The sequence below is a fragment of the Aethalodelphis obliquidens genome, unplaced genomic scaffold (assembly GCF_003676395.1).
Source record: "Aethalodelphis obliquidens isolate GAN/ISIS:26980383/991018 unplaced genomic scaffold, ASM367639v1 scaffold5, whole genome shotgun sequence".
Classification (NCBI taxonomy): Eukaryota; Metazoa; Chordata; class Mammalia; order Artiodactyla; family Delphinidae; genus Aethalodelphis; species Aethalodelphis obliquidens.
Genome location: NW_020837949.1, coordinates 26,295,419 through 26,533,784, shown reverse-complemented (window position 1 = coordinate 26,533,784; position 238,366 = coordinate 26,295,419). Strand labels below are relative to the sequence as shown.

The 238,366-nt window shown below is 37.5% G+C and overlaps 1 long non-coding RNA gene, 1 other non-coding gene and 1 pseudogene across 3 annotated transcripts; 1 reads left to right on the top strand and 2 right to left on the bottom strand.

Annotated features, from left to right (window-relative positions):
- Window positions 1–31,460: 31,460 nt before the first annotated feature.
- Window positions 31,461–119,846, bottom strand: LOC113618152 (uncharacterized). The gene is made up of 3 exons (XR_003431896.1): window positions 119,743–119,846; window positions 51,187–51,292; window positions 31,461–32,867 (listed from the first exon to the last, which is right to left on the bottom strand). It is a non-coding gene; the product is annotated as an uncharacterized LOC113618152 (long non-coding RNA).
- A 19,746-nt stretch (window positions 119,847–139,592) lies between these two features.
- Window positions 139,593–140,099, bottom strand: LOC113617818 (peptidyl-prolyl cis-trans isomerase A pseudogene; annotated as a pseudogene). Its single transcript, XR_003431779.1, has one exon. The product of XR_003431779.1 is annotated as a peptidyl-prolyl cis-trans isomerase A pseudogene (transcript).
- A 36,727-nt stretch (window positions 140,100–176,826) lies between these two features.
- LOC113618635 (U6 spliceosomal RNA) lies at window positions 176,827–176,936 on the top strand. The gene has a single exon (XR_003432069.1). It is a non-coding gene; the product is annotated as a U6 spliceosomal RNA (small nuclear RNA).
- Window positions 176,937–238,366: the final 61,430 nt, after the last annotated feature.

Genomic DNA, 238,366 nt, shown 5'->3' with positions numbered 1-238,366 from the left:
TTTGGTACGTGGGCCTCTCACTGTTGTGGCCTCTCCCGTTGCGGAGCGCAGGCTCCGGACGCGCAGGCTCAGCGGCCATGGCTCACGGGCCCAGCCGCTCCGCGGCATGTGGGATCCTCCCAGACCGGGGCACGAACCCGTGTCCCCTGCAATGGCAAGCGGACTCTCAACTACTGCGCCACCAGGGAAAGCCCCACTTATTTTTTAAAATGTGGGTTTCCTCCCACTTCCTTTTCCCAGAGTCAGACAGTTTGGCCTAATTTACACGTCTTTTGCAATTAAAAAGTGTTTGATATGTATTTGATAAACTAGTCAAATGCCAAATGGTTTTGACGTGATTCTCATCTCATTCTAGAATCTTTATGGTTTTAAATGTACACTGATAAATAGATTGACAAATAGAAGAAAAACACTGGAAGAATCACAAGTTAATTCTCAGCTTGTAATAATGTAAGCAAAGATGAAAGAAAGAAAAATGGTCATCCTATAGTTCAAAGAAGCAGAGAGAGAATGGGAGAAAGAGAGAGGAGGAAAGTCTGCTGTGTCTCAGTATGTCACTGTTTCTTAAACAAAGAACAATGGAACACTGACCACAAATAGCTTAATTAATCTCCAGTCACAGCCTCTACTATTGCCCTGGGTTCAAGCTGACATTTGATGACAGTGTTAAGACATTTGTCTCCTGGGAATATATTGTTTGGATTGGACTTAAATTTATTGTTATAGTTACAAACCACAAGGAATGCAGGATTTCAGAGAATCACAAATTGGAGCAAAAGTGGAACTATATGTTCTAGAACACAGACCATTTCTACATATATGTATTCCTAATATAATGCTAATAATCCTCATATAATTTCTTTATATGTAGGAAAGACACGTCTAATTTCAGATTGAGATGATCATACCAATCAATAGTAAGTATCAAGAGAAAAACACCAATAGGTCTTTTAAAAATAAATTTATTTTATTTTTTTATTTATTTTTGGCTGTGTTGGGTCTTTTGTTGCTGTGCATGGGCTTTCTCTAGTTGTGGCGAACAGGGGCTACTCTTCGTTGCAGTGTACAGGCTTCTCATTGCGGTAGCTTCTCTTGCTGCAGAGCACGGGCTCTAGGCGCGCAGGCTTCAGTAGTTGTGGCACGTGGGCTCAGTAGTTGTGGCTCGCGGGCTCTAGAGTGCAGGCTCAGTAGTTGTGGAACACAGGCTTAGTGGCTCCGCGGCATGTAGGATCTTCCCGGACCAGGGTTCGAACCCGTGTCCCCTACATTGGCAGGGAGATTCTTAACCACTGAGCCACCAGGGAAGTCCCAACAATTTTCCTTTTTAACTATAAATCATGTCATCGAATACAAGGTATGCCAGCTACATTGTGGACAAAGGATATTAAAAGATATTTCTATTCATATAGTCAGCACCTGTTGGTACCTAGAAAATGACAGACATATGGTAAATACTCAAAATTGTTTGCTGATGGAGGGATATGAATTTATAAGGAAACTGCATAATAAATGATCTGATATTTCGAAAAGTATCTTTTCACTAGAGATATTCTTATAAATATACAATTTTAGGAGACAATTGTATAATGTAGAATGTTAAGAGGTAATAATAAAATTGTAAGTGCAGATGTGTAAGGGGATCAGAATAAACATTTGCCTTTTCCTTAACCATTCTTTTTTAATGTACATACAGAGAGAGTAATTCATAGAGAATGAGCGGGTAGGAATTGTGAGGTTAGGTTAGGAGGGTCTCATGGTGCCCATGTCACCCTAGGAGGTGTAGTTCTAACAAAAAATGCTTAAGACAAAAGAATGATGCATTTCCAGGTGAAGGATGGAGAGCTGAACTGGGAACTGTGCACATCAATTCCCGAGAAGAGAATGTGATCAAGACGTAATGAAAAGAGATGCAGAGTACAGGCAAGCCCACAGTTTTGTTTATTGAAAAATATTCCTCTGTCAACATGAGGTGTAAGGAAAAGCATACTGTTGAACAAGGAAAAGAAAATGACCTCTCAAAGAATCAGTGGTTTCACACTGGAACCTGCAACAATGATAAGAGAGGATGAGTGTCAGACACCGGGGTGGGGGGCTTCCCTGGCAGTCCGGTGAAAGTATCTAGACAACCATAACTTCTTGGGTTATAGCAGCTTCTCTGACAAGAGGGTGGTTGTCTCAAGAGAAGGACACACCACGCCAGTGGTGGCCAGACTTTCATCTGTAATCTTGAGTTGTTGGTCTTTCTGAGGAAATAAGAGTAGCACAAATCTGAACTGTTTCTGAAAGAGGCAATTTAAGGATTTTCTTATCAGCAGCAAATGGAAAAAAAAGAAATGAAACAGCTCATTCTATGGTTTCATTAGTATTATGGACTGGACTGTGTACTCTCAAAATTCACATGTTGAAACTCTAACCTCCAGTACCTCAGAATGTGACTGTTTGGGAGTCACCTTTCAGGGGTGATTAAGTTAAAATGAGGCCCTAAGTGTGGGCACTAATTCAATCTGACTGGAGTCCTTTATAAGAAAAGGAAATGTGGACTCAGAGAGACCCCAGGGGTGCTTATGCACAAAGAAAGACCATGTGAGGACACAGAACGTACCATCTGCAAACCAAGGAGAGAGATCTCAGAAGAAAACAAACCTGCTAACAGCTTGATCTTGGATTTCCAGCCTCCAGAGCTGTGAGAAAATAAATTGTTGTTTAAGCCCACCAGTATGTGGTATTTTGTTATGGCAGTCTGAGCAAACTAATATAGTTAGTAAGAAAATGCATAAAAAAGTCTGTAAATGTAAAAGGTTGCTTTAAAAAAAACCTCTTTATTTTGAACCACTAGTCTGTTCATGTCTACAACAGTAGTATTTCAAGAATGTCATATAAATAGAATCAAATATTGCGTAAACTTTTCAGATTGGCTCTTTTCACTCAGGATAATTCTCTTGAACTCCATCCAAGTGCTTACGTTCAACAATAGCCCATTCTTTTTTTTATTGTTGAGTGATATGCCACACTATGGATGCATCACACGGTGTTTAACCATTCACTGCTGAAGGACACTTGAGCTGCTGCCAGTTTGGGACTATTATGAATAAAGCTGCTACTAACGTTCATGTACAGGTTTCCATGCAGATATGTAAGTTTTCATTTCTCTGGGAAAAATGCCCAAGGGTGTGATTGCTGAATCATATGGTAAGTATTTTTACTTTCATAAGTGCTATACTGTTTTCCAGAGTGGCTGTACCACTTTACTTTCTCACCAGCAATCTGTGAGAAGTCCAGTTTATCTACATTAGGAAACAGATAATACATGTGCCATATAAAAGTTTCCAGAACACCAAAATATGCTAATTTCCTTTTATGTTATGAGGTTAGCATACCTTGTACACACAAACCCAGTAGAGTTCTGGTAAGCTAGCTCTCTGCCAATTAAGAGAAAAAAGGGTGCAACTTATAGCAATTTCCTCTCTGCAAGGTGGTAGCTATTCCTGCCATGGTTGCTTTCAAACTACCACATGACTTCACTGAGCGCAAAGTTGGGAAAACATACATATAGGTGGTCCTCACAAGCTGGCGCAAGCCATTTCTAGCACACTGCTGCACACATACGCACACACACACCAGATTTATCTTCTTCATGAATATTGATAATTAACCAAAATGGTGACATGAATTTAATAACATGATGACATAATCAAATGCAGACAGATATAAAATGAAAAGTACGTTATAGTACAATTTTTGACAAAATGTATATTAATCTATAAATATATTTATAGAATAAAAAGAATTGAAAACTCCAAAATGCTAATAGTTTATTTCTAGGTAGTTGGATAATGTACGATTTTTGTTTTCATGATTGTGTCTTTCTCTGTATTTCAAATTCTTTTCAATGAACATGTTTTCTTTTAATCAGAAATAAACAATATATTTTATTATATTTTGAGAGCTAAAATCTGAGGGCTCAAAATTATCAACAAACATAGAACAAAGCAAAACATTGGTAAGTGACAAGTTTATGTAATAGAGTACAAGTTCAGCTCAGAATGATTTTAAACAGAAACTAAACCGGATCATGTGGAGTCAATCAGAGATGTTTCCAGGAGAAAATAAACTTGAGCATGACTTTCCCCGCCTCCCTATCTGAGGAAAATTCTCGAAGAGACACCACATGAACCTATATTTGTATCTATGTCGGAGAAGGGAAGAGATACAAGTTCTGGGAGGTAGTTTGTTGTGAAAGGAAAATGAAGTAAGTCAGATGATCCTGAGTTTGAAGACTCTTGTTTACTATCCATGATATTTGGGGCAAGTCACCTCTTGACGCCTCAGTTTCTTCCTCTAGCATGGGCTTAATATTCCTGCTTCATTAAAAGGTTGAATGAAGAAGTAATTATTTTACAAAGAAGATTTTCCTTCTGTCTCATTTTATTGGAAATTATAAGCCATCAAAATCCCAGTGGAAGTTTTTATAATGATGACATTAAAAATTACTGGGATAGGAAATGCTTCACTTTATGAGATAGATGGGATTTTAATTTTATGGTTTACAGTGTGGAAAGAGAAATTATATAATGTTTAAAAGATTGTATTATGTTTTAAAAATCAGTTAAAGAAAGTAAATTTTTCCTTTCTATGTAATCTGTTCATTTGTTCATTCATTCATCAGATATTTATAAAGTACAAACTCAGTGGAAATCAGCCATTAGTTGAGGAGAAAGTTACCAGAAAATACAAGATCAATGACACCTGGGGACAAGAAGTTTTCAATAACTTCAATAGATGGTATCATGCACATTTCAGAGCAGTGCAACTGCAAGGCCAGTACTGTTGTCTCTGTGTCTATTCTTTCTGTAGTAATATTATACCTATAGGCCCATGCCACCTAGTGCCTGAGGTTAAGACAAACACTTATTCAGCCTCATAATAAAACAGAATGTGTAAAGTGTACAATGAACAAGCATATTTATACTCATCTGTTCCAGAACTACTCAGTCTTTGAGTTAATAGGATATAAGGGCAATGCTCAAATCATGTCTTCCTGCCTGACGTTCTTTCCTCTAAAAGAGACAAGTTGTACTATGGTTTGACAGCAGCACTTTCCCCACTAGTTATTCATAACCACTGTGTTAGTCAACTGAGGCTGCTATAACAAAATACCAGAGACCAGGTGCCTTAAACCAGACACTTACTCTGCATTGTTCTGGAACCGTAGCAGTCCAAGAGCTGAAATCTCCAAGGAATGAAGGCGAATTGTCCCCTGGCATCTGAACAGCTGCAGTGAGGAGGGTAAGGATAATAGAGTAGGAAGCATGAACTTCAAATATGCTGGGATTTCCAGAAGATGGAGTAACTGTCTAGAGGTGGAAATGAAAAGCAAGAAAGCCCTGCAGAATGTGTGAGAGAGACAGCCACCATTTGAAAAGGCTCCAGAGGAATGCGTATCGTTAGGGGAGGGCCAGATTTCAATTCAGGAAAAAAGATGAAAGGGACCTTGCAAAGAATTGTTAGAAGTTATAAAGAAATTTGCTGATGACTGACTGAGTTCCAGAGGTTCGCCGCCAGAATGGATTTCAAGGGTTGGGGCGGGGTGAACGACAGGTCCAGAATAAGGGCTATACTGAGCTGTATGGGCATGGATTTCTGGGTGTTAAGAGACAAGTCACGGACTCTCAGCCTTCTCTCTTAGGCTTGTCAAGGTAACAAAAGTAAACAAGAATAAATGGCATGATGAGTTGTTCTTTATGGTCAGGGAGACAGACAGGGATATAGAGGCTGCTAATGTTGGGGAAGGATGAGGATCTTGCCATGAGTGTGTAGAGCCATCAAAGATGATGAGTAGATCAGAAGTGGAACAAAGTTACCAGGAACATGTAGAATTTAGAGGAAATGTATTTCAGCTGGAAATTATTTGTATTGGCTTAAAAACGTGATCTGTAAAAGGACAGTTCTGTAACCTTTTAAAAATGGTTATATGATACCAACACTAATACTGTTAAAAATAAATGTAATTATAAATGTAAGTGTAATATAACGACTCCTAAGTTAATGTTTCATAGAAAATACGTAACTATAATTTCCTAATTGGAAAGTATATAGAGAAATACGATGAACTTTACATATACTACCACTGAAATTAATAAATGGTAACAATTTACAGCACTTGCTTCAGATCATTTTTAAGAAAGAAAACTCAACAATAATACGTCCCTGTACATTTTGCCAGATCCATTCCTCTTCCTTCTTGTCTAAGGCAAACACCATCGTGAAGTTTATTTATTCTTTATACTTATGCTCTGTATACATTTTAACATAGATATATACAGCCATGAAAGCATGTAATATTTTGTGAGTTTTAAAAGTTTACATAAATTTTATCGTATAATTACCAAATCGTATTATCTTTACCTGCCAGTATGGAACTAGCTTCCTTTCATTTAGTATTATGCTTCATTTAGTATTATACTGTTCATTTAGTATTATAACAGAAATCTATTCCATCACATAAATATACCATGATTTACTTATCTGTTGATAACATTTTGGTTGCTTTAGTTTTTAAAATTTTAGCAATGTTACAATGAATATTTGTGACTACGTCTCCTTGAACACATGTGCAAAAATTTCTCAAGGGTATATACCTAGATTGTTACAGTATTGCTTCTGTTTTATGTTTTTTGGTTTTTTGACCCAAGGCATGTGGGATCTTAGCTCCCCGACCAGGGATTGAACCCACACCCCGTGCATTAGAAGCAAAGTCTTAACCACTGGACCACCAAGGAAGTCTTGAGTTATGGGTATTTTCAACCTTACTAGCTATTGCAAAATTACTCTTCAGAAAGGTTATATTTTGAATTTCCACTCCAGCCAGGAAAACTGGAGGATGCCCATTTACCTATACATTTGCCTACATTTGGAGTTATCAGACTAACACATCTGCCAATTTGATAGGTGAGATATTATATGTCACTCTTTTAATTTGCATTTCCCTGATTATCCATGAAGTTGAACATCCTATCATTCTTTTTTTGACCATTCTTGTGTCATCCTATGTGAATTTCTAGTTCACATCCTTTTTCCCAATATAAACAATATAAATAAATAAATATATATATTTGCCTGCTTTACATGTTTCAAGTTTTTTAGTGCCTAGTTTTATCTTTTATGGTATCATTTGGAAGATTTTCAATGTGACATAATTGAATTGATGAAAGTTTTCTGCTTAAAATCTTTGCTTTCGTGTCTGATTTGCTTAAGGTCATTAGTAAAATATTTTAGTCTTTAATATCATCCATGGAAATAGCTCACACTATTATTTCATGAATAGAGCTAGCTCAGCAATGAATACAGAGTGATCAAAGTTGTATGACCAGACTTAGTATGACCATTTTCCAGATAGAGTACTATCAATCATATGAGAAATATGTTACTGATTACAAAATACTGCTAAGTAGGCAGGACTATAAATGCTGAAAAAAATAATATTTTCTATTTGCTTTCCCTTGTACATGTTTTATGTATAGGATAAATTTGATTGATGAACTTTAAAGTTATTACAGGAAATGTTTGGAGCAGATACAGACAACAAAATCAATAGTGTCTAAATAGACGGGGTTCATATGAGCGGATTTATTTTCTTGACCTTTCACTTCAAATGCCCTGTTTTATTTTGTCATAATAAAAATTAAACATATATAAAGCACCAGAGAACAGGTAACTCTGATGTGGCAACGTCATTAAAATCTCAGGGCTTGTATATAATTTGTGATCCCAGTACTATTTTTGGCTTCTTTAAAAACGTTTCTGTTCCCAAATTAAGGTCATTTCATTATTTCTTCTGCCCCATTGCCTTGAGGCCTCAGTACAAATTCTTCTCTATTTTTACAGTATCAACGGAATTATTTTTAGTTCTAAAAAAATTCAGGAGCAGGTTAAGTTAAATTTGGGTTTCTTAGAGTTAGTTGAGCTTGTCTGAGGTCTATGTATGGAGGGATTTGTTAAAAGGCAGAGCAATATTATACAGTTCTCCAACGCATATGATTTGTTTTTGGTGAACACAGGTAACTCTGTTTATGTATGTACTTACACACATTCTGTTTCTTTTCTATTTGTCTTTACTCTTTTGGTGATTTCATCAGCTTCATGACTTAAAAGTATCTATTTGGGGGCTTCCCTGGTGGCGCAGTGGTTGAGAGTCCGCCTGCCGATGCAGGGGACACGGGTTCGTGACCCGGTCCAGGAGGATCCCGCATGCCGCGGAGTGGCTGGGCCCGTGAGCCATGGCCGCTGAGCCTGCACGTCCGGAGCCTGTGCTCCGCAACGGGAGAGGCCACAACAGTGAGAGGCCCGCGTACCGCAAAAAAAAAAAAAAAAGTATCTATTTGGTGTGACTGACTCAAAATTATTCCTCTAGAATTAATGTCTCTACTAAACACCAACTATGTTCAGTGGCCTACCAACCTCTCCAATTGGGTGTTGAATAGGCTTCTCACAGTGAATATTTCTAAAACTGAGTCCTGACTCCTCCTACCACCACCCTCACACCTGCAGCTCCCAGAATCTTTCCTGCTGCAGGAGTAGTAACTTCATTCTCTTAGTTGTCCAGGCCAAATGTGCATCATTCTCTACCTCGCTCTTTCTTATGCCACTCTATAAGAAAAATTGTCGGGTCTGCGATTCAATGTTTAGAACCAACAGTTTTCACCACCTTTGCTGGTACCGTCTCAGCCCAAGCAATCACCAGATAAACAATATATGACTTATTGCCGTCATTTCTTAACTATACTTGGAGTTTAGCAAGATATTTGGAGGTGAGGACTTAGACTAATGCTGAAGAGGGTTGCTAAAGTATTTGGATGTCATGTCTTTCACGTTAAGAGGAGTACATTGCTCAAGGAAGCAACATAAATGTGATGGTTAATTTTGTGTGAACTTGATGGAGGTTTTTGGTTAAAACTATTCTGGATGTGTTTATGAGAGTTTTTCAATGAGATTAACATTTGAATTGGTAGGCTGAGTAAAGCAGATTACCCTCTCTAATGTGGGTGGCCCTCATCCCATCAGTTGAAGACCTGACTAGAACAAAAGGCTGAATGAGGGAGAATTTGCTTTCTCTGCCTGACTGGAACATTGGTTTTCTCCTGCCTTTGGACTTGGATTCAAAGTAGAACTTATACCACTGACTCTCCTGGTTCCCAGGCCTTTAGACTTGGACTGGACACCGCTGGCTCTCCTACATCTCCAGCTTGCTGACTGTAGCTCTTGGGATTTCTCAGCCTCCATAACTAAGTGATCCAATTCTTTATAATAAATCTCTCTCTCTCTGTCTCTCTCCATCTGTACATATATATATGTATATGTATATATATGACATATTTCCATTCAATGATTCAAAGAAGAAAAAGATTCCTTAGAATTAGAATATTTCCAAAGAGTGGGGCTATTTAATGAGGTCGTGAGCAACTTGTAACTAAAAGTTTTCAAGTTAAAGCAGGCTTCCCCTCTGCTTTAGAGGGATATGGTAAATGGGAGCATATATATGTCGAATGGGTAGATGAAGAAATGGAAATATTAAATTATATCCTTCCTCTCTTCAGAAAGTGTACTGAAAATAAAACTCCCAAATGGGCAAACAAAAAGAGACGGCATAGTGTTATGCATATAGCAGATGGCCAATAAATCTATGTAGAATTAATAAATTAACAATCGTAATATGTTGTAATGTGCAAAGGATCATGGAGACATCATTTTCTCCATCATCTATAAAGAATTTAGTTGTTAGGCTTATGTGATTATTTGGAGGTTATAAATTCTTCCCATATGTTTTGGGAGCTAAATTATTTTAACTTTTGCTACATACTTCATGCAAATAATAACCTGATAAGTCCCCAAACTCTAGCACTGTATTCACCATGCAGCTGTGTGTTCTATAAAATAGACATTAGTATACTTACACAAAATACACTAGAATACTGATGGCTTTACACTCAAGAAAATACCCTGTGGAATTCACTACTTGGTTTTTTACATTTTGTAGGGAAAGGAATTTCACATAATAGCTGGTGAAATCCAATAAGCTACATTAGGGATTTTCCATAGTTCCTTGAAAATAGGTGTAGTGTAAATAACCATTTTGTTTTTTTATACTTCTGTCTACATAGTGTTTTAAAGTCTTAAAATAATGAAAATTGAATCTTATTTTCTAACACTTTTTACTAAAATGGCTAAAAAAAAATCCCTTGAGACTAGATACTACCTAGTATTAAGCTTGTTTCAGTATAATTTGCTCTTGAAAATTATTTATTAAATAATCAAACTTGGTTTCTTTTTTTGTATTGGTATTTATAAGTAGGTTTAATGACTGGGATACAAAGATTGGTTCAAACTATTTGCTACAAACTACATCTGTGGTTTCACAACCAAATGTTTGATCCTTTCCAAGCCCTGCTTAACTTAATGCCATACTGTACAACATTCACTTTACAAGAAGTACTGCTGATGCCTTTCTATGACTGTTCTCTTGTAATGAACAAGTGATATGCATCTCTTTTGAATTGCAGCTACTTATCTTTATTTGATTTGATCTTTTTCTTCATCTATCTTCTAGCTTTACCTCTTTTCACATCTTTAGTTTCCATAAACGTCAGAATACCATATAGCCTTTCAGTTAAAACAAATTAAAATCACCTTACTGGAAAAATGTTACAGTTGTTGAAAGAATTGAAGGATTATGGGCTATTGTAAAATGGGGTTAATAATTAGCAGTGATTCCTATCAGCTGGCAATTTTGTGTAATGGTTAGATAGCACTCTCACAGCCATCCATCCTTTACAGGTTTATCCAGTTCAACTCAACAAGCCCCTTGAAGGACTTTGTTACTGAGTTTCTCCCAAGAGAATATACATGACTGAGAGTATTAGAAACTTCACTGGACATTAGAAGATTGTAAAGGACCATCTTCCCTTCTAGACTTTGACAATCTTAGTAAACTCTAAAGAAACACATTGAAGACACACACTGTTTTAGGGCTAGCTCATCTCACCTGGAATTTTATTGATAAAGAAATTAAGGACAGTCTTAAGTCATTCCAGATATCATTAATCTTTTTCAAAGAAGCATCCCAGTCAGTAACTGAGCTCTCAAGAATTAAAAAAAAAAATCTTCCGGCTACCTTTTCCTTTGCAATCCTGTACTGTTTTTCTAGGGAAATAAGAAAAAAGTTCAAAAATTAGTGAAGTGGAACAGACACAGTAATGTCATGTCAACATTTATTTATGGCCTGCCAATTTAGATGGACAAAATAAAAAGTCTAGAGGATTTTAAAAGCAGTACTTGCAAAGAATTCCATGGCGGGATGGTACATCTCACTTGTCACACTGGAAATGGAGACAGTACAATCTATATCTGTAATTATTTGCATGGGTTCACCGTCCATTTTCCCAGATCCTACATTAATCATTTTATTTCTACTCGCCTGACATGACATTCCAACTTCAGTATAGAAAACACTCTATTTTTATTAATCTTTTGTATTTCATGATTTCCACAGACTTTATAAGTTTTAATAGATGCTATGTATTTTAAATATAACAAGCTCTACCTTATGACTGGCATGTGCTGTAAAGGCCTGTTGTATTATTCAGCTATTTGGAATTTGGAATGAATCTACCCACAGGGCAGTGCTATGAATGCACATTAAATTTTTATGGCTAACGCTGAAATTGCATCTACTTCATTATGCACCAAAACCGTAGTTCTAGAGTTAACATTTCTTTGTGCTAATCATCATTTATAATTTTGCTCCCATAGATAGAGGACTTTCCCAGGCATCTATCCAACCATCTATTCATTGATTCATTTAAAGAATATTGTACAGTGTATGATAAGTGCCAGGTGTTGGGGATTTAATAGTGCTGGAAACACTATTTCTGTTCCTCAAAAGCACAGGTGACACAGAGTACTAGGCAAAACATTACAGTGTTATAACACCCCCCTCCTCACTGCAGCTTGATGCCATGGGTCAAGGACAAGGCAGGAGGCAGAAAGATCAGTGCAGGGGGATGTTCCAATAATTCAGGAGAAATATGGTGTTGACAGAGGAGATGAAAACCAATGAAAATGGTTTCAACAGATATTAAGGATAGGAAGGAGTCCAAGATGAAACCCAAGATGTTGCAACTGTTGGACAGTGAATTAGAGAGAGTGTATAGTCCAGTTACATTTTCACAAGAGAAATTATCCTTTTAAAAGAGTAAGTAACTGAGCCCAAGACAAGCAATTCTCTGGTCAGGGTGACCAATTAAAGTGAACTTTTCCTCAATGCTACCAAGTTTTTACTAAAGATTTACTAATCCTTTAATTACTAGTTCTGTTAATTCATGTAGCCAAATAATAAAATGGTGATGAGATTTATCCCTGCTGGAACTCAGAGTTATTATCAGGTTGAGATCACTGCATTAGTTATAATGTATTATCTTTTCTCTAACGTAAGGCAAGCTATACTCTTCATCTGCCCAAGATGTTTAAAGTTGTCCATAGTTATTAACTGCTCAAGCAATGGGGTAGCTTAGCTCAGCCAATGAAGCTATAAGCAGCTTTCCCCGCACCCCCAGAATACCAAATATATCAGTATTTTGTGCAATGAAATAGCTTGATACTTAGAAAAATCTCACTGTCATGTGTTTTTATGCATTGTTTCCTCCTAATAATTTATTGCAAGATGCTAAACTGAACATGTGATATTTCATACTAAATTATAATAGCCTGTTTACTTAATAAGTTTTCAAATAAATGGTTCACGACTGTCTTTGGGTACAAACTTCCATTTATCTTTTCAGAACTTTTGGCAGACTAGGGTATCTTGGGAAATAAATATCTATCCATTTTATTATATTCATATTTACATAGTTTCAATAGCAAACTTTCATATAAGATTGGGCTTTACTTTTTAAACCATTGCTTTACTTTCATGTAAGATTGAGCACGTGCTAAATGTTGGACATTATCCAACATCCTTTCCAGTAAAGCTGACTTTCAACGCATATTCCATAGCTTTATGGAATGGAATGGAATTTTTATTTAATATTCCAAATACCTCAGTCAGTTTCACTTTGAGCATTATCCTTTTGGCAATACGTTTCTACCTTTATCTTTCAGAGTCTGAATGACTTTCAGTCCCCTGCATATTTGACACATGACTTGATCAAACACAATTCCTTTACATCCTAGTACACTTTGTCTCTCCAGCTGTCACTCCAATCTTAGTAGCTCTTTGGAATATTTTTTTGTTGTTAATTTTCACACTTTTCCTTTGGTTAAGTGCTTTGTCAGTCAGAAAATGATTCACTGAATTTGTTTATCCAATGCGGTGTAATTTGACACAGTATTGTATGTTTCTAACACTTATCCTTTTATTAATATTGTTTCCTGTTACTTTATCATTCACATTTCCTTGACAGTTCTCTAAAATAAAACCACTTTTCCTGCATTAGTGTTATTTTCCAACCATTGTCAATTTTAATTAGTGCACAAGGGAGAAACTTATCTTTTGTTAATAATAATTAAAACCTAATGAACTGATTTTCTTGAATTCTAAGAACAAAACAATAGCAGTTTAGAAAAAATAACTATTCATCCTCTCTTTTAAAGAAAAGATTTAATTTGAATAATGAAACTTTTTATGTAGGGAGTCCATTAAAAGCACTTACTGTTTTTCAACAGCAAAACAATAACAACAACAAACATGTTTTTAATTGTCTGAGATTGCTGAGTTTAGAAGGAAGGATGATTTAAATCTGGTTAGGAACTTATATGACAGTTGGGAAATGAGCCATCAATGTTAACAGAAGTTTTGCCCTGATCCCCAGTGCTGGTTACTGCCCAGGTTTAAATAAGCATGCCTGTCTATTTCCATCTCATAATAGAGAAAAAAACACCAAGTCTACTTAAGGATTTTATCTATGTATGGTTACGTTTGTCAGTCCATGTTTACCATATCTCAGATCAAAGATATTATCTTGCTATTACTAAAAGTAACTTGATCAGGGAGTCCAACATGGTCATTAGGTCAGGGAGCACAATTCTTTATGAACTATATACCTTACATGACTAGTCCCACTACCTAAAACGAGTAAGAAGCCCATTTTATACTAAAGGTTGCTTTCCTCTTTATAAAGGAAAGCAAGTAACAATATAATTACAGAGATCAATCAATAATATCTCTTTCTGCATCTAGGATGTTATGAAACTATAACGATGACATGAAGATAGCACTAAAACTAGAATAAGAGGTTTTGAATTTTAATCTCTGGTTCACCATGTACTAACTGTACAACTTGAGACAATGTAACTAACTTTTGGGACTCGTTTTTCATCAGTCAAGAAGAATTAATAGTCCTTTCTACTACAAAGAATTTTTTAAAATATTATATAAGATAACGTACATGAAAAGCCTATAAACTTCTACAATAGTATTAAATTTATTCTAACAACCTCTTGCAAGATAATCTCCCATGCAAGTTTTTCCTAGTATGTTTACTTAATCCAATTCAAGCGCTAGTCTTAATTTCTCTGGTCTCTTTGAAACTGGAGAATCATTATTCACCCATATTAATAAAGTAAAACAATCAGAGAATTACCTTGATATCACCTATGTACTTACAAACTGTATGTATTTACTCAGTATTCATAAGCAATTGCTATTCCAACCACCCCATTCCCACCTTGTCCCCATGTAGACCAAATACTTCAGACTGACAATGTACTGGAATTCTAGAACTGAGTTTAGAGATGGATATTCCTTTTCAGTGACATAAACATTATGTCCACAATATATTTTTTAAAGAGCAGCTATCTCTGAAGTGCTCAATCCTTGTGATGAATCAGTCTCTACTAGTTGGGGAAAATGGTCTGTTACAGGAATAGAGAACTTGACTTTGACCAGATAAGATTTCCCTCAAGGAACTGATGCGAGCTCTAATCTGTGGTCGAGTTTTTAACTTTTCTCTCTACTTCGTATTCTTCCTACTTTTTCTTATAGCCCATTTCATCAGCATATCTACAAGTAGGGAAAAATTTATGAAATTTAGTTATCATATGATCCATAGCAGCAGTGATTATATTAATTTATTTACAATTGCTTTAGCATGAGCACCACCCAATCAAATAGGACACTGACAACAAGTTCATGTACATGGAAGTATTACAGTTGAATGTCAGCAATGATTACCGGTAACTTTAATAAAAGTTTGTGAGTGGAAGAAGTTATAAGAAATACATGCAGGGCTTCCCTGGTGGTGCAGTGGTTAGGAATCCGCCTGCCAATGCAGGGGACACAGGTTTGAGCCCTGGTCCGGGAAGATCCCACATGCCTCGGAGCAACTAAGTCCGTGTGCCACAACTACTGAGCCTGCACTCTAAAGCCCATGAGCCACAACTGCTGAAGCCCGCGAGCCACAACTACTGAAGCCCACGCGCCTAGACCCTGTGCTCCACAACAAGAGAAGCCACCACAATGAGAAGCCCGGGCACCATAACAAAGAGCAGCCCCTGCTCACCACAACTAGGGAAAGCCCACGTGGAGCAACGAAGACCCAACGCAGCCAAAAATAAATAAAATAAATAAATTTTTTTAAAAAAGAAAAAGAAATACATACAATTTGAAAAACAGTTATAGCATTTACTTATTCATTATAGGCATAAGCCACTTAAAAACTGTTACTGGCCTTACCTGAAATTATGTGAAAAGGAATTCTCAGAGATGTATGTTTTAAACTAGGTTTTCATATATTTTTCAAAGAAGATTGTAAATTATGTAAAACAGATAAAAGCACAGCTGCTCTGGTTAAAGCAGAAGTAGGAACCTCTGGTACTTTCTCTATCAGGCCCTGAGATTCCTCCAGCACCTGACAAGACCGTATAACAGTTTGAAAGTCCCAAAAAACAGGGGACACTTCCAACTCCTAAAATCCCAAATCTATATCAATTTCTTTCAGTAGGAAAAATAACAACATTTGTGAAATATGTTTTTTGATACTTAAAGCAGAAATTTTAACATATAAGTATGTTGACTGAAGGTGTTGACTTTCTGGTAAAATTCTTTAAATTCCAAGAATCATGAAATTTTAATATACCACAATGTGCTAAATATATATTGGACACAATTAAGTAAAGCATACTATTTGGGTCTCCGGAAGACCCAAAGTTAAAGAAATATAAGGAACTTAATTATTCTAGTAGGTTAAAGGAAATCAGTAATAGTAATCAAAGCCATGTTATCTTTCTTGATTTCCTTATTAGAATCTCCCTATTGTTGCACTCTGCCAATATTAATATGCATTTTGTTTTTCCTTGAGTTTTTATGCCAAGGAAAATGCTACAAAAGCCTCTATAACTTTAGGGGAAAAAAAGGTCTTTCTGAAGGTGCCCATCTGTGCTTGAGCCTACCTTATGGCTGGTACCACCTGAGCTGTCCGACCTGTGCTTTTATCACGTATTCCATACAAAGAGGAAGCCCACTCATCAGCACGGCAGAGAGAATAAGAGATCCTAGTATACCATCCACAGATGTTAGCTCTTAAGAACCTTCCTGAAACTTTTATGCTTTACATTAAATTTATACTTGTACTAAAACCCAAAGTTTCTGTCAGTTTTTGTTGGCAAGATAGAATAGTTCTTAAAAAGCTATTTTATGACATTTTTGTTGTTAAATTCCAGCTTACAGACGCTTGTCTTTAGAGAGACTGTAGCAGTGTCAGTGTATGAAATCCTTTTTTTTTTCTTTCTCTTTGCCTCAGTCTATATTGATCTAGTCATGGCACACAGGCATTCGACAGGTCACATTTTCCATACGATTTAACCATAGGCTTTTATTATTTATTTTCTCAGCATATTAATATGGGTTTGCTGTCAGATCATTTAATAAATAGATTTTTTGCATCTATCCATAGGTAATGGAGTGAGGTGGGCCTACACTTGGCAAAGACTGAAACAGGACAGAATGATAAATCTCTCTGCAGCTGGCCCATCTTTTATAGCAAGGTGTTACAGTTCAGTCTACCCTCTAATTCCCCTGTGCTATGGGCAATTTGCATGTATTAAATGGTCCTGATCATTTCCTGTAATTAAGGTGTTGCCATACAATTGAGGAGACATTTTTTGAGGTAACATATGGCTAATTAATGTCTTATTGGTAAGTTCCACTCAGATAATAAAGAACTGAAAGATTTGAATTGTGTGCCTTTGGCTGAGTTTACCCCATGGAAAATAACTGATAACATGTCAATATAAATGCTGGAGAAAATAAATCATACCTTAATGTGATAAATGTGCACAAGATTCCATTTTTTTTCAAACAGATACCATGAGTTTTCCTAAAAGTCTTCCTGAGTGTTAATGAAGTAGACTGTGGACATGGGCTATAGACATTGCCCAGTGAGTGGAATATGGTCTCTAGGTCACCACTGATGATAACACACAGCAGAACTCCAACCCATGGTACCATCATGGAAAGAGGAAGACAAATAATTTCTGAGTGTGCTTTGCAGAAGACTCTTGGGAATGCTTTTGTGTGACCCTCACTACACGCAGATACAGCAATGTTCATCAAGGCCAAATATTTTATAATGTCAGCAGGCCACACTAGAGTCAATTCCTATGTATGTAGGTATAAATAAATAAATATTCAAGTAGTATATCTCTATGTATATACACATATCTAATATGCTTATGATTATTCAAATAGATGCCTGTATCTATAAAATACAATAAAGATGACAGACGCAAGAACTGTTCCGTCCCTCACTAAAAGCCAATTCAACAAAGTCAAACCTCTTTAAAAGAATAATTTATCTTATCACAGTATACAAAATTCATCTTAAAGACTTACATTTTTTCTAAAAGTTGTTTTTGAATAGTATAACTTCTATCTCCATAGAAAGTACAGTTTATTCATTCAATGACATTACTTACTGTGCAGAGAGCATTTTCACATGCAATACGGGATCATAGTAGCCTTTATAAAGAACACAGAGAAGCAAGGCTTTAAAAATAATGCCCCTTACATGTGTGTACTGGGTTGTAATGTAAATTGCAGGTCACAATTAAAAAAAAAAGTTTGGAAGCCAAAAAAATAAATAAATAAAATAAAAATAAAAATAATGCCCCTATAGCTTTGATAAATTGCTTTTCACAACAAACAACCTTGCTGTAATATAAAAGACAAAAATGTTAAAGGTAATATATATTTTTTAATAGCAAGACTTGGCTTAAAGTCTTGCTTGCTTTCATTTTTACATAAAAAGTCTCTAAAAGGGAGTAAAGCATAGGGCTCTGGGACCATGCAGGCTTTCCCGTGAAAGGCCTAGTGCAGCAGGCTTGACCTCAGCCCTGCAAGGGACTTCCTCCTTTCCTCCCTTCCTGCCTCCTAGGTTCAGTGATCTCACCAGCTGTCTTAGGCTCTTTCTGAAACCAGCCGTCTGTCCTCTGTCACTCTCCAGCAGCTGACATGCTACACATATCCAGCAGATATGCTACACAAAGGAAATCAAGGTCATCAGGAACAAGGGTTCCAAAATTAACAAAATCCAACCCCCTGGGGTGAACAACCCTTAGACATTACCTGAATTGTTTCCTTTATTGAACTTCTCCATCCTTGACCTTCAATCCTATGTTTACACGCAGGCAATTTTAATATAACTTTTTCAGGTCAACTTAGAATTCTACACGAGTCTTCCAATGTGAGATTTCAAATATATGTATACACAATTCAAATACGCAATTCAGTTTAATCACTTTTTTTCTCTCTTTCATCCTAAGACTATGGCTAAGAATTCATCAAACACATACCCTTGGGACGTTGCTGATGCTGATTCATGATCCTTTGTGTTCATCCTATACTGTTTTTCAGCGGTCTTAGCAACCAAAATTTTTTAGAAACTGTAAAGGCAGAATTCTAATCCTTTTATTCTAGGCCCTTAGACAACGTATACGCTACTCTATCACACAAAAAAGCACTTCTTGTCTGTATTTTCTTTTTCTGGATTCACTCCTTTTTCTTTTCAGCATTCTCAGGATTCCTAGGTCTGAGGAAGCTGTAACTCAGCGCTTGTTCCTCTCACTATTTGGATCATCTTTATTTTTATTTTTAAATTTTTATTGGATCCTCTTAAGTATGAACTTCCATCTGCTTTTCAGTTAACCCACAGCCCTCATGACCCCCCAGCAGCTTCTCCTGCCTTATATACTCTAGGCTGTTGGGCATTACTCCCCTAAATTATTGTCTATTCTCACTTGTTTTCATTTGATTAATCCCTTTTTATTAGGCCACTTTTCAGAACTGGGAAGGACTCAGGACTAAAGTAGCTGCCAGAGTTGGGTATAGGGCTGGGGAGTGACTAGGGGCATGGGTAACTCCCGTCTGCATACTCCAGGTGTTGAATTAGAGAGACTAAAGTAGCTACTGATTAAAATTAGGCTCACCTCCACATCTGGGAACGGGTCTCATCTGCCCATAGATTTCAAATGGCCCTACCTGGGGACAAAAAAAAGGGAAAGGGACAGGAAATGGAGGAGAGCTTGACCTATGTAATACTAAGTATGTCAAGGGTTATTATATTATCGAGTGTGAATATGCAAACAAAATCTTGATTGCAGGGCTTCCCTGGTGGCGCAGTGGTTGAGAGTCCGCCTGCCGATGCAGGGGACACGGGTTCGTGCCACGGTCTGGGAAGATCCCACATGCCGCGGAGCGGCTGGGCCCGTAAGCCATGACCGCTGAGCCTGCGCGTCCCGAGCCTGTGCTCCGCAACGGGGGAGGCCACAGCAGTGAGAGGCCCGCGTACCGCAAAAAAAAAAAAAAAATCTTGATTGCATTGAATCAAACAAATATTCTTAAACAAAAACTATCTTAAAACTGTTTCAAAATAAACTGTGTCATTCTCCCTCTGCTTCCAAAAGGGAGAGGAGAAAACAGTAGCGGCCTCATCCAGAAGAATGAATCTTATCTTCCATAATGATGGAGGACACAGGGAGGACAATTTGCTTTGAAATCACTGTTTTAGAGTGTGGATTTTTTTTTTTGTTTTTTTTGTTGTTGGGGGTACGGGGGCCTCTCACTTTTGTGGCCTCTCCCGTTGCGGAGCACAGGCTCTGGACACGCAGGCTCAGCAGCCATGGCTCACGGGCCCAGCCGCTCCGCGGCATGTGGGATCTTCCCAGACCAGGGCACGAACGCGTGTCCCCTGCATCGGCAGGCGGACTCTCAACCACTGCACCACCAGGGAAGCCCTAGAGTGTGGATTTTTATGATTATTTATGTTTGGTGATGCAAACAGATCAGGATACAATTGCCATTGAAAAGATAGTTTGTTATATTCACAGATCCCAAGAGATGGGGGTGTTGACCTGAAGCAAATAGACTGCCAGGTATTTCTCCAGAAAAAAATGGGTTTATTTGGGATCAGCAGAGAATTGCAATTCAGGGTCTGCAACTATGGCAAGTCATGTGCAAGTCCCCGCACAGCAAAGAAGGAATTCTTTACAGGGAGGAAAAGGAAGTTGGGAGGACTCTAGTAAACAAAGATGGCTTTTCAATGGCTGAGTCCTTGCCAGGAGAGAAGAGGAGTCTTTGTTCTTGTTGGGCTCTGTTATCTCTGCTCGGCATGAGAGCTCCGTCTTCTGGTCTCCCAACTCTACTTAATTGAGTTTTCTGTCTGTTAAGTTTTCACAGGGGCATGGCACACCATGGAGGTCGGGGTGCCGGGCACTTGAGGAAACACCAGGCTTACTCAGGAGGCAGAAGAAGTGAGCGGAAAATGTGGGCAAGAGCCTTTATTGTGGTTTCTGTGGGAAGGAATGGGCAAGACAGGGTAATCAAGTTTAGGATTGGCTAATTTGAATAATTTCATTGGGTTTGGGAGCATAGAGCTGTCCCTAGTTGTCTGGTACCTGGCCCCAGAGTCAATAGGGAAAGGGGATAGTGGTCTGAAGTATAAGAGGTAGACAGGCACTGGACTGGTTGGTTTGCATCTGGAAGGCACACTTGCAGGCAAGTCCTTTATTATCTCTAGGAATAGCTAATCCTGGGAGGAGTAGCCTCTCCAGAGTCAGCAAGGCCCCAAGATGGCAAAGCATCAAAAATACAGAATAAGGGCTTCCCTGGTGGTGCAGTGGTTGGGAGTCCGCCTGCCGATGCAGGGAACACGGGTTCGTACCCCAGTCTGGGAAGATCCCACATGCCGTGGAGCGGCTGGGCCTGTGAGCCATGGCCGCTGAGCCTGCGCGTCCGGAGCCTGTGCTCCGCGACGGGAGAGGCCACAACAGTGAGAGGCCTGCGTACCGCAAAAAAAAAAAAAATACAGAATAAAAAGACATGATGAATACAATCACCCACGGGTCCCACTGGTCTTTATTTTCCCGAAATCACTTCTGAGCCAAGAGCTTGCTCTGTCTACACCATCCTGGGTAGAGCTTAGGATCTGCTCCTGTTGCTTCTTGTTTTGATGAAAGTTTCTTCAAACTGGACCTCTGTCCTGTGACATTGAGGAGTGGGACCCAGTTTACCATTTCTTGCATCCCACTCCTTCCTCTAAGTGAGTAAACAGATTTTCTAAAACATGTTCTTTCTTTCTGATTAGTGGGAACAGAAGGAAACAAAAAAATAAATAAGGGCAAATAACAAGTTCACCAGAAACCTTAAAAACACTTTTCTAATCACTATTGCTGGACTCTATTGGGTTAAGACTAGAAATAGACTTGACCTTTCTCAGCACCTTTTCCTGAGAAACATTTCTTAGTGTTTCTTCTATGTATCAGCCCTGTTTAATTCCTCTGACTCCCATTTTATCCCAGGGTGACTACTCCAGATTTTCTCCTCCACATTCGCTGAGTTGAGTCTATTGAAGCCTCTTTAGGAAGTGAGATAAAGGGAAGCTGTCACTATTGGGGGATACAGTGACCTTCCTAAACAACTCAAAGATATGTATTTGTAGTCCAGAATTATCAGTAAATTCATCTTCCACCTCAATATCTTACATGCTATAGGAAAATTCTTAGAACTCAGGAACCCATGCCTTGTCTTTGGACATCGATGAATCTGACTTATTTCCAAATCAGGGAACTCTCTATGAACCATTTCTGGCAAGAGCTGTGGATCCACTGAAAGCTTCAAAAGGACCAACAGAGCTCCTGGAATGATTCCATGAGCTGTAGGTAGGGGTTGGAGATGCTCCCGAGGGCAGTGCAAGACCATGTCCCCCCTGGTGGAGAGCAGAAAAGCATTCTCGGGGCTGTGAACACACGTATTAGAGTTTGGGGGTGTTTCTGGTATGTAATGGAAGTTAACCAGCTGTTTGATAGGTTGGGAGCTCTAAGCCTTGAGGAATGGTCAAAAGGACATTGTCTGAAAGCCTAAGTTCAAGAAGCCATTAATTAAGCAGACCTTAATTAAATATCCCCTATTCATCTTTATATCCCCAGTATTCAGAGGATGGCTGATGCATCCTGACGTGGTTGCATTAAAATGCATAGGAATCCCAGAGGAGAGGGGCTGAGCAAGCTGAGGTATTTCAGAAACGTTCCATCTGACTCCCAGCCGGGTTCCTGGGTATCTATCTTGCTTGTGATTTTTCTGGCTGTACCTATGTGATGCTCCCAAATCTTAGTGACATGACAAAAACAGAAGGGTCATGATTAGGGCTCTGTGACTGAAGTTACGTATTGAATGACCTGAAAAAATGATTTGACAGAATATTTCTCCTGAAGAGGGCTAGGGACAGGACTGCAGTCACCACAGAATACCTTTTTCTGAAGTTTTCTTGATTGGACATTTCAAAATATACCACTTGCATAATTAACAGATGCCCAAGAATCAATACGGGAGTCATCAGGTTGTTGACTATTTCAGGCAAACCATCATTCTCCTATGTTAGAAAGGCATGCATACTTTTCCATTCCACTGTGTCATTTGCTATGTAGATGTTTGCAAAGGGAGGAGTGAGAGTGCTGTGAAAGTGCTGGGATGGAGTTTAGAAACAACTAATATAGAACAATAATAACCCTTCAAGCCTCAGCTCAAACCCTATAGTTTCTAGGAAACCTTTTATTTCTTTAATTCTTAGAACACTCTCTATGCTCTAAAGTACAAGATAATATGTTCTACTTGTAAAACATTGTTCATCTCTTAATTATTTATTTGGGTCCATGACAGAGTTCTGTTCTGTTTGGCACAAGGCTCTCTCCCCCTCTGACCACAAACACATAAATGATCCCGCCACCACAAAACATACAGGTGCGTTGCTATCATCTGCATTCCTTCCCCGCGCTCCACACACACACCTCACATTCCTTACACAGCTCTCTGAACTGTAGGCAATCACCTAGTGGAGAAGCCAATGCTGATTGATTGCTAGGGTTGCCTAGAGTTTCTGTGAAATATGCAATTGTACTGCCACATTTTGTGTCAAAACTAATCACCAGCTAACTTGAATGTTTTTTTTTTTATAAACAACATTGAGTAGTCATATCCTACATGGTCCTGCTGCAATCAACTCTATCTCATTCTTATTCTGTATTCTCTTGGAGAAAAAGAAAAGAAAAAAAATTGTGCTGTCTTTACGTAGAAATAGCTTCTTTTAAGATTATATCATCAAGTATGCCTTGGTTTTTATTTTTAAGGTTAGAACTCAAATTGCTAACACTAATTGGGGCAAGATAGAAATAATCCCCTCACTTTTACTGAAGAATGAAAAACCTTAAAACACAGCAATCTATTCAAGTCTACAAGACTGTAAGTTTCAGAGGCAGCAAGGTAACTCCATGTACAAAGCAAAAATCAAGGTGGGATTCCACAGTAAGGTGACCTGAGGCAGTCAGGGGCCAATATGTGTGAGCATGTATGTAGGAGAGCGAGAGGGGAGCCAGGGTGTGTGTGTGTGTGTGTGTGTGTGTGTGTGTGTGTGTGTGTGTGTGTTGGGGGAAAGTGGAGGCTAAGTAAGAGAATGACCTACTGGTTAGGCGTATGGACTCTGGAGCCAACCTGACAGGGTTTAAATAGCAGTTTGGTCATTTACTATGTGACTTTGGGCTAAACAAAGACAAAATGGTAACTGCCTCCTAAGGCAGGTTTAGGATTGAATGAGTTAGTGTCTGGAAAGCACTTAGAACAGTGCCTGGCAAATGGCAAGCACTCAATAAATGTTAGTCACCGTCACAAGTACACACATCAGAGGAATACTGTGCATCGAACTCAAACTTCATCTTTTTCAAAGGTAAAAGCTGATATTCACCTGCAGTTTGGAGCGTGTCTGATAAAGAATGAAGAAACATATTAAAACTAAGCGTTACGAAAATGAGAGTTTCTCTAAACTATTGGAAAGGGCTGGCAGTGGACGGTCAGGTTTTTCAGATGGGCTCGGCAAATTGCTCAGTTTCACCAAAACCTCCACCTATTTGAGTTTGCACATCACTAGATGGCAGTGTAAAATGCCCAATAATCTCTAAATAAATTAATTCCATCAGGCATCCAAATACTTCAAAGAGAAAAAATATCCAAAGAATCACATGAAAAATGCTTAAAACCTTTTTATCATTAACGTCTCTGATTAATGATAAATTCATTTAGAGAGGAAGAAGTATTGACTATTTAAAGACAAAGTATATTTACAAATTTTAAATATATATCTACATATCTATGCACATTAGAAATTGTAAGTGTGTTTACAAAATGATTTTCATTTAGTTTTTAAATTCAGTCTACGGTTTACTATATTTAGACAATAAAATTCTATCAGCGTTATACATGACTTATGAATTCAAAAATAACTTTTTAGTAACAGCCCTTGAAATGTGTGAGTGGGGCAATGCTGATGAATGGACCCTCTGAGAATAATAACGACAAGCCTCACACTCTTTTCATAAGGAATATCGCCAATGAATCATATAAAGTAGGCCCGCAAACATGACAGCAATCCAGAAGGAGGAGCAATAAAGGCTTACTCCCAACAATGTACAGTATTAAAATAGAAACAGAAACCATTCAGACTTGGGAGAGCATATACTTTGTAATCAAATTCATATTGATCAAATATTGAGGAAAAATGACTTCTGAGGTTTTACTAAGATATTTCCACCCTCAAATATAGCCCTATCACTAGGGTAATTTTGCATCACACGCTCAGCTGGAGGGTTCCAGACTTAGATGGAAATGATCGTTTCTATAATGATAAACTTCCTGGGAGTGTGGATCTAATTTGCTTGCTGATGGTCAGCTCTCCTGTCACTTTACCCTAAACTGGACAATATGGTTAGAGCAGGAGCTGTAAACTATTATTGCTTGTCTCCACCACCACCAGATAACCTTTATATCAGGAGAACCCAACATCATGTCAGATAACATGGCATGCATTCTTCAGCCTTTATTTACCAAAGTGAAACAAGAGTAGAGAAAAGGATTGCCTCCTTGGGTTTTAGAATTACTTTCTTCTCTGAGTTTCTAGGTGCCGATGGGAAAAAATAGCGCTGTGAAATTATAACCGATCATTACAACTAGTCTTTTATCTGATGGATATCCCAACACTGTTTTTCTCCTTTTGTTCTCATGGTAACTGGTAAAGGGTCTATAGTAGAATGTCCTTCTTTTGGGATTTGTCAGATGTTTTCTCTCTTTTTTTTTTTTTTTTTTTTTGTGGTACGCGGGCCTCTCACTGCTGTGGCCTCTCCCGTTGCGGAGCACAGGCTCCGGACGCGCAGGCTCAGCGGCCATGGCTCACGGGCCCAGCCGCTCCGCGGCATGTGGGATCTTCCTGGACCGGGGCACGAACCTGTGTCCCCTGCATCGGCAGGCGGACTCTCAACCGCTGTGCCACCAGGGAAGCCCTGATGTTTTCTCTTAATTAGACTGGGCCATTGGTTTGAGGAGGAAGACCACAAAAATAAACTGTCTTAACCATTATATCATATCAGATGCACAAACTACCAACATAACTTATCATTGTTGATGTTAACCTCGATTACCTGGCTGAGACTATGTTTGTCAGATTTCTCCGCTATAAAGTTACTCTTTTCCCCCTATTTTCTGTATGGTAAGTTTTGGAAGGAAGTCACCATGTGTAACCTGTACTTAAAATGTGGGGAGTTGAGACTTCCCAGGTGGTCCAGCGGTTAAGAATCTGCCTTCCAATGTAGAGGACGCGGGTTCAATCCCTGGTCAGGGAAGTAAGATCCCACATGCTGTGGGGCAACTAAGCCTGCGTGCTGTAACTACTGAGTCCATGCACTCTAGAGCCCGCATGCCACAGCTAGAGAGAAGCCCGCGTGCCACAACGAAAGATCCTGCATGCTGCAGCAAAGATCCCAACTGACACAGCCAAATAAATCAATCAATCTATTTTTAGAAAGGTGGGGAGTTATGCTCCACCTCCTTGAGGGTAGACTTAGCTATATAAATTAGCTGGGACTCTTCTGCCTCATTTATTATTAATTAATTAACTTATTCATTCATTCAACCAATCAATCATTCATGTACATCACTATGGATACTTATTTTATACTTTGGGTTATAATCCAGTATTCATTTATTTTGTAGCCCAAATTGTTCCAGCTTTGGTCATTTGGGGGTTCTTTCAGTTGGCTGTCCATGACCCCTCAAAAAGTCATCAAAAACCAGGGGAGTCTGAGAAACTATCACCCCCAAGAGAAACCTAAGGAGACATGACTAAATATAATGTGATATCCTGGATGGAATCTTGGACCAGAAAAAGAGACATTCAGGTACCCTAACTAAGGGAAAAAAACCTAAAGAAATCTGAATAAAGTGTAGACTTTAGTTAATAATAATGAATCAGTAATGTTTCATGAATTGTGATAAATGTACCATACTAATGTAAGATATTAATAATAGGAGAATAGATGGTGCTGGGAAAACTGGGTAGCCACATGCAAAAGAATGAAAGTATACCCCATCTTACGGCATACACAAAAACCAACTCAAAATGGATTAAAGATTTGAACGTAAGATGTGAAGCCATAAAACTCCTAGAAGAAAATATAGGGGGTAAGCTCCTTGACACTGGTCTTGGCAATGATTTTTTGGATACGACCCCAAAAAACAAAGGCAACAAAAGAAACAATAAGCAAGTGGGGCTAAATCAAACAAGAAACAAAAGAGAAACAATCAATTAAAATGGCAACCCATGAAATGGGAGAAAATATTTGCAAACCACATATTTGATAAGGCATTAATGTCAAAAATATACAAGGAACTCATACAACTCAATTGCAAAAAACCCCAAATAACCCACTCAAAAAATGGGCAAAGGACTTGAGTAGACATTTTTTCCAAAGAAGACCTACTAATGGCCAACACATATAGGAAAAGGTGCTCAACATCACTAATCATCAAGGAAATGCTAATCAAAACCACAAGGAGATATCACCTCATACCTCTTAGAAGTCTGTTATCAAAACTATGAGAGATAGCAAATACAGGCAAGGATGTAGAGAAAAGGGAACCCTTGTACCCTGTTCGTAGGAATGTAAACTGGTACAGCTACTATGGAGGTTCCTCAAGAACTAAAAATAGAGCTACCATATGATCCAGCAATCCCAGTTCTGGGTATATATCCAAAAGAAACAAAAATCACTATCTTGAAGAGATATCTGTACTCCCACATTCACTGCATTATTCACAATAGCCAAAGTAGGGAAACAACCTAATTGTTCATCACTGGATGGATGGATAAAGAAAACGTATTAAATACATTCAATGAAATATTATTCAGCCTTTAAAAAGAAGGAAATCCTGTCATTTGTGACAAGAATGAAACTGGAGGGCAATATGCTAGACAGAGAAATAAGCCAGACAGAGAAAAACAAATACTACATGGTATCACTTATATGGACTCTAAAACAAACAAACAAAAAACCCCATCGGACTCAGAAACAGAGAGTAGAATGATGGTTGCCAGGTACTGCAGGGTGGGGAAAATAGGGAAATGTTAGTATAAGGGTACAAACTTTACTTATAAGATGAATGAGGTCTGAAGATCTAACATGGTGACTACAGTTAATAATACTGTATTGTATCATTAAAATTTGCTAAAATTATTGTCACAAAAAATAATAATAAATATCTGAGATGATGGGTGTGTTAATTAACTTCATTTGGGAATTCTTTTACAATTTATATAAAATTATGACATTATACACTGTAAATATATTACAATTTTATTTGTCAATTATACCACATTACAGCAAGGAAGGAAGGAAGGAAGGAAGGAAGGAAGGAAGGAAGGAAGGAAGGAAGGAAGGAAGGAAGGAAGGAAAGGAAAAATAACTTATCCCAAAAGGGCCTGACCTAATCAGGTGAGCCTTTAAAAGGAACTGAGCTGTTCATGAAGAAAGATTCAAAGCATGAGAGAAATTCTGCTCCTTTGAAGTAAATTGCTATGATGTGAGAGGGCCAGTGAAGGGTGTCAGGCAGCAAGAACCAGAGAGCAGTGTTCAGGAACTGAAATGATTAGGGCTATGATTTGCCATGCCTCCTGTATCTTATATCTAGGTTCCATTTATGCTTGAGTCTGTCTCTGGGCTCTTAATTTTGTTCAATTGCTCTATTTCCTTCTCCTTGCACAAATACCACACTTTCTAAATTGTTATAGATTTAAAGCAAGTCTCTGTATCTGTTAGGACAAGTCTATTATTCTTGAATTTTTGCTCTGTTACATGAATTTTAGAATTTGTGTAAACAAATTCACTTTCCACAGTAACTGAGTTTTAGGGAAATTATGTTGGCTATACTGCTGCAAATTTTCACCATAGCCATTCTTTTCCATACTTGTAATAAGTGCTTTGTTCCCTACATATGTATCAAATGCAAAAGCAGCTCATTGATTTTTCTACGGATTGCAGATCAGGGTGGCAGAAGCACCAAAAACAGACAAAACCCTTTTTTTCAAGGGTGAGAAAAAATGTAAAATTTTATTTCAAGCGCACCTCCAAAAGGTATGCTTTAGAAACTGTCAGAGATGAAATGAAATGATTTTGCTGATTTTATCCTTTACCTATGAAAAGTTTTTCCAGTTTTGTAATCTTTGGCCCCTGATACTCATTACTCTTCCAAATTTTATGGAAATCATTCATATAAAGGAGATATCAGACCTGACTCCACACCATTTATTCTTGTCTCACAAGATAACTGCCAAGGGGTTCAGGAGAGTGAGAAAAGATGATAATCTGTGTCCAGAAAAGCACTCCACCTGCTGGTCCAGGGCCCAGGGAAGCAGCTCTGAAAACCCATGACCTTGTTTCTTCATCAACTGTTCACTCCCAAAGGGATTTAAATATTTCTGGCTCTGAAAATACCACAATACAAATGTGTACTCTCTTCCCCTCACGAGGAAATGCTGAGAGACATAATTAGAGTCCTTACAACTAATTTAAAAATTGCCATATCTAAGTAAGTTTTTCAACAAACGTGCAGCTTTTTTTTTTTTTCTGCAGTACGCGGGCTTCTCACTGTTGTGGTCTCTCCCGTTGTGGAGCACAGGCTCCGGACGCGCAGGCTCAGCGGCCGTGGCTCACGGGCCCAGCCGCTCTGCGGCATATGGGGTCTTCTCGGATCGGGGCACAAACCCGTGTCCCCTGCATCAGCAGGCGGACTCTCAACCACTGCGCCACCAGGGAAGCCCAAACATGCATAGTAACTTGACAGTCATTCTTCCCCCGTTTTTCTTCCTTACACCTTGAAGCAAGCATCAACCCTCCCATAACTTGAGAGGGTTAGAATAGTATTTGTTTTGAAGTGACACTGAACATAAGCCGCTAAGCTTCCTAAAATTTAAATGTGGTCCAGGCCACTGGTGGCAGTTTTCCATATACAGAGAACACTTAGTACTATAACTTTAAACAAAAACTTTAAAATTTTTTCAGCAGATTGTGTTTCAAATTAATTAAACCTTTATCAGCATATGGAAGTTACAAGTTACAGATTCCTTTTCCTTCCGATTCCTTTTCTTATTCATTCTGTTCACACATATTCTTGATGTGAGAGGTGTTAATTTACAATGGTTCTTCATAAATTATCTTTTAGTTATCATTATTTTGAGCCTTGATTACAGCATTTAAATGTTTATTTGATTTTAACAATGTAATACAAAATAGTTCTTTCAAACAGGTTAAAGGGAGTTGCTAGAAATGAGAACTGGTATCTCCTCTAGGTCAAATGAATTCCCTTGCTGCTGGTACATGTTTAAAACAATAAATCAGTATGCATCAGAGATACAGATTATTCATCCTGTGGTTCTTCTTATTCTGTTTTCATCTTTCATCTAAACCAGCACATTTATGAGATTCTTCTTCACTGGAAACCTCGACATTAGTCAAAATGTTTCAAATAATTTTTTTAATTAATTTATTTATTTATGGCTGCATTGTGTCTTCGTTGCTGCACACGGACTTTCTCTAGTTGCGGCGAGCAGGGGCTACTCTTCGTTGCAGTGCGTGGGCTACTCTTTTTGCGGTGTGAGGGTTTCTCATTGCGGTGGCTTCTCTTGTTGCAGAGCATGGGCTCTAGGCGCATGGGCTTCAGTAGTTGTGGCACGCGGGCTTCAGTAGTTGTGGCTCACGGGCTTAGTTGCTCCACAGCATGTGGGATCTTCCAGGACCAGGGCTCGAACCCATGTCCCCTGCATTGGCAGGCGGATTCTTAACCATTGTGCCACAAGGGAAGTCCCTCAAATCATTTTTTTTTAAAGAAGATAAAATGCTTCTGACTTGTGACAAAGCAATTTTTTTTTTTTTTTAATTGGAAGCTAACTTGCAGTACATTTTAATGCTACCCCTCTCCCCTCAACTTATCTTGGGCATTATTTTTGTATCTCTTCAAAATAAGAACTGATTATAGACTTAAGAAAGAATGATTTTGTTATTTACAATAGCCCAGAGATGGAAACAACCTAAGTGTCCATCATCGGATGAATGGATAAAGAAGATGTGGCACATATATACAATGGAATATTACTCAGCCATAAAAAGAAACGAAATTGAGCTATTTGTAATGAGGTGGATGGACCTAGAGTCTGTCATACAGAGTGAAGTAAGTCAGAAAGAGAAAGACAAATACCATATACTAACACATATATATGGAATTTAAGGGGAAAAAAATGTCATGAAGAACCTAGGGGTAAGACAGGAGTAAAGACAAAGACCTACTAGAGAATGGACTTGAGGATATGGGGAAGGGAATGGTAAGCTGTGACAAAGCGAGAGAGAGGCATGGATATATATACACTACCAAATATAAGGTAGATAGCTAGTGGGAAGCAGCCGCATAGCACAGGGAGATCAGCTCGGTGCTTTGTGGCCGCCTGGAGGGGTGGGATAGGAAGGGTGGGAGGGAGGGAGACGCAGGAGGGAAGAGATATGGGAACACATGTATATGTATAACTGATTCACTTTGTTATAAAGCAGAAACTAACACACCATTGTAAACCAATTATACTCCAATAAAGATAAAAAAAAAAAAGAAAATGATTTTGCTTTGCTGTGATCTGGTTAAGCGAGTAAGTTTGGTGTAACCTAGTATAGTATTACCTGAAAATACAACTAGGAAGAATAGTTGTTGTTCTTAATTTCAGGAGAAAGACCCTTAGAGACATTCCTCTAATAGAGGCATTGCTTATAATTTGGAATAGGTTGTTAGTTTTTAGAGCAATGGTGCTAAATACAGCCAAATAGTATACCTAGATATTTATTCACTTATTTATTTCATAAGCATTTGTTGACTATCTACAATATTCCAAGCACTTCCTCCTGAAGTTACAAGTTTGAGTATTATAGAGTCTCTGCCCTAAATTTATGAAACAGTACAGGATACTGTGTCCTGGTGAGAGCTCACCAAACTGATATGGAGGAAAGTGTTCTTTTGTAAAATTACCTGTATATAATCATTTTTGTTACTTTGTTTTTATGCATACAAAAATGCTTGAAAACAGTGCAAGTTCCATATATCATTGTGTTTTACATATATAGGGAAATGTTACCAGGTTGTTTTGAATATGATGAAGATATTGCCTTTTTTTTTTTTTTAACCACCAAAAGTCTAAGCTTTTTGCATGGTTCTGGATGATAAAGTCTTCATATAATCCCTTTCTGGAATTTCATCAATGTCAACAACATTGTTCTAATACAAGACAAGTTTGGGGTTTTTCTGTACAGCACATCAGTGGGTATAGGATAAAAAATAGAATATTACTTTCTAAAGTTGTCTGGGAATATGTTTTAAAGCAATGATTCAGAAGAAACTTTAAAGCAGCTAATGTAGACACACTTCATGGGAATAACAAAGACTCTTAACACTGATGTAGTTGTTTTACGGAGAAAGTTATGCTTGTTATCATAGAGAAGAAATGAAGGTCTGGAGGGGATTGGGGCAGAGTCAATAAACATTTACTGATAATACAGTTTTTACTTGATTCTATGTAGCTTAGGGAAGCTCATCTTCCAAAGCAGAAGCCAAATCAGGATGTTACTCACTTGAAAGAGTTAAATCATTTGGTGTCTGTGTCTGCTCCCCTGCAGGAACAATGAGACCTGTCATCTTCCTATGATCGAAGGAGCCCGTGCAGGCTTTAGTGACACCTTGTACATCATAAAATGTTGGCCCACTATGTCCAGATGCAAAATCAACAAGGGGTCTTCAGATGAGCCAAGACCGCGTACACGCCATTGGTCGCCAAAGAATGCATGTGTCAAGGTGTCAAACTTTTCTGGGTTAGAATCTGGTAGGGCATCATTCTGTGCATGATTTGAAGATGCAAGACGACCATAAGCAGCTTTGAACTTCTGATCCGCTCCTAACAATTTAGCGAGGTGATGGACTAGGGGAACAAAAACAGCCATAACTAACACAATGAAAACATATGCCAGGCACTGCTCTAAGAGCTTTCTATATCTTAACTGATTTAATCTTTTTTTTTTTTTTTTTGCGGTACGCGGGCCTCTCACTGTTGTGGCCTCTCCCGTTGCGGAGCACAGGCTCTGGACGTGCAGGCTCAGCGGCCATGGCTCACGGGCCCAGTTGCTCCACAGCATGTGGGATCTTCCTGGACTGGGGCAGGAACCCGTGTTCCCTGCATCGGCAGGCAGACTCTCAACAACTGCGCCACCAGGGAAGCCCATTAACTGATTTAATCTTTAACACAATCCTGTGAGGTTGGTACTATAATTATATCCATTTTATAGATGAGGACACTGAGGCAAAGAAAGGCCTAACTTATGCAAGTCTTGCCTGTGTTACCCAGCTAATAAGTGGGGAAACAGGGAAGCAAACTTAGACAGCCTGCCTCCAGAGTGTGTGTGGTTAACCGCTATACAATGCTGCCTGTTGCACAAAATACCACTAACATCAATCTGCTTCAAATCTAAAAGTAAACTGTTTACAATTATGGTTTCAGGGAGTAAGGAACAAAAATAGCGGTTGAACAAAAGTATTAGGAAGAGGTAAGGAAGAGAGAGAAGAAGACAGAGAATGAATGAACAAATATATTCTAAAGCCCAGGGCGGGGAGGATACTTTAAACTGTAGAATAATTGTGTTTAACCCTAGAATCCTAGCAAAAAGATGACACATAATGTTTTAAAAAAGGTCATTGAGGCAGGACTTTGAGAAGATAGAGTGTCACAAAAATCAGTGATATGGCATTATAGCTCCAAAAGTTCAGGAATTCTTTATGTTTGGGAACTATATATTTATCTTCTCAATATTTCTTTAAAAGTTAGTACATCTTAAAGTGGATGAGGAAACAAGTTTGCGGCAGAGCGCTTGACTCTAGTGGAGCTGCACTCAGGATTTGTCTTCCCAGTATGCTTGTGAAATTTCCTGCTCTCTTTACTACTGTGTGAACTTTATAATCCAGAGGAAGAAATCAGACCCTCAAATTGTCTTTCTTCATCTGGTGACCTTTTGCTGTGGCCAAATAAAAGCATTTGACTTCTTTGTGATTCCGATTCTCCCTATGTTAAAATGAGGTCAAAGGGTCATTCTGTACTTTCTTACCAAAACAACAACAAAAACCACCTGATGCCTTGAAACATGTATTTTGAGACTTTTAAAAGAAAGAGGATAAGAAACCCATGAAAATAACATGATTACTTAGAGATCTTAGAATGACTTAGAGTTGGGAAGTTATTTAAATAATTTTAAGCTTTGAGTTTTATTTCATTAGGCTATATTTTGACACTATTCAACATATGACGTAATAGAAACTGACATTACAAAATATGATGTTTTCCAACCCTTCTGCATGAATTAACTTTTGGGGACTATTTTCACTCTTGGTGACCTGTCTGGGATCTTCCTCTGCCTCTTCAGGGCATTTATACCCTATTCATGCAGTCGAGCCTTTCAAGAGAAACACAAGTCATTTCCTTCAAAGTGGACATATTTCTAATCCCTTGCTTATTCCAGATGTGCTACTGAGGACTTTTCAGAAAGCCATAATGTAGCTTCTCATCCATCCTCCTATTCTCAAGAGTAAAGCTCCTGACAAAACCCCTGCTATATATTGTACGTCAGGCTTGAGTGAAAGAAAAAGACCTACACACAACTCTCACACTTTCAGGTGATAAATGGAGGTGAAATGCATTGCTAGTGAGGAAGACCACCTTTCTCCCTAGATCGGGACCACAGTCCTGCAAGTCCTGTCAGTGAAATCAGGAGTCGTCTCCTTGAGTAAAGGGACAGGGAACTGAGATCAGATTATTCTAGTATGGAAACTATTGACTTAGGGGATGTTGAGAGGTATGGGGAGAATGGATTTATTCAGAACATTCAGACTTTATCAAAGTCAGCAAGCAAAAGGCGAGTCTTCTAGGTAATTCCCTGGTGGTCCAGTGGTTACTACTCTGCACTTCCACCGCAGGGGGCACGTGTTCGATATCTGGTCGGGGAACTAAGATCCCGCATGCTGCGGGTCGCAGCCAAAAAAAAAGCAAAGCAAAAAAAAAACAAAACACGGGGAGTCTTCTAGTGATTTTATTTATTCTGTACTCTTCTTCCTAAATCTTTCTGTTTAACCCCCTGCCCTGCCCACTATATTTTCACTGAACCCACCCACCCCCAAATGCATCAGATACTACAAAGTCCCATGCAGGTTTATTTGTTTTTTAATCTGCTATGATTCTGAGTTTAGTTGTTTTTCCTGAAGCTTTCTGTTAACATTTATCTTCATCCTATACTATTTTGCTATTTATATGCAGTCATTTAACCAACTCATGAAGTTTATTCTTTTTCAGTAGATCTCTCCCTCTCCTTCCTTCTCTTCTGCCTTTCCCCCTTTCTCCTTCCTTTCTTTTCTTCCTTCCTTCCTCCTTTCCTTTCTTCCTCCCTTCCTCCTTCCTTTTCTGTACCAAATGCCCTTTTGAACAAGTGAATTAAACTAAATATCCTTATCTGTCTGAATGCTTTTTCTGAAGCTTTTGTATCATATACATCACACAAGTTATAGCTTTTTTTGGAATGTAAAAAACAGAGTGTTTCTAAGAGGTTAAGACTCAATACTTTTTTGTGGAATAAATAAACCGTGGAAATCACTATATTTCATAGCCGTATCTAAATAACATTCTTTTTAAAATATATTTTTAATTTTTATCTCGTAAGCTTTCATTTGCATTTTTAAAATTAAATTTAATTAATTAATTTTTATGGCTGCATCAGGTCTTAGTTGCAGCACACAGGATCGTCGTTGCGGCACATGGGATCTTTCATTGCGGCGTGCAGGCTTCTTTCTAGTTGTGGTGTGCAGGCTCCAGAGCATGTGGGCTCTGTAGTTTGTGGCATGCTGGCTCTCTAGTTGAGGCGCACGAGCTCAGTAGTTGTGGTGAGTGGGCTTAGTTGCCCTGCAGCATGTGGGATCTTAGTTCCCTGATCAGGGATCAAACCCGCATCCCCTGCATTGGAAGGTGGATTCTTTACCACTGGACCACCAGAGAAATCCCCTAAATACCATTCTTGAAAAGGACATCTTTAATTATTTTTAACTTTGTGTATTCGTTAAAAACACTACCTGATTGGAGTTTGAACAGACATGATCAGGGCTGAGATAGTGTAGTCTAGGGATTGAAAGCAGGGGTTTTCAAGTCAGAAAGCCCGAAGTGTGGATCCCTGCCTCTTCATGGATGGCTTGTGTGATCTTTGGTGGATTATTTAATTTATCTAATCCCCTGCTTCCTCATCTGTAAATTGAGGATAATAATTCCTGCTTGATAAATTATGCTGGTTAAATAATGCTGGTTAAATAATGTGGGTAAATTTTTTTGCAGAGTGTCCAGCATGTTACTGTTTATTGTTACACTGTCTTTTTTTTTTTAGTTACCAACAACAACAAAAAATTACGATAGTTCTTGTGTTCCCATATACTGGAATGGAGATGGTAGGAATAAATAAACTACAGAACCTATTGAAAGATTTAAAACTTGATGGTTTTCATGATGGTATTTAAACACTACAGGTGAAGATAGAAGAGAGATGTTAAAGACACAAACCTTACAGGAGTTCAGAAATCATTAAATACTGTAAGATTAGGTGCATAAAGAAAAAGACCTGGGAGTAAAATCCACAATGGTTTTATAAGAAATATTATAAGGAAGGCAAATTAAAAACATAAAAGATTGAAAAAATATGACCTTGTAAGAGTGTGTACGCATGCATAAATGTAGGGAACAGAGGAAATGATATAAGTAGAGAGGGAGGCTATTAAGGAAATGAAGCAATGACTATTTAACAATGCTGTAGGAACTATTTGTTTTTCATTTATATGTACAGCCCAGATAACCTTATACACTGAAAAAAAAGTGAAATTTTTTTCATGTGATTTCCCTTTTTAAAAGTTTATCCCACCTTCATATCATCTGTTAGTTTATTTCTAAATGGTCCTGGTCTTGCAGGCTTCTCCCCGATATTCTCATCACTACAACTGACTAACTAGCCCCGCCACATGCCCTCACTTTCGCTCTTCTGGCATCCTAGCCGTTCTGTGAATCTATCATACTTGACAGAACACGTATTCCTTTGCTAAAGGTACTTTCACATAGAATTCCTTCCTTCCACCTAATATTCATATCTAAGTCAACTATGTCTTCTCTGGGATATCCTCTTTAAAAAACGTGTAATTGTACATTTCACTTGTTAGAATCTGTTGTGTATTTATGATTTCTAGTTTTATGCTTATCAAATTCCTTTAATTGAATTTTAGGCTTTTTAAGGTAAAGAATCTTACTTGCTGTTTCATTTGTATCTTCTACAGTAAACAGAAGAGAAGTGGCTCAATAAATTGTTGATTGACCAGCATTTCCCAGTTGCTAACGTCTCCTATTTACCACTAGTTTTTTAATGATTTACACATAATTATTTGTATTCATACAGCAATTTACCAACACAAAAATATAACCAATACTACTCATATGTACCATATTTTTATTTGCATTAAAAAATCTTTCTTCTAGAGAGCTTTTTCTTTTTTTCTCCAATTTTGGCATTCTTACTCATAGGTCTTCCATTAATGCAAAAGATAATATTTCCTTTTCAACCATGAACACATCCTTTTGCTCATCTAATTAGGTCCTCTTGATTATCCTTTGAGACATATCATCCATGTCAGGAGTTAAAGAATATTTTGTTCTCATTTATTCTACCAGGATCTCCTTCATTAGTTTAATTTTGGATGTATTCTTGCAGTGAAGCTCTTTGATCTTTGGTCATGACTCATTAAATAGCTCTTCTGAAATGCATCCCTCTTCATCTTATGACAGCCATTCCAAATCTTACTTATTTTGCAAGATACATTTCAAATGCTCCTTACTTCATGATACAATTCACAATTCGTTTCTCTCTCTCTTGAATTCTTCGTCACTCTGATTTCACCTGTACCATTGGACACCACATTTTGCTTTTTATTCATTCAAATCCATTGAGAACCTTTCATTTCTTGGGCACTATATTCTGTCACAAAGACACAAAAATGAATAAGATAGGGTTTCTGGCTTCCAGGATGTTGCAAACAAGTGGGGGGAGATAAAAAATTTTGTGGACAGTTTGGTAATGGTACTACACACAAAATAGTAAAGGAAGCCAGCAGAGGGAAACTTTTTCAGTACTTGGGCCCCAGAAAAGTCTATCCAAGAAGCTGATGTCTAAGCCAAGTCTTTAAAAATGATTGTGGAGTTGGAGAAGGTGAGTAGAAGTATTTTGGATAGTGGATGCTGAGTTGTAACTGGTTGGAGCATAGAGTCAAGAGAATTACATACACTTCGAAGGGTTATTTTTTGTTTTAGTTTTTGTTATTTTGGGTTTTTTTTCCCCCCCGATTATAGAGTGTGTGTTGAGAGTGGAAAGAAAAAGACTGAAATATACAGGACCTATTTTTTAGAGGGTTTTGTGGGCCAGCAAAGGGGTTGGGTACTACCTGTGGGTAGTGAGGGTTATTGAGTTGTTTTTTTCAGCAGAGAAACGATACGGTCAGAATTGAATTATGAATCAATTATTATTGAAAATTTGCAAAGAGCAGTATGAGGACACAGTACTGTAGACAGAAGGACTGATTAGGAGGCAGTTGCAGGAGCCCTGTGATGGAGGAGTATTGCCCAGATTATGGTACTGGTAGCTGTAAGGGAGGGAATGAGTTGAGACATGGAGGATTTAGAATCTGAAGGACTTGTTGATTTATTGTACTGGAGGGTGAAAGTTAGGAGGAAATCAAGGATGACTCCCAGGTTTTGAGATTTATAGTCGGTCTTCAATTTGCTAGACCAACATAGAGGATGGTGGAGGGGGGGCAAATGGAGGGAAAGAGAGAGAGATAAAGGATGAAATAGAGACTGTTAACCACAGAATGCTCAGGAGAGTGGATGACAGAAATGCAAAAGAAATAATGAAGAGGCCAGTTCACCAATGAGAGACTTTCTGTTCCCAGGCCCTGGAGAAGGGCCCTTTTGATGTGATACGGTCATATGTTCAGTATAATTTGCAAAGGTGAGATATTCTAACTGTAATGGATTTAAATTGTTGCTACTTTCAACTCTCACTTCCCTTTCATCGTATGTCTCCTTTTGTTGAGTGGTGTTGGAGTAGTAGGCACAGAAATGTGAAATTCATTTAGGAAAACATTTAATGTGAGTTTACTGGGATATATTTATATAGCTTACAGTTATTTCCATGTATAACTGAGTTATAGGTTTCCTGGTGCAGGAACGGGTTCCAGGAACACTCCCATCACACACAGTGGACCCATGCATCTTCCTGGCATGGTGACATTGACAGCAAATTACCTTGCTAAGTGTCTTCAGTTCAAAATATATTTCAGATGAGTCATTGTGCAAGAAGACTAACAGCCCATGCACAAAAGAAAATTGATAAAAGTTTTCCCAAAATGGAAAACAATCCTGCATTATGCATATGATATTAACAAAATGAATTATGAAGCTGAAAGGAACTTTCCTATGTTTTCAGTATTAAAAAAAAATACAAACTTCCACCAAATTTGTCCGAGGAAAAACTAAATTATTCTATTTATAGAAAATGTTACAAAGTCACTGAGTTAGGAACAGGTAATCAGAATATGCAACTGTAAAAGTAGAAAAACTAATTATAAAAAGTTTATTAAGCATTTAGTTAATAAAAAATATAAAGTTTCTTTATTTTATGATAGAGTTTTACATAGCTTTTTAAAATCGGTAATTTGTTGTGATTTCTCATCTAAAGAATACTAAATCCGGATCTGCTTTTAAGGTTATTGAAACCTATCAAGGGACTCTGAAGTGAAAGTGAGAGACTAGTCTCAACAGGAAAGTTGAAGAAACCCAAAGGTTTGGTTAGACTTACGGTGAAGAGGTAGTCTGAGATCCAGACTCCCAAATCTTAAATGGACAATGGCCATGAACAAGAGGTACTTTATAGAGATTATGAAGGGACAGACTGGAGTTGCTGAAGGCCTGGGCCACAAAGAATTACACATCCTGTTTGCTTGTGTACGTTCTCATTGCTGGTCTGTGTATTTCCTAGCAAAGGGTAGTACTCTTTTTTGTCTATTCACTGTACCCAACACAGTGCATTACACATAGTAATACATGTTTTTGACTTGACTTCAAAGACATTTTATTTTGTAGTTAGAACTTCATTGCCTCTAAGTAAACATTTCATTATGCCATTTTTTTAATATATCATTTTACAACTGAAGCATTTTCCTTTTGAGCACAGAATTCATTTTTGATCTTTCTTTTCTCCTTTTTTTACAGCTTTTAATTGCTATTTTACTATTTTATTTTTCATATTTGAATAGTTACTTTGTTTTCTAGAATTTTACCTCATACATATAACATGGCCTCACTATACACATGGAGTTTCTTATTTTAATTTTAATATTTTTGAGCCACAACTGAGAACTTGGCACAGAATAAAGTAGAGAGAAAGGTCTAGTTCCTGCCCTTGGGGCTTTGAACTTCATTACACTGTGTTCACTGCACTGAAGTGGAGTCTGGGCCTCACCTCTGCTGCTTAATACCAGGCCAAGTACGGCTTCTTTCTTCCCCAAGAACGGATGGAGCTCTGTCTATCTTGCAACATCACTGCTAATAACACTGGCCTCTTTCTTTGTTTTTTTTCCCTCACTAACCCTTCTTTTTTTGGGGGTACATCTAGTTAAATAGGTAAAGGTCTGAAAAAAATCATACTAAAGGAGATTAGAGAGAAACAGTTCTGAGTGATAACAGGTCTGAGATATTGTCTGGAGTAAGTAGCTAATGTACAGAAAAGGTGCATTTGTATTTTGGTCTAAGAATGGTGAAGTCTGCTTACTCAGAATGATAGCAAGGCTTAAGGTAGAAAAGGAGCCCACTATGGTATACAATTAGCTTGAAATTTAATTTTTTTTAAATAAAGAGCCCCTAAAATTGGGGGTAGGACTTGCATTCATTTTATAGTATAACATAATATGCTTAGAATCACTGTATGGAATGAAGCTTAGGGAGCTTTTAGTAATAATTTAGTAATAAATAGATTTCTGTTATTATGCTGTGTTTGCACATATTGTTTAATCGAATTGACTAATCAATATATTGGGGTGGAGCCAATAAAAGGTTATATTGCCCATTTCCCTCATTTTTTTAAACTCTTGGTAAGTATTTAATTACATTAGATGCTTTGAAATAGTAAAATTATGAGAAACACTCTCAGATACCCGGCTGCTTTGTCTTATTGGTAGCTGTGTGCTGTCACAAATTGAGAGGAATAATTTCTTCCTCTTATTGCACTTGTCCTACTGTGAGGAACATACATCATCAAGTTTCTAATGAAAATAATTTATCTAAGGAAGCATAAGTACTAAATTCTAAAAAGTAAAAAGCACCAAACTTTATTTGAAAGCCCAAGTTCACTGCAAATAGCCATTGCTGGTTGTTTAATAAACTCTGCATTGTCTTCTTTGTATAGAAAATTCTGCCTCAAAAAACAAAAATTTTATAGTGACAAAAACTGTGTGGAATTCATATGATGTCAATTAAGTTCACGGGCTGAAATTTTCGTAGGATTATAAGATTTTATAAACTGCAATAAGTAAAACCTTAAAATAAAAAGTCATTATTATCTGACTTATGTACCCAAATTTTGTAAATGACACTATTGCCTAATTAAATCTCTGAGTCTAACCCATGGATCCATTCACCTATTTTAATTTGAACCATCAATGAACACGTATACATTTTAAAATTCATTATTCTATGTGTCCTACTGAATCTTTTATAATCAAGTAAACTATGTATAAGAAAATTAACAAATATACCTCAATATAGGAGTATTTTATGTTCTATCTCTCTTCAGATTTCTACCTAGAGAAGTATCAAAAAACTCTTTAAATTCAAACCCGTTATATAGCTCAGTGCTTATCAGATCAACTTCCCTATTTTGTTTAATATATTGTGAATTGTTTGATAATATAACGAGTATCACACCTATGTCTGAATAAGTTTAAAAGGAATAAATATATTAGATGAAAACAAGTCAAGGAGATGACATGTACAATAAGCATGGAGGCCTGCAGTCAGGGTTAAAAACATCACACTCAGATATTGCACTTAGGGAAGATCTACTCTGATAGAAGTTATTGTAAAGAAGACTTTAGTTGTCTATAAGCTCAGTGTGAACAAAAAATTGTGACTGGATGCTAAAACAAGGTAGTAAACATCAATTTGCTTTCAAGTCACAGTGGTAGGAGGGAAGTATTTGGATCAAAGAAGACAATAGCCCCGTTTTCCTGTCATTCACTGTCGCTGTGAACTTATGGACTATTATGTTCAGATGGAGAAGTCTCATCTTGTATTTAAAAGATGGTAAAAAACCTAGAAATTATGAAACATGAGAAATGTTTGAGGGAATTTGGGATGTTCAACCTGGAAAAAATGATAAAAATTTTTAAAGAGGAATTATTTGTATCACTTGTTATTTAGAGGCAAATAGAATCAAAGGACTGATGTCACAAAGACACACATTTCAGCTTCATGCGTAGGTTTACCCAAAGTTAGGGTAAGGAACGGATCTTATAAAGAGGTCGGTTCTCAATCACTAAAAAGCTTTTAAGAATCTAGATGAAGTTCTAGTAAGGATTTCCTTGTGATGAGACTGGACCAGATGACCAGTAACATTGCCATCACTGTTTAGGTTTGGGGACAGTGACTTCCGTAAGCAAATAAGCTGTATTCCTGATCTTCTAATGCAGATTTTCTGAGGTTGTACCCTTGGATTTGTCCTCACCTCAAGGCAGTAAAATGTGACAGACTTTGTTATAAGAACATTAATTCCATTGAAGTCATTATATTTTAACTTTCTTACCACTTAATTGCCTTAAAGAAGTTTAGGTAACTTGCCTTAAATCACATAGCTAGTAAGTAGCACAGAAATGGGTTTCCATGCAAATCAGTAGAAGAATAAGCTTGTAAGTGATGTAGCGTTACAACTGAAGGTTAGCATGGCTGGGGTTCATCGTTGTTTGAAGACGCCAAAGACTTCCTCTTTCAGTACTCAGAGGTAGCCAGACAGATTTACATTTCACTGAGGCCAACTCCAGAAAGCCAAATTATCAATAAACAATCAGGTGTATGACTGTATATACTTTCTGAAAACATTCACATTAATACTCCCTACTCTTAAGCACTTTGGAAAAAGTTCATTGGTAGCCGTTTTATTTATTTACCAAGAAAAGTCACGGTCATGAGATATGGAAATACAGGAGAATCAATACATTGTCTCTTGCTACACTGTTAGTTCTATATGGTGAATGAGTAAATAAAGAACTGAAGATAGACCAACAAGGAAATCATGGAAGTCCTTGGAGATCATGGAATCTGAAGGAGAGTTAGATAAGTCACACTTTTAATGGTATTACTCTAAGATAGCTGTGCTTTCATTCTGATTGACAAACTGTCTTATATGTATTATCACACTGAAGTTACTTACCAGAAACTCTTGTGGCCAAGTTTCCAATCTTTTCCTTTTAAGTCGTTGACAACCTATGTTCTAACCCATAGTGTTGATAAATTTTAAAGCTCAGAGGACAAATGTATAACCTTAATTTTCTAGTTAGTGAATCTTCCAAGTACTTACCAGAGAATCAAAGTTTGTCTGGCTCCAAAGCCCAATGAAAGTCATGTAAGTCAGGAATAATGTCATTATAAACTATTTGTGATGATTTAAAGACTATTTGCTTTGGGTACAACTATCAATTCTCAAACTAACAATTTCAAGGGGAAAATAGAAACCTCTAAATTGCTAATGTGGCAGTAAGAATAAACTTGGATGATCAGTCCAGGGAATTAAAAAAAAAAAAAAAAAAAAGCAGGTCTTTGGGAAGCACCATGAATTATGCTGTTAAATTGTGGCTGGATTCTAATGCAAATCCAGGTTACCCAGGCATAAAAGGCAGTGGCAGTTGGCAAACACTGTGTTATTTATTTTCTAGATAAGCCATCTAACAAACTCTTCTCTCCTCACTGAAATGCACTCACACACCATGGAGAAAAAGAAGTTGGTAGGGATGGAGTGTAACCGTGGGAACTTCTTCTTTGAACTTTAGTAGAATCAAGCAAAAATCAAAGTCCTGTGTAAATTAACAGTTTGCTTGTTTGTCTAAACCAAACAAGAGAGAGATATTCATCTGGTTACTACGCAGAGAAAGTGGTTACTGAAATGTTTCATGCCCTGCTTGACGAGCCTGTCAGGTGCCTTCTCTGAATCCACTGCCATGAAACACACCAATTTAAACCTCAAAGTTACAGAAATGGAAACATCCTGAAAGTTGTCAGTTATTCCAAATCTCAAAAAGAAAATAAATGGATGGAGAAACCATATTTTACAGGTACATGAGCCAATTAATCAATAGTAGGAATTTTTCCAAAGGCTGGAGGAGAGGGATTTAGAAATATTATCATTTCAAGTCAAAGAACTTCTGCTTTGTATGCTATTCCAAAAAAGAAGAGGGTATTTCTTTTTGCGGTACGCGGGCCTCTCACTGTTGTGGCCTTCCTCGTTGCGGAGCACAGGCTCGGGACGCGCAGGCTCAGCGGCCATGGCTCACGGGCCCAGCCACTCCGCGGCATGTGGGATCTTCCCGGACCGGGACACGAACCCGTGTTCCCTGCATCGGCAGGCGGACTCTCAACCACTGCGCCACCAGGGAAGCCCAAGAGGGTATTTCTTCATCATGGTTTTATTTGTTTAGTAATTAACAGAAGACTTAGGAGGAGTAGTGAGTATAAATCGTAATCCACACTCTTGAAGATGCAAGAAATACCCTATTATTTTCTGTAAATCAAATTAAATCAGATACAAACCTCTATCCAGCCATTTGATGGGAATTTAAGTGAATTGGGGGTTATTCCCCTCTCCTTTCCCCGCTCATAACATAGGGATCCAGAATTATCTGGTACCAGGAGAATAGGCAAATGTTCTTCACATGAGTCTATGACCCAAGTCCACAAGGTCACCAGGAGGTTATAACTGTTCAAGGTCTTTATCACACGGCTAAGCCTGGTATCCAGAATCTTGGTTGGAGCTAAGAATTCCAGTGTCCAGCATTCACCCTTGAGGAAAGGGTGCATAGTCACTCCTTATAAAGGTTACAGATACTGAAGAAAAACACTACCTGATATATCAAAAAACCAGCAAAAACCAAACACAAATAAATGTATCAGAGCATTATTCTTACAACAGAAGTCTTGCCTAAAATGTCTGCTTGAGGCCGGAATTTTTTAAACTGTTTTTTAACTTTCATTTTGAAATAATTTTAGGTATCAGAGAAGTTGCTACTATATATAAAATAGAAAACTAATAACGTACAGTATAGCACAGGGAACTCTATTCAATACTCTGTAATGGCCTATATGGGAAAAGAATCTAAAAAAGAGTGGATATATGTATAGCTAATTCACATTGCTATACACCTGAAACTAACACAACATTGTAAATCAACTATCTTCCAATAAAATTTTTTTTTAAGTTGTAAAATAGTAATTTTCATATATCCTTCACCCAGCGCCCCCTAATGTTAACATCTTACATATGCACAGTAAAAAGATCAAAACCAGGAAATTAACATTGGTATACTACTATTAACTACAATACAGACCTTATTCAAATACCACTAGGTTTCCACTAATGACCTTTCCCCACCCAGATTCCACATTGCATTTAGTTGTCTTCCTCTCGCCTTAGTCTCTTCCAATCTATGACCATTCTTCAGTCTTTCTTTGTCTTTCAAGACCTTGCAATTTGGAAGAGTATCAGTCAGTTAATTTCTAGAATATCTCTCATCTGTTTTTTTCTGATGTAATTTCATGGGGTTATACATGTTCAGAAAGATCACAGAAGTGATTTTGTGCCCTTCAGAGGGTAATAATGTCAATGTCTTACTACTAGTGACAGGACTAGTGATTTCTTGGCTAAGGTCCTATATGTGCGTCTTGAATTTCTTCCCTGTAAGTTACTGTTTCTTGGGGAGAATATTTGAGGCTACTCAAATATTCAGTTCCCCCTCAAAATTTTATGTACTAATTTAGCATCCATTGGTGGATCATGCCTGCAACAATTATTATTATTTTGCTGTTTGCCTAATGGTAATTTTGTTTTCCTCTTATTCTTTCAACATTTATTAATTGGAATTCTTCAATAGGGAAAAAGATGTCCCTTCTCATTGATTTATTTATTCAATTTATATCAGTATGGACTCGTAGATATTTACATTATTCTATGGGTTATAATCCAATAACATCAGAGGTTCAGAATTTTAAACTGTAATAATACCCTATTTCTTTTTTCTTTGTTTGTTTCACAGATTCTCTTTCCTACCATGACTATAGTAGTGTATAGTTCATTGTAACATGTCTGTTTATTCCATTCTTCTTTTATTGTTTCTGTTGATTTTTCTTCTCAGTCTTAACCATGACTTCTCCTTTTAAAAATTCTGTCTCTAATATTGTGTCATCCTTTATTAAAAACTTGTTATCTTTTCTCTCCTCCCCTCCCCCAGTGTTGTCATTTCCCCCCATCGCCTTCCCTTATTTCTCTTTACTTTTTGTATAGGGGCTGATGGGCAGAGATATTTTGTCCAGTGTGAACAAAGATAAATTGCCTCTTCCCATCTTTTGAAAATAGTCCATTTGGTCTTTTGACTTTCAAGATGAATGTGAGCAAATTAGAGGAGTCATTCTCTATTTTGCCATCAATTTTCAGCAGGCACTGAGTAAGGTGTCTGTTAATGACACAGTAATGGGTTCTACTTCTTTTTGTTGTGTTATTGTGATTGACTTCAGAGAATGAGTGACAATATTTTTTGAACAATTACTGATTCCATCAGTCTTTGAACTAAAAATAATTTAGAACAACACATATCTTACTGCAAGAAAATTAAAGTAAAATTTTTTCTTTTGTATCTCTGTATGACAGTTGCTTAAATCGCCCTTATACTCTTATAGTTAGATCTACATCAAATATATATATATTCCCTATTCTAACCAGAGGTTATAAATCTGACTTTCTTTTTCGGGTACATCAAAATATATGTCCATGACACATATTTTATTGTGGTTGTAGAAGAGAACTCTTTTTAGGAAAAGAACAGAACCATAAACTCTTTCTGTGTTCCTTGGAAATTTCTAACAAAAGCTTATTCAGAACATTTTTTGTTACTTTGAATTGCTAAAAATATCTTTACAAGGATAGACAATGGGAATTATACTTCAGTGAGACAGCAAGCAGTGAAACATACCTAATTGTACCTATATACTTTAGAGAATGGGCTTAGATCTTTGAAATTCTGAATGGTTCATTATAACCAACAATAACAAGTAGAAAGCAGAGACCTTTCAAACTAAAGATTTTGCAAATTCAGCAGTGGAAAACTTTAAAACTTTGTGTGTCATTTAAAAGTACCTAGATTATTAAATAAAGATAAAACATATACATGCATCTCAAAAGTATAAATTAATATTTATGTTATTAAACATTAATTAAAATTCCCTATATGTAAAAATCCCGAGGCCATCCATTTAAATACTAACAACCCAGAAAATAAGTGTTCTGAGATTCTTTCCTATTCAAAGAATCATTAATTAAAATTAAAAACAATTTTCATTCCCAAGAGCAGAAATAGGAATATCAAATAATAACCTAAGAAAGAAATGGGAAGGAGGCAAGTTTTAGCTTACGAATATTAATGAAACTCTTTACTAAATAAACATGTGGATGTCATAATCCTGTATAGGAAGACAATATGGCAAAGTTGTGATAGCTACCTCAAGGTAATCTATGCATTTAAACCCATTCCAAGCCAAATCTTAAAAGATATTGCTTGAACTTGACAGCTTTCAAATAGCCTACGTAGTATAGATGAGTGATGTTCATTCTTTTAAGTGTAGCTGGAATGCTTTTTTACGTCACCCAAGTTTTTCAATGTATCTTGGTTAAAACTCAGCGGTAAAATTTCAACATAATTTATTTCAAATTTGGTACACCTTAGTAAGATATTTAGAATCATTTTGTAAAGTAGAAGGAGATATTTATATCAATAATGATGATCCTAATTTTATTTTATGTTATAAAATGTTTAATGTTTTCTATCTCCTACTAACAAAAAATAAAACTACATGGCAGTTTCCAGACCGATTACATTTTAGCAGTATAGGATTTTCTCTTTCTCCTTTTTTCAGCATACAGGAAATGTTAGATCACGGTAGCTAATGAACTCAATTGAATTATGTCTGATATTTATATTTGATTCACTTTTAATTATTTCCAAGAGCTGAAGCCCAAAGTTCATTACCCAGGCAGTGGTAGACTGAATTAGTCTGAATGGCATCCATTCTCCATTCCTTCCTGTATCCGTGTCCTTAACCACGCAACTATACCATGTGCTCTCCCTGTGACCCAGCACGATTTCCCACTCCTAGGTTTGGCCCTGCGACCTACTTTGGCCAATAAAATAAGAAAATAGTATGCCAACTTCTAGCCTAAGCCACAAGAGGCTTACGTGTTTGGAAACACTTGCTCTTTTTTGATTCTGCCATCGCCTTGTGAAGGACATGCCCAGGTTAGCCTGCTCATCTTAGAAAAACAAGAGACATGTGCAGAAAAGCTAAGCCACCAACCCTCTGAGCCCAGCCTAGATCAGCTGACTACCAGGAAAATGAAGGAACCTAGTTAAGAAGAGAAGACGAACCCAGTCCAGGCTAGCCTAGATCAGCTGATACTAGAAACAAATGCAAGAAATAAATGTTTATTGTCCTAGGACACTGATGTTGCATGCCTGGTTGCTTTGCAACGGTACTGTACCCTTAGGTAACTGATAAACCGACACAGGTACTGAAGGATTGCCAAGATTTATATTATCCCTTCTGCTTTATAAAGAACTTATAGTTTATAACTAAATATTTCACTAAACTATGACAAATTAAGTAATAAGAAACAGCTTACTGATTTATTATTTTCATAACACATTAATTATTCGTGATTGACATCATTTTAATCCTAATGACTGCCTTTGGCAATCTCCTTATATATAATTTATTTCCTCAAGCCTTTTTATAATAACACTTGAGAAGTGTATTAATACGTTTGTTTGAATCGAAACACGAAGGCAGAATTTTTCTGACAGAATGTAAGTCTGATTAGCTTGGGGATGCCTGGCTGATTAGGCTGTGGGGCAGACATTCTCCATAAATTTAATAGGTTAATTCTGCAATACCAAAATATTGATAAAAATATATTTAAAGCATATAATAAGATAAAAAAGAATTTAATACAAAAATATTGTATTAAAAAGAGTGTAATGAAATAGCATTTGGATTTGTTCTAACCCTTTTGGGTATATTGGGTTAAATAATTCACCACTAAATAAAAGAATAATAGGTATAATTTATAGTCATTTGGTATGTGTTTGTAAAGTTTTTGTTTGTTTGTTTTTTGGTTTACATCCCAGATATTGAGAAAGCATGGACAATGATGACTGGGCAATAAATCATTTTTCAAATCATGTACTTTCTAGTTCTTTGCTATTGCCAATTCAAAATGGGACTTAATTAAAAATTGCTAAAAATAATTTTTGGTGATATATCACTGGGATTTTGGACTTCAAATATGTGTCAACCAGACTATAATTAAAAATAATTTTTGATGATAGATCACTGTGATTTCTGATATTTAAGGAATTGAGTGACGCATCTATGAAAAAGAAATAAAACTTCCTCCCATTCCCCTCTGCTGATTTTTTTGAAAATAATTTCTCTGTGTTCACATCTATAAAATCAAAACAAATCAAAATACAATTCGCGCAGGACTCTGTCCCACTCTGCAATTTCTTACACATTCACAGAGATAAGAACTAATTGAAAAAAATACCACTAATCTCAATAAGAAATGTATTTCTAATAAAATTCTACTTCTGACAGTCAGAAATTATATAGCGATATCAATACTATATTTATAATGCACAGTAATAATTGTAATGACTCAAGCCAGAAAAAAATTTAATATTTATAACCCTTTAAAGAATTTTCCACTTTTCATATGTATCTTTTCTTTGCAAAGAATAAAGGAAAGATTATCAATAAAAGTCTTTCAAAAACGAAAAATAAATTATATTAAGATAAAATTTTATTGTTAAACAATGGAATGGAAATATGAGTTCAAGGGGAAATAAAAACCAAAGATGTGAAATTCCTAAATGTCAAAGAACAAATTGTTGATGTATTGTTTTGAATTGTGATATTTGAATTTCACTAGATATTTAGAAGAGTATTATAACCCTATTTTAAAATCAAATGCCATAAATTATATCTATTTAAACTCATTAAGGAAAATCTTAGATGTCAAGTAAAAAATGTTCAAGAGGATACAAAAGTTATTTTAGGCTCTGGGAAGCTCTGCCACTCTGTAAACAAGCATGAGTATGGATAACGCATATGAGATGAATAGGCCAATAATTACAGATAAAACCCTGACACATTATATTTATGGATCGTGGCTAATTTTTTCTGGGCATTTATCATGTTGCAAGTGCTATTCTATCTACATTCAACAACTCATTTAATCTTCACATTACATCATGAGGTAGACACAACTGTTAGCCAATTTTACAGATTAAAACTGGGACTCAGAAGGGCTAATTAATGCACCCATGGTTATATAGTGAGTGAGATTGGCATAAAAACACAGACGGTCTGATTTAATATCCCACTAAGTTTGGAAGCTGCCCCAGCCTTTCCCCTTTTCGCTTTCCTGGTAACCCTTCCTCTTTTCCCGCAAAACTTTCATTAATGCCTCTACCACTCACTCCACTCTGTACACATAAATAAAAAATAGGAAAGATATATGCTAAAGATTAACACTGATGAGGGGTTATCCAGTGATTTTTATTTTTTTCTTTCTTAATTACTGACATTTTCTAAATTATGAGAAAAAAAATTGTCAGGTTAGCTCATCATTCAGGTTCAGCAAATAGTCATTTTATTTCCCCCAACTCCATGGAGAAGCAAGCATCCCTATCCCATCAGAGCTGGGCTTGGCCAGGGACCTTGCTTAGGCCAGAGGAATGTGGGAAGAACTGACTGAGTGCCAGTCCTAACCCAAGGCTTCAAGAGGCATCTCTCATGTGTACCCACTCACCTAGGCGCTTCTGACCTCTGCCAGGAGAAGATGTCTCAGGTAACTGTACCCTCCAGCTTGGGTCCACCCACAGAGCGTAGCCAGAAGAAGAGATACCCTGGTCTACCTGTAGAAATGTGAGAAAGAAAGACATGCCAGCTGTATTTTGGGGTCGGATTTTGCACCACAAAACTGGCAGAGTATATGCCTACTGCATTTTAAACTCTCTACTTTATCATGCATCATACACAGTTTCTTTCCTCCCAAAATAACAAACTTATGAACTGCCCCTTTCAGTACTTCGGAGTTTTCAATCATTGACATTACTCATGAATCCCCACTGTTTTTGTTCTGTGAACATCGAATTCATTCATAGGTGTTTATTTATCCACGTAAATTAGATGTTGATACAACAAAGAAGAACTAGAGCTAGAAGTCATTTCCTAAAGCACTTACATTCTGCACTCTTCCTCTGCACAGCCTTGCTGTACCCCATATGGAGAAAGCTGGCTGTGCAACTCCATTCTGTCTGCACTTAAAACAGCCATGGGTTGCGAGGAGAGATCCTGCTGGCAGCAAACAGTGAGGTGCGATTTCAACTTTCTGGCAGTTACATGCACTTGGTTAAGACCTGGCACACTGTGGTCCTGTTTTTCAGTGTGCCTCTAGTAGGAGGGAAATCCAGGCTTTTTTTTTTTTTAATTTTGATTTGTGATTATAAAACTTTGGAGATTTATCACTTCTCCAACTAGTGTCAGGTGGTCATTTTCCTAAGTGAGACGCAGTCCAGATCAGCCTGTCTTTTGTAAGAGTGAGGCATGGCTGTGTGTTTGGGAATGAGAATCAAACTGTAACTGAAGGTTTTTTGTTGTTTGTTTACTCATTATCCTGGCCTGTTTAGACAGGGAGTTTCAAAAAAAAAAAAAAAAAAGAACCGAGACACAATGCATCTGAGTTAACCAAAGAAGCCACCCGCAATTCAGACACCAGCAGTCAATTGACTGAGATAGAGGGTGGGGATGACGCAAGGTTGCTAACAGATGGCTTCCTAACAGAGGACTGGCAGGCTGGGCTATGTTCAAGCTTAAGCTCTTATTCTGTTACTCTCATGACGTCCCAGTTTGCTTGACGAAACACCATTGGAGATCATCAATCACTGAGAGAGTCCAGGATAAAGCTTCTAGGAAGTTGCCTCCTGCTCTTCAAAGAGAAGACATTTACCAGGGATTGTTGATTAGAAGGCATTTCAATGGAAAATATTCCTTCTGCAAAGGGAGGCTGTGCCTTTAATTATCTCACTTGGTAGGCAGTCTCTACAGTTAAAAGGTGTATATATATATATATATATATATATACATACACACATGATATATCTATATCATTAGTGGGGCAAAATTCTAAAGTCAGATTTAAAATAATGATTACAGATTAAAGGAGTAGTTAATGATCATTTACAAGTTCTATAATTTATTATTTTTGACAGAAACAACTTCTTTGAAAGGAAATAACATTAATAAAGCCTTTCAGATTTGACCTTTTAATGGAAGTAAAATTGAGTTATATAAATTCTATTAATGGTAATGGATGATTTCCAGCTAAATCGCTCTCTGACATTATGGAAAACTGCTCATTTCCAGAATCACTTTCTGTAAAGGAATTGTTGAAAATGGTTTAGTTCAGTGAAGTCAGTTAACTGAGATTATCTGGTTTTAAGCTACAACAAAAATAAGTAGAAAAATTGTGATACCGGTCCTGTATTTTGTGATGTAAAAGAACTTCTGAGCAAGGTAATTAACTTCCAAAGGCAAAGGTGTTTTTTTGCAATTCATGTACAGCACAGTGCCTGACAAAAACATCTTCAACAATGTCTTCTTAAACTAAATCTACTAGACCTCTTTAATTTTTCTGTTTATTAGAGAAGTTATTAATTTGATATCTGATCTCATCCTGTTCTTTATAATTTTTTCTTGAATTTCTAATTTAGAAAGGAAAGAGCATCCATTTTAAAAAAGGAAGGAATTTCTAATATTTAGTGAGGAGTAATCAGATATAAACATCAAGCACAATTCAACTGAGTTCAGAGGCTACCATGATCTCACATTCCCTGTATTCCGAAAAGAGGAGAAAAGAGAAAATCATATACTGCTAAAATTTAATCAATCTGGCAACTGGCATGTAGTTTTATTTTTGGTTGGCAGAAGATAGAAAACTTTAAACATTTTATAACATGAAATAACATTAGGATCACCATTAATTGGTATAAATATCTCCTTTTACTTTTCAAAATGGTTCTGAATATCTTGTAGAATAAGGTGTACCAAATTTGAAATAAATTATGTTGAATTTTACCTCTGAGTTTTAACCAAGACACATTGAAAAAGTTGGTGACATGAAAAAAAAGGAAGGAATTTCTAATACTTAGTAGGGGGAGTTACTGTTGGATTAAGTAGACATTTGCCTTGGAGGTGAGAAGTTTGCATGAAAGGGGCTGAAACAGAATCACAGCCAAAGCTGTTTGCCCAGATATGAACTCTTGCGGCTATGAAGAGGGCATAGAGGTCAAAGGCTCAGTCTCCAGACCTGCTCTGTTTTTATTAGATCTATGATGCTGGGCTTATTATTTAAACTTTTAGTTTCAGTTTCTCTGAGCTACCTAAGTCACAGAGTTTTTGTGGAAATGAATTAAGTAATGTTTGTGAAGTGCTTAATGCCATGCTTCAAATAGAGTAATGTTACCCTCTACTGTTTCTAGGGAGGATTCAGAAGTCAACTTTAGATACCAATCTACTGGATATTCCACCTGCAGAATTTAACCTAAGGCCACGAGGTTTGCTACTACTGTTCATCAGCTCATTGCAACAGATGTGTCACTGGTCAGACCCAGTAGGAGATTCTTGACTTGAAAGGGACATGAGGTATTGGGCTAAGGTGGGCATTTCCAGGTCTGAGACTTACTCAAAGGTGCTACGAGCTATAAAAATGGCATAGATGATAAATGGGCAACATATTTTGTCTAACTTTGGTTTTATCCTTGTACCTAACATGATGCATATATATATTCTTCTTAGGTGAGAATCTTACAATTACCTGTGCAAACACCTACCAGTCTGATGTCAAGGTTTTCTGGGGTTTTTTTTACATCTTTATTGGAGTATAATTGCTTTACAATGGTGTGTTAGTAGCTTCCCTCTACTCGAACCAGATTAGCTTAATCATTTGAAAAGCTTTGCCCTCTAGGGCAGGGAATTGGGATACAGACAGGTGTTATAGAACTGCTGTAGGGCTTTTTCAGATCCTGGGACCAAGGTTTCATATTGTGCATGTATTAGGTTCCTCAATACACAGGGGGTTGAAATAGTTAAAAACTAATTGTATAGAAGCAAAAGTAGAGGTTAGAGATTTTAATCGCCTGTCTTTGGTCACTCCCTAAGTGTCTGTCAGTCAGTCAACATTTACTGAGGACTTTCACATATGAGACTTTTCCTGTGGTAGAAAGATAGTATAGATCAAGGCATCTAGAACTCAGAATCTGTTTCTGGCAGATATCAGAGGTAAATATGATAATTACAGGAAGAAAACTTCCTGGATGTTAGGCTCTCCTGAAACGGAGCAGGACACTGTGGTACTTGCCCTCCCCCACCCCATGTCCTCAGCCTGCCTTTTGTCTGTGGAAAAACTTTAGCGGAAGAATAAGTTTAATCAGAGAAGTGAGAAAATGCAGAAACAAAGGAAAACAGTCAAAGGAGACCAAATAATAATCATCATTAAGCACAGTCAAGGACCTTTAGTTCCTCCTTAAGGATTATAGATAATATTCTGAGCCATCTCCTGTGAGCTGTTCTGCAGATACTGAAGCCCCACCAGGTGAGGATGACTACATGAGGACCAAACTGAAGCCATGACATGAGCTACTCCACTTCACACAATTCCGAGAACTGGCCTCAAAGAAATGGGAACAAACCCTGGAACTAAAGATTGACTGTACTTAAAATAACCAAGGTGACACTGATCAGACCACCACGTGACTGGTTTCAAGATGACTGTCTGGCTGTGCTGTTTTGCTCTCTCCCTCCGCCTACAACCCCGAAACTCTCCTTTAAAAGCCCCTGTCCCCTGAGTAGCCATCGGGAGTTGGTTCTCAGACGGGAGCCCACCCTCTCCCCCAGTTGCCAGCCTCCGACATAAAGTAAGCTTTCCATTCCTACCAACACTTGTCTCTTGAATTGGCTCTCAAGAGGCGAGCAGCTGGACCTGGGTTCGGTAACACTCCCAGTTCTATCCTTCAATCCTGATCACCTTCATTGTTCCGTTAATTATTCTTCATCTATATTGCTGTAGTGCTGTAGGATAACGACATTATCAGTCATTTATTTCTCTTCCTGTGAGCAATTTTTTTTTTTTTTTTTTTTTGCGGTACGCGGGCCTCTCACTGTTGTGGCCTCTCCCGTTGCGGAGCACAGGCTCCGGACGTGCGCGCTCAGTGGCCATGGCTCACAGGCCCAGCCGCTCCGCGGCATGTGGGATCTTCCCGGACAGGGGCACGAACCCGTGTCCCCTGTATCGGCAGGCGGACTCTCAACCACTGAGCCACCAGGGAAGCCCCCCCTGTGAGCAATTTTTGATAGTAAAGACAATGGGAAGAGTCAGGAAAGCTATGAGGTACCTCGGAGAGAGGAAAGAGGCTATCACCAAGAGAGGAGAAACAGGCAGTAACACAAGCCAGGGCAGTAGTGTGGCTTATGGAGTGAGGTCCAGCGGGTTCTAGTTAATTCCAACTCTGATATGGGGCAAGGTGTTTTCTTTACAACTCCCACTGCTTGTGGGATGGCGTAATGGTACAACCTTTGAAAAATATTTTGGCAGTTTTGCACAAAGTCAAATATACACTTTCCACATGGCCCAGGCCATTCCACTCCTAGGTATTTACATAAGGGAAACGAAAGCATTTGTCTACACAAAGACTTATACATGAATGTTCATAGCAGCTTTTTTTGTAGTAACTAAAAACTGAAATGTCCATTTACAGTGAATGGATAAACAAGCTGTGGTACATCCATACCTTGGAATACCACTCAACAATCAAAAGGAATAAAACATTGATAACGAACATCATGAATGAACTACAAAATAATTACGCTGTGTGAAAGAATTCAGACAAACAAAATATTCTATGTGATTTCATTTGTAGAATATTCTACAAACTGCAAACTACCTGTAGTGGCAAAAATATATCAGTGTTTACCTTAAGACGGGAGGACTGGAGAAAGGGTTTACAAAGGGGCGTGAGGAAATGTTTGGATATGATGGATGTGTTCAGTGTCTTGACTGTGACAATGATGATGATGATGATGTGTATGCGTATTAAAATTTATCAGATTTTGTACATTAAATATATGTCATTTATTATATCTATTCTACCTCAATGGGGCTGTTAAAATATGCTTAAAAAATCTTCAGTGGAACACTTTAATATGGCTGTCATGCCTGCCACCCCACATTTTGCCCTCTAAATTCCAGCTACACTGAACTCTTTCAGTGACTCATACTGAGGCTCTCAAAACCCAGTGTTTTCTTTCTCTACGTGGAGTGTACCTGCTGCCCACAGCCTAGGTCATCCTACTTACCTTTTACTTCTCAGCAAGAGATCATTGCCTTCAGATACTCTTCCCTAGCTCCACAATAATGGATTTGGCCCTCCCTTCTTGGATTTCTCCTTTTATAGCATGTTATTACAATTCATTTAAAATACTGTTTCTTTTCTTTTACACGCCACCAGAATGTCATCTCCGGAGCCAGGTATCACATCTGTTTGATTTACCGCCGTATCCCCCAGCAATTAATCCTATGCCTGACACAGTAGAAACTTGAAAAATATTTGGTGAATGAAGGGACTTATGTATGAAGGGAACGATGTTTTTATAATGAGGACAAGTGTTCTAGGGCACTGGCGGTGGTGCAGGTGGGGACCCAAGACCCTGAGTCCCTGAGGTCTGCACACAGGAGCTTCACTGGGGAGTGTTCTTGGGAACAACACTTGTGAGGAAACAGGGAAACGGGACTGGGCAGAGGGAGAAGTTTAATGGGGACACATTTGTAGCAGTAACCTCCCTGGTCCCATCGGGCACTTCAGTTGGGGGATGGATCTTCCAGTTGCCCAAACAGAGGCAAGGGGGCTGGGCCTCTGTATCTCCCATGTCAGTACTCCATGGATTAAGTGAAACCTTCATGAGGCAACTTACTTCTGTCAGGGAAATTTCCAGAAAAGGCTCAGCTGTGAGCCCTCCGCCTCCAACACACACATGCTCTGGGGGATGAGAGTCTTGAATCTGGAAGGGGAACTGGGCCACAGAGGGATGCACCACAGAGGTGACGGGGCAACACATTTCAACAGGAGACAAAGGCTTAGACTTGGCTTATGAGGGCAAACCTTGTGATGGCTTTGGAATCCAAGCGAGTAAAATGTCATGTTCTGAACACTTTTCCTTTTATGAAGCTGCTGCTCTCAGAACTGTTTCTAAAATGCAGCGTAGAAAGCATTAAATTAACCTTTTCAGCTAAAGAAGATAAACTAGAAGTGTCAAATGACTTGTGATTTAGAGTCTTCTGACAGAAATAAGCATTGGCTTCATAGAGAAGAAAATTCAAGAGATAGCTTTGAGCTAAGAGGAATGGCATTCAACTGCTACAGAATTTTGTAACTACACAAATAAATTTTAGGAGGTAAAATCTCTGCAGTGGTGAGTTAAATGTGAGTATATTTTCCCCCTCGCCTGCAATGCATTTGGATCCTCTGCTTTCTTCTGTGACATCAAGATCACTTCCTAGGAAAAACGTGACTACTTCTACCAGTTTCCACATCCTTCTGTTAAAAACAAAACTTTTTCACAGTTCAGAGCAAAATTTGCTCCATAAATTATTTTCAATTTTTTTTTTTTGTAATTGAAACTGAATTTTTCACAGATGGCAATAAAAATAACCCATTTAAAAAATCTCTTCTTCTAAAAGGGAATACTGGGACACTGTTACCAGTGAAATGGTTTCTGTTTATTTTATTCTGGTTTCATCTCCTTCTGCTATTCAACTCTCAATCTGGCCTTTGCATGGAGAACAGAGGATGCAAAATATGACAGAAGGACAAAGAGTGATCAAACTGTCATTATGATTAAGACAGAAAATTGTAAATCAAACACTTAAGTTTTTTAAAATGAAAGACAATTTTCAATAAGACTTGAATAATAGATTTGTTTGTTCAAAGGTTTTATACTGATTTAAAAACTAGCAGTACACCACAGAGGTTGAGGATAAGTATCTGACAAACCTTATTTACATCCTAGCTCTGCCACTTAGTAATTTTGTGACTTTGGGCAAATACTTAAATTATCTGTCTCAAATTCCTCATCTATAAAAGAGAAAGTAACAGTATTTTTATCGGGTCCTTGCAGGAATAAATTTGGTACTATATATGGAAATAAATTGTAAACTACCGAGAACTATTCATATATAAGGGACCTAGAGACCTAGAAAGGAATCCTGTTCTCTAGATCAGTTACAACCATTCATATCATTTTTAAAAAAACATGTTAAATTATATTTTGTGTACTTAACATTATAAATATAATTAAAGTATTACATATCAATAACATATGAAAATAATGTTTTTCCAAATATTGGTAGGGACATACCCATTAAAAAAGATTTTCTTAGGCAATGAGATTACCATCAGACCTAGCAATAAAGTGCTAACGTGGGCTGTGATATGCATAGACCCTCATTTTATTAAACCAGATATATATTTGTTAGGGGTACACTCTAATTACTATTCAGGGGTTCTTAACCAGGAGAAGATATTAGAATCACCTCTTGGGCCAATGTAAACATACACAGATCTGGGTCTCCACACCAAGATGCTGTTCAGTGGTTCTTCTGGGTCTTATAAATTGGTCTCCTTAAAAGTCTTCCACCAACTATTCAGATGAGAAATCTTATGTAGGAATGATCACAAGGGAATCATACCTCCTTTTTGCCTTTTACTTCACTCCTGAACTGGAGTTGAGATATTTATCAAACCCAGAATGCCGTGCAGCCATGAGATTCAGGAGAAGTTGGCCACTCCCGTGTCTGTGTGATGGGTTCTCTTTGAACGTCACTTGGGACTCCCTCTTTTAAGGACCGCTACTACTCTCTCTTTCTCCCCCATTTGGTTAATATAGTCTGAAGCATTTTCCTCACTTGACCTTAAAACTTGATGCTCAAAGTGACGGTCATTAGCATCATCTGGGTGCTTGCTGGAGATGCAGAATTTCAGCCCTACTAGAGAGTGAAGCCAATTTGGAATCTGAAATTTAACAAGATCCTCGGTTGGTTTGTGTGCACTTTAAAGTTTGAGAGGCACTGTGATACAAAGCCAAGTAGAACCCAGAGGAAAGATCATAGAGTGCATGTTATTTAGCGAGAAACTGTGTTACTTTGACTCTTTTCATGGAGTGTTTTTTCCCCCCAAGGTTTGTTTGTTTAATTGGTTGGTTGATTGATTTGGCATCAGAACTAAAAATAGAAGAAAGGGGTTGAAGTTAGGTGAGGCCTTAGGCCAGAGGAGGTAAAGAAGCTCTTGAAACCTGTCATTCGTCCCTGGTCTCGAAGGATAGGAGTTTGGAACAGGGCACTTAGTAATGCAGAGTGGGCCGCTGGCTTTGTCCTCTATGCAAGCATCTCCGGGAGCCCTGGTGGGGAGGCGTCAGCTGGCGGACGATTTAGTGATTCACAGTTTCAGCCGTCAGAGGCAGAACCAACGGTAAAAATGGGACTCTGCCTGCATTTGCATTCTTTTTTTATCATTGAGAATATATTAAACAATAAATCATTTTGCTGTTTTTAATGACAAAACATTATCACTCTTATCATTAATAAAATGTGCTCTGACATCAGTGATATAGGGGTGTTTCACGGCTCTCCCTTTAACATCAGTGGGTGGGAAGAGAAGAGAGTGTGTCACAGAATCATGTTTAACTGTTTCTAAACTCTTTTTATTTCATTATTTTTAATTCTCAGTTCCTACGCTGTTTAAGGAAATGAAGCAATCCAATATGGTCCTTCTATAGCACCGTTATATGAGTGGATATGTGTACATTTTACCACGTGTAAGTTCCAAGCTAGCTTCAATAAAACCGAATTCTGAAGAGAGAATGAGATTAATCCATCTTGGGTCAGATCTCTAGTTCTGATCTAATCAGCTATGAGCTGAAGATAGGGGATATATAGTATAAATAAAGATGAGGAAGTCTCACTTCTGTGGGCAGGGTGGCAGTTCCAAAGAAGAGGGGCTGGGAAGATAATCAGTGGGTACCATACACCATCCATCTATCACTATAGATCATCCTAACTAGATCTGGCATCAACAACCATACCAAACAAATGAAGGCTAAATATAAGTTCATATTGTGAGTCCTGTAACAAGCACGATGAACCACGTCAAAGGTAGATTTGTATTTATATCCTTTATATGATTCCTATGAAGGCATTTCTGCTTTGTGGCTATTTGTAGCAGAGCAGCCAAAGAAGCTTTATTTTTCTTAAACAATCGTTACACCTTTTGGCCACCATTCTTCTGTAGCTTACTAGTTGCTATGTGAACCTTTCTGCTGCTCAAGAATCCCAGCTGCAAAGATTTCCAATAGTATCCTGCTATGATGTCTCAGGGCTGCATCAGACCCTTTTAAATGTTTGCAGCTGTTCCTTTTCCAAGTGACTACTTTGGAAAAAATACCACGTTTGCCCCATATTGGGACATTTTAACAGAATAGACTGCCTTTTTAAAAAGTCTGTTACCAGATTACTGACATTCTTACATAAAAATGATCATTTTTCTAAATACTTTAGAAATTGACATGCCTATATTTTAATGCCTGTAGCCCTGTTCTCCCAGATGATTCCTACAAAATAGTTGCTGCCCTGTGTGCAATAACATGGCTCTTTGAGATGGGCATGTACTTTGTTTTGCCCCATCTACCTCCATGTTGGAAAAAAGGTTTACACTAATGAGCCACATCTTTCACCCTCACTTTCTGGCTAACAACAAAGATTGGCTAAAAATCTAGCTGGATTTAAGGGCTGAGGCTTTCAGCCATGGAGCCAGTAAAGTGACTGACTTCGGCAGTAATTAGAGATGCAACATTCTTGGACAGTAATGTCAGGTGGTTATGACAAGGGTCTCTCCAGGTATTGCAGAGAGTTTAGTCAACAGCCCAATTGGAAATTCTGCCAACTTGGCTACAACAATGCTACAGCCATCTTGTTTTCTCGTCGGAAGACAGAGTTTCCAAGGCTCAGAATGATTCACAAGGACACTCAAATCTAGCTTCTTCTTAGGATCCCTGCTGCTGTTCAGAGTGCAGCATTGTTATTCACCCATCCATTTACTTATTTATCATATTGGGAAAAACATGTAGAATGACATCAGTGATCATAACAGATGAGGATGGAGGGAGAGAGAATAACCCCCAAAGTATAGGCTCCCCGACCCCTGTGCTTATTACCCCATGGGCTTCAGAGCTAGTTCTCTGAAGTTACATATACTTACTTATATTCTAAGAATTGGTCAAATAATATGGCTGATAAATCATCAAGGCAATCAGAGCAAAAGATTCTGAGGAAACGACCAAAATCTCTATTTTTTCATCTGAATTACCAGTTCTCATATATATGAGAAATTTAAGACTGTCACTGATGGCCAAGATCTTTGTTGAAATGCAGATTCCTGAGACAGGAGCTTCTGATTCTGAAGTATCAGGAATGGGCCCAAGAATCTGTATTTATTGTAAAGTTCCCAAGATGATCCCTATGCAGCCAGACCTACAAACATCCTTTGATTGAAGTTTGGGAATGAGACTATCTAAAATTAATCTGGTTAATTCAGGTTGGCAGAGGGGAAATCAATCAAACAAGTTGTTTAACGGAAGTTTGTACTTCAGGAGATACACTGATTGAATGAATTTCCTTTTTTTAAAATCATCAGTTTTGTTGGCACCATACAAACAAAAAGGAGGGCTTTAAAAAAAATCTCCTTAAATAAAAATGAGTGAAAAGGCAAATTTGATCAACTGAGTTACGAATGTCAACAACATTTGAAGAAACCCTAAGAATTGTGTCAGACAAAAACAATGATTCTTGCTGTTCCTTCTTTCTGCCTGTTACCTCTAAATAGAAATAAGATTTACTTTATGTCTGCCTTGCTGGAACATAATGGTTACCTTCCTGGATAAGCATCAGAATATACAATCAGTGGCTCAGTGAGACTAATCTTTACAGCAAACTGTCCTCCCCACTAACCTCATGGGATGTTGAAAGAGCAATGTCACAGCTTTGCATATTCCATGGCTCGAGTGTCAGGGGGTGAACCGTTAACTGAGGCAGCCAACTGCCTGTGAGTCCGGAGCACTCCTTCTCTCTTTCAGTCTTACCTTTCAAATTTGAAATGTTTGGGTTTTCTCCAGGGAGACATTTCACTTGACAATATGCCCCAGGAAATCAAAGAAACATGGAGGAAAAGAAGGCAAGCATGAGAGAGTAGACCTTTCCTTCCCTGTCACCCTGGGGTTCTCTAGTGCACGTGATTCTCCCCACCTATGAGAGCTCACCCCCTAGGACTGAAGGGATGGAAGGGATCCTTAAAGAAAGTCACAATGACAATTATGAGTTTTCTTTTAGAGACATACATGTGTTTAGGATAGATGAGGTGTCAGGAGAGAAACTTGATTTCAGTAGAGCTTCTCAGGAAGATCTCAGTGTATTTTTATCTGGAATGGGGACTAAAATACTGTATGAAGAAAACTAAAGTATAAGAATTTTATCAGGGCTTCCCTGGTGGTGCAGTGGTTGAGAGTCCGCCTGCCGATGCAGGGGACACGGGTTCGTGCCCCGGTCCGGGAAGATCCCACATGCCGCGGAGCGGCTGGGCCCGTGAGCCATGGCCGCTGAGCCTGCGCGTCCGGAGCCTGTGCTCCGCAACGGGAGAGGCCACAACAGTGAGAGGCCCACGTACCGCAAAAAAAAAAAAAAAAAAAAAAAAAAAAGAGTTTTATCAGATAAGGATTTTCACTGGCTTACTGTGAGTACTGTTTCTACTACTTTTATCACTACTACTGGAGGCTAACATTTACTGAGTGACAACCGTCTGCCAAGCAAGGGGCCAGGCGCCAAAAATTTCTCCCCACACCGTCTGATTCTATAAAAATTAGGAAATGAAATCTCATGCAGTGTAAACCCATCAGTGGTTCTTCATATAGCCAGTGGAGGAGTCTGAATTTGAACCCAGATCCATCTTGGCTCTAAAGGCTAAAATCTTCTTGCTTGCCACATACTACTATTTTTCCAAATATGATGATACAGTAAGTGTTATCATTTACTGAATACCCACCAAGGGCCACACACTTTGCATATATTATTTTATCCTCATCACAAGGAGGAAATTAAAACATAAATAACTGACTTAAGGTCACATAGGCTGTTATTTGCAGAGATGGAATTTCAATTTCTGTCTATGTACCTCATTTTCTTTTTTCCAACACAGGCTAGGTGTGCTGGAAGCAGAGGTGGGTGTTTGGATTGCTTGCTTTGGAAAATATGTTTCATCAATAACATAAAGTTCATGAAAAAGAAAAACACTCGTCTTTCTATCCTTTCCTTTTGCATCCCTTCTACAATCATATCAAAAAAGACTCTTGTTCTCTCCGATTAACTCTTCTATTTTTGTTAGGAGATGAAGGCAAACTAGCGATGGAAGGGAAAAATAAGAGATTTTTTGTTTAGCCACAGAAAGGCCAATTTTGTCTTAAAGATATTTAAGCCACCAAACCCCTCCTTTCATGAGCTGAGAATATTAATTTGAATTCCTGCAGAGGAAAAATTAATCGTTTTGCCTATGGGGAGAATGTGGTGTTTCTTGGAACATGTGAATCCTTCCATTAATTTAATGGAAACTCAAAGTGAGGGAAGTATCTGGAAGACACATTCTATGATAGTCATCATAAATCTTGTAAGAAACCAAAGTATAAACTGGACACAAGCACAACTCAAAGTTCTAAGCAGAGTCGAATGATTATTGTCAAGAAAGTGTGGAGACTTCCCTGGTGGCGCAGTGGTTAAGAATCTGCATGCCAATGCAGGGGACACGGGTTCGAGCCCTGGTCCAGGAAGATCCCACATGCCGAGGAGCAACTAAGCCCGTGTGCCACAACTGCTGAGCCTGCACTCTAGAGCCGGCAAGCCACAACTAATGAGCCCGCGTGCCACAACTACTGAATCCCGTGAGCCTACAGCCCATGCTCCGCAACAAAAGCCAACGCAATGAGAAGCCCGTGCACCACAGCGAAGACCCAATGCAGCCAAAAATAAATAAATAAATTTAAAAGTAAAAAGAAATTGTGAATTTTGCCTTTTGCTTTGTAGAACTAATTGCGTACTCTGCCTCCGTTAACAAACTGACACAAGGTGGGTTCATCAAAGTGGGTTGCAAAGCAGTGTGTAAATTAACTATGGGGTCTTTCAACATCCAGTGCATTAAAGAAGAAATCTGTGGGAAAATGTTAAAAACTTGTTCAGAAAGTTAACTGAGGCAGCCAACAGTTTAGAGATATCTGCCTGTGGAAAACAAGACGACCATCTGCAGCTTAGTAAATGTGTGGTGGGTGAATTCCAGAGTGATGCTGGGTGAGATTTGCAGGCTGTTCCGTACATATCACCAGTCATAGCTGTGATAGTATTTTTTTCTGTTATAGCAATTCCTTTTTTGATACTCACAGGGCTTATGTCAAGAAAGAAAATGTTCTTCCTTCCTATAGCTCCTCATTAACCTATCTTGTCAGCACATCCTGCTTTCTTGAGATTAAAAAAAAGAATCTAGGGCTTCCCTGGTGGCGCAGTGGTTGGGAGTCCGCCTGCCGATGCAGGGGACACGGGTTCGTGCCCTGGTCTGGGAAGATCCCACATGCCACGGAGCGGCTGGGCCCGTGAGCCATGGCCGCTGAGCCTGCACGTCTGGAGCCTGTGCTCCGCAACGGGAGAGGCCACAACAGTGAGAGGCCCACGTATCGCAAAAAAAAAAAAAAAAAAAAAAGAATCTAGTAAATTTTTTAAAATGCTAATTTTTGTTTTCCATCCCTATGAAAGAAGAGGAATACAAATTCTTGGCTCTGCTAGGTTTGTTGCCCTGATTATCAAACCACACTTCACATTCCTGTTAACAAAATGACACACTTGGTAAGGGGACCACCTAGCAGCTTCTATTTTGTCCTTGAAATTCCTAAACTCTTAGGAAGAAAAGAAAACACAGCTCCAAACTCAGTTAGGACTGGCTTAGCTTTGAATTCAGTGAATAATTACATTTCTATGTTAGTGGTCTCTTTCTGCCTTCCTCTCTACCCACCCCTCCCTCTACTATATATGTGTGGATGTGTGTGTGTTTGTGGATGTCTGTCTACTCGATGTGGAAGAAGGGGCCATCAATTTTAAAAAAGCTCAAAACCTACCCTTCCTGCTGTCTCCAGGGAGCAATCAAAAAGCAATGGTTCATTTTATCACTCGATAAAAATGTCAGTATATCATATAGGGCACTATATTAAAATATATTGGAATTTCCCATTTTAAAATATGGAGCACATAGTTATTATTCCAGTTTGGAAATTATCCCGTCGTGTGGCCTGGGACACGTCACATACGTATAACATCTACATGCATGCTTGTGTTTGCACCTCCAATGTTCCTCTCTGTGAAGGAGATTGGGCTACTGTTTAAAGCCTGAGTAGAATCACTTATTGTTCAGCGGTAGTCACTCCCCCACCCACTTCTTTGGGAGGAGCATGCTTGTTCTCTTTGTGACCTGCTCCAGCCAATGGAGTTTGAGAGAAGTAACCGTGTGTGCGTTCTGGCAGGAGAGCCTAAATATTAAGAAACATTGTATGTTTTTATTCATGTATCTGGGGTCTTCCAAACTTTGTCATTAGAAGAACATCCCGAAGTAGCTGCAGGCCTAGAATGAGACTCATAACGCAGACCTGGAAGGACCCACAGCGTGAGGCAGAGGCTCAGAAGTCCCACTGCCAGCAAACAGGCAAAGCCATGCTAGGTGATCTGTAAACAAGAGAACAATGGGAACATATGTATATGTATAACTGATTCACTTTGTTATAAAGCAGAAACGAACACACCATTGTAAAGCAATTGTACTCCAATAAAGATGTAAAAGAAAAATTAAAAATTAAAAAAAAAATCTGAAATCCAATGTTAAGGCAGTTATGGTCAATTAAAAATAAATTATATAGACCAAAGATTAACCCCAAACTTTATGTTTTTTGCTCTTAGGTAATTTGTCAGGAATGGAGTAAACTGTGACTGTGTCTAATATCCTCAAATGTAAAATGGGGAGAATAGCAGTACCATTTTATAATGTTGTTCTCATAGGAATTAAATTAATAATAAAAATGGATGTAAAAGTGTCCTCAAAAAACCAAGAGAACAAATGGTTATCATTTTATGCCACGGGGTTTTGGCGTGTTTTGTTGCCCAGCGTTTAAAGTGGCAGTACAGGAGCAACATATCAGCATAGCTTCTAGCATTAATATTCTGTGACTCTAATTCTGTGCTTTACTGTGGATTATGCCTATCAACTACTTACTCATCTTAAAAAGGTGTAAGGTTTGCACGTGAATAATAATATGACTTCTTGGTAACTATCAGAGGTTTTGTTTTCCATGTATTTTTCTGTGTGTGCTTATGTAGTCTAGGCTTAATTCAGGGATTTGATATTAATAAACCAACTTCTCTGACAAGCACGTATTAGGAAGTCAGATGAGAAGTTATTTTGGGGGTGGTATCCTCAGCTCTAAAACTCTTTCCATCACGTTCTGACCAAGTTACTTGACTTCTTTAAAAAACTGGAACACATCCTATTTAAATATCTCCATTTTTCCCCTCTGACCTAGCATAGGCACGAAGGACTTGGAAATTTTGACAAATACACTAGTAGCCTCTGAAAAATCATGGTGGCGATTAGAATGGACATATCCACGTTACATCTTTTGCTACTTTATTTTGTGCATTTAGATGGTTGATGCGGCAGATGATTTTGATGTGAGTAGCTCTCTAGATGACTATCTTGGGGGTACTGACATCTTCTGATTTATGTAGTTGGAAGTGAACCTGCAAGGTAGTAAATTCCACATTAGCATGAGCAAAAGGCAAATTGAGTGATAATCCCTGAACAATGCTGAGAAACTCTCAAATTCTTGCCTTCCACTGTTAACGCCTCCTGTTCACAGGTCACTTCTTGCACTGCACTGAAAAGTGGCTCTTAAAGCCATATATTTGCACCTGCCTCAAGGAATTAACTTAGCTGCTCTCCTTGTTAGCATACTTTGTACACTTCATTACTTCAGAGACCTTGCTAAAAGTGTGACCCTGTGTAGCTGTTGTTGCCTTCTTTGTGAATCGAAAGCTAACCAAGCCTAAGAGCTAGATTAAGTGGCATGGAAATTTAAGAAGACAGCTGGTGCCCTACTCTGAAATGGAAATACTACACTTAGATCTCATGTTTCATTCTTATGCAGTAGAGATATATTAAGCCCCAAGAGGAACAACACAACAGAATTCTTTCAGGCATCAATAATCTTTTTCTTCTATTCTTTAGTCATTGGAAACCTGGCCATAGATTGCAATTGGCCATTATGATAGGTAGGACAAGAAGGAAAATTATCTAACAAGCTACCTCTATCTATCTATCATCTATCTATCTACCTATCTCCTTCCCTCCCAATCTTGCTATCTAGAAACATGGAGGGGGGCGGGTAGCTTGTTTATTTTCTGAGATTAGGAACCCCTAATTTAAAAATCAGTCTAGGCTATTATGAATTGAAGGTCAGATTTTTCTCTTATTAGTGCTGCTAGTAGGAAAATGCTTTATAGGTTTTTTCTTTGCAAACTGATTATGCTGTGCAGGAAAATAAATTCTTTAAGACTCATCCTCCATGAGCCTAAACCACAGATGACTTTTAAAATGACAAAAATTAGCACAAATGAAAGTGGGCTTTCATACTGGCTATTTTAAATATTCATGAAAAAGGCTGCTAATTTACTTTCAACTACTGTCCACATTTTCTGACATGGATATTTTCTGTCTGAATGCATATTTTACTTCTCAAGAAAGAGAACAGACAGTGGAAGGGAAATAGCATTATCGACTACCTACACCAAGAATTTTGCTCTGAGAACGATGTAGAATTTCTTCATTTAATTTTTTAAGGATTAACATTGCTATCAATCAGGATAATAATTTTATTTACCATTATTACACAACCTTCAAATAGAGAATTTGCATAGCTTTTACTCATCTATATTATATCACTGTAAAACTGGAATGGTGTTATTTATTATTTCAAGAAGGAAGACACAGGGTTTTAGGTATCATATCCAAGGCCATATAATATTCAGTGATCGAGACAGGCTTAATACGGTGTCTAGATGTCCCAAGCCATGCTTGGTATGTGGTACCTAAAGAGCTGACTTATTTCCCTATCTAGGAAAATGCTTAGTTTTCTGCTAACTTTCACTTATCGTAGATCTCAGCAGCAATCAGAGTTTAAACTCCATTATATCTCATAATAAAAATAACTGTCATCTCCTTTGCAGTATAACAAAAGTTCTTAGAGCAAAAACAATAATAATAATTTAGGTCTATTCTTCAGGCAAGTTTGAATTTGATTGCCAAAAATATTTCGCCCAACTCCACTGAAGCTATTAACTAGGCCACCCCTATTCTTATGTTTCATAGCACACTTTGTTACTTTTTCATGACTTTAATTTATTATTTGTATATCTAATCAATGTTTATATTCTCTACTGGAAACACAATGAGGTCAGGTATTATCTACCTTAAATAATAAATCCAGTGAATAGCAAAATTTTGTATATATAAAATGTCTTTAAAATGAATAAATCCCATCTTCTGCTAATCTTGGGCCTCTTGTTATTTGTGTATTTGCTTAACAAAACCAGCTGGTCATGTAGGAAGATTCACACTAACAAATATAACCCAAACTGAAATAATGAAAGTCCATGGATTTGATGTAGTTTTCCTGGAAATTCTAGCAGAGCTGGTGCTTAACTCCATTTATGGTGTATTGACATCTGTATTTAATGACCATTAAGTCTCCACCAAATTGATATGGGGGAATGTACCATATAGCCATTGTTACATTTTCCTTCTTGCCTTTGCAAATTTATGACAGTTAACATTCACTTGGTTTTCTCGGGAAAGACCAAGTTCAAGTCATCACTGCCTTTTCTCATGCATCTGTGAAAGTGTATGTATGTGTGCGACAGGAATAGCTCTCGTCCTGTCCTCAACATTAGTTACAGCCTAGACAAATGCCTCTGATGACTGGGATTTACCTAGATAACCTTCTGAGACCTTAATTTACTCTGTCTATAAGATAGCCTCTTTTGCCAATCAAATAGCAGTCTTCCTGATGGAAGCCTTGACACTGACATGAGTTAACCTGCCCAACATTAGACATCTAGGAAGTTGATGAGCTAAGATCAAAATTAGGTTTATCTTATTCCATAGACTTAGCACTGGCTCATTATTTATACAACAAAGGTAATAACAGCGCTTGATTCAGGCCACAAGGATTATATTCATATAGGTCAAGCTCTGAGTACAGTCTTGCTAATTGTAAGTTAAGTAAAATCGATTCTAGCTATATACAACTCTCCTGGTCATATGCAGTGCCTGAACCTGAAATAGGACAGCAACATGGGGGGAAGAAAATGGACACTTCATGCCAGTCAGGGATTGTTAACTCTATGTTGTAGGCAAGAAGTAGTTACTCCAGAAAATACAATACCAGTTCTTGCTCACCAAATAATTGGTTATTTTTATTCCTTTGTTTTTTCCCCTCTGATTCCAGCATATTTTAATGTTGGTGTTGTCCATACACTTAGAATGCCTCAAGTAATTAAGGTTGCCACAATAAATTCACTCAAAAACAAAAAAGATGTATTACAATTCTCCTGTGCTCCTCTGAACAGAAGTGAATTGTGTTTGGAGTTGCTGACATACTGGGGATGACTGTGGCTCTCTAGGTGGCTTTTTCATCAGAAGTGGCCTGAAAAGGGTGAAGAATGGTATCCTATTCTTTAGGAACCAACAGAGGCCAGATATGAAACCAGGCAAGAGGGAAGCATAACACCAAAGATGTTCTTATATAATATTCAGATTTAGCAGATGGAATAACAAAATTGAATGGGAAGCCCATTGAGCAAAACCATAGGGCAGGAAGCTGAAGCTGAAGGACAGACCAGTCAAGGGGAGACAGGTCCAGGAAGGTGACACAAGTTGTGGTATACACTGATCCTGAACGATGTCATAAAGGTTTAGAGCCAAACCCAAGTCATCAGAAAAAGAAAAAGTGGGAAAGTGAGAGAGAAGATCAAGTCAGCCAACCAGGCTGTTCACAGAGAAGGGAAAGGCCATTCAATGAGACAATTTTCACTGGCTTTGTCAGGGCTTAAGATTCCAAGGTGTAACTAGTGCTCAAGGGAGAGGGCTTACATCAGATTAAAGTCGTTTAACTACTCTGAGCCACATAGTCAAGAACAAACTTCTCTTTAAAGTAAAAATATTGAAAAAATAAAAAAAATATATTGGATTTTTCCCAATACTAAGAGGATCATCTTTAGTTCTAAATTTCATCATAGAAACAAATGACAATGAAAACATGATGACCCAAAACCTATGGGATGCAGCAAAAGCAGTTCTAAGAAGGAAGTTTACAACAATTCAATCTCACCTCAAGAAACAAGAAAAATCTCAAATGAACAATCTAACCCTACACTTAAAACAACTAGAGAAAGAAGAATAAAGAAAACCCGAAGTCAGTAGAAGGAAAGAAATCATAAAGATCAGTGCAGAAATAAGTGAAATAGAAATGAAGAAAACAATAGCAAAGATCAATAAAACTAAAAGCTGGTCCTTTGAGAAGATTAACAAAATTGATAAACACTTAGCCAGACTCATCAAGAAAAAAAGGGAGAGGACATAAATCAATAAAATTAGAAATGAAAAAGGAGAAATCACAACTGACACTGCAGAAATACAAAGGATTATAAGAAACTACTACAAACAACTAAATGCCAATAAAATGGATAACCATGAAGAAATGGACAAATTCTTGGAAAGGTACAATTTTCCAAGACTGAATCAGGAGGAATTAGAAAATATTAACAGACCTATCACAAGTAATGAAATTGAAACCGTAATTAAAAATCTTCCAACAGGGCTTCCCTGGTGGCGCAGTGGTTGAGAGTCCGCCTACCGATGCAGGGGACACGGGTTCGTGCCCCGGTCCGGGAAGATCCCACATGCCGCGGAGCGGCTGGGCCCGTGAGTCATGGCTGCTGAGCCTGCGCGTCCGGAGCCTGTGCTCCGCAACGGGAGAGGCCACAACAGTGAGAGGCCCGCGTACCGCCAAAAAAAAAAAAAAAAAAATTTCCAACAAACAAAAGTCCAGGACCAGATGGCTTCACAGGCGAATTCTATCAAACATTTAGAGAAGAGTTAACACTGATCCTTTTCAAAATCCTCCAAAAAATTGCAGAGGGAGAAACACTCCCAAATTCATTCTATGAAGCAACCATCCTCTCTTACCGAAACCAGAAAAAGATATCACAGAAAAAGAAAACTATAGACCCATATCACTGATGAACATAGATGCAAAAATCCTGGAAAAAATACTAGCAAACAGAATCCAACAAGACATTAAAAGGATCATACACCATGATCAAATGGGGTTCATGCCAGGGATGCAAGAATTCTTCAATATATGCAAATCAATCAATGTGATACACCACATCAACAAATTAAGGAATAAAAACCATATGATCATCTCAATAGATGTAGAGAAAGCTTTTGACAAATTTCAACACTGATTTATGATAAAGACTCTCCAGAAAATGGGCATAGAGGGAAACTACCTCAACATAATAAAGGCCCTATATGACAAACCCACAGCAACCATCATTCTCAATGCTGAAAAACTGAAACCATTTCCTCTAAGATCAGGAACAAGATAAGGATGTCCACTTGCCAGTCTTATTCAACATAGTTTTGGATGTACTAGCCACAGCAATCAGAGAAGAAAAAGAAATAAAAGGAATACAAATTGGAAAAGAAGTAAAATTGTCATTGTTTGCTGATGACATGATACTACACATAGAAAATCCTAAAGATGCCACCAGAAAACTACAAAACTAATCAATGAAATTGGGAAGGTTGCAGGATACAAAATTAATGCACAGAAATCTCTGGCATTCCTCTACACCAAGAATGAAAAATCTGAAAGAGAAATTAAGGAAACACTCCCATTTACCATAGCAACAAAAAGAATAAAATACCTAGGAATAAACCTGCCTAAGGAGGTGAAAGACTTGTCCTCAGAAAACTATAAAACACTGATGAAAGAAATCAAAGGTGACATAAATAGAGGGAGAAATATACCATGTTCTTGGATTGGAAGAATCAATATTGTGAAAATGACTATACTACCCAAAGCAATCTACAGATTCAATGCAATCTGTCTCAAACTAACAATGGGGTTCTTCACAGAATTAGAACAAAAAATTTTGCAATTCATATGGAAACACAAAAGACTCCGAATAACCAAAGCAATATTGAGAAAGAAAACAGAGTTGGAGAAATCAGGCTTCCTGACTTCACACTATACCATAAAGCTACAGTAATCAAGACAGTATGGTACCGGCACAAAAACAGAAATATAGATCAATGGTACAGGATAGAATATGCAGAGATAAACCCACACACATATGGACACCTAATTTACGATAAAGGTGGCAAGAACATACAATGGAGAAAAGGCAGCCTCTTCAATAAGTGGTGCTGGGAAAATGGGACAGCTACACGTAAAAGAATGAAATTCGAACACTCCCTTACACCATACACAAAAATAAACTCCAAATGGATTAAAGACTTAAATGTAAGACAAGACACTATAAAACTCTTAGATGAAAACAGGAAAAACACTCTTTCACATAAACCACAGCAAGATCTTTTTTGACCCACCTTCTAGAGTAATGGAAATAAAAACAAAAATAAACAAATGGGACTTAATTAAACTTAAAAGCTTTTGCACAGCAAAGGAAATCATAAACAATACAAAAAGATAATCCTCAGAATAGGAGAAAATATTTGCAAGTGAAACAAAGGACAAAGTATTAATCTCCAAAATATACAAACAGCTCATGGAGCTCATTATCAAAAAAAGAAACAATCCAGTTAAAAAATGGGTGGAAGACCTAAATAGACATTTCACCAAGGAAGACATATAGATGGCCATGAGGCACATGAAAAGATGCTCAACATCACTAATTAATAGAGAAATGTAAATCAAAACTACAGTGAGGTATCACCTCACGCCAGTCAGAACGGCTATTATCAAAAAATCTAGAAATAATAAATGCTGGAAAGGGTGTGGTGAAAAGGGAACTCTCCTACACTGTTGGTGGAAATGTAAATTGATACAACCACTATGGAAAACAGTATGGAGGTTTCTTAAAAAACTAAAAATAGAACTACATATGACCCAGCAATCCCATTACTGGGGATATACGCTGAGAAAACCATAATGCAAAAAGAGACATGTACCACAATGTTCATTGCACCACTATTTACAATAGCCAGGACATGGAACCAACCTAAATGTCCATAGACAGATGAATGGATAAAGAAGATGTGGCACATATATACAATGGAATATTACTCAGCCATAAAAAGAAAATGAAATTGAGTTATTTGTAGGGAGGTGTATGGACCTAGAGTCTGTCATACAGAGTGAAGTAAGTCAGAAAGAGAGAAACAAATACCATACACTAACGCATATATATGGAATCTAAAAAACAAAAGAAAATGGTACTGATGAACCTAGTTGCAGGGCAGGAATAAAGATGTAGACATAGAGAATGAACTTGAAGACACGGGGTGGGAGGGGGAAGCTGGGGTGAAGTGAGAGTAGCATTCACATATATACACTACCGAATGTAAAATAGTTAGCCAGTGGGAAGCAGCAGCATAGCATAGGGAGATCAGCTCGGTGCTTTGTGATGACCGAGAGGGGTGGGATAGGGAGGATGGGAGGGAGGCTCAAGAAAGAGGGGATATGGGGACATATGTATTCATATGGCTGATTCACTTTGTTGTACAACAGAAACTATCATAGTATTGTGAAGCAATTATACTCCAATAAAGATTTATTAAAAAAAAAATTTACCAGAGAAGATATATGGGATGGCAAAGAACTACACCAAAAGTTGCTCAATATCATTAATCATTAGGGAAATGCAATTTAAATCATAACAAGATATAATTATACACCCACTAAAATGTCTAAAACTAGAAAGACTGACAAGACCTGGTGCTGGTAAAGATGTGGAAAAATTGGAACCCTCATACTGCTGATGGGAATGTAAAATATGACAATCACTTTGGAAAATAATTTTGCAGTTATTTATATAGTTAAATATACATTTGCCCACCATATGACCCTGCCATTCCACTCTTAGGTATTTAGGCAAGAGAAATGAAATTTTATGACTGCACAAATACTTTTACATAAATGTCCTTAGCAGCGTTATTTATAATAGTGAAAACTGGAAATAATGCAAATTTCCATGACACATGATTGGGAAAAACCATTTGTGACATAACTATAAAATGAAATACTACACATAAGATGGAATGTAATAGTGATATATATACACAACAACTTGAATGAATCTCAAAAATATTACGCTGAGTAGAAACCTGACTAAAAAATAAAAAAACTAAAAAAAAAAAAAATACTAAAATATCGTTCTTATGATATTATAGAAAAGCCAAAGCTAATCACTGTGACAAAAGATACATTAGTGGTTCCAGAGTGGGTGTCAGGGCTGGGGTTAGAGGGAAGAAATGGACAGTAGGAGAGCAGGATAATACTTTTGAGGTGATGGATATAGTCTTTATCTTAATTGTTGTGGTAGTTACTCAGGTGTGTACATTATTCTAAATGCATTTAAATGTACATTTGAAATTAGTACATTTTATGTAAATTACAGAACAGTAAACTCGATTTTTAAAAATAGTGCTACAACAGGAGAAAGAAGGACAAACTTGATCCCATCCATTCAATCCAGTCTCTACATGAACCAGAGAGATCTCTGAAAAATATGAAAATTGTTTTATGCTTAAAATCCATCAAACACTCTTCACTGTCCTCAGGATAGAGTACCAACATTTTAGCATGGAATACAAGGTCCTTGACTATCTGGCTCCCCCAAAATCTGCTGATTTCACCCTAATTTTCCAGATCACTCTCAGTTCTCTAGACACACTAAGCTCTAAGTTACATCCACATCATTGTACATGTTATTCTATCCACCCAGAGCCCTTTTTCCCCTTCTCAAGCCAAGGCTGAATGTTACTTTCTTCCCTATTTGAGCACTGAGCTATGAGGTCTGTGAGTGCCTGACCCACAGTAGCTCCTCAAAAATGTTGAATGAATGAAAACCTAGATATAGGAATTGCGGAGGTCACTGAAAACAAACAGGATGATTTGTTTTTTCCAAAAAAATTTACTAGAAACATTATAATTCCCTGCATGATATTTAGCATTTCAACTTTGGGTTCAACCGAAAATACAGTATTCTGAAAAGTAAAACCAGTAATACTATAATCTCTTGTTTTATCCAAGGTTTAGTTGCATTTTCCAAGTATAATCCTATTTAGTGGGAATAAGAGTCAGAGGCCCAGCTTTTATGAATATCCTTTATTTAGACAGCAAGAAATACCCCTAGCAACAGACTTGAAATATTCTTCTACCTGGGGTGCAGGGCAGAAGAGCAAGGAGCATCTGGATCATTTTCAAGGCACTTTATGGCTTATGGAGAACTTTTGTGGAGTTATCTTAATCAATAGTTACAAAACCATTGTGATGTAGATAGCCAAGTATTAATTCTTTTTTTTTTTTTTTGTAAGAGAACTCAAAGACCCAAGGAGGTTAAGTGATTTTCCTATGTACACACTGGAAGACCTAGAAATGGAACTATGGTCTTCTGACTTTCCATAATTCCATTTTGCTAATAATGACAGAAAAGGAATCATATTAGTAATTTAGGGAGAACTCCTGTGCAGTTTATGAACCTTTAAACCATTTAGCATATAATTTCTTGGGTGGAGATCACCCTACCCCATTCTGGAAAAGACACAAAGGTTGGAGTAATATGTTCTACACTACTTACTGGCTGAGTTGCCTTGGGCAAGCCACTTACACTTGCTAAATACCAGCTTCCTCCTAAGCAAAATTGGGAATATAATAGCAGAGATGCCATAGAATCATTGTGAGAACTCCTGTATATAATGCATGTAAATAAACTATTAAAATATACGTTGCATAAAGTTAGCTTTTGAAATTATAATTGCCTGGTGAGGGGAGTCAGTTACAGTGACCTCTGTAGAACACTGGGTATGAGAAGAAGCTGTAGAAAATCAGGATCACTTTTTTCATGTGAGAGCATTAAGGAAATCACTAGATGGGCACTAGATGTGATCAATAGATCTACAGGTGATGAAATCTCAGTCAGATCAGGGAGCTGTGATGGAATAAAATTCCTGGCAGGACAATTTACTGTGAATGCAGAAATGGAGCTCGAAGGAGTTTTTTGAAAGAAATAATTATAATCCCCAAATCAGAGATTTTGACAATTGGCTTTTGCAATCTCTTCGCATATGGCTTCTGTTCTCATTACCTAAACGCCACCAAAGACTGTTGACATTTCATTGTTGTTTTCTTTGTTGCAGAAGAATTGTTTGGTCATTATAGAAAAAAATATACAGAACAGGAGTCTCATAATCTCTCTATCCATATATAAAATTAATATTTTTGTATATGTTCTTTCTCTCTTTTGCTCAGATATTTCAAAAATAGAGATTCATGGGCTTCCCTGGTGGCGCAGTGGTTGAGAGTCCGCCTGCCAATGCAGGGGACACGGGTTCGTGCCCCGGTCCAGAAAGATCCCACATGCCGCGGAGCAGCTGGGCCCGTGAGCCATGGCCGCTGAGCCTGCACGTCCAGAGCCTGTGCTCCGCAACGGGAGAGGCCACAACAGTGAGAGGCCCGTGTACCACAAAAAAAAAAAAAAGAGATTCACCAGTGACTTTAGTCACGAAATTCAAGTGACTTTCTTGAATCTCCAATCTCTCTAAAACTTTAACCCTCCCTTCATTCTTCATAAATTAGTCTTCCTTTGATTTAACGCCTAATAGTAAACTTACCTACTTCTCCAAACTTAAAATTCAATATGTCTTAAAATGAAATATTCTGTCCCAAATACTCTTTTCCTCTCCTGTGTCTTTTTCTTCTGTTAATAGCATCACCTCGTCCTTTTTCCTTTCCCATTGCCTGTATCCAGTTACCAAGTTCTCCACCGCTCTCTCCCACCTCACCTCTCTCCTTTATTTCAGTGGCATTATCTTAGTTGAGGCCCTTGTTACCAAATTCCCTGACATTTGTAAGAAGATTCTCTTTTTACTATTTCCAGGCTCTCATTCCAATTCAGACTGAGCTCCTCAGTCAGATTCACCCTTTACAACATAATTCTGATAATTTTATCTCTATTTAAAACCTGCAATGACCAAGAAAAGCCCTAACTCTTCGGCATGGGCACACCAGGTCCTTACCATCTGGTCTCAGCTGCCTGCTTCACTGCTTTCCACGCATCCCCTTCACTTACTTATTCCCCAGAAAGACCAGACTCCTACATACTTCCTACACGCTCTCCACATGGTCCTACTCCAGGCTTTCTTCCCACTGTTTACTTCGCGTTCAAATCTTGGTTTGCCCCATATCCACATGTTGAAATACTACCTACCTTTCATGGCTCAGACTAAATGATGTCTCTACAAAGGACATTATGATGCTTTCATTTGGAAAATACTCTCATTTTCCTTTGTCTCCCTGTGGTGAGTTCTTGCTAACTTTCTATAGAACTTGTCCCTTTCTATTTTGCATCACAAATAATTAAGTGCATAAAGTCCATCTGGACACACTGAGGAAAGTTGTTTCTTTACATGTGAATCCTCCATAATGTACAGTAACTTGTTCATGGTCAGGATTCATTAAACACTCACTGAATGAATGAATGAATATCTGACTTGAGCTGATGTGGAGTTAATAATTAGACTATGTCTATGATTTTCATAATCAGAACATCTTAATTTCAATATGCTTAGTAATAAAGGAAAAAAGACAAGTGTGTATTTCAGTGTTGATGTAGTATTTCTGCTACAGATGAGCATGTATTTCTGCTCTATTATAGTAGATCTAATAAGGAAATGCATAAAAGATAAGAGGATAGGCTATTAATACCAAGAGTCTTTGGAGAAGAGTTCTCTGCTTTATTTCATTAGTGATATCAGTGAGAAATTATGCAAAGGATGTGTTGATGAGAATTAGTCTCTATAGGGTTATCCCGAAGCACTTTTACATCACGATATTGTAGAGACTGTATAAAGACTGTACCAGTTATATAACAAGAAATGAGTCTCTGTTAAAGCCATTATCCACGAAGCATAAACTGCCTTACATTATGACGGCATTAGACTAAAACTTCATTTGGAAGGATTTTGTGGCCAACATGTTTTCAGGTGTGAAAGCTCTGTATTCCTAATATTTTTTGACCCTATTTCTAGGTAAGGTTTTGAGTCAATAGATAGATGAGCTCCCTAAAATATAACCTGAACTTTGGAGTATAAAAGCATTTACTCTAAGGATTATGCAAGCAATAATTAATAAGCTGGTTTAATACTGAAAAATACAAGAATATGAAGTCTTACAGTTGTTTTTCAAATTCCCAAAGCTGTGAGCTGAGAATACAGGGCAGCAATAAGCGTTCTAATATCTGGCAATTCCCCTACCACTCCTGGTCCTTCATTGCAATCGATTGATGAAATGACATATGTTCTAACTCTTACTTCTCTCCTGTCTCTTCACATATCGGCAGGCTTTCTATATTGATGAAGTTGCTATGGAATCAGCATGAGTTCTGGGCTTCAAGGATATGTATGGGATAGAAGAGGGAGAACTGTCTGAATATATATCACACTAAATAAAAATGTTTTTACTGGGAAACTTTTCTAGGAACCCAACAGAAGAAATAGTCATAGGCTAAAGATAATTTTAACAGGAAGTGACTTCTATCTCAGTCTTTTACTTTTTTTCCTATATAATTTACCCTAGGATTCCATGTGCTTTGATTGTTGTCAAAGTGAACTTCTTAATAAAGAGCCCCTTTGGCTATATTGGCTGACATTTTCTAAAACCTCATGAATTGGCATTTTATTCTAACAAGGATATAATAAACATTTAAATTTCTTTAAGGTCATGGAATAGAATTTAGGCATTTGGATTAAAATTATGCTGCTAGAATCTTGCATGTCTTGAAAAAAATTTAAAAGCAAAACCAATGTTCTAAAGTAATCCAATGTTTAATAATTCTGCATCAATTTATTTTCACTTCTAGCGGCTTTGGAGATTTGATTTCAATCAAGATGATGCTTATGAATATTTGGAAAAGAAATACAATAACACTCTGATATAATCATGATCATTTCTATATCCCAAATAGCCCATCTGGCCAGAAAGAAAATGGCAGAATCTGTAAGGCAGTGTGTAGGGTTGCTTCATGCTAAGCTTAGCACTGTTGGAATCTATTACAGGTCGTAAGCCAAATAAATACAAAAGCGGATTGAAGCCTCTTTTGTCTAACACTGGTCAAGATTAATCTTGTTAATATGCCAGTTTCTGAATGAATATCAAATAAAAGTTTAAAGGTCCACATACTCACTTGTAACCAGGGAAATGTAATGTAAAAATGTCATGTTTTATTCACCAAAAGATGAAAATGAATGAGAAAAGAATGAAGATATCTGATTTTGGCAAGAGTGCAGAAAAATTATATTCCCAGGAATCTTTGGCAGTAGACTAAATTGATATGGCCCATTTGGAATTTTTTAAAAAGGTATAAACATTTAAAATGTATTCCCTGTAAGCAGGAAATTCCATATCTGTAATCTTACCCTGCTGAAATATGTGCTAAAAGAGTAGGATTAATAACGAACATTGATTGAGTGCTCTGTATTCTCCAGCATTGTTCTAAGTGCTTTACAAACATTAGCTCATTTTATTATCACCATAACTCCATGGGGTAGATACTATTATTATCAAGAAACTGAGGCCCAGAGCAATGAACTGTGTGCTCAAGGGCATACAGTAGTGGAGTCAAGACTCCAACACTGGACCCAGCATTCTTAACCATTACATCTCATTGCTTCTCTCGGTAGAGCTACATGTGTTGCACATGGCACAAAAGGCTACTCATTGCAGCACTATTTGTAATAGAAAAAAATTGGAACCATCAACAGGAAAATTATTAAATGAATTACAGGTATTTCCAACACTTTAAACTTCTGCCAAACTTCCCTCTGACACAAACCTATAGAAATGCTTGAAATATATATATATATATATATATATATATATATATTTTTTTACTTTAGGTGCCAATGGTTGTGTTTATCTTATGTGTCAGCCCTTGCTGCATTATTATCAGTGGTCTCCACATGGCATGGTTCTTGTTTTGTTCATTTGTTTTCTTTTTCCTCTCTCCTCTTTCCTCTGTTTCTTCGTCCCTCTCCATGCATTTGTTGCACAGACTGTAGTTGGTGTGTTCTTACAAAAGATGGATTGTTGTTCGTATGCGTATTTTAACGCACGCAAAAGAACTATGTTATATATCTTGTTGTGATTTCTACTTTATTCACCTAGCAAATATTTTCAAGATGTATCCAAGTCACTGTGTATATAATTAATCTGTTGCTTGTACTGATGCATGTACTACAAGGTGAGCAGCAACACAGTTTAGCATCTACTCCTCTCGTGGTGGATGCCTGATTGGTGCAATTTCCCGCCAACAAAAATAGCACCCTGCTGAGCTTTCTCACACATGTCTTCTTTCGGATCCACTGAGCATTTCTTTGGACTGTACACACAGGAACAGAACTGTTGGGTCTCACAGAGTAGGTGCAAACTTATTGTACAATAACTAAGTACTGCCAGACTGTTCTGTAGAACACCTCCACCAATGTTCTCCTTCAGCAGAAGTACATGAATATTTATAAGGCCTCATACCCCACCCACACCTGCCATTATCCAATGTTCTTATTTTTGTCAGTCTAATAGCAGTGACATGATACCTCACTGTTTTAGTTTCATCCTGAAAATCAAATTAAACATATCTAAACTTTAAAAAGTAGAAACAGGAAACTTGGTGGTACAAAAAAAAAAAGGGGAGCCCAAAGTCAATGCTGACATTCTGTTGCCCCATCATAAATTGGATGCATCTATAGGCCCACTCCTACATAAAGATACGACCTTGAGTTTCACGAGATTCTTGCATACAGCTGAGATCCTGTGTCCTAGTTTGAGTTTTTCCAGAAGCAGGATGTGAGACAAAAATTTAAGTGCAAATAGTGTACGTAATATAGAAGTGGAAGGCAGGCATTATAGGACACATTAATTAGCCAGCCATTATGGTGTACAACTGAGGATTAAATCTGCAGGGAAACACATATGTTAGAATGATCCCACCCAAAGGGCAAGGGACTGGGAAATATATACACAAACGCCAGCGAATTATTGATTGAGAGCTGCTCCTTCTAGAAGTGTTAACTCCTCTGCACTTCAGGGCTGCCTGTGTAATAGGCATGGAGATGCAGATACAGTCATTGAAGTCAGCAAGAATAAGATGCATAGGACACTGATACAATCTCCTTGCACCACTCTGATTCGTTAGACCCAACATTGAGTTTCCTCCATTCTCTCATTGCTTCTTCCAAGCGCCATCCAGTTACAATTTCTCAAAATAAATTTACAACGGGTTTAGTGAGAAGAGTTATAGTTGATCCTAAGGCCATGACAGATAGACATTATCTACCTTTTCTACCATTCATTCAAGACTTTCCTACCACTTGGCTAGTGCTTGTGTTCATTACCATTGCCAGCCCCATGGAGTAACCTGGACCTTTCTGCCTGAGTGGTTGAGGACCAAGTTACCTTGGTTTTGTCAGGCTAGAGTTGCTGCAATTTCCCCTTTAAGATTGTGACTGGAAAAGGGAAGCACCAGAAAGAATTTTCTGAGTTCCAGATCCACGTATGCCTTCCTGTCCCTATTATGAGCAGCAAAGCTACCTCCTCACGATAATCAGAGTGGATTACCTCTGCCAGGAGAGCAGTTCCTTTCTTTTTCTGTGTGTCTGTTGTGTTGAAGAGCTCAAAATGACAGGCAGAAGCCATAACATTAGGTTTAATGAAACCTTTACTATGTCTTCTGGGACAATCATTACTCTTCTGGGAACAAAGACCCCAGCAGAGTCTGAACTTATCGGGGAGGGGATAGGAAGTAAAAGTTCCCCAAGTGAGCAGCGTCACTCCTATGCCCATTGTTGGGTCCTAGATCTATATAGTGGTAGAGTGAATACTATATAATTACCATTGGTTAAAAGTGTAAATTTTATCTTGATAAATTAAAGCTGTTTATACCCTATGACCAGTGATTCTGGATGATGAGGTATTACAAACCCTAGGATATGTTTACAAGAGACCCAAGATACTCATTGCAGCATGGCCTGTATTAGCGAAAGACTGGAAATAATATGAAAGAAAAGTGATAACAGCAGTATCATGAAAGTCCTTACTTCCCCAATCTTGGTTTTTAACTTCTTCTATTATTACCAATTCCTGCCATAAAAGATTTATGTAAGAATTTGATACATTGGTTGTAAAATCCCTAGCATAGTGCTTGGAGAACAGTAGGCACTCAATAAATAGTAGGTTTTTTAAGTTTTTTGTTATTACCTAGAATGACAATATACTCTGTGACTGAAAACACACAAAAAAACAGAAGTGAATTTAAAATAATAAAAGAATCAGAGATCTTATGTTCCTTGTGAGAATTTCTAGCTCCCTCCAAGAGCCGTGTTTCATTTATCATATACTCAACTTAGAATTAGATGTGGGGAAAACCTGAGATGATTAGATGTCCCCTATTTATTAGGGCTCAGTGTAGTTTTAAGTTGTATAGCCTAGGAAATTTGCAGAGTTGAAGCTTGTGTGATTGGGTGTGAACTTTGTTCATTATGCAGGTGCCGGAGGATGCTTTTTTTTTTTTTTAACATCTTTTTTGGGGTATAATTGCTTTACAATGGTGTGTCAGTTTCTGCTTTATAACAAAGTGAATCAGTTATACATATACATATGTTCCCATATCTCTTCCCTCTTGCTCCCTCCCACCCTCCCTATCCCACCCCTCTAGGCGGTCACAAAGCACCGAGCCGATATCCCTGTGCTATGCAGCTGCTTCCCACTAGCTATCTACCTTACGTTTGTTAGTGTGTATATGTCCATGACTCTCCTTCTTTTAATGCAAAGCAGAGAGAGGCTCCAAGGTTCCCTGTGCCTGTGGAGGCTTGAGTCTCTTGCTAGGAAGAGCAGTACAACACAAATGAGGTTTCCAGCTGGTGGCTGAAAAACAATGCCTTGAGCGGATTCTCAGGAGGAAGCTTTACTGATGACTGAGTAGGGTGTACCTGAGACAGAGGAAAAAGGCTTTGGAAACAGAAATTTAGGAAGCCTCATTATAGTCAACTGAAGCTGTGACTTTAATCAACAAAGTCTGAAAGCCTCTGACCACGGACATTTTAGTGCTTGACCTTTCTGGGGTGACCAAAACGGCCTTTTAAAGACCACCAATTTCTAATAAATCCCCAGACAATTCCTTTTCCATCCTTAATGTCCACCCTGGTATTCCTATTTGTAAAGCCCCACTCCCTAAAATTACTTTTCTGATGACCCCATCCTCATTTATATTTTACAACGGACTATATCCAGGATTATTCCTAAGTATTCACTGGTTTTAGTTGGTTAATGGACTCCACAGTAAATCCGTGACTAAAAATAGCTCTCCCCTCGAATGCCAGCCGAGGCAAAATGTGAGTCTTTCTTTATCATGACCAGTCTTATAGAGACATTTATTTTTATTATCTCAAAATTGGTCTGTCCTCTTCTGCTCTCTCATGATAGTTCTTTAACCACCGACACTGGCAAGATATAGAAAAAGATGCTTCTCAGGAAGACAGACTTAGTGCCGGTGCCATGAAACCAATAGGCCAGGATTATAGGATAGGAGGAAATACATTTCTTTTGCTTGCTTATCTATATTTCATTGGTTGTTCTCACAACACATGTATAAATATTATAAAAAGAAAAAATAGCCTTTTGAAAATATTTCCAAGATAAACTGCTTCTTTCCTTCACAATTCAGTCTATCATAAAATAAAGAGCAATCTCATATTTTAAAATTTCTCTGCTGTTTTCAGCTCCTGATTGGTTATATTTCAAAACAACAAAAGATGGAATTCCTTTCTTCAGATATCACTACAAATAATTCAATTATCCTCACTTCTGGTTGTTTTGATATGATGTTGATAAACACCAACCGCATATTAATACTTTAGCATTGTCCACAATACAACAAAAACCTGAGGGATGCAAAGTTTTAGCATAACACATCAAATCATCGGTGCACAATTACTAAAAAAACACTACCTCGTTGGTGGGCTATTTCACTATCTAGTAATGATTTTGATTTTGTAGATAGAGATCTCTTTCTATGCTTTAGGGGGAAGAACTGGCTTATGGTAATCTAAATACTGAAAACTGAATAATAAGTATTTTAATTTTTGAAAGTACCAATACCTCCGTTGTCATCAAAAAAGTGTGATAAAGTCTTCTATATACAATAAAAATTATTTATGGTGTTTCTCTCATCAAAGGGCATTTCTGTATCTTTCTGTGACAATTATCTAAGTCTGTATTTAAGTACCTGACAATTAAAATAAAAACTATTAAGATGGTAATTTATACTTTTCTCTATTTCTTTTTTCTTTGCCACTTATTTATTTCCAAGTAACCCTATCATTATGAAAGAAACAAATGATGAAATTTATTATGTTTCAAGGTTCCCAGAGGAGGGAAGCCTTCAACTGAAACCAGAGAATTCATAGCAAATATATGAGAAGGTACACTTAATGTAGAGGTCTGCAATTGCTCAGAGAGCTTGGTTAAATAAATATGATTTATTTATTTATAAATATAAATATGAAGGCATATTTAAAGAATTAAGAATCTCTAAAGAATTAAGATCTTAGCAAATTTCACCAGATGCACGATAGAACCTAGTCATCCACTTTAAATTGGGAGCTTTTAACTCTACTCAGTCTGTAAAACATTCAACACGGTGCCATGTGTACAGACATTCCTTTAAAAAATACGTTTCAATGGTGACAGTTAACATTATTTTTAGTTTTGCATAACAGCTGCAGACTATAATTAAGGCAACTAAAATTTGTAGATGACATTAGCCCTTGATAATACAATATTTTATATTTGTCACACAACCTGTTGTTCAGAGTCCAGAGCCTGCACTCAGGACTCTTCATGTATTAGTGGGATTTGGGTTAATACTATTTCCAGGAATTATTCCTAGTAGCACATGCGAGCTGCAATATCCAGGAATCAACGTCTAAAGGGTTAGAGGCCCCGCTGCAGAGATTCTTTCCCTGGATACTTCTTGCATTACTATATTTCCCAGATGATTAATTTCACACTCTTCCAAGAGCTGCTGTTGCTGTAATCTCTTCCGATCTATTTCTTTTTTTCCGATCTATTTTTGATCATCACTTCATTGACTTTTTAACTGGAATGTTTTAAATCCCCATGACAGCTACCATAGTATCTTTTCATAACCCTGCCGACTTCTCATAAAATTTTAAAAGTCTTCCATTGGTGGATATTTCAGAATCATTGAAAATGGAAAGAGAATAGAATACAATTGACTCAAAAAGAAAGTACAGTCTTTAGTGAAACAATGTGAATTGTTGGAATTAGAGATCTGTTAAGAACATTAATAATCAGAAAATGGATAGGAGGGGAGAAAGAAAGACAAAAACTAGGGAGGAAAAAATGGAGGGAAAAAGCCCTGAAAGTGGCTTTGGGAAATGCTTAAAAGAGCAAAATGAAGGCTATTCAGACTCAGAGTAAGAGGTTCTGGTTCCAGGTGCATCTTCCAATCTCACCTGGTCAAATCCAAGGACATCAATTCACCTCTCCCAATGCTCCGACTCCTCTAATCTAATGCAAAATAAGTCTGTTGGAAAAAATAACCTTCAAGGTTTCTTCCAACTTCAATATTTTTGTGGAAAAGGTAAATGATTAAACACCAAAAACAGATCATATCTTTTAAGACTTGCCTCCTTGGTAACAGCATGAAATTCATTTTTTGCCTTCTATACAATCATGTCACTTAAAACATTATATGTCAAAGGCAAATTCATCTAACACCCTAGGGATATTTTCTGTCTGTTCTCTTTTTTAGTGATATTCTGTGTTCACTGGAATTTGGATTTTTTTTCCCTTTTAATCTACTTTTCTTTGAACTCAGACACTCAACTTGATGTTTCTGCTGTTCTCCAGAGTAAGAGAACTGTAGGGAAGTTTATGTTGAGTAACAGAAAGAATCTAAAGCCTTAGAGGCCCCATGGAAGAACATTCTCGCTGGATACTTCCTGCTTTACTTTATTTTTTCTAGAAGACTAAGACCTCAAATTCTATTCACCACTGACTACTCTTTCTAAAACTAGGCTTATGCTGAAGACATGAAACCTCAATTACAGTTCTTAACCACTTTTGTCACAAGTCCTTGATTCCACAAAAGCTTCTTCTTGCAAGTAATTTTCTCTATGACTTTTCTTCACACTCAAATAAGCATTCTCAATGAAAGATCTTGTTCTTCCAATTTTCTGCCAAATCCTTCACTTTATCTAATTGCTTGTGGATATTTGACAGGCTTGCTACTATGAAGTGATACAGCAATAAAAAAAAAAGAATAATATATAAATCATCATTCCTCAGGCCCCATTAATATCTTAACTTCCAGCCACCAGGCAGTCTTTTGAGATGGATAAAGTTTGAGAAGTAGGCAAATATAGTCTTCATTGAAGCTTCCAGCCCCTTACAGAAGCCCTTTTTATGGATGGTGTGGCCGGTGTTAAGTATGTAGAGCATAGATTCCTTGGGCGTCTTTTGATAGGGTTGTCTAGGCATCTCCAACGTGCCATCACATTCAACACTTTAGATGGACAGTAGTGCAGGGGCGCCTATGCCCCCAGCCAGATCTGCTCCCTTCAAGTCTCCAGATTTGTGAGCTCTACCTTGCACCGTTCTCCACTCAGAATCCTCCGTGTGGTTTGGAGACTCTCCCATAGCATCTGACTCTGCTCTTGACCCTGTGTCCTGAAATACTTCTGCCGTTTGACTGCTTCGATCCCTAGTTTAAATGTAGAAAACTTAGAAGTGAGTCAAAAGGAGAGCCTACATCATCACAGAATGTTAGAACTGAAAAGGGTCCTAGGGGGCATCAAGGTCACATAATTCCATTTTAGAAATGAGAAACTAGCTTTAAAGAGAGTAAGTAACTGTCCTCATGGGAAGCAGAGCTGGTAAATGGCCAAGATGAGGCTTATACATGTGACTTCTGATTCCAAACTCAGGGCCGTTGCCACTTTGCTGTGGTGAATTAGATGGGCATTTCATGCACCTTGACGTAGTCAATGGGTAAGAAATCTGGGACAGAAGAGGCCCCTAAAATGCCCCTACGTTCATATATACCAGTGGCACCTGCCACTCTCAGCCACAATATGGAAAGTGGCTTATAAACTACAAAATCCATGCAAATTCAAGATAGATTTTCAACATCACCTTCCTTCATATGAGACCATCCCCGGGAGGCACAGACAGTCATTTTTCTCCAACTCTGATAAGCAGTGACCTGGTCTCTCCTCTTTTGGAAGATGATTTCTAAAGTTCTGCTGCACTCATCATAAAAATCCCCTGGGATAGAAAACTTACACAGAATTTTATTCTTTGTCGACGGGGGTGTACATGAGCCGAGTTAATATAACTTAAAAATGGCAAAATCAATGCAGCTTTGAGGGTAAATACCAATAGTAATAGAGCTCCTTGCTTTCTGAACTGGTATTTGGTCTCATCTGTCTACACTTCTAATTCTGAGCATGCCATTTACAAATGAGTATTTTAAGTCAAGAGGATAGACTGACTTAGAAAAGTAGAACAGAAAGACTGGAAGTTGCTTTTTATCTGCTTTGAAAGCACTGTTACTATTACTGGTGGGTTGATTGTCTCATTCTGGTATGCACAGGACTCTGTTTCCTTATCCTGGTAAGTTGCTGCTATTATAAACGATTTCTCTTTTGTTCTGACAGCTTGAAAGCTACTGTACCCATTTAAAGAGTTATGAGTCTTTCTAAGCTGAATTCCAGAGTGATTATGATACTGCTGCTGTCATTGCCAAGTGTAAATTATATGGTCATAAATGAAAGCCTATCACGGCAGCATCTGGGCAGCACAGCCTCTGTCTTTGGGAACTGCTACCGCTTAAGTCAGTGTGCAGGGAGGTTTATAAGATGTAATAGTGATGCTTTCCCAAGGCAGAGTTTGTGCTGTTCTGAAATGCTGCTGTGTCCTTTGGCACCTGTTGATGTGTGCCTTGAACACCAGGCAGGCCTCACAAGCACCAGAAGTGGTAAAGAAATCAACATCCATCTTTATTTAAGGATAAATAGAGAATAATATTTATAGAAAAATTATCTGCAACTGCCCTTTGTTTAGGCCTAGGGGAGATGGCGATATTCAAGCTCATCTGAAGTCAGGAAAAAGTTTCCCAGAAATCTCACATCCTTATTCTTTTTTTTTTTTTTGCGTTACGCGGGCCTCTTACTGTTGTGGCCTCTCCCGTTGCGGAGCACAGGTTCCGGACGCGCAGGCTCAGCGGCCATGGCTCACGGGCCCAGTTGCTCCGCGGCATGTGGGATCTTCCCAGACCGGGGCACTAACCCACGTCCCCTGCATCGGCAGGCGGACTCTCAACCACTGCGCCACCAGGGAAGCCCCTTATTCTAAAGCTATCCTTCCTCTGGGTTTGCTTCCTTGCCTTGCTCCTCTCAGCTCCTAGGCCTTAATATGATGAATCTTCTTCAGTGCTCTCTCCCTTGTTTCCACAATTTCTCTCTTAATTTTAAAACAAAAAGGAAGGTGTGATGGGAGATGGTAGAAGACATTGGAAAAGTCATGGAAAAGAACATTGAGCTCATACTTTGTGCCAGAGCCAGTCACATCATTTTATTTAATATCCAAATCAAATTGAGACGGTTATCAATCTCATTTTAAACTGCAGGAAACTGAGACTCACAGGACTTAAATAACTAATCAATGGACTTATATTAGTAAGTTACAGATCTTGAACCCAAAGTCCATACTCTTCTCCCTATGATATCACTGTGTCAGGTGATCCCTAAAAGGTTTCTACTGGTGGAGTAAAGAGTTGGGTTTATTTTCAAAATATTACACGGCATAAATTAAAGAACAAGCATTATAGGGGAAAGGAAACACTCACAAGGCCAGAGTCAACAAACCAGAGATACAAGAAGCCTTCTAGTCTCCCCATCTCTCTATGGAGAGACATGCCAGGTCAGGGAGTCTGCATCACATAGTGTGGACTTTATTCCAGTCAAAGGACTTGTGGGCATCTCTTTTTATATGTATGAAAAAAATAACTTCATTAGTGAAGGAATACATTAGCTGTTTGACCCCAGGCAGTCTGAATTTTGAGTTTCAGACTTTTACAATTGTGTTCTGGGATCACCAACTGCCTAATATCAAAGACCTTGAGCAGACCGTGCGCAAATTTTGGTGCTCATGCACAGGTTGCAGAGCCCTGCTTGGGGAGGAAAGCTTCAATTCCAGAGTAAGCTGACACTAGGCACTGCCCCTCTGCCTGGGAAAAGGGGAGTCACCCAGTACTCAGCTAGTGTGTGACCCAGGCAAACTGGAATGAGCCCCTAGTGCAGTTTTCATATGATCCTGGTCCAAACATGCTACCTGAAATATGGGCAGCTATAAAATGTCCTCTCATCTCCAAAGATCAGACTCTGTGATGAGTTAAGATACCTAACTGCTGTATTGCTTTTGAAAGCTGCTTTTTGATCATTTATTATCATGGGGCTGACAGAAAGTCATCCAAGAGTTGAATATAGGTATCTGTAGAATTTCTATTTTCTTTTAAGTGATTACATTGCTTTACAAATGTTAGCTTTTGTTCCTCTTCTCCCCCTCACCACTCAAGTAAGGGAAATAAGGCTAGAAGCACGATGCATCCTTGCCCTGGGGCTTCTGCAACCAAACGGTAGGTAATGCCAAGACGAGCACTAGACTAGGCTTTTCTCATTTTCCATCCCGGCGCTTATCCTCCTGCCAGGAATGTGACTAGAGTGTTAAATTTAGAAGCACTGACTTAGGAAGGAATTTAAACAGAAGTTCAAACATATATGTGGCAGTTCTAATTTACAGTTTTTCGTCGGCAGTATGCAGATTTGGGGAATTAAGGGATTTGGCAAGATACTCACTTTCCCTGCCTCTTCTCACTATAATTCAACTCAATGCAACAAATATTTCTTAAGCACCTACAAAAAGGGCACTGTGCTGAGTACATTGGGAAATAGATGAGTATGACAATTCTTACCATCCAAAAACTTTATACCTGGATGCATCCATCTCATTGTGTACCTGGGGCAGTACTGACTGCAAGAGTATCCAACAAGATGTATGCAATTATGTTTGCAAGCTGCTCAGAAGAGGATCCCGAGCCACGGGTAACAAATGCATACTTTTTATTCATGGTGGTGATGATTTTAACAATGAAGACAAATTAAACAGGAAGGCAAATTAGCATGTCTTCTTTAGTAAAGGAGTGTGAGCACTGCATTTTCTGAAGAAAGGACTCTCTTGTTTCCTGGTAGGCTACGGGGAAATTGGAGGTAAATGCCTCAAGTTTATTGCTGCTTCAGTATCCTTGTCATGAAATTTTCCAGAAAGTCTCCCCTGGACAAATGAGTACTTCTATTTTCAGAGGCTTTTCTGGTGGCAAATCTACCTTGACTTTCTTTCTTTTCTTTTTTTTTTTTTTAATTGAAGTACAGTTGATTTACAATATTGTGTTAGTTTCAGGTGTACAGCAAAGTGATTCAGTTATACATACATTTTTAAGATTATTTTCCATTATAGGTTATTACAGGATATTGAATAAAGTTCCCTGTGTTATATAGTAAATCTTTGTTGCTTATCTATTATATATATATTAGTTTGTATCTGCTAATCCCATATTCCTAATTTACCCCTCCCCTGTCCTTTCCCCTTTGGTAACCATAAGTTTGTTTTCTATGTCTGTGAGTCTGTTTCTCACAGATTCATTTGTATTACTTTTTAGATTCCAGATATAAGTGATATAATATTTGTCTTTCTCTGTAAATCTACCCTGACTTTCTGAATGAAGTACAAATTCATACATGCTGGGAAAAAAAGTACATAGTGGGAAAAAAAAGAAGCAATTATTTTATCATCATCATAATTGTCTGTCTACCCCTAAGTCTCAGATGCATATTTTAAGATGCATCTTAATCATACCTTAACTTAAGGTATGCATATTTTATTTTATTTTATACTTAACTTAAGATGCATATTTTAATCATACCTTAACTATGACTTTGATTTCCAATCACTCATAAAACAGAAAATGTCAGAGGTATTTTGGGTGTTCAGCATTTTAAAAGCAGTAAATTATTTATTTCTTAACACAAATTAAGGATTTTTGAAGAGAAAAGTGGATGTAGAAAGGGACAAACTATAAATCCAGAGCTAAAACGGACCCAGAAATAGAGCTCAATGCATGGAGACACAAATCAGAAATAAGACATTTAGTGAGACAGGAAAAAAATCTTGTTAATCTTCAGTGCTTAAAAAAACTGAAGGGTGAGCTGGGCGGCCTAATTGACTATCACTGAAGGATGTGACACCGCTATCAAAAAGGTCAGTGTAATTTGGGCCTGACTATGCAGAGTCATCACTTCCTAAGGTGGAGAGATAATGCTCTGTGTCTCTGGACTGGGCTTCACACAGAAAATATTTAAGTGGCTATCAAGGTGAATCTGAGAATAGACACTAAGCCACCTTCGGACTTGAGCACAGGTAATTAGCGATATGCAAGGTGATACTACCCTTGGCTTTCACAGCAATGGGGCAGCCGTACCTTGGTCAAGCGGCATTAGGTCTCCTGAGAGAGTTTATGCATACACCGTGGCTCTAATTTAACTTGTCATTTGCCTGTCTGCAGATGAGAAGTTTCAGATCACTATTACTGAGTTAACTTTCTAATAAGCATGAAGAGTTACTTTGAGAGGCTTAAAAATCAATTTTGAAGAGGAGATCTTGAATATTTCAGCTTATGGTGAGAACTAAGCAGCGCTTTATGTCTCTGCACAGGCGGGATTGTTGCTCACATTGTACTCTTTCTTGACTCCTTTAAAATTCTGCCGAATGGAAGCTGAAAGCATTAGAATTTCTGCTTCGCTTTGTATTTTACTATAGATTTAGATTTTCAAAAAAAGTTGCAAAGATAGTGCCAGGAGTCTCCCTATACTCCACAGCCAGTATCTCTATTATTTGGGGAGAAACGTTACAAGATGCTTTATTTAGTATACAAATTCCTCAGTATTTGTAAAAGTAAATACTGTAATTATGTTAAACAACCAGTAAGAATTATAACTATGTAGACCCTCCTGTAGCCTCGTTCTTCATAACCACTGTGACGATTGCTATGCAATCCTGAGAAAACCTATGACATACACTAAAACTGAAACCTGGTTTCTGAAATATTTGTTATGCATTTTATTTAGGAAGTTATTTTATTTTTCTACTTATATTAAAAAAAAAACAATTTTACTTGTAAAAATGTTTCTTTTTCATTCATTCTGCCCAGAGAGAGAAAGGGAGAGCCTACATTTTGCCATCTGGTATAATCTCAATGATAAATGGAGGTTTATTTTCGAATAGCATGTAGGTTAATTGCATTTTCAGTCAAGAAATTAAAAAAAAACCCATAACTTTTCAATTGAATTATTCATTAAGTTAATGGAAGTCAGACTGAACAATAGTCACTATGCCTGGAAGCGGAAATAATAACTGCTGTTATGAAATAGAAGGTCCGAGCTGTTGTTTTTCTTCTCTCTTAGGGAACTTTATATTGATCTTTGATATTATTCTGTTTACCTAATGTAAAATACAGGGAAAGGGCAATAGAGAATAAGAAAGAGAAACAGCTAGAAAGTCACCGCCTCTTTCCAGTTATGCTCCCTGAATTAAAACTCATAACCACATTAGATTTCCTAAATATAGATTACTAGTCACAGAGCAAAGTGATCATGTTCTGACATAACCATACTGAAATTTATTATGTTTTATCCTTCATTTTGTTAATGTGGTATACTACCTTTATTGATTTCCATATGTTGTACTATTCCTGAATCCCAGGAATAAATACCACTTGATCACGTATGATCCTTTTAATGTATTGTTAAATTCAGTTTGCTAATATTTTGTTGAGGATTTTTGCATCTGTGTTCATCAGGGATATTGACCTGTAATTTTCTTTCCTTGTAGTACCCTTTTCTGGCTTTGGTATCTGTGTAATGCTGGCCTTGTAAAGTGAATTTGGAAGTATTCCCTCCTCTTCAATTTTTTTTGGAAAAGTTCGAGAAGTATTGGTATTATTTCTTCTTTTAATATTTGATAATTCACCAGTGATGCCATATGGTCCTGGACTTTTGTTTGCTGGGAGTTTTTTCATTCCTGATTCAACCTGCTTTCTATTAATTGGTCTGTTCATATTTTCTGTTTCTTTATGATTTAGTCTTTGTAGGTTATATATTTTAGGAATTTACTTTTTCAAGGTTTTCTAATTTGTTGCCATTTAATGTTGTTAATATTTTCTTATGATCCTTAGTATTTATGTGGATACTAATATTTTCTTATGATTCTTAGTATTTATGTGGATTTATGTGGATATCCTTAGTATTTATTTACTTCTTTTCCAATTTGTATACTTTTTATTTCTTTTTCTTCTCTGATTGCTGTGGTTAGGACTTCCAAAACTATGTTGAATAATAGTGGCAAGAGTGGACATCCTTGTCTTGTTCTTGATCTTAGAGGGAATGTTTTCGGTTTTTCACCATTGAGAATGATGTTTGCTATGGGTTTGTCGTATATGGCCTTTACAATGTTGAGGTAGATTCCCTCTATGCCCACCTTCTGGAGAGTTTTTATCACAAATGGTGTTGAATTTTGTCAAAAGCTTTTTCTGCATCTATTTAGATGATAATATGGTTTTTATTCTTCAATTTGTTAATATGGTGTGTCACTTGATTGATTTGCATATATTGAAGAATCCTTGCATTCCTGGGATAAATCCCACCTGATCATGGTGTATGATCCTTTTAATGTGTTGTTGGATTCTGTTTGCTAGTATTTTGTTGAGGATTTTTGCATCTATATTCATCAGTGATATTGGTCTGTAATTTTCTCTTTTTGTGACATCTTTGTCTGGTTTTGGTATCAGGGTGATGGTAGCCTCGTAGAATGAATTTGGGAGTGTTCTTTCCTCTGCAATTTTTTGGAAGAGTTTGAGAAGGATGGGTGTTAGCTCTTTTCTAAATGTTTGATAGAATTTACCTGTGAAGCCATCTGGTCCTGGACTTTTGTTTGTTGGAAGATTTTTAATCACAGTTTCAATTTCATTACTTGTGATTCATCTGTTCATATTTTCTATTTCTTCCTGGTTCAGTCTTGGAAGGTTACACCTTTCTAAGAATTCGTCCATTTCTTCCAGGTTGTCCATTTTATTGGCATAGAGTTGCTTGTAGTAGTCTCTTATGATGCTTTGTATTTCTGTGGTGTGCATTGTAACTCTTTTTCATTTCTAATTTTATTGATTTGAGTCCTCTCCCTCTTTTTCCTGATGAGTCTGGCTAAAGGTTTATCAATTTTGTTTATATTCTCAAAGAATCAGCTTTTAGTTTTATTGATCTTTGCTATTGTTTTCTTTGTTTCTGTTTCATTTATTTCTTCTCTGATTTTTATGATTCCTTTCCTTCTGCTAATTTTGGGTTTTGTTTGTTCTTCTTTCTCTCGTTCCTTTTGGTGTAAGGTTAGATCGTTTATTTGATATTTTTCTGGTTTCCTGATGTAGGATTGTATTGCTATAAACTTCCCTCTTAGAACTGCTTTTGCTGCATCCCATGGGTTTTGGATCATTGTGTTTTCATTGTCATTTGTATTTTTTGATTTCCTCTTTGATTTCTTCAGTGATCTCTTGGTTATTTAGTAACATCTTGTTTAGCCTTCATGTGTTTGTGTTTTTAATTTTTTCCCCGGTAATTTATCTCTAATCTTAGAGTGTTGTGGTCAGAAAATATGCTTGATATGATTTCAATTTTCCTAAATTTACCAAGGCTTGATTTGTGACCCAAGATGTGATCTATCCTAGAGAATGTTCTGTGTGCACCTGAGAAGAAAGTGTAATCTGCAGTTTTTGGATGAAATGTCCTATAAATATCAATTAAATTTATCTGGTCTACTGTGTCATTTAAAGCTTGTGTTTCCTTACTAATTTTCTGTCTGGATGACCTGTCCATTGGTGTGAGGTGTGAAAGTCCCCCACTATTATTGGGTTACTGTCAATTTCCTCTTTTATAGCTGTTTGCGTTTGCCTTATGTATTGAGGTGCTCCTATGTTGGGTGTGTATATATTTATAATTGTTATATCTTCTTCTTGGATGGATCCCTTGATCATTTTATAGTGTCCTTCCTTGTCTCTTGTAACATTCTTTATTTTAAAGTCCATTTTATCTGATGTGAGTATTGCTACTGCAGCTTTCTTTTGATTTCCATTGGCATGGAATATCTTTTTCCATTCTCTCACTTTCAGTTTGTACATATCCCTAGGTCTGAAGTGGGTCTCTTGTAGACAGCATATATATGGGTCTTGTTTTTGTATCCATTCAGCAAGCCTGTGTCTTTTGGTTGGAGCATTTAATCCATTCACATTTAAGGTAATCATCGATATGTATGTCCCTATCATCATTTTCTTAATTGTTTTGGGTTCGTTTTTGTAGGTCCTTTTCTTCTCTTGTGTGTCCCATTTAGAGAAGTTCCTCTAGCATGTGTTGTAGAGCTGCTTTGGTGGTGCTGAATTCTCTTAGCTTTTGCTTATCTGTAAAGCTTTTATTTCTCTGTCAAATCTGAACAAGTTGCTTGCCGGGTAGAGTAATCTTGGTTGTAGATTCTTCCCTTTCATCACTTTAAATATATCATGCCACTCCCTTCTGGCTTGTAGAGTTTCTGCTGAGAAATCATCTGTTAACTTTATGGGAGTTCCCTAGTATGTTATTTGTCATTTTTCCCTGTTGCTTTTAATAATTTTTCTTTGTGCTTAATTTTTGTTAGTTTGATTACTATGTGTCTCGGCATGTTTCTCCTTGGGTTTATCCTGCTTGGGACTCTCTACCTTTCCTGGACTTGGGTGGCTATTTCCTTTCCCATGTTAGGGAAGTTTTCGACTATAATCTCTTCAAATATTTTCTCAGGTCCTTTCTCTCTCTCTTCTCCTTCTGGGACTCCTATAATGCAAATGTTGGTACGTTTAATGTTGTCCCAGAGGTCTCTTAGGCTGTCTTCATTTCTTTTCATTCTTTTTTCTTTATTCTGCTCCATGGCAGTGAATTCCACCATTCTGTCTTCCAGATCACTTATCCATTCTTCTGCCTCAGTTATTATGCTATTGATTCCTTCTAGTGTATTTTTCATTTCAGTTATTTTATTGTTCATCCCTGTTTGTTCTTTAATTCTCCTAGGTGCTTGTTCTTTAATTCTATGTCTTTGTTAAACATTTGTTGCATTTTCTCAATCTTTGCCTCCATGCTTTTTCCAAGGTCCTGGATCATCTTCACTATCATTATTCTCAATATTTTTTCAGGAAGTTTGCCTATCCCCACTTCATTTAGTTGTTTTTCTGGGGTTTTATCTTGTTCCTTCATCTGGTACATAGCTCTCTGCCTTTTCATCTTGTCTGTCTTTCTGTGAATACGGTTTTTGTTCCATAGGCTCCAGGATTGTACTTCTTGCTTCTGCTGTCTGCCCTCTGGTGGATGGGGCTATCTATGTGGCTTGTGCAAGCTTCCTGATGTGAGGAACTGGTGGTTGGTAGAGCTGGGTGTTGCTCTGGTGGGAAGAGCTCAGTAAAACTTCAATCACCTTGTCTGCTGATGGGTGGGGCTGAGTTCCCTCCCTGTTGGTTGTTTGGCCTGAGACAACCCAGCACTGGAGGGTACAGGCTCTTTGGTGGGGCTAATGGCAGACTCCAGGAGGGCTCACACCAAGGAGTACTTCCCAGAACTTCTGCTCTCAGGGTCTTTGTCCCTGTGGTGAGCCAGAACCACCCCCTGCCTCTCTGCAGGAGACCCTCCAACACTAGCTGGTAGGTCTGGTTCAGGCTCCTATTGGGTCACTACTCCTCCTCCCTGGGTCCTTATGTACACACTACTTTGTCTGTGCCCTTCAAGAATGGAGTCTCTATTTCCCCCAGGCCTGTCAAAGTCCTGCAATCAAACCCTGCTAGCCTTCAAAGTTTGATTCTCTGGGAATTCTGCCTGCCGTTGCCAGACCCCCAGGTTGGGAAGCCTGACATGGGGCTCAGAACCTTCACTCCAGTGGGTGGACTTCTGTGGTATAACTGTTCTCCAGTTTGTGAGTCACCCACCCAGTGGTTATGGGATTTGATTTTATTGTGATTGCATCCCTCCTACCCTCTCATTGCAGCTTCTCCTTTGTCTTTGGATGTGGGGTATCTTTTTTGATGAGTTCCAGTGTCTTCCTGTTGATGACTGTTCAGCAGTTAGCTGTGATTTTGGTGCACTCACAAGAGGGAATGAGTGCACGTCCTTCTACTCTGCCATCTTCTTATTCTCCTCAATTCTTTTCCACACATTTCTTTTTCTTTTTCCTTCTTCTTCTTCTTCTTTTTTTTTTTTTTTGGCCATATCAGGCAGCATGAGGAATCTTAGTTCCCTGATCAAGGACTGAACCTGTGTCCCGTGCAATGAAAGCGCAGAGCCTTAACCACCAGACTGCCAGGGAAATCCTCCACATATTTCTATTATATCAAATAAAATGTGTACTATGCTGACTTTCCCTTGCAGTAAATTTTACTTTATTTTTTTAGAAGGGACTAGCTATGTAAGCCTAGGTATCTATTACTGAAGTCATTTTCTATTCATATCAGGTATGGATTAATATGTGTTTGAAATGATTTGTTGTTTAAAGCAAAGTTAAAACAAAACTGAAAAATAAAAACAAGAAAATTAAATTACAATACTCCTAATATGCTTAATGGATCAAACAGCTTTTAATTTCACTAGACACATTTGTCATTTGTGCATGAATTCATAAACATGAATTTTACCAAGGATTGGGTGGAATAACTCAATACAATATGTTTAAAGATTCACAAGCTGCGGCTGTTTAGAAAGTTCTTTGAATATTTGGCAACATCCATTCTTGGCTAGATATAAGCCTAGGAACACAGTGCAGGCCAGGGCTAAGCTCTATTGTTCTGACATCAATGAGAATCTTATGGAGACAGTTTTACCCAAAGGCAGTGGAGCAAAATGAAAATAATCTACTTTCTTGAATCTCTCTCTGTATCTTGTTGCTATTGAAGAGATCTATGATGTAGGAGTAATTAAGTGTTCCAAAAGAACACAAAGGAGTAGAATAGGCCTTGTGATGTGAGAGAACTTTACTGAACAAGGCAGACAATTAAATATGTTGGCAGGGCGTTGTGTAGTTTCTAATAGCAGAGTTTCTAATAGCTAGCCCTCAGAAAACTAAAATGAGAGAAGAAAGAAAAGGAGAGATCACCCTTTGTGGATTACTTCCATGAAGAGAGAACAAGTTTGAGGTTACAAATGTGTTTTATGGTTCCTCCATTGGAGGTAGGGCTGTTCTTCCCAAACAGCCATCCCTAAAGGTTGTTATATTTCCACATTTTTCCTTAAGTGAATAGGTTATGTAACGTTTTTTCCCTGGTTGTGTTTGCTTGGATTTTATGTCAGGGAATCTGGCTTGAAAAAATATAGAATGTTAGTTTGTAAATTATATAGGTATAGGGTTCTTTTTTGTTTGTTTTGGTTGGTTGGTTTTGTTTGTTTTCATTTTTTTGTTTGTTTGTTTCTTTGGCATTTATCCTTCTTGGTGTTCTCTAAGCTTCATGAATCTATGGTTTGTTGTCTGACATTGGAGGAAATTCTCGTTACTGCTTCAAATATTGCCTTTGTTCCTTTCTCTCTTTATTCTCTTGGTATTCCCATTACATGTATGTTACACCATTTGTAGTCATCTCATAGTTCTTGGATATTATGTTTTGAATTTTTAGTCTTCTTTTCCGCTCGGTTTTGGAGATTTCTGTTGAGATACCTTAACGATTAGAATGTCATTCCTCTGCTATGTCTAAGAGTTTACCAATGAGCCACTTTTAGATTATCAAATCTGGAGACTTAAAATTGAACTTGGAAGACATCTAGTCCAACCTTTCATATAGTTAAGAACCCTCTCAACAATACCTCTGGAAAACAACCATATCATCATTTCCTAGTAAGAACCTAAAAATCTCTCTTATATACACAATGGATTTTATCCTATGACTTTCAAATGTGCTGCTAGCAGACTGTGATGGTTAAACACTGTATATTGAGTGAAGGGTGATGGGTGAAAGAAGAGAGGGATAAAAACAACTGAGACTACAACTCCTGTCTCTAGACTCCTTGCCAGGTTTTCTTACGCTGAATCCAGAATGATGCCATCCAGACTGCCTAGAGAAAGCAAAATCCTGGCTCAGGGAACACAACAGGGGAATACTTTTGGCATTAGTTCATCATTCTCTTGGAGGAAAAAAAATGCGTTTCTCCTAATAATAGGTTACCTAAGACATATATCTAGACTTCCAAATAAGCCTGCCTAGAAAATGGTCAATTAAGGCAGCACAATGTTACAAGGAAAGCCATTCTCAGAATGTCATTTCGGTACCATTTAGAGTTTTCCAGATGTCTCCAAACAAAGCTCTTTAACAATTTTATTTTATTGCCTAATGGAGGGGATCCTACAAATTTTGTATTTACTATGTCACCTATTAATTTAACTCAGTTATTGAAGCGTTATTCGTTTGATACATTTTTAAAATCCTAGCCTGATGCTTTGTTCACATCTCTTAGCATATCTCTTCACTTCCATTTATATGCACATGAAGATTTTATTAATCCAAGAAGTTTTTATGGGGGTTCTATTTTGCATAAGGCAATGGAAGTTCAGTGTAATAAACCTATGCATGTACATGCAAAGTATTTTAGAAGAATAAGTCTACTATCCAAAATAACATAATTCACTCTGAAGTTTAAAAGTATGACACATTAGTAACAGTTTTGCTGCATTCATTAATAAACTCTACAAATATTTATTGTGTACCCAATATATTTCAAACATTGTTTTAGGTTCTGTTGATACAATTCTAAACAAAAGTGTTAAAACTCAAACTTACATTCTTGTTTTGGGAGAGACATACAATAAGCAAGCTAAATTTTAAAAATATATAGTATGTAAAATGGTTAGGACTGCTAAAAAGGGAAATGAAGCTGAAAAATGGGATAAAAGGCAGGCAGAGGTGCAATTTTAAACAGAGATCCAAGGAAAGTGTCAGTGAAAATGTGACATTTAAATAAAGACTTGAAGGAGGTGAGAAAGCAAGCTTTGTGGATACCTGGGAAAAGAGCATTCCAGACAAAGGGAAAAGTAAGTGCAAAATCTCTGAGGCAGGAATGCGCCTGTAGTATTCAAGGGAAATCCAGGATGCCAGTGTAGTTGGAGAGTGAGAGATATTATACTGAGAGAGGTTAGAGAGATCAGGGTAGCCATATCCTAGGGCTTTGAAGTCATAATAAAAAGCCATTAGAGAGTTCTGAGTAGAGGGGTGACATGATTTTACTTATATTTTAACAAGCCCCTGAATGCATTGTGGAAAATAATGGGGCAGGGGAAGAAAAAGCAAGACCACTGGAAGGTTATCATATAGTGATCTAGTTGAAGGATGATGGCAGCTTGGATCATGTCAACAGCACTAGATGTGTCTGGGGTGATAGATTCTACAGGATATACTCTTGAAGTGAATGTGAAATATGAGAGCATAAATTTTGGCTTCAAGCTTTTTTAGCTTCATCAACTGCAAGAAAGGAGTGACCATTAACTGAGATGAGGAAGACTGTAGGAAGGGCAAACTTAGACATTAGGTGTGAACTGCCCATTAGAAATCCAAGAGAACCTTAGATGAGGCAACAGGTTATGTAAGTGTGGCATTCCAAGGAGTTTCAGACACAATGTGTACATTTAGGTATCACTGGCTTATAGGAGGGATTTAAGTCAATGAGACCAGTTGAAGTTGTAAAAGGAAAATGTATAGAGAGAAGAGAAGAGGTTCAAAGATTGAGCATGGATCATTGCCCTATTTAGCAGTGGAGAAATGAGGAGCAGCTGACAAAAGGAACTGAAAGGAGTAAAACTCCTGGAAACCAAAAAAGTTTCTTGAGAAGGATCATCTGTGTCAAAAGGTGCTGATAGGTCAACCATGTTGAAGACTGACAGATGGCATTAGATTTAACTATGTAGAGGTCACTGGTGACCTTGACAAAAGTAGTTTTAGGGAAGTGGTGGAGATAAAAGTTGGTTGGAATGATTCAAGAAAGAATTAAGAGAAAAAATCGGAGACTGTGAGTAGAAAAACTTCTTGAAGAGTTTTGATGTAAAAGAGAACAAAGGCGAAATGAGGACTAGCATGTTTTCTTTTCCTTTCCTTTTTTTTTTTAATAGGCAAAATAGGATGGTTTTTTCTTCTATTTAGGTATTTGAGAGTGGTTAAAAAAAAGGCAATATTTTAAAGAATCTGTGTGCCAAAGAGAAACAAGATAATAAGATAATATAACATTTGAACATCTGTTTTGAGGGCACAGAAGCATTAATATTGGGGAGTAATCGTTTGTGTAATTGCAAGAGCAGTGGTTTATACTACATAAACACAATATGACCTTCTTTCAAACACACTAAGCTTCTTCTTCCTATGTTTACAAAATACTAGAAGCAAAACCCAAATCTCTGAATGAATCTTAAGAGACAAGAAGGTTGAGACTAGAATCAGTGTTTTTAATTGCAAGAGAATATCTAAGGATATTTAAATTCCATCACTTTTATTTATGTTTTGTGAAAGTCACTCTAGAAAACACGCAAGCCAAATCTCAGTTAAACAAATGTTTTCATTTCCAGAAGCTTACATAACTTAAAAGGATAATCTATTTTGGGCATATTTTTAGTATTAAAATAAATTTCTCTTTGGGGAAAGAATCTGAACAATCTTATGGTATTGTTTTGTAAATTAAATAATGGTATTGTTCTGTAAATTAAATAATACAATAATACAATATAATAATTAAATAATTATTAAATAATAAAAGGAGAGAAAACTAACTAATACCATTTATAGCTGTTATTCAGTCCTAATGAATAGGACTGAATAACAACTATAGATGGTTAAAAATTGTTAAGTAGAATTCTCACTGTGTCCATGCCAGGAAATTCAAAGGCACTGACACTGTCAGGGAATGTAGAACAACTTAACGTTATAGATTACAGAACAAATATTTTTTGAATGTTGATTTCTCATACTATTGGAAATATTAAAGTAATTAAATATAGCGATCACTTTTTGGTTTGAATTCTTTGGTCCTCTCTAGCACACATACACTTACACATACACACACTCACACACACAAACGCACACACACACAAATAAACAAAGTCCCAGAAAGCAATAATTTAGCTAGGAATGTAGAGTAGACAAGAAAAGAAAGAAAGCACATTTATCCCAACACTAAAGAGAGTATTTTTATTGTGAAGAAAAGATTAAGACTAAGAAAAAGAAATTTCCAAGTGTTTAATGAACTGGAGGCTGTACTAAAATAGCGCTCCTTTTGCTGAAGACAAAAGTCGCTCATAATGCAACATGACCAATTACAATCCATCTCTTTGTTTTCTCTCCTTTGCAATAAAATATACTCTATGTGTTCTCAACATGTGGGGAATGAGACTAATATCAATAGAGAATAATATGAAAATGGAATCAGCATAATTATGCATGAAGGAAAATGGCAGCATTCAAATCATGACATATCTTGCACAACCAGATTGCCCACACTACCTTTTTCAGAATATAAAAGCCATTGAAGTAGAGTAAAAATTTAAAATTACATAGCATGGAAAAGTTCAGTTCCTTTAGCAACAGCATGCTGCAGAATAAGTCTGGTTTATGAAAGAGCAAGTCTGTATCACTGAAATTTCAGTCAGCTTTACTTATTTCACAAGTTATAGAAAATTCCTGGGCCCAAGTGATCATTTTAAGTACCCACACATATGACTTTTGACACTTTAGATTTTCACCTTCATGATAAAAAAAAAAGTTACCCCAATCATTACGGCAAAAGAGACTCATCTCTGGATATTTTAAGACGGAAAACACAATTTCATCAGGAGTTAAGGTCTTAGGACCCTTAGTAGCCTAATTAGGTATGGGTGGGAGTAGGAATTAAGTCGATATCTTAGATTAACAAAAAAATACCAGTATCACTCTACAAAATATATTTTAAGATTATAGCAATAAGTTGAAAAGTAAAAGGTGATTTAAAATAGTGTATGTTTCTGTTAATAAAAATAATAGATACTCATTGTAGAATGCATGAAAACTATAGACACAAGACAAAATACAAATCGCCTCTAATCAATCCTCATGAGTAATATTTAACATTGATGTATTTTACTTGAAAATATTTTCTGTTTATATGATGTCAATGAAATTAAGATCATATTGTAATAGAATTTTGTATCCCATTATTTTAATGATGTTATGTCATAAACATTTACCCATTTAATATTATTTGGAAGAAATCATATACATAAATGAAAATATATTTAACTATTCCTTTATTGTTATATGTTAAGATGTTTCCTTTTTTTGGTATTCTAAATGGGCTGAGATTAATATACAAATATTTAAGTTTTACTTTGAGTAAAGTGAATTTATAATTCATTCTGTTAATGAAAATTTAAATATAGTATATCAGTGACAGATGAAGAGTCAAATATTTAATTCATTTATTATGTCAAACCTAACTCAAAATATTTTATGAATATTAAAGCCTTCAAATGAAAAAGTAAATACATAAATTAAAGCAGGAAAAATGAGAATTAGGAAAGGAAATGGAGTCAGAGGAACATAGATACTCAAAACATTTCACAACTTAAGATCCCATACAGTTAACAGAAGTAAGTCACAATGTTGTCTGGAGGTTCTGAATAGCCAAACCAGAATGGGAAACATACTGTGAGTCTCAGTACCTGAGTCTCAATTCTTAGGAGTAAAATAATGCTATTCTCAGGGGTAGCTTCACTTTTTCTAGATACAATGACTTGATAAAATTTCTTCCTTCGATTTTCATGAAGACAAATTAGGTTAACAGAATAAATTTCATCTCCAATGACATCCCTCTAATTAATTTTAACAGAGCTGTTTCTTGTACCATCTCTCCAAGTAGACCAAGGGCATGATGGAAAGATCAAATAACCTTAAAATACACATTAATTGGTCTCCATTTATCAGCTATATTTCTACTTGAAAGTTTCTATAAAATAGTGACCACTTGGCTGAATAAAAACTAAGAGTATGTGTACATTTTAATTTTTAACTTAATCACATTTTGATTTTAAAGCCACAGAATTAAAATAATTTGAGCCCCTTTATGATGGTGAGGGAAAATATTATGACAGTTGGCATAGAAGCTGTTGTTATAATAGCGATTTAAAGTATATTGTCTTCTTTCCCAGAAAGTGATTTTATTTTTAAATTACATATTTTACCTAATTCCAAACAGAATTTGAATTGGCTTACAGTCAAAAGCAAAAGTGCATAGAACCACTGACAAATAAAATAACAAAAGTCATGCAATCATATTATACAAGTTGGGAATAGATGCTTATACTAAAAAAATCAGGCTGAGGAGAGCTATTGCATTAAGTTCCTTGGCAACAAAGGTGACACAAATCTAATTAAATCATAATGGGAAATATTTCAGTGCAACAGGAATAGACATTTTGTTACATTTTGTTACCACAGAATCCAAACTTAACCCATAATTAATTAATTAAAAATTAGCACCAGACTTCCACGTAAAAATGATAGATTTCTCCCTCCTTTATTATAAAAAATAATAACCAGAAGAAAAAACATTCACCAGTCCACAAACAAGTAAAGAAGGGCACAATGCAATGTGGACCTTAGCCACAACCCCACCTTATATAAATGGTACTGAGAGTTGATTAAATATTGACAATTCTCACACACACCATCAATTTTGATTGCTTTTTTAAATTTTGAATGAAAGAACATGGTGAAGTGGGCCTGGAGTAAGTGGAAATCGCTCTTACTGCACAACATGCTTAGACTCCAAGCATCCTCCATAAACTAAAAAAATGATCCAAAATTCTGGAGTAAATAAACTCTCTTCTCCAAACTCCTACCACCACCTCTGTGGAAGTAGAACTTCTGGTCTTTACCAGGTAAAGAAAACATTTGCACAGGAGTAACGAAATTCTCAAAAGAGCCCTTTCTTGCAGTTTAGAAACACACGTCAGCCAGAGGTGCAAGGGGAGTCAAGGAGAAGTCATTCACTATATATTACGAGAAATGAACTCTCTAGATCCAGTAAAAGTCAAAGAAATGCTCTCACATGCATGCAAAAATACTGAACAACCCTTCCAAAACTCTATATATTAAAAAAGAACAGTTTTTTTAAAATGTTAGCCAAAAGCCAGAGGAAATGTTCCCACGAGTGTTTTGCAATAAAGGAGAAATTAATGCGAACAAGGATTTAATACATAAAAACTCAAATACAAGATGATAAAACAATAGAATGTGATGAAGAGGTTACACTAGAGCCAATGAAATGAATTGAGGGTCAAAATAATACTATTACAGAAATAAAAAAAGTTAGAAATAAAGTACAGAATAGATATGCTTTAACACTGAGATGATAATATAGAAGAATGACTTGAGATAATTAGTGAGTGCAGACAAAAGACTAAGCAATCAGAGCAATTTGAGAGAAAATAATAGATATTGAGGCAAGACAAAAATGGACCATCGTAAGGATAACTGGAACTCTTACAGAGAGAATCCAAACAATTGAGCAGAAAAAGAATTTGAATATATAATATTAACAAAATTCCCATTTTTGGATTGGGTTGTTTGTTTTTTTGATATTAAGCTGCATGAGTTGCTTGTAAATTCTGCAGATTAATCCTTTGTCAGTTGCTTCATTTGCAAATATTTTCTCCCATTCTACCAAATGTAAAACCGATAGCTAGTGGGAAGCAGCCGCATAGCACAGGGAGATCAGTTCGGTACTTTGTGACCACCTAGAGGGGTGGGATAGAGAGGGTGGGAGGGAGGGAGACGCAAGAGGGAGGAGATATGGGGATATATGTATATGTATAGCTGATTCACTTTGTTATAAAGCAGAAACTAACACACCATTGTAAAGCAATTATACTCCAATAAAGATGTTAAAAAAAAATTCCCTGAAATGAAGGAATATCTAAATTGACGGATTAACAGGACCCACCTGCATCTCAGAGAAGGATTAGTAAGAATTGGTGTATAGTTTGATGACCTGAGATTCAAAACTAAAGAGAAAGAAGATAGCAGAACTCTAAATTGCAGTACTATGAAGGTATTTTAATAGGCAGATAAAGAATGACTGTCCCCAAATCATCCTATGTATAAGATCTGGACTGAGATTCTATAAGCCTAAGATCACCCCAAAGGCTATGGAGCATTTAAACAATGGTCATCCAAAAGACAGTTTTTAAAGACAAAATTTGAATGAGAGTGTATGGTAAATACTGTGATTGGCCTTTTCCAATTTCTTTATACCTCCCTTCTGGGAAAAGTGCACCAGCTACAAACAACATTCCAGAGGAATTCTGCTTCTATCATGCCCAAGTAACTGGTGTTAGACTTATTTTCTTGTAATAAACGAATAGAAAACTGGAAAGAATACATAAAACAACTGTTTTCAGACATCAAACAAGAGGCAGTGTAACAGGGGGATCAGCTCGATGCTTTGTGACGACCTAGAAGGGTCGTCACTGCCTCTCTTTTATATATATATAAAAGAGAGGCAGTGTAGAAACTCTGTGATATCTGAGAGAAGGGTAACAAAGGAGATGAGTCCCACAGTCTCCCTGATTTTCTGCCTAGAGGCAGTTTCCAGAGAACAGTGCAGGAAGGGGTTCCCAAGATGAACACAATCTCTTCTTTCACCTACAATGTGATCTCTTAGAAACCTGGTCGCTCTGAGCTTCAATTTCCTGACAATTATAATAACCTTGTTTAGATTTGATGCAAAATTTAAACATGCTGCACTGGAGTCACTATAAGTGCCCAGTACAATTTAGCTATTATTACTATTAATTAGATATATCACAATGTTTTCATTTACCGTGAGGTTACCAGATTTAACTAAAGAAAATTTAGAATTTCATGAAAACTCAGCGCTTATCACAAGACCACAGAATTGGGAGAAGCATGTCAAAATCCACATAAAGGTAAATCATAGTAAATGGAATATTTTTTAACAATTAGACTTTTCATGGGATATAAAAATAGAAATATTTTTAAATGTTTGCAATTGTGTTGTACAGTTTATGAGCTGAGTAGTGAGGGTGTTTGCTTAGCAAAGGAGCCTAACAAGAAAAATTCATACTACGTCGTGAAAATAAACTGCATCATCTTGAACAAAACTCACCTGCTGTGAGTCACAACTTGTAACTGAAAACATCAGAGTAAGGCCCTTGTGGAGGATCTGTGCATGAAGACGCCTTAGGGATGCCATTCCTCTTAATTAGCCCAAGAAAGTGAGGGAAGATCTTTTACATATTACTCTCAGGTGTTTGACAATGCTTGACGGACTGAAGAAGCTGATCATATGAACACTTTTATCTTCTAGGGGAGATCATTATCCTTCACAAATTGGTTGCTCGACAGTAATAATTCAACATTTAATTGAGTTTCCTTTATTTCTCCTAAGAGATAAATCTAGGAAAATCTGAATTGCAGTGTTGTTGAAGCTTCAGTAGACTTTAGCATCAGAATAATGTTCCCAAAAGGCATCTTTCCTATCATTAGTCAACAAGAGGAGCTTTGAGTATTTGAGTGCAACATTTACAGGACGTGGTGCCATAAGGTAGTACAGCTTTTGTCGTCTCCCCTGTGAGGTTTTAACAGCTTTAAAGTAGTTCTGCTCTCTGGAGGCAGCAGAGCATACAGGCAGTACATATATTGTGCGGTGGTGAATACAATCCTAGGACAATCACAGTGGTAGATTGCAAAATGGCTCTAATTCTTTACTTCTTCCTGTATTCATGCTCTTTGCCATGTAGCCTTGCAGGGCCCTCCCACTCTGACTCTGGGGTCAGCCATGTGACTTGCCCAAACACAGGGTTGAATATCATTGGCACAATTGGGCTTCTCTCCTGTTTTCTGTCATCCGTGAGAAGGACATGCTGACGTTAGTTTGTTGGAAGATGAGACACGTGGAAAAGAGATGAGATATCTCGGTCAAGGCCATTCAAGATCACCCCAAAGCAAGCCCACCCTAGACATCTGGGAAAGCCTAGTTAAGAGCAGAATAGTGCCCCTTCCCCCAGCTAACCTACAAGTTTGTGAGCTAAATAAATACTTTTTTCTTAAGCCACTGAGTTTTGGAGAGGATTGATATCCAATATTTATGGTGACTAACTCCCATCAAAACCAATCTCTGTAAGTTGAATTAAATGGAAAATACGAGTCAGTTTTCTTGGGGTATTTCCATCTTCAGAAACGAAATTCCTACAGGCTAGCCTGGCTTACTTAGGTGCTGGGTATAACTCAGGTAATCTGCAATAAATGATGTGACAGAACAAATACCTTCTTTTCTGTGTATCTCCCAACTTGATTTAAAAGTGTTTCTATTGGCATAAGGAAATCTTTTCAAATGAGGTTAAAAATAAGCTGGATTACATTTGGAGAGAGCTGGGTAAACTAAAGCTGAGAGATCTCAACAAATAATCATCAAAAGACTGTAAAGAGTCAGCCGGATGTCAAAACAATTATGTGGATTTTGGCACTGACCGAAAGATTTTAGTTTCCAAGAAAGAAGACTTTCTCATTCACGACAGAAAGTTAACTCTCCATTTCCAAAAATCTCGGGTGATTAATGAACGTGCCTAAGTAACCTATAGAAATTTTGTGAATTTAAAAAATAGTATCTTAAAATTAAATGCTATAGTTAAACCATGTTGAGTGTGCACTGGCTCACAATTTACATAATTTTAATACTTGATCTTACAGTGTTTGTAGCTAATTTTTTAATATCTTTGAGCATTTATCTTTCAAAGATAAGTATGGGTGATATGTTCAATATTAAAGTTACAACACATGTCTTTAGCAAGTACAAAACATAAGAATATTTCTTAGAATTTGCATTCATGTCCTGCACATAAAGGTTAATCTTACTTTAATAGGCAATTATGTTGCTCAAATTATTTGAGGTCTTATTAATTTTCATTCCCTTATAACTAATTTCATCTCTAAATGGAAGTACCAGAATTTTATCATTTTGATTTATAAACCACGTGACAGTACAGCTAACGTATGTCCAGTGTCATTGAAAATTCTTAAAAGAAGGAAAGTGCTTTTCTCTGGAGATCTGTGCTCAAATTAATAAAATTATATGCTGAAACCCATAATCTTATGTTGCCGCTCTTCAGGTTTATTTATTCTTTCTTAATAATATTTATCATTTCCTTTTTGTCCTCTTTTGTTGGTTAAAGATACTCCTAATATATATTTCGTGTTTTAATACTACAAACATGCAAAATGCTCCAATTTTCTTCATTAATTTTAATAATCCTGTATTTTTCACTACATCTCCTTAAATATAATAGAACTATATGCCAAATAAAACTGTATAACGAATATTTTAGGAAATCTACCACTTTCTTGAGCACGTATAGTGAAATAATTTCAAGTAATGAGAAAATGTATATAACAACATCTATCTAGAAGTCAAATTTTAATTTTACAACATTATTTGCCAAATGATAATAAAATGTAAGTGTACTCTCTCCCTACCCCCAGAAAAACACATTAATTATATCTAGTTTACCATATAATATACTCAAAACCATTAGAATAAATTTGTTAGGACTTTCCTCAGATAGCTGTAAATTATAAAGTTTAAACCCTTGATATGGAGCTATAAATATTCCAAAATTTAGGTTTCTTACAGATCCATGACATTAACCACCACTTACCCAGAACAACATCACATATTGGGTAGCTTACCTTTACAATTTAAAATCTAATTTAGAGCAGGTATATATAGTGGAATATGTTCCAGGGGTCTGTAATTATCCAACAAAATGTATGCATTGATATGTCTGGTTAACTTGTCCCATGATGTGACATAGTCAGGAACAGTCTCTACCATCTCATATTGGCAGATATAGAACGTAGAAAACTAGCGGTAATTACAAGTGACTCTTCAACATTTCTGAGCCAGTTATGTTCATTCTAACGAGGCTGCCATAAAAGACGATTATCAGAGAATATTAATGAGATTAATGAGAAAATTAAAAATTGAGCAGGATAAAAGATGGTCTACAAATACCTTGATAATATATTGGAGGGAATCTCAGTTTTTAGAACTGATAGGACATAATCCCTTAAGAGAAAATTTATATATATATATTCAAATACTGCAGAAATTTTGTGTATTATAAACTTGGTACTTCAAATTAGTGTAGGGGGTAGGGGGAGGAGGGAAGAATGAAATTATTCAGTAAGAGGTGTTGAGCCAACTACATTCTAGTGGAGTCTCATTTGGAAAAATTAAAGTTGGATCCAAACTTCCTGTACTACAATAAGAAATATCCTCAGTAAATATTTAAATTTAGTAAGTGAAGTCTAAAAAACCTAGAAGAAATCATGCCTAAATTTTTTTTTAATCCCCTAGTTTTCAAGGTCTTACTAATTATGATAAAAAGCCCAGGAAACATTTAAAAATGATTGATACGACTGCATATAATATGCATGCAGAAATCAACAAGTACAAATTAGAAGAAAAAAATGACAAACAGTAATAATATGTATGGAAATATTATGAGTGCTCTCCCAATACAAAAATTCTCACAAACCGATAGCAAATGGCCATAAAAGTATGAGCAATAAATAAATAAAATAGTCACGTAAGTTAAAACAAAAGTGGGTCTCTAGTTTATTGAAAGATACTCAACCTCATTAATAACTGGAGAAATGCAAATAAAAACTATACTGCATCAAACTGGAAAAGATGAAAAAACCTGATGAAGCACTATGTTGGAAAGTCTATAATAAACCTTGAATTCCCGTGCATTGTTAGTAACTCTGTAAACTGGTAAGAGTCACATATAACACAGTTTGGAAATACTTTTGAAATTATGAACGCACATATCCATTGGCACACCAATGCATTCAGAATTTATTACAGAAATATGCAAGCAGAGATATGAAGTAACATGTATAAGGCTATTCATTACCTTTTGCCACCTGTCATAGCAAAAGGTTGTTAACAAGCTAGATGTACAGCAACAGGAGATTCATTAAATCATCAGAGTAGAACTACACAATGGAACACTGTACTGATAAAAAGAATAAAGAAGCTTTTATGTATTTCTATGGGAGAGCACTCAGACATCCTTTTAAGTAAAAAATGTTAAGTCGAGAGTAACATCAGTGAAAATGACAGAGCGGGGACCTCCAGCGGCCTATCATGCCTCAGAAACACCAAAAATTCTGGCAAAAAATGTGTAGAAGCAACCTTATCAGAACTCTAGAATAATATATAGTCCGGGGTTTACAGTAAGCACGTGAATGCTTAATCAGGAAAACAGTGACTGAAACCCAGTAGGAGACTTGTGTGGTGTTTTGACTTGCCTTGGTCCCTTCTCCCCTCTACAGCTTGGCAGCCCCCATTTCCTGATATTGGTTCTGGTCTGGAGAGAGCAGAGAGAACCTTGTTCTCAAAAAACGGTGTATCTCTTCTGACCTCTCTGGGAGCCCCTGAAGGACTAGTGCAAAAGGCTTGCCTTTATTTTACCTAACTCAGAACTCTCTCAGAGGAGCAAGGGGGCTATGCAAGGAAATTCCTCAAAAACACTGAGAAAGGAAAAGAAGCTAGCTACTGAGACCTGAGGCAAAGGATAGCAGTTGGGGCAAACAATGGACATGCTGAAAATTGCAGCAAGAAAAGCTGTGGAGTGAGATACTTTGGGGAATAAGGTCTTCGAAACGTTCCCACGTATCCCAGGTAATCTAGAAGACGGCATGCAACAATTAGGCTGTTTCATTAGGGATTAGTAAAATGTCAGTGTCAGAAGGTCTTTTTTTTTTTCTTGCTTAACCATTTCTTCAAAGAACCTTCTGGGACTTCCCTGGTGGCACAGTGGTTAAGAATCCGCCTGCCAATGCAGGGGACACGGGTTCGAGCCCTGGTCCGGGAAGATCCCACATGCCTTGGAGCAACTAAGCCCGTGTGCCACAACTACTCAGCCTGCACTCTACAGCCTGCAAGCCACAACTACCGAGACTGCGTGCTGCAACTACTGAAGCCCGGGCGCCTAGAGCCTGTGCTCCGCAACAAGAGGAGCCACCGCAATGAGAAGCCCACACACCACAACGAAGAGGAGCCCCGCTCACCACAACTAAAGAAAGCCGGCGCACAGTGACGAAAACCCAACACAGCCAAAAATAAATAAATAAATAAATAATTTAAAAAAAAAATCCCCTTTTCAAAAAAAAAAGAACCTTCCAACTCTAACTTACTGTCTTTTATATCTGTGTTCTCTGTTAGACTGCAAGCTCTAGCCATATCTCTGCTATAGAGCCAGTGTCTAGCATAGTAATTAACTCAGAGTTCACATACACATTCACGTGAAACAGACAAAATCAGAAAGATTAGAGTTAAAAGTGAATAAAATGAAGAATGTGGGGCTTTCCTGGTGGCGCAGTGGTTGAGAGTCCGCCTGCCGATGCAGGGGACACCGGTTTGTGCCCCGGTCTGGGAGGATCCCACATGCCGCGGAGCGACTGGGCCCGTGAGCCATGGCCGCTGAGCCTGTGCGTCCGGAGCCTGTGCTCCGCAACGGGAGAGGCCACAACGGTGAGAGGCCCGCATACCGAAAAAATAAATAAATAAATAAAAAATAAAGAATGTGGGTCTTTTCCCTAGGTAAACTATCTCATGTAGTAGACATGGGTTAGAAGATAGATGAAGGAAGAGGGATTCACTTGTTACCAGACTCCTAGCTCTTCAATAAAGACCCAAATTAAATGATATTCTGTTACCTTTAAAACAAGTGTAGGGTGTATAAAAATCACAGATACAGAGGAATTAAAGTGGACCACGAAAAAACACATAAACCTGAGCAAGAACGTGGAAGGGACTTGTGATTAAAAAAAGGAGAGAAAAACTATGTAGGTGGGTTTTTTTTTTTAATTTTTTTTTTTTTGCGGTACGCGGGCCTCTCACTGTTGTGGCCTCTCCCGTTGTGGAGCACAGGCTCAGGATGCGCAGGCTCAGCGGCCATGGCTCACGGGCCCAGCCGCTCCACGGCCTGTGGGATCTTCCCGGACCGGGGCACGAACCCGTGTCCCCTGCATTGGCAGGTGGACTCTCAACCACTGCGCCACCAGGGAAGCCCCTGTAGGTGGTTTTTTAATCAAATAAAACTAAAGCTGTACATCAAAATATTAAATAAAAGTTAGACCCAAAAAAGGCATATAGAAATTTAAATATTTTCCCCAAATGCTTATATATTGAAGAAGAATTTAAAGCTGAAATTATGGCTTTTAATGCAATTACAAGTAAGACATTCAAGGAAGGGGAAGAATTAAGAAGGATTTTGGGGAAGTGTATGTTGAGAATTATAATTTTTTTCATGTAATCCAATGGTCCAGAGTCTCAGAGAAACAGATTATGAGAGTAGAAGAGTAGATGAGTATTTATCAGACATGGGAAAATGGACTGGAGTATATTTCTCACCAAGCTCTAGTCACGGAACTGAGGAAGGGATCCATACATTCAGCTCAAGAAGATAGACTACAGAGCTAAGGGACCGTGGGAAAAATCTGCACAGGATTGAAAAGAGAGAACAGAAAATTAACAGGAGCCTAAGAAAAATCCCTGCAGAAACAAAGAAAGCAAGCATCATGCTGCAGGCTCAGAGAAAATGAAAAGCTGACACTCAAAATAACAACCCATGTTGTCATTAATGGATGAAATTAAGAGAGAGCCATTCACAGACATAAAAGATTTCAGAAAAAATACTGCTTGCATGTTCCTTTTGGAAAATAATCATTAAAACTGTATCCCAAATAACTGAGAAGGGAAGATATCAAATCTGCAGCAAGCTTTGAATCTAGTCAGTAAGTATAAAAAATTTATGAAAATAACTGCAAAACTGAATTCAAAGATTTTCCTTAAAATAAGACATATATGAAAAAATATAACATAATATCAGAGTTGAAATGCCAAATCGTATAAAGACTCACATAGGTGTTTATATCACTATAAACAAAAATTTGCAAATTAAAAATGGAAAATAGTAAAACTGACAGATAATGGAATAAAAAGAGCCATTCTCTATATCTGAATTAATTATACTTTGCTTGCTTTACTTCAAATCAGTAGGGAGATGAACTTAGTGCTGGGAGAACTGATTAAAATTTTTGGAAAAAAATAAGTCAGATTCTTACATCATAACTCACACAGGAATAAATTCCAGAAGACAATATTGAAATGCAATAAAAATAATGGTATTAATAATAATGTTGTTGTTGTGGGCTTCCCTGGTGGCGCAGTGGTTGAGAGTCCGCCTGCCGATGCAGCGGACACGGGTTCGTGTCCCGGTCCGGGAAGATCCTGCATGCCGCCGAGCGGCTAGGCCCATGAGCCATGGCCGTTGAGCCTGCGCGTCCGGAGCCTGTGCTCCGCAACGGGAGAGGCCACAACAGTGAGAGGTTCGCGTACCGCAAAACAAAAAAATAAATAATAATAATAATGTTGAATATTTTACAGTATTGGAGAATGGGAAACATTTTTAAGAAAAGTTGTAAAAGTTATTCAAAGATAAATGTTTCATTTCATTAATATCAAATACATTTTCTAAATAAAAAACAGAAAAATCTATAGAAAATAATGAAGACTGAGGAGCAAATTCACACACAAGCTCTCTCTCCATCTCCTTCTGTCTCTGTCTCTCACACACGCTCAAACACACACAGACGCAGCCCCAAACGTGAAACCTCACTGGTAATCAAAGAAAGAAATGCCAAATAGAAACAACCACACAACATAATTTTCACTTAAAGCGAGGCCAAAATGTATAAATGATGTTGGTAAGAATCTGAGGAAATGTGATTTTATACTGCTGGGAGGGAAAATTTGTGGATATTTTCCAAAAACCAATTGAATAAGGTCCATAAAAAGCTTTAGAATTGCATATGCTCTTTGACAAGCAATTTCATCTTTAAGACTTTATCCTTAGAAAATTGATGAGAATATATACAAAGATTTATTATCAGGAATACTCATCACAGTCTACATAACAAAGAATATAGAACTGGCATAACTAACCAATAATAAGAAATCTCTTTTTTAAAATTAAGTCATACAAAAGAATACTGTATAGATATTAAAATTATATTGTAGAAAAGTAATGAATGATATAATGATGACCTAATTTTAACTAAAAAAATTCTAAAAATAATATGTACAGTATAACCTTATATTTTAAATCTTAAATGTAAAAAAATACAGGAAATATATGCACTATGTTATTAAGATTAAATTAATAACATTGTTTTCTGGGTTGTGGGTTATAATTTTTTTGACTTTTCAATGTTTACATTTTATATATTTTCTAAAATATATACTTTTTGTTAAAAGAAATATAAATGTATAATATATATTGTATGTATGTGTAAACTTATGACTGTTTAATTAATCTCTTCTAGGCATTTATCTAGAAGAAATTACCAGAGGTACTGAGAATTATTTGGCTATAATTATTTTTGTCATGAGATTATTCACAACAGCCAAAATTTGGATATATACTTAATCTGAGAATTTGTTACATAAGTTATGTTGAATCTATTTTATAGTATACATGCAGCCATTAACGTTCATATTCTCCCATATTTTTTCACGACTTTGGAAAATGCTAAAAAAAGTAAATGAGAATAAGATAAATTATTATAGATCATATGATCCCAACCTTATATAAACAAGAGATGTTAAATGAGTCCAGCGTTCCAGTCCTAATGATTTACATCATAGAATGATGAAAGATTCACCAGATTCATTCAATAAATTACCCAATTAGAAAAACTATCAGTGATGAGAGAGGTAAAATAATGCTAGAGACCGAATGATATTGATTATTGTTCATTTCCAACCTGAAGAGAGATGTCTAGCATGTCAGCCACCTGTATATAAAGCTTTGATTTGATCTACTTCTTTATCAGTAGGGTTTCCACTATTATACATTGTATTTTAAAACATCAGATGTCCCAATGCTGAGATCAAATACTAATATATAATATAATACATATAATATAATAATATAATATAGATCGACAACTCTCAATACATGAGAGCAATGACATAAAAGTAATATAAAATTTGACAGATAAAAATATGAAATCCTAGAATTAAGTTCAAAATACATTAGAGCAACTACATGATGAGGAAACCTGTTTTAACAACAAGTCGTTCCAATTTAAAAAAACTCAAATACGGGGGAAGTGATAAATTAGGAGTATGAGAGTAACAAATACACACTGCTATATATAAACTAGATAAACAACAAGATTTACTGCAATATCACAGGAAACTATATTCAATATCTTGTAATAACCTATAATGGAGAAGAATATGAAAATATATATATATATAAAACTGAATCACTTTGCTGTACACCTGAAATTAACATATATTATAAATCAACTATACTTCAATTTTAAAAAAACCTCAAATATTGTCATTGAATTCAAGCCCAACATCCAACAGGACACCAAGACTTTTCCAAAATGAATACAATTATATCCTGCATTAATGGAAACAGTGTCCACAAGAGGGGGAAATCCCATAATTCTTGACAACACCTAGAATAGCATGTCCTGCTCCGAGACCACTTTAGGATGCTGTGAACAGAGGAGAGTGACCAGGATGATAAATGTTTGGGAAAACAGTTATCAGGAAGGCTTGTAGGAACTGGGTGTGTTGAAATGGAAGAGAGAAGTTTTATGTGAAACACAATGGCCATTTTTAAATATTAGAAGGTTTGTCCAATGACCAGAATGACTAAGCAGTCAGTGCAGGCCAGGCAGCAGGAGTAGGGAAGTTAAAAGGAAGATATAAAAAAGCTGACTTCGCTTTGGTATGAAACAGAACTTTCAGACTGAGAGACTAGGACAATCCTGAATCCTCCCTCTACCTCCACAGTATTTCCTCACGCCCTCAGCTGCCAGATGCTGCATCCATTCCGTGGATGATAAGCACTGATTAAAGGGATTAGGCCTCTTGCATCTGGAAAAACAACCATTTGAAGATGATGAAGTCCATTTCAAGTTAACAAAGATGTATGCACTAAATTTCAAAAATAATAAGGCCTCACCTATGAACAAATAAATTTAAAGAAAAAAATGATTGTGTTAAGAGAAAGCTTTTGCTGAACCCAGAGTATATTCCAGGAACAATTCTAAAGGCTTTACCTAAATTGTCTTATTTACTGCTCACAAGAACTCAATGTGCTAAACAGTTATTTTTATTTCATAGATTAGAAAAATAAAACTGGGAAATGTCACGCAGGCTCAGCGGCCACGGCTCACGGGCCTAGCCGCTCCGCAGCATGTGGGATCCTCCCGGACCGGGGCATGAACCCGTGTCCCCTGCATCAGCAGGTGGACTCTCAACTACTGTGCCACCAGGGAAGCCCGCTCATGTTCTCTTTACTTCAACATTATGTCCTACTGGCACATAGGAGGTGGAATTAGAAAATACATTAAGGCATAGGCAAAAACATGAATATCATTTTTGAAGAAGATAATGAAATCTAGAACATAGATTAGTGATTTATTCTTTGCAAGAAGTTTCTAGAGTTCAAAAAAGTGACCTTGAGACTTTTACTTCTATCATTTTCTCAGAAACAGCACATATAATTCTATTTATAAAGCACTTTACATTAACATACTTTTTTTACTTTTAAACATAAAGCATATTTCTCAGAGAATCTGAAAACTCTGTTAACTGACACTCCTGCATATTTACCATAATATGCCATCCTGTCCCTGAGCTTTCTGTGTGATCTTGAATTGCCTTCTGAGTCATCCAAAGAAAGTATAAATTAGGCATAGAACAGGATTATTATTAGGTATAGTCTACTATACCCTTATTTCTTGAATGTGTGTAGCTTGAATTTTTTTTTCTGGTAACCAGAATACTTTATTACTCAATTATGCAAAATGACACAAAATTTCTTGTAGTACTTTCCCCAGCAGGAAGCAAACACACCAAACTCTTTACTTCAAGAGATAGCAGAAGTGAAAAATAAATTACAAAGGAAAAAATAATTAAGTTTAAAAATCTAGAGAAGTTCACAAACAAAAGAAAGAAAATATGTTGTAGTAGGAAGCTAACCTATTTGAAATGTATTCTTTAAAACTGAAGTGATTATGAGGCAGAATAGACACATTCTTGGTCAGAGAGAGAAAACTTGATTGCACAGAATATCTTGGACCTGACCACATGTCTGTGTTTTTTTTTTAATTGAAGTATAGTTGATTTACAATGTTGTGTTAGCTTCTGGTGTACGGCAAAGTTATTCAGATATATATTAATATGTATACACATATATGTCTATATATACACATATTCTTTTTCATATCCTTTTCCACTATGGTTTATTACAGGATATTAAATATAGTTGCCTGTGCTACACAGTAGGGCCCTGTTGTTTATCTATTTTATATACAGTAGTGTGCATCTGCTAATCCCAAACTCCTAATTTATCCCTCCCCGCCTTCCCCTTTGCTAACCATAAGTTTTGTTTCTATGTCTGTGAGTCTGTTCCTGTTTTGTAAATAAGTTAACCACCTGGTTTATTTTTATGCTCTTACTTTTACAGGTACTCTGAAACTTGATGATCCAGGCAAGTGTCACATGCTTGCTATGGACAGACTTCAAGATCATAGGAACACATCTGGGGAACTCTCACCCCATGGCTTCTAAAAACAAAAACAAAACAAACAACTAACTTTGAGAATTCTTGTAGATAAGCCATAAATACACATAGACTCTAGTGACTACCTCCTTCCCAATATTAGATTTTCCCACTTGAACAGGAGAAGGGTTTACGTACAGAAGGTCCTTTCAATTAAGGCCCCCAGTTGTAGGAAACACAGAAAAGTCTGTTAACTATGATCAGGGAGTTTCAAAGAGTAAAAGATAGAGATCAGGACAGGAAGGCAGTGCCAAGAGGAGCAGCATTAGGACAGATCAGGGGCAGGAGGCCTAAGGTGAGGCTGCAGGAAAGAGTAGATAACAGGAATCTATATACTGGGTGGTGACCAGAGATAATAATAATATGAGCCCTAGTGGATTAAATTTACCACAGGTTGTCAAGTGATTTAATCCCTGCAGTCTGTTGATGGGTGGAGTGTAGATGTGGGGAGTACCAAGGCCTTTCCAGCATCAGTCTGTGGCCTTGCTCACCAAAGGATATCCTGTTTCTGGTGGACAGAGAGACTCAAGTTTCCTTAGAAAGATCCAGCAATGACCTGGATTGACTTGACTATGAATACACTTATCTCTGTGTTTTAGAAACACCATTGATATCTCTCTCAACCAATGGTGAGGTCGGGGAACATTCTGCATTCATCTTAGTGCCTTTAGTACACTACAGGAGCTCAAAACTATTCATTGAATACACCACTGAAGGTGAAAGACAAGAAAGATGCGAAGAATTCAGAGAACCACAACGACTCACACCACAGCTTCAGAAAATAATGACATTCAAAACTAGTAACAAGATGCAAGAGGGAAGAGATATGGGAACATATGTATATGTATAACTGATTCACTTTGTTATAAAGCAGAAACTAACACACCACTGTAAAGCAATTACACCCCAATAAAGATATTAAAAAAAAAAGAGGCAATAAGTGGCTTTAGGAAGATTGCAGGATGTAAAATCAATATACAAAGATCTGTTACTTCCAAATACTACTAATGAACAGTTCACGATTGACATTTTTTTAAATTCCAGTTACAATAGCATTAAAAAGTGTTATATTCCTAGGGATAAATCTGGCAAAACATGATTAAGGTCTGCACATTTAAAACTATAAAACATTGCTGAGAGAAATCAACGGCCTAAATAAATGGAGTGATTTACAAGTTTCATGGGTCAGATAACTCAATATACCAAATATGTCAAATTTCCCCCAAATTAATCTGTAGGAAACAAAGCATTCCCAATGAGAATCCTTTTTGTATAAACTGACAAGATGATTCTGAAATTCATTTGGAAATATAAAGAACCTAGGGAAATCAAAACAACTTTGAAAAATAGGAGGAAAAAAAACCCAAAAAACTAGGAACAGCAGAAACTAACACAACATTGTAAAGCAACTATACTCCAATAAAGATTAAAAAAATAGGAACAACTTTGAAAGTCCCAATAAAGATTAAAAAACAAAGGTAGAAGGCATAGATCAAAAAGCTAAGGGGGGCTTCCTTGGTGGCGCAGTGGTTGAGAGTCCGCCTGCCGATGCGGGGGACACGGGTTCGTGCCCCGGTCCGGGAGGATCCCACATGCTGCGGAGCGGCTGTGCCCGTGAGCCATGGCCGCTGAGCCTGCGCGTCCGGAGCCTGTGCTCCGCAGCGGGAGAGGCCGCAACAGTGAGAGGCCCGCGTACCGCAAAAAAAAAAAAAAAATCTAAGGGTTATGGTATTTTAAGGCATTAGTAATTAAGGATATGACATGATTTTGAAGTGAAAGCTATTTGCTCTGGGAGACCCTTTTGGTTCTGATGGGAACTGATGTCAGAGAATAGAAAACAGATTCCAGGGCAAGCTCAGAAGTCTCACTAACAAATCGGTTCATGCTGTGGTTGTGGTAGTGTCTACAAAAAAATTAATCAACTATCAAAGAAAGAGATGGAAAATTTTATTTGAGCCAATCTGAGGATTATAACCTGGGAGACAGTCTTTCAGAAAGCTCTGAGGACTGTTCCAAAGAGGTAAAGGGGGAGGTCAGCATACATGTTATCCTGGCAAAGGGGGTACATGCAATCAAGCACACATCTCAGTAAAAGGTTGCTGCTAGTCATGAGAAACAGACGTCTTAGTTGACGGCTTTAGTGCTTCCCCAGGTATGGCAAGATGTAAGAATCCAGTTTCATAAAAGATTTCTCCTGAAAATATCTAACTATTTGAAGGCCTGTTCTGTCAGTTTTCCCAGAGCACAGATTACCTCATCCTGATCTTCACCCCAAGTTCCTTTCAGAGTGTCTGGTAGGTCAGTGGCTGCAGTGGATGATAATTTGATTATTGTAGAACAAGATGGTGGGCAACATTCTTTACTTTATAATCCCTTCCCTTTCGCTCTTAATTTCCACCAAGGTTTGGGAGGCAGTTCATAACCAATTTGTCCCATGGCACTACGAATGCCCATTCCCAGGTCAAGCAAGAATTTCGTTGATAAGCCACTCGAAGTGCTATTACTGGACTGGCCCTGTTAACAGTAGCCAAAAGCTTTTGGACCGCCTGTCCTACAGTTTGTTAAGGTTCAGGAAATGGTTCCCTCTGGTTGCTTCTTCCCATATCGAGAGTTACACTATTATAATCATTGATCTTATAGGACTATATATTTGGTCAATTGTTTCAAGTCACCTAATCACATTACTTTTATCTCAGGATTAGTCACACATTTGATAATGCAAGAAACAACAATCTTGTAAAATAGGCAAAATACAAGTAACATAACTAGTAACATTACTAAGGTCATAAGTAAGTATTTAAGCTGGAAAATTCTATTAAGTGTGGCCCAGTATCTCCCCAGGTCATCTGACCAGTCTGTTCTGCACCAATTGCTATCTCTAAGGGAAATGATATATTGTCACTGTACATAAAGTTCACCAGAGTCATCTGCACACACAAGGCAAGTGGTGGGTCACCATGATCCCTACAAGATTGAGAAAGGAATGTTATCTCCTAAGGAGTTTCATGACTAGCTCCAGAAGAAGAAAAATTGATCTTTATGCTTAAGCAGCTATTTCTGCCATTGGGGAGGTCTGGTTGATGCACAATGCACACTAGAGGGGAGGCAGGAGGCCCAAACTGGCAGAGAAATATTTTATGTTTAAATTTTCTTGTCTTGCCTTAAAATAGAAATTTTTATCTCATCGGCAGGTAAGTGAAATGGTGATTGGAGCAAGAGTAAGAGAAATTCTTTGTTGTAGTTACTCTTTCTCCCTCTAATTTCCTTGCTCCATCTTCTCCAAGTAACAACTGTGTAGACAAAACCCCTCACCCTACAGTACACACTTCCCTAAATGTATTGTCTTAAGTTTGCTTGAGTGAAACACATCTGCCACATCTCCGCCCTGCCAATGGTAATAAATATTTCTTGCCTCTTCAATTTTTAAATCCATTATAAAATCAGCCTCCAAAATGATTTTTAGGTCAGCAGGGGAAGGGTATGTGATTCCTAACAATGACCATAACAGTGGCACTCCTAATAAGTGAATTTGAGCAATTAACTGATACTCGATTTTCCTGTTTTCCTCAAGTGTAAAAAGAAGGTTAAGAAAAATACCTCCCCTCCCCTTATGAGATCATATATGGGAATCACAGGGTAAATTATAAAGAGTTTAAAAACATTAGCTACAAGTATCTTGCTGGTTACACTTCACCACCTGCAGAAAGGCCTGTTAATCCCTGTCATCCCATCTGCTAAGGACTCCAGATACTGACTATAGACCCGGACTCTTGACCAAAGGTTTGAAGTGGAAAGTCATTCAGAAAAAAAAAAAGAAAAATATATTAACCACTGGTTTTTATAGAACTGCAGGGGACAATAAAAATTTTGTTCCCAATCAATTACTTGAAGTTTGCCATCTTTGCCACTGGCAAGCATGCAAACATTTAAAAAGTATCTAATGAGAGCAAGTGATTGCACAGACCCTGCACACTGCTCGATTGTTCTCTGATGTGCCCTAAATGTGCTGACACCAGCTTTCCTTTATCTGTGAAGGAAACCTCCAGGCCAGGAACCTCAGATGGCTCCATCAATAGAAAGTGCATTGTGCTTATTCTAATTCAGTAAAGATGCACAAAGACCAGAATCTTGGAAGTAGTGAAAAGTACTTCTCAAATGTCAAGAAGAACATGGAAGTGGAAATACAAAATAAAAGCCTGATCAAAACTAAGCTTTGGATGGTTTCTTTTGTATTAAAGTAATATCAACCATGAAACAAATCTGAAGGCAAAAAATGGACACATCTGAAGTGTTGCTTATTTACTTGATCTCATCCTGAAACTATCATTGACCTGCAGCATTTTTCTCTCCTCCTTAGATTCAATTCCATACACTTTGTTCATTCATTCATTCAGTGTTTTATTCATTTAAAAATTTCATTAGTATTCAATTTTAGGCATTGCATTAGTTGTAGTATCGCATTCACGAAGCAATTATTGTGTCCCAGGTATCCTAGTAAGGGCTTTCTATTAATTATCTTATTTAACCCTGCTAACAACTCTGTGAGATAGGCCCTTTATTCTGTCCATTTTACAGATGAGGAAACTAAGACCCAGGCAGGTCACATTACTTGTCCAAGCTCATCCAAATAAGCTAGTAACTGGTGCACCAGTAATTCAAACCAGGTTTGTGTACCTTCAAAGTATGAGTTCTTAAGTTTTATATTAAAATGCCTAGGTGTTGGGGCTCTAAGCACTGAGAGAACAGGGTCCTACTTGTTCGTTCTAGTAGAGGAATACACAGGAGGGGCTGGGAGACTGGGGGAAGATTGCTGAACCTCACCTGAGGAGAACAGTGTCAGGAGAAGTGAGAGAGGTAGGGAGGGAGGGAAGGAAAAACCTTAAAAATTATGGTAAAGAGTTTAAATTTTATACTGAAAATTATGGAGGAAATCTGAAAGATTAGCCATTTTTGAAGATTACTGTGCCCGATTTATGTTGGCAGAACTGGAACAGGGCATGGTGGGAGACACAGGGAGCAGATAAGAAGGCTATTGTGATAACTCAGACAAAAAATAATAAGGACTTAAGGCAATGGCTATGAGAATGGAGAACAATGGGATTTGAGAGACACAAAAGGAGCAAAACTGCTAGGTTTCAGGGACTGGGTGTATATGATGAGAAAGAGGGAATAATCTAAAATTCCCAAGTTTTTTTTTTAGGCTTTCTCTAGTTGCTGCGAGCGGGGGCTACTCTTCAGTGCTGTGCACGGACTTCTCATTGCTGTGGCTTCTCTTGTTGCGGAGCACAGGCTCTAGGTGCACGGGCTTCAGTAGTTGCAGCACGTAGGCTCATTAGTTGTGCACAGCTCATGGGCTCTAGAGCGCAGGCTCAGTAGTTGTGGTGCATGGGCTTAGCTGCTCCGTGGCATGTGGGATCTTCCCGGACCAGGGTTCGAACCCATGTGCACTGCATTGGCGGGCGGATTCTTAACCACCACGCCATCAGGAAGTCCCTAGAATTCCAAAGTTTTTGCTTGGTGAGATTAAGTGGTACATTTACCTGTGAGAGGATCAGGGATGTTGCAAATTTGGGCGAAATGAGATGTCAGCTGAGGAGCCTCTGGCACAGCAGAGGTGCTCAGGAGAACAGGCAGGGCCCTGAAATCCAGCTGGGAGCCACTGCCATATACATGTGCTGATGCAGAGGATTATTCTCAGAGGCCAACTCTGACTAACTGATGCAGTGGCCACCTGGACCACTGTGCCATTTTGGAGCCTAGAGAAGAGAGATTCGATAAAAGCATTCAGGATGGGGGACAAGATGTAAAGATTTGCAGTCCTGAATGAGCACATAGCCTTCTGTTTCGAAACAAAAAAATCAATCTGTCTAGAAGAAGAAACATTTGGAAAAATATGGAGAGTGGTGTGAAATCAGTAATGCTGGTAGGTATAAATGCAGTAGGGTGGTTAAGAAAGTGGGCCCCAGGGTCAGAATCTCAGTTCCCCATTTACTGTTAATGTGACCCTGGGTTAGCGACCGAATCTCATGGTGTCTCCAAGTCTTTACCTGGAAAACAGGCATAATTATAATAATACTTCAGAGAGTGCTGTGAAGAATTAGCTATCCATGAAAAGTGCTTAACCATGTGAAAAAAACCAAGGTTTTTCATTTCATAAAAAAATATATGCACTAAAGATATATATAGTTATATAGGAGAATCTTAAGTACCAGACAGAAACTCAAAAGATATGATAGAGGCATTAAGTGCGTTAACAGGAGTATTGTGAAAACACCTGTCCTTAAAAAGAACATTTTTCCTCATAAGAAGTAATACAGAATGACTATGAATTAGAGATTGTTCAATCAATTTTGTTTTCTTTAGACAATAAATCTGAAACCCAGAGATGTTCAATGATATAACCAAGGTCACACCCAATCAAGCCAGAGCCAAATTCAGCACTGTTTCCTGATCCCCAGTATGATGAATTTTCACTACATGATGCTAGATAATAATTTTTTTAAAAAAACTATTAGTTGAATAAAAATCTTTATAACATCTGTGCCTCATTTTTTTAAAAATTATCACTTATCTATCAACTTGTTTTTAACATGTAAACTCTCTGAAGCATGGATATTTTACCTTTCCAGAATCAACTTTTCCTGACACTGAACAACGTACTCTGTATGCAGTAGAAAACTTAAAAATATAATAACGAGCATTTTGTTCATCTGACTGAAAGGGAGTGAAAGAGTATTTGTCCTCTGGTGAAAATCACACACTGGTAAATTTCAACCTTTTTGTTGCCTATCTCTAGAAAGTTTGCATTTCCTATAAGGCATTTCTTTCAAATTATTTTGGAAGGATTGGAAAGATAGAATCAAAGAAGATGGGGGACTGAGGATGAAGAGGTCAAATGAAAGATCTGGGAAAACCAGCTGTCTCATTTCATTGCCACCCTTCCTTTTCCTTCCCTCACTGTGATATTTCTGTAATTTGTGATTAAATCAGGTTAGAGTACCTACTAAATATAGAATATGAATTTTACCTTGGTCAAGCTAAAAGTCCAAACACTCGTACTTCTTATGCAAAGATTTAACTATGTCTAATCAACTACCATGAACTTTGGAGGTAGTCTCACTTTTCCCATGACACAAGGCAAGGTTTTTTTATGAATGTAAAGAATGGGAAATGCCACTTTGTAAAATGTCGTTTCAGGGTTCAGTATATAAGCCGATTTTTATTCTTACTATATTTTTCAATATTTCATATGTCCCCAGTGGGGCTTGCTCTCTTTATATTTTACACATTAGATTTATGTAGTTCTTTATAGATTAAAAAAATTCAAGGATGTAGGTACACAAGTATTGATTGGACAGTTTAAAAGCATAATATTATATATCCCTCCCTGGCTCAACAAAGAATTTTAGGCATACAAATGGGGCAAGAAAAATGTAACCTAGAAACCTAGGAAAATCATTTCCAAGAAATTCTAACAGTCACTGTTAAGGAATGACCTCTTAACACTTAGTGCTTTTTAGATGCTTCAAGCAATTATTAAAAGAAAATGAGAAATCATCCAATTATGAGATAATTCAGAATAAATAGTCATGAATAAAGAGAACCCACGAAAATGGTTCTTAAATGCATGCTTAAATAATGAAGCATTTATATTTATAGGAAAGGCTAGATGACTTGACTTCGATAAAATTGTTGTTATTATATGGCATTTATCTGGCACTTTCCATCTTAGAAGTGTACTACTGTTACTGAATTAAGAAAAACAGTTTCCAACACTTTACGTGAATTACTCTCACCCAGAGATTATGCATGACTATAAAGTACATGAGAAAGTTGCAAAGAAATGCTATTGGTAAGTTTCATTTCTTGCTAAGAAAAAAGAAAGATCGTGAATTTAAGGAACGGAATGTTGATTTTAGAGAACTATGGGATGGGGGCCAGGAGAAGCAAAAACAGATCTTTCAATCGGATTACAAATAATGACACAAGAACCCATCTGCCTATGTTTTAGGGTGCAGAATGCTCTGCTGATTTGATGGGTAGGAGGGAAGGTTTGGTGGGATGGAAAGATGGAAGAAAGCCAGGGAAGCTGGCTGCCTCAAGTTTAACATGAAAATGTCAAATTAAATGTGTGTTCTCTTCCTGAAAAATACCCGCCCTCATTATGCATCCATGTGTCGATGACTGATGCAAATGAATTTTTCAAGTGCTGCGTAAATGAGTCGCCTACCGATGTTAGCCTAGTGAGAGCCAATCCCTAGTAATATACAGAATTATTATTTTTAGCCTTAGAAAAAAACATACAGACATTAAATGTTTACAGGTTCAATCTTCCTTTCCTCTTTACTATATTCCAATTTAATCACTGAACTACTAGAATTGGGACAGTCGTGGCTTTGGATTGGAAATAATTTGAATTCTGGCTATCATATTTATGGGGAAAACTAGGCTACTGCTACTTCCCTAAGGCAAACACATCTGTGGTTTAAGCTAATCAGTCCCTGCATGTCACAGTTGCTTCATACAAATAGGGTAAAAATAGCATGTCTTTGAAATGAGGAGCTATAATCTTAAAGACAAATCATACATTTTGAGTAAAGCTCACCTTAATGGATGAAATATTTGCATATCAATTAGTGGCTGTCCAACTGAATAAGTGTTTTAATCAATGAGCATATGCGAATATTTTGATATACTGTCCACCAGATATAAAGCCTGATTATTAATTCTACATTTTTAGTTTATAAAATTGAAGATGACTCTTCAAGGCAAAACTGAGAAATGCTTGCATTGTGTTGTTTTAGTGGCTCAAATCACAAATTAACTTTTATCAAAAAGTAACTGTTTTATTTTAGTGAGTACTAATGTAAACACTGGAATACCAGCACAATAAGACATTTAACATTTAACACAAAAAAGCATTTAAAGTAGATAATTTCACAAGTTAAGTGGCTTGTTTTGAAATTAATAAATGCTTAGAACTGGAGAAAGTAACAATGACAACAAACGCAAATGCAAAACATCAAAGAAAAAAAACTTCAGAATATTTAATCCAAAAATTGTCTTGAAAAATTTTTTTAGTTCCAAGTTTACTCATAACTATCATCATATATTTATTTTAATAATTTCAGTGTTGTCCTTCTCAGCCATATGTTTATTCCAATTATTAATGAAATTACATAATAATAAAAATATTTAGTAGCAATTCTAACATCATATACTAGTATAGTGATTATTTAATCTTTAAGAAAAAAACTGATGTTAATTTGACCTGGGTCCTTTTTTCATTTTCTTTATAAGCATGCAACAAAGTATAGTCCTGTAAATGTAAATACCAATAACATAGTATCTCATTGTTCTTCATGGAAATTAGTAACGTGTAATAATGCATGTCATTACTGGTAGTGAAAACCATTAGAGAAATCACTACTGCATTTTAATGAATGAGTTAAATGCCTGGGATTGTCAACTATGCTAAAGGAATAATGATCTGAGAAAAATTAATTCTGGCGTTTGGTAATTACAGTAGAAAAAATGTAAACTTCACTGAAAGAACATTTTGTCAAATATTTTATGCTATCTCAAATGCCATAGCCACAAATTGCAATGTATACAGAAAATACCTTATTATACAATCACAGACTATTCTGGGTCAAAGGAATATTTTAAAAGACCTAAAAAGTATCCTTATCCAAGTAATGATAGCACTAATAATAACTATTTTCTATTGGAGGTAAATATTCATAACTATGACAAGATTACTTGGACAATTATTTTTACTGTATATAGTTTTAAAGATATATGCAATAAAATATGAATTAAATGTTTGTTGACAGGTTTTCTGAAGTTATGCGGGCTGTAAAATGGCATTTTAAAAGTTTACTCCTCACAGATTTTTTTTTTTTTTTTTACCAGACTACATGCAGAGAAATTTTTACCTTTTTTACTGTGTTGACATTTGTACTGATGGTGCAAATTCAGTGATGGGCAAAACTGCTGTGGACTGAGCAGGAATCAAGGTAGTAGCACTTGTGGTCATTGTGGTCTCACACGTGTAAAATAAATAAATAAATATTAAAAGGCAATTTCTCTAAAGAAGTCTTAATAAAGTAGTAAAATTTGTTAAATGTATTAAATCTTGGCCCTTGAGTACACATCCTTTAATATTCTGTGTGATAAAAACAGAAGCATAGAGCACTTCTGCTACATATTATAAAGTCCAGTAGTTGTGTTGAACAAAAGCACTTGCGAGCCTGAGAGTGGAACTAGCCACTATTACCACAGAATATAATTTTTACTTGAAAGAACAACCAACAAACAAATTATGGTTATTCAGAAGTTGGTGTTTGAAGAACCAAAGCAATTTTGAAAAAGGACAAAGTTGAAGGACTCATCCTTCTTGATTTCAAAATTCACCACAAAGTTATAGTAATCAAACCAGTGTGGTACTGTCATAAGGGCAGTCATATAGATAAATGAAATAGAACTGAGAAGCTAGAGATAATCCATTTAATTATGGTCATTTGATTTTTGACAAGGGTGCCATGGAGAAAGAAGAATCTTTTCAAGAAATTGTGCTGGGAGAATTGAGTATCCATCCATATACAAAAGAGTGAACTTAGAACCCTGCCTCATGTCATACACAAAAATTAGCTTGAAATGGCTCATATGCTTAAGTGTAAAAGCTGAAACTGAAATATCCATAGAATAAAATATAGCAGTAAATCTTTGTGACCATAGGTTGGGAAAGGTTTCTTAGATATGACACCAAAAGTACAATTGACAAAAGAAAAAAAGTGATAAGCTGAGCTTTATTAAAATTAAAAACTGTTGTGCTTCAAAGGGCACCATCAAAAAACTGAAAGGACAATTCACAGAATGGAAGAAATATTTGTAAATCATATATCTAATCAGAGTCTAATATCCAGAATATATAAAGAACTAAAAACTAAACAATAAAAAGACAAACATCCCATTTTTTTTTAATGGGCAAAGGTTCTGATTACACATATCTCAAAAGAAGATATATAAGTGAACGATATTGCATGAAAAGATGCGGAACTTCATTAGCCATTAGGAAAATGCAGTCCAAAACCAAAATGGGATGCCACTTCATATGCACCAAAAAGGCTATAATAAAAAAGACAGGCAGGCTTCCCTGGTGGCGCAGTGGTTGAGAGTCCGCCTGCCGATGCAGGGGACACGGGTTCGTGCCCCGGTCCGGGAGGATCCCCCGTGCCGCGGAGCGGCTGGGCCCGTGAGCCGTGGCCGCTGAGGCTGTGCGTCCGGAGCCTGTGCTCCGCAACGGGAGAGGCCACAGCAGTGAGAAGCCCGCGTACCGCAAAAAAAAAAAAAAAAAAAAAAAAAAAAAGTCAAGTACTGACACATGCTGCAACATGAATGGACCTTGAAAACATTATGCTAAGTGAAAGAAGCCCGTCACAAAAGACCACATATTGTATGATTCCATTTATATGAAAAGTTCATAATAGACAAATCCATAGAGACAGACAGTAGATTAGTGATTTCTAAGATTTGAGGGTTGTGCTGAAGCTATGGTGACTGCAAATGGATGTGAGCTTTCTTTTGGGAGTGATTAAATTTTCTAAAATTTATTGTACTGGTGGTTGCTCACTTCTGTGAATATACTTGCAAACCAATGAATTCTAAAAGTTAAATTGGTGTATTTTATAGTATGTGAATTATATCTTAATAAACTGCTTTTAAAAAAAGAAGTATTTGGCAGATGTTTTCTTGAAAACAAATCAAGTCAGTCTGTCACTCCAAAGAAAACAACTGACAGTATTTGTTGCCAGCGATATAATTAAAACGTTCAAGCAAAGTACAAATTTTTAAGACTTTTACGAGCCACTATGTGTCTAACAGCTTCCCAGTGTTGGATTTTCTAAGGAGACTAGCGGGCATATTAACAAATGTGTTTGTTGATATTTATGAAATATGCAGAAGATCTGCACAACTCAGTGAACCAATACTTTTCAAATGGCCAATGAATGATGATACAAAACCATGTATGCATGGGTAAAAGACACATTTAAAGTGAAAAAGAAGCCAATGGATTTAAAAGTAATAGAGCGCGTCGTTCTGATAGAATATTAAAAGATAGGGCTGCAATTAATCTTTAAGAAACTACCACTTACTGAGTTTTGATATAGTTTTAAAGATAAATTATCTGAAAAGGCAATTAATGTACTCCTTTTCCCATGAACTGCATGAGGCTGGATTTCTTTTTTTTATACTTCAACCAAAACAGCATATTTTAATGGGTTGACTTCAGACCAGATATGAGAATCTAATAAGAATCTAATTGGCATCTAATAAGACAGAAATTAAAAAGATTAAAATTAAAACAACACAATTCTTCTCACTAACATCTTTATTATTGGTAAATATAGTTTTTTTCACTAAAGTATATTATTTATGTTAATATGTAGTGGGTTTAATATTATTATTTTTAAATGAATTAATAAATATTTAAAGTTTTCCTCAGTTTATTTTCCTATATGGTAACTAGTGATAGCTGTAACAGACCTAAAAAAAGCTCTTTGAGATACTCAGTAATTTGTAAGTGGGGAAAGGGGCCCTAAAACTGAAGTGTTTGAGAATGCTGCTCTAATGCTTCGCTTCACTTTCTAGAGGGGAAACCACTCCAGGTATTGCTCTGGGAGGCTTAATATGGAGGTAATGTGCTGGATACACAGATCAGATAGTGGCATATCTGGAGTATGGCGTTTCCAAAATGTTTTTAGGTCTAGTTTTTACATAAGAAAGCCACATGTCTTCCGTGATAATGAATAACAAGAGAAAAAAAACTTTCTCTGCTGTTGTAGATAGCTGGACATGTGGTTATAAAAAGCCCAGCCTAGGATATAATGATAGATGTATAATATATGAAGAGAGTACTTATGATAAAGCAAATGGAACAAAATATTAAAAACTTTTTGAATCTGGATAAATGGTATATGGAGTTCTTGGTACCAACATTGCATCTTTATGGTAAGCTATAAACTATTTCCAAATAAAAGATTTAAAAAATAGTATAGTCAACGTTACATGGAGGAGTTATAAACAGCCCAAAGAAGAAATTGTTCTTTAATAATTTATAGCATTTATCTTAGTACAAACCACATAGGGTTTGTACAAAGTACAAACTACCCACATAGGGTACTTAAATGTATTGAGTGCCTTTTATGTGCCAGGTACTGTGCAAAGTGCTTTATTCGCTTTATGTAAATTCAATTCATATTTAACCACATTCTTGAGAAGTAGGAATTATCATTATTTTATAGTTTATTTCATACATGAAGAAACTTAAGTAACTTGTGAGTGATTGTAAAGTTTATAAGTGCCCCAACTCATGTTCGAACCTAGAAGGAGCTGACTCTAATAGGTAAGAAAATTAATGACATAGTGAGTAAATAGCAAACTAGGATTCAAACCCAGATGATTTACATCCTATTATTTCATTAAAGCAGATCAGTCATTATCACTTACTAAGAGTAGGTCAGAAGTTAGTTCAAATGATTTTGTAGATAAAAGCAATTCTATTCCTTAGAAATATTTTTGAATCAAGAATTTGGTAATTTAAACATAATCAACAATATTTTAGTAGAATTTTATGTCTTTGAGAAAAATCTTTAAAATTCTCTACTGTAGAGTTTTGAAAGCATTTGATTTCAACCATTGTAGAAAAAGTCAGCCTAAATAACCCAAAGATTAGTGTCCAAAAGCAGAGAACAAAGAATTCTCTCAAATGCTGAGAAGGGCAGCTTCCCCTTAAATCTGTTCTCTTCCCTTTTACCCATGTATCTTTATAATTCTTTTCAAGCCCAGGGCCAAAAAAAATAAGTCATTCAACCCTGGTGCTGCCAACAGGAACACAGTGGATGGCAGGAGGGCAGGAAACCACATGCTTCCCGTAGAAATGGGGCTGCCTTTACCAAGGAATAGCTTTCAGGATTATCTACTGTTGGTCCTGCCCTGGGGCTAAGTTTCAAGTCTTCTTTCTTGACATTTTGCCCCAAACTCTACTTTTTAGTGATGGAGAGAGAGGTGAATATAGATCAAGAATGGTTCTCTCTGCTGTGAGAGAGAACAAGCTTCTTTCTATCACACTTGGTCTTGGAGAATAAGATATTTGCTGATTGTGTGATTCTTTCAGTGAAACAATATGGCCTTTTGTTTGTGCATCAAAAGTAACTATGACAATCTGCCTATGAAAATTCTGAACTTACATCTGTAGCATTTATGAATTAGCTAGCATTTGCTGCATCCTTGCTACGTACCTTGGCATGGCGCTAATCAATTACACAGGTAGTAGTTCAAGTAACTGGGACTTAAATCCAATGATATTGACTTTCGCTTAATGATTAATTTATATTTCTTCTTTGTGAAAAGAGTCAGGAAGGATACAAAGTTAAATCAGACATGGGCAACAGTCTCAGGAAGATTACAGTCTAGTAGTGGACTTAATGTATATACATAAATAGTTACAATATACAGTAAAATGTACTAAATGTCATAAGAAAGGGCTATGGGATTTCATGAGCATGAGAGATGTCAACTGATAAGAATGAGATAAGATCTTATAAAGGCTGGGAAAACTGAGCTGAGCTATTTCAACATCAGATATAATTAAATGAACAAAATACTCGTTTAAAAAACCGTAAGGGAAGTGTGACTGCTGGAAAACAGAAGATAGGTTTGAGAACAGCAAATATTTCACTTCGGATAAAATACTGATTGCATAAAAAGCAAAGTTTGAAAACAGTTTATGGAATTTCTTGAATGTTTAAGATACTTTATTGGTACATTTTAAGCAGAACAAAGGTACATAACATTTTGAGTCAAGGAGGGACATGGTCAGGGCTGTGCTTGAGAACTGTAATGTTCAGTGCAGATGCCACCAGCACAGGTAGTTGCCTACGTTTAAATTTAAATTAATCAATATTAAATAAAATGAAAAAGTCAGCTCCTCACTTGCATTTGCCATATTTCAAATTCTCAGTAATGCCCAAAAGCTAGCAGCTTCTGTATACAGGACAGGAGAGATATAGAACATTTCTATCATCACAGAATGTTCTATTGGACAGAGTTGCTTTAAAAGATTAATCCAGCAGTGCACTATTAGTGGATTGGACGGGAGAGGAAACCATAAACGGGAAGCTGATTTGAACAATCAAGGTTAGAAGTTCTGAGTAGCTGTCGTAGGGAATAGAATTTCACTTCTAAAACGCAGAATATTACCTTGTACTCTTCTGAGTTTTCTACAGATACTCATGATAAGAACCATTTATGCATACTCCAGGGACACCAGTCAGAACTTAGATTTCTTATATTCCTCTGGAGAAATTTTCTTTGGCACGCACGAGAAAAGAGAGAAGATGAAATGACTCACTGGATTATGAATATCTAGAGATCCTCACTTCCATGTGGAAGTGGGGGGAATTCAAGCAGATGGGCTTCCTGAGATTCATCTCATGTGGGGTTTGTGGGTAACAACCATCTGGCTCCCAACTTGGCTTGAATTTCAAGGGAAGTCCAAAATCATCCAGTTTCTCTCTAAAGTTTGTTTATACACGGAGAAATTCCGTTACGAATTTACACTTTTCTTTTTTTTTTCTATTTTTAGTCTTATCTTTGAGTTTTTCTGTAATCATTACTGTCTGGAATGGGAGACTTTCTCATTTTACGTATAAGGAAACTGAGGTCAAATTAAGTGATTTGGCCAAGATCACACAGCTAGTTGTTTGCAAAGTCAAGCAATAACAGGTGTTCCGGGTTCTTTCACCTGTACTATGGCATTTTCAGAGTAACTTAGAACAATATGCTTTAATTTCCTTTTCATATCCTTAGGAACTAGGGCAGTAGCTATGGTTCTGTAATTTAACTTATGATCCCAACACGGTCACATTTAATTATATGTTTAATAAATATTTTGTTGAGCATTTACTTGAAACTGGAACATCAACACCTAAATCTTGTCAACTGCCAAATGGATCCAGAGGAAAAAACAGTTTAAAGACCCGTGTTCTAGGTAAACAGGACTACTCTTCCTCTGGCGCTGATTCTCTCAGAGTCCCTACAACATGTTAATGGCCCTTATTTGTTTTCCTGCCTGTCCTTCTCTACTAGATGATGCTCTTTCAGAATAGGGTCCACGTCATACTTGTCTTTGTTCACCAGTGCTTATCCCAGCTCTCAGCACACAGTAGAAGAGCTGATGAATAATGCATGAACGATATATGGGTAAAGAGGTAATTTGGAAACTCTGCTTGCGTGTACCCTTATTAATCTCGTTTCTGACCTTTAGAACTACACAGGCTTGCCAGGGGCACAGAGGAAAATCAGGCTTGTCTTTCTCAGCAGGCAATTCAAAACCACACAGTGCAGCAGGAGATCTACAGAACAACACTCTTTCACCCACCGAAGCAGTTTACCAAAGCTGTATTCCGGCATTCCTAGGTCCCTTTAATACAGGACTCAGTTTTTTGGAAGTCCATTTAATTGACTCTCTTTTTCTTGGGAATAAAAGCCAGCCTGCCAACGGCTGGCAAAGGTGAGTCTGAAGGCCTCTGTGGGATCCTCGGGGGGCCTGGAATCTGCCTCCCTGCAGGGGAGGGAGGCTGGCTGTACTCTCCACAGCTGTATGGCTCCGTTCCTCTTGTATTGGCCAGGATTGAAAGAGATGAGTCAGAAAGCACCCCTTAATCCTACCATTCCTATCTGTGCCCTAAAAGAGCAGGTAGAGACTTCAAGTTGAATCAAATGGTTTGAAATTTAAAATACTCTCTGTGAACACTAAAATCTGAAACAAACCAAACAAGATAAGTATCATTGCCGTATTCATACCAAAGCATCAAGTGACAGTGCCCAAGCTAGCAGCAACACTTCGTTTCTTGCACCAACAGGGCAAAGAGTTCATTCACACTGCAGATTCCCTTATGATCCAAAGAACAGCGATCCAGATACAAAGAGACAATGTTATCCTTTGTTTTAGGCACTGCCATCTCATCACCTCCCACCCCCTCCTTCCCTCCCTCCAACATAATCAGACTTCTGGTGACATATCGTAATTAGATGCATAAGCTGTCAGATACTAGAACTCCCCAAGCTCCTTTTGAACTTTGTGTCTAGTTATTATTGTTTTTCATGTTACAATAAGGAATCTGGGGTGCGGTCTTTATGTTTTTTTTTACAAGACAGTCCTTTTGTGGCAATCAATGTTACATAAAGCTTGTCCTAAAAATGTTCTTCCTCATCATATTCCCATCAGATGACATTAAACAGCTCGTATCACAGACAGCTTATTCTTTATGAATATTTTCCAAATACCTCATTAAAAACATACCTACCCATCCCAAAGCTATCAAATTTTGCACCACTGCCTTAAAACTACCATTTTGTTCCTGTGAGAGTATATTCTTTATTTGTATTACCGCATTCTAGGCAGCTCTAAATCCCACATGACTAACATCCACGTTAACCCACTTCATTGCAACCTGCGACACGTGCCGTCACCAAAGGGGCTGAGGACCTCTTGTTAGAAGTGGCGTGAACTGACTAGTTTAGGCTCGATGCCTTTAACACAATTTGGTCTATTGGATAAATATGTAGAAAGTCAATTTTTTTAATCTTTATAATATGTTTTCTGCAGAGAGCAGTGTTACACAATAGCAAAAGTGTTATTCTGAGAGGAAAAGAATTCCTGAACACATGTGAACATGGGCACAGAGTCAAATACCTAATAGCTTCTTATTTATTTTGAAAATGAGTCCAAAGTCACACTTTGTTTCAATTACCTTGAGATAAATTTTACACATAAAAACACTGATTGACTTTCAGTGAATTTCATGGGCAGTTTTGCCATTACATATAGATATATAGGTCCCTGAAAATCACTATGCTATGCAAAAATCTCACAACAAAAACCACAGGGCCTATGGGGAAAACGGGTTAGGGGCATAAGGCTCACAAACGTCACCAGTGACACATACATAAAAAAATAGGAGTCTGATAAAAGTGGTAACAGTTTTATGTATGGTCCAGAAATTCATAAGTAGCATAATAACTACTATGACACTTCACTTTGAAAGTGATTTAAGGTTGCTTGTGAGCATCGGAGGGGTCCCAGCTTGCAAGTTTTGTGAAGTGGTAAAAGTGTTTCCTGAAATTGGAAAGTTGCAGCATCAGATGTGGACGGGCATGTCTCAAAGCACAAAGAGAACCGAGGAAACTGCTAGATATTTGATGTGTGTGTCTGAGTGAGTTTTCTTTTTCTTATCTTAATGCATTGAATAAAACACCCAGTACAATACTAAATAAAAATAGTGAGAATAGGCATACCTTTTTTCCCCTGATCTTAAGGGGAACATTTTTAGTATTTTACCATTGAATATAATGTTTGCTGTCGGTGTTTTGTAAACATTCGTTATCAGATTAAGGAAATTCCCTTCTATAAATCGTTTGCTAAGAGTTTTATTTTATCAAGAAGGGATATTGACTCAAAAGCTAACGATGCATCTATTGAGAAAATCATATATTTTTCTCCTTTTCTCTGTTAATACTGTGAATTATGTTCATTTTGAAATGTGAAATTAGCCTTTCATAGGTGGGGTAAACTCCACTTTGTTGTACTGTATTTTCCTTTTTGAATACCACTAGATTTAATTTAAATGTTTTGTTAATAATTTTTACATCTGTATGGGAGATTGTTCTCTAATTTTCCTTTTCCATAATGTCTTTGTCAGGTTTTGGATTATGCTGACATCACTTAAAAAAACTCTTTCCCCTGTTTTTATTATCTGGGAGAGGCTGCATAAACTGGGTGACTGGGTGTTAATTTCTTCTTTAAATATTTGCAGCTATTCAAGCACTTTCTTTGTGGGAAGATTTTTATTTAAGGAAAACCCTGAACGAACTTTTTGGCCAACCCAGTAGTAATGGATTTCAAATTTCTGGTAATGATAATTTGATTTCCTTTATTTTTGTTAAACATTCTGCTAGAGCTTTATTAATTTTATTAAAAGTTTTTTAAAAGCTTTTAGCTTAGTTGATTTTATCCTTCTATTCCATTTGTTTCTGATCTTATCTTTATTTTCTTCTCTTTTCCACAGGATTGATATGTTGTTTTTCTAGCTCCTTGAGATGGAATTTTAAATTATTAAATTTTAACCTTTTTTCTAATATATATGTTTACAAGCATACATCTCCCTGTAACCATTGATTTCACTATGCTTTAATTGCAACCCTCAAGTTTAAATATGTTGTAACTTCATTACGATTTAGTTCAAACTAATTCTCATTTGATTTCTTAATTATTCATATATGAGATGTTTTCTTTAATTTCCAGACAGTGGGGCTTTTCTTGTTATCTTTTTATTGACTTCTAAGTTAATTGTATTGTGATCAGAGAATATACTTTAAGCTATTCAAATCTTTTGAAATTTCTGGCAATTCTTTATGGCCCATCAGATGGTTGACTTGGTAAATATTTCATGTGAATTTAAATTCTGTCTTTGATGATTGCAAATGTTTGTGGTTCCTCAAGATTCCAATTTGCAGCTCCAGATCCACACAATAGCAAAAGGCCTTCCTACTTCTCTCTCCCCAGCAGAGGCGCTGCACAGGAGCCAACCCTGACCCTCAGTTCACACAAGAACTGGCAATTCCTCCGCAAGAAAAAAATATCTGGTGATGCAAAGATCATTTGTATACAGTTTCCCTCTATTTTTTTTTTTAAAGATAAAACACAAGTCAAATTTATTATTAGATTTGTCCACAGTCAGCAATGGTGGTCTTCTTGCTGGTCTTGCCATTCCTGGACCCAAAGCGCTCCATGGCTTCAGCAATATTCATGCCCTCTTTCACCTTGCCAAAGACCACAGGCTTGCCATCCAACCACTCAGTCTTGGCAGTGCAGATGAAAAACTGGGAACCGTTTGTGTTGGGGTCAGCATTTACCATGGAAAAGATGCCAGGACCCGTACGCTTCAGGAGGAAATTCTCATCATCAAATTTCTCCTCATAGATGGACTTGCCACCAGTGCCATTATGGCGTGTGAAGTCACCACCCTGGCACATAAATCCTGGAATTATTCTGTGAAAGCAGGAACCTTTATAACCAAAGCCTTTCTCCCCAGTGCTCAGAGCACAAAAGTTTTCTGCTGTCTTTGGAACTTTGTCTGCAAACAGCTCCAGTCTGTTAATATAACTTTATGGATTGGATGAGCAGTCACTTCGTGGTTTCCAGGTCCCTTACCTCAAAGGAGACGTGGCCCAAGTGCTCGCCATCGACGGCGATGTCAAAGAACACGGTAGGATTGACCATGGTCGGGCAGCACAGGAGGTTCTGGGGTGGTGGCGTCTGCCTCCCTCTCTATAATTTTATTCCACCTAGTCCTTGTTGATTCCGTAGATTTCTGAAACCTTTTAACACTACAATTTTGCAACTTATCCACCTTCACATTGCTACAGTAGGAGTATTGGCTTACTGTAACCTACTACGTCCTACTTAGAACATAAAATCAGGACTCCAAATATTTATTTAAAAAAGTAAAGTTTTTTTTTTAAAGAATCAATCCAAGAAATTTTTGCAACAAAGAATAGAGCTTCTGGAGCTTTAATTTAATTTGACAAACATTTATCGATTATCTGCTGGTCACAAACACCATATCACGTGCTGTGGAATTAATAATGAGTTAGACAATCCTGGTACCAGATGAACTTACAGTTTACAGAGAAGTCAAATATGGAAACAGATAAACTGCAATGCAATGTAGCACGTTATAATAGGGAGAAAAACTATCTCCTGGAACTCAGAGGAAGAAAAGATTGCTTGCCCACAGGATTCAGGAAAGAGTTCACAAATAAATAAAGTTACACTTGATCCTGAAGCCTGAGCAGAATTTGTCAGGCATAAAAGGAGGAATGATATTCTAGGCAAAGCGACAGCATTTGCAGCCACTTAGTCTCATGAAATGATATGGAATATTTGATACGGAATATTTATTGAAGGATGAGACATAAATGTTCCCGAATAGAGTCACATGAGTGGGTCTATGGAATTGAGATGCATGTGTGAAAATAAGGTCATAGAGGTCATTTCAGGCCACACGAGGAGGGGCATTGAATGCCTAGCCAGAGGCTTTAGTATTTTTTCCTGAAAGCCATCTGGATTTAATAGAAATGTGCAAGTCATGGGAAATAAATAATTAGATAAGTTGTTTAAGAGATAGAGTTCTGACAGCAGTGAAGAGAGCAGAATCAAAAGGAGAAGAAGGAATGTTTGCAGAGAACTCAATAAGAAATTTTTCTAGAATGTTATTTATAGATTAATTATGAATATACTAAACAATGAAAATAACTGATAAAGTCACCCTCTAAAATTTATTAATAGAGACTACAATTGGCCAAAACACGAAGCTTACCTCACTCTCTTTATATTAATGTGTGATTTGAGGCCACTGAGTGAATAGGTTCCCCCTCCAAAGGGAGTTGTTTGTTTTTGCAGTGTGACTCTGATTTTCTTGGAGGTTCTGAGAGAAATCTGAAAAGCATCCTTTTAACCTCTGTTTTGTGTGCCATGTTTCTTAGTATCATTTTACCTTAATTAGCCAAACTACTTTCTTTCACTTAACCTTTAGGTATATAGATATATAAATTAAGAGAGAGAGAGAGAGACAGAGTGAGAGAGAGAGAGAGCAAGAGTGAGAGAGAAGGAGAGAGAGAGAGAGGGTGAGAGAGATGGAGGAGGAAACAAATGAGAGGGCCATGATGTAATACAAGAAAGCCTAATTTCTGGTAACTAGCTCTGTCACTTATCCTGTCCTTTCATCTTGTGCATTAGAAATATCTTGCCAGCAAGAAGACCTAAATAGACATTTCTCCAATGAAGACATACAGATGGCCAACAGGCACATAAAAAGATGCTCAACATCGCTAATTATTGGAGAAATGCAAATCAAAACTGCAATGAGGTATCACCTCACACTGTTCAGAAAGGCCATCATCAAAAATTCTACAAATAATAAATGCTGGAGAGGGTGCCGAAAAAAGGGAACCCTCTTACACTGTTGGTAGGAATGTAGATAGTTGCAGCCACTATGGAGAACAGTATGGAGGGTCCTTAAAAAACTAACAATAGAGTTACCATGTGACCCAGCAATCCCACTCCTGGGCATATACCCAGAAAAAACTACAGTTCGAAAAGATACATGCACCCCAATGTTCATAGCAGCACTGTTTACAGTATCCAAGACATGGAAACAACCCAAATGCCCATGAATAGATAATTGGTTTAAGATGTGGTGTGTGTGTGTGTGTGTATATATATATATATATATATATACACACAATGGAATATTACTCAGCCATAAAAAAGAATGAAATATTGCCACTTGCAGCAACACAGATGGCCCTAGAGAATATTATACTAAGTGAAGTAAGTCAGACAAAGACAAATATTATATATCACTTATATGTGGAATCTAAAAAATAATACAAATGAACCTATAAACAAAATAGAAACAGACTCACAGACACAGAAATCAACTTTATGGTTACCAAAGGGAAAAGGGAAGGGGGAGAGATAAATTAGGACTATGGTATTAACAGATACAAACTACTATACATAAAATAGATAAGCAAAAAGGATTTACTATATAACACAGGGAACAATAATCAATATCTTATAATAACCTATAATGGAAAATAATCTAATAGATATGTGTATATATATCTGAATCACTTTGCTATATACCTGAAACTGACACAATATTATACATCAACTATACTTCAATTAAAAAAAAAAATCTTGCCAGCACATTCCTATATACTAATGATGAAAAATCTGAAATGGAAATCAAGAAAACACTCCCATTTACCATTGCAACAAAAAGAATAAAATATCTAGGAATAAACCTACCTAAGAAGACAAAAGACCTGTATGCAGAAAATTATAAGACACTGATGAAAGAAATTAAAGATGATACAAATAGATGGAGAGATATACCATGTTCTTGGATTGGAAGAATCAACATTGTGAAAATGACTCTACTACCCAAAGCAATCTATAGATTCAATGCAATCCCTATCAAACTACCACTGGCATTTTTCACAGAACTAGAACAAAAAATTTCACAATTTGTATGGAAACACAAAAGACCCCGAATAGCCAAAGCAATCTTGAGAACGAAAAAAGGAGCTGGAGGAATCAGGCTCCCTGACTTCAGACTATACTACAAAGCTACAGTAATCAAGACAGTACGGTACTGGCACAAAAACAGAAAGATAGATCAAAGGAACAGGATAGAAAGCCCAGAGATAAACCCATGCACATATGGTCACCTTATCTTTGATAAAGGTGGCAGGAATGTACAGTGGAGAAAGGACAGCCTCTCCAATAAGTGGTGCTGGGAAAACTGGACAGATACATGTAAAAGTATGAGATTAGATCACTCCCTAACACCATACACAAAAATAAGCTCAAAATGGATTAAAGACCTAAATGTAAGGCCAGAAACTATCAAACTCTTAGAGGAAAACATAGGCAGAACACTCTATGACATAAATCACAGCAAGATCCTTTCTGACCCACCTCCTAGAGTAATGGAAATAAAAACAAACAAATGGGACCTAATGAAACTTCAAAGCTTTTGCACAGCAAAGGAAACCATAAACAAGACCAAAAGCTGAGGACCAAACACCAAAATGTTTTCTAATTTTGATAGATTGAACGCTTCTTGTATGATTTCAATCCTCTCATAGACAGAAGGAATCTTATGCTGACTTTGTGTACATTTATACTCAGCAGGTATTGAATGTTACAACATTCAATAAATAGCATTAATATTTCACTTCTTCTAATCTCTGAATCAAACTCATATAAACACATGTCATTTCTTTTGTACTTGAGTCCTGAGGTGATTTTTATCACGAAAAGTGCAATTTTGAAAATCTAATAAACTGTCATCTGTCTGAAGGGCAGCATTTTGCTGACACAGGTAGTATCTGGAATTGTGTTACCAGGTTGCGAAGGCTATATGACAGCAACCACTTGCCAATACAATAAAAACATTTCTAAGTTCTTCTTTACAAAAGCTTAAGTATTTGTTTGTTTTATGACCCCTCATTTCAGAATGAACCATATTCTCCTGGCCTATCTTGAGGTAGGTTTGGCTATATATTTTAAGACAATTTCTAATTACTGTTCTCTTCTCAGACAGAAACATATGTAACCTATAAATTAAATTTTTAAATGTTCCCAAGACTTCCAGTTTATTGGGATCATCTTGTTTGCAATATTTAAGAAAAATGGACTCAAATCCTGACCACATATATGGTGGAGAACCTGCAGTATACACAATATATCCAAGGAGTCATAATTATCTATATTATTAGTTATCAATTCTCGGTTTCTATATGTAACCTACGTGCAACAAGCTTTTCTGAGATTCTGGGACACTGTAGAGGTTTATATTCCAAAAACATTATAGCAGGTAATTTTTTATTGAGGTATAATAGGCATATAATGTTATATTAGTTTCAGGTGTACAACGTAATGATTTGATATCCATATATATATTACAAGATGACCTCCACAATAAGTCTAGTTAACATCCATCGCCATACAGTTACAAATTTTTTTCTTGTGATGAACTTTTATGATCTACTCTCTTAGCAACTTTCAAATACGCAATAAATATTTGAATATTAACTATAGTCACTAAGCTGCTTATTACATACCGATGACAATTTATTTTACAGCTTAAAGTTTGTACTTTTTGACCCCTTCATCCATTTCACCCACTCTCATTCCCCATCTCGGGCCACCACCAATCTGTCCTTTGTACCTATGAGCTTGTTTTTTTTTTTAACTCCACATATAAATGAACCAATAATTCCACTAAATGCAAGTGCACAAATAATTATACATGTAAGCAAATAATTTTACATTGAATTCTAGATGGTACTTATCATAAAATTATTGAACACTCTGGTCCCTGAATTTTCACTGATAATCTTTCTTATTAGAACCATAATGTTGGGCCTACCTTCTCTATTTCTTTTGACCTCCTTTTCTTTTTTGCTCACTAATTCTCCAAATACACATTTATATCTCATAGAGGGGAGTTTAATTATCTTTTTATCTCACTTCTTTCCAAAATTGGCTGAGATCTGAGAGTTAATTCTGTAAGTAAAATAGTAGGTCAATTTCAAAGATAACCCCCAATGACCCAAACCTTTATATAATCCTCTCCCATGAGTGTAGTTGAGACTCTTGCTTCCAACCATTAGTTGGAATGAGATGTCACCCCTGTGATAATGTTATTTTAAATAATGTCACCCCTGTGATAATGTTATATTAAATGGCAAAGATAAAGGGATTTTGCAGATGTAATTAAGTTCCTTAACCAGTGAACTTTAAGTTATCAAAAGGGAAATTATCCTCCATGGGCCTGACTTAATCAGGTGAGTCCTTTAAAAGAGGGTCTAGAAGTCAGAGGCAGAAGTCAGAGACTCTCTCTGTTTTCTGGACTTAAAGAAGCAAGACACCTCAAATTTTAAAAACTTAATGCAATAAATTCTGCCTACAAACGTGGAAATTTAGAAGAGGATGCCAAGACTCAGAGGAGATCCCTGCCCCAGCTAACACTTTGACTGCAGCCTTGAGCTCCAAGCAGAGAACTCTGTTAAACTGTGCCTATACTGCCTATACTCCCAACCCACAGAAAATGTGAGACAATAAATGGAAGTTGTTTTAAGCTGCAAATTTGTGGCAATTTGTTACACAGCAATAGAAAACTTATAAAATGTCTTTTTCTAATTCTATGGGGATCTTGAACCGTTTCCTTTCCTTACTGCCATAACCATAACTTTTTAGGACTGGTTTGTTTGGAGTCCCCGATGGTGGAGCAGAATCAATGAAAATCAATCAGCTTGAATATAAAATGAAACAGGGGTGAGCATACCTGAGGAATAAAAATAATCAGCCAGTCTGCAGAAACTTTTATGATCATTTCATTATGAGAATTTTTAAGAACTAAAGAGTGGTTAGAACATTGATCTCCATCCAAATAAGTTAACAGTTGGCATTTTTCATTGAAACATGAATATACACAAACTGAAATAGCTAGATTTTCCCTTATCATAAGGGATATTCCCTTATGATATGAGATAATAATATGATATGATAATATGATAATAATATGATAATAATCCCTTATTATGAAGGGATTATTCCCTTCATAATCTTCATATACAAAAAATGCTGCAATAATGTCATCAGGATATTTAAGAAGTTTCTCAATAATGTTTATTACATCAGACTCACCTACTGAGTCCCACTATATGACTAATCACTGTTACCTCCAAGCTGAGAAGCCAGTGTTAATTTCTAGCCTCAAAACAGACAGAAATAAACAAACCTACTTTGGGGCCAAGTAAGAGAATTTAGTCTTTTCAGAGCCATAGAAAACTGAATTAATTTATAGACCCTTGTTACCCAGGTAGGTGATTGTCTCATAGCTATGAAATCTGTCCTTAGACGTATGGGATACACATTCTCAATTTTAATTATATATTAGGGTTGCTAGATTTAAATCTGAATTTCATGAACAGCACATATTTGGTTAGTATAAGTTAGTGTAAGTATATTCCACACAGTGGAACTCAAGATTATACATTTTTAGTGAGTATCCTGAGTGATTGTTTGGAACTTCAGTATCTGAGAACAAGCATACTTTATATCAGATCCTGTGCTCAGCTCTGGGGATGCAGAAATAATCTAAGATAGTCTCTCCCCTGCAGCTTCTCATTGACAAGCACTGGGTGTGGGGAAATACAAAAATAATTACCTGATCTTCCTTCCTCCTTTTACTGCCCTGCAAAATATCACTAGTTTTCGATTTCATTAGTTTTATGATAAGAGTTTTACAGGATGGCATTGTCAGCCTATGACCTTGCTCGAATTTTAGAAATACAATTGATGCTTTTTAAATATTCAGAGTTTCAGAGTGCCAAGCAGTTAGCAATGGTGCATCTGTTTCTTTGTTGTTTTCAAAATATCCTAGTTGCTCTGTCCTACTTTCTCTAAGTTGGTTATTGTTAAAGATGAAAATGTCCCCAAGAAAGGAACATGCTCAAAGTGTTCTTAACAAGAGATTTTGAAATATCTGACCTGTCAGAAACAAGGATTTCAAAGGGTGACAGTTAAGTTCATCCAATTCCCACACCACAGCTGTGCCTCAGAATTCAGTACTACTGCCTTTATACTAAAAGCAATAAACACTATATGTAAGACATAAGAAAATTCTTTCTGCTGATTTGGAAGTCATTCTCTGCTTTAAGAATATTCATGTCCTTATTTGGAGTGTTAGCATCAAAGACAAGATTTATAACTACTATAATTCCCCCCATTTTCAATCCCCCTTACCCTGATGTATTTTTTTCCATAGCACTTATTAGCTTGTGACATACCGTAAAATTTACTTGTCAATTATCCTTATTGCTTATTATCTATCTGTCCCCATTAGATTGTAACCATTACAAAAAGCAGAGATTTTTTAAGCAGTTTTGTGCACTGATACCTCTTCAGTGGAGGAGAGCTAAGTATATAGAATATATTCATTAAACTTGTTAACTAAAGTTAACTAATAAAATAATACTCCATCACTCCTAGCCCTAATTTATCTCCAAGAGATGAGGCCATTCAAGCACTGCTGTGCTGGCTTTTGTCCAGTATGTCCTTTGTGTATGGAAAGGAGCTACTACTCAGCCAACTATAGGTCCCTCCCTTTGACCTCTTTGATAATTGTAGGACTGAGTGTATGCGGATTCACTCCTATCCTCTCACCGGGAGATAATCTGACCAATGACCAAACTCTGAAAAGATTGTTGACACAGGTTAAAAATCAATAATGTACAAGGATCATAACAAACTTAGTGGCCCAGGGAGTAAGGTCCTAACACGGCTCTCATTAAAATCTTTCTGCAAGAATATCATGTTTTATATCATTTCTTTTACTTCTGCAGGACTTACGAAGCTTAACATATAGTCAAAATAGAATGCATTTTCAAATATCTCTTTTATATTAGAGAACGCATTAGGGGAAAAAAACCCCACTATAATTTGGAACTCTTCCCACAGTAAATCTTTTTTTTAGATCATGCTTCTGTCCAATCATCCTCATCCCCCTCGTGTAGGGGCGAATGTGTTTGGGGGGCTAAAGCGTAAAGAGCTTTACTGTACTGTACAAATTGAGCCCTAGATAATTAGTAAGCAGTGTGTACCTCAGCACATTTTCTCGACTTCTTCTCCAGTCATGTGCACAGCATTAAATACCACAACGAAGTTGCCATTTTAATGGCTCTCCAGCTGTGAGAACTTGGAAAGAGCGCTAGATTTACAGCAGAATACAACTTGAAATTCAGCTCTGCCTTCTACTAGCTGTATTACATTTACAAATTACTTAAATTTTCTGAGTCTCAGTTTTCTCTTTTGTAAAACTGTTAGAGCAACATTTCCTAGACAGGGTTCCTGGGAAAGCTCCCAGCGTGGCAGGTGGAATGTACTCAATCCCTCCACCTGTACCTTGGACCCTAATCCTAGGTGTCTCTAAATAACTTTGCTCCAGCAAGTCTTTCTCCTGACAAGCATTCTTTTGTATCATTCCAGCACACAAATATGCTTCTTTCTCACTTTCTTAAAACAGACACACACACATATTTTTGATTACGGGGCTCTCCAACTATCACTCTATTCTCTCATTTCTTTGAGAGTAAAACTGCTCAAAAGTTTACAGTCTCTTCCCACTCTCTCTTTTATACACGATCAAGCTCTTTCCCCTCCGCCCCACCCCTTTAGCCCCACTTCTGTGGATGTCACTCCCATCTATAAATCCGATCAATGGGCACTGTCAAGTTGCATCTCACTTGACTTGTCAGCAACGTTTAACACAACAAGACTGTATGTTCCACCTGTCTTGAAATACTTTCTTAATTTCACTCCAGGACATGACACTCTCCTGGTTTTCCTCCTATCTCGTAGCCACTCAGCCTCCTTTTCTTTTCCTTTGTTTCTCATTTTTCAAATATTTTAATCACAGTTATTGAACCCCTCATCTTTTCCAACTACACTCATTCTCTGGGTGCCCTCCTCCATCCCAGGACTATAAACACCGTCTGCACACTGATGACTCTTAATTTCACGTCTCTAATCAAGATCACCCTGCTAACCTCATGACTCGTAGACCCAACTCCCTACCTGATTTCACCTCTTAGATGTTTAGCTGGCTTCTCCAACTTAACTTTTCCAAAATAAGTTTCTAATCTACACAAACCTGCTCCCTCATCAGATTTCCCTCTCAATAGCAACTCAATCGTTCTGTTTGCTCAGTTCAAAACCTTGCTATTATCCTTGATTCCTTTCCATCAAAAAAACAAATATTGGCTTTAATTCAAAGTATATCCACATACCGACCACTTCTCATTACCATCTCTGCTACTGCCCTAGTCCTAGGCACCGTCATCTCTTGCCTAACTGGTCTCCCTGCTTCCACTTTGCGCCTCTGCAGTCTGTTCTTAACATTACAGCACAGTGATCCTATTTAAGATGTAGATCAGATTATGCCATTCCTTGGCTCAAATCCTCCAATACCTCCCATCACATTCAGAGTAAAAGTCAAAATTCTTACAATGACCTTCAAGACCTTACATGATCCAACTTTTCATGATCTCTCTGACTTCATCTGCTACTCTCATACTTGCTGACTCACTCCAGCTACAACTGTCCTCTTGCTGTTCTGGAAAGACTCCAGGCACACTCCTGCCTCAGGACCTTTGCACTTCTTGTCCCTCAGACTGGAATGCTCTCCTCCCAGATATTCAAGTGGCTCACTCTCACTCTCTGGAAGTCTTTGTTCAAATGTCTCCTTCTCAGAAAGCCCTTCCCTGGCTCAACTATTTGAAACTGCAGACCCCAATGCCTGGTACCCCCTCTGCCAATTCCCTGTTAATTCCTAACACACTATTCAATTTACTTATTTATTTTTTGCTTTTCTCTGTCCACAAGAGTGGAGGCTCCATGTGGGCTGGTGGTTTTGGCTGTTTTATTTTCTGATATATCTCCAGTATCCAGAATAGTGTCTGACATATAGTAGGTGCTCAATAAATGTTAAAAGAATGTCAGACATTAAGAAAAAAATTTTATTAAATAAACAGGGCAAAGGTCATATATTCACCTACACAATTCAGTCTTGCTTATAATTTGAATAAGTAAAATGTGTAAATTCTTCGAGTTTTATTCATACATTTATTCAGTAAACATTAAAAACCAAACTCTGGAGAGTATATTGTATAAAATTTTTGAATCACTATGTTGTACACCTAATATAACTAATATAATATTGGAAATCAACTATACCTCAATAAAATAAATAAATAATTTTTAAAAGTACTATGCCAAAAAATATAAACAAACAAACATAAATAGATAAATAAGATCATACCAACTGAAGGAGATTATAGTTTAGGAAAAGAGTAAAGATACATGCACAAATAATGATAATAAAATATTATATATTCTATATTAAAATATAGTATAGAATAGATAATAATATGAGATAGAATTAATTTCTGAATTAATAGAGATTATATCATTAATTAATTTCAAGGCGCTTTTGTATGATTGTATGACTGAACAAATCTTTTGATTATAAAACTCTGCTTCTTTGTAAGCTCATAAAGACTTACTTTTTAAAAAGTAAGATAGGTGTTCAAAAAATAAGACCAAAACTGATAAACAACTGCCTCTTTTTTCATTTTAAGTAGAAAACTTTTGTGTTTAGGGCCATTATGTGTCACTATATCCTATAAAGAAAATGAGCAACAATAAAGGAAAATACTCTGAATTCTTCTCTGGCAGATTAGATCACTAAGACCTGGATATTTTTCTCTGATCTCTGTATTTTGCCTACTTCAATTTCTGCTTTGCTTTTGTTTTATAGGTTAAAATTCAATATAATATATGAAGCAACTAAGTTACCAAAGTAACTCAAAAGATATGATCACTTTCATTGTAGCGTATTTCATGTGAATGTTAATTTTTTTTAGTTGAGAAGCTTATAAAACATTTTTGTATTTTTATATGCAGTTAGGTTCAGAAAGCTAAAAAAATCAGGTGTCCATTGGAAAATTTCAATATTTTCATTTTATAAAGGAGTTTGAACTTACTTCATAAGTTAATTTGAAAGTAGTATGAAATATATATGCCCACTTAAAACATGTTCTAGAAAACTTCCATATTAATGTCATTTATAATTAGAAAATATGGGGCTTTTTAAACAGACTTTATTTTTTAGCACAGTTTTAGATTCACAGCCAAATTGAGTGAAAGGTACAGAGATTTTCTGAATACCCCCTGCCCCCATACATGCATAGCCTCCCTCATTATCAACCTCCTCCACCCGAGTGGGACATTTGTTACAATCGGTAAACCTACAACAACACATCGTCATTGTCGCTATGTAATGCCCCTCTTTATTTCTGATAATTTTCTTGATCTGAAGTCTACTAAACCTGAAATTAATATAGCTGCTCCTTCCTTTTTTGGTTAGTGTTAGCATGGTGTATCTTTTCCATTCATCTACTTTTATATGTGTCTTTTTACATTTAATGTGTCTACATTTAATGTAGACAACATAGAGCTGGGTCTCTTTTTTTTTTTGACTTTTTTTTTTTTTTTTTTTGCTGTACGCGGGCCTCTCACTGTTGTGGCCTCCTCCGTTGAGGAGCACAGGCTCCGGATGCGCAGGCTCAGCAGCTATGGCTCACGGGCCCAGCCGCTCCGCGGCATGTGGGATCCTCCCGGACCGCGGCACGAACCCGCGTCCCCTGTATCGGCAGGCGGACTCTCAACCACTGCGCCACCAGGGAAGCCCTGGGTCTCATTTTTTGATTCACTCTGTCTTTTAATTGGTGAATTTAGACCATTGATATTCAAAGTGATTATTGATATATTTGGATTAATATCTATCACATTTGTTACTGTTTTCCAATTGTTGCCCTTGTTCTTATTTTTGTCTTCTTCTCTTTTTCTGCCTTTTGTGGTTTTAATTGAGCATTTTATGTGATTCTATTTTCTATTCACTCTTAGCATGTCTGTTGTACTGTTTTTTCACTTTCAGTTTTTTTAGTGGTTTCCCTAGAGTTTGGAATACACATTTACAAGTACTGCAAGTCCACTTTCAAATAACACTATACCAATTCATGGGTAGTGTTGAGTACCTTATAATAACAAAATAATCCTAACTCCTCTCTCTTGTCCCTTGTATTATTGCTGTCATTCATTTCACTTATATATAAGTGTACATAAGCATATGTAAGCATAGATAAGCGTACATATGTACATAATATATGTACATAATTAAACACATTGTTGCTATTATTATTTTGAACAAACTATTATCTGTTAGGGAAATTAAAAATAAGAAAAATAAAAGTTTGATTTGCCTTCACTTACTTCTCTGATTCTCTTCCTTTCATTACGTAGATCTGAATTTCTGACCTATATCATTTTCCTTCTTCTAAAGAACTCCTTTTAACATTTCTTTCAAGACAGAATACTGGCAACAAATTTCCTCAGTTTTGTTTGTCTGGGAAAGTCATTATTTCTCCTTCACTTTTAAAGGATAATTTCTCAGGGTACAGAATTCTAGGCTGGTGAGTTGTTTTCTCTCAAACTTTAAATATGTCACTTCTTTCTTCTTGTTTGCATGGTTTTTGAGGAAAGTCAGATATAATTCTTACCTTCTGTCCTCTCTAGGTAAGATGTTTATTTCCTCTGGCTTCTTTAAGATTTTTTTTTTTTTTGATTTTCTATGGTTTGTAAATGATATGCCTAGATGTGGCTTTTCTGGCATGTATCCTCTTTGGTGTTCGCTGAGCTTCCTGGACCTGTGGTTTGGTCTCTGACACTAATTTGGGGAAGTTCTCTCAGAGTTGTCCACAATGAACCTCCAGCAATTTGTCAATTACTGTTCAGATTTTCCTACCCTAGGACTGATTCCCATGGAGATTTCAGCTTGTGGGTTCTGATCTAGGAAGTTATTGATACAATTCTCTGTGTTCATCTGTCAATTCGTCCAGCTTTGGGGACAGCAGTTTCCCCTGTGACCTCATTTTTGTTATGAATCTAAAGGTTGCAGCTTTTTTAGTTTCTTCAGCTTTTTACTTGCTCTTGTTAGGACAGAGTAGTAACCTCCAAACTCCTTACATGCCAGACCAGTTGCAGGAGAGGTTACTTCATTAAAAATGACATCAGAAAAACAATGTACCATTGATCTCTGAAAATCTTGATTTTCTTTTAAAGCAAATCTCTGAGAAATGAAACTTACAGATATAATTTCAAATTGGCTGAATAAACCTTATGCCAAGATTAATATGAAAGATAAAATTAACTATATTATTAACTAAATATAGTTTCAAATTAAAATGATTGATTTTTTTCAAATACATATTCTACTTGTAAAGAATTCATTGAGTAAATTCAAAGCATCCTGAAAGTTCTACACTCCTTCTCTCAAATACAAAGACTTTGTATCCCTGAGTTAGTAGGCAATTTGATAAGGGAAGTATGGTTTTGATTTCTTTAGAAAATTTAGGCATTGTTCATTTATAATTTGGGAAATGCAGATTTTGTTTAGAAAAAAACCTGAACATTAACAGATGAGTTGAATAAATCTTATTTAGGCATTTCAATAGAGAGTCACTAGCTAACTTATTAGTTCTTTATCAATTCTTTCTTGTGATAAAATTGAATAAAAATGCATAGGGAATAACAATTCTGGCATATACCTATTAAGGCATTTATTTGTTGGCTGATATTACTAAGACCAGGGACCTCAAGTTTAGTCCATTAAAAATATTTATACTCTCCATATCTTACCCTGTTGAAGAAAGGTCCTGAGTCCTTCCAAGCATGCCCTGGGCTGACTGTTTGGAATTTTAATGCTCCTTAGTCGATATGGTCCATGGACTCAAGGCGCCATTGGTTTTAAACATTGCTAACACGCCAAGAGCAGTGAGCAATTTCCCTAGAGTTTTCACTGCTCTTGAACAAGTTTGTTTATTTTTCTTTAACCACTATTCACACTTAAATAGCACTCGATGTCCAGCTTGTTATCCTCTTCCAAATGTGAAGGTTTGTTCCCAGAGATGACTTGGCATAATTTTGATTAAAGATTGTTTTCACACATTTAAGAAAATAGCACAGTTAACAATGGAGACGAAGAGTGTGGCCCAGAGGATTAATAAAGACCAGTGAATACTGACAAATGAAGCATATTTGTTGTTTTCCTATTATTCATTCTTATTCTTAAAGTAGAGGGGCTGCCTAGCATCAGCAGAAGATGAAGTCTAGTGGGACTTAAGCATTAAACAGACATTGCAGCAAAGAAGTAAGAAATAAATAAGAAACTAGAAATAAAATTGTTGTATAGTGCAAATACAGCTTTCACAAAGAATTAAAAATGGACAATTTACCTATAGAGATTTCACATACATCTGCTTAATTCAGCATGATAAAATTTCTAATACAAATGTACTGTACTTTTTTTACTAAAAAAAGTACATATCTATCCTTAAGCAGTATAATAATTACATTAAATCTTTTCTTGTCATCATTTATAACTACATAAAGCCTCTTGCAATATGTGATTCTATCAGGAATGTACAGTTCTCAACAATTCAGCTAAATATAGTGTCTAGCACTCCATACAGGAGTAAAAGTGAAATTATCCTTTGTCTTAAATATTTCCAGCAGAAGATCTACTACAATTATTATACTGACCTTGATCAACAAGAGTTCAATTTATGAAGATTATTAGACCAGCAGGAAATTAACTCAGAATTGGAGACTGTTCGAACAGCAAAAATCTATCACTTACTCAAGTGGGATAGGAGATTCCATAATATATGTTTAAAACTTGACTATAATACCTAAGAATCACTTTACCAATATTTTCTAATTTGGGTACAAAACAAGTAGCCTCCGAACAAGATGTATAAGAAAAAACAAAAGAGAGAGAGAGAAAGAGGAGGGGGGTGAGGGGCAGAGAGGTAAGAAGGCTTTCCTTCTCTTTTTTCTTTTGTTTCAATTGAAAAAGGAAGAAGGAATGAGAAGAAGGGAAAAGCCCTAGCAGATTTCCAAAACTCAGGAAACCTTTGTAGGATGACACTGCCAATGGTAAAAAGCCCTGGGGATGGAGTGAATGAAAGAATTTTTAAGACCAGGGATGTTCAATTTAAAAATATTTGGTACTGGCTGGATAATTGCCACCATTATGCCAGCTTCTCCTCCATTCTACCAGATCTTCGGTAAAGTCTCCTGTACCCGTAAGCTTTGTGAGATTGATATTTTTATCCCCTGCACTCCCACTCCTAATTCCAGAAATCACATTTCCCATTTTGTCTGGCATGGTACAAAATAGAAACAGAAAGAGTGGGACTGAGAAGTATTTCAGTAGGAATATAGCTCAGCACTAGGGATAACCATAAAAATATAAGTTCTACAAGAATTTGCAGGGAATCTTGGGGAGTACGTTAGAATGCCCACGTGTTGTAGGATCGTATTTTTATTCAATCTTACAAGATCTTAAGTAGCAGAGTGATTTCTGCTAGCAGGCATGTTATGATGGTGAGGTAGGCAAAACATGGGTCCCCAAAGATGCCCACGTCCTAGTCACTGGAACCTATGAATATGTTACCTTACACAGCCAAAGAAAATTACGGTTGAAGATGTGATTACATTTGATTATCAGCTGACTTAGAGATGTGGAGAATATTCTGCATTACACAGCCTCTGGGTCAGTTCCCTCTGAACCAGGTATCATTCTCCGAACAATTAGCTGAGGCCAGGAAAGGGCCAAATTACATCCTCTGAGCATGACTATTGAGGTCAATTTACTATTGGCTCAGAAACGTATGTTAAGGTCTGGTCACATACTCAGAACTGTGCTGTTATATAACAGAATTTAAGTTAATAATAGATAGCATATTAACTCTCATTTCCTCCTTCATATGCCTGTATGCCTCAGTTATCCTTAAAATCCTTATCCACAGGAACCCCTGCCCCCAACAACTTTTCCATTCTTATTACTAGGCTGTGAATCCCACTAAAAATGGCCGCACAGTCATACAGACTGGTATCATTAGCAAATTTGTAGTCTCTGATCTCTACTTGGTTTGCTCCTCCAGCCCAAGGAGACTATACCAAGCACCTAATCACCTCCCGCACCTCAGGATGTCTTTGTCCCATCATCTCTCATCCATGATAAACACAGAGTAGAAATTAAAAGCCAGGAACTACCTTAAGGCCCTTACTTCTCTCCCTACTAAACACATATGTGTATCTACTCCTCTTAAACTCTTTATAACCTCAGAAGGAAGTGGCTTCCTTCCCTCTAGTCAAATATTATCCATCCATCTGGGCTCTCAAACTGGGCTTTCAAAAGGCTGTCCTCTCTCTACTCTGTTATCTACTCCTTCTACCCTGAACCTTGTTCTGTCAACTGACCCACGCTTCTGAATGCAATATACATAAGAAACTCCCATATTAAAAAACATATAATCTATCCTCCATTAGCTCATCTTTATCTTCCATAATTAGTGGCCCATAAATCTTTACCTTTTGCTCAGACTAGACTAACTGAATTATAATTTATTTGATGATCAATTTATGAGATAGTTTTAGGAGATTTCTCTCTCATCTTCCACTTCAAAATAAGCACTAAGTCCTATCCATACTGCTTTCCAAGTATCTTCTGAATCTGTACACTTCTATCTCCATGCAATAACTTGATCTGGACCATTATTTCTTACCTGTACTTTTGCAACTGTCCAACTACTATACCAGTATACTTGCATCTGTACCCATATACATTTCCCCTTTTGTCACAATGGATAAATTTGTCCAAGTTTCTTTGTAACACTAAATTCCATTTTACAATGGATCCCATATCCTCTAATTATTCAAGGTCTTTAATCATTTTTATCTCCTGCATTTTCAAGTTTGCCCTCTTGTCAGATCATTTCCATTAACATACAAACAAGCTCTCCTATCTTCCATCTTAAAAACTAAAAACTGGCTTAGGTTTTAGGAATAAACCTACCTAAGAAGGTAAAATACCTGTGCTCAGAAAACTATAAGACACTGATGAAAGAAATCAGAGATGAAATAAACAGATGGAGAGATATACCATGCTCTTGGATTGAAAGAATCAATATCGTGAAAATGACTATACTACTCAGAGCAATCTTCAGATTCAGTGCAATCCCTATCAAATAACCAATGGCATTTTTTACAGAACTAGAACAAAAAATCTTAAAGTTTGTATGGAGACACAGAAGACCCTGAATAGCCAAAACAATCCCTTTTTTCCTTTTTTTGAGGGAAAAAAGCAGAGGTGGAGGAATCAGACTCCTTGATGTCAGACTATACTACAAAGCTACAGTAATCAAGACAATATGGTACTGTCTCAAAAACAGAAATATAGATCAGTGGAACAGGATTGAAAGCCCAGAGGTAAACTCATGCATCTACGGTCAACTAATCTATGACAAAGGAGGCAAGGATATACAATGGAGAAAAGACAGTCTCTTCAATAAGTGGTGCTGGGAAAACTGGACAGCCACATGTAAAAGCATAAAATTAGAACACTCCCTAACACCATACACAAAAATAAACTCAAAATGGATTAAAGACCTAAATGTAAGGCCAGACACTATAAAACTCTTAGAGGAAAACATAAGAAGAACACTCTTTGACATAAATCACAGCAAGATCTTTCTTGACCCACCTCCTAGAGTAATGGAAATATAAACAAGAATAAACAAATGAGATCTAATGAAACTTAAAAGCTTTTGCACAGCAAAGGAAACTATAATCAAGATGAAAAGACAACCCTCAGAATGGGAGAAAATATTTGCAAACGAATCAACAAAGGATTAATCTCCGACATATATAAACAGCTCCCATGAAGCTCAATATTATAAAAACAAACAACCCAATCAAAAAATGGGCAGAAGATCTAAAGAGACATTTCTCCAAAGAAGACATAGAGACGAAGAGACACATGAAAAGCTGCTCTACATCACTGATTATTAGAGAAATGCAAATCAAAACTACAATGAGGTATTCCCTCACACTGGTTAGAATGGGCATCATCAGAAAATCTACAAACAACAAATGCTGGAGAGGGTGTGGAGAAAAGGGAATCCTCTTGCACTGTTGGTGGGAATGTAAATTGATACAGCCACTACGGTGAACACTATGGAGGGTCCTTAAAAAACTAAAAACAGAATTACCATATGACCCAGCAACCCCACTACTGGGCATATATCCAGAGAAAAACATAATTCAAAAAGACACATACACCCCAATGTTCATTGCAGCACTATTTACAATAGCCAGGTCATGGAAGCAACCTAAATGCCCATTGACAGATGAATGGATAAAGAAGATGTGGTACATATATACAATGGAATATTACTCAGCCATGAAAAGGAACGAAATTGAGTCATTTGTTGAGACGTGGATGGACCTAGAGACTGTCATACAGAGTGAAGTAAGTCAGAAAGAGAAAAACAAATATCGTATATTAACACATATATGTGGAATCTAGAAAAATGGTACAGATGAACCAGTTTGCAAGGCAGAAATAGAGAAACAGATGTAGAGAACAAATGTAGGGACACCAAGCGGGGAAAGTGGGGGGGGGTGTGGGGGTGGGATGAATTGGAAGACTGGGATTGACATTTATAATATTAATGTGTATAAAATAGATAAATAATTAGAACCTGCTGTATAAAAATATTAAATTAAATTCAAAAAAAGTAAAATAAAATAAAAATACTCAACAACAACAACAAAAAAAGCATTTCACAGTACCTGTAAAGATGCAATGGAAAGAACACAGCATCATTTCTGTGACATTCCACCCAAAAATATGCAATTTGTGTCTAAGCATGAGGAAACATTGGACAAAGCTAAACTGAGGGATAACAGAGACAACACTGATCTATAACCTTAAAATTTATGTCAAGGTCATGAAAACAAGGGAAAGACTTGGGAACAATTGTTTTTTAAGAAAAGAAGCTAAAAAGACATAACCAGGTGGAACACATGATCTTAGACTGGATTCTTTTGCTATAGTTGATATGATTGAACAGTTGAAGAAAGCTAATTGGGTCCCTGGACAAAGGGAATTTGGGACTGACATGTACACACTGCTATATTTAAGACAGATAAACCACAAGGACCTATTGTATAGCACAGAGAACTCTGCTCAGTATTCTGTAATAACTTAAACGGGAAAAGAATTTGAAAAAGAATAGATACATGTATATGTGTAACTGAATCACTTTTCTGTACACCTGAAATTAACATGACATTGTTAATCAACTATATTCCAATATAAAATAAAAATTTTAAAAAAGCAAGTATAAAGGCAAATCACAGACGGGGAGAAAATACTCACAACATAGGTATCTGTCAAAGGACTCATCTACATTATAAACAACTCCTACAAATAAATTAATAAAAGACTAAAACATCTTTAATGGAACAAAGATTTAAATAGATACTTTAGAAGATATTCAAATGGACAGTAAGCAATGGAAAGTTGCTCAAAGATTTACTTATTAGAGAAATGCAAATTAGAACCACAATGAGCCAAAATTTAAAAGACTCATAATACCAAAAGCCAGCAAGAATGTGGAGCAAATAAAATGCCTTTATATTGCTAGTGTGGATGTAAAATGGCAGTATTAGATACTGGCAGTATCTAATAAAGTGAAACACATGTCTAATTAAAAAGAAAAAAAAAAGGATATATTTGTGTTCTTTGTATTACCTTTACAGCATTCTTGTAAGTTTGAAACTATTGGTTTGTTTGTGTGTTCTTTAACTACATGACTCCAAGGTCAAATCTACAAAGCTTTAGTTTCTTCTTTTTCTTTGATTTCGTATTTTGGTAGAAATGTGAGAAAATGCTAGCCAAGAAGCCGTTTGAAACCAGAACTGAGTTTATATGCATTCTTTCAGGAATTTGCCTTTTGCAGCAAGAAAGGTAAATCTGTATTTTACAAACCACATTTCTGATGTTTCTTTGAAATAGGTATCTCACATAAGAAATAGGGAACTGTGGGCCCCCCCCCCAAAAAAAGAAAATAAAATCATTAGCAAACAAGAAAACCACCCTTTAGTTATTACTCATAAGACACTGACAAAATTTAAAATGATACTGCATAAGCCCCTACAATTTAAATCAAGGTGAAAATTAAATTGAGGTATATACAGTTTGAGAATTTTTTAAAAATCAGGATGAAGATTTTTCCATCCATTGCCTGAGTGACTTGATGAGTTTCTGGAACACCTTTTGACTTGAAAAAGCTAAAATTAATATATTTCCAGATACCCAGACCCCCCAAAGTATTATTTCCAAGCAGATGAATATAATTTGAATCAGCAATGTTCCCAGCAAGTCAGCTAAGCCACTCTCTTGCATTATAGGATTTATGTCATGAGTATTAATCCACCCATTAACCTGACTTCAAGGATTTTACATTATAGGATTTCCTTCTCTTCTCTGAAAGCTTATTCTGTCACTCAAACCTTCTTAAAATGATGAGGTTTTCATATCAAAACTTGAAGAAATTATTTTTCTGTCTAGAATGTTAAGTTGATTAATACCTTATTTTAAGACGAATAATCATAAAATTGACCCATGTTCTCCGTAGGATCTACCTTTATTTATTCATAGATACTTGGTATTACTCCTTTCTGCTGTCTTCAAGTTTAACTCTTTTTCCTCATTTATTCATCATAAAAGCTCCCATTAATTTATATTTTTCTAATTGTTTCCCCAGATTTAATATAATTTATTTATGGTTTAATACGATACTCAAAAAATGAAAGACACATTCAGGAAATAATATAATAATTTAACCATTTATGTTGAACTAAATTCCCAGATTGCTGGAGGGATTTATTATACAGGCTTATGCTTCCTTAGCTAGAGACCACCGGATAAACTAATTGAGCTGATTGTATTTCATTTTTCTTTTTAATAGATTTGAAATACAGAGTTTCTAGTTTATAGATTTGTTTATATTGAACTAACTTCAATTACAGAATATTAAAACTCAGAAATGTTTAAAATTGGAAGTAATTCTTTTAAGATTTAGGCATAACTCCAAAAATACATTATTGCAACAAAATTACACAATCCGGAGGAAATGTAGACAGAAGTTGGACTCAGATCTCTTGAGCTGGGTCTCAGTTATGCAGGTGTAAGCGAAATAACCTCAGAAGGATCACAATCTCTCAGTGAAGTTCCTTGTCTATAAAATAAAGATAATAAAATTTTCCTACATAGATTTTTTTTTCAGGAGCCATCATGGAAAGAGCATTTGACTGTGTCCAATCTCTGTCCTGAAGATTTTCATTTGCAAAGAAGACTATTCTAACACCTGGAATAGCAGGGTATTCCCCTAAAGTCAGGGATAAATCAGTGGACAAACATCCCACACTGGATGAATCTTAAAGAATGATACAGAATCATCTCCCTCATATTTATCCTCCACTGGGAATAATCCCTAGAGTACCTGAAAAGAGTATTAGGAGTTCACTGAACACCCACTATGTGCAGGTCTCATCCAAGACATTGTAATCATCAAAGAGAAGGTTACCATTTGGGGGTTAAATGAGCTATCCTCATGTAGAAACCAATTCTCTAGTGTTGATTGAATTGGGGTGTCATATTTTCAAGAGAAATTTCCCCTTTGAGTGAAAAAACTACTCTTTAAGCAGAACATTGGTAGGAAAGGCAACAGGATGGAGCCAGTACCAGTAGCAGAAGAGGAGACAGTAGTGGATTGGGCATGTCATCCACACAAAAGGAAATGCATGACTTTTCCATCTTTTTATCAACACCCACAAAGGAGGAAAGTCAAAATGCAGCGACAAAGATAAGACAGGAGTTGCAACTCAGGTAAAGACAGGGAGTCAACAGAAACTGCTTCAAGGTTGGCAGCAATCTTTTATCAAATGAATATTATATTATGTACAACATTAATATGTAAAATGAATGAAAATAAGAAATAAGGTCCTCAAAACATTTAGATATTCACTTTGTGTAGGAAGTGCTTTCTTGTTTGTGATGCTGAGATGTCCTGGCCCAACTACTAAAATTAACAAATAAGAAGGAAAACAAGAGATTGAGCCAGAATTATCTGTTGCTTGTTCATACTTCCATCGTAAAATGCAGCACATAATTATACTAGAACTGGTCATAAAGAACTATGAGAAGCTGGTGTCAGGACATGTAGGGAACACAGAATTTCAAGGAGAAAATGATCCCCAAGTCAAATGCGATCGAGAAGTCCAATATATGACTGCAGGTCACAATGACTCTGAGAGCAGTTTCTGAATATCTGTAAACAGGCACAAGGCCAGACTGTAGTGGGTTGAATAGGAAATGGGAAGCGAGAAAGTGAAAGAGTATGTATGAACCATTTTATCTTGATATTGAGGAGAAATTAGATTAGCGAAAACCAGGGACAAGAGAGTCGATTCATTTTTAGAAAAAATAATCTCAAATTTTTCATGAAAACATTGGTTGTAGAACTTAAATGTTCTATTTAACACTTAGTCATGCACAAACTTTTAATAAATTCCTTCCAAATCAGTTCCACTTACTAATCAACTTTCACCTTCTCATTATAGAAATGATCACACAATGAACGGCATTAACTGCATTACTAAATACCCAAGTGATCAAGTGACTCCCGTATGCCTCTGTTGTCAGGGTTCCCACACGAAGCCCCATTCAGTTGAATAGTTTACCGACTTTCATGAGTAAGGTCTTATCCCCTAGAACACACACACCACACTGAATAGTAAAATGAGAAGTGATAAATTAATTTCAATCTCCAAATTCAAATTCCCATGAATGTTTTATTTTCCTATTTACTTTTAAGCCTAAAGAATTCTCCTTTTTTCAAGATCTAAGTGTTAACTGTGTTTCTGTCATAATAGCCCTTGAATAAAGAACATCTTACGTGAAATAAAGGGCCCCATTCTAATATTAACTTTACCATTCCTTATTCATCTTAATTAACGATTCATTTATGGCCTGTGCTACATTTTATGCGACCCTAAGATTCCATTAAACCTTTTAAAATTACCAGGCTTGTCAGTATTTCTTTATACCAATGAGTTCTGGGTCAAGGCAGACATCGAAGCGTTCTGGGCTTGCCTCCCTCCATGGGCACACCGAATCTGCAGCTAAGTATGAAACAACTTCCTCTGAAATAAACCTCATCTCTGAGCAAATGCTATGCATCAGGTGAATGAGAGAATTAAGTCCCACGTGGAAGAAGGTAGGGGAGCCTGGGGCACATCTCCCCATAAACCCCACCCTGGGGCAGAGCGATGCGCCATCGGGAGGGAACTCAAACCCCAGAGCTTCTCCCTGAGGAGCGTAGGGTTTGACGCCCACATTGGAGACCCCAACTTTTAAGACCAGCCCCTGACTGCCAAGTTCCTAAAACATCTAGCTTTAAAAACCTCCAGGGCTCGGTCCACATTACCCAAAAGGTTAAAATAAAACGGTCTAAGAAACAGCCTTAAAGGGCTCCAGCGCTTGGACTCACCAGCTCCAGGGCTCATGGTGGACGCATAGGATGGAGAGGGCCCAGACTTCTGTAAATGAAGCTCATTTGCTTATCTTAAAGCTGTTGGCAGGAGGGGCAGTCATCTAATTTAGCACACATCTGGAGCCTGATGGCTGGCGGGCACCGTCTTCACACTCTCCCTGTGCCTCGCTCTAGCCCCAGACACTATAATATATATATATATATTAACGCTAAAGTTTTCTTTTCTTTTCGTTTTTCTTCTTTTTCCTGCAGATGCTAGCTATGCACTCTCCTTCTGTCCATCTCCAGCTGGCAGGCGCCGTCTTGGCGTGCTTTTTGCCCGGCGCCATCTTTCTCTCTCTCCTTCCTGGCCACGCCATCTATACCCTCCGCCTCACCTCCACCCCAGCGGATGCACCCCATCTTCACACTCTCCCTCTGCAGTGCTCCTGAGCGCCAGTCTCCTGGAGGGAAGCTTTTAAGTGCATCTGGTGCCCTGGTTTTTGCAGCTGCCACCCAGGGGACACCTCTGGATCACTGACTCCGTGGCCGACGGGACTTAAGCCAGGGTCCCACAGGACATATTTGCATATTTTCAAAGCTGCTGCCTGAGGGTCTGGCTTCCAATCTGCCTGAATCTCGGTGCTGCCTGAGATCCTTCCCTTTGGGACACTGATAGTTCTAGGAAAACCCTCAACTACTGGGAGCCGCTAAAACTAAAATAGGCCACTTGGACGGTCACAAAGGTTTGAGGGACAACCAAGAGCCAGGGCAGGGTTGAACAATGATGCTCATCTCCTACCCAAGGCGTCTCCTTTAAGACTGGGGCGGGGGGGGGCGCAGTGGTTGAGAGTCCGCCTGCCAAGGCAGGCGACACAGGTTCGTGCCCCGGTCCGGGAAGATGCCACATGCCGCGGAGCGGCTGGGCCCGTGAGCCATGGCCGCTGAGCCTGCGCGTCCGGAGCCTGTGCTCCACAGAGGGAGAGGCCACAACAGTGAGAGGCCCGCGTACCGCAAAAAAAAAAAAAAAACTGGGAGAGGGGGCTGTTTATCTAATGCATAGACATCAACACAGAGTCAAGCAAAACGAAGAAATCGAAGACTATGTTCCAAACAAAAGAAAAGGTAGAACCTCAGGAAAAGCCCCTAATGAAATGGAGGTAAGTAATTTAACTTTCTATCAATTTTCTTAAATTTACCCTCATTGTCTGTGGATCTTTGATGTCCTGAACACTTTAGAACCAAATTTCTCTAATTTTTAAAAAAAAATTCTCCAGGAATACAGTCTCATCCCTTCCCATACACTTTGCCATCTCCCAAAGAAGGAATAATCAACAAATCTTTTCCTATGTGGATTTCAACAGGATTTGTGGGTAAATAGTAATAGTAACAGGAATAAAGATGCAGACATAGAGAATAGACTTAAGGACACGGGGAGGGGGAAGGGTAAACTGGGAAGTGAGAGAGTGGCATGGACATAAACACACTACCAAATGTGAAACAGATAGCTAGTGAAGCAACCCCATAGCACAGGGAGATCAGCTCGGTGCTTTGTGACCACCTAGAGGGCTGGGATAGGGAGGGTGGGAGGGAGATGCAAGAGGGAGGGGATATGGGGATATATGTATACATATAGCTGATTCACTTTTTTATACAGCAGAAACTAACACAACAATGTAAAGCAATTTTACTCAAATAAAGATGTTAAAAAAATTTTTTTAATTTAAATTTAAAAAATAGTAATAATAATAAGATAATAATCCACAAAGGATTAAGGTGCTCATACCTTCTCATCTTGGGCCTTTGCCAGAATGACCATAAACTTTATCATCCAAACTAGGAAACTCTGAAAAGTGAAAGGGGGTGTTTTTCATAACTATACCAAAAGGTAGGCTTTGACTAGGACAAAATCAGGGAAACCTGACTTTTTACCTATCCTGTCACTCAAATTTTTAGCTATCCTGTACCAGGAAACAATAAATACTGAAGGAACTACAGCAATTTTGGGTAAGGAGTGGGGATAGTGGAGGTCTGTGTCTTGCTCTTACAGTTCCTATAAATTCCACTCTTACTTTGACGTGCACCATTGCTGCAGGATAATGCTGGCACTATCTGAAAATGGCTGACCTTAGTTACAAACCTCTGTCCTGGACCAATTCCTTAAACTACATTCTAGCTGCCTTTTTCTCCAGCTTTCCGACTTCATTTCTTTCCCCCCATTCTTGAGCTTGCCTCATTCTTTGGACTTGCTGTATGTAGTACTGTTTTTTGACTGCAAACTTGGTTTCCTTTCAACTGTGACTTGGATTCTCCCCAGGCTAAACTGGGCTCAGTTCCAACATGAGACAACATAAAATGCTAAAATTACTTACCCAAATTTTCCTTTACCCTTTTATCATGGAAAGAACTATGGGAGTCATGAATTAATTCATTCTCAATTACTTTGAAGGCCATAGTTCTGGATCAAAAAATAATCTTCTCTCAGAATATGACCCAAAACAAGTGTAATGTTAAATATTAACATATTTTCGTCATTTCCAGTTTTAATTATTTCAACAGAAAACAGATGCAAACAGATCATTTTATAAGCAGTCATCAAACTCATGGAGTTAACATTGGTTGCTAGTTTAGAAAATAAGCTACTAAACCTTCTTCCATTATTATCTAAATAGCTCTATAAATAAATATGTCATTTGCAGTCTGAAAGAATTGGTTGACAAAGTGAGTGACATCCCAGTTTATTTTAAATCAGGGCTTCCAGTTTGGCAAGTTTGGGAGTTTTCTTGTAAATAATTGATTTATGACAACTCTTATTTTTGTACTTAGTGCCAATGGGAATGCAAGGAAGTTTAGTGTATATCTTTGTTTTAATGCATCTGGGAGACATACTACAAATTAAGATGACAGATGGGAAGAACCACCATTGACTTTAGGACAATTCAGAGAGGGTTTCCAAGAGCCCATTAATTTCTGTGTTCCAGAAGTTTAGGCACTAGCTTGAAAATAATAAATTAACTATGCTAGCATAATGAAAAACCTTTGCTTTTGTATAATGGGGAAAAGCACAAAAAACATACATCTATATATTAACACCCAACCTAATGGTTGTTTAGCCCTTTTTTAATTCCCTAGCAGTTTATAAATTATGATACCACCACTCTGAAATGGAAATTTGTGACATTTGGGAATTCTAGAGGACACTTCTGAAGCTGGAATTATTCCAATTTCCATCATGATATAACATTTCTCCAATCTGAGAGACGTAAAATAACATATGTTTTCTGTGTGAAATGCCTGTTCTGTAGGTAGATTCAACCAACTGCTTGCAGGACCATTATTCATTTGGGGTGGATTAAATGTAGTAGGTGATCAAGGAATGGTGGATAGGGTGAGAGATCCTAGTTGATAAAATGCTGGGAAAACACTGCTTAAACTGCATTTTTTTTTTTTTTTTTTTTGCTGTACGCGGGGCCTCTCACTGTTGCGGCCTCTCCCATTGCGGAGCACAGGCTCCGGACGCGCAGGCTCACTGGCCCAGCCGCTCCACGGCATGTGGGATCCTCCCGGACCGGGGCACGAACCCGCGTCCCCCGCATCGGCAGGCGGACTCCCAACCACTGCGCCACCAGGGAAGCCCTAAACTGCATTTTTAATATAATTTTTAAAGGTTACTTTCCATTTGTAATTACTACAAAATATTGGCTGTATTCCCCGTGTTGTACAATACATCCTTGTACCTTCTACTCCCCCACCTCTAAATTGCCCCTCCCCACCCCACGGGTAACCACTGGCCTGTTCTCTGTATCTGTGAGCCTACTTCTTTTCCGTTATTTTCACTAGTTTGTTGTATTTTTGAGATTCCACATATAAGCGCTATTATACAGTATTTGTCTCTGACTTATTTCACTTAGCATAAAGCATTTAACATAAACAATGCCTTCAATAAATAAGCAGTAACTTCTCAAATATCATTTATTTTATTCCCCAAGAATGTATTTATTTTAAAATTCATAGTTACATGAATTTATTATTGAGGAAATTGACCTGTGGGTTTTAAGATGTTTTACTTTAAATCTGACACACACCCCACAGACAAATGAATGTTTCATATCATTTATATTGAATACATATGAGACCTTATTTCTGAAATCTGAAAAAGGCAGTTACACTTATCAAAAGGGAAATATATTTCAGTGTCACTTACTGAAATTTTACCACATAATTTCTTGCTCTAAAATGAAAAGACTCAAAATCACCAGATGAGTTTTACCTTTTTTTTTTTCCCAAACAAAGCTTGTGAAGAAATCAAGTATACAAAGAGCTCTCCTGAACCGCGTTCAACTCTAGTCCCCCTAGTGGCATAGATGTAAAGAATGAAAGACCCCAATTCACCTTTGAGAAGAAAATGGGAGGATAATGCTGATGAGGCAGCAAAAGGACCTTTCAAAATAAAAGTGCCAGTGTTCAGATCCCTGGGGACCTCAACCAACATCCAAACGTAGACAATCTCTCCATATTATTTAGGAATGTGTGTTCTCATACACAACAAAATCAAAAATTGTGCCGTCTCTCCCTTGTATGTGTTTGTGTGTGTGTGTACATATATATACATACCCATTCTTAGAAAAAGAGCACTTATAGAATGTGAACTGTTAGGAGAGTTCTCTGGGATCTCCCAGGAAAGCTGGTCAAAAGGATAATGAGAGGAAAACAAAAACTAACTTCAGTTTGTGTAGTGCAAAAGCAAAGAAATAAGTGTTGGCTCTTTCCAACACTCATGGTCACCCGCTCAAAATCTAAGGGGAATGCCAAACCTGTATCATGCCTTTATACAGACCTTGACTCTAAGTCTTCTCCAATGTCTGAGTGCCTTCAGTCAAGACTGCTCATCTAATTTGGTTAAAGCAGAGCACAGCCCTAATTTCAAAACCATTACGTTCCAGTAATCAAAAACCTAGATTGCATTCTCATCACAATTAAACCTCCCTTCCAAAAATGCAAGCTCTTTGACAAAAATGTCCACAGAAGCAACCAGAAATAAAAACTACTTCAATTTCCAAGCATTCAATCTACCATGTACTACCATTTCACTCCTACCTCTAGTCTAAGTAATCATTAACCCTCATCCAGGCAAGTTATCTGCCTCAAGAAATCTTTTTACTGGGTCTTTACTCCTCCTGTTGTTTCTCTTTCCATTCTCCACAAATATTAACAAGTGCATCAAATCATATCACTTCTCTGTTTAAAATGCCCTAACGTCTTCCCCCTAGAATCAGAACAAAATCCAAAGTCATTACCATGGCCGGGAAGCTCTGCATAATCTGGCCTCTGCCTATCTCTTTGACTTCATCCCCTGTATCTTTCTCTAGTTTGCTCTTCTGTATCCACATTGGCCTTGATGCCGATCCAGTGTTCTCATGACAAAGCATTTGCCCTTGCCTGTCTCTCTGCCTGCACACTTATTCCCCAAATGTCCACATGGCTCAGTTCGTTTAGGTATCTGTTTAATGCCACCTCCTCAGTGCCCTTCTCTGACCAAGTGGTCAGAAAACCCTTGCGTTTTCAATTCTTTACATCTGATACATTGTTCAAATCATATGACCTTTCTGGGATTCAATTTCCTCATGTATAGTTTATCTATTGCTGTAACAAGGGCTATAGACTAAATGTTTATGTCTTCCCCAAACTCATATGTTGAAGTCATAAACCCCAAAGGTAACAGTATGAGGAAGTGGGGTCTTTGGAAGGTGATTAGGTCATGAGGGCAGAGCCATCATAAATGGGATTAGTGCTCTAATGAGAGAGACTCCAGATAGCTCTCTTGTCCCTTTCACCATGTGAGGATACAATAAGATGCCTTATGAACCAGGAAGTGAGTCTCACCAGACACCAAATCTTCTGGCACCTGGATCTTGGACTTCCCAGCCTCCAAAACTGTGAGAAATAAAGTTTTGTTGTTCATAAGCTACCCAGTTTGTGGTACTATGTGATAGCAGCCTGAATGGACTAAGACAACAATTTACCCAAAAACGTAGCTGCTTAAAAAAATGAATATTTATTATCTATTTTTCTCTGGGTCAGGAACCCAAATGCAGTTTTGCTGGTGCCTCTGGCTCACGCTTTCTCTCAAAGCTATAATCAAAGCGTAGGTCTAGTTACATCAAGGCTCTACTGGATATACTTCCAAACCACCTATATGGCCGTTGGCAGCCCTCAGGTCCTCATTGGCCATTGACTGTTGATATTAGTTCCTTAACACATGGACCTCTCCATAGGGCAGCTCACAACACAGCAGCTGCTTTCCTTCAGAGCAAGCCTATGAGAGAGAAAGAAAGGAAATGGAAAACGGCAGCTATCTTTTCTTTGTAACCTGATCTTGAAAAATATCCCATCACTTTTTCCATATTCTTTTCTTTAGAAATAAGTCACTAGGTCCAGTCCACACTCAAATAATCAGGAGAGAACTGTGGCTCATTGGAGGTCACCCTCCAATGGGTGACTGCCTGCCACACTTGAGTATAAAGTGGAAATAGTATTGCCTGCCACACAAGGTGGTTGGTTATAAAAGCACAACATAAATATATTCTCACTGACTTATTTGCATATACAGTTTGTTCTTGGTATCCATGGGTTCCACATCCTCGGATTCAACCAAACACAGACCAATAATATTTAAGAAAAAAAAAATCCAGAAAGTTCCAAAAAGCAAAAGTTGAATTTGCCACATGCTCAGCAACTATTTACATAACCTTTACATTTATTTGCAACTATTTACATAGCATTTACATTGTGTCAGGTATTATACGTAATCTGGAGATGATAAAAGTATACGGAAGGATGTGTGTGGGTTATATGGAGATACTATGCCATTTTCTATGAGGGACTTGAGCATCTGCAGATTTTGGTATCTCTAGGGGTCCTAGAACCAATCCACTGGGGATACTGAGGAATGACTAACTTATTTTAAGTCTTTGTTGTAAACTAATATATGTAAGTTCAACAGAAAAGCTCTCTTGCAGATGAAAAGATTTAAGGGAATTTCTCACAGCATGGAAATTACTGTTAGAGTTATGACCAGAATTCCAAAGATAAAATGCCATTCTTTTACCTACTTACTTATGCTTTGATTTCTTTACCCATAGAAGTGTCAAGTAGTATTTTTTAATGCATCCTCCAACAGAATTCTAGATGCCAAGTATAATTACTCTAAATAGTTAGAATCCTCATAGGAAAATAAATGTACTTCCAGCATTAAAAATGTAATGAGCTTAGCCACAAATATTTAACTCACCAAGTTAAAATAATCATAAGGCTTTAGAGTATGTATAAGGTCTGAAATACTTGCTGGGAAATTAAACTAACTTTAGGAAATTAATCTATCATATATTTTCACATAGAAAAGTAGTTTATAGATGTTATTTTAAAGGAATGACCATTTCATTCCACTGAAATAGTAAATATCAAGTAACTCAGACATTCTAGGAATAAAGGCATAGACAAGTTATTTTCTACAAGTGTCTATAAGACTCAAGGACCCAGAACTTAAAAGGTCCACAAGGGAATAACCTAAAGATCATAAATCTAGGACACTTTTCATTCACAATCCACTACACTTTTCACTCTAGCACAAAAAAACTTTCAATAAGCGTGTGGCAGCCTACAGTGTGCAAAATATACCGTGCAGAAAAGTGATTAATAATTAAAAAAAGACAAGAATACCCCTCTAACTAGAAACTCAAAACCTAGATGAAAAGATAAGGCATAATCCATAAAACAGTAACTAAACATAATGCCCAGTGTCCACTTGGATCATCCTACCCCTCAAGATCTGTATACAATTAGCTTGAACCCCCAACTCCTCGTTCAATGGGAAGATGATTGTCTCCCTCTGAATTTCTGAAAATTCTCTGCCATTTCTCCCAGCTCTCTGGCTCTGAGTTCTCCCTTCTTAATCCTCCATTTTCTGCTCAACTTCTGGTGGCTAGGTATTCCTCCATCCTCACTGCTCTTCTTTAATCTCAACACAGATCTCCACCCATTTAATTTGATTCCCATGAAAACCACTCATGTCAGGCTCTTGTGTGTGTAGCAGCCATCAGTGAGTATTCAGGAAGAAAAAAGGAGTTTATATCACAACCACACAGATGCCTAAAAATTCAGTCTTAGACACCTTTTAGGCCATTTCCACTAGTAGCCAGCCTCTCCCCAAGATATGTGGTTCTCTGTTTCTCTCTTCAGTCTCCCCTCCCCAGCACCTCCAATCTTGTTTCGAATTTGTTTTCTCTTTGTGCCTCGGTGACATTTATTCTCATAGGCTTATTTTCTCTCTCCAAGCAGACATCAAAGTATTTCCTTAACAAGAAACAGTCTTCTCTCTATGAGAAATTCTGGTGCCAGTTCCTCAGAAAATAACTATTTTGCCCTTTCGCACCATTTTATGTACTGAGAATACACAAGGCTCAAGCCTTTTTGTCCAATTGCTTGTGGTCATTTTCTACTTTAAGATTCACTTTCTTCAGCTCTTTGTCTAAATTAGTAATTGATTCTTAGACTTCAGCATGTGTAGGGATCACTTAGACTGCTACTTAAGAATGCAGATTCCTGATCTGCACCTTGTTATTCTGAATCAGGATCTGTGAAGTGGATCTCAGGAACTGTGACCACCAGCTGAAGGGATTCTGACATTGGCGCTCCAAAGGACACAATTTAAAAATCATTGATCTTATTCATTAATAAAAACATTAAATAGCATTGATTTAGTCCTCACCTCCAAGGAGCACCATGAACACTGTATCCTCAGATTGAAAATAATTCATAGTGATTTCTTCAAAAAGTTATGCAATCTTTAAAATTCTAAGATTGGTGAAAATTTTTGAAATTTTTACTGGAGGTTGAGGTGAAAAGGATAAACTTGGGTATAGACATACGTACGAAAATGAAAGGCCCATATAGGCAGAGATTTTTATCTGTATTTCACTGTTGAACTGCTAGCACCTGGACCACTCCCTGAAATAGGGTAGCTCTTAATCCTTATAAGAATATTAAGTACTATAGCAATCAATTATGGACACAAAAAGGAAACTTCTGAGGTTACTTCATTATAATTTTTGAGATATTCAAGAGCCAAAGCAAATAAAAGCTAAAATATGGAATGTGGGAAACCAAGTAGCAAGGTGTTTAAAATTATGCTATCCTCTTAATATGTTAGAGAAGGAAAACATTAAAGGCTAAATTCAAATTAAAGGAAAACTCCCACCGATTCCTCTATAGGGTATCATCACATTCGCATGAAAATAATCTCCAATTACCAGCAGAAACAAATTACTGAAATGTACCTGAGATAATTAAATTTCAAGCTGGAGCAGACTCTGCTGGGAAAACTGAGTTTTAAGTTAGTTTGTATTCTTAATGTATTCTTTGTCAATATCTGATGTCCTCCTTCAAGGGCAATTTTCCAGGGGCCAAAATCATTGCATTCTGTCTTCACCTCATGAAATTTTTAAAGTGTGTGTTAGAGCAGAGGCTTTATGAAAAATGTCCATCGCTTAGGACAGGAAAACCTATGGAGATAGCGATTTCATTTTATGGCAAAAATATCTGATTCCAACATCATCCTCTGTTCAGAAATTAGTTTATGAAGCAAACAATTGGCAATCTGAAATATTTCTCCACTAGTAACAACAATGTAGATATTGGTAGAATAAATGCAACCATTTAGACAAGAACAGGGTTCTCTATTGTACGAATACTCTGGTAGAAACACATCGTGCATGTAGCTGATCTCTGCATTTGGATTGTGCTGTGTGTATTGTAAGTGAACACATTTTGCTCCAGTCCTTACTCCTTTGACCTTTTAGAGTCTTAATGAGACTCCCAAAGCAACAATCAAAGCACAGTGTTCCATTCTGGAAGCATTCAGAAAGCAATGCACTGTGGCTAAATTTACTTGTAGCAGTCAGAATTTAAAAAGACATCTGATGACCATCTTTCTAGGAGACACATAGTCACTCATTTTCTATTTAAGTAAATTGTTAAAATAGTTGCTTCTTCTTGGCTCACTCATGTAAAAAAAAAAGTCGGGGTGGAGGGGGCCCAGGGGAACAATAACAAAAACGACCCATGTGAGGCTTTTAATGACTGCAACTCAGGCATGCTCATATTGTAAGACACAGAACAATGGAAACTTTTGTGCTCATTTGAAACAATTCTGGCTCAGAAAACACAAATTACAATTAAAATTGAGGCAACAAAATTAGAAGCTGAAAACATTGAGAATTGCTCATGTTGAAGAAACAGTGTCCGCTTTATCAAGAATTATATTTGGCACAAACTTCAGAAAGTAAGTGAAAGTTGGGGGGGAAAAGGAAACTCAAACTTCAAAGTAGTATTTCATCTCCTAAATGATAACATGCGAAATATCATATATCTTTACGCATTCAAAAGTTTATTCATTTAAGCAATAGCCCTGATGTTAAGATGTATTTTGTTTATGGTACTCGGTCTGGATTTTTTTTCTGGGTAACATAATCTAAAAGAGCACAGCAAGGCCCAGAAAGGCAGCTCTTCGCTCCACACTGTTAAATTACATGGTGGGGATAAAAACTTGCCAGATTAGAGAGCCCAGATGCATTTTGGAAGTTTAAGCAGAACTCAAGTGCAATCTAGCCTTCTCCACTGGAAATCTAGATTTAAAAAGCAGCTATGTTTTTCTTTAATTTTATTTTATTGTGGCAAGAACACTGAACATGAGGACTAGCCTCTTAACAAATTGATAAGTGTATATAATACAGCATTTGTTGTCTACAGGTGCAACATTGTACAGCAGCTCTCTAGAACTTATTCATCTTGCATAACTGAAACTTTATGCCCATTGATTAGTAACTCCCCATTCCCTCCTCCCACCAGCCCCTGGCAACCACCATTCCACTCTTTGGTTCTATGAATTTGGCTTACTTTATATAAGTGGATTCATGCAGTATTTGTCTTTCTGTGATTGGCTTATTTCACTTAGCATAATGTCCTCAAGATTCATCCATGTGATAGCATATTGCAGAATTTCCTTCTTTTTTAAGGCCAAATAGTACTCTATTGTATGTATATACCACATTTTCTTAAGTAAATAAAAAACAATTCTCTCAGAATTTACAAAATTGTAAATGAAGAGAAAAGCCAGCCTGGCTTCTGAAACGGTACAGTTGTCTGAGGGCCTCAGTGCTGGGATACATTTTCCAGCAGCACAGAATCCAGGTTGGAAGGAGGAGAGTGAAGAAAAGGGATTAGGAAAGTCATCCCCTACTTCTACCCTCCTGCCCACGTGCATCTATCCTGAACTATGGGCTGGTGCCTATGGCTGGTCAGGTCTGCTGGGGGAAGCTCAGGTAAGAGAACAGAAGGAGTGTGGGAAGGAAGGACACATGAGAGGAACATGGAGCTCACCCAGACCAGCTTCTTTTACCACTTAGATTGGTTGGGGTAAAATTAAAGCCCTTTACCAATCCCCTCTACCGCTCCCCCCAACAAACATGAAATATTTTTTCACTCAACTGTATAAATCTTTACTTGATCATAAGTAAATCTAAAATTATGTCTGTAATCTTAGGAATCAAAAATAGTTGAACATAATTGTGCATTATGTACAGTAAGTGGAGGAGTCAAAGTCAAACCAGGGTCAGGGGTGTCTTCTAAAACCATGCTCTTTCCACAACAGAGAGCTGCTCGTAAATAACAGGAGTGGAGGGCTTCCCTGGTGGCGCAGTGGTTAAGAATCTGCCTGCCGACGCAGGGGACACGGACTCGAGCCCTGGTCCGGGAAGATCCCACATGCCGCAGAGCAACTAAGCCCGTGTGCCACAACTACTAAGCCTGAGCTCTAGACGCTGCAAGCCACAACTACTGAGTCTGCAAGCCACAACTACTGAGCCTGCGAGCCACAACTACTGAAGCCCGCACACCTAGAGCCCGTGCTCCACAACAAGAGAAGCCACTGCAATGAGAAACCCGCGCACCGCAACAAAGAGTAGCCCCCGCTCGCCACAACTAGAGAAAGCCCACGCGCAGCAACGAAGACCAAACACAGCCAAAAATAAATAAAATAAAAAATAAATTTAAAAAATATAACAGGAGTGGGAGCGCTGTGTGAGGAAAGCCCACAAACAAAGTCTAAATAAAACAAGCAGAAACCTCACCAACGGCTGACAGATATTTAAGGGCTTCCTGAATGGGTGATAATAAAGCTCCACTAGGGAAAATTCTGGAAATAGATATAGTTCTTAGTGCATAACAGGTGTTGGGATCAAAATGTAGATGCAAGAATGTTTGTACATCAGGGCTGTAATGGAATTCTAAATGGTGTCTTCTGGCACAGCAGTTTTATTTCAAGAGATGTTCTAATTTCAAAGCCATCATTCCAGAAGTCAGCAAATTATGAGCATGAATACAGAGAAACTGCACCAGAGTATATTGATGAAATCTTTCTCAGTCCTCCCAACCACAAATCTTGAGTGTAGCTATTGAGAAAACGTTCGCTTGTAAACATTTAGAGATAATAGTGAGAGTTTAACTCAAAACTTGGGTGAGGTAAGTATCATTGTTCAGCATATAAATGATTGCACAAGCAAAACTAATGTGTTCATAAGAACAGGATGTGTTCATAAGAACAGGATGTGTTTGTGGAGGCTGTCTAAGGCCATAAATTGAAAAAGTGGGGGGCAGATGTGGTCTTAGACACAGCAGATCTCAGAGATTAAGAGCAAGGGCTATATGGGCAGGCTGACCCAGAGCCATGTCTTTCACCCATAGCTTACTGGTTGTAAGACCATGTGTAGTTAATTATACTACTATTTCTGAATCTTAGTTTTACTATCTTTAAAATGAAAATAAGGGAATTACCTCATTGCATTCTTTTTGAATTAAGCTGGACAATGCATTGTGCATTATTTAGCATAGTGCCTGGAATATATTAAGAACGCATTTAATCTAGATTTAATCACTTTTCAGTTGTTTCATTTTCAACCAGATAAATTAGGAAAATACAGCCATGATCATTTTGGATCAGATAACCTATCCCTATATTCTGTCTCTGCGTGTAGAATCAGAAGGTATTTTACTCACCTTCCATGCCTCAATACTCTGATAGGGAGCATTATAGAATTGATCAAAGCCCTTTTTTTTATAATAGTCATTAAACGGATCTTGCTTGTCTTTCAGACTCACAGTCTCTATAATTTTTTCTTCTTTATGTAAATAAGTGTTTTCATTAAAATGTGTACCAGTGCTCACTTCAGCAGCACATATACTAAAATTGGAACAATACAGAGAAGATTAGCATGACACCTGCTCAACGATGTCATACAGGAAATTCAGGAAACATTCCATATTATTATGAAAAGAGTTCTGGATGTGGACGGTGGTGTTGGTTGCACAACAGTATGAATGTCTTTAATACCACTTAACTCTTCATTTAAATTGGTTAGCATTGTAAATTTCATGTTACATATATTTTACTATGATACCGAAATTAGAAGAAAATGTATTAACACTGCTTCATTAAGAGGACACTGAGCTATTAAAATACTGGTCCCTTGTCAACAATTTTATATATTTGACTGGTCACAGAATAGCTAAATTCCTAGCCCACTGTTATCAGCAAAGCAGAGGCAAACACAGCATTAAAATTCTGAATATTGCAAAGACTGACCAGAGCAAGCTGGGTTTTGCTTATTTATTTATGCTTACTGCAATACATAACAATTCAGAAGCATGACCATTTGTAGAATTACCTGTTATCACTGAATATTCCACTATTGTATTTTTATACTTCTAGAGAGACTCGTGGGACAGAAGAGAGTAATCAAAGCGTAATTTTATTTCATGTTGATGCCAAACAGCAATTTAAAATGTTCTTGTATTATTTACTTTTCTATACAGAATTGAGTAGAAAGCTTTTCTGAAACTAAAATGACTGATTGAAACAACTTGTGTATGAATGTGAAGCATGAAAACAAATTTACACCAAGTGAATATTCACAAGCCCTATTGCAGTTTCCACTCTTCTGTGATCTAACATCTCATCAGGCAACAAATATGGTGATGAATGCTTTTGAAAAGCATACAGTTGTTTTCCATTTTTCTTGTAATGTGAAAATAACAACTTCTTGTTTTCAAAATCAAGTCAACCTTTACCTGCATCCATACCCTTAAATTCCACCTTCCCTCCTGTTACAATAGGTGAAGTTTCCCTGTTTCTATCTAGTGCTCTCTCTATAGCTAAAGCTAGTTGAAATAGCTATTTCAGTTTCCTCACTTCTTACTCTCCACTCAACGCACTTCAGTTTATCAACACCTTCATCTTGCCGCGCCCAGTGGCCACCTCTCCAGCTTCACCTTTCTCAACCTGTGAGCAGCATTGGACATGTTCTTGTTTTTGACATCTACCCTCCTGATGCTTCTGCTTCTTCAGCAGCCTCTCCTTCTCAGCCTTCTTTGCTTGCTCCCTTTCTCCTTCCTGCTTTTAATTACCAGAGTGCCATGAGACTCAGTCCAGGGGTCCATCTCCTCTTCTATCAACACTCTTCCTGATGGTCTCACCAAGACCCTGCGTGCAAATACCATCTCTCTGCTAATGACTACTAAAGGTATATATCCAGCCCTGACCTCCCCCTGAATCCCAGGCTCATATCCAATAGCTTACTCATCATTTCCACTGGGTGTCTATTAAGCATCTGCCCAAAGCAGCAGCCTTAATCACCCCTCCAGAGCCTGCTCCTTCTTTAACTGACTCAGTTGCTAAGTCTGAAAACCCAGAAGCCATCTTTGACTTCTCTCTCCGTCTCCCCTGCAATAAATCTATCAGCAAGTCTCGTCAGCTTATGTATAACAGAACATTTCCTAAACCAGTCACGTTTGCTGCCTCCCCTGCCACCATCCTTGTGTGTTATCATTAACTCTCACCTCAGCAAACGCAGCAGCCTCCCCGCCAGCCGGCTTGCTTCTGTGCCTGCCCTCCCACACTTCATTCTCCATGGAGCAGGCAGACAGAGCTTGTAAAGGCTAAATCCTGTTATGCTGCTCCAAAGGTTCCAGGGTCCAGGCATCACACTTAGAATAAAACCCAGCTGCTCAATGCCTCCTGATCTGGCCCAGGCCACCCTTCAGATCTTATTTCCTACTATCCTGTTCTCCCATCTTTTTACTGCTCTAAGCCAAATCGCCCTTATTATTCCCCAAACGTACCAATGTGTTTCCCACCACAGGGATATTTACTGACACGTAGTTAGTTTTGGATAAATATTTACCAAACAAATGATGGTAAGCTGGGCTGTTTCCCTTCTCCACTCTCACTATAATTTTCTGTCAATATATACGACTTCCCTACACACTTTTGTACCCACTCTGCATTACATCCAGAGAAAAAGAACACTATCAGTCGTATTTTAGGGTTACTCACTGTGACTTACTCAAAGTGTTTCTTTTTCCAGTGAGAGGCCTGACGGAAGGGATGGCTACCTTGATTTAAGGCAGCCCGAGGCATGTCTTAAAAAGCAGTTATGCAAGATGATTAAGTTCCATATATATGCTGTAAAACATTGTGGCTATAATTAGCAACACTGTATTGTATGCTTAAACATTTATTAAGAGGGTCTCATTTTAAGTGTTCTTATCACTATAAAAAACTTCCTCCTATCAGATTTGTTAGATTACAGCATATCTAAAATTCAAGTTTTGGGGAGGGGAGCAGTGCTGCCTCTGTAACTAAGCAGATTACAGCCAGGGGCCAATAATTTGCATTTATACTAACATCGTATCTATCTTTTCACTCTATTCATAATCTGATTAACTCTCACCACTGTTTTCCACCCCTCTCCTCCGTGTATCTTCCTTAAGTTCAGTAAGGCTAAGGTCTAGAAATGAGTCTTGGCTTTCTACCATCCTCTGGCAGGCCAGTGGTCTTCTTTAATCAACGCTCTTTCTTCCAAAGCTCCAAGTACATCACGTCTTCATCCCACAAATAACTGAATTCTCATTTGATTTCAGGCATTATGTTGTTTCTGCTATAAAATTTATAGCAAGAGATTGACCTGTGCCTATATTACTGTAATTCCTTTAAGTTCCTTGAAAGCAAACTGCTATATAAATCTAAATATTTTACAATCTTTAAATTATCCTAAATGTCCCCATTTCAACTTGCTCCCTTACTCTCTATTTTCCTGTCTTATAAATTCCTACTACATTTTCACGGCATTCTGTAAGATCTCAGTAAATGATAGTGACTGACATCTCTTTTGATGTCCCTTTGCCTACATTCTTCACGTTTGCATCTGCCAAAGTACTTTCTACCTCAAATTCAAAAGCCAACCCCAATTCCGATTAATGTGAGAAGACTAAGTGGCAGAGCCAGGTGTTAGAAGGCTTCGGGAATAAAAATCCCAAAGCACTCTGTTGTAGGCATCACGTGTGAAGTACTGAGGGAGACTGCAAAACGAATAAGGCCAGGCATTGTCCTCAGAACCTTATGATCTCATGGGCAGACAGATTCCCCCTAAGTACCATACTATGACCTAAGGAAAATCATGAAATGTCAAAATCCCATGCAGTTGAGAGATCTAGCTTCCTGGAGGTGGCATGCGCCTCAGGTGGTGAAACGTGAGCAGGATTTCCACGAGAGGAAGAATCCCAAATGAGGATCCCTCCATCCTATGGCGGCAAATAACAGGTTTTCTGAACTGGGCTTTCTGAAATTTCATTCCATGTGCGGACCGGATTATCCGCCAGACTGTGTTTAATGTTTGTTTGAGGATAATAATGACAGCTGAAAAACACAGACTCACTCTTGTGAGTCGATATATGAGGGGCATTGGCAATATCAAGACAAGGTATCTCTTCCGCAAAGCGAATGACAGAGAAAAGTCATATAAACGCAGGTAAAGGACGTTCTTCAAGGACAACATGGAGCCAGGGCGAGGGCAATCCTATCTGGGTCTAGCAAATGACAACAGAAGACAGACTGAGTTTCACAGAGTTTCCACCACAGTAACAGAGATAGGTCTTATTTGAGTGGGAGGAGAAAGCCAACCTCTAGACAGCAAGACACAGCTACAAACACACACAGAGAAGGATGTAGGCAGGTGCTTCTTACGTTTCTCCTCATAAAGCCTTTCGGCCTCATGCACACAGAACATACTCTGTGAGATCCAGAATATGTGCAAACACTCACAGTGCCAAGTAGAGGGTGAAGGAAGCAGAGTAAGTTTTTGGCTTCCTCTCACCTCCTCTGCAAGAGCCCGTCTATCCTTTCAGGAACCACTTCCTCAGTCTCTTTGCTTTTCTTTTTACCCCACAGCCCCCAAAACTATATTTGGAGTTTTAAATATAAATAGAAGTAGTCCCTTTGAGCTCAAGTTCTTTCCCTACAGCACGCCAAAACAGCAACAGCTTCCTCTCCCTATGTCTATACTTGCCCTATAAATTACATGTAGCAATTACAATAGAAAGATTGTTTTAATTTAAAACAAGAAAAAGGACATAGAAAAGCAGCTGTATGCTTTAGCAGGGGACTGTGGTAAGGCCCATGGTATCTCTAAGTTGAATACACTGATGTGAGTCACAGCTCCATTGGACCAGCTCTTAAGAGCAGAATTGCCCTCTGTTGTAAGATACTGTCGCATAGTAAAGAGAGGTTCTTCTCATGGGAAGTGTTCAGTGCAGGGCCATGTGTTCAGGAGGCATTGCCTAAGAAAGGGGTCAGGTGAGGTCACACAGACTCTAGGACAAAGGTTCTCGGTCTGACCTGAGACTGGGGGTGGGATCTGTAGATGGACGGCAGAACACCTGTGAACTTTGGAAACTGTACGTGAAATTGTGGCTATTTGCATTTTTCAAGAGAGAACTTCCATTGTTTGATTTATATTTTCAAAAGGATACATAAGCTTCAAAATCATGAAGGTCAGTGCTCCATGGAAAGTATGTTAGTTTGCTAGGGCTGCCAAAACAAAGTGCCACAAACTGGGTGGCTTAAACAACAGAAATTAGGTTCTACCCAAGTCCACTGTGACCCCAGCTTAACTAATTACATCTGCGACAACCCTATTTTCAAATAAGGTCACTTTCTGAGGCACTGGAGATTAATACTTCCGGATATGAATTTGGGGGGAACAGTTCTAGCCATAACAGAAAGCATAGCAGTGGAGTGTGAAGTATCTCTTCTCCCATCCCAAACATCATCTCCCAACTTCCAACCTGAGAAGAGAGAGAGTATTAATAAACCTACAAGAATGTTGTAACTTCTATATCCCGACGTGAATGTCATGGTATGAACACCAATCATAATAGGGCAAATGATTTAATTAATGTAAAGCTCATAGAGCAGTACCAAGCTCATAGTATATCTTCAATAAAAACTTACCATGATTTATACACATTCACTGTCTCAGCATTTTCATTTACATCTGAACAGAGATGTTCTGGATTTCTTTGTGATTTTCTCTTCCTTTCTTACAACCGCAAATTACAGCTTTCTCAGGAGATGGGCCATCTACTATGCTGTGTATATCACACTGTCCAAAATTCAATAGGCATTCTTAGCCCCAAGGATAACCCCTTTACAGTCACCCGGTGGGCAGTGCTGCAAACCCAGGCCCCAGACCTGATCTGCTGAAAAAAAAGTCAGCAAAAGGCTTTGAACCTCCTTTTCTTTCTCTCTGTTTTTCTCTCCCATGAGCAGTGTCAAGTATGTATTCTGAAGTCCATTTTTCCTTGTTCCCTTTTCCTGACTCTAAGAGATAAAACTGATTCCATTTGACAACAATTCTTTTATCTATTTTTTCAGAGGACTTTTTGGCCTCTAAACACAGTTCACATTCTTTTTATGTTTCCAAATGGACTTGTTTTTGTAACTTTCTGTGGCATTTATTATAGAATAAATATCTGTACTCTTTCCTTGAATGTATTTACTATTTTCAGCCTGCTACTCTTTTAGTTCACGGGTGAATTATTGACAAAGCAGCTTTTCACTTCTAAACAAAATTCTTTCCCCCTATAAATTTTAATTCTTTTTATTTACATTTTCCTAGGTATGTGATATTATATCAGAAAACTCATATAAGTTCCACTAAGTAATAATAAGCATATCAATTGAATTCCATTCAATAATTTTTGAGTTTCCATCATGTCCTGGGCACTGTGCTTGTCACCAAACACAGAAAAAAAAAAAAAGTAAAACAAACAAAAAAGCAAGACTGAAGCTTCCTAGAAAGAGAGAAAGCAGAAAAAGAGAAATAATAGCTATTGGAAATTGGAAGTCATCGTGTCACCCGATGAATTGAGTGAAAAATCTTACATGTTGTATCACTTAACATCAACATGTGAGAAAATAGAAAGTAAAGGACAAAAAAGACTTATAAAGATTACACTTTTAGTAAAGTGGCAAAATTTAATTGCAAAACTAAAGCCCTTTCTACTTTATTGCACTGCCTTATTCATTCTACAAAGATTATTGAGAATCTACTATTAATGCCAGGCAGACTATTAGGCACTGTGAATAAAATAATAACTAAAACACAGCCATGATCACTACACACATGACTCTTAGGGTCCAATTAAGGAAACTCATTAATCAAATAATCAGTCAAATTCATTTAAAATTTCTATTGTAAACACATGCTAAGAAGAGAAATGCATACTCTATGAGAGTCTCTAATGTTCAGATGACTTAGGTCCTAAGGGAAGTGAGAGGATGTTTTGCAGATGGAGGAATATTAAGCTAAAATCTAAAGAACAGGATATTTTAAAAAGCCAAGGGTCACTACCACTTCTGGGAAAATGGAGTAAACATATTTTTCCCTATTATTCACGCTAAGTACAACTAAAATTCCTGGACGTTATATACTAAACAAATATCAGAAGGCTCTGAAAGGTATAGAAAAGAAGGCAGTGATCTGGGGACCACAAGGCCCAAGGAATGACAGTAAGTTCCTTGGGTTTTCTTTCTACCTTGTACATCTTAGACTTGGAGATGAGAAGCTGATAACCCAGAAACACCAATAAGTACAGACAAAAATCCCCAGTGAAAGCCTGATCTCTAGCATCCCCCAAAAAAATGAGGAAAAGGAAAAAGTAAAAAATAGAAAAATTTTAGACAATAAGCATTCTACTCTAGGCAAATATCACAGAGGAGCTGTAACCATGCCTCCATCCATGCTGACAAAGGCTGAGAAAGGCATCCAGACTTATACCCTCAAAAGTTTGCAACAAGTGCCCCAAACACATGCCAGGTTGTTGTCAGAAAAAATCAAATAGGGAGATAGGACTTTCATTCCCAGGTTTCAGTAATAAGTACCCACCCTGCACTCCCAATGGTGTCAGTAGAAATCACATTGGGGGCTGAGTGGAGGGTCAGAACTTTCACATTAACTCAGAGATAATGAGTTCACATCTGCTGATGTCAGTGGAGACAGCCTGTATCACCAAACTCTCACCCCTGCCCAGCAGTAACAAGGAGCCCACACACAAACACACACACACACACACGCACACACACGCACACGTGCACATGTCACACCTATCAATGGAGGTTGTGTGGGAACTTGAATTTCTACCTCTACTTGGCAGTAAGGAGGTGGTGCCCCTCCCTTCCTTCTCTCTGGAGTAGTGTCTGAGAGAAAATGTGTTTAAATAAGATTCAGAGTCTCAGAAGATAAGAGGAAAATGTCCAGAGTTCAATTTAAAATTACTAGTCATGCCAAGAACTGGGAAGATCTCAAACTGGATAAAAAAGACAATCAGTAGATGCCAAACAACGATATGACAGAGATGTTAGAATTATCTAACAACAATTTTCAAACATCTGTGATAAAAATGCTTCAACATGTAATTACCAACATGCTTGAAATAAATGAAAAAAACCAGAAAATTTCATCGAACAAATAGAAATATTCAACAAAGAAATAGAACATATAAAGTAGTACCAAATGGCAACTTTAGAACTGAAAAAAATGTAATAACTGAAATTAAAAGCTTAGTAATTGGCTCAACAGCAGAATAGAGGGAACAAAGAAAAGATTAATGAAATGGAAGTTAGAAAGACAGATATTATACAATGTGAAAAACAGAGAAATATATACTGAAAAAAATGAACTGAGCCTTGAAAACCTGTGGAACTATAACAAAATAGCTAATATTCTTGACTGGAGAGTTCAAGAAGGAGAAGAGCAAGGGGTCAGGGCTGAAAAAGTACTGGATGAGAGATTCCAAATTTGGCAAGAGACATAAGCCTACAGATTCAAAGCTGAGTGAACCCCAAACAGAAAAAAACAAATAAGCAAACAAAGAAACTCATGCCAAGAAACATCATAATTGAACTTCTGAAAACTAAAGACAAAGAAAAATCTTGAATGTAATGAGAAAAAAAATGACACTTTACCTATAGAGGAAAAAACAATTAAAATAACAGCAGATTCCTTATCAGCTCCCATAGAAACCAGAGGAAGTGGCAAGATATTTCTCAGGTGCTGAAAAAAAGATATGCCAACCCAGAATTCTATGCCCCGTGAAAGTAGGCATGAATGAAGAAGAAATAAGCCATTCTCATATGAAAGAAAACAGAGAGAATTTGTGGCTAAAAGAATGTAGGAGGGCAGTTGTATATTTATATGCTAGCAATTGAACATGTGGACAACAAAATTAAACATACAATACTTTTTTAAATAGTTTTTTAAAAATGAAATATTTTAGATGTAAATCCAACAAAACACGTACAAGACTTGTGTGTTTAAACTACACAACTGATGAGAGAGATTAAAAAGTCTAAAAAATGAAGACATATATGTTCATGGATTGGAAGGCTCAACATAGTAAAGATATCAGTTCTTCTCAAATTGATATACAGCTATAATGCAATTCATATCAAAACCTAAGCAAGATTTTTTCATAGATCTAGACAATATTATTCTAAAATGTATATGAAGAGACAAACTAAAATAGCTAAAACAATTTTGAAAAAGAACAATAAAATAGGAGGAATCCACCTACCCAATTTCAAGACATTATATGGCTACAGTAATCAAGATTGTGTGGTATTGCTAGACAAACAGATACACAGATCAATGGAAAAGAACAGAGGACACAGAAATAGATGCACATAAATATCCCCAACTGATGTTTTGACAAAAGTTCAAAAGCAATTCAAGGGAGGATAGGTGGTCTTCCAACTTATTGCTGAAACAATGACATATCTAGGCAATAAAATAAACCTTGATCTCAGTCTTACTGCTAACACAAAATTAACTCAGAATGTATCAAAGACTTAAAGGTAAAATGTGAGGCTATTAACCTTTTAGAAAAAAATAATGAGAAAATCTTCAATATCTTGGACTAGACAGAGTTGTTAGACTTGATACCAAAAACATGATCCATAAAAGGAAAAATTAATAAGCGGACCTCATTAAAAATAAAAACTTTTACTGTGCATAGGACCCTATTAAGAAGATGCAAGGACAAGCTACAGAGTAAGAGAATCAAGCCACATAGCCAACAAAATATCTAGAATAAAGAACTCTCAAAACTCACCAGTACAAAATCAAACAATCTGATTAACACATGGGCAAAAGACATGAAGAAACATTTCACAGAAGACATACAGATGGCAAATAAGCACAGGAAAGGTTATTTAATATCATTAGCCATTAGGAAATGTTAATTAAAACCACAGTGAGATACTACTAAACACTTATCAGAATGACTAAAATAAAAATTAATGACAAGACCGAATGCTAGTGAGGATGCAGAGAAAGTGGATAATGTTATATTACTGGTGGTAATGAAGAACACTGCAGCCACTCTGGTACTATTTGGCAGGTTAAAAATAATAACAACAAAAGAAAACACCTTAACATGTAACTACCATGTGACCCAGCAGTTATACTTCTGGACAATTATCCCAGAGAAGTAAAGATCTATGTTTACACAAAAACAGGTACCGAGATGTTTATAGCTGCTCTATTCATAATCGTACAAAACTGGAAGCATCTAGATGTCCATCAGTCGATGAATGGTTAAAAAAACTGGCACAGATTTTTAAATTCAAAACAAGTGTCTCGAGAGGCTTCTGGGAAGATGGCGGAAGAGTAAGAGGCGGAGATCCCCTTCCTCCCCACAGATACACCAGAAATACATCTAAACGTGGAACAACTCCTACAGAACACCTACTGAACGCTGGCAGAAGACCTCAGACCTCCCAAAAGGCAAGAAAACCCCCACGTACCTGGGTAGGGCAAAAAAAAAGAAACAACAGAGACAAAAGAATAGGGACGGGACCCGCACCAGTGGGAGGGAGCTGTGAAGGAGGAACGGTTTCCCCACACTAGGAAGCCCCTTCGCGGGCGGAGACTGCGGGTGGCGGAGGGGGAAAGCTTCGGAGCCGCGGAGGAGAGCACAGCAACAGGTGTGCAGAGGGCAAAGCGCAGAGATTCCCGCACAGAGGATCAGGGCCGACCGGCACTCACCAGCCCGAGAGGCTTGTCTGCTCACCGGCGGGGCGGGCGGGGCTGGGAGCTGAGGCTCGGGCTTCGGTCGGAGCACCGGGAGAGGACGGGGGTTGGCGGCGTGAACACAGCCTGCAGGGGGTTAGTGCGCCACGGCTAGCCGGGAGGGAGTCCCGGGAAAAGTCTGGACCTGCCGAAGAGGCAAGAGAGGCAAGAGACTTTTTCTTACCTCTTTGTTTCCTGGTGCGCGAGGAGACGGGGTTAAGAGTGCTGCTTAAAGGAGCTCCAGAGACGGGCGCAAGCCGCGGCTAAAAGCGCGGACCCCAGAGACGGGCATGAGACGCTAAGGCTGCTGCTGCCGCCACCAAGAAGCCTGTGTGCGAGCACAGGTCACTATCCACACACCCCTTCCGGGGAGCCTGTGCAGCCCGCCACTGCCAGGGTCCCGGCATTCAGGGACAATTTCTCCGGGAGAACGCACAGCGCGCCTCAGGCTGCTGCAACGTCACGCCGCCCTCTGCCGCCGCAGACACGCCCCACACTACGTGCCCCTCCCTCCCCCCTGGCCTGAGTGAGCCAGAGCCTCCGAAACACCGGCTCCTTTAACCCTGTCCTGTCTGAGCGAAGAACAGATGCCCTCCGGAGACCTACACGCAGAGGCGGGGCCAAATCCAAAGCTGAGCCCCTGGGAGCTGTGAGAACAAAGAAGAGAAAGGGAAACACCTCCCAGCAGCCTCAGGAGCAGCGGATTAAAGCTCCACAATCAACTTGATGTAACCTGCATCTGTGGAATACCTGAATAGACAACGAATCATCCCAAATTGAGGAGGTGGACATTGAGAGCAAGGTTTAGGATTTTTTCCCCTTTTCCTCTTTTTGTGAGTGTGTATGTGTATGCTTCTGTGTGAGATTTTGTCTGTATAGCTTTGCTTCCACCATTTGTCCTAGGGTTCTATCTGTCTGTTTTTGTTTTTTAATTTTTTCTCTTAATAATTATTTTTTATTTTAATAACTTTATTATATTTTATCTTACTTTTTAAATTTTACTTTATCTTCTTTCCTTCCTTCCTTCCTTCCTTCCTTCCTCCGTCTCTCCCTCCCTCCTTTCTTTCTTTCTACTTCAACTAATTCTTTCTCTTTACTTTTTCTCCCTTTTATTCTGAGCTGTGTGGATGAAAGGCTGTTGGTGCTGCAGCCAGGAGTCAGTGCCGTGCCTCTGAGGTGGGAGAGCCAACTTCAGGACACTGGTCTACAAGAGACCTCCCAGCTCCACATAATATCAAATGGCAAAAATCTCCCAGAGATCTCCATCTCAACACCATCACCCAGTTTCACTCAACGACCTGCAAGCTACAGTGCTGGACATCCTATGCCAAACAACTAGCAAGACAGGAACACAACCCTACCCATTAGCAGAGAGGCTGCCTAAAATCATAATAAGTCCACAGACACCCCAAAACACACCACCAGACGTGGACCTGCCCACCAGAAAGACAAGATCCAGCCTCATCCACCAGAGCACAGGCACTAGTCCCCTCCACCAGGAAGCCTACACAACCCACTGAACCAACCTTAGCCACAGGGGACAGACACCAAAAACAACGGGAACTACAAACCTGCAGCCTGCAAAAAGAAGACCCCAAACACAGTAAGATAAGCAAAATGAGCAGACAGAAAAACACACCACAGATGAAGGAGCAAGATAAAAACCCACCAGGCCTAACAAATGAAGAAGAAATAGGCAGTCTACCTGAAAAAGAATTCAGAATAATGATAGTAAAGATGATACAAAATCTTGGAAATAAAATAGACAAAATGCAAGAAACATTTAACAAGGACCTAGAAGAACTAAAGATGAAACAAACAATGATGAACAACACAATAAATGAAATTAAAAATACTCTAGATGGGATCAATAGCAGAATAACTGAGGCAGAAGAACGGATAAGTGACCTGGAAGATAAAATAGTAGAAATAACTACTACAGAGCAGAATAAATAAAAAAGAATAAAAAGAACTGAGGACAGTCTCAGAGACCTCTGGGACAACATTAAATGCACCTACATTCGAATTATAGGGGTTCCAGAAGAAGAAGAGAAAAAGAAAGGGACTGAGAAAATATTTGAAGAGATTATAGTTGGAAACTTCCCTAATATGGGAAAGGAAATAGTTAATCAAGTCCAGGAAGCACAGAGAGTCCTATACAGGATAAATCCAAGGAGAAATACACCAAGACACATATTAATCAAACTGTCAAAAATTAAATACAAAGAAAGCATATTAAAAGCAGCAAGGGAAAAACAACAAATAACACACAAGGGAATCCCCATAAGGTTAACAGCTGATCTTTCAGCAGAAACTCTGCAAGCCAGAAGGGAGTGGCAGGACATATTTAAAGTGATGAAGGAGAAAAACCTGCAACCAAGAGTACTCTACCCAGCAAGGATCTCATTCAGATTTGATGCAGAAATTAAAACCTTTACAGACAAGCAAAAGCTGAGAGAGTTCAGCACCACCAAACCAGCTTTACAACAACTGCTAAAGGAACTTCTCTAGGCAAGAAACACAAGCGAAGGAAAAGACCTACAATAACGAACCCAAAACAATTAAGAAAATGGGAATAGGAACATACATATCGATAATTACCTTAAATGTAAATGGACTAAATGCTCCCACCAAAAGACACAGATTGGCTGAATGGATACAAAAACAAGACCCATATATTTGCTGTCTACAAGAGACCCACTTCAGACCTAGGGACACATACAAACTGAAAGTAAGGGGATGGAAAAAGATATTTCATGCAAATGGAAACCAAAAGAAAGCTGGAGTAGCAATTCTCATATCAGACAAAATAGACTTTAAAATAAAGACTATCAGAAGAGACAAAGAAGGACACTACATAATGATCAAGGGATCGATCCAAGAAGAAGATATAACAATTGTAAATATTTAGGCACCCAACATAGGAGCACCTCAATACATAAGGCAAATACTAACAGCCATAAAAGGGGAAATCGACAGTAACACATTCATAGTAGGGGACTTTAACACCCCACTTTCACCAATGGACAGATCATCCAAAATGAAAATAAATAAGGAAACACAAGCTTTAAATGATACATTAAACAAGATGGACTTAATTGATATTTATAGGACACTCCATCCAAAAACAACAGAATACACATTTTTCTCAAGTGCTCATGGAACATTCTCCAGGATAGATCATATCTTGGGTCACAAATGAAGCCTTGGTAAATTTAAGAAAATTGAAATTGTATCAAGTATCTTTTCCGACCACAATGCTATGAGACTAGATATCAATTACAGGAAAAGATCTGTAAAAAATGCAAACACATGGATGGTAAACAATACATTACTTAATAACGAAGTGATCACTGAAGAAATCAAAGAGGAAATACAAAAAAAACCTAGAAACAAATGACAATGGAGACATGATGACCCAAAATCTATGGGATGCAACAAAAGCAGTTCCAAGAGGGAAGTTTATAGCAATACAGTCCAACCCTAAGAAACAGGAAACATCTCGAATAAACAACCTAACCTTACACCTAAAGCAATTAGAGAAAGAACAAAAAAACCCCAAAGTTAGCAGAAGGAAAGAAATCATAAAAATCAGATCAGAAATAAGTGAAAAAGAAATGAAGGAAATGATAGCAAAGATCAATAAAACTAAAAGCTGGTTCTTTGAGAAGATAAACAAATTGATAAACCATTAGCCAGACTCATCAAGAAAAAAAGGGAGAAGACTCAAATCAATAGAATTAGAAATGAAAAAGGAGAAGTAACAACTGACACTGCAGAAATACAAAAGATCATGTGAGATTACTACAGGCAACTGTATGCCAATAAAATGGACAACCTGTAAGAAATGGACAAATTCTTAGAAATGCACAACGTTCTGAGACTGAACCATGAAGAAATAGAAAATATGAACAGACCAATCACAAGCACTGAAATAGAAACTGTGATTAAAAATCTTCCAACAAACAAAAGTCCAGGACCAGACGGCTTCACAGGCGAATTCTATCAAACATTTAGAGAAGAGCTAACACCTATCCTTCTCAAACTCTTCCAAAATATAGCAGAGGGAGGAACACTCCCCAACTCATTCTACGAGGCCACCATCACCCTGATACCAAAACCAGACAAGGATGTCACAAAGAAAGAAAACTACAGGCTGATATCACTGATGAACATAGATGCAAAAATCCTCAGCAAAATACTAGCAAACAGAATCCAACAGCACATTAAACGGATCATACACCATGATCAAGTGGGGTATATTCCAGGAATGCAAGAATTCTTCAATATACACAAATCAATCAACGTGATACACCATATTAACCAACTGAAGGAGAAAAACCATATGATCATCTCAATAGATGCAGAGAAAGCTTTCGACAAAATTCAACACCCATTTATGATAAAAACCCTGCAGAAAGTAGGCATAGAGGGAACTTTCCTCAACATAATAAAGGCCATATATGACAAACCCACAGCCAACATCGAGAAAACCATAATTCAAAAAGAGTCATGTACCAAAATGTTCATTGCAGCTCTATTTACCCGGAGATGGAAACAACCTAAGTGTCCATCATCAGATGAATGGATAAAGAAGATGTGGCACATATATACAATGGAATATTACTCAGCCATAAAAAGAAACGAAATTGAGCTATTTGTAATGAGGCGGATAGACCTAGAGCCTGTCATACAGAGTGAAGTAAGTCAGAAAGAGAAAGACAAATGCTGTATGCTAACACATATATATGGAATTTAAGAAAAAAAAATGTCATGAAGAACCTAGGGGTAAGACAGGAATAAAGACACAGATCTACTAGAGAATGGACTTGAGGATATGGGGAGGGGGAAGGGTAAGCTGTGACAAAGCAAGAGAGAGGCATGGACATATATACACTACCAAAGGTAAGGTAGATAGCTAGTGGGAAGCAGCCGCATAGCACAGGGAGATCAGCTCGGTGCTTTGTGACCGCCTGGAGGGGTGGGATGGGGAGGGTGGGAGGGAGGGAGATGCAAGAGGGAAGAGATATGGGAACATATGTATATGTATAACTGATTCACTTTGTTATAAAGCAGAAACTGACACACCATTGTAAAGCAATTATACTCCAATAAAGATGTAAAAAAAAAAAAAAAAAAGACCCAACCTCAGTAATATAATTAGAGGCCCTCTGCTGTATTATTAAAAAAAACCAAAAAACTGGCACATCGCAATAAAAAGTATTAAACTATTGACACCTTACAACAACCTGGATGAACCTCCAAAGAATTATGCTGAGTAAAAAAGCCAACCCCAATAGATTACATATTTGATGTTTCCATTTATTCAACATGCTTGAAATTACAAATTATAGAAATGGAGAACAGATCGTGGTTGTGGAGGTTAGTAGGAGGTGGGAGCACTGGAAGGGAGATAATGTGGTTATAAAAGAGCAACACACGGGCTTCCCTGGTGGCGTAGTGGTTGAGAGTCCGCCTGCCCATGCAGGGGACACGGGTTCGTGCCCCGGTCCAGGAAGTTCCCACATGCCGCGGAGCGGCTGGGCCCGTGAGCCATGCCCGCTGAGCCTGCGCGTCCGGAGCCTGTGCTCCGCAACGGGAGAGGCCACAACAGTGAGAGGCCCGTGTACCGCAAAAAAAAAAAAAAAGAGCAACATTAGGGATCTTTGTGGTGATGAAAATGTTCCAAATCTGACTGTATCAATGTCAGTATCCTGGTTGTGATATTCAACTACAATTTTGCAAGATGTTACCTTTGGGGAACTGAATAAAGGATTCAGAGAATATGTCTGTATTATTTCTTTAAACATCATGTGAAACTAGAATTATTGCAAAATGAAAAATCTAATTTAATAAAAGGCAAAGGGTGATGAATAGAAACAGATTATTCCAAACATAGGAAACCATTTATGAAAGGGCTCTGGCAGGAGGAACTAATGTATCTCTGATGAACCACAGAAGGCCATTGTGGCTGAAATGCTGAGAACAGGGAGTGTAGGATGAGGGGCAGATATGTAAGGGACAAGTTGCAAGATGAATACAGAGAGGTGGGTGTACTGTGCAGGCTCATGTGGGCCACCTTAGAGACTATGGTCTTAATGTAAAAGCATGAGGAATCGTTGCCATGTGTGAAGTAGAGAAATGGCTTAATCAGAATAGTATTTTGAAAAGATTACCGTCTGCAATTTGGAAAATAGATTAGAGGGACAAAAGCAGATACCTCCCCAACATGCAGCTCACAGTTCAATTATGCTGCTCCAGCTACAGAAGTTCCGTCTGTGATAGAGAAGCTGCCTAGAGAATCATGTGATTCATTAATCAGTTGCCTTGAGCAAAATTCTCCTCTGATGTGTCCATGGGAAAATTCCCACAGATTTAAAAAGCGGAAAGCATTTGAAAATTGGTTTGATGTGTTAACTATTTTAATTCCTCAACCACATAGGTATAATCAAAAGCAACCTGAGCATTCTTTGTGACCCCTACCAAAAGTAAGGAAACTCTTATTTTAGTTTCTAAAATAAATCATTTCACAGAAACATTACAAATATCAGTGATAACAGGATTTTCTGTAGTGTTTGCTAGAAATTTAGTGCATTCACACTCATTAAAAGAGTTGTCCATGAAAACTTACAGAACATGAAAAAGGATGTTATGTTATAATTTATTGTGCCCCCATAGCTCACGTTTTCTAAAACAAAACTATTAAACATAATTTTAAGATTCACCATCCTACTTGTTATTGCCTACCACTTACCTAAGGATACAATCCATGCCAACGATCGTAAATTAGGATTTATTTGTAGTAAGCAACCGATTGTTTCTGTTTTCCATCTTTATTAAAAAAAATCAGTTGGCCTATTTTTCCTCAGTGAATTGAATAGATTGCCCCTCATTTTAGCATCATAAAGATAATGGCTAGATGGACACCTACCAGTTTTTCATATTGAACAATCCTTTATTGAACATTATTCACTTTCATGTACATTACTTCATTTAATCATACAATGATGCAATGCGGTATTCAGAGCAGGCTGCCAGTTTATGGAAGATGTAAAAGTCACCAAGACAAGCATCAGAGTCAGGATCTGAACCCACAGCTCCTCCAAATATTTAGCCACTAGCCATATGTGGCTGCAGGACTCTTGAAGAGTGCTAGTTCAAATTGAAAGTTTTATAAGTGTAAATTACACTCTGGATTTTGAAGATTATTAAGTATCTCATTAATAGTTTATATATTGGTATGTGTTGAGATGATAAAATTTGGATATAGGGTTAAATTAAATATATCATGAAAATTAATTTCACATTTTTCCCTTTAAGCTTAAAATTATACATGTGGATCTCCTTATATTACCATGGAACAGCACAGACCCAAATTTTGTCAGCTGTCTCCTACATTCGCCGGAAATCCCTGCTCTTCTCTCCATCCCCACTGACAACCCCCCCAATCCAGGCCACTTGTCTCATCTTTCTCCGAGAGAATGATCTCATTCTTCTCACATCAACTTTGCCCACCACTGCCCATCCACACTCTGCCCTTCAGTGTAGCCAGAAAGATGTTTTCAAAATATAATCTGATCATATGACTTCCCAACTTCAACCTTTTCAGGGAACTCCTGTTGCCTTTCCATTTAAATGCTGTTTTCTAACCATGGTGTATGAGACTTCAGGACTCATTTTTGCCTATACCCAGCCTCATCTTTCCCACTCCCAACCTGCTAAAATTCTCTCCGTGAGACAATACTTCAGGTTTCCTTCTGCCTTAGGCCCTTTATATATTTGGTTCACTGACACTCTTCTGCCAGCTTGACCTATGACTTCTACTCATTCCTCAGACTCCAGTTTAAATATTATTTCCTCAATTCTCTACAGCAAAGTGCACCCCCTTTGTAGAAACCTATATTCCTCACACTTATACTTCCTTGTTTAGTATAAACAAATCACACTTATTTGTTTAGTACTCCTATTTCCAATAGACTGTAAACTCCATTAAGACCAGAACCCTTGGCCTCATCCACCAGTGTATTTCCAGCACATAGCTGGAACATATGCTTGTCAAACAGAGAACGTTAACCAAGTATCTGGTGACTGACTGACATTCCAAGACATTACATACAGCTATATTGATTGAGAAAGCCAAACTTCTCACAAGATGGTTTATCAGTCAAATTATAAAATCTACATTTTGGTCATATGGAAGAAATTGAAAGGTTGCTGGTCTCATTTATATATTTATTTTTTCATTCTCAGCTCTGTCAAAGACGTACAAAAAAGAGATCATTTAAGACCTAATGATAAAGGAATCCATGCCTGAAATTTTGGAGCAAAAACCCAAACTTGTAGAGGTTTTTTTTTTTTTTTTAAAAGGGAATGTGTCTAATTTATGAATGCATGGACTTCTTTCTCTACTAAATAATTGACTGAATTCAATAAATACAATTACTATAAATAATATCTGAGAACACACGAGAAGACTTCATATTTAGTACCTGTTGCCTTGATGCTTTTTTCTAGGACTGTGCTCCAGCGTTATATGACGTGCATTCTTTTTTTTTTTTTTTTTTTTTTTTTGCAGTACGTGGGCCTCTCACTGTTGTGGCCGCTCCCGTTGCACGAACCCGTGTCTCCTGCATCGGCAGGCGGACTCTCAACCACTGCACCACCAGGGAAGCCCCAATGACGTGCGTTCTTTAACGTTATTTATTTAAAAAGAAACCTTCATTGAACTCTGTTTTCTCCTCCAGGTCCCATTCTATCTGCAACCCTTCCTTGGCCGTCAACTTTAATATTTACTTGTGTACAGGGCTTGTGGTGTGCAGAGCCCCTCCACTGTCTGCACTAACTCCCTCCAACACTTCTCCTTCGAATTTCTACTAAGTGCACTGCTCTCCTTCCACATCCAGGACTGTTCACACTCTCACCTGAAAGTCGCCAATGACTTTCTTCTTGGCCAATCTACTCCCCTTGCTCTCTGTAGGATTTGACATCTTTGGCAGATGTCTTTCTACAATTTCTACATGTTTTTCTGACTTAAAAACAGTGTATGGTTTTTCAAGAAACTGGAAAATACTGTAAAGTCTGAGCACAGCAATAGCCACCCGTAATCTCATCGTCTCATAACCATCTGAACCTTTTGATATCACTCTGCTTACTCCTTTTCTGTGCTTCTCTAAGACCTTTTTTGAAATTTAATAAGATTTTACTAAATGTCGACATACATTTTTCTCTTGTCATTAAGAACATTTCAGAAACATAATTTTAATGTTACATGTGATATTTCACTTTACCATTCCTTATTACTAGAGATTCACATTATTTTAAATATTTCAATATTATGAATTGAGTTGTTTTAAACATTTTTATACACGAATATTTTTCATTATTTCAAATTATTAACAAGGAATCATTTTCTAGAAGTGGAATTCATAGATCCAGCACTATAAATATTTTGGGGTTTTGATGTAAGTTATTAATTTTACCAATACACCCCCATTAGCAATGTGGGAATGGGCTCGTTTATCTACACATTTATCAACATTAAACAGTATTTATATATTTTAGTTACTGATTTTGAAGGCAAACCATTCCTTTTAATTAACATCATACTAATATAGTTAAAATGTCAATATAAAACACTGTTTTTCCTCTTTTTAAATTGGCAGTTCATATCCTTTATGTAATTATTTATGGGGCCTTCAACTTTTTCTTATCGATTTTTAGAAGCTATTTATAGTTTAGACTAATTATTTCTTTTTTAAGACTTTTTTTTAAAGAGCAGTTTTAGGTTTACAACAAAGTTGAGAGGAAGGTACAGAGATTTCTCCTCCACCCCTGCTGCCACACATGTATAGCTTCCCCCAACATCAACATCACTCACCAGAGTGGTATAGTTTTTACTGAGGATAAACCTACATTGACACATCCTAATCACCCAAATTCAAGTTTACCTTAGGGTTGACTCTCAGTGTTGTACATTCTATAGGTTTGGACAAGTGTATAATGACATATATACATAATCATAATACCATACAGAGGATTTTCACTGCCCTAAAAATTCCCGGTGCCCTGCCTTTTCATCCTTTCCCCTGCCCTTCCCTGGCCTTTTCCACAAAGTCATATAATTGAAATCATACAGTATGTAACCTTTTCAGATTGGCTTTTTTCACTTAGGAATATGCATTTAAGGTTCCTCTATGTCTCGTCATGGCTTAATAGCTCATTTTTTTTAGTGCTCAATAAAATCCAATTGCTTGAATGTACCATAGTTTATTTATCCGTTTACCTACTGAAGGACATCTTGGTTGCTGCCAAGTTTCAGCAATTATGAATAAAGCTGCTATAAATATCCACTTGCAGGCTTTTGTGTGGACATAAGTTTTCTACTCTTTTGGGTAAATACCAAAGAGCATGATTGCTGGATTATGTGGAAAGAGTATGTTTACGTTTGTAAGAAACCACTAAATTGTCTTCCATTTTGCATTCCACCAGCAACGTATGAGAGTTCCTCTTGCCGCACATCCTCACAAGTATTTGGTGTTGTCAGTGTTCCAGATTTTGGTCATTCTAATAGGTGTTTAGTGGTATCTCATTGTTTTAATTTGAATTTCCCTGTTGACATATGATGTGGAACATATTTTCATATGCTTATGTGCTGTCTGTATATCTTCTTAGGCGAGATATCTGTTAAGGTCTTTGGCCCATTTTTTAACTGGGTTATCTTTTAGGAGTTTTATAGTTCTGCATTTTTACCTTTAGGACCATGATCCATTTTGAGTTAATTTTTGTGATGAGTGTAAGTTCTGTGTCTAGATTCTTTTTTTTTTTTTTAACATGTGGATGTCCAGTTATTCCAGCACCATTTGTTTTTGTTTCTTAACTTATTTTTGGCTGTGTTGGGTCTTCATTGCTGCGCGTGGGCTTTCTCTAGTAGCGCCGAGCAGGGGCTACTCTTTGTTGCGGTGTATGGGCTTCTCATTGCGGTGGCTTCTCTTGTGGAGCACGGGCTCTAGGCGCGCGGGCTTTGATAGTTGTGGTGCATGGGCTCAGTAGTTGTGGATCATGGGCTTAGTTGCTCCGCGGCATGTGGCATCTTCCCGGACCAGGGCTCGAACCTGTGTCCCCTGCATTGGCAGGCAGATTCTTAACCACTGCGCCACCAGGGAAATCCCCCAGCACCATTTGTTGAAGAGACTATTTTGCTCCATTGTATGGCCTTTGCTCCTTTGTCAAAAATCAGTTGATGGCTAATTATTTCTTTGTTGTATATACTGTGGTTATACTGTCTCCCTTTCCATCACTCCGGCCATTCTATCAGCCACCAACCCTCTACAGTGTTCACTTCTGAAATTCTTATGTGTTCTTCCATCCCTTTCTTTTCTCATTGACTCAGTTTCAGGTCTTCACTCTCATTACCCATTTTCTGAATTCACAGTCTCTGAATCGTCTTCCTATCTCAAATTACTCAGCCCTTTCAATCCATTCTTCACATTGTTTTCAGTTTTCCCAAAGTTCAATTTTGAACATGCTCAGAACTTCAATTATTCAAACTCCACCTTTAAGCATTTAGACTTCTTTACAATTTGACCTCTAAATATACTATGTCTTATCTGTTAACAGTATGTTCCTGAAACTCCAGTCCCTAAAGTCTTTTTGCCCTTTGCTAGATTGGCATATGCTTTTTTCATAAGTTCTGCATGATTCTCAATATCCACTTTATAATCCATGTCATCCACTAAGCTTTCAAAGATTCCCCATCTCTATAATTCCATAGTACTTGGTATAATTTTCCTTATGTGAGAACAGTTTTAATATGTATGAATAAATATATTTTATATATAATTACATATAATGTTATGCAAATTTATGTAAATATAATATTTTTTCTCATATATATTTCTCTCTATCCTTAGGCTACTATATTCTGTGCTTGTAGAAAAGGGATTTTCGTATTTGTCTCAGTACATAGTAGTTGTCACTAATGGAATGAACTAGCAAAAAGCAATTGAGATGATTAATTCTGAGGAAGAGATTCTGATGGATTATTCAATAGTTCTCAAATAAGTGAAAGAATTGGAAGCAGATAACAATAAACAGTTGTTCTCCATTTTTGCTAAGGTCCAAATGAGAAGTAATTGAATGAAATTAGAGGGATGAGAAAGTTAACACATTAAAACTTTGCCAACTATCATGCTCTAGAAGCCAATATATTTCTGTTATCTCACAATAGAGATATTCAGCTTAAATGAAGACAAACTTGAATAGAGTTATAGAAACAAAACGGAAGTAGCACAGAGCTGCTTGTTTACTAACACTAATTTGGAGTAACAAATCCATTTTGATTTCTGGTTCACAAAACTTGGTCTTTATGAGTCATATGTGACAATTGGTGTCTTTTAGTTTCTTATCTGCTTTGTATAAGAAATAATAAGAAAGCTAAGGAAACTTGAAGGCAAATAAAAAAATCTGAGTTGTTTATGAATACCTCAATCTGTAAGTAAGTCATAAACAAAGTTTTTGCTGTTTAGAAACATCTGTTTGTAAAAAGAAAACAAACTAGGTATAAGGTAGTGGTTAGTACACATTAACTTAAAATCTTTAATAGAAAAGAGTACCTTTCATTTTTATTCTTTTCATGTATTTAAAAATATTTATTGAGAACAAACTGTGCTAACTGCTAGGGAGAGGCATAACAGTGTAGTTTAATTGTACCTCCTTACATAAAGGTCCAAATGTCTTTGGATGTTGGCAATGATTAAAAAGTACACAAAGTAAAGTGTTACCATACCAGTACTTTACAAAGGGCATTCCATAGAAAATTATTCTGTGGAATGTAAATAGATATTATTTGGGAGAAAAAGATACAGTGCCATGGTCAGACAGAACTGGGGAATTCTAAGATAAACAAAGTGAAGAGGTCCATGTTCTAATCCTTGGAACCTGTGAATATGTTACCTTACATGGGAAAAAGGGCTTCTCAGATGTGATTAAGTTAAGAACAATTGAAGTGAGGAGACTGCTCTGGATCCTCTGTGTGGGCTCAGTTAATCACAAGGGTCTTTAAATAGGTCAGAGAGAAGCAGGAGAAGAAAGTCAGAGGGAAATATGACTATGAAAGTATGGTCAAGGAGATACAGCACTGCTGGCTTTGAAGGTGACAGAAGGGAATGAATCAAAGAATGCTGCGGACCAGTAGAAACTCAAAAAGCCAAGGAAATGTATTGACCTCTGGAGCCTCTAGAAAGAAGCACAGCTTTGCTAACACATGGTTTTAGCCCACTGAAACTTGTTCTGGACTTCTCATCTAAAGAACCAGGAGATAATAGTTTTTTAGTTTATAATAATAAAATTTTATGAGATAAAATTTGTGTGGTTTTAAGACACTATGTTTGTGGTAATTTGTTACAGCAGCAATAGAAAATGAATGCCTTCCACGCAGAAACTCCCAGAGCTGATGCTGTTTGGTGACATTTCTACAGGCAAACAAATTAAACGACAGGAAGAGTCAGGATCAGGAATTCTACTTGATATCAAGTAAGGTGGACCAGAATAAAAGGTGCATTACAATCCCCGGAAATACTTTGCTCTACAACAAAGATATTTCAAAGTTTCATCTGGGGGCCAAATTATTTTTAGTAAAATCTGATTAAAAGAAAATGCAATAAAACCAAGGACTTCGTGATAAATGTCAAGTTATAGTAGAGAATATGGGTTTGGGGATTACCAGAAACGTTTCCTATATCTCCACCTGAAACTCTGTTGCAGCATTTGATAAATACCACACTCCCACACACAGCGTTTAAAGTTAAATAGTCAACTCAGAAGAACCCAACTCTCTTCCCCTATAATAATTCCATAGTCTTCCAAAAATAATTTAAGAATCTCCTTAAAAATTTTCTCAGGGATTTCTTCTGAAATCATTTACCTCAAAAGGATGATTTCAAAGATTTATGATGTGTAAAACAATGTTTGGGGCACACAAAATTAGCCTCATTCTGTAGTGGGTTCACTTTGAAAGTCTCTTAAATACCCAACCAAATGCTGCTTGTTCACCATGAAACAGCGCATGGTCCCAGGCTCCTGACCCAGACGTACCTTTCTCTTTCATCTCATTAGGAAGCAGAACAGTTCTAAAACATTGATTAGGAAACAGAGAGCTATCTCCAGAATTGTCACTGATGGTGTAACCTCAGTAACTCCTTTACACATTCAAGATCTTTATTTCCATTTTCCTGTAATTCTTTTAATTTTCTACTAAGAGGTCAAACAAAGGTTTTTACACTTTCAGCAGTATGCACTGTGGTGAACAAGGGAGATGCATGATTTCAATACCATTTCCTCAATTACTACCTAACAAACTAACCCCACAGCCTGCATATTGGAGCACGGTTTCAAACAGTATTTGTTCTTGTGAAACAGGAACTCAGAACTAAGGTTCAGGATAGGTTTTGAAGTGGGTGGTAAAGCTTTATTTATTCTGCAAATAAGCATGCACTTATTAACAAAAATCTACATTCTTATAACAGTAATTTAAGCAAAGAAGTGATTAAAGACTGAGTCCCTTTAGTCGGTAGAATGTATTGCCCACAATAACAAACACTGAGCGAGCTGAAACTACATTAAATTACAAATTGCAGTAGTATTTAGAAGAAGCAAGATTAACAACAGTTGCTTCAGCAATACTTTCCCTCAGGTAAAATGTATATTAAAAGTTTCCCCTTTTTTGGTTCCAAAGGGGACCTTTCTATCTCTAATAATATTAAAATCACCCTTTCCAAGCAGGCTCCGAAGTTCAGAATGAAGTTGGGAACATATTGCTTGTTTTTATCTTTTACCTCAAAGAGACCTACATTTTATTTTCTTTGATACGTTTCTTTTCTCTATCATAAGGTTTCTCCATTATATAACTGTCTACCATAAGATTCCCTCAAAGTGCAGGCCATCTGTTTCTCAAGTGAGTAAAACAATGCATGAAAGAAAAGGAAAAATCAGAAAAACCCAATGTGTTGAGTCACTGAGATGTATTCAAGTTACTTAAGCCGTGGAAGAAATTTTAAAGAAAATAAAGACTGATAAAGGTCAATTTACTTAATTCTTACAATTTCTAATGAAATTAATGAGCATGGACCATTTGAAAAATTTAACACGTTTGTAATATACATGTTTTTGTAATGCGCGGCCTTGTCTTGTTAAAACTGTTGTCTCTTAAGCCCTTGCTAGATTTTTAAGCTTCAAAAGGTCAGTCCTATATCTTGTGTTCTTTATTCCCCCAGTACCTAGACTGATGTTCAAGGCTAGGGTACTGAGATATTGTAAAACTTAAGCCTAAAATATGTCTAATCAAAACTATGGACAGAATGTTACAGGTATATTTTTTGTTTACTCAATATCTATTTTCCACTTCCTTGTAATTTACAGAATCCCCTGTTTTTCAGGTTGGCTTTGTGTCCGTGGTAAAGGCCATATTTCCTAGTCTCACTTTCTGCTAGGAAAGTCATGTGATTCTAGCCCATGGGATAGGAACAAAACTGTGCTTGGAATTTCTGGAAGTGGTTTCTTTTCATTATAAAGGAGTCCATGCTTCCTACTCACCACTTTCTCCTTTTGCCTCCCACTGGAAACACTGACAAGGGGCTAAAAGTAGAGCAGTCATATTGCACCAATGAGGCAAACCTTGATTCAGAGCCATATGGTAAGGATCACCAAGCACTAAGTAAGACAGGAGACCCAGGCCTCTGTGACAGGGAAGTTACTAACTCTGCTTTGAACTACCTCCCTACTTCCTGTTATATTAGCAAATTAATTGCTATTTGGTTAGGCTACCATGTAGGATATTCATTACATGCACCCAAGATCACATATTTGACGTCATATATTTTGCCTCAGCCTTTGGGTTCAGGTGGATTATGCTATGGGAGCATGCACCATTTTCCTAGCTGAAAGCAGAAGCTTGTGTTCTCTAATTCAGCCTGATTCAGTGAATTCAGTCCAACATTCAACGGAGTCTGCAATTTTCATAGTATCCTGCTCCTTCCCCACCTCAAAACAGAAAGTAAAGTTGGCTGCTTGAGTAACATTTTCACATTCAGCCGGTAGTGTGAACAGCATACCTACAATTCCTCAGCATGGTGTTTGTGACACCAAATGTCTACTTATACCTTGTGGCCTGGGTCAAGACTACAGAAGCCAATTCCATGATACAGGGCCTAGGCTTTCTGCAGTCTGTAGACAGACCCTGTTTTTAAGCATCTATCAACATCCAACAGGAGTGAATATCCCACAGGCCAAACATGGCAGTAATAATAACTTTAAAAGCTGATCTAATACCAGTGAAATGGTTTGAATCCTGCTATCCATGTATCAGCTGGGGTATCTATGTACAAGTTTCATTAAGCTCTCTATGTCTCACATTTATCTTCACAGGGTTGTTGTGAGGTTTAAATTAGTTGATACATGCAAAATGTATCACAGTTCAGTTTTGAAAACCTGAAATAAAGCAGAATTGCTTTTATAATAAAAATATACAGTTGACCCTTGAACAATGGGGAGGGGAGATTACGGGGACCTGACCCTCCCCGCAGTGGAAAATCTTTATATAACTTACAGTTAGTCCTCCCTATATGCAGTTGTGGTTCTTCCGTATCTGTGGTTCCCAATCTGCAGATTCAACAACCTCAGAATCCTAGAGTGCTGTAGTATTTATTATTGAAAAACATCTGCATAAAAGTGGACCCACGCAGTTCAAACCCGTGTTGTTCAAAGGTCAACTGTAGGGACTTCCCTGGTGGCACAGTGGTTAAGAATCCATCTGCCAATGCTGGGGACACGGGTTCGAGCCCTGGTCCAGGAAGATCCCACGTGCCGTGGAGCAACTAAGCCCGTGCACCACAACTACTGAGCCTGCACTCTAGAGCCTGGAAGCCACAATTACTGAAGCCCGCGTGCCACAGCTACTGAGACCTGCACGCCTAGAGCCCGTGCTCCACAACAAGAGAAGTCACCGCAATGAGAAGCCCGCGCACCGCAACAAATTGTAGCCCCTGCTCGCCACAACTAGAGAAAGCCCAAGCGCAGCAATGAAGACCCAAAGCAGCCAAAAATAAAATAAATAAATAAAATTTAAATTAAAAAAAGGTCAACTGTAGTTACTTTGATGTAGTATTTAGGTAGAATTTGTTTGTGTTTCAGTTTAAAAAAACTAAACAATCATTTTTATAAAAAAGGTAAGCTAAAAATATATTACTGAATTGTGATAATATCTTTGTAAGTTTATGTTCTTATTCACTTGCTGCCTGGTGTCATTCAAAAAGCATGTATTGAATGTCCACCCTTCTCCAGAAGTGGTGATAGGAGTTATCGTCATAATGGATAGGGTTTATTCTGCCTGGAGATACAGATAAGAGGGACATTTTCAAACCTGGTCAACTTTTTGAAATTTGTATATCAAAGATATCAAGGGCTTCCCTGGTGGCGCAGTGGTTGAGCGTCCGCCTGCCGATGCAGGGGACACGGGTTCGTGCCCCGGTCTGGGAAGATCCCACATGCCGCGGAGCGGCTGGGCCTGTGAGCCATAGTCACTGGGCCTGTGCGTCCGGAGCCTGTGCTCCGCAATGGGAGAGGCCACAGCAGTGAGAGGCCCACATACCGAAAAAAAAAAAAAAAAATCAAGGAACTTTGACAGAATTCTCCACAAAGAATTAGAAACCATTAAAACGAGTAACTATATGCAACACTAGTTGGTTGATCTACTTTGTTACTTAAAGTGGACAAAATAATCAGAGACTGAATTGTCTTTTGATCATACACAATACAATTAGCTGCTGGGTTGGTGTCAGTTGACAGTTATATAGTCATTTGAAAATCTGTAAAAAGAAACAATTTCTTATGTCCCTTACTTAAAAAATACTTTAAACTGACTTTTAAGATAAACCTTTACCTAATCATTGGGTTTCACTTGGAGTAAACCATGTGAATGAGAATTGGAAAAAGTTGGTGGCAAGTAAGAAAAATAGAAAAACAGAATGATGTGAGTCATTTATTTTAGGAGAAAATGAAAATTTTACTCATTATTCATTTAGTCAGTAATATTAGTTTGTACTTATTATTATTTAGTGGAATAACTTGATTTTAGAGCTCACGGCATTTAATGGCTTAGGTCACATGGTTTAGCTCTTAAGAACTCCTTGGCAGAGTGTAAATACAATTCACCCTGAGAGCCGCTGTAATATCCTCCAAAACTTATATTAAAACACTTCTGTATTGCAACTCACCTCCATCAGGGTAATTAGAACGTAGTTGTCTGTGCTGAGAATTTCACATGCCAATCACGTTTACTGCAAAGAAGCATTTGATTTTTTCATGCAAATGAAAGTATTTTTAAAGGTAGCAATCATTCATTACTAAAAAGAATGTCTTCTTAGGTGATAATTGGAAAATAAATTATCTGAGATGGCTTTTTTTTTTGTTGTTGTTGTTGTTTTTGCGGTACGCGGGCCTCTCACCGCTGTCGGCCTCTCCCGTTGCGGAGCACAAGCTCCGGACGCGCAGGCTCAGCGGTCATGGCTCACGGGCCCAGCCGCTCCGCGGCATGTGGGATCCTCCCGGACCGGGGCACGAACCCGTGTCCCCTGCATTGGCAGGCGGACTCCCAACCACTGCACCACCAGGGAAGCCCTCTGAGATGGTTTTTAACTTTAAGAGAATTCTAAAGTTTAAAGTGTCAGAATTAAGAGTTCTTCTATTTAAAACATCATCAATTCCAGAGGTTCTTACATTTTTAGGTTACAAGAAATCTTTAGTTTCTTTTTTTCCAACAAAATTTTGCTCAGAACTTGATGTAAAATAGAAACATATAACTGCTATGATCGGAGGCAAACCAAGAACTCCATGAACCCTCTTTTAAGAAGACCACTCAATCACTCATTCCTCTCTCAACTACAAGTGTCCTAGGAGCACCATTTTAAAATGACTACAAATTCTGAATATTTCTACAGTCGGTTCTCATGATTTGTGGGAGTTATATTTTATGAATTTACTACAAACATGAAATTTGCAAATACTGATCATGGCTCCTAGGGAAATACAGGGTTAGGTTTCTGTGAGTCTCTGACCACATTTTCATCAACCTATCAAGTATAACCTTGTTTTTTGTGTGTTTCTGTTTAAAGACACCTTATTTAATATATCTTTCTTATAAATACAGTGATTATATACAGTCTTTCTTTACAATAAAACACTAGCCAAGAAAGGTTTAACAATGGTTCTAACCGTGGCTTTCTTTGGCTTTCAGACTCACAAAAATGCCATCTAATGTACTTTTTTAAAAAATCAGTTTTCATCTCGTGAATCCACAAATTTTATGACTTTCCATCTTTTCCTTAGCTTCATTGCACACTGTAGATGTTAGTTTAGCACTTTCCGGAGTGGCCTCACGTACAGATCAGCACATTTTAGCTTCCTTTTCCTGGGTGTACTGTATTAGTGACTCATTAACACTGAGCTCATGGGCAACAACATTATGATTCATGCCTGAACGAAGTTTATCTAACACAACATATTTGCTGCCTAACACACATCACAGCCTTCTTGTGCTTAGGAACACCAGGCCACCCTCCAGCACTATGCTTAGGGAACTATTTTAAGCAGCAAAATCACCAACAAAAAGTACAAAAATGTAAAAAACACGAGACTAAATAAGCTGCAAAAAGGACACTTATTCACAATCCAAGAGCTGAAACCAGAAGGCAAAGCTCAGACTTAGCTCCGTATATGTACTTGAGGTGCCTCAAATTCTTCACCACTCTGCATTCCATCTGTGAACGACTAAGCTATCAGTATTGATTTTGGAGTTACAAATAAATTTTAACAAATAGGCACATTTGCAAATACTCCGTGAATAATGAGGATCAACTATATTTTGTAGAAATAAAGACTCAGAGATATTTAGTGGCTTTTGCAGGATTGCAAAGCAAGGTAGGACCATGACTGGAGTCCAGGTGTTCTAACCCCTCTACCACCCATCATGACTGCTTCTTGGTATTTCTCATGAAAATGAAGGAGAGTAGTGTCAGAAACTACCAATGGGACATAAGCCACCACCGCCAGAGGAGAATTTAGAATGAATTTTTATAAACAGGACCTCAAAAGTACATAAGGCTGATGACCCTCAAAGCCTGGCTGCACTCTTGGGAACCGCTAGTAGATTGTATGTGAAAGAGGGAAAATGGTGTGTTTGTACAAAAAGAACCATCCTGCTGTCTACTGAGCTCTTTGGGTGAAGCAATTTCCAAAACCCTTCTTCAAGTGAAATTATGCAACCTAGAGAGAAAAGTAGCCCTTCAGAGTGATTCATTTATCAGGCTCCTAGCAAGAGGTAGAGCCCTGCAAAAGTGTAATGAGTGCCTCAGCTTCTGTGGGTGAGGAGAAGCTACAGCAGGAGCAAGACAGGTGCCTCCAGTAAGTCTTGCACAGGCAGAGGACTTCACGAAGTCAGTGGATGCACTTTGGAAAGCATCTAAGAAGGGTTAGAAGCTGTAGTGTGCTGGAAGATGTTTAACAACTAGTATAAGTAAAACAACCAGATTTATAGTGTTTGCCAGTTTCATGGTGTAAATTCTCCTTCCATGGCTGATTTCAAGCTGCAGCATGATGTCACTGAACATAATTTTGGGAAGAAATGTGCACAATTGGCTCTCATGATCCAGGAGAAGCCAGCTCCAACATACCACTGAGAAGAAGTGAAAGATAGGATGACCAAGCATCCTGGTTTGTCTGGCACTGAGAAGATTTCAGTGATGATATCACGTCAGTCCCAAGTGAACTGGGACAGTTAGTCATTCTGAGAAATTTCACTCTAACAGAGAAGTTTGCTGAAAGAGGAATTGGATTATGACCGTAATTGTCTAGAGTTATATTTCTTTAGAATGTTCATTCATTTATTTCTTCAAGCATCAGTGGATATTTATGGAGTGCTTACTATGTACAAGATAATGTAACTACAATAGGAACAGGACAGCGCCAACTTCGGCTGAATTTATAATCCACCTGAGATATAGGTAAGTAAATAGGCAATTACAATATAATGTGATACTAAGTGTTGTGAAAAATAAATTAAGGTGCTATGGGAACATATGGAGGATTTAAGATCAGGTAGAGTTTTCCCACGTTTTCTGATTACACTGACCATCATTTAAATTCAAACTCAAGAGTCACCTTCAAGAAGCTTCTTTGGGCTCCCCCAACCCCCTCCCTAGTTTAAGTTAAGCCTTCCCTGCTCTGTGTCCTCATTAATTACAGGGGAGCAAGAATGAAGGCAAAGATTCTATTTCAAAAGCTTCTTGAGGGACTTGAATAATCAATTATAAAGGCCAGAACCAAGAATCTGCCAGCATTTTTGGAGAAAAGAAAGGAGATTGGCTGTGAGTAGGCAAAGGGGATTGCCAGATTTGCCATGAACAAGATGCTAAAATGCTCTGAGCTTAGAGTCCTCACTGATGAAAACGAGGAGTTGGTGAAGCAATATTCCTTAAGACTTTTTGCAGACTGAAAATTCTATGACAAGTACAAGACAAATTAAAAATGCACATGAGTCATTTTGCCGTGACGTATAATACCTTAGCCTTGACAGTCAATTTTTTTATTCTGCTGGGGAAAATCCAAAATCAATTTAGAAATGAATACTTTAAGAGAAATTCCAACTGATTGGAAAGCGTAATTTTGAAAAAAAATTTTAGGGACTTTAATTTTGGAGGAGACAATGATTGAACAGAAAAACTTCTTGAGTCTATTCTGGAATTGTCTATACCTACATTACTACCGGTATTCATAATAGCCATCAGTATAATACTACTTCCTTAAGTAGTATGAGAACAAGGCAATAAGGTGACTTTCAAGAACACAGAAAGAAGAAAAATCAAGTTGCCCTTTGAACTTTAGCAAATTCAAACAACAGATGTGACTATTATGAGAATTAACTAAATAGCTGTCTTTGAAAGTGTCTTAAGAGTTTGGAAACAAGTAAAACTCCAATGAATTTGATCTGAATGTAATTACAGAAAGACAAGTCTGAAATGTGTTTGCAGATACTAGGCAAAAAAGAAAGAAACTGCATTTCATCCTGCCTGGAGAAAGACTGAACAGAAAGAGGAATTGTTAACCTGGAACATGGAAGAGGAAAGCTGAAACAGACAGCAGTTGGCAATGTTTATCCAGTCACCAAATAGTTTCCTACTGTTGGGGAGGTGAAGAGGATTCACTGGGTCTATCATAGCCTGGATAAAATAAGCAACCACTTAAAATTTACCATCACTGCAGCCTGAAAATGGTTCAAGCAAGAATCATGAGTGTATGATAAATAGTGAGGGAAAAGTTTAATGAGGAGCAAAATATGGTCTTCAAGTGTCTCCCCGTAGATTGCTTATGAGTGCCAAGGGGACAATAAATAGTATCTCTCCAGTGGAGAAACAAAGTAACAACTTGGCCAGGTGATCAAAATTAGTATCACCAATGAGGGTTACCTCCACATATGATGTCCTGAGGACACTATTATCAGTAGTGGCATGTAGATTCATGCCAGACACATATAACCTTAATATAGTCATGAGCAAACATCAGATAAACCCAAATGAAGATCATTCTCTAAAAAAATCAAAAGAAATAAGGAAGAAAAATCTGGCCTGTGTTCATAAAAAATGTCCATGTCAAGAAGGACAAAGAAAGGCTGAAGAACTGTTCCAGATCAAAGGAAACTAAAGAAACATGACAACTAAATGCAATCTGTGATCCTTGACTGAAGGAAAAAAATATATTTAGAAGTTTACTATTGGAACAATTGACAAAATTAGAGTATGAATAGTAAACTATTGTATCAATGTTAAATTTCTTGAATTTGATAACTGTACCAAAGATTATGTCAGAGAATATAGTTGTTCTTAGAAAATATACACTAAGTATTAAGGAATAAAAGGTCATGATGTATGTAACCTACTCTCAAATGGTTTAGAAAAACTTTTATATACATATGTATGTGTGTATATAGAGAGAAAGTGAATAATAAAAACAAGTAGCAAAAGGGTAGAAAAAAAAAACCAACCACACTCTAATGTATTTTATAAGTGAAGAAAGTCATTTTCTCTTTACAAAGTTCCCATGCCTGTATCCTGCCTGACATCAGGAAGCTGATGTGCTGGAGAGGAAGCATGAGAATTCTGGTCATTAAAATTTAGGAATTTTCTTCCTGGTTTATAGATCCGTAGGTTTTGAGTTCAGTCAGTTCACCTGAGTTCAAACCAATCAGAGTTTCTCCCTAGGCAAAGACTGAGAACTAAACCCTCTATCATGGTGAATTTACCTATGTACTGACCCCAAAGTCTCTAGAAAACTGAACAGGTGTCCTCACCTGGATACAACCTTACTTGCTGCTATACCTTGCATAATTCTCCCTCCCAATATCACCATGAAATTGTAAAATATTTTATAATTTAAAGAACATCTTCACATAGGTCATCTCCTTTGATATTCAGAAATCCTGCAAAGAAAGCAAAACCTATACCATCTCCATTTTAGTTATAAACTGAGAGGCAGAAACCTTAAGTTGGCCAACTTAGTTGCAGGGAAGTTAGTTGCATACCGGTCTTTTAAGTCAGCATTTGTTTACCTGATACAATAATGCTTTTTCATTATACACTATCATTCACGTTTAAGAAGATGAATCAGAAGCAGTCAAGATCATGCAACAAAAAGGGTTAAACTGCAACTACTATAATTAGAGTAGAAAAGCAAATTAATGTATGTTAAGTGAGTTTTTAGTGTCGAAGATAAATTCTGCTTAACTATGAAATAATTAGGAAATGTTCATAAATATGTTTGTAGCATGTTGGCTTTACAGAATTTCTGCTTGAATGAGGAAATATAGTTTATGTTTCCTACATTTCTAGAACTCACCCTGCTTGAATGGGAGGCAGCATGGAATGGAGCCTAGAGGCCTGGGTATTACGGCACACTCTGTATGTAAGCACCGGGGTTACTAGTACAGATGACAAGCCATCTTCTCCATCATCAGTCCACAAATTATTAATATTAAAAGATTGAACTAGGTGATTTCATGTGCTTTTCGGGTACAACATTCTCCAGCCAAACAGACACACTCTTTTAAACTCTGATTCTGGTCTCCTTGATGACCTGAGGTTTCACTTAAGTGATAACAAAAAATTTTTTATTAAATCTCCTTGTGGTGAACTGTGCCAATAGTGTAGGCACATCAAAAGATAAAATCATCTTTTTTATAAAAGGAAACCAAATGGAAAAATTGTGGAGATAAGAAAACACAAGCTAGCCTGCAGTTTGGGAAAGGGAGCAAAAAATAAACTTTCAAATAATATCACTTAAAAGGTTAAAGTTCTTTTATAAAAGTGAATTTGGTTCATTACTACTTATTGAAAATAAGTTACTTAAAATAACAGAGAGAGAAAAAATTTCCAGACAGTTGTCTCCACACGAAACTTATTTTATTCCTTATTAAAATTACGTGGCCCCAAAGAGATGCCCATAATAGAAATTTTACAGTTTCCTCTTGAAATGCTAAAACTAGCACATGAATTCATGGGCCAGGAAATCTTGAGAATATAGAGGAGCAAATTTATAGGAAAAAAAACATTAAGGAGTCTGAAAATCTTTTTATAATTCCTTGGCATCATAGTATTTTCTCACAAAATACCCACTCAGGCTTATTGTCTGCAACAGATACTTCATACGATAGTATTTTTTGCAACGAAAGAATATTAAACCTGTTTCTCAAGTCACTAAACACCCTCCTGCCACAGCTATTCCCAAAGCTTGCACAGATATTTTGTTGTACTTAAAAAAAACTTTTTCTACTGTTAATCCCTTTGCCAATGTTTTATCCTTAAGAAGGAGGAAGTGATGTAGAGATCATAGCTTCCAATGAAGAAAAGTATGGCTGGAGAGTAGGGTCATCTGCCTCATCTTCTTTATCGTTCAGCCAATGTTAGCTATGTGTCAGACACTTTTCCGTATATAGTCTAACTTGATGCTCACAATGACCCTCAGAGGTGAGCATACTCATTATCCCCATTTCACAACTTAATATATAAGAGAGAGAAAGGATTTATGATGGTGGTCCTAGGAGGTGAAGGAGGAGAAGTCTTCGGGTCTGCTGCCATAGGAGGAGGGGTGCCTTTTCTCCCATAAAGAGAGGAAAGAAAAGAGTATATGCTGATGTGGTGAGTCATGGAGGTGAAAGAATAGGATTCAAGGAGTTCCTCTCTGATTCATTTCTCTTTAAAGTAAGAGGCAATTTCATCTGCTTAGAGTAAAAGGGTAGGAGGGAGGGCAAGAGGTTTGAGAGCAAAGAGTTGGCTGAGTGAATTGAACACAGAAGTGTTGTAGGATCGGCAGGCAGTGCTAAAGGTACATTTGCGTTGGATGACCCTGTCGTGTGCCATTCTTAATGGGTTAGGTTGCTTGGGTAGGTAAGTAAACTTGATTCAGTGTTGGTGTTGGGGCATATAATGCTCTGTCTTTTACTAATTGTAAGGTCTTAGGCAAGTTATTTACCCTCACCACTTCCTCATTTGTAAAATTGGGAAGAATAAATCCCACACCTATAAGATTATTTTGAGGATAAAATGAGATTATATTTTGAAAAAACACTTAAGATCCCTGGTATGCACTAAGGCTCAAAATTTATAGTAGCTATTATTATTGTCATATTATATAGTGATTGAGATATCTTACATATTTGAATATATAGTTATATACATAGTATTATTATATATTATATTATTATTGTTACTGTTTCACTCTTATTATATTTAGGCTTGAGGCTAAACCGTACCTGATATCTAGTAGGTATCTGAAAATATCGTTCTACTGAAAGTCACTTGGGGTAAATGATGAAAAAGCCACCATTTATGATGACAGAAATATCTCTAGAGAATCATCAGAAACACCGTACCTATGAATCTTAAAAAGGAAGCCAATTCCTATCAGTGTCAATCTCAAGAAGCCAGAAGCTATGTGCACTCAAACTCTGATGAAAATAGAACTACATTACATTTTTTCTTTTCCAAAATTGCCATTGGAGTGGATATGTTGAGCATTTGAACATACGTTTCTTCAAAGAGCTAGCGTCAAAGAAAAAAAAATCTGGCAGTATTTCATGTTGGTGTATTTGATTTCATGTATTTATAATTAATGTTGTTGTCACTTCCTTTTTGTTGTCGAACATTCAAGATGAGTTTATCATGTACAAACATGAAAGTCTTCGCCCCAAGGGCATTCGCTGTAAGCTGACCCCCTGTGATCCTGAGTACCATACACTGCACAGACTTCCTTTCAGTGTTTTTCTTTGTTTTTATGTCCAAGTAGTACATCTTGTGGCACTTTCCACTGGAGCCAAATACGTCTCCTTTTCTCTCTACAGGACAGAGTACTGAATTTCAATGAGATAACCTTTATCATTCAATTAATTGTGCCATTGTCCCAACTATTACTATATAAAACATTTCAGAGTTACACAATTAATAGCTATCTGAAAAGGGAAAGAAAAACCAGTAAATTCCTATATCATCCTCAGTTTATGTGTCGTGTAAATATATTAATTGTTTACTTGGGTAGCAAGTTATGCCTTAAAGACAGGTAAAAAACATAAAACTAGGTTTTAATTTCAGGAGCATATTTGCATTTTGTGGTCTTGCACTTCACTCCCTCAGAGCTCTGCTCATCCAACTTGAAAATAGCTGAGGACATAATATTATGATATGTGATTTTTAAAATTAGCATTTAGTCATTGCAATTGAAATGTGTCCATATTCCCACACTTCTCTCTGCCTTTGGCAAAGTTACAAGATCCATGCTTGCAGAAAAGGGCATCCACGTTCTCCACTTAGGTTACTTTTCCTACTCTCTCCATCTTGCTGTATAGGCTACAACACAGATTTTACAAGAGAAAAGAATCTAGTCTTCAAATCTTACCTAACATAATCTTTTTGTTTCTTTGAACCACAGCTTACTCCCAGTTCAAGCAGAGAATATCTAAAATGTAGCCAACAGCTAATATAACACTAAAGAAAAATTTAAGAGACACTCAAGACAGTTGTATCTTAAGTCCTCAGAGAGTAAGCATTGTCATTCCAGGGGTAAAGTCCCATTGTGGACTTTTGAAAGTTCTGTGCCCTACCTCTCGCTTCTTTCCTTGTACCTTTCTCTTTTCCAGCATCTATTATGTAGGAAACAGATGTTAGGAAAGGCTCTCACTGGAAGGCTCAGAATCATCCCATGACCCATGGCAGCCCTGTCTGAAGCAAGAGATAGCCATGAGATATGCCCTTTCTACCCTTTTTCTAAAAATATATACATCACAGAGTATAATTACCAAACAAAACAGACTAATTGTCACTGTCTCAGGTCCAATCATGGTTATAATTAACATAATTATAATTAATCAGACCAGTTTTACTTGCTGCCAACCTTATATTCAGTCATAGTTCCCAGTCTGAATCCTAATTCTCTCTTCCCTAAACTCCTACACCAACTCTAACTTGGTGGCTGGGGACATTGGAGATCTGCTTTCTTTTTGCAGATTTGGACCTGGAGCCAACAACCTCTAGACACATCTTAAGGACAGTGGTGTGCTAGCTGACTCTTGAGTACCAGCCATTATTTTGCTCCACCTGTCTGACTGGAAGCAAGAACTGAACACACATGGAGGCCTGACTCTCAAGGCTGTGTCCCTACAGTCAGCCTCTGCTGTTGGTCAGTTCCATCAACATTGGTACTCACGCCTCAGTCCGGGCATCACATGGTGCCCTTTCTTTCCTGCTTCACAAGTCCTGCCTTAGCTACAATGCAAATGAAGCAGCTACAATAAGGGTTCCTCGGAGCCTGGAGGAAAACCTGTATTCCTTCTCCCATGTAAATCATGAGAGAATTGCCTCAAAATAGACCAAACAAAGAAACCATGTTTAACCTTTGGAGGTTGTTATGAGAACAAGGGTAAAACTTTCTAATCATAATCTATAGCCAACTACTATGATTAAATTGATAGAACTTATTGTTGTCATTATCATCTTTATAAGCAACATCTTGTAGACAGGCTGAAATTGAATTAAAAAGGACTATTTCTCTCATGATTCCCCAAAAATTAATGAACACAGGAAAATAAGAGGGAATATTAAACTACCAAATTGAAAATTTTTAACCTTTATTTCCAGGGGAAAAATGTTTTCTTTAACCATATTGTACAAATTACAATTTTAGCTATATGGATGCCATCGGAGGGAAATCTTGCTTTCATATCCTTTTTAACTACAAGGCCATTATTATAAGAGGCTCCCTGCAGAGGCATAAGAGGATTCTTATTTTGTTTTTGAATAATCATACAGAGATGTTGCAATAAACTTCCCTGCAGTTTTCAAACAGAGGTCTTAAAAGCCTACTCAAAATATGGCATGTTTTCCCCCCATTTTCCTAGTGCTTAGTGATTTCTTCCTTAATGCCCCTTTATGAAACTTTGACCTAGCAAAAGCCTTTTGAATAACTTACCGACAGTCAAAAGGCAAGAAGGATTAATTTTCCACTCCGACACCTCAGTTTGCATCCAATAAGGAGTCTGCCAATGAGATGTCAGAAATACTTATAGGAAAATCCCAACATTTCTGAGAGCTGTAAAGGAAGGTAATTTGGACTAATATAATCTTGTTGGAGTCTGGTATCATTTGGATACAGGTATTTAATGAAGTGTTGTGAAGGCTGACATTGTGTTCCCACAGGCAGTCATAGCTATAGCCCCCTTTCAGAAAACTTTTTCTATATGCACAAAATGAGTTGTTCACTCCAGCCCAAGACTTAATAGAGAGATATCAAGACTTTAAGAACTGCCACTGAATTTGCAGTTAAATCATAGCCTGTAGGACTAAGTACACAACACGTTAAAAGTTTATAGGTCTAGGGTGACTGGCCTCCTTCATAAGACCAGGAAAATGTTTACTAGAGGTAGGAGGTATGGAAGTCCAGCTAGTCTTTGTATTTAAGAAAAATGACTTTACTGTTCTTGTTTAAAGTAATAAGTATGTAGAAAATGAAATTAATCAGATAAAGGATGTGCAGTGCTTAGTATAGCGTCTAATATAAATGGACACGGCATAACTGCTGATTAACTTTCTGTACCCTAAACTGCTTTTAAGTAATGGTGAATCAACCTCTTTACTGTTCCCCTTTTACAGATTCCAATCTATATGATCACATAACTAACCCAAACAGGGATTAAAATCGGAGCTTCGTTAGTAGATTTTGTATAAATGGACACAAGAATTTCAGACCTCCAAGAATCTAAACCTTTTCTTAAAGGGAGGATGGATAACCTATCTCTTTGAGCAGAATAGGAGAAAACTTGATGCGCTTATATTAATAAACAAGGCCTCAAACAAGGAGTCTGATGAGATTGCATTTAATAAAGGAAGAACACTTAAGTCTTATGACTCAGTAAATGTGAACACTACCAGGTAAGTCTATTGCTTTTCTAACCACTCTCCTAAGGGGCTAACAATGTGAGGAGTGACTTTTCTAGTGGCCTTAGAAGTAAGAAATCATGGGCGATAATGAATGACCTCAGTGGGAGAGACCAATTTTTCCCCAATCATTCATTGTGACTATAGCTGCCCTGGGAGATGACAGGATGACTTCCTTATCGCTCACATATGCAGCGCTAAATAGAAGACATTAAACTCAGACAGGCTCGAGCGTCCGTAATGCCTTCAGTACTTTCTCTCCTAATAGGAAATTCAAGATGTTTTCGGTGAACAGATAAATCCTAAGGAAGGATTGTTTAAATTATTAAAGTTTTTTCTTTTTCCTGGTGTTTTTAAAGGAAGCTTTACTCGGTGGATCGAATGAACTGGGAGTTATATTCACTCCTACTAATTCTATTATTTCAATTACGATAAGTAGTGGCTTTCTCTCTGCCTACTATATGAAAGTGTCTAAGACTTTTATTCATAGGGTTCCACATTTAAACCAAGAATTTTGGAATTCAATGTAAAGACATACAAATAGGTGAGACCAAATTTTTCAGTGGTCTCAGTTAAACTTTATGTATTGGTTTTCTACCTGACAGCTAAGATTATAAGAGTGAACTGTGGACAGATCTAGCTAATTGCCAAACACAGTAAAATGGCAAGTGATCATTTAGTACCTTCATTTTTATAATATAAATAATTGCTTGTATAACAAGAAGGCACACCTTGGTAGCTGGCCTATAAATTATCTTGCTTCCCAGAAAGAAACAGTATATATGAAACACAGCATTGATGTTGAGTTACAATCCAATTGATGTCTTCATATCACAAAGAGGAAAATGTCATAAGAAGAATTATTGAAGCATTACCACATTCCTAGCACTGTACAATGCTCTTCAGATGTCTTAACTTACTTCATCCTCACAGAACGCTATTGCACCAAATTAAGTTTAAGCACAAATAAATAAAATAATTTGTGTGAGGTCACACAGCCAGAAGTTGTAAAGCCAAGATTCGAATCTAGACTTTCTGAATCCAGAGGCTATATATTTTATCCATTCATTCATTCATCCATCCATTTATTTTTTTATACATGGATGTAGGTCTTTGTATTGCATTATAATTTACATACAGTGAAATACACGGATATTAAGTATGCAGTTAAATGAGTATTGAAAAATGTGTACACCTGGGCCACCACCTGCCCAATCAAGATAAAGAATATTTCCATTACCCCCAGAAAGTTCCTTTGTATCCATTGCTTATTATTTCCATACCACCGCCCCCCACCAGAGGCAATTACTACTCTAATTTCTAACACCATAGATTAGTCTTGCATGTTTGTAATCTTCATGTAAATTGAATGTTATAGTATGTGCTATTTTGTTTCTGGCTTCTGCAACTCAACAGAACCTCTGTGCAATCCATCGTGTAGTAGTCTCCTGTTCTTTCCATTGCTGTATAGTATTCTGTTGCATGATTATATCTCAATTTGTTTGTCTATTTGCTTGTTTCTTTTTATTGCTGAGTAGTGGTCTATTATATAGATACACCTCAGCTTGTTTGTTGATGAAAATTTGGGCTGTTTTCTGGTTTTCTTGTTAAAAAAAAGCTCTCTTAACATTCTTGCACAATTTTTTTGACATATTTTCTTGTATGTTAAGTAAATTTTTGTATGTGGAGTAGAATTGCTGGGTACTACATGTTTAACTCTATGAAGCTATTGTCCGAAGTGGCAGTACCACTTTACACTCCCAGTAGCAGCATATATGAGTTCTAGTTGCTTCATATCCTCAATAATATTTGATGTTGCAGAGATTGCACTGCTGCCAATTGATTCTGCTGAAAACATGAGATGACATTATACATGAACATATAAAAATTATGTCAGGGAATAATCATCTGGTGAAAATCGCTGTGGCCACTTAGGCTTTATTTAATATCCTAATTCCAAACTTTGATATCTATTGCTTAGTCATCCACAAATTAATTTCTTATCCCCATCTATCTTAAAAAACTCTAGACAAAGAATAGAAAAAGAATAAAACTTGGGACCAAGTTATGGAGCACAGTTTAGGAGTTATTTCAAAGCTACTGACTTGAAGCTGTACAGGGAGCATTTCTACATCAACACTTTTTGCACAATTATAAAATGAAGCTCAAAACAACTCATTGTACTAAATTCCAGAGTAGATAATCGACCAATAGAGCATAAAGATATAGGGGGCAAAAATATACATTTGAAAACTTTTGCTTCAGAAGGAGATATCATATGAATACTGATTATATAAGCAGTTTGGCTAGTAAATATACTTGATATAAGGACAAAACTATGTGGGTGTTCAGATTCCCATGGGGCTTTTGGTCATAGGTAATAAATACAATTGTCTCAAACTAGTGTTCACTTTGAATACACCTAGATAAATTTGGCTAAAACATATACTTTTGCAATTATTTCAGAAAGGAAATAACTAATAAACGAAATTTTTTCCTTAAGTTGACCAAATCTATGCTGAAAGAATGATACATAGGTTGATATAAAAGGTTTTCTAATTATGTCAGAAAACCACTATGACTTTTCATTCCAAGGTTCAAAAGAACATAATTCAGGCTGGCAGCTAAAATTTTGAAGTCAATTTGCAAAAGGCATTTAACTAGCAGTTAATAATCACTGACAGGATCTTTGATTCTTCATAATATCAGTAATAAATTTTTTTTCTCTTACTTGACCATATTATAACATCTTCCTTTTTATAGAAAATAGTAACATTTTAATGATCTTGTTAAAAATGATGTTTTAATGTTACACACACCAAAACTTCCACAAGAAATGAACAAGTTTTAATGCATTATATATACTCTCTCTGTCATTTGCTGCAAATTCTTGAGTACTCAGGGAATAAAAATAATAGTTTGCTATAATCTAATATTCTAGAATATGTCAATTTACATGTTCATGTAAGTAAGTTTTAGTACTTATTAATGGTGTTTTAACAATCGACAGTTTAATTAGCAAAATAATGTTTCTGATCAGCCAAAAAGAAATCCTATTTTAAGTATCTAACTTGCCTTTTAAATTAGAAAACATTATTATATTGTCAGTATCCTGGGGCACACACTGCATCAACAACACCCTACGGACCTTGTTAATTAGCCCCTAAAGGTAATAGTGATTGACTCCACAACTGCTTCCTCAGATGGAACTCCAATTCATCATCTTTCTCATTTTCTTTCAACTCTCCATGCTCTACTATGGCCTTATTGATGTTTATGGTTTCTATGCAGTCATGTTTAGCATATATCATGGCATATGAATGCAGAAAGCTTTTCTTTTTAGAATAATCATATCCTATATGTTTGTGTGAATGAAATACATATTATGAAAGGATGATGACACAGACATTAACCTACCTTTGTGTTACCTTTCAGTTAAATTGGTCCCTTACAGAGAGTAGCTGCTAAGTGGGTCGGTTATATTTCTATTTAATTGCTGAAGAGTCCTTAAAGAGACTCCACTTTGAGCATTAATGGAGAGTTAAAAGAAAATAAGACCTATATAATTTTCACCTATCTTTCCCACACTAAAACTTCTACATTTTTAAAAACACACTGAAACAAGTGAGGATTTTGTTGGTTTACTTGCTGGTTTTTCTAGAGACAGGAAAGGATGATGGGCAGGGAATTGCTTTAGCAATCTGTGACAATGGATTGAATGAGCCTCGTGTCCTGTCTCTTCCAGGATGTAACTAGTGGTTCATTGATTAAATTAACCACCTGAAGGTTTTGTGTATAGATAAGTTTCTGAAAGCCCTCTCCCATGATTCTGATTCTGTATGACTGAAGTGAGACCCAGGAGTCTGCATTTTTAACAGTCTCCCGGGTGACTATAATCAGGGTGATTCACAGCCATAATTGAAAACACCGATTTTATCTGTAGTATTGGCACATACAAGATAGAGTAACTGTATGAAATAACTGGCTAGAGATAGATATAAGGGGATGAGGAGAGAGGTTACTGTGATGTCCAGGACACCATTCGGGATTCTTCCTGCCCTCTATTTCTGGCTCACTTTCCCTTTGCCATTCCTAAAATTCACCCCTCTCTTGTGTCTTAAGTAGGGGGGTGGGAGTAAATGGTAAATGTCTCAGGACAAGCGCTAAGTGGTGAAGTTAGGAAATAGATAAAAAGAAGCCCCCATTTTGTGATAAGGAAGTGGTTATGGCTATTGGTGGATACACAGGTACATATGTAGGTTGGGGGAGAGGTGCTGAAGATGAGAGAAAGGGCAGCAAACACCCCCAACCGGGACTGGTCTGAATGGAAAGGGCAGGTAGGCAGGGGGTGTCAGCAAGGGGAATCCAGTAGTTGTGAGTCCTAAAATTGGGTCTCTACTCTGCACACGTAAACAGAAAAATACCATACAAAAGGGACGAGTTATATTTTTACTTCTTATCACAGTTAGCATTTGACCACAATTTGATTTCTCCCAGAGCTCACCTGGATTTCAGGTCTTGTGATTGCAAAAGGATGTAAATATACACCATTAAAATGGACTAGTAAATTCATAAAGTGATCCTTTGACCTTCTAGCTGAGTCTGTAACCACCATCCCCTTGATTTTCTTACTCCCAAGTTAATGCCTCTGCCATCCAATTAACACCTCATTTAACTATACACCTGAGGCTTTTGCTTCAGAACTCTATTTTGAAACAATTAGCCATCTACTGCATAGTGTAGTGTGATTATAATTAGGTGGGAGACAAAGAACAGTGTGATTAAGCCTTTGTGAAAATTCCCTTAATGCAAGTGGGGGTCACAATAAAGAGAAACAAATGAAGTTAGGATAAAGGCAACTTGCTTTTAAACTGTGGGATGTTCCGTACACAATATTACTTACCTTACTTATATTATTTATCAACGCATAGAAAAATAAATCTCCTTATATATCACCTCCCAAGCATGAGGACCTTTAATGTTTTGTTTGAAATTATTATCATATATCTTGGTCAAATGAAAACCTGTAAATAGCATTACCTCTGAATTTCAATTTTCCCTGGAGACAGTTGGGATTATCTGTAATGAAAATACTGTGGTTTTTATAAAACTGAGGGGTTTTTACATGTAAACATAAATCTAATTTCCCTGTAAGTTTTGGAAATTAACCAATCAAAAACATGTATTTATATCTTCACACCTATATGGATTTTTTTTTTTTTCGGTACGAGGGCCTCTCACTGTTGTGGCCTCTCCTGGAACACAGGCTCAGGACGCGCAGGCTCAGTGCCCATGGCTCACGGGCCTAGCCGCTCCGCGGCATGTAGGATCTTCCCAGACCGGGGCACGAACCCACGTCCCCTGCATCGGCAGGCGGACTCTCAACCACTGCGCCACCAGGGAAGCCCTATATGGATATTTTATTCTAGTCTTTTTTCATATTAATCCTTGTTACAGCAGTGTTTCTCAAACTTTAGTGTGCATAAGAATTGTTTGGGGATGTTTTTAAAATGCAGAAGCTGATTTATTAGCCTTTAACTTTGCATTTCTAACAAGTTCCTGGATGATGCCCATGTTGCTAGTTCAAGGACCACGCTGAGTAGCAAGGCTTTGTCTGGAATATACCTCTTAAGTAGCCAAGATAGGTTTTCATCGAAGAGAAATATTTTAGTTTAAATTTTATATTTATGAATTATGAATTATCATTGCAACAGAATTGACGTTACATTAACATAGAAGAAATAGATACATTAGAGACCTTTGAAAGTATCTAAACTTTACAACACATTGTATCATCAAACTGAGTTCAAATTTTTCTCATACTGTACATGAAAAAGCTTATCACTCTTGCTATTTCAGATGATATGCTTAATTAGAATTAAAGAAATACAAATAACTTGACCATTCATCCTCTCACTTCCAAGCTGTAATCATCTTAACAGCAAAACCCATAAAATATTTATTTGGTCACTGAGATGTAGGAACGAGTGCGGAAAGACCCTTTTTATGCCCTTAAATTTGCTAGTAGTCATTACACAAATATGTCTTCTCTAGGAAAGAAACGGCTCAAATGTGCTGATTTGTAAAGGGTAAGACACTTGGTTAACTGGCCAATACAGAAAATGAATAGCAAGAGAGAGAAAAGAGAGAAATAACCCACACATGGTCATAAAAATGCAGGAGGAAAAAAAAAAAAAGAGGAAGAGTGAACAAGAGGAAGCCAAAAGTGAGAGCCAGTGAAACAGAAAACACTGGGGGTTTCTAATCCCTTGGGGCCCGCATAGGTGTACGTGTAGGAAGGGTGGGGATTTAAGAACTTACTTATTCTACTTTCTCTATCCTGGAGAAATAAAAAACCAAGGGGACGAAAACTGGTTTTTTCAGTGACCAGGAGAGTTTAGGGGAAGAGCTTAAATCTGGTTTGGAGGTAAAACAAAGAGGATCTGAGAAAACATAGTTCAAAGAAAACCAAGAAAACACGGGACTTCAGCTGGGGAGAGGCAAGACTGCAGCGTCTGGACAGAGACTTCCCAAGCCTAAGAATAAGAAGGAGGAATGACCCTGTGCTGGCCATCCCTGGACCATGTCGACCCCGTATCAGTGTGTGTTACATAATCAATTCCTGGAAAATTACGTCACTGTTTATTTATGCTTTTATAGTGTGGGCACTTTGTGCAGGAAGAGACATTCAGAATCACCCAGTCCCGTTCTTCCAGGCTGTAATTTAGTGAATTAGTTCCCCAAAAGGCTAGATGACTGGTCCAAGGTCATATTTAAGGCAGAGCTAATTTTGAAACCCAGTTTTCCGCACTGTTAGTCTTGGCTTGTGCTGCAACATCAGAAACCTCTGAACTGTGCTCCACTCAAGCATGAGATGAGGCAGAGGAAAGATGAAGAAGAGAGAACCACATTTGCAGGAAACCCCTCAAATTCCCGCCCCCATCCCCCCCTTTGTCTTAGAAATGGACCATATGAGATGGCATGAGCTGGCTTGTCGTCTTAGTATGGCCTTCAGTGCTTACAAGGAAACTGTAATTAAAGAGATAGAGATACAACAGTTAAGATGAGCTTCTATCATTCTCTTTTTCACCAAGATCTCAGTCAGATTTTAAATCATTTTACGTACTTGCAAGAGTTAGATGTGAATATGTACATGTAAAGCTTTGTTATTAGTAAGGGTACATTTTTCCTTTACAAAGACTTTTTTTTAACAGTATGATCAACACTTTCAGTAGTAAAGATATATGTTTCATTTCACAGAACATTCTTATTTTCAGAACACATCTTAATATATGTGCAACTTAGGAGAGCTCTAGTCAACAATTCAAAAAGCAAAGCTTTGTTCCAGTATGATGTAAGACATCGTGTATTAATGACGGGCATATTTGTTGGTTCCAATACTTGCTTCCCCCAAACAATACAAAGCTGTATTCATTTTGAACACAATTATAATAAATGAGAAGGGCTAAATTACAGATGAGGAAAACTTGTGGCATTTTTTTTTCCCCCAAAAGACAAAAGTAATTGTTCCACCAATAGCAATTAATGAAGAGCATATAAATTCATATATTAAACTTTACATCATAGGCTACATTTTCTATTCAATTTACGGGATAACTGACTAGGCTTAAAGAAACTTCAGACTTTAAAACTGCTATTATTTAACATATTCAGGGTTTAACAGAAAAGTACCTAAATCTCTCCATTTAGGTACTTAATATGTGTACCTCTTCTTTTTATAAAATCATTTCATATACTTTTTCCTCCAGTAAATCCTCTAAACAGCGAAACCCTCTGAGGCAGAGACGATTCATCAACATTTAGCCTTAGAAAGTTCAAGTGGCCCAAGATGACAGAATTATCCTGGACATCTCCTCACTATACATCTTTCGTGAAAACTGATAAACATACCAGGATATTCAGAACAGCTGACTCTCACAAATGTCAAGTTTTCTTTCCTGTATTAACAGGCAGAAATCTAACATTTAGATTTTTCCATGGAATAGCCAGCTTTTTGGAAAGGTAAAAGAAAGACGCCAATGTTAACAGGTAGGAGAGCATTTATAAAAACTAGAAAAAAACCACACAACTTTAAAAGGAGCCAGATATATTGAACATCACCCACAAGAACACAGAAGAATCACATCAGTTATATTAACCATATTCTGACGCAGAGTTCAATAGGGCATCAGCATTGGAAAAGAAATAGTTATCGATTTATGAAAATCTAGTAACTATGAGACATAACCCAGCTTAAGGGGTAAAGATGTGCATTCTGGAATCAGACCTCTAGTTTAAATCCTGGTGTTGTCACTCTCTATGTGACTGTGAACAAGTTACTATGCAGAAAATAATGGCACATACCTTGATGGCAGAATAATGTCTCTCTAGAAGATGGGAAGATGGAAGCAGAGGTCAGAGTGATGCAGGTTCATGAGCCTAGAAATGTGGCTTACGAGACAGGAAAAAAAGTCAAGCCTCCAGAAACAGAAAAAAGGCAAGGAAATGGATTCTCCCCTAGGGCTTCTAGAAGATACACAGCCCTGTTGACACCTGGATTTTAGCCTAGTGAAACTGATTCTGACCTCCAAAACTGTAAGATAATAAGCTGTGTTTGTTTTTTTTTTTATCATCTTTATTGGAGTATAATTGCTTTACAATGGTGTGTTAGTTTCTGCTGTATGACAAAGTGAATCAGCTATATATATACCTATATCCCCATATCTCCTCCCTCTTGCGTCTCCCTCCCACCCTCCCTATCCCACCCCTCTAGGTGGTCACAGAGCACCTAGCTGATCTCCCTGTGCTATGTGGCTGCTTCCCACTAGCTGTCTATCTTACATTTGGTAGTATATATAAGTCCATGCCACTCTCTCACTTTGTCCCAGCTTACCCTTCCTCCTCTCTGTGTCCTCAAGTCCATTCTCTACATCTGCGTCTTTATTCCTGTCCTGCCCTTAGGTTCTTCAGAACCTTTTTTTTTTTTTTTTAAATTCCATATATATGTGTTAGCATACGGTATTTGTTTTTCTCTTTCTGACTTACCTCACTCTGTAGACAGTCTCTAGGTCCATCCACCTAACTACAAATAACTCAGTTTTGTTTCTTTTTATGGCCGAGTAATATTTCATTGCATATATGTGCCACATCTTCTTTATCCATTTATCTGTCGACGGATACTTAGGTTGCTTCCATGTCCTGGCTATTGTAAATAGAGCTGCAATGAACATTGTGGTACATGTCTCTTTTTGAATTATGGTTTTCTCAGGGTGTATGCCCAGCAGTGGGATTGCTGGGTCATATGGAAGTTCTATTTTTAGTTTTTTAAGGAACCTCCACATACTGTTCTCCATAGTGGCTGTATCAATTTAGTAATTTGTTACAGCAGCAATAGGAAAATAATATACTACCTTATAGGGTTATGGATGTAGTAAATATATATAAACATTAAGCACTTAGAATGGTGCCTAGAATATGCTAGGTGCTATGTAGCATCAGCTATTTTTAACATAGATCAGATTTTTAACTTCTCTGCTTAAAAATCTGCTCTCTTCCCTATACCCTGTGAATGAAATTAATTTGCTGAATTATGTCCTCTGAAGTGTTTGTATGCTTTAGTTCTTGCTGATCTCTCGAAACCTTTCACTGCCACCTTCCACCTCACTCACTACTGGCTAGCCACACTAACCTTCTTTCAGTTCCTCCAAAAACCAAGTGCCTTTGAACCTCAGGATCTTTGTAACAGCTGTGCTCCCAGCATGAGGAGTTCTTTCTGTCATCCTCATTCCAGCTAAATCCTACTTACATTTCATATTTATTAAAATAACTTGTCCTCAGAAAGGCCTTCCCTGAAAATAAATATTCTCAGAATATACTATTCTTAATGGCCAATAAGCAAATGAAGAGATGCTCAATATTATTAGTCACCAGGGAAATGCAAACCAAAACCACAATTAGACCCTACTGTATACCAACTGGGAAGGTTAAAATATAAAACAGACAATAACAAGTGACAGCGAGGATGTAGAGAAGCTGGAACCCTTATATACTGTTGGTGGGATTGAATACGGTGCAGCCACTGTGGAAAACAGTTTGGCGGTTTTTCAAAATGCTAAACTTAGAGTTATCATACGATCTAGCAATTCCACTCCTAGGTATAAACACAAGAGAAATGAAAGATATATGTCCACACAAAAACCGGTACATGAGTGTTCACAGCAGCATTATTCACAACAGCCAAAAATTGTTAACAACCCAAATGTGTATCAACTGATGAATGGTTAAATGAAATGTGGTATGTCCATACAATGGAATATCATTCAGCAATAAGAAGGAATAAAGTACCGATACATGCTGCAATGTAAATTAACCTTGAAAACACCATACTAAATGAGAAAAGCCAGTCACAAAGGCAACATATAGTATGGTTCCATTTAAATGAAACGCCTAGAGTAGACAAATCCATAGAAGCACGAAGAGGATTAGTGGTGGCCTGGGGATAAGGGGAGTAAGGACTGAGTGACTAGGTGCTGGAGTGTTGTGGGGTTGTCAAAAATAGTCTCAGATTCTGGAAATGGTTGCATAACTCTGCGACTATACTAAAAAGCACTGAAATGTATACTTCAAAACGGTCAACTTCATAGTATGGGAATTATGTCTCAACAAAGCTGGTTTTTTTTTAAAGATTAAAAAAATGCCCCATTTTGTATCATAGTAGCAATTTGTAATCACTTGTAAGGTCCAAAAGGCCAGGACCATGTCTAATTTTTCTTCATTGCTGTGTTGTATTGCCTCTGCCTCTTATCATGCCAAATGTGTAGTAAATGCTCAATGTTTGCTAAGGAAATTGAAAGGGTTCTGATTGGTATGTGTAAATGACAATGATGATGATTATGATGTTAGGAAAGCAGCCATTAGCAGTTTGTGACTAAGTGAGGAAACTAAAGGTAACCTTGAAAGCCAACTCTGTTTCTACTTGTTTTAAAATCTAATTCATTTGGCGTTATCTGACTCCTATCCACAATGTTCTTTTCTGAACTAGTTTCAGAGAAGCATAGAATGTTCTTTACGGTCAGAGAGTAATTTCAGGCATCATCATCCTCATGACCCTATTGACAAAGATGTTTAGAGCCTCAATCTTCAGGCAGGGTTTTGGCTTACAGAACAGACCCAGAATAGCTGGGTCTTTGCTGTCCATCAAAGTATTCTTTGTTCTTTCACATATTTATTCATTCAACATTTATTGCATACACCCTTTTCCCAGGTGATAAAAATATGAAAATTAAAATCACCTTATGTGCCCTCAAGAAACCAAAACATGTCCTAGGAAGACAGATAAAGGATAGAGATCAGTTTTGTAATAGAGTTTCCTGTGCAAGTGTAGAGGGAAACACTTTTAAAGAAATGCCTTAGTAGTTTTGCCACATCTGCCACGTACTTCCAACCAAGCATAGTATGAAGTACCATTCATTTATGATTTAAGGCATTTTATTAAAGGCCTACCATGTGCCAGCCACTGTCCTGCTGGAGCTACAGCAACAAAGGAAAATGACCGAAATTCCTGCCCTCGTTGAGCTAACACTGCAGTGGTGGAGAGTGAGTCCAAAAGCTAATAAGGGAAAATATGCAGTATTCCAGATCATGATAAAAGTTGAGAAAGTTAAGCAGGAGAGGGAGGTAGGGAGAGTGGCAGGGGGTGCGGGCAAATTTACACGATGGTCAGGGAAGCCTTTAATGAGAAGGAGATATTTGATCAAAGACCTGAAGAAAGTGAGCTAGCGAGCCTGGTGAACTACATAGGGGAACACATTCCAGGAAGAAAGCAAGAGAACAAGGGCAAAACCTCAGAGGCAGAAGTGTTCTGGAATGTTCAAGGAACATCAGGGAGGCTGGTGTAAAATGAACAAGGGAGAGATTAGTAGGAGAAAAGGATCAAAAAGTTAAGGAGGGGCATCCAATCCCACAGGCCATTATATGGACCCTGGCTTTTACTTTGAAGAAGACAGGAAGCACTGGAACATTTTAATCCGTGATTAGCTTCGTCTTACTTTTTAAAAAAATCACTTTGTTGTATTGAAAATAGGTGTTGTAGGGAGGGGCTGTGATGGGAGGTTGAAGCAGGGAGACATGTTAGGAGGCTGTTGCAGTAATCCAGGTGACCTGACCAGGGTGATAGCAATAGAAGTGATATAAAGTCATGAGATTTCAGATACACTGTGAGGCTGGATCCAACGGAATTTGCTCACTGAGTGGATGAGGAGGTTATTGGTGACCATAACAAGAAAATTTTTAGTGCATGGAAGGAACAAATGCCTATTTATAGTGGGTTTAAGAGAACTGGGGAGGAAATGAATTAGACACATTACAGACAACACTTCTGAAAATTTTTGCTTTAAAAACACAGTAGAGGGCTTCCCTGGTGGTGCAGTGGTTGAGAGTCCGCCTGCCGATGCAGGGGACACGGGTTCGTGCCCCGGTCCGGGAGGATCCCACATGCCGCGGAGCGGCTGGGCCCGTGAGCCATGGCCGCTGAGCCTGCGTGTCCGGAGGCTGTGCTCCACAACGGGAGAGGCCACAGCAGTGAGAGGCCCGCGTACCGCAAAAAAACCAAACCAAAACAAAAAAACCACAGTAGATGGAGACGAAGTGAGGTCAAGAGAAGGTTGTTTGTTTTACCAAGGAGAAATAACATTTTTTATATTTATGGGAATGATATAGCAAAGAGGGGAAACTGATGGGAGAGAGAGGACATGATAGCAAAAGCAACTGACTAGATGAGAGAGGATGGGAGCTAGTGCTCAACAAAAACAGCTGTTCAATTAGGAGCCAAGACAGTGGATCCATAGTGATGATGGGAAGACAAAGGATGTAGGCTGTGATGCTGCAGATGAACAGAAGGAGTCGTGTAGTTTTGGAAAATTGTCTTCATGTTAACTCATGACATAGGAATCAAGGTTTTCATTGGAGAGTGAGGGTAGTGGAAACAGAGTTGGCCATGTGAAGAAAGAGGTTAGGGTAAGAAGTAGTTATATACGGGGGAGAGAGAGAGAGAGAACTCAATATCCAGGTGTAAGTATGGGAGTAGGTGACTGAGGGTGTTTGAAGGACATTATTGATAGATAGTCAAGGAAATTAGAGTCCAGAATATCATGTCCGGTTATACTGAAATCAGTCAACAAGCATCATAATACAAAGAGTATTATTAAAGACAGTGGGCCAGAGCTAAAATCTTCAAGTTTTGCTATAACTGTTTGATTTGATTTTAAACTTCTGTTTTTATTTTTATTGAACACTCAATTACGAAAATGTTTATCTTTTTCCAGTTATTGTCTCGCTTTCTTTTATAGTCCTTTAAACAATTAAGAATGGGGCTTTACTGGGACGAAGTGAGAGAGTGGCATGGACATATATACACTAGCAAATGTAAAATAGATAGCTCGTGGGAAGCAGCCGCATAGCACAGGGAGATCAGCTCGGTGCTTTGTGTCCACCTAGAGGGGTGGGATAGGGAGGGTGGGACGGAGACGCAAGAGAGAGGAGAAATGGGGATATACGTATCTGTATAGCTGATACACTTTGTTATAAAGTAGAAATTAACACATCATTGTAAAGTAATTATACTCCAATAAAGATGTTAAAAAAAAAAAAAGAATGGGGCTTTATGGCTAGCCTGTGCCTAGTATGTTAGATGAATTTGTTGAATTATAAAGCATACCCTAGAATTAATCTAAACTTGAAACTGTCACCCAGCAATTTACACCTGCAAAAGAACAATTTCCATAGGCTAGATGAGAAAAAACAAAACAAAACAGTTTTATTTCTTTGATTCACAGTTTTAGAGGAAAGAAAGTTTTAAAAAGATATGGCGGTAAATGTGTACAAATTTAAAATGTTGCATTGAATGAGTTCAGTGACTCCAGCTGGTGAATTTCCAGCTAGAGAAGAATGTTACGTGAAATAGTCAAAAAACAGTCATAAGTGAAATCCATCACAAACCCACCATTTCACATTGGGCCATTAATCTTCAGCAAGATGCCAACTGTGAATCACATGAATATTTGGATGGGAGAGGGCATCATCTATAACACCCAGTGTTAATAGAAAACTGTCAGGCCTACGCTCAATTGCCCTCTGGTGATGGTCATTGATCTGCTCTTATGGCAAGACAAAGACTTATGAATTCTGGACACCGTTCTGAAGCTGGTCTCTACTTACTGACCTTTCAGACACCTGCAGGATATTAATCAATTGATAGCTATTTTTAGTTTCAGATGGTTTAGTCCTTTCCAAATTGGATACTGGGGAAGGGATATATAAGATTAATGAGGGGCCTCAGTCGATACTGACGTGCTGAAAACTAAACAGCAGAACAGAGATAAAATTACTTTGGGCTCTATCTGATGTCTGATCCCTAAAGTGAGAAACCAAGTATAGTAAGATTTATTAATAGTTGAGGACCCCACTGACCAATAGAACTCAAATATCTTCTTTTTGAGGGATCTCAATCTCAACTTAAAGCACGGGGAATTACATATACTGTGAAATTTCTAGAATTAATCTTTAGTCCATACATGGCAATGACTAATTTTGTTTAAAGTAAGCATTTTCATTTGCCATTTTTAGAAAAAGAAATTTAATGTGAAAGAAACTGAGGACAATTTTACAATGTATGCACGCTAAGAGAATCAAACAAAAATTCTCCACATTAGAGGAAAACATAAGAGATTTGGGGAAAGGGAAATTTGGTGAACACTACAAACCTGTTTGCATGGGTGGGGACAGGCATAGAGTGGTTTACAAAGCTTGGAACACGCGGCGTGCCACCCGTTATTTCCATCTGCACTGTAGAAAAAACTCCAAAAATAAAATCACCTGTTGTTCTAACAAAATCTTACCAAAATTGATATAGTAAATAAAATGACCATCATGAATAGCTTTTCTCCAGTTGTGTGTGAGGAGATTGACATTATCTCATGAATATTATATGATGTTATACATTTGTGGTGAAGCAGCCTTAGTCAGTTCTGGCTGCCAGAACAAATTATCATAGACTGGGTGACTTAAACAACAAAGGTTCATTTCTCACAGTTTTGGAGGTTGTAAGTCTGAGATCCCGGTGGCAGCATGGTCAGGTTCCTATGAGAGTGCTCACCTGCATTGCAGATGGCTGACTTCTCATTGTATCCTCACATGGTAGAAAGATGAGTGAGCTAGCTCTTTGGCCTCTTCTTATAAGGGCACTAATTCCATTCATGAGAACTTCATGCTCATGACCTAACCAGCTCTTGAAACCCCTCACCTTCAAACACCATCACACTAGGGATTAGATTCCAACATATGGATGTAAATATTCAGTCTATATGATAGCTGCTGATCCATAAGAGAAAGAGAGATGAAAATGTATTAGAACCAAAGAGAAAATCAGAGGGAAAAATGTGAATTGGAACAAAGCAGCTGGAACAAGAACGTTGATGTTTGTTCCTACATACAGAGGATAAGGATGAATTGAGTCAACCAAGAAGCAGCTGCTAGAGGAATGGCTTCTGGAGTTTGACCCTGGGTTGAAGGACAAGGAGAAAACTGATTGGGAAGGCTCTTCATGTAAACTAGGTGAGGAGTACCTAGTTCAGTTTTGTTTTGTTTTGCTTTTCATTGAAGCTGAGCTTGTAGGTGCAGAAATAATAGTGTTATTTCAGGTTAGTTGTTGCACTGGGAACCCAGTCAGAAAAGGGCCTTTGTTTTCCACCAAACACTGGTAGCTAAGGGAAGCAGACTAGTGGGACAGAGAATTAAATACATAACAACCAAGAATTCAGAAATCTAGTTTAATCTTTGCAACAATACTATCAAGCTATGCTCTTGCCGACCTGCGTATACTTTGAATACCAACATTTTCCCACTTATTCTCCCCTATTCATGAAAAGCTAAGTATATGATATTCCACAAATACTCCTGGGAGTCAGTGAGAGGAGGTTGAGGGTAGATATGGAAAACCACTCTCGTGTTACTTCTCAAAATTTCCTATCTTCATTCTGGATACACAGGGTGATTACACTTCCTTGCCTCCTTAAGGTTAGAAACAGCCATATGACTTTTTTTTGAAAATAGAACGTGAGTACAGGTGATGTGTTCTCCTCTGGGCAGATGCATTTATTTGCCTTTGGAGACTTTTCAGAACTCTCTTCCTGGCTACTGCAATCATGCAAGCATGTACTGACATGGAGATGCAAAGCTGAGCCATTACATGGAGGACAGGAGCCTGGGGGTAGAGAGCACTCACTAGACATACAGTACACTTTGAACAAGATTTAAACCTTTGTTTTAAGGCCACTGACATCTGGAAGTTGTTTATTGCTGCACCATAACCTAGTCTATCCTGACTAATATAAGCTCCAACTTTCCTGAAGACTTGGAAGAAACAAAAGAAATGCCTTAATTCTTTGGCATCAAAACTAGGGGACCAATATGTTGACAGGGAGCTCTATGTTAGAATAAAGCAATTTGCAACTTTATCACCAAAGTTTACAATTTTTTATTAGTTCAATATTTTTTAGTAAAGCATAGCGCTCAGTGCAACTATTTACTAAAAGTCGTGTGTCCAGTAAGGTTAGTTAAAAAGCAATGCTCTACTGACTGCATCATGTCATATACTCACCCACCTATACTTACCAGGTTTTCTTTGAATTGCAAGTCCTTCAAAGGAATGCCCATTTAGCCTATGACCCTAGGAAAATTTCTTCCCTACCTTTTAATTCAGATGTAAAACAGGACTGCATCTGTATCTTCTGCCTTGAATTCATTTCATAGGACTTCTTTTGAAATACTTTTGCTGTAGATCTAGGGTCAAGAGGAAAAGTGGGCAAGATAGTAAATACTTTCTTTGTGGGTCATATGATCTCTGTTGTGACTCCTCAATTCTTTTGTAGCAGGAAACCTTCCATAGACGATACACAAACCAGTAACTATGTCTCTTTACAAAAATAAGCAGCAGGCTGATTTTGACCCATGGGCCATAGTTTGCCAAATCTTGCTTTAGTCATTATTTCCAGTTTAACTCACAACCATATAATTCCATATTATCAGCTATCATTACAGCATATTTTGGGACTATATTAATTAAATCGGCATTCCATCTGACAATTTATCTAATGCTCTCCACAATCATGAAATAAAATACATACCTTATTTATGCTCTGGGTTTAATATTCTTTTTTAAAAAATAATTTCTCACAATACTAGTTCTGTAGGGCTAGATGTAAAAAAAAAAAAGAAACTAAAATAAATGTTATATCTTTGTAGGATATTCAAAAGCCCATTTTTCCCTGATGTTATAGTTTAAATGGACTTTTTAAAAATAGAAACATATTTATTTTTGGTTCCTTACAAATACCAAAAGATAAAAATCTTTGTGAGGTAAAGGAAAGAAAAAGATGATAGTAGCCACTGCAGAACAGAAATAGATCTGTAAAATTGTTTTTCAGAAAATGAAATCATGACTGACATGATCTAACATCTCTCCACTGGGTAAACCCTAGCCCCCGCCAAATTTGGTCTTTATTAGTTCAGAATAAAATATCACTAAAATGCCACATATACAGCAGACTGTTGAAAAGAGAAGGAAGAGAAAGAAAAAAAATACACGCATGTATACCTGCATCTCCTAGAAGGAAAACAAAACAATTTTATGTTTTAAATTTCAGTCTCAAATTAATTTCTTTTAATGCGATCTATTTTGAATTACTGGGGCAGAGGAGCAAACAAGGAAGGCAGCTGTGGCAAATGGATTCAAGCACACAGTAAAATAAGGAAATGAATTATGATAATACCGAAGCCTATCTTTGTTTCCTGCTTCAAATAGCATGTGTGGAGGGGGAGATATATGTATCATACAATAGTACAGAGTCTCAGTGAGCACATCTAGCCCACTAATTAAAATCAATTTTATTGGCTTATAAAAGAGGTACGTATGAACGTTGTCTTTTAATGGACTTGGTTAGTTTTTTCTTGTATATACTTCTGAATATACTGGTCAGTTGGTTTCTAAAGAAAGTGGGGTAAGTTCTCCTCTAGACTGCGTTATTGCTCACTCGGGATGTGCGAGCCAGGACAAGACCTTACTGAAAGGGAGGAAAATTGATTGATGCCGACTGGAATGGTTCAGGCATGAAATAGATTGTAGTGTGTCCCTGTGTCCCACCAGAAGGTGGAAGTGCTTCTGTGTTCAAGTGGTTTGGACTGCGGTATAACTGCCTGGTCACTGGAGCTGTCATTGAGACACTGGACAGAACTGAACACTGAAAGTCAAGTGGCCAAGAGAAGGTGCATATGGACAGCCTTTAGATTAAAGCTGGCTCTGCCACTACAATCCATATGAGCTTGTACAAGTTATTTAATCTTTCAAAATTTTGCCTTTTTCAACTCCTAGACCGAGCTATATGAAACTGCCAATATTTCACTGTTTTCATCTATGAAATTGACAATTTCATGACTCATCATCTGTGGCTACATCATTCTATGGCTGTGATTAAATGACATGTTTCTTTAAACTTATAGGTACAGTATGAGTGCATTTATAATTGTTTTACTTCCTCCGAGTAGAATTATTGATTAAAAGGTATTATTTAATGATAGTTGCAATTAATCACTTTAGTTTATCGGTTTATATAGACAAATTAATAACTGATAATTTAACATTTGTCATTAAAGAAATACAAATTGCACTATAGAATAATCTATTCAGTTCTGTGTATGTAGTCTGTGATCCTGGGATCCTAAAGTTTACTTCGTAGAGCATTTGCCCATAGTCATACCATCAGGTTGGACATGCTCTGGCCCAGCAATTATGCTCCACTGATATATACTCTTACTGCACATATTTGATACCTGTATTATTCCAGGTTACCTTGCACTTGTAAAATTAATTTAATGATACTGGCAAATTCTGTCAAGATGTTCCAACAATCTCCTTGTGACCTCCATCTCTGTGAGCAAGCCTCCAGGTGTAGAGGAGAGCTCCGCTATTATTTGGAATGGGATCTGTATCTTACACATGCACGCAGCACCAATAAAACCCAGCAGTGTAGCTCTGAAATACCCAAAAGATGTTTGCTTAAAAAATACACATCCATTTATTTTATTTAACTCTTTAACTGAGTGTGTATTTTTACAATATTATAAAACCTGAGGATTTTGATCAATTATTCATTTGATTTGTCTGAAGATTGAATAAACCCAGGGTGAGAATTGAGTGCTTATATAGGGAGAGGACAGAAGCCTAACAGCAGAAAATGGTCACTGAGTCTCTAAGGTTATTAAGAAACCTCTAATGGGTAGTTTTAGAACTGAAGAAACAAAGCATACTTCATAATTCATAATGAGATGTGACAGATTTGCTGATAACCTTTATAATTACTATTAAGCTACTTAAGCAATCAGCTTCCATTGGAATGTGGCAGGTGTATTTGAGTATGTGGCTGCAGTGCACCTCCTACTCAGATTTCTCAAAATGTTGTTTAGATACTTTATTAAATTAAGAACACTCAAGAAAACCAGTTAAAGTTGGGAAGTACACTTGACCCTTCTCTTTTATATGTGGAGTTTACCGAAGGTGACATCATTGAGAGAGGCTATAAACCTCAACAGTTTCAATCATACACTGATTACAAGCTAGACCATATGCTATATATTTTATTGCTCTTTCATTCTCATCTGTTCCATAGACTGCAGATTGTCCTCTTGGAAATAACTGGAGATGTAACCTGAACCTTGATAAATTTTCTGAAGCTTTGAGATCCACTGGAAACTATGCCAAGACCAAAAATCTTGACAAACTTTCAAGAGAAGACAAACGTTCATGGACATAATTTCCCTCCAGACAGCCTCTTCTTGTCTTGTAGGGAGCATTGCCTACCCTTTAGAGTCCCAGTCCCAGTTCTTCCTCGCTCCTTAATCAGCCATTGTCCTGAATGGGTCTTTGGTATCTTTTTTTTTTTTTTGCGGTACACGGGCCTCTCCCTGTCGTGGCCTCTCCCGTTGCGGAGCACAGGCTCCGGGCGCGCAGGCTCAGCGGCCATGGCTCACGGGCCCAGCCGCTCCGCGGCATGTGGGATCTCCCCGGACCGGGGCACGAACCCATGTCCCCTGCATCAGCAGGCGGACTCTCAGCCACTGCGCCACCAGGGAAGCCCTCTATTTTTAAATTTTACACATGATTTCACAATTATTTCATTGTTTAAAATAATGGTAGCTAATAGAATAAAGCACACTTCTCTTGGTAATAATTACATTGTATCTTCAGAAGAAAGTCCAAAAGAGTGACTAATGATGTAAATTTTAAGTACCTTAGTAAACTCATAGGACAAGATATTTACAGGTGGATATCTTGAGGAATTTTCAAGGTACCCTATTGACATGGTCCCATATTTCTGCTTTATGTGAGGTCACTCCTCTTATAAATCAGTCAAGAAGCATTTATTCCATGACCAGTACTAAGCTAGGTGTTGGGGAGCATTACAGTGTAAGATAAAGCTCTGCTGAAAAAAATATCTAACTTTCTTTGACCCTTCTAGATATCACAGTGTCATCTGGGAATGCCCATCTGCTGGAAGAAAATTGCCCAGAAGCCAAGACTTGCAGCTTGCAAAAATCTAAGCAGAGTACAGTGGGAGCCTTTGGTGTTTATCACTGTATAAAAATCCAGCAGAGATCTCATTCAAAAAGCAGAAGTAGTCCAGAATAGCTTCACAGAGAGAAGCTCAACAAAGAAGGAAGGAAGTGTCACAGAAGAAAAACCTGAACATAAAAATGTGTGTCTTAGGGCTTCCCTGGTGGTGCAGTGGTTGAGAGTCCGCCTGCCGATGCAGGGGACACGGGTTCGTGCCCCGGTCCGGGAAGATCCCACATGCCGCGGAGCGGCTGGGCCCATGAGCCATGGCCGCTGAGCCTGCGCGTCCGGAGCCTGTGCTCCGCAACGGAAGAGGCCACAACAGCGAGAGGCCCGCGTACCGCAAAAAAAAAAAAAAAAAAAGTGTCTCTTACCCCAATTCTCAACTCCACAAGTATTTCGTGGAAGGAGCAGTTGAAGAGATTTGGGGGGTGGGGGGAGAATTGTGTTTTCCTCCTTTTCCCAAGAACCACGTGCAGCCACCCTCTTCAGCCTGAGTTTCTGGAGGTAGTTTAGCCTCATGGTCTAAGCCTGAGGAATAGGTACAGCAGTGTGAGTCACTGCCTGAGAAGAATTCTCCCCATTGCTCCTCTCACCTTCTCCCTGACACGCCCCCTCTATAATTAAATTCACGCTAATATGAATAGCAATGAATGGCAGCATGAGGGGGAAAATAATGTAGAAAATGCAGCAACCCGTGGAGTGCACAGCTGTGATCAAAGAGAACTTATTTACCGACAATGAGGTTATGGGTTGATAACATTTCTTGGAACAGAAATGGCAAACAGACCAACATGGGACAAATTGAATCAACAAATGGGTTTTGTTTGGCCTGCACAGTGTTAGATTACAAAGTATTTTTTTAACTTTTTGAATTCACTGCAAACGAACTTCACCTAAAAATCAGGATTTCTAGTTCTTTCAAAAATCAAGTGGTCTGGGCTTCCCTGGTGGCGCAGTGGTTGAGAGCCCGCCTGTCGATGCAGGGGACACGGGTTCGTGCCCCGGTCCGGGAAGATCCCACATGCCGCGGAGCGGCTGGGCCCGTGAGCCATGGCCGCTGAGCCTGCGCGTCTGGAGCCTGTGCTCCGCAACGGGAGAGGCCAC